The following is a 205,247-nucleotide window of genomic DNA, read 5'->3' as shown; positions in this document are numbered from 1 at the left end:
CAACACTTCTGCATGTGTGCATACTGGTGTGCACATTCTAGTTACAGTTGCTAAGACACTGCTACTTACCGATGCTGCTGAACAGTTGCCGTACACGTTTTCATGTTCACTGTTATCACTGCAAATACAATTTTTGTACTAGAAGTGAGCCACTGTTGAGAAACTGAAGTAATAACAGTGTATTCTGGGAAAAGAAGGTGGGAGTGGGTTTTGGGGCTACTCCTTGTTTGTTTTGAGAAAATGAGATTGGGTTTCGATGAGCATATTCTGTTTCTCACATAGTGCAACTTTCACTCGAGTACTCTGTGCAGGTCTTTGTGACATCCGAGAAACAAATTACTGATAAGTTAATTCTGACATTTATACATCTCAACAAGACCTCACAAGAATAATGATATCACTTCAGCCCTCTATACTGGCAGCCTTTACAGTTCAAGTCTGCAAGATAAGGTCAAGACAGAGTACCCTTCTTCAAAGGGAAGAAATATTAGAGGCATTGATGGGGGTTAAAAGGACTTGAGAATTCCTACATTGAAGTGTAAAAAGTTAAAAAAAAAAAAAAATATATATACACCCCCCAACGCTGAAGCCAAAATCTTCCTAACTTGGATGCCTTAGCATTCTAAATAGAAACTGCCTGATTTTCACACGTACTCCATTTTCACAACTCCCAGAGTTTGTCCCTTACTGTTATTACAACAAAAGTACAGTGAAGTGGACTCTTTTCCATTTCAGTGGAAGAGGAAATGAAAGTCTTTCTGCATCTTACTGTAATATGCAAAGCAACCCATATGATAGTCCATTAAATCAGTGCAATCATTAATATATAGGAAAATTACGCCAAGTTTATGGTAGAAATCCCAAGTGTAAGATTCTTCAAAAACTAAGTTATAAAAAAAGGGTAACATACTATTATTTTAGAAAACTCATAATTAAAAAGGAATTTTTATTCATTAATAACCTAATCCAAGTCATGGAACTTACAGAGCCCACAGCTGCAGCCTGAAGACAGAACTCAAAGGAATTTAAGCTCAAATTTCTTCTCCAGAAGTACTGCAGGTTCACAAGTCACATCTAATGTGCACCAGCACCATCACTGCAGCCTAGATCTGGAAATACTACAATAACTCCTGATCTAACAGGCATGCTTACCTGTTAAGTTTGTAAGTATCTATAAATTCAACAAGCTCTGAGAATTCAGATTATTGGCCAAAAAGTTTGAGTCTCTGTAGTAACCGCAGTGGGGCCTTTTAAATTCTGTCAAGTTGTCTTTAATTCTTTAGTCATGTGTGTTCCAAAATACCATTTCTGGGACCACTGGTCACTGCCAAAATCCTTTTATAACCTTAAACTGGAGTCACCAATTTTATTCAATCTATAGTCAGACACTTACGTCGGTGCCATTGTAGTTCTCTCTTTTTAGATTGTAATATTAATTAGATAATGGAGGGGAAAGGGTAACATTGTCCTGTACATAGAATCATAGACTCATTTAGGTTGGAAAAGACCCTTAAGATCATCGAAGCCAACCATTAACCTAACACTACCAAGTCCACCATTAAACCATGTCCCTAAGTGCCACATCTACACACCTTACATATTTTTGTTCTTCTTTTATGTAGAGGTAAATCACAAGAAGTCATAACAAAAGTGATATTTTCTTTCTTTCATCCCCTCCATTTTCAGTGGTATCCAAACCTAGTTCCCTCATTTATTCTACAGAAATTTTAGTATTTTCCAGTTCTTCAACGTATTGCCCAAACCAAAATCTTCTTAGCTATGTTGCAGAAAGTAACATTAGCAAACACAAGATTAAAAAAAAAGCAACACTTTAATATCTTCAAAACAAAGTTGACAAAGCTAGTATAAAATCCCTTCAAACCATTTTGCTGCATACCACTATGCAAAATATCTTAGCAAGTATTTTCTATTTAACAAGTCTAAAACAGGTTATTTACCCACTTGTGCTATCACAAACAACTTTACATACAGTCAATTGACCACCCATGAAAGTCAAAGAGATTCCTGCACAAACCCAACAGAAAAATGTTCATACATCATAGTTCATAAAAGTGGTTCACAGCTACTATGCTAGATCCAAAGTTAATTAGTGTAGCAGAATACATCTGGAGGACAATATTGCCTGTAATGTAAAGATCAGTATCAATTTAAAGAAAAAAAAAAGAATAATTCTGCAACTTCTCCAATTTCTGCTTCAGCTCCACAGCATGAATGGATTTTTTTTTTTTTCCTTAAGAAAATTTTCTATTTGGGATATCAGTTGTTTTGAGATTAATGTAGTCACTACATTCAGAAGTGCAACATCACTCCTCCACAAAACTAGCAAAAACACATTATGAGATGTGCACTCATTCAGGCCCTTACTCTGCCAGTTTGCACAAGCCATATTGTAAGTTTGCTGATTTTAAGAGGCCTCAATCTATCTGATGCTTTCACACCTCTCAATGACTGTTTTCAGTGTTACCTGAACATGCAAATGAAAACATTTCAGTCCTTGTACATCTACTGGGAACATGGTTCACTTTGCACCTGCAAATAAATGTGGATGCAAAATTAGTGGCTGCTGTCTGTAATTGTTGTTTATAATTGACAATAATGAGAGATCTTGTTTTCTCTTGGACTAGATTCTGTAAACACGTTGAATGAAAAGATGTCTTTGCTTACTGTAACTAAATAAAACACAAGGCAAAATCATTCTTACAAGATTCTTATGATACTCAAAATGTCAAAGCACTTTCATTTATCACAATTGAGATACTTCAAAAACCTTCAAGGAAGAGACAATAGACAATAGGCTAGATTGTTATTCTCTACAACCTATAAATGGTCAGATACTTTGAACAGAAATTCTGTATCATTTATCTTTTAATAGAGATGAGGAAATTGTGACCCAGAAAGGTAAATGGAGTTGCCTGAAACAATGCAAAAAGCAACCAGCAAAGGCAGGGAACCAGTTCAACACACTTAAGTTCCACATCACATTGAATATGGAAAGTGTTAAACTACAGGAGTATTGAAAACTTCTTAGTGGCTTTGGTTATAATTACCACTATATATAGTATTAATATATATAACATGTAATATTATTAATGCATAATGTACGTAACTATTTACAAAATATTACTTCACACCTCCTCGTTGTAGAATGGGAATCAAACCAATATGTGTTCTCACAAGTGATGTGAAGGACAAATGGATGTATCCCAAATGGTGTGAAATTATTCCTTGCCTGAACAGGTAACTATGACACTTCATTAAAGGTTATGAACACCAAGGTGATTAAGAAGTTAGTTTTTCAATACTGTTTTTTTTTAATGAGAATAACATATGGTGGATGATAAATTGAAGATAGCAATCATGTTTTTAACTATCATGATATCTCATAAACTATCTCGTAAAGCTTAATAGAAGTCATTTTAATGACAGGAGAATTTAATGTATTTATAAAAATGCACTAATAAATATGGACCTCAAGCACTAAAATAAATTAGTTTATTATTTACTTTTTGCTACTTTTACTGACCTTATGGATGATAAGTCTATTAAATTTTTCCTCAAAAACAGGCCTGCTAAATACATGCCCAGCTCAAAGCTGGCACTTATGCCAAAAAACAGTAAGTTAAAATGTAATACCAATCACATTCATAAGTTGAGATTTACTCACCTAATAGAGCTAAAAAGCATTCACAGGAAATCGGATTCAAATACACATTTTTTTAAAACAAAGTCTTGAGCTTCAGATTGTAGAAAATTAAAAGGTTAAACACAGAAATGAAGGCTGGAGCAGAGGCTACTGAAAAGAAAATGTAGACCAGCAAGAACAAGACAAAGTAGAATGAACAATTCTGTTCTCAGTGCTCATCAGACACAAATTTTCCCTCGGTCCCAAGCAGAAGTGTATGTAATAGGCATTGGGAATCCAAGGGGAAACAAAGCAAAAAGCAAAAAAATCCACTTTTCTCAAGAGTTATAATACTTGGGGGAAACCCAGCACCAGGGAGAACGAAAGAGAACGTAAGTTGCCCTCAGACTAAATATCTACTAGGATCTCAGGGGAAAAGCCCATCTGGACACTACATACATACTCATAAATTCATAGACACAGCATTTGGCATTGTAATCTCTGATTTCGAAACCGCAGGACTTGAGCTTCACACAGACAGGACACTCTCCATTTGAGGATTTACCCTCCTGTCTAGGTGAAACACTGCTCACTTATCTGTTGGAAGAGCCCAGACCCGTACACACCACCTCTGCCTTGTCTTTGGCTCCAGCTGTGAATTTAGCATCATTAGTCTGGCCATCTACTCCAGATGTTCTCAAAGCAGCTGCTTTTCAACACCTTTTTAGAAACCACATCCCAGGCCTCCCTCAGGTCAAAGCAGAGCAAGCTCAGTGCACGAAGAACCCCATTGCCAAGACCTGTGTAAGGCCAGCAGTTACATATGCTCTTCGCCACACATCTCCTAAATCTTTACATGTAGTTCTTAGAAGGAGGTAGAAAATGAAGTGGGTTCAGAAGAGAACATTTTCCCTCCAGGCCTTCTGTTGGCATCCGCTAGTCACCATGTTCAGCATGGGACTCAGCTAGGCTCTGAATGGCTACACTGACTCATTCAATGCATTTCTTGTTAACAATCTCACCTCTAATTACTGCTGCTTGGTGGGATGAGAGAACCAGCATGTAGAGCACTGGTAAATACATCTACTATATTGCTTTCTTTTGGATCCTATAGCTTTCTTCCCTCATGTCATAATTTTTTCTATGCCCTCATAAAAAATATCTATTACTTTGCTCTAGAGATCTCCCACAGGCAAAAACTAGCTGGATTGGTACTTACGAGTTAGTCTCGGCAGTGCTCTATTGCCTCCCTAGATCTGGTAGAAAGTCACAACTACTTTTACAAATCTCTCATTGAGTAGGATGGAAGGAATGATGACTAACTATGCAGATTTAGTGGTGAACAATTTTTTGACAGGTTTCTCGTTTACTGACAATATCTAGCATCTGCGTATCTCCCAGACTTTACTGAGGTTAGCCTCATGACACTACTGCAAAGCAGGGAGGCATGCTATTTCCATTTTATTCCTGGGGACTGAAGCTTAAAGATGTTGAGAGACTTAAAAATTCAATTACAGAAAGAGAGATTAATTCTGACACCTCGTCCACTGCATTAAGTACGGAGACCTACAGTTCCCTACTCCATCCAAATTACACAAATGTGAAGTTAAATAGTCTTCCATCTGCATGTATTTGCCACCCACTTACTTCAAATTATCTTATCCAAGTCTATTTTACATTACACCTCCCAAAACATTGTCTTTGCCTACCACACTTGGAGTTTCAATGTTGTGATATGTTACTCACACATTTCATTTTGCTGTTTTGGGTTTTTCTCTTTTGCACTTCAGTCTAAGGCTAGACAGAAACCACAACTACTGTTTTTTGAAGGGATGTTATATATGAGTCAAAGTAATTGGAAGCATCTTAAGAGTCTGAGAAATTAAAAGAAATACATGCAGAAAAAAAATTAAAACACTAAAATCCTCTTCCAAAAGACAGAGATGGCTATGGGGTTTTTTTCCCCCTCCTTGTCCAATTTTTTCTGTATTGGTTGTATTAAAGCTCATGTAATAATAATATTATGACATTATAAATTAATATATAATATTTTTATAGCTTGAAATACCTATATCTTAGGCATTTAATTTCTTCCATAAATGTCTAGATACTGACACAATTAGGTTTTGATACACAGATATTTCTGCTTACTGGAAACCTGGTAGCAAAAAGACTCTACATTCTGAATGGGCTCATAAATATATATTGAATTTAATTTTTTAATACACAAAATCCATTTTCCTTTTGTTTGGTTGGTTTGGTGGCTGCTTGAGAGAAACATTTTCTATAAATATTTTTGTTTTGTACAACTAATTAGTCCATAAATCAGTACATTGTAATATGGCAGAGATTACCCTCAAGCCAACAGAGAGCAACTGATTGAATGTACTTACCTTCTTCATAATTCATCTGTCTGTAGTGTCACTGCATTTTCTTCTGCTGCCTTCAAACATTGTCTTGCCACTTTTTTCTCTCTTCCCATTTTTCAAATATATACACCAGTTTAACCAAGAAGCATACTTTCCATTAAACACCAGATTTTCCCTGTGTTTTCAACCAAGTACAGTGGGCTGATAAAGTACACAAATAAACAATAACTAGACGATCACAGATTAATTAGTTTGATTCTGCAGTAGAAATTTTTACATGCTTTCCATTTTCACATTATTTATGAAGGCCATTTTCTAATATTAAAAACATACCAACTGTCAAGCATGAACATGTCTCTAAAAGAGGGGAGAGGAGAACTACAAATGTAAAATTCCTGTAACAGATGTCAAAGACTAATTTAGAAGTCAATCCAGGATGGCAACTATATTAAAAAAAAAAAAGCATAAGCACATGTTGAACTTGAAGCATGTACTTTAATAACACCGAAGCCCCCTTTAAGTGTATTTTTTTTCTTCCTAATCTGTAATGCTTACTTTATTTTCCTCAAATGGCTTCTAATGGCTAAGAAAAGGTAGGATTGTTCTGAGGCAGTATGACTTGTGAGTTGCATGCTATTAGTCATCCAGCCCTCTACAACTTTAAAAAAACAAACAACCATAAAAACCCCAAACAAACAAAGAAAAGACAGGCATCACTTTGTCATTATTTCTGCTGACTTAAGTTCCTGAGTGGAACTTGTGTGGCAGTTAGTTGGCAGTCTCAGTACAGCTGCTAACAGAGATGTGCACAATGATTAACAAAAGCTACCAGTGTTTTTTCCCTAGCTGTCAATCGTAGCAAAGGAAGCCAAGTGGAAGTGGAATGAAGATGAGCTAGCCTTGCATCTCTCAAAACCAGGCCTCAGAGAAGGAGGAAATAGATTGACAAAACAGTATTAGAAAACACGATGCATCTGTTCTGTGGACAATTAGGATTCATTCTCCAAGCACTGACCAGTTTGCATCATTAATGACCTGCTCCAGAATCCACTAAATGCAAAGGAAAGCCTCACCTTGATTTCAATAAAACAGAATCAGGTTTAAAATTCTATGAAAATGTCATTTCAGGAAAGGAAAAAGTAATCCCTTAGGCATTATCTCTCTGATCCTACTCTAATCTGCAACATTTTTACAGTTCCATGTACTATTTATTGTGCATTATTCTACTGCAGCACTTAAATTATTCTCATTTGAATGTTTCCACAGACCCAGCAGTTCTGGTGACAAATGTCTTAATTTTAAAAGCTGGTCTGCATGGCAGGCACCATTTCTATCCAACAGAGAAAGGAACTCCCTAGCTAAAACTGTTTTCACCAACAATTTGTTTGCCAGCAGCATGTTTTCCTCTTTAATCCGTGTTAACATTTTGTTCAGAGTTATCCTAACTGGCATGTATTCTATCTGATAAACGTCTCCTCTTTTCCCTCACGGAAACATTATTTATTTATGACATTATTGTTACAGACAACTAAACAGCCAAGAGGGAAACACATTTGCTTGTCTACAAATACTTGCACATGCTGTTAAACCTGCATCATTTTTCTCATAGAAATCTAAAACTTGGTAAAAAGCTTCCTAGCATGTCTTTGGTATCCACTGAGAACAAGGAACAGGGACAGACACATGCAGCAGTACAAAATCAGCAAGGGGTCAGGAGAACAGGAGGAAAATAATGACCTAGGTTGTTAGGTTGATATATGAAACTTTCTCCTTTCTGGCCCAATTTGTCATGACTCCATGACTGAATGAACTAAATGGACCCGATATAAAATGATTCAAATCAAGAGCTCATTTCTTTCATGTTCTCTGTATCTTTGCCAACATAGGAACTAGCTCCTATATTATCAGGAAACCAGTACCCAAACGTACACACAGTGAGCTAACACTAAATAATGTGTGTTGGAAGTCACAGGTGCTCCCCAGGCTGCTCCATGACTGGAACTGAATTAAAGAGGAGGAAATAGTATAAATCAAAATTACCAAAGTGCCTGAGAAGCAAATACCCTCAAATTCCCTGTCACTTCACCAGTTAGTAGCACATGTTGGATCCTTGGTGACAGAAACACATATCCACTTACAGAAGGACTCAAAGACCTACATCTGTTTCATGAATGACACTGAAAGTTGTAACAGATCATCGATTTAAGTCACTACTCTACACCAGATTCGGACTGGCAATCTTCCCCATCTTTGAAGATCCTGTTCCATCCAGGGCCTGTACTTTTATCAACATATAAAGATTTTAATGTGTCTACCTGTAGGTTTCCCACCATTCTTCCCGTATCTTTGTCTCACACAAACTGCACTTTGTCTCCAAGTGCAAGTTTCTTTAGCACATACATGTCTTCAAACTATGTGACACAGCTCAAGACACGCACGTCCTGAATTATTATTAGCAGATATATTCTTGAATCTTCTCACACTGGGCTCAGAATTTTTCAGATATGGAAAGGTTAGTCACTGCAAAAAGGCTCAAGTCAAAGGAGCAAAAAGACAAAAACTGGAAGAAATGGAATACATTGACTTTTGACAGCAGGAGAAAGGCAACCTTTAAAGGTTGGACTGAACTGTAGGTGTATTATTTAATTAGCACTTATTTACATGCATTGGAATTATGTAGATGGATATACATGTGCTTATAGTATTTGCTAACCAAAGATTTTATAGGGCTTTCCAAATATCTCAATTCTGTTACACAGGAAAGTATTTGCATATTATGTGAACATACACAGGTAATAACTGTGTGGGAGTATCTACCCACCTGCTCATTTGCAAATTGCTTTCTAAGTTAAATTAACCTTGTCCTCTGTACTTTTTCTCAGCTGAAGGACGTTTTTCTGCCCATTACCTGCTGCTTAGTATAGAAGACTTAGAGACCTTCTGGAGTCCCTCATCAACAGAATGTGTTTCATCGATATGGTCCTTTGCAGCAAAAAAGCAATGCACCGTGGGAATATTAAATACAAGAGTCACCAAATACTCTTTTCCACCCAGAAAGATAGCCACAGCATATAAAGGCATAATGGCAGCAAGTGTGAGATGAAATTCTGTGCAAAACCTGAGTGCATACCCATGGTCTGTGACAGTTTTATGAACTGATGTCCCTGTCATTCTGAGCCTGTGCCTTAACTACAGTTACCCGCGTTAAATCAAAACAGAGAAAGGGGTGTCAATCTGTGCAACCAAAGCAGCACTCCTCAGAGCTGAGGAGCCACTGCGTCACCTCTCAGCCAGGGAGCGCAGGGATCACCACCAGCAGCGTGGGGCGAGGGGTAGGGAGGCAGAGCAAACACACAGACAGGGCAGGAGAAAGGGTCAGCAATGGGGACAGCAGAAATCATGGTTATTGGCAGGGCAAGGCGGGAAGCAGGTATACTTTTCAAAAACATCACCAGCATCATTGACTAATGTAGAATTTTTTTAGTTTAGCCCCTAATTCAAATTTTTTGCTGCACACCACTACTCCTGAGAGAAGGTCATGTTGCTGATTAGTAAGTCCTGCCCGCTTAATGTTTTTCTGCTAAATTAGAAGCAGATCTTACAAAAACAAAAAAAAACCCCACAGAACAAAAAAAAAGAAACAAAAAAAAAATCTGACCCCCACCCCATACAATCTTGAAAAACACATCTTGTTTCTAATACACTTTAGAACTTTCTAAGCTTCTTACAACAACGCTGAGCAAGTGGAGGGTGAAGGGGGAAGAAGGGTGTTTATAAAGCCTTCTTAGAACCATGTGTTGGTTACATTTTTCAGACTCATTATTCACATACCTGCACTCCCAACTGAAGTCACGGGGGCCACTGACTCAAAAGACAACAGGCCAAACTCAAAGTCCTTGCATTCAGTGCACAGAACGCGGCACTATGCAGGCTTTCTATCTAATTGTGTCTTAGCACAAAACAGGAAGGGCTGAGAGTTTTAAATTATTCTAAGGAAAGTGAGTATCAGTCTTCGGGCTTTAGAAAGAACTGGTTGTCTGGCTTCTTTAGATGCCTTTAAAAATCCAAGATTTAATCATTATCTTCATCATCATTTTTACTTTTTTTATATACACACACACATATATAAAAGTATATACACATAGACAGACACGCGCGGTATGCAAACCTCCGAGTATTGCTCCATACTCAGATTAGCCTGGCATCTTGTGGCCACAAAGAACACAACACTCCGTTCACCCAAACATCTGAATATGATTCGGGTGCACATAAGCATACTAATGCCTGTGTAATTTAGACAAATACAAAACAGCTCTTGAGCAATGCAAGACAATTATTTCACTTAATTAGATGCGACGTGGTGTCAGCATCGTGTTGTGATAAAACAAGCTGGCATAGAATTGTAAAGGCAAACCACAGTTACAAATAATGCAGAGCTTTGGTTAACTGGACTACAGCAGATAGGTATATAGTTGTGAGCAGAATACTATCTAATTTGAAATAAGAATTGCCAGGATACCTGCAGTTGTTGTTCTGATATTGACATGTTAAATATTACTTGGATTTTTGTCACAGGAACCAAACCATTCCTGCTGCAAGAGCAGAACATTAGTGCAGCAGACTACATGGGGGGAAAAAAAAAGTCTTCTCAGACAGGAAGATAAATTACTAACAAAGAAGAGTCGGTTTGCCTATATACACAGGCATAGCATGGGTATGTGTGTGGCAGGGGGGAAAGGAGAAATGCCTATCCTATGAAGAGTAGCTGCTTATTCTTTTCCTAAAAAAGATGGTCTATTGATTCATTTTCAAGAGAAAAATAACTTGAATCTCAGGAGAAGACAAAGATACTTCCTTTTAGGAGGATTTGCTGCACTCTCTGAAGAGGCTTGACACTCAGCTCCTGATCTCCTTTTGGCATAGAGAAGAACAATCACTAACACAGAGAAAATAATTTGTGCAGTTTGATTAGTTTCCACACCAGATGTTCCCACATATATTCACATCTCCCCAACTCTTTTTCTCCAGCCAAGAGTGTGCACAGCTGGTACTTCTGTAGTCAACACCAAAGCTATTTAACAGAGCTATTAGCAGGGGGGGGTATTACATTATGGATGCCACCACTGTTCTCTAGGGGCCTGCTCCTGTTCCCATTGAAGTGAAGGCATCATCACACTCATTGTCTTCAGAGAGTGCCAGAAAAAGTTGCTGGAAAAAATTTTTACTACTCTGTTACATACCTGCACTTTCACCTCCTCCAGCCTATGATTTCCATTTCATTTTCTTGCTGGTACCATAAGGCACTGTAGCCATTCACTGACCAGCTCTGGGTTTTCATTCTTTGTGAAGTAGATTCCAATGGCAAACAATTTTAAAAAGAGTCACAACAGATAAGAATTGTTCCTTGTTTGTTAATTAATTTTAATGACCATAGATTTTGAGAAATGGCAACTATGAATTTGCATCTCATTAATGAACCAGTGACTGAATAAACCTCAAAGACGGACATGAGTGTTCCCACAAGAAAACAACAATCATGGGTTCAGGCAAACTCCCACCAGGCAAGGGCTGGCTGGAAAGCCAGCCCCGAGGTTTCAAACAGTCACATTACAAGAAATTCTACATTCCTAAATCAGCTCCTGTTCACTGAAAAAAAAAGGTTCTTACTTAATATAAACAGAAATGCTGCCATAGCCTTGGAGCTTTGGGGTTTGCTCTAATTGCTCTGGTTGCAAGAGGTTTGCTTGTAAGATGCAGAAAAATTTACTACCCCCTCATATCTTATTAAGAAGGAAATTATAAGGTTATGTACATTTGCATTTCTAGGAATGCAGTACCTGTGCAAATTCTGCAGCCAGTTTGTCTTCCGACTTCTGTGTCTTGTTGCAGAACACACACACGGGATTCTTTCATGAAGGATTTATGCTTTTTTGATGCAAATCAAAGGTGATCCAAGGTGGAAACATGCTGGTGGAAGCACTGCAGTAACAGCTGGGAAGAAATCATCCTGCACACCCACAGTGCTGTCCATGGGGATTTTTTGCCACTAGGTTCTCAGTGTGTGCATCTGAGCACCAGTCTTTTCTATGTGGATGATTGCTTGAAAAATAACATTAAAGACGACTGAAGGGCTCTGGTTATCAGCTGAAAGCTGCTATTCTCCAAAAGGAACATTTTAAATGTTTAGGTGCCAGGTTAGCTATATTCCCTTAGATAACTAAAAGCATAAATAAGGAACATCGCTTTTAGAAGGCAAGGAATTGCAGGAACTGGTCAGTACGAAGTATGTGCTTTTAGAAGAAGGAATGGTGTGTACCTACCCCTGAAGAGACAAGATGAGGTACTGCACTAGCAATAAGGCTAGCAATGTCTGTATAATAATCATTGAAAGTAGAATTAACACAGGCATCTGTATTTAGTGTGTGAAATCCCATTTCCTGCACTTTGCTGAGTTCTGCCACTGACTTCAATGTAGCCACAATTCTATCCAGAAAATGTATCAAATCAAACTCAGTGAGAAAATGGAGGCTTGCCAGTGTGTTAACATGTGAGGAACACTGCATACCTCAGTCTAAAAATAAATAAATAATCTTTGCCATGAGAATTTTTCTCTTCATAGGGAAATAAAATATATTTGCATCATACCAGCACAGTAGCTTATTCCCCTCCCTCATGCACAGATGATGCAAACTCTACTCTTCTTGTTATAACAGAGACACCACCTGGGCCTGCTTCATCTGTATTAGTAGAACCTGATTTTTAAAGCTCCAAAGATGCAGATGTGACATGGGATTCCCAAATACATCTGAATACTCTTAAAATATGGCCCCCAGGTCCACTGGCAATGAAACAAGACACAGGATTGTTTTATCATGTTCCAAAACATTCTTGAGAGGTAACAAGTGAAAGCAAACATAACATAAGCAGGATAGTAGGGTCTAGCAAAGCAAAGGGTATCTTGCACAAGTTGAAACAGTGCAAGAAAATATAATTGGGTCCCTTCCTCTCAGTAATCAGAAAGCTTTGTCATCACAAATGCTTTGAGAGACTATATGGCAACCAAGCACTCCCCCTTGCACGCCCTTCAGCAAACTCATTTCAGCTGCAGTTACAAAACACAACCATAAAAAGACTTCAATGAACCCAGCAGAGAGCAAATGTTAACTACAGCAAAATGGTATCAAAGCCAAACTGAAATTTTATTTTTGCAGGACTAGTTCAGCAGCACTCCCAAATTGTGTAAACTACAGGGTATGCAAACCCTGACCACTTGACAAAGATATATGTAGACTTGCCCATCCTATGTACCTGAATGTCACCTACGTAGCTATTAGCGATTGCCCTTAAGCTAATGCATCGTATGTCTTTTTGACAAGAGTAATGGCTGGGTTCTGACAAAGAATAACTGCCATTTCAATTGAAAATGTTAAAATATAACCAAAATCAAACATTAAATTAGTAGTGAAAAATGTAGGATAGATGACAGAAGTGTATAACTTCACTGGAATTATCAGTAGCTTGACTGACCTTAATTTAGTTCTAATAAGCATTCAATGCAGTACAAGCTACAAAAGCAAACGGAAACAGTAGTTACAGCGCTTTGAGCCTAAGGTGCCCTCAGTGCCCAAGGAGCTTCAATGCTAACCAGGGAACAGCAGTGCACCTAGGGAGTTTTGGTTCCCACCAAATCTAGGGCTTAATGGCCTCATTCTTCAGTTTTAAACCACTTTTAAACTGTCAAGCTATTGAAAACAGTGAAGCTATACAGTGTACTGATATGAGGAATAAGGCCGTGTCCTCTAGGGTCAGCTGCTGCGCTCCTCCAGCGCACCCCTTCTGGGAAGTAATGAAGAGGGCTGAACAGTAAGTACTGCAAGTCTCTCCTTCCAAACCTCAGACTGCTGCGGTATGCCATTGTCTCACTTTCAGCAATTGAAATTAAGCTCTCTAAATATTCCAATCAATTACTTTTTGATTTACTGGCTTCCATGGCATTTTCCTCTTTCATTTATTGGTGCACTTGACTTGTATTTCCTACAGGGACATTGAGTGCTAGAACTATATGTCATTCTTTTAAAATGTCTCTTTCCTTCCAGTACAAGTTTAGGCTGTACCCTGTAGGGTGCCCCGGAACTAATCTCTTCTCTCCCCAGTCCTAGCAGAGATCTCTGCCTCTCTGGCTAGCAGGTTTTCCACCACAGCAATGATTAGAATATTGATCAAAAGCTTCTCCTGAATCCTGTCTCTGTAGGACTGCACTAAGCATAACAAGTTAACGGGCTTAAACATCTTCTAGTGTGCATTTATAACATAGTAGTGTCTGATTTCCTACATTCAGATGTACTGGTTATAGCCCTTGTCTCCCTCCGAGGAATAACGAATACAAATAGTGGATTTTGCCCACGTATCTGCTGTACTGGGCAATCCAGTCTTCAGGATTGTTCTTTTTATGCTGGCCACTAATCACTGGCTAACAAGTCAAAAGATTCTCATGCCAGCTGTGGGGCAAATGGGTGACAGGAAAAAAAAAAAAGGAAAAAAAAAAATCCATAGAACAGCTCTTCACAACCCAATGACTTACGCATTACCTTACTGAGCAACCGTTATTTGTTTTGCAGTACTTTGAAACTTAGATGTTTTCCTAAAAGTGAATTTAAATATCGCTTTTCACTCTACCCAGCCTTCAAAATACTCTGTCATTCAGGCCCATTGTTTTGTCATTGTTATTCATGTAGCTCATTTTTCTTGCACACACACAGCCCTCACCCCACCCCTCACAATTATTATGCTTTTCTTCAGCAACAGAATTCTCAAATTCTCTAAATCAATCAATTTCTAACATTATTATGAAGAGGGAAACCTTCAAAAAGAAAAAGCCTTCGGGATAGTAATCTCTTCACTACAAGTATCTATTTTTCCCATGTATAAAAATTGCAGAATATATCCTTAATTTACGTATGATGTTACTTATTCTTAAAGTACCAGAAACTAATAAGGAAACCATGCCTACGCTGTATTGATAACTCACAAGGCCAAGGAAAGAGACAAGGTGGGGATTTTCTGAAATTTTGATTAAACCTAAGAGAATCAATAAAACCATTTGTTTAGTTCTAGCACCTGTTTTTAGGCAATAATACCTTCATGCTGCTGCTTGTTTAGTTATATTAGAAATTACATGATCTTCTCAGCTGCAAAAAGACTATTGATTTGTATATAAAACCACACAAAAGTACTGGCTGTTTACAAGGGAATCATAGGTACTGTGAATAGTGTCTGTAAACAGTCACCCGACTCCAGTGTAACATATCAGCACACCTCAAAGGAAGCAAGCTAAACAAATCAACAGTTCATACAGCACATAGGAACCACTAAACCACTTTGTCAGGCAAGAAATTTTCCAAATCTGACAATACAATATAAATAACACAAAAGAACACATGCTTTTCAACAGCTCCTGAGACAACAATTAGGGAAGGGGAAATAAGAGAAGAAGAAAATAAAAGAAATTTGATAAACATGATCATTTACCATTCAGGCAGCTTTCTGCTATATTGTCCTTTCTGTACACCTACTAGGGATTCTTAGGTACATGTAGAATTCTAAAAATATGAACACACCTATCTAACTACTAACCATTGAGCACTCACTGGTCCAAGACACTCCAGGGAGCAGCACTCACTGGTCAAAAGTTTGTTGCCACTGAAAGAATAAGCCTGCCATTGACCATTTCTGCCCATACTAGAGGAAAGAAACACAGCCAGTGCAAGTGAAATCTTTGCCACAGCCATTACCCTGGAGAGTTTACAACTTTTTCTCTATGGGATTTAAATAGAGCCTCTTAGAATCCTTGTTGATCATTTCTGCAATACCCATAAATTACAAATTCCCAGCAGTATTTATTGTGTCTTTAACAGTGAACATTGTCTTGTCTGAGACTACAGTAACTGCAGTATCATAAAGAAATCCTGGTTCCATTCAAGTCAGCAAATTGCCTGAGCACCTGTAGATTTCAACTGTCAAGTTTCATACTTCTCTTCACCTGGTTAGCACAAATAGACCTACAGTGCTCTAGTACTGGTGACGACATGTTTTTCATTTTAGTATGTTTGGATTGAGGTGTAAGCTTAATTTGAACATCCTGACTTTGTCACATGTAGGATGGTTATTGACCATCTTTTATTATTATCAAAGTAGACAGATGGAGAGTTGGGGTTTTTTTAATTTGTAACACTAACATGTTTAGTAAGAATATTAGTTTCTCAGTCTCAAGAATTCGAGAACAGAGTGATGGAGCAGTCTCTTTTCTGCAAACAGAGCTTTGTTTCCCTTTGGGTAAATTGTAACTGAACCCAACAAATGTAGAAATACTTCTCCATTTACTGTTGGAATCAAAAACCTGAAGCAAGTAATACGAAACAGGGAGGAGGCAGTCACAAGTAATGTTCCTCAAACTTTTTTTTCAGCAGATTCTTCATCCTAGAGAGTTTTGTCAAAATTATCAGGCATCCAAATTCCAAAAAGCCATTCTCAAAGCATTTCCTTTAATGGATGACAGAGCTGGGTAAAAGCAATAGATCTTGATTTTTGGTCTACTTTATTTCTGACACTAGGATTACTGTAGCTTTTAGGCTCAGGCTTAGAAATGTGTAGCTCCCACTGCAGTAACTGAAGTTGAGGCCTCTCTGCAACTTTGGGGTTATGTCTTTAACCTCAGCTTTCATGCATGTGAAACAAGGATGCTGACGTGCTCCTGTATGCACTGAAGATCAGTTTGCTTGAGATGTAGTTGGAATATAATTTTCTGGACCCTTAATTTATGTGATTGACAGAGAACTATAACGTACTCTAAGACATGGCCTCAGGCTCCATCACTGCTAAAAATCATGCAGCTGAATAATTCTCAGGAGCACACAACTTGACTCATGCATTTGGCTTCAGTTTGCACCAGTCTGTGTCCTTTTGACGATGAAAGGTCCACAATTACAACTGAACTTATCAGTTCTGGTCGAGCTTGAATGCTTCTAAGGTTGTTGGCTATATTCTACATCCCCCATGGTCTGTGCTTCAGACATTTTTTTCATCTTAGAAGCTTAAAAGAAAATATGATTCTAGTGTTATGCTAGAAAGTATGGGTGAATTTTGATCTTGAAAGTAACCCAATACACTTAAAGGAAATTTCTGTTTAGAGTTTTCCCCCTCCTTATAACAAGCTATTTTGTTGCACGATCACAATAGATCACTTAAGTAGAACTACACAAAATATTTTGAAATAACATAAAATCTCTGGAAAGTTCCATTTCTGAACAGAAGGTTGTTAAAATGAGCGTTCAGTTCCCTTTTACAGCAGACTTCCTCACAGGCTCACAAGAAGCCAAACCCAGAGTGTCCTATAAATTCTTACACAAGAAAATGCCACTACTGAGTAGGAGATATGGTGATTCTATTTTGGGTTCTGTTCTTATCAAAACATTCAACATAGAATATTCATATTTTTCCAAAGGAATACATGAAAAATACAGTATCTACAAGAAATGCTCACTTTCAAAAAACAGAGGAAAACTTGATTATACTTGATTAACTGTGTTTTGCCACTGAATTTGCTACTACCTGTATTCCACAGGGCTTCTTTTATTTTAGATATACGCACCATGCTGTGTTACTGTGCTGGCAAGTGTTCCAAGTTGCTTTAATATGTATACTTCAACAAGTTGAAGTTAATGCTCTAAGCATTTTTCACACCAACTATACGAAGAAAACATTAAATGCTTCTTGCACTGGTAAGTATGGTAAGAAACCACTGCCTAAGGCAAAGTACTCCTTGTGAAAACTTAACACAGGCTGGCAAAAGCCCTCTCTGGGTATTGCTTCCTAAAAGAGGGATGAGGGGTTGACTGAAGTGTTCTTTTTTCTTGTCATTAGAGGAGAGGGAGAAGAAAAGAAACAAAAAAGCCTAAGAAACCAGGGAAGCAATAAACAGACAATGAAGAAAGCCATAAATGAGATTAAAAGGGTGGGGTTTTTAAACGAAGTATTCAGCAGAAACCTCAATCTCTGGAAAGAAAACTCACTCTTGGTCGGGAAAATGGAAAAGTTTGTATACTTCTTCTAAGTATACTGGCTGCACCAGTGAAACACATTATTTTTCCTCATAATTTCTTCCCTTAAAAGCAGCAAGATTCTAAATACCGGCTAACCACACAGACCGCAAAGAATATTCTGTATGTATATCTGAGTGTGTACTGTGTAACACAATCTTATTATACACATACAGCTGTAACTTCTGTGTCTAGATAGCACAGTTTTTAGAATTATTAAAAATTTAGTACATCAGTAGATCAAATCCTGACATCTTGTCAACTCTTTGAAGGCAAGGTGGAGCCACACAGGAACACATTAATATTGGCTCCAAAATGCCACAAACACCAATCACATTAACAGGTTCTGGATTTTGCACCCAGTTTCATTTTGTGAGTGGAAACAGGCCAAACTCCAATGACACAGGGAAGAACGAATAGTGTCACATCGCATGCCAGTTGTTGTCCAGGCCCATTCTGTTATGTCACAGGTTAATCGTTGTCACTTCAAGCAGCCACACATCACACAGTCTATTAATTATTACTTAATGTCACTACACTACTAAATGGTTTGATGAATTCTATTAGTAATTAGAACTGTTCACGCAGTGACATTCAAATAGAACTTTTCAGAGTGCATTCCTGATGAAGAGCCAGAAAAATACCTAGGTTTGTTAGTCCTACTGACTAGGTGAATTTTATTTGAACTACAACTGTCTTCTGTGCTTGATTTATTTCACTGATAACTACAAAATACTCGTAACAATCCAAAAATTGAGACTAAATTCAGCTGTAAGACAAGCCATTGCATCTCTTTATACACACTTAGAACAGAAAGAAAGGATGCCATGCCAAAAGCTAACACTGTTGTTTGTTATTAATCTAGAAAAAGTCAAACAAGATGTGTTCAGATACCAGGCAGAATTAATCTTAGCACTAGTATTCAATCATTTAACATTAAAAAGATTGCAGTCAAACTTCCCCCCTCCCCCCCCAAAAAAAAAAAAAAAAAGCTTGTTTGCCACTCTCTCTTTTACGGACAAATTTTAATATTATAGTACTTTTGCAAATTCTGCATGAGAACTAAATGAACTGGTTTTGTTCTATTAAAATGTAGTTTCTGATGATTTGAGGGAAGGATGCTTGAAGCGAAGTCATCTCTTTCTCAGATCTTTCATTTTCCATCTGTTTAGAACCGAGTAGAAAGACATGGTACCTGAGCTGCCTTCCCTGTTAACCTTCCCTGAAATCAATGCATATTTAAGAAAAGTTTTGATTTTGACAACACTGCATATGCTGCAGCAACACTGTGTTCTATCAAAAATAAATTTATAAACAGTAATAACGCTGTTTAGCTCATGCTTCCCACTGTGAACCAAATATAATATTGTGGTTTTACACCATTTTTACACTACTGTGAGCTAAATATGAGCCAAATATATCTCCTGAAGAAACTGTTTTAATTCATTAACATTCAAACTCTTTGCATATTTAGCAACCTGCTAGCTCTATGTTGCATGTTCATCTTATTACCTTTTGTATATCTTTTTCTCTCTACCTTGGTGTAACATTCCTATGGGATTTTGGCAAACGCCAGCAGTTGATTGAAGCACTGCACAGCTGAAAGGCAATTACAGAAAGGTAGTACAGCACAAGCTCCAAAAGAACAGGTAGTATGTATCTTGGGCATCTTTAACTATGTATAAACTATCCCTGATATACATCTAGCTAACCATATCTTCAAAACCCCCTGTGTTGGAGAGTACACAATTTCCCCAGACAATTTTGCATCTAGGTAGCTTGATATTCAGAAAATTTCCCTAAAGACTGTATCTCCTTGCTCCAGTTCAAGCTTGGTTTTTTCTGGGACTATTTACACGGACACAGTGTCAATGTAAAAGTGACAGTTCTGTCTCTTAAGTTACATAAAACCTTTCACTTACTTGGATGCTATTACCACCCCCGTCCCTTAGCCTGTTCTATAATTTGGTTCAAACAACTCCATTTTCATCATGCTTCCTTGTTAGTCTCTCCAGGAATATTTTTCAATAAGAGTATATTTTATACAAAATTCAGGGCCCAAAGCTGGACAAAATACTTCAGCTGAAGCTTTACCAGAAATGAACTAAATGATTACTTCATATTTTATAGATGATGTTCCCATTACTATACACCAAGGCAGTATTTACCCTCTTCACAGTAAAATCCTGTTAACTTATGTTCTGTCCATGATTCACTTCTACTTTTCTCCCTCAGTCCTTTAATACAGTACTGCTGCTTAGTCAGAAGTTACCCAGCCTTAGCTGGTGTAGACAATTCTTTCACCAAATATTACTTCATAGATATTCTAGTTTAACTGCATCCTCTTTTCTAAATTACCATTTTATCAGTATCTGGGTGAGGTAAAACCCTATCCTCCAGTCCACTCACAGCCCATGCTTGCATTACATCACCTGAAAACATTTTAAGTATATTTTCTAGACAAGAAAAAGTAGTATTTGTCAAGAATTTGTTTGCTGGAAAGGGACATCCCTGAGCGCAGTATAAAACTTAACTCCCTATAGACAGACTGAGACCCTTAGAGAGCTGCAAGTGAAGAATGTGCCATGCAGCTCTTTGGGGTAGTAGGCAAAAGGAATAACGTGATCAGAAATATTTTCTGTAGAAATCTTTTGTATACTTACATAAGTGTTCACTAGCATGCGCTAGAAGATATAAAATAAAAAGTGTTTTGTGCATCTAATCTTATTGTCTAAACTGAGGAGTTATAATCAGACTCTGGTGACAGGAAGACTAAGCCTGCATTCCCATGTTCAGGAGAAAGTAGGAAAAAAAAAAAAAAAAAAAGAGTATGTTACCCCGAAGTGTGACTCAAAGTTGCGAAGACTGAAAAGCTGTACCCAGATTTTGTTTAGATTGCTGGGGCTTGGTTTTCCGCAACTTACTATCTGGAAAAAGTCACAGTGACATACTGATTTGGAAAGCAATCTGCCTTTTAAACTTCTAACTCCAGTTTTTACCCAATCCAACTGGATATGCTTACATTGCTACACAACTGTAAAAACAATAAATCTCTCATTTTTAAATAAAATATGAATAGAAGACCTGCTATTGCATCCTCTACTTGGAATTGTTCTGGGGAATATAGCAGCTGATATCCTAGGTAATGAAAATCCTGTCCCGCCCTTCCCTCAACAATAAAAATCAGTATTACCAGACAAAAATCAGGCGTGATTGCTTTTATGATCTGCCTGTATTTTTCTTCTCTCCATGTTAATATTCCTGGTGACTTATATACTTATAGGATTGGGGCATGTTGACTTGTACCACACCTCAGTTGAATTTTGTAACAGTCTTTGTGATTGAGGGGGAGCAGGAGGAAGAGAGAATGCATTAAAACAAGCCTCCCTTTCAGTGTATACTACATTCAAGTGTTCTTTCAGCCAAAACACTGAAATTAGATGACACCAAAGAGTCATACTCAGAACATTACAAAACCCACAGTTGTCCTCGTTTCAGCCAAGATAGAGCTGGTTTTCTTCACAGAAGCTAGTGTGAGGCTATGTTTTGGATTTGGGATGAGAAACTGTTGATAACGTGCTGATGTTTTGCATTGTTGCTAATTAGTCAAGGACAGTCCAGCTTCTCGTGCTGGCCTGCTAGCAAGAAGGCTGGGGGTGCACGGGGAGCTGGGAGGGGATGCAGCCAGGACAGTGACCTAGGCTGGTCAAAGGGATATTGTCTACCATACGACGTCATGCCCAGTACATAAACTGGAGTTAGCTGGGGGGTGGAAATCGCTGCTCAGGGATGGGCTGTCGATCGCCAGGTGGTGAGCAATTGCTGTATCGGGCATCACTTGTTCTTGTACATTCCTTTGTCGGTGTTATTATTGTTATCACTGTTGTTTCTTTCTTTCTGTCCTATTAAACTGTTTTTATCTCAACCCATGAGGTTTTTTTCCTAATTCTCTCCCCCGTCCCACTGGGGGAGGGGGAGTGAGTGAGCAGCTGCGTGGTGCTTAGTTGCCGGCTGGGGCTAAACCACAACAACAGTTCTAGAGAATTTAATCTTTCATCCATCACAAACATGAGGCAGTCCAAGTTTAATGAAGCCATATTCAGAAATGCATCACCCTGAGAGAATAAAACTGGCCTACAAATTCCTCTGAGGTAGGTGTTTCCCTCTCCTGCATTAAAACAAAAAGTTTTCTATACCATCCTTACAGCCATTCTGAGTCTATCTTAAGCCATGTGGAAACAAAGGAGAAAAAGCTCCCAAGCCCACTGCATTCACACTGTATTTAACCAACTGGCCTTTCTCAGATACCAACTTTAAAAAGCATTTGACAAGAAGGGGAAGGGACAACAAACTCAGGATTCAAGAAACAAAGTACCTGGGAGAAGAGGTAGGAAAGGTGTACGTACATCACCTGGTGACTTAGTGGGTTCGAGGCCTCCTCACAGAATCACTAGGTTGGAAAGGACCTTCAAGATCATCAAGTCCAACCATTAATCCAGCACCACCATGTCCCCTAAACCATGTCCTGAAGCGCCACATCCACACGTTTTTTGAACACTTCCAGAGATGGCGACTCCACCACCTCCCTGGGCAGCCTGTTCCAATGCCTGACCACTCTCTCGGTGAAGAAATTTTTCCTAATATCCAATCTAAACCTCCCCCGGCGCAACTTGAGGCCATTTCCTCTTGTCCTATCACTAGTTACTTGGGAGAAGAGACCAACACCCTCGTCGCCACAACCCCCTTTCAGGTAGTTGTAGAGAGCGATAAGGTCTCTCCTCAGCCTCTCCCCTCCTGGCACATTCCACATTGTAATAGCTTACAAGCTACAGGGACACTGATTATAAAACTACCCGAGAAAAAGGTCTCTTCAACTATACCTATTTCTATTAGCCTTACACATGAGTAAGAATTATAACACTAGGAACAACACTGCATCTCCTTGAGGAAACCTTTTAATTGTTTTGGGAAAAAATACAACTAATTGAAGACAGATTTATGAAGTTATCTGGTAGGACTGGGACCAAGTCCAAGGGTCCTTGATCCTTCTACTGCATTAGCAAAGTTTTCCCATACTGAAACATTAGAGAATTTCTATTTCCAATCCAATGCTATCAATGGACATTTAATATTTTAGGCAACCATTTAGAAAAGTTATCACACACCAGGTTGTTTCTAACACATATGGTATGGTATCAACTTTTCAGTTCTTGTTCTCTGATCTGCTCTATTTCTAATCTTTCTAAAGCCACATATTAGGCTATTAATATTAAAAAAAGAGAGTTCTGAAAGAAGAAAACCAGCCTCATGCCCCTTGGCAAACAGCCGCCTCCAAACACACCATTTGTTGTAACTATGAGTTTACTTAAGGTCAGATTGCAACATTATAAAATGAACTCACACATTTTTCTGAAAAGCACGTTACCAAGTAAAAAACTGTAACCCAGAAAAAGTCACCAATAACTCAAACATTTCAGGAGGCTTATTAAATAAAAATCTAACTTTACACAGTCATGTAAGCAGCAGAGATCCTTATAATGAATGGGCAGAATACACTACAGCTGATAGGGAATTATAAAACTAAATTAGAAACCTAAATCTCATTTGCTATAAAAACAAACAGCTCTCTGTTCTTTAAAAGGAAGTTCCTAAGATAATGCAATGAATCGCCCTTCTGCAGTCAATTTCTGATGCTTAATCTTTTCTATGTTTCTATTAGCTAATTATACATGTATCACACATTTCAGCATTTTGCGAAAAAGTGGGTACCATTAACATCGCCTCTCACAGCTTTATGAAGTTAAATTACTCAAAACTACCCTTCCTCCATATAGCGGACACCTAGGTAAGAGCTAAAATTCCACGGCACATTTCAAGAAAGGCTAGGGAAGGTATTAACTTCTTTCTCTTAAACAAATGCATTCCAGGATTCAAAGTTGTACGCCAGTGATGACCCTACCTGAATTTGACGAGAACAGATACTACCGTGGCTTGCCAAAGCACTGCGCTTACATCTACACAGAGCATCTCTGCCTGTCATTTTACCTTCATTCCTGCTGTGCTGCGTCTGGCTGAGATGCCGTTAACTTTCTTCATACCTGCTCTTACAGTGCTGTGTCTTAGATCTGCAACAAAAACAGCGCTGACAACACACTGATGTTTCAGCTACTGCTAACAGTGCTGCATAGCATCAAGGCCTTCTGTGTTTCTTACTCTGTGCCCTCCCCCTGCAGGGAATAAAGCTGGGACAAGACACAACCAGGTAGATGGACCCAAATTAACCAAAGAGATTCTCCATGTCATATAATGCCATGCTCAGCAATAAAATGGTGCAGAAGGATTGCTTCCTCTGTCACTCTAATGGAACAAGCAGTGCTCTCTGAACAGAAGAACTTGAACTTCAGATAAAATAGTAATGTAAGGCTCTCAGGAGCCCAGTTTGTAGCAGAGACAAGAGTTAATTTACTGTAGTGTCAATACGCTTGGTGAAACTGTGTGACATGGCAGCTCTTTTTCCAAAAGGTTGGTAATATTGATTGTGAAATAGAAACAAACATTTTTGCACTGAGCATCAAAGTCAACAAAACAAAACCTGGGTCTGAGGCTGGGTATTTTATATAAACAAGCCCCACTTTCTTCTAGACAGCACCTCTCTCTCACCTTTATGAACTGCTAAACCTTGAGAATCCGTCTTTTCTTCTCCTTCATCGAGCATCTAGAGTTTGCCTGTGAGGCAGCGAAGAAAGGTATCCTGGTTGGCATAATTTTCATTGTTCAAGTTAGATTCCCCCCCGCCCCCCCGCCCCAAGCTGAGGTTTTCAAATAAGCTTCCAAGCCTTACAACTGAAAAAAAATTTAGAATAGAGTCACAAGTGGTTCTTATGCCCTAATTACAGTGCTTTTTCAATTTCTCACCCATCAGAGGACATGCATATAAGGGAAAGGAGAACGTCTGTGACTGAGTGTGATATTGTTAACAAGAGAATTTAATTGAGAAACATTTTTGCATCTCGCATTAGGTGTGACTCTTAGCTATGCGATATGTTCATGGGTGACAGGAAAATTATGCCTTACATCTGTAGAGATGTGTAAATGCCTCATTAAGTTTAATAATTATCTGTTAGGAAGGCAGTTCCACAAGAAAATCTCTGCTACTGAAAAATAGAAGTGACACAATGAAACAACACTGTAACTTGCATCATCACTGACCTTGCTGAATTAATACACCTGTCCAGAAATATTTTTATAAATACATTAATAATAAATGTTATATTGTAAAAAATGCATGAATGGGTTACATCATGAAAAGGTTATCCATGAAATTAGGACACAGACTATGTTTTTAGATTTTATCTCAATTCAACCTGAATTTGTATGTTAATTCATATATGACACAGGCAGAAAGCAGAAGGTAGAAGAGAAAGGACATTGCTATGGAACATGACACACAAAATGAAACTTTTTAAGAACTTCTTTTCGATCAAAAAACTACAAGTATCATCCTTGTCTGTCAAAAGTCAATAGTATATGACCAATTCCACAACGTTCTCTATAGCTATAAAAACAAAACAAAAAACCCCAACAGCTTCCTGGATGTGGCAGAAGGCAAATCATCCCAACAATAAAAAGCTCCCACAGAAAACTATACTGTCCCAGTTACATTGACAGCTCAGTTTTACAGCTAAACAAAGATTATACAAATCTGGGAAATCAAAACACAAGATTATCAACATCTGCTCACAGTGAGAAGGTGGTTAGACAAACAAAGCACAACCTTCATACTAGCCAATTGACACATACCCTTAAACAAAAAATTAACCAGTTTATTATATTTAACATATTTACAAAATAGTACAAACTAAAGTACTGTAATCCGATTATTGCATGACAACAAAACCTCCATACAGGCAAAAGCAGCACATGAAAGAGACACCCCAGAATATTTAGGAAGTCTTTGGTACTCAAAATAGTTTAAGATGCAGCATTAACTCAATCAATACAAGGCATTAAACACAGACAATGACACGCAGATTTATGCCACAAAAGTAAGTTTAGCTACGGCTTTCATTTTTCTCAAAGGCTGATTTCTGGACTCAGGAATTGCTTAAAAGCTTTACAGCAACTTTAGGATGGACAGACTACTCAAACTTATTCTAAAACCAAGCTGTTGAAAATGACTGATGTACTTCTCAACTCGTATTGAATTAAACTGCCTCCTCTCAGAACTATATGACAGCAAAGCACTAAACACTTCACAGGCCTAGAGCCTGTTCCTCTACCCCTTGAGCAGGCAAAACTGTGAAAGAATCAACTTTGTCTACTTAAGGAATATAGGATCAGGCTCACAACAGACAATAAAACTGCATGGCAAAACATCATCAGAGACAGCATACCCTAGTCTACACTGCTGTACATCATTTACAAATTATGTTTTATTCATATTTATATGTCTACATATTTACAAATGCTCTCAATTGTTTCATCAAGTAATGTACTCAACACAATCACAGTTTACATAATTCTGAGGTAAATCCCTGAAAAGTTAGAGCATCAGCAGTTTCATCTGCAAGGCTGAATCTCACAAGTGGAGGATTTCTAATTAGAAGATGCTCTCTTTCACCTGGTCACACAGCAGTGTACGCTAGGTGTAGCAGATCAGTAAGATGGTTGCAGAGGAGAGAAGGATTATTGTGAATCCTCTGTGCTGCTGTACTTGGTTCTTCCTGATGGCCAGAAGGAGGCCAAAAAGAAGCAAAGAACAGTGGGGACAGCCAGAAAGAATCTGAAATATATACTAGCAGGTTCTGCTCTGTGGATGAACAGTAGATATGTTGCTTGTAGAGTGGGAAACACTGCAGCGTTAAATTGTGCAGTGTCTACAAACACTAACTGCAAGATGCCTATGTGAAAAGGGGACAGGAAAAAGCAAAAGACTGGATGTGGGACAGGATGAATTAACTGTCCTGACTGGACAACGTTACCCCTAGAAAGAAAATGCATTTAAGAGCTTTATTTTCTTATATGTTTTCAAGCCAGGTTAGACATCATCTAAATATTCAAAACTGCACATCTGAGAACATCACCCTTATTTATGTTAGCTTCTAACTACAGCACTTCTGATCGTCCATAAATATATTCAAACACTCCTTCACCAAGGGGCAGACACCACTTTAAAAGGCCTGATGTTTCAAGCTAGCTAACCTAGACACACTTTTCCCCATGGATGTTTGTTAACACTGCAACACCCCCAGTCGCTCACTGAACTGCCATTAACGTTCCAGGGAACAAGAGAGGAAAGGCTAGAAAGAAGTCTTCAAGTTCACTTTGCATTACCTTATAAGAGCACAAAAGGTGTTAGAAACTCATAACTAAGAAAAGACAGGTTAGAGCTGGAAGCAAAGTTCTTCTGAATCAATCAAGGTTAAGATAAACAGTTTTGTCCTTGAGAAGTGACATCATCTTGTATTATAGTCTCCTACAGAATAGGTCTACAATATTTACTTAATATTAATGCTGAAAATTTTAAAACTCATCTTGTCATGACTATCCTCAGTTGCACTTTTATGGTCAGCTGCTTAAATGAAAAAACCTCACACAAGAAGACTTGGGATGACAAAGAAAGGATCCCACAATTCCACTTTGTGGACGCTTTTTCAAGCAATGCCACATCACGACACCTTTTTAAAATGTTGTCTTTAAACAAATTGTTAGAAGATTTAGGCAGGACCTCAAAGTAGTCAGTTAACTAATTATATATGCAAGAATGCTACTCATGTTTACTATATATTTCATTCAGAATGTTTTTGTGAGTGTAAAACTGTTTGTAAGGTGATAAGTAGTTTGATGTTTCAAGACAAGACTACTGACTATACTTTATGCCCACTGGAATGACTGAACTCTGTTTTCTGCATGCAGTGATAAGGAATAATAAGCCTTCATCTCCTTATACCATCACAGATGTTAGCTAGAAGAAAAGAGACTTATTAAATAGCCAGTCATAGCTAGTATTCATGGTATAGTACAGGGTGAAATGAAAAGAAGCATAAAGGAATTTGTTTTCCAGAGATCTTCTGGGAAGGTGAGGGTTGGACTTTGTACTGATCCCCAGTGATGACAAACTGGCACGTTGTTTCTTGCACAGCTCTGGGCAAGGTAATCAATCTGTCAGCACAAACTTCGGTATAAATCCCAACATTAAGACTGGAAAGTTCAGACAGACAAAAATGCTGCTGTATAAATACTTAACAAGACCAATAACACTTTGAAGATACTAAATTTTTACAATCCCTGAAACTGCTGCTCAGCAGAGGAAAGTTTTTAATTCATTCGTCCTCTTCAACATAAGTTGATGGAAACCAGCCCACCTAAAAAGGGGAAAAGCAGAACAAAATAATACATGAGATCCACAGGGTTTTTTGAAATGGCCAAACTAGGCAAAACAAGGATAGGTCTCTTCAGTAATATAAGAATAAGATTACAAAGATAAACTTGACTGACCTGCCACAGTTAGGGTAAGTACCCTAAATAAAAGAACAACTTGCAGATATGATGATTTGGATACGAAACCCCTCCTTCCCCACCCCCCAAAAAACCACAAAAAACAACTTTTGCCCAAACTGGAGGTCTATGCATTCAGAAAAAAAGTCTAGAAATGCCAAGAGCAGTAGTTTTACTACAGGCAGGATGCTGCTATTTTTTGAATGAGCAGTGAAATATTTAACAGGCTTCAGTCAGGTCCAGGGAATCCTCTTACAAAGGAAATAGCGACTGATTTGATTGCATTACATGAAGTTAAATTCCATTGTCACGAACAGGAGTTTTCAATAAGACAGAACTTGAAGGCAGAGTCCAGTGTTTTACACTTCATAAGTTATAATGCTATTATGCTGTTCTGAAATTAATGATGTGTCAAATGAGTATTACGTAAGATGTACAGGGAAGCAATGTCATATTTCTTATTGTCTTATCTATTTGCTTTAGGTTGTTCACTCAGACTTCTTTACACCTAAGTCAATTTAACATTCAAACAACATTAACAACTCAAAACCAAACCTAGAGCGTATTTGGAAGGAGTAACTGCATAAATTTTGGTTTAGACTACCCTGCCAAAATATCTTCAGAGGTGAGCTTATGATCTCAGGTCCAGGCTGTGAAAGCTATCAGAAAGAATGCTAGCATATAACAGGGCATCCTTTAGGATGTGGATAGCTGCATTCGAATGAGATGCTCAGTTTTCTTCACATGTAAAATGTATATAGGATGACCGCTATTTCTTCTGCTTCGCTATTTCTTCTTGTCTAATGGACCATTTCACTTTAAGATCATAACCAGGCTCATGTGCATAAAAAAAAAGTTCTCCAGATTGCATATAGCAGTAAATCTGGATATCTACTACAACCAGACTTGCAACTTTCATTTCCAGCTTCCAGCCAATCTACTTTCTTCCACCTCACATTCCTTGACCCTGCATCTCAGCCTTTTAGACATGGAAGAGCAGCCTCAAATACTTGTGACTAACCTGCATTAAAGAGCAATATACTAAGATTGAAACAATATAGCCTTTATAGGTCAAAAATGAAACTTTACTTCCACACAAGTCTCAGAGTGCAGTATACAGTGACTTTGTAAAAATTCCTGCTAAATATGCCACTACATATAAGCCACATTTTTAGAGATAAAAGAAGCAGCCTCCTATTAAAAAATGTGGCTGATTCCATTGCGTTGTAGTCTGGCAGAAAGGTGTGGAAACCATTCTGTGTTAAATTGCTACACAGACTTCCATAGCACCAGGAAACTGAGCTTTTGACCCCAAATACATGTATGCAACACAGTTCAAGAAAGTTCAGCTGTAGCTATACTATTAAACCTGGTTATTTTCCAACCATATAATCTTGCCCCAATATTCAGCCTGGCAGGTCACATTAAATAACAAATTCCTTTAGATGCTGGGAAAGCTGCCTGGCAAAAGTTCTGCCTGGCTCCTATGAAACAATGATGAGAACATGTTGTACTTTGTGAATTTAAATGTACAAAGAAGGCTTATGATGTAGGAACACAACTTATACTTTTTTTTTTTTTTTACAAAATCACTGTCAGTGAAGGCAGAAATGAGACAAAGGAGAAAAAACCCCACAACCTTACCCTTCCATTTACTTCACCTCTCCACCAGCCATTCGCACTCATCTTTGTATAAATTTTTACAACATCCCCTTTCAATAAGGACAGTTCTCTCATGTCTCTTGCACAGAAGTCATACCTGGCTATGGCAATGCCAATCACTTTTGGGCTTAGCACTGAAATGAAACAGACATTGGTATTATTAGGGTTTGTTAATTGAAGGCTACTAAAGTAATGTAAACACCAGTACTGCAAACTATAAAACAATGATTTCACAACAACATACACTGGCATTAATTTTATGCAAATATGAAAGCATCTGCACTACACAGATCAAGAAGGTTTAAACACAGGTGAATAGTGTAAAAGTTGAAGGGAATTTATGTGATTTTTTTAGTAGTTCTTTTTATTTTTAGAAAAAAGTCAAACTAGATAAACCATAAATAAAATATGCCCCACCCCAAAATTGCTAAATACATTTGCAACTGTTGTATTTTTGTGCTTCATAATAAAACTTGCTGCCAGTTACATACATCAACATATTTTACAGGTCACAAGTTCCTTTCCAAAAGAATTATTAGCATTTACGGTTGACTTAACTTTAAACCTCTAATGAAGCAAAACAAATAGAATAAGGTGCTGTTCTTTCAAAAACAACTCCCAAGTTAAATATTAATGCACTTAAAATTGGAAGCTAACATCAGCATGAGCAAGAAAGTAAAGCGTTTCCACGGGAAATTTGTATGGATCATTTGTTACAATCTGCATGAACATTGCTTGATCTAAATCTACTCTTTTCAGGAGTTTATTCTGTAAATCGCCAAGAAATTTGTTCTACAAAACTTTTAATGAAGAAAAAAAAAATCTTTTCCTAAGTTTCAGTGAAATTAATATTTACAAATTTTAAGCTACATCAACATGTAAGCATTTTGTCAATGTAAAGCCCAGAAATTTTAAGGAGTAAAAAGTTGTGAAATATTTTTAAAAAGCAAATGTGCAAAAGGTCTCATTTCAAAACCTAACCCCCTCCTCCCAAATAATTTTATAGGAAATTATGTTTCCAACCCTGATGTAGGATGCCCAAACTTGCAAAAGAAATGCTCAACTCTTCCAATGAGAGGAAAGTAGACACGGCACTTAAGAGATAAAGGCCTCTGACTTGAGCAGTTTAAAAAAAAACCCTACTACTCTACTGCATTTTGTAGTTGGATTATTTGGCCAAAGCATTCTTTTTAAATTTTTTTTCCATTAATGCCATTGTTTTCCTATGTAAGTCACTGTAGATAGGCATTGTCCTTGCTTCAGCTGGGATAGAGTTAATTTTTCTGGATTTGGGATGAAAAAAAAAAAATGTCGACAACATGCTGATGTTTTCAGTTGTTGCTAAGCAGTCAAGGACTGCCCAGCTTTTCATGCTGGCCTGCCAGTGAGAAGGTGGGGTATGCACAAGAAGCTGGGAGGGGACACAGCCAGGACAGCTGACCCCAGCTGGCCAGAGGAATATTCCAGACCATGGGACGGCAGGCTCGGGATATAAAGCTGGGACAAAGAAGGAAGGAAGGGGTGGAGGAGGGACATTCAGAGTTACGGCATTTTGTCTTCCCAAGTAACCATTATGCATGATGGAGCCCTGCTTCCCTGGAGATGGCTGAACCCCTGCCTGCCAAGGGGAAGTGGTGAATGAATTCCTTGTTTTGCTTTGCTTGTGTGTGCAACATTTGCTCTACCTGTTAAACTGTCTTTATCTCAACCCACAAGTTTCCTCACTTATATTCTTATGATTCTCTCCCCCATCCCGCCGTGGGGGAGTGAGCGAGTGGCTGCGTGGTGCTTAGTTGCTGGCTGGGATTAAACCATGACAGCTTTTATAAGCACAAGCAAGCTTCCTACTGAAAAGGTTTCAGAAGAATTCATCATATGATCATGATGGACAACTTGCTGTAATGTACATACATTAATCATCTTTTTTTCTCAGAACCTTTTCTCAGAAATTCCCAATTATCTTTAGGAAATACCATTAAGACTCTAGTTTTAGTAATGCCTTCAACAATCTAATACTAAAAGTTCATAGCTAGTTGCCTTTAATTTAAATCAGGACCACAAAACATGGCAAATGAGCTAGAAAATCTTGACAGTTTCAACTCTGCTTGTATTTAAGTTTTCCTCTGACCCCACTGGGGACATTTCATAGAAACAGAGGCTTTCAAATAATAGTATTAAATATATGAAATATATGAAAATCATTATATATTCAAATATTTTTAGCTTACAGAGACAATACATTTTATCTTAAAATAACAACAAATACTATGTTTAAAATATTATTAGAAACATCACAAAAATGGAATGCCTAAAAACCTGTTTTGGCAACTATGCCCTCTTTTATATTATGCCATTAAAGTTCAGTCCAACATTTCAGACTGCTTATGCAGAGTATACTCATCAGATACTTGATACAGGATGTACAGAATGCCATATAAAAGAAAATCAGCATCTCAATTTATCGTTTATATATACAATATAAAGATGTCGTAAAAATCTAGGTGATATATTAAGTATATTAAAGTTCAAACATACTTTTTCCCCTCTAAGCAAGTAAGATGTAGGCACTACTTGTTTAGATCCTGACATGAATGTTATGTCCTATACCTTATCAGCATTGCAGTTATCAGTTTTACAGGGAAAGAGCACATCATGGGCAGCAATTGTTTTGGAAAAAGAAAAAAAAAAAAACAGCACAGTTATTGATTGTAAGGTCAGTAACCATTTATAGGTGAGCAGCAATATCAATGGCAGATTTGGGGAAGCACCACAGGATGGAAGGATTCTAGGGAGCAGGGTATCATTTCAGATTCTAGAAAGGTGATAAAGGGGCAAGGAAGATTACAGGAGGCAAAGATGAACAAATTTGGGAAAATGTGGCAGAAAAGAACTAAGGAGAGAAAAAAATGCATGGAAGAATAACAAAGAGGGAAAATATCGAGGAAAATTAGGACAGAGAGGCAGATCTGGAGGAAAGGAGAACTTCTAACTCTTTTCCAAGTTATGAAGCCAGAGAGGAAAAGGAAAACGAAGAAAGAGAAATCAAAACCATATATCTCCAAAAGTCTTGAGGCAGAAAGTAGCAGAATTTAGATTAATTTAGACTCCAACATCCATATTTTCAAATAAAAGTGATGCTCATGATAGGAATTATATAAAAAGAATCCAGATGAGTGATAGAATACATAAAATGACAGTGATAATTTTTGAAAGAAATATTAACCATATCTCTCCGGTGACACAGTCACAAAGCCAACTCCAAATCAGAGCTGTCTCAGGACAAATGAAACTAGAGAAGACGGTCAGCATGTGGAAAGGACATCTGGACAGATGGGAGTGTGAAGAAACACTGAGTGAAGTAGAAAAAGAGGACAGATAGCTACAAGGAGAATGAGGACGGAGAGAAAGAATGGGATTAACAGCAGACATTGATGTAAAGAAAGTGTCCAAGAGGAGAATATGAATGAGAAGTTAAAGAGGGGGAAAGAAAGAAAGAGAAAAAAAGAAAAGAAGCTATTGAGAAAGCAGCAATAAATAAGCCTCATGTATTATGAGGGACATCCTCAGCATATTAACAGGAAATAGAGTGAGAAGTCTGAAGGAGGCGAATAAAAAGTACATGTGTAAATGAGGAAAATACACTTTTGCTTAACCTAGTCTTTCCTTCTGCAAAGAGGAGGAGAAGAAAAGACAGGGAACTATAGTCAGCTTTGATTCACAGTAGAGTATGTTGGGAAAGTTTCTCATTGACAGTGAGACAGATGTGCAGCAAATTGATTTTAATACTAGTTTGGGCCACTGATGAAGGAATTGGGGTGCAAACAAAAGAGGCCCCATGTCATCACAGCAGGCTGGTCTAGCTCACGTTTCTGCCTGTGTTTAAATTCCACAAGCGTCAATGTATCATTATAAGAGCTGTGAGTAGTTGCTTCTTTCTCCTTGTGGTATGGCCTCCTCATAATTCTGCAGCCATATCCTCTAAGGGTTGTTCTTGTGTATTAGTTTCCACGCTCCTTGAAGCAATGTACCTTTACTTGCACTGTTTAACCAAACCTCAGTTCTATCATACAAGCATGGGCAGCACCTCCAGTAGTGCTCAGTAGTTGGCTTAACCCTTCTCCTGTGTTACCAACTCCCATATCAACAGAACTAAGCCAGCTCTGAAGATCCTTTTGAAAAAAATACTTGTAGTATCATGAAATGAGGATTTGTTCATTTAATGTAAGCAAATTCTTTGGCAATTTTTAAAAAGATGGTTTTACTAAGAATATATGAAGTAATGTAGTCTATCAGAATATGAAATCCCATTCAAACAGGTAGATAAGCTTAAATTAAGAATTACTAATCAGTATTTTCCTTTAATATTTTGTACTTGTATAAAGAAATACTTTAGACAGTATATTGTGATACGCAAGACATTGAATCTTTACTTATTGTTACATTTACTTAAGAATTTTCTGATAAAGCAGTTTTTCATAGGAAAAAAGGATATAATTTGTTGGAACCATATACAGGAATATATAGGAATGTGTGATAGGCTTAAAGTAACTCTGAGTCTTGATTGCTGTTTTATTACCATAGGCCACTTCACAATTTTCTTTTTGTGGAACAGATACCAGTTTCAGCAAGAACAGACTTTACAGTCAAGTGCTGTGCAGTTGATTGAAAGAGGTCATTTTCTATCCTCACCCAAAAGGATAGAAGCTTACAGTATTTACCTACAATAAAGGGACAAAACTTAACTCCTTTGTGTTCTCCGATTCAAATGAGGCGAGTGCTTCAGACATTCCAGCTGAATGTCATGACCACAGGATAAACAGCTACACCACAATGGCTTTCTATTCGTCTTTTCTACAGATGTGTCCCTTTATATAAGTAAATGTTAACTGGAAGAGCGCCTTAAATCTTGGACTCTAAATCGTTATTGTGACTACTGAAGGGAACTAAAAGCATCTGCCCCCCCCGCAAATCTGTATGTAAGGAGATAGAAAGGGAAGAAACAGATTCCAAAACCGTGAACAACTGAGGGGCAAAACATTCAAGAAGTTGAGATTGAAATCCCTGGCATGAATCGAGGAAGGGCTCAACAAGAGACACTCTCAGCACAAGTAAGCACACTAGCCATTCTACTACCGAGCAGCCACCTACATCCTTTTCCCCTCTAGAAACTATGGAAAGCCCTAAGAATCCATCTCAGAGCACTAAGGAATTTGGATGATCTCCGTGAGGCCGGTGTAAAACATACTGCCTACTCAGATCTTGATTATGACTACATCCATGTTTGTGCACGCTAGACGCCTCCCTTCCCCCAGTGCATAGTGCAAAAGCCAGCCCCAATCCCGATTTGCACAACCTAGGCCAAGTCCTCCACCCCCTGTACACAGAGGTGCGTCAGTGTAACGTGAGTGAACGCTGCGTTCCCGACAGTAGTAGCTCCTTCCATGAGCATATGGAAGGCATTTACCTTCCCACTATCAAAATTCTTCTTGAATTGTCCAGCTGTGCAGTTCACCTCTTCGAAGACAATGTCTTAGAGACCAGAGCAAGTCATAGCCACACTGATGCACTAATTGAGACTACCATTGCTACTACTTCAAGCATTTTTATGCAGTCTCTTAGTTTAAAATGATTGCATTTATTAAAGCCAGAGGTGGTTAACTGAGAATAAAGAAATCAGTATTTAGAAAACAGATGGGTAAAATTAACAATGTTGATGCAGAATTTAAAGAAAGCATTTTCTACAAAAAAAATCTACTGTATTCTAAGATGCTGCTGCAGTGTGGTTTGCTGCAGGGATGGGACGAATATATTATTTCTCTACAAGCAGTGACATTTTCAGGCTTGTGCATTTGAACAAATGCATTAAAAAATACAGAGAGCGCTCATAGATGTCAACTACATAGCAAATTAATGGTCAAGTGATCATTGATTGAATCTGCTGCAACTATTGAGCTTTGCAACACCTATCCTACTCAAACTGCTTATTGTAATAGATACTTTTCGAAAGTTTAAGAGTTTGACTTTTGTTACACTCCAAGAATAGCATGTAATAACTCGGTTTCTAGAGTCAGAGAAGAACTGAATTATTAAATTCGTCCCTTCCCTCGCCTGCTGCACACAGAAACAACAGAAGCAAATTTAGAAGAAATATAAAAGCAGTAAAGCAGTACCTGACCAGAAAGGAGTAGAGGAAGGGGGAACAAAGCTGTAGTCTGGAGGAGTTACAAAAGAAAACCCACAGAACAAAGAAGGGGCTTAGAGAAAGAAAGAGAAAAAGAGAAAAGCAAAAGAACATTGAAATATTGGCACAATATTTAAATAATAGTTTTTTAACTATATAATTCATTGATAATAAGGAAAGTAAGGTTCCCTACTAAGGATATCTGGAAGGAAATTGACTATAATAACTAGAAAATTTGGATCTGTGATTTAATTTTTAACAATTGCATTTTTCAAAGAGTAAAGTAGAAAAACGACACCCATTCAGGGTTTCAGAGAAGTAAATTGAAACTGCAGACTCTTGCAAATATTTTCAGATTTAACAGAAAATCTTTTTCTTCTTTAATTTTTTGTGCCCCATTTCTTAACAGTACAAAAGTAGGAACTCATGCATACGTAAGAATTCCTCTTGAGCCCAGGAAGACTAGTCAGACGCCCCCAATTAGTAATATGGACTAAGTACCATTTGAACTTGGATCTCATAATATGCATGGGAAAAAGTATGCATTTTGCCCTGATAATCATTAACATTAATAGGAATTCCACAGCTAAACTACATCTTCTAAGTCCCAAACACTATTTCTCGTCTTCGCAGTTTTCCCTGACTTGAGAGAAAACCCTTGAGCAAGCAAAAAAAGCGTAAGTTTGGCATAGGCAGAAAGAGCACATCATCCTAGTCCCTGTAACAGCTTCCTCAGGTGAAAGGTTAGAGGTGCACTTGCTCTATTGCCAACAACCCTAGGGTCAACATATTTTTTATATACAAAATTAGATGCAATGAACTAAAAATCACTTCAGATGCAACAGTTTGTTGACAAGTTCTCACATTTTGTCCCTCTTTTGAAGGGGCAGTGAAGATATATAGTGTATAAAGTCTAATGAAGTCGGGATCTTTGTTCCCAGCTGTGATTTGGAAAGAGAAGTCCATCCTCAACTGGATAAATGATAATGTAGCCTCTAAATTATGCCTATTATTATCTATAATTACTGACCAAGAGTGTTCCTTAAAAATGTAGCAGGGTTATATTCATCACATACAGCTGCCTCGCTGAATTTATTCTTTTGACTACACATGAAACAAAATCATTTTGCTTCAGAATGGTTATTTGCAGGAATGATGACTCAAACTATTTTATACAAGGAATTAACAAGGAAGCCATGGTGGAGGCAATGATACAGTTTTGTGCATCTTGTGGTTGGATGAGAATAGACACATTTGTGACAATGAAAACACCAACATAAATAAAATAAACAGGACCAATACTGTATTTTAATATTCCAAAGCTATGGTTTATTTGTTAAAGAAAACCCACACCACAAACCAAGAGCAGTTTAGGTTAGAATCTCAAAGTAATACAAAAGAAACATACTCCAGGGCCTCTTGCACACTAGAAACTCCCTTTTGACCCTTCAGTGATGACCATTTCTCTGCCTTTAATACTAAATGGATTATCTGAGAATGCATGAGGTTACCTGAGGAGCTCCTTTATACTGGAGCTAGTAATCCCAGGTGACAGCTCTGTGTGGAAATATGTTACGCAAACAGAAAGGGCAACTTGACTGAATTAGTGTGCCCATTCTTAGAGACAAATAACTACCTTTATTTCTACAGAAGTACAATGATAGTGTGCAAAAGTAGCGTGCAGGAATAAAGACAGGTTGCTATATAAGGGGTGGCTGATCCTTTCCCATCCATACATTATCTTAATTTTTGAGAATGTTTCTGTTCAATAGAATTGGAGATTTGGTTTTACATGTGAAATTCTGGACAACCAAAACCTATGTGGGCAAGGAAAGCCTACTAGATTTCTACAGATAACTACTCTATTTTTATACATCACTAATAAGGGTTTTGTTGTTGGCTTTTAAGGAAAAAGGCTGAGTTCGTTTGTTTCCTTAAAGGTTGGGGTGACACTTGTTTTATCTTACTTTCTTAGCAGATACTTTTACATAGTTAATGCATTAAGTAGTAGAATGACACAATATAACTAGTTAATGTATCTACTCCTAGTCTACAGGTGATGAAAACAGTCACTTAAATAGTATTTGGCTTCGTGATTTAGGTTACAGTAAAATCTAAATTTCATAAAGACTCAGATTTCTCAATATGATGGTGCTCTACTTCCACAGATTGGAATAAAGTGCCAAAAGCTATTCTGTAGAAGAATGTCAACTTTTCTTCCATTTCTGCTTTTATTTCATTAAATTAGAGGGGTGATCAACCATTTAACGTAAGAATTTTTGTAAAGTATTTACCATACTTTACAATAAGAATTTAATGTATTTTTCTGTGTAGCAAAACAAAATTTGATCATACTATGTCTAGAAAAACCTAAGAGTGAAAAATTAAGAAGAAAGAATGTACCATTTCCCCAAAAATCTTCCTAATTAACTTGAATTTCTATACTGAGAAAAGTAGATGTCTGACAGCTCTTTCAACCACATTAAAAGTGTACAATAAATGTGCAAACAGACTGCGTGACTTCTGCAAGACCAGGAGACTAAAAAGCAAAGTTCTAATTTAAGTGGGAAGCCAAATTAACTCTCTCCATAAAATGAAGGGTTTTGTTCTAAAAATCTAGTAGATGCTGAAGGGAAAAATCAAATTCCCTGAATTTGAAGTTACAAGGTGATTTATTATGATTTGTTTCAGAAATTACAAGTAAACTGAAATGTCACTTGATTTTCTTTCCTTCAGTTGGTAAATGAAAACATGACAATAACAAAAAAATTAATATAATACTTTTGCACATTGTTCGAGAAAACGAAATTTATTTGGTATTGCCATTCTATTTCACAGCAGATCAAAGACTTTGGCAGCAGAAAATGATACAACTCTGTCAAAGTCTACAGTGGTGTAACTCATGTTTTTTAGAAATATTTTTCCCACTTATTCTGTCAATTATATATGCTAAAGATCAGCTTTTTTGAATAAAAAGCTGATGTCTTTTCAAAAGATGGCCTCATTAAAAAATCTAGTCATGTGAACAGTATAGTGAAAAATACAGAGTTGAAACACAAAACCTCCTTAAAATCAGCTTCAAACTGCTAAAGTCCATTGCATTCACCAGCTTCAGCCACGTGCTTCTTAAAATATGGTGAATGTGACACTGAGTAGTTGCACAACTGAAAGAAAAAAAAACAAGGGGAGGGAAATTCCCCTCTCTCTTCAGCTGACTTGTCTGGTTTCCCTTGAATGACTGTTTTCCTTGCACTCAGACTAAGTGGGAAGAGGTCAAAAAACCAGATGTGTGGCAGTTCTCACTGACGGCTGTGAAGTAAACTCAATGTCCAACCACTGCCCAGTAACTTTTTTGCTTCCTCTACTAAGTAAAACTGCAGCATGAAGTTTAGCAACTACTTTCCAAATTCAGCCCAGCAGGGTTCACACAGCCTAGATATATAGTTATTCTAACACCAACTTGGTAAAGACTAACAGGATAGCTTTAAAACTGAGCAGCATGACTCACAGATGGGCTGTTAATAATGGAATTTTTTTTTTTTTAAAGGGAAAAAGAAAACCCAGCATACACACTCATGGTGACATGCTAAAACATTAAAAGAAAACAGTCAAACCCTTTAAAAGAAAGTGTCATCCAGAGTCAGTCTAGGTAGGCTCGCAGAATTGTGGAAATGTATTAGATTTTATATGAGGAGTCTGAGAATTGAGAGGGTTTTTTGATCAGTTTGGCCCTAAGACAAAACCTGCCAGTTCCCACCATCATAGTTTGTAACACTAAATGGCTGATATTTCCTGTAGCAGAGATTCATTTTCAAGTTCCCTTGACTAAAATGAAAGCATCCCACACTCATTTCTCTTGCTCCTCCATACACTGCCTAAAAGATCTTGTTAAAGGAGATGTTTTCTTTTGTATGTGGACTGAAGGTAATGAGGATGTACTATTAAGTCTTGTATCCTGTAAAGCATAAAATGACTGAGTTAATGCTCTTGCAGACTAATAAGGTGGAGGACAATATAGATACATTCTAACTGACCTAAGAAAGAAAGAAAACAAATTGGTTCTGCTCAGTCAATAATAACCAAAACAAACACAAAGTAAGTTAAACAGGGCATGTCCTCTCAGCAATTAAAGCCTCAATGTTCTGAGGGGGCAAGGGATGAGGAAAGCACAAGTGATGACAAGAGGAAGAGAAAAGCAAAGGGAGATCGCAAACTAAAGGGAGAAGAAATGGCAGGACAGATAAATTCACCATGAATAGAGATATACTGAGATATGGCATAGCAGGGAGACAACTGGCAGAAGTCCTGGGAAGCAGTGAAAGAAAACAGAAATGGAAGGAATAAAGAGGGATTGGGAGACAGAGTAAATGAAATGCACAGACACACACTGGTTTCTCACAATCTTCTGTCCTACATTATCTTCACTTTAATAAGGAGAGGAAGAAAGTCTCCCATGTTACAGAAATGTTATGGAACAGAGGCAAGCAAGTAAACAAAAGCTTACAAACATAGTAAATGAAAGTAACACAGCCATCTTCATCGTCACAAAGACTAGGCTGGACTCTATAGCCTTTCACAGCAGCCTTCATATTGCTAAAATACCCATTAATTTTTATTATCCTCTTATTGTCTTGTTGCAGCACAAAGATACAGGCACTGTCTGCAGAACTGCAAATCTAATATTTGCTCTGTGACAGAAACATTATACACTTTCCAGAGGCCAGCCATGTGGTAATTTTTATCATTGACATTGAACTTGCACATGTCCTAAAAATTATGCTAACTTCCACTTAAGTCTTAAAAGGTTAAATAAATACCATATGCAATGTAAATCATCTCAGTTTATTTCTAAACTTCAGAACTTTTTAACTGCTATTTACATTGTACAGTAGTTCATTAACTTTCAGAAGCTCAGAGGCCTAGTAAACATTTAAGGTTAAAAGGCGGGCATAAAAATAATTATGATACAGTAAATCTAATGGGTCTTTTGAGAAATTTATGTGGGTTACCAAGATGCTACTTTATATGGCTACACTACAGGACTGATTTAAATCCCTTTTTAAGGATTAGATATTGTCACAGATATTATTAACACTTGTAGCTGCATGTATGCAAATGTCTGAGAAAACTAGGCAGGATGCAGTTGAATCTCTCACCAGCATGCCTAAAAGATATTTGAATATCAGGGAAACTTTAAGTTTGTCAGCAAGACAAACTTGCTAGACATATTTATAAACCTCCTAGCAGATCTGAATCCACTTAACTTCAAAAAATGTTAGCTAAAAGCATTACCACATTAATTGGTTATATGTCAAAAATGGAAAGTGCAGATGTTCAAGGTACCTTGTCCTTTTAATATTTATATGACAGAAAATAATATACAAAAATTAATAATACTCACAGTTGCCAGCTGTTCTGTTAGTCCTTTGTCCCACTGAGTTTTCAGATTCTTTGTATGGAAATTGAAGAGTAGTATCCAAACTTCGAAAGCCTTCTTTAAGAGAGTGGTGCTTATAGTATTCTACAAGTTCCTTTCAGAAAGAAAAAATACTATGTCACCGGAAATTAAAATCACATCCTCTTCAGCATTCTGGTGTACAGTCAATGACAGTTTCATCATACAAGTAACCTTATTAAATAACACAACATCCCACAATACATGTTGATTTTTAAAAAATCAAGTATCCTAAATATTGACTGCTTTTACACTGCCAATTAACTGACTTTTGTTGGGTTTTTTTAAAGTAAAATGTTATTGTCGGAGTCAACACTCATTGCTGCTTTGAGCCAGGCTGAGCATGTATTTGCTTTCCTGAAGTCAGGCAGAAGGCAAGGTCAGCTGCTTATTAAGTATATAACAGTAACTGTCTTGGTTTTCTCAATTTTCTTTTGCAATGATAAATTATGTTTATCTATGAATGCATTTGTAAGTACACAGATCGGAAATAAGGCAATAAGCATAAGGCTTGCATATAACCCTGTAAGTCAACAGGAACGTAATGAGCAAATACATGGATGTAAAACTTTCAGGGCTCTGCCATTAAAATTTGTGTAGGGTGAGGTGGTGTTGGGTTTTTGTTGTTTGCTCCAGATAGTGCACAACTCACTTGAAAAGTCCAGCATTTCACATTCTCCTTGGGTCCAATCCAAAACTTTGTCTCTGTGTATATGTGTGTATATATATAAGCATACATATGCACACACATTTTACATATATGCATATAACACGTATATATGAACATATAAAAAACTGGCTAAATAGTTCATGTAACCAAGGAGATAAGTTACTTCAGTTTCTATTCTAAAGGCAGCAACACACATCACAACATCGACAGCTCGTGTTACTCCTTTGCAATCTTCAGCCTCTGTCATTATCTCTTACACTTGAATTAGCCGTAATAATGTCAATATCACACAGTTTGTACACAGAGCCTAGAATAAAATTAAAAGTGACCACGCAATTCAAAGCAAATGTATTTCATTTGATTAATGATACTTCGACTGTGGGATTTCACTCTTCAGAAATGCAAGCACAAAGCAATGTATTTACTGTAAACCCTTCACTCCTATCAGTAACTTAGTCATTCCATTCTACTTACTTATATTTAGATTCCCAAAATTAAAGTTGACCAAACCAAGCTTAGATCAAAATATGGAAATAATACTGTGTTCAATCATTTCCTTCCAGTTGAAAAAAAAGTTATTAGCCTACAACAGCCTACATCAGTGATCTATTCATTCCAACCAAACAAAATGACTCTCAAATTACTTAGTCCAAGATCTAGTGCATAAACCACAAGTTCTTGATAACAGTCCAAATATTATCGTCTGAACTCTGGAGCACTTCACTTCCCACACTGAGAGCTCCTGCACATCTCTGAAACTGCTTCTATGGCAGAGTCCAAAGCTGAGTAAAATCTACACCTGCTTTTAACAGCTCATAATCACAGACCTGCTAGGCACTCCAAGTAAGCAAAAAGGCCAGGAGACTAAGAACTGTTAGGGCTTTGCTGTCTGATCAGCACAGCATGCAAGCTACAATGTCACCAACCAAATTTTCTGTCATACATCATCACTGAGTACCCAGACATTCAAATTACCAAGGCAACAGAGAAGGTGATTTGTAAGTAAGCAGCATTCAAAGTGGGATTTCTGGATAAATGGAAAAAGAATTAGTATGAAGCTTTTGTTATCTTTTTGCACCACACAAATTTGTAAGAATTATGCTGTTTGGTAAAGATAGTAAGAATTTCAACTGGACAGATTTTGTTTGTTGGCAAAGTAAGTAAAATGGTTCCAAACTGAGAAAAAATTTACTTTGGGTGACACAGATTCAGTTGCTTTTAAAAGCTTAGTTTTTAACATTGCTTTTCCATGAAAACAGTTGACAAACAACTGGCCTCTAAAACATTCATTGCACAAAACACAGTAGCAAGCTTACAAACAGGTAAGAAAGGTAAGTAGCTCCTGCCAGCATGGATGGGGCTCCTCAGGAGTCTGTTGCATTACCATGATTCACACCAGCAGCACAGCTGACCTTTCACTGCACCTTGGCCTGCTTTACACACTCAGCACATTTTAATTACTCTTGTGAAAGTTTGTCAAATGTACTACAAAAACTATATAAAGAGCAGTTCTACTTTTGTTACCTCCAAAGTAGTACAGAAGACTGTATCACTGCAGATTACTACTTTAGGTTTCCATGGCTGCTGGCTTTGTCTCTCTTCTGCTCCCAGTTCTACTCAGACACTTAACTTTTTCTCTTGCATCTACCCAGAACAGCATATGCAAACAGTACTTACACTCTCGCTTGTCTATTTAGCTCTCAAGGGCAGACTTCATAATACCCTAAAACTGTGTTTTGAAATTACTTTCTCCTAATTGAATGTTAGCAAGGCTAAATTGGCAGCGATGAGGCCTTTAGACTAGAAGTTTCTTTTGTCCTCTCAATTCTTTGATGCAACGCATATTCTTTTTGTTTCTTCTTTATCCAAGATTGCGTCCTGTACTTACATCTCTGATCATTCAGCTCAATTTTCAAACTTGTCATCAGTGCATTAAACTGATTCATCGCCATAAGTAGATATCTAGCAGCATAGACTCCAGCTCACATGCTTTGTCAAGATCCTGAGAGTGCTCACGTGTTCTCAACAGTTTCCAGTGAATCATTTGTAGTGTTTGCAAACGAAGTAGCCACCTCCTTCACTCATCTGAGGAACACCATGATTTCTGTTGCTACCAATGATAAGGTCTCAGGGTCCCCAGTCCTAACACTAAACACTTCACCAGTTTTAAAGGTCAAATGAAGACATTAGAGTGCAGAAACACCTTTGTGCATGCTTCATCAGGAAATTTATGTTCTTACCATTCTAATCAGCACTTATTTCAAATAGGGTCAGGCAACGCATAGATTTCTGGTTGATTTTTTAGTGCTTGTAGGATGCTCTTGCTTTACAGAGTACCAGTGGTTAAATTAAAACAATTTCTACGGCTTCCTGGTTTTAAAGCTTCTCTCCCTACTCTTGCTTTGCATTGCCCTTTTTTATCAGTTTAGAGTACTTGGATGTGCGTAAGTTTTAATCCAATTGATTGCATGTAATATATTGAACGAGCTTCTTTTAACAATGCATCAGAAAATGCTTAAGCAGTAAAATTTTACAAATGCACTAAGTTTTTAATTTATTCAGACACCTTGTATTTACAAGTCTTGTCTGAGCAAAAGGAGCTATCAAGAAATAGGAATTTCTTGCCAGTACAAGATGGTTCTGACAGAACATTGAAAACTCACTAATCTGGGCAATTATAATACCAAACTCTTATTTCTGGGAGTGAACTAGGACTATAGTTGGAATGAAAGTTAACGCGAGCGCCTATGTTTTCTGTGTTATTACTATAGCCTGCTAGTCAGTGGTTTGCTGCCACAGAGTACAAGTTCAAAATAGCCACACAGTTGCTTTAATTTAGATTAGTCTATATTGACTCCAGATTAGTATTATTCCAACAAGGATTTCTGAGCTTTTAGCAGTTTATACAGCCCCATTCTCTAGCTATGCTTCTTTGACTGATGCACCAGGAAAACCAGCCTCTCCTGAGTTTTTCTGGGCTTTCTGACACAGCTGCACCTCACATTGTTCTCCCTCTGAACTTACACATCAATAGGCATCATTATGTTCTGCAGCACATGTGTACATATGCTGGGCTGGCACGGAACCTTACCTAGCTACTTTTAGAGATCATTACTATATAGAGAAAGACTTCCAAAGACATCGAATTCTCCTTCCAAGATTCAGCCTAAATCCACAGGAGGCTGATGCATGGGATTCAAATTCCTCCTCTCTTCCACAGCACTGCAAGGAACACAGTCCACTCCTATATACAAATACATAGTTTTAAGCATGTACTACCACCACTTAGAGCATCAGCCACAAATGCAAAAAATTATCCTATTAGCAGGTATGGACACAATTCAAACCTCTCACTCTCACAGCCTTCTGTAATTTCACAAACCAAAGTAGCTCTCACTAACAGTTACATAGAAAATGGCACATTGTTAAAAACCTACTCAATGCTTACCATTAAATTTTTAAATTTTCTGTTTTCTGCAATGTGGAAAAAGCCATCTCTTGTTAAAATCTTGATGTGTTTCACTTCATTATTGTACCTGTGGGCAATGAATAACTTATGAATATAAATGTGTTTTTAATCAGACACAATCAATAGTTACCTGAGGGCATGCCCCAATAACACCACACAAATAAATTCTTAAGACAAAATGTATATCTGTGCCAAAACAAAGTTGACATCTAATAAACCAAATATATTTATTAAAGTACAGCTGAAGAGGTAAAGTGTATTCAGAAAGTCACAACTAACTGCTCATTCTAACTGGGATTTCCCATATATTTCTTACTTTTATACTCATGTTGATAAACAACGTGAAAGCAAACAAGACCCTCACAATAATTTGCATCCACAGAATTTATGAACCCACATTTTATTGAAACGTCTGAGATGCAAAGGGCTTTGACAAGTTCTCACTGAAGTCAATGAAACATTCTTACTCACTTCAGAGAAGGAGATCACACTACACTCCAAACACTTACTTACTCTTATGCGATATACTAGACCATCATTTTTGTAGACCTGTTTGCTGCACCAGCCTTATAAAACCATTGCTACCTTCCTACTGCAAATCCTGGGTATTTTTGTGAACAGCTTCAATTTCCCTATATTGACTCTCTTAAAAGGCTGTGTATGATTATATAAATTGAAACAGGTTTTTATTTTCCTTATTGATTTCAAATATTACCTAGACATAAATGAGAATAGTTAAATTTGCCATAGGAGATCTTATTCCACTTACTTAATACTAATTGCATATTCTCCTGACTCTTTGGTCCTGTGCCGCACCAGGTAAGTGCTATTTACTCTGTTGATAAGTTCACTCTCTGCTTGCAATCTTTCCATTGCTCCTGCAAACCTGTAACAGAGAACAATAAAAATTGCCTATGATTTTTTCAAAGCTACAAAGAAAGACCTATCAAATATGCAATGCAGAGTCCCAATATTCTGCATATGATAGGGACGTAAAAATATTCAGTTGGAACTGAATACCACTTCCAGATCTTTGAATGAAGAATAAAGCATGAAAAAATTCCACAATGCGGAGAGGAAATTCTTAATTAGGAAAGTGCTTGTGCACATGTTGAATCCAAAGTCTGTTAAAGTAAAGTACTCAAGCCTGAGCCTTAGCTGAATGACTACTGGCTTGAAGAGCTCATAAAACCAAATGTTTTTCTGAATCATGTGTTGCAAGTGAAACAATAAAAAAAGTGGTCCAGAACCTTTGAACCTCCCCGAGTTCTAGTGGGATTTATCTTAACAGAATGCAGAATCAGCCATCAGTAGTATATTAGGTCAAAAAAAGACCTATGCAAAAATTTGATACTTATACAAATACAATATTTTATTTGGTTTCATAATTATTCATAACCTCTAAAGGCTGAAGTGTAATGGGTAGACTAAACATCCAGAAGAAAAAAAGAAAAAAATGCAGCCTAGTATGTCCAAATTGGAAAGAGCTGATGCTAAGAATTGAAAGATAAGACAAGTCAGTCACTGATTCTGCAGCCTGACTGCATAAGCACATTTGTGCCCTTGCTCTGCCTTGCTGGTTTGGGCAAGACTTCATGAGAGGCTGTTAGCAGGCATTTATTTGCAATACTAGAGGTTAGACTGTTAATTGAGTAAAGTGACCTACCTTCCAGGGAAATTATGCTTATTTTACCATTTTAGAAAGTAGTCTAAAGGTAGTCAACATCACAGACCACTACTATGTAAAATTTCATACTAATACATCACTACCAATTAGAATGGAGTTTTGAATAAAAAAATAGTTACTTCATGAAACACACTGGGGAACATGCATGTTCAAATTTATCACAAAATATATGACTTCTTACAGCAAGTTTTAGCATAAAGTCATTTTTCAGTTAAGTATTACAAATTCTTAGAAGATAAAGACAGATCCCAATTATATGCTTTCTTCTAACAAAATTATAAATAGAGCAAATGTTAGAATTTAATTTAAAATACCAATTTTAAATATTAAATATTCTATATGCCTTGTTATTAAAAAAAAAATCAATATTTGTTTAGATCTGATTCCAATTTCACTTGTGGCAAACTAGAGGAAATCAGAACTCATGTCTAAATGGCAAAGCATAAAGTCAGTGAAAGAACACAAATTATGCTCCTTCTGTTCTCTCAGAATCATCATGTTTTTTCGAGAAGCGAGCTGAATCCAGTAAAGAGTTCACACACACATTTCAGGACATGGTTTAGTGGGCACAGTGGTGTTGGATTGATGGTTGGACTTGATGATCTTAAAGGTCTTTTCCAACCTTAATGATTCTGTGATTAAGCCCCAGACCAGCAGCATTCCAATTTTGATACACTGTCCTTTTATGTCTCTACAGTGGTTTCTGTTTGTTGGTTTGGTTTGTTGGGGTTTTTTTTTTAAAGGAAATGCAGAATTATTCATGAGACAAGATGTATTTAACATTATTCCTTCTCTTTACTCATTTAACATGTAAGGTGTACTTGCACACCTTCATATTATATTCTTCTCTTATTATTCTATTTCAGACCTCTGAGACTAAGGCTGCACAGCTACAGCCTTGTAAACAAAATGTCAAAATCATAAAGCACTTTATTACATCAGAAATGCTTTCAGGCAATGCATGGTGTTGCTTTCCCAAACCATTACACAATGCCTTCTTCAGAAGCCTAGAAAGGTTAAACCAATATAAATTAAATTGTAATAAACACAGTTGTCTTTCTATAACTGCTTCTTTCAAAGAGATTTTTGTAAGACTAGAGAGGGACTCACCACAGGTGTGAAGAGTAGTCTACTGGTTTAGGAACCTAAGACATGAAAAGATACAAGAGAATGAGGATCTAGATTTTTTTCCTAATAAACACAAATTACATAGTGTTGATCTAATTGTCAATATCCAGATGAAACAAGTTAAAAGAAACAGGTGATCTAATTAGCCCACACATCTATTTTCTTTTGAAGGAAGTTACAACAAAGGACCATACCATTATGAAAGTAGTACCGAATATTTTAACTCTTTGCTGCTGTGACAGGGGTTTTTTTCTTAATAAAACTGTTAGAATGTTTTCAGGATTGTATGGCTTAGAAAGACTGTCTGCTAGGAAATAGAGTACATAATCTTCCGAGAGAGTTGCAGATAATCCATAAATTGTACTGCATAACATCATTCATACCTTTGTATTTGACTTGGTTAACCCTTATACTGGATTTTTATAAGCATAGAATTTGATTCTCAAATTCAATTTAAAAAAATCAAGCAAACTACAATCAGTTTGCAAAATGGATGTTATTCATATACATAAACATATGCATAGGTAATGTTTATACCTTCACAAGATGCAGCGTATAGCAATCCCGATTTCATCTTGACAATGTCCCATTGGCGCATGATACTTCAGTATTACCCTACTCTTGTACTCACTACTTCTTGTGTGAAACTTGCAAAGTGCTGAAAAATTGACTTTTGTGGAAGCTTAGTATACATCCTGCAGACTTAATAACCTACTGTCATATATTCTTAGATAAGCAAATTATTTCTTTTTTTTTCTTCCAGTAAAACAAAGAATGTTTTATTATTTTCTGGAATCTAACAGGGAAAAATTACAGTAACATTCTTCTCACACTTTTTTTATGTATGATATATGGAATATCTTCAACAGAGACTTCCAAACGCAGATCAATTTAGGAAATATTATTATACAGGCCTACAAACTTAAATTAATTGAAATTGAAATCAATTACAACTCCCATTAATTTGACCTCAGGTATCAACAGAGGTCTCTATCAAGTCTCTAGACCTGGCCTTGAAACAAACTCCAGTGATGGGACAACAACAACAAACCACAGATAAATAAATAAATAAATATTTTTAAAAAAGAAACAACAAACAAAACAAACAAACCAACACAACACCAAATACAACTACCACAAAAACCCCACCTCCCCGCATATTTAATCAGAGTATTGCGCAGCTAAAGTTGCAAGAGTCAAGTAATGCAAAATTTTTGTGTTAACCTGTCCAAAATGCTATGGTATATTCTAGCAGTATTGCTGAGGTAGTAACAGGCAGCTTTTGAATGGAAAAGACTAGAACAGGAAGCTACAAAGCAATTATTGAACCAGGATATTGTAAACCAGAGGCAGCAGATGGCTTGAGTTGAGGGAATGTACCGAGGAATACGATATTTACAACCATTTGTGTTGGTAACATACTATCTTGCAACCTCCTCAAAAAAAGCACAATAAGTGGAATGCAAAAGTACTAAATTATTGAAACATGTAAGAATTGTTATCATTTCACCATTTTAAGGCTCTCACCTTCATGCTAAGAAGCCTCAATACTAGAGTTACATAATGAACTTACTCCAAACGCTTAACTGAAAACACTGGCTAAGTATATTCTTAGTTAACTCCAGAACATTTTCTTATTGACAAAGTTTTCAAAAAAGATTAGGAATTAAGTTAGTATGTCTCCTAACTTCTCTTTCTCCACAGAAGTAAATGTTCAGGTTTTTGTGAAAGGAAAGGGTTTTGGCTAACTTTAAATTTACCTAAGATGCAACTTCCATCCCTGCACTGTTAAGATTCATTTCCATGAACCAAAATTTGCAGAGTTCACAAAGCTCTGCTTACTGTCTTTGACATAATGGTCACTCAAACTAAATACATAACCGCTTACTCCAATGCCTCTCAACACAAGGTTTTTATGATAAAATTCTGAATCTTACAGGACAGCCCAAAACTTACATTTTTTTTCTGATTAACAAAGCAGAAACTAGTGTGGAACACATTAAAGTTCTCTGTGATAAAACCAGGGTCACATGTTCAGCTTGCAAAACATTAAATCTATCCAGGTGTTAAAACAATCATTAAGTTAGTCTAGTTCTGGAGAGACAAAAAGGAAACATGCATTACTCCCAAAAAGTGTAGACAAAGGGCTCTCAAACAGCAGGATTTGTAGTGCTGGTGGTATCCAAACCCCTTTCAAGTGTGGGGGGCCTAGCACAGCCAGGTGCTACCACTGGCAGCAGCAGCGGCACTTCGTATCCCTACAGCTACTGATGGTGTTACTCAGGCACTTCTGCCTCTAATGGTGAGACTTGCAAAAAAGTTAATAGATTATAAATATGCTGACAAAGAATTCCTACAATAAATGTTTTAGTGAAGCAACCAAATGAGACATTTCAAGGCCAGCTAGGCACTTACAGAGTCTTTACATGCTGCAAGACATTGCAGTTATGCGTTTCATCTACAGAAGAATCGCACCTTTAATGATTCTTTGATTGTACTCCCCACAGGACTAATTAAATAACATGCATTCTATCAGCTGCAGGAGAAGAAAGATTAGTTTAAAAAGAAAATTCTTAATTTGTCAAGTAGTTCTACTATGTTGGACAGGATACAAAAATTCAAAGATGGTTTAAGTCCATCCTCCAGAGCAGTTAAACAATAGATGAGTAGTCCTTTTCATTATTTTTGAATGGACAGATAGATACACATATTTATATATAAATATAAAACAAGTGTTGTTCATTGTCATGAAACAGAGTAAAATCAAATGCTATTCCAGAAGCTCTTGGCTCATACTGTGCTGTGTCCAGTGTCTCTACAAAAATGAGAAAACTGGAAGAAAGCTAAGGAAAACCAGGTATTACTCATATGGTGCAGAAAATGTCTGCTAACATATATTACTTATTGCAAAGAAAAAAAAATGTTTATAGGTACATCTGTAAAAAGTGTGGAATACAGATATTCTGGAGCTCAGCAATTTTTCATTCAATATTCATTCCTAAAGTCTTTTGATGTATGTATTTTATGCTGTTTCTGGGCATTTTTATATCAGCTGGTTGTAAAGACTATTAGACTTAATAACAGTAAAAGTTATAGCATGTTTAAAACCTGATTGATGTTTCTGTAACCTTAACTGCATCATTTATCATAGTAAGATGTTTCTATTTCATCCTTCCATGTTAATGGGGATGAAGTATCAATTTATCTTTTTGTTCTTATCATGACACCAGTTGGTAACTTTTCATGAATAATATTTATTCATGCTGTAAAACTGTATTATTTTCAATACTCCTGTAAATAGTATATTTTAAATTTAGCAGAAAGCTTTATCACTAGAAAGCAATCTTCACAATACCCCAGCAGCGTTTTTCCTAACTTTGGATATCCCACTTCCTTCTGCTTTAAAGTATACTGGCAGTTCCTAAAATGTTGCCACAGTTGCTGTCAATGATAGAGTACAATGACTGACTGGGTGGCTCCCAGAACCTAAGGCCAATACATAGCAGGTACTGCCTCTGCCCAGGTCGGTGACACCATGGCACAGGAAATCCAGAACTTCTACAATAAGCAAGGGGTGGAGGGAAGAAAGTTAACTTCACGTAACATTTTCATCTTTATTCCAGATCTATTCTCTTGCACAATCTAACACACCTTGTATTCTGTGCATCCCTCTTCAAACAAAATTCTGAAAATACAGGGTACTAAGGATGTCCTAAGGTATACTAATGAATTTATATTCTTTAGGAGCACATGTAAATTTTTTTAGAAAATAAGGCGCAATATAAGCCCTAAAGGCATATCAAAATGCAGCCACTAACAGCTGATTCCACCTACTTATAAACCATTTAAGTGGTATATCTTGATTGCTGTAATGAAAGCAATTCTATTAATAAAGTCAAACTGTTGTGAATCAACTTAAAAGAAGCTGTCTTAAAGCAAAGTAAGGAATATCATTCATCACTGGTTTTATGGGTTTACATCAATTAATCTCAAAGGGACACATAGTAATCTGGTGTACAATGTTACAGAGGGCAGAGAATGAAGGAACAAGCATACAGTATATTAATACATCATCACATCTGTATACAAAACTCTTGAGTACATATTATAAAACAAATTTTCTTATTGTTGTCTTGAACTTTTCTACATTGAGAACACCCTTGTGTGAAATAAAGGCAGGGAAGAACCTACAAAGAGCAGAAAATTTATCGAGTAGTCTGAATTCAAAGTTTTCTATTAGTTTTACTCTGGTGTAATCCCTCTCTCTAACCCAAAGTGACTGGTGAATAGATTAGAACCACAGCATTCTTACCTGACTGCTGGGGAAGGAAGAAAGTACACTTTCACATAAAGTGTGTTTGTTCTATATTCTGGAAACTATTTAGACAGTTCAATTTATTAATATTCCCAGAAGTTAAATCTGCTTCTCAAACATGTTTTCTTGACATGCCCTATCTACATACGACAACAAGAACTATTAGAATGCTATATTGAACATACCAGGAAAACACAAAGGAACTAGAAACAGTATTTTTTTCATAAGGTAAGATTAATAAAGTGATGGCATCAACCAGGCAGTTTTTCTGTAAGATGACAAACAGAATGAAACAATTGTACTTACACATGGGCTAGGCTTTACTGCATCACTTGGGAAGAATCCAAGTTCTCCTGTTGTTAGATTTCTGCCCTAGAAAAAAAACCCAAAATTTTCCATTTTTGAGACATAATGGTGATTAATAGTAAATAATAATACATGCACAGGGATTTAGTACCATAAGAGTATATCAAAGAGTCTTTAAAATAAAATGCTGTTCTAATGAAGAGTTACTCAACAGTTGTGTGGGGTTTTTTGTTGGTTTTTTCCTTAAAATTTACGGAATTAAGTAATAATTATAGCTGATACACCTGAACAGATTTTTAAAAGAACATAAATGCCTAACCTCCATTAAATTTAATATACTGACTGTAAACATAACATACTATCAGCACCTGGCAATGAGGTAAGAGTGAGTACTTTACAAGCACTGTAATCTTGAAAATTATATTTATTTTTTTCTGACATACCTGCAACAAAATTTACAAGGGGAAAAAATGCTTCAGAAACAGACATGGAATTTTTGGGGAGTTTTAGTTCATTTTGTTTCTGTAACACTAAATGTGTAATTGTTCTGTAACATCTCCACACAAAACAGAATTCAGCACTTTCAAACAGGATGGAGCTGAATGTAAAAGCAAAAATTAACAACGGTTTATGAAAAAATTAAAGCATTCTTTGATTGTGATATCCTAAGCACAATAAATGAGTTCGTCATTTTCCTAGGGAGATCATTATGCAATTTATCAAACACAGATCATAACCCCAGTGACTGCCATCTTTACCAAATATACAGAGAAGTGCACAGGCGGCAGAGGAGAAAGAAAAGCAATTAAGCTGTTTTTAAGTTATAATATGCTGAATAGCGATGATATTAAACAAAGAACTCTGTGCAAACAACTGACAGTCTCACAGATCTGAATCTGTGTTCAGCTTGCCCTCTTTCCCCCTGTCTGCTTGAATACAGGTTATCCTTTGTACCCATATATTTTATTTACTTCCAAAACATGAAACCCTCTGAAGTACAGACTTAACTTATCAGTAGAGCTCTGACACAGTCGCCCATCTAAGTGATACTTACTTACACTATTAATCTTATCTGAATAGCAAGTGATATCACAGTCAATAAGACCAGCTACTGAATAAAATATATTAATGAGAAAAAGCATTTGGAGGAGCACAATTGAACATTAGTTTTGTATGTGCCCACACGCCATTGCTATTTATGAGAAGTATTTATATAAAGCAAAAGAAGCTGCACAAGATGACACATCATGCAACATATGTCCACAAAAACTAGAAAGCACCCAAGGATTAAAATTTGATGAGCTCAGGGACAGACCCCTATGTTACCTTTCGAAAGTGAAAAAAGGGACATAATTTCAAATGTTCAATAGTGTTTCATAATGTTTATAGTGCTTCACCCTGCAAGTCAGAAATACAGTCTGGATACCTACAGGATTAAGTCTATTGTTTTTCCAGAAATGTATCTGCACCCCCCCGAAATCTAGAATGAAAGCCAGCTTTCATTTGCAGGCATTTAAATATTTCAATATGCACTGAATTATACCAAACTGAGCTGTTCTATGACCTCAAGTAAAAATAAATTAAAAAAAAAAAAGCCACATTACCTCCACTGAAGAAACTGTAGCATGTACGGAAAGACCAGACCATGGAAAAATATGATGTATACCAGCATTACATTACCTAGCTTAGATACCGCTAGCAGTACACAGTGATATGAATCGCAACTTAAAATCTCAGCAGAGCAGCAAAGATCATGAGGATTAGCTGTGGTCCACACTAGCTAAATCCTTATCACAATGCAGACATTACAACATATACACGTGTAGAATGAAGAAACTGAACTGCAGGCCATAGACTGTATTGTAACATAAATGTGCACTTTAAGTATTCTGTAGGTAACAAGTCAATGGCACTTGCAGCAAAAAATAAATCATTTGGAGGACACTGAACATTCATTGAAATGAAGTGGTGAGAAACTACATCACCAGTGGACAGACTTACATGAGAGGTACAGCATTAAGAAATGCTCTCTGCCCAGGCAACAATCCTACAATTTTCTTAAAAGTCACCACTTGTTGGAAGATGCTGTTTGTGCACCTGTGGGACACAGATGCGTCACTTTGTTGGGCTGAGAGGCTACAAGCAAAGTATGTGTTCTATGAACAGTACACCAAGACCAAAGTGAAAGCAGCAGTAGAGAAATCACATGGACAGACTCTCATCACACAAAATGGCCCCAAGTACTGTGACCAGCACAAAACTTTGCCTTTGCTTTTTGAGCAATACCATGAATGTAACAAGCACTGAGACAACCAAAGCTTGTCTTCTGAAGACAAGCTTCACACGCGATAACTCCAGCTGCCTTTGTAGTTAAAAAAAGCAAATCCTTAAACAGAACTGAGTTTGATTTACTACACGTTGCTGAAGAAAACAACTCACTTTTAAATGCTCTGTCAATAATGAGCTCATTTGAATAACTTTATAATGTCCTTAGGAGACTGGGTTATTTTGTTTACTTTAGAAATCCTAGCTAAATCCATCAAGACTTGGTACTGCCCATACACAAAACCATGACCTGTTCTCAGATGATGATTTCAAAATTTAAGATCTATCCATCAACTCATTAATAACAGCAAAATTATTACGCCACCATACTTCACTTCTACTAATCATTTCTTTCTATTTTATGTTTCCTGCTTGCTAATTGCTTATTGTTTGATGAGTAAGCATTTCCCTTGAACACTGACCTATAATGGCGTATGGTCATTGTAAAAGCAGAAGCAAAGGACTGGACAGAACTAGTTTTAAGATGTATATACTATTACAGTGTATTTCTAAATTACTATAATATATATTAAAATATTTATTACATGTATGTGTATGTGTGCATACATATTCATATATATATGTATAAGGGCCAATGAAGCCCTTCAGTCCATTTCTGTCAATGATGGTCTCAGCAAGACTAGAGGTTGACTCAAAACCCTTGTACCTGTTTTAAGGAGTGAGACTTTCTGAAGCCATTTGACACATTTGCTCTAAATTTCCAGACCACTCCCTGTTACTTAGCTATGAAATAACCATTAACTTAATTGGACATGCAAAGAACTAGAACTCCAGGATAGCTAAAATTTATAAATTATCATGTCCTTCACTCGTTTTAGTTTTGTTTACTGCAGTGTGGTGAAGAGAGGAAGGAGACAGATAAAAAAGTACAAACTGAATTACAAACCAAAAGGAGAAAAAATGGCGCTTTTATAGTGCTGCCTCCCCAATGTTTCCATTTGATGCCGTAAGTGTATTTACAATATACTGAATGCCTTTTGGCTGTTTACAGCAGGACCACTAACTACTGAAGCATTAGAAAGTACATCTGTAATAGCTATTACTTGATATGGGTTTAAGCTGCATCAAAGAAAAGCTGGTTTTGAAAAAGGAAAGAATCAGACTAGGAAATATCTGTATTCTTTTGGCATACTTGAGAAACATGATTGCCTGAGGATGGCAGGTAATTGCAATGCAAACCTGTGAAACTAGAATTACATTATATCTTATGGTAGGCATTGCGGCACCCCTGAAAGCGTACCTTCAGGTTAAACAGATACCAATTTTACTCAAACCAAACTCAGAAGAGGAGAGAAATATGCACATCTATAATAAAGACCTGACTACTTCAAAGCTGCACTACTACAGCTGAAACAACTAAGAGTGCACTGGTTAAGGGGTCTGAAATTTCCATATAAAACACAGAGTCTTCTGCTCTCTCTGCAAGCCCAGCTCCTCTTCCTTTTCTTATTTCGTTCTGCAAGTGATGTCAGCCGGGCACCAGGTAGGCAAGCAGCATGGGTCTTCTAGTCTTGCACCTTGACTGAGCAATGTCAATCCCCCCAATCAGTATCAATCCCCCTATATTACACATTCTCTTTGAAGAAAGCTTAGGTTTTGGATGATACTTGCAAAGAGGCAGAAAGCAAATTCATGGAATTCAGAAGTGTTTATCCCAGCCACTTTATTTTCTTTGTGATTGCGCAGTTTGCCTCTCAGAAAAGCATTTGCTGTTTCATAAAGAAAAAACCCCACACTTCTGTTTTCCAGCCTGCCTAACAGGTAGACCATATGGTCTTGAATTACTACAGAACTTACCACATCAATTGCTATTTGAACATTCAAACATTAACTTAGCAGAATTTTAATGTCTATCAAAATACATTTGATCACACTTAAGCTATAGCTTAAGCATTGCTTAGTAACTTGTGGTGTTTATTTGATGTACTGTAAAGAATGAAAAAATTAGACAAGTATGGGTGGTTTAAGTGTATTACAAGCACTTGAAATGCTAAACTGAGGGACAGTTGACTTAAAAATCCATTCTAACATTAGTCTTGCAGGTCAGCTGTAAATTAGTCTAAAACACCTCTTGAATAAAACTTACAGATTTTAATAAAAATTGTGTTTTGCAGGTTTTTTTTTTCTTAATATGCATTTTAAAATGCAGATGTCATTACAAGACTTACGAAAATCTGTATTAAGCAGTCTATGACAAGACAGCTTGTGAGAAAAAAAAAAATGTCCTGAATGATGCTAATGGAGATGACAATTTCCATTAAGATTCAAATCTATTACTAAAGCTTCTGGGGGAAAAGGCTCATACACTTCCCAGTTTCTGATAGTTAAACACAGAAAGATTTTAGCTAAATTCTTTGGCACAATAGGTACAAATAACATCTAAGACAAACTCCAGTAGATTGAGTTAACGGATATATATGAACATGGCAATAGAATCAGTCCCACAAGGTGCCAATAATTCTGGCTTGTACTAATTGTATTAGTCAGATGATTACCTTCTAGCCAGTCCCAAATCAAGTGTATGCTTAAATGCTTCTCTGGATCAGAACTCAAGACGTTGCAGAACCTAGACCTACATATAAAACTATATAGGCCAAAATCTGCCAACCAACATTTGAAAAAAATTATTTTTAGTGATGTGAAATATCTATGGTCTGCTAAATAACAGGTTTAAGGGGTTTTGGGGGAGGGTTGGTTTGTTTGTTTGTTGGATTTGGTTTTGGTTGGTTGCGGGGGGCAGTTTACAGTTATTTACATACTTTTTAATAGACAAAGCAACTCTATTGTTTATTACTTCCCCCAGTTAAATGTTGTTCAGGGTATTGTGGTGGCATAGGAACTGATTCAGTCCTGAAAAGTTTGAGGAAGACTTAATCCTAACTGAAGCCAGCAAAAAAAAAAAGTATGACCTAACTCATGTGACAGAGTGAGCAATTTTTATAATTTTATTCATTAACTTATTGTAGCCTCAAAGAAAAAAGAAAATTGTGAAGACAAACACAGGAAAAACATTCAAGACAATGACAGTTGCTTCCCAGCTGTTGTTCTATTAATATCCTGAAAGTTCGTCTATTTAGCTCTATTTCCATTTATGCAGTAATATCAGTAGTACACAGGATTCTAGTATGAACTATTAAGAAAATAATCAAGAAAAATGAGACATTCTTTAATGCATTTATCTTTAAAGCAAATGCAAGACAGCATTTTGAACCAGTTTATAGTTTCCAATTAAAAAGAAATTTCAGTAGCAGTAGTAGTGATGTGAATCACGTGATACTGAATTTTGCCACCAACAGAATACACTTTTCCCATGTACATAAAAAAACCCTGTCCTTTACTGACTTGAGAGGTCATCAAGAAGTTTAGGTGTGGTTCTGTTCTGCAGAGCTGTTTCCCTCCCCTATAAATCTAATATTCATAACTGGGTTTTGCCAATAGAGTTTTTGGTTCTACTATGTTAGAGCAGCAGTGACTGAAAATTTACAGGACTTTTATGTGCCAAATGCTCACCTTAACTCTTATAATTTCACTAGAAGGATTGCTACTAATGCCATGGTCTTTCAGATTTATTCAGTAGGACTTTTACTCTAAGGCTGGAAGAATGAAGCTTCACACAATATAGGAACTACTGTCACTTTAAAAGTAATAATAGTTGTATTAGACATTTATTTGGGGTAAAACACAAAGATATTCTTTTGTTGTTCAAAAAGGAAAAAAGTTACAAGAGCAATATATCAATAAGAATTTGATATCCGGGACTAATGGAATATAGCCATTTGCTAAATGATACAATACCTGCCAAAATAAGCTATGTGCATCTCCTTTAATTAGTTCAACAGTGTCCCCAACCTGGATATGCAACGGTGGACCATCTTGTGTCGCTGGCTGTGGTATTCCACTGTAGTTTCGAATGACTTGCATTTTTGGTAAACCTGAACAAATAAAACAAACAAACAAAAAGAAACAAAAAAACCTAAGTCAGCATGTATTTGTCTTTAGTAGTTACCTGACTAAGGCACTAAGGCAATGCCTTAGTACTATACCATGTACAACCTAACGGAAAAGCACAACTTTGAAAAAAGATCTTTGTCCTCCCTTCTTCTTGGGGTAAAGTTTATTTCATGTCTATGGAGGCTCTTTCCTCTACATGTGCATCCCTGGCTCTGCATAAACGTTCAAATACTAAGGCTTTGTAGTTCAAGGCAAAAATTGCGATGAACAATGCATGGAAGACACCAATACGGATAACCTCCTCAGCTTTAGATCAGTACTACCAAAAAGCCTACTGCTGATGTGAACATGTCCAAGAAAGTAAGGACGACAATCTTTTAGGCTTCTCATAAGACTTTTTTGTTGTTTTTTTAAATTTTCAGATTTTGACAGTATTTTTGGATACACGTAGCAAAGCCTGGATGAATTTAAGGTTTCATTTTCAAGACAAGAACTCCAGCTGCACACTAGTCCTTCCATATCAAACCTGGCTGCATCTAGACAGCTGATCTGTAATTTAAGTTGGTTGGTTTTTTTTTTTAAAGGGAGAAATCCACTTCTTGAGACACAAAATGTTTTTGACAAAGATTAGTCTCTCTGCCTGCACAAAGAACTAAATCACATTTATAACTACAGTTCAAGAGCCCTCAATAAGCATGTATCAAACAGGGGCGGGATTTCAGCCAGAAGAAAAAGCTGTGAGTACTGTAACTCAATGTTCTTATAATTATAATGGCATTTAAAAAAAAAAAAAAACAAACCACACCACACAGAGCATTATGGACAGCTAGTGTATTGCACTAAAAGAGCATGCTGCGATATTATAAAAATACTAGAAATCAAGTGAAGTACCACCACTCTATAACAAACATAGTACAGACTTAAAAGCTTTTAGAAAAGCTTTTTTTTTCCCCCCACTCCTTATACTGCCAAGGAAAGCAGAATTTTAAAGGAACAGATATATTTTTAATTACTCTCCCTCTATCTTTAAATAAAACTTTATATAATGATTTCCCTGTTTTTAACTGCACATGGGATGTTTAAAATTGCTATAATTAAGGGGGCATATCCATCTATAACCTTAACCAGAAATTTTTTTGCTAAGTAACATTTTGTAAGAATGTATATTAATAAATACAAATAAGCCTGAAAGCAGGCAAAGTCAAGGTAGCTGGGCTGCCATATTTAACCCATTTCTTGCTAGAAAGTCACGATTAACTTAATTCTAACAGCAAAAGATCAGCAGGCCTACAAGAGACCTATTTCTGTTGCAAGATCACTACTGTAATTTAGGTGGCAAGAAACACAAATATCCATGATCTCCTCTAAATTGTATGAAACATGAAAGAGATCACCTTCAATAAGTACTAATCTCTGTGTTTAAGAATAAAAACTAATCCAAAGTGCTGACGAAACGCTAAGCAAAGTAATACCAGCTCTTACATTACTCAACCCAAATGACACCATAACTTTTGCTATTTCTTCAAGTTATCTGGCATACTTAAAATGAGCACCTAATTATTAGTAAGCCATTATTCCACTTAGGTAAATACTATACTTTTTTCCTCAGTTGAAGGCTGTTATTCTTTCAAATACTAATTCAGCATCAACAAATGTTGCATCTATTGCATGACAGATAGAAGCAATGCTGCATACAAGTGTCTACTCGAAGTTGACAACTTGGTCCTAATTCAAGGAAAGTCCCTCATCACAATATACATGATAGCTCTGCATATGTGTAAACAAAGTGTAAGCACACACTCAGCTCAGAGACATCCTTGGAAGTCAAATAAATGCACAAAAAAATCTTTGATGTTATGAAACGCTATATTGGGTGATTTATTTTATCACGTTTAGTGTGCAGTTACAATACACTTAAAAGTACCACCTTTGCATTGATCTCATCAGAAGATGAAGAAATACTCTCATGCACTTTTCAGTATAAATCCTGCATTGTTTTTTTAAAGATACTACACTGCTGAAATAATTAATTATAAACACATGTAGAATGTCTTCTTTTTCTAATTCACTAATTATGATTATTGGCATCTCTGAAAACCAGGCCAAGAGAACGTGGGAAAAAAAATTGTGCTGTGTCAACTAGCAGAATTATTCAAAACGTGAAAGAATTAATCATGTTAAAACATATCATGCCTAGAATACTTGTGTATAATTCAATATGCTTAATTCTGTAAAATCCTACAGCAATTTTGATTATAAAATTCCCTTGGCAGATAAGATGTTGGAAGATTTGATCTAACACCTCTTGACATCACCAGAAATAATCCTATTCATTTAAATAGGCTTTCGGATTAGAGTCTTAGTCTTAACAGAGTTCATTATCTTGCTTCAGATCCCTTCTTAAAACTTCTTTGCCATAATGCCTACAGAAACTGTGACAACTACAGCGTTGATGTGCTACAGCTGCTCTCTACTATGGTGACCGATAAATCTTATTCTTCTACTGTAATTTTACTACCTACTTTCATTCCATTGTTGTCTTTGGTCTACTTAGGAGTTCTTTGTGCTTGGCATTGTCTTTGCTATGAATGCACACTGCCTAGCGCGATGTATACGCACTGTCACCAGACCTACATAAGCCAGCATCTGGAGTAACAGGGATACATGGCTAGGATTCCCATACATTGCAATAATACATAAGAACATTGTGATTTCATTAATTACTGTATTACTTTCATATACCCACTTTAGTAATGATAGTGTGCTATCTTCAGGACCACTGATCAGAGATGCATGTATAAACAAGGGAAAATATTTTCCAGTGCCAATTATTTAAGCACGCATTAGATTTGACTCAGATTCTGAAAAGTACTTTGTACCTCAAAGTACAACAACTGAAAGTAAATTCACTCTCCAACAACAGGATTGTCTGAGTCACAGAGAACGTATTCATTTCAATATCAGCAATACCAGACATGCACAGACAGCCTATATGATCAAGGCTATAAAAACAGCGAATGTGCAACTAATGTGTTTACTCATTGCATGAAAATATCATCAAAAGGACCTGTCCCTGTTACATGATTTTAAACTTTTTTTTTTTTAATCAGTTTTTCCAGGAACGAAAGACTAAATGAAATATTTGAACCAATCAATCGGAAAGAAGCACACACTATATTGAAATAGCTCTTTTTCTATGAATAAATGTTCTTCTCACAGAACTTCCCTTATATCACCATTAAGCCCAGAGAAATAAATGGGATACAGAAAAGTTAATAAATTGCTGTTAAGAGTCAAAGAGCTCCAAACAGAATACTCAACTTTCTTTTCACCGTATAATTACAGGTTTGATAATGAGTAACTCAGAAAAAGTTTAGCAGATTAACACTGAGATGGTGTACATTTAATTGGACAGAATCTGGTCAGCCCTTCACCTCCTAACCTATACATAGCACACTGGGGTGTGATGGATCCCGTCCTATCCATCGTCAACACAAAAAACAGCTTATACAATCGTTCAGCTGTTTAGCAAGCTTATCCTAAAACTAATTTCTTCGTTCCTACTGTTCATTTTGGAACTTCTTCTGAGCATTTAGAATCTTCTACTTCCCAGTGTAAATTAGTTCATGGCCAACATATACCCATCTGGAGGCAGTCTGAATAGTTCCTTTCCTTGTCTGCATTTACTTTCATGATACAGATTATTAGAGAGCAATCATACCCCTTTTAACCTTCATTTTGCTAGGCTAAATGAGCCGAGTTCTTTCAGCCTTTTCTCATAACAGACCAATTCCTCTGAGGCAGTACATCAACTGCTTTACTGAAGTTCAGACAGACAAGATCTAGAATGTTTTCCTTGTCTATCTCAGAATTCCATTCTTAACTGGCACATGGATTCATCACAAATATACTCATTACGAATCCTGCGTACTTGCTGTAATATAACAATGCAGACAAGAAAAAGCAGTATGTTACAGAAACCTGCAGTGTTTTAAGTGTAATTATGGATTATTTGTGATAGAAAACATATAGAAACATTATGCATTAATGACTAAAATGTGAAATATGATAAGCATTAGAGACATTGCCATTGCAATATAAATGGCTGCAGTACCTAGAGTATCCAACAACTGCAGAAAACCTCTGGAAACACATCTGGCACAAAAATGTTATTCATGAGTATGTTTAAAAGCAGGTAAAATTCCAACACAAAGGACAAGGTCAGGATTTCAGCTATGCTTTGTTATAATTAATAGCAAAAACCTCTTCCATGAGGTCAGATCTCCACACTACTGAAAGCTTTTGTCAGGAAACTTCCTAATTTAAAGATGCAAAACCAGCCCAGCAGTTTCCAACCTTGAATTCAAAAAGCAAACTGACCCAGTTATTCCACCAATAAACAGCTGAAATTTACTTCACTTGAAAACCAGGAAAACCCCCAGATTCCTAGAAAAGTCTTCATAGCCAAGCTCTGGGTCACAGACCTAACACAAATTGATGATCTAAATCATAGCTCATGAGAAAAGCAGAGAGCATGCTAAAGTCAGGGTTTGCAAAGTACCTATTTGGCTACACTATAGAAAAACAAAACCTATCATAAACCATACCACGCATTTCAGTATTTAATCTCACAGTTGTGAGTCAAGGAAGAAGGTTACATTTTACAATTAACATAGCACATAATGTCAGAATACCCATTACATATGAAATGTGAACATATAAAACTACTTGTATTTCTTACAGCTGCTCTGCATTTATGAACAGCACTGAATGACCCTCACAGTTTCATGCAGACATTCAAAAACGTTTTGGGGGTTTTTTGCTAAAAATATGCATAATGCATGCCCTATGATGACCTCTATCTGTCAAAATTGATTCCAGCATCTGTTATTTCGAAGCAACGCAGTACGTGGTTTACACTCTGGGCAGGGATCACTTTAACATACAGAATAATGACAGATTATAGGAAACTAACGTTCAAAGATGAATTTGTGGGTATACTATATACTACTAGCACAAAGACGTAAAACAGCTTTGTCTGCATTGAACATCCATTCATAGTTAATGTAAGTCTTGAAGGAAGACTTTCTTTTTCTCTAGGGAAAATACAGCCTATTCACCAAATGTTTATAACCTGATCCAAAAACCACTAGTGTCATGGAAGAAAGCCTCCTGACTTCATGAAGCTTTGAATCTGAAACAGAATTTTAGACTATCTGACAATGCCACAACGCAATGTTTCCAGAACCTTAACGCAATGACATTTGCCTTTTCTATAGGAAATGACATGAAGTCTCACTAATTCTGTCCTTTCTGTCACCAAAAGAGTGTTTTAGGTGTCTGTTTAGACACTCTGAACTTGCTTTAACCCTTTTTGGTTTACATTTCTGTAGCTACAAAAATAGGGAATGTAGCTCTGCTGAGGAACAGACTAAGATTTAGTGACTGGTAAGCCTTCCATAGCAAAGACCAGAAGAAGTACTCCATCTCAAATCTCAGAGCCATCCCCAGCCACCTTCAGCGTCCAACTAGGAAATGAGGGCAAAGTAACCCATGGCAGTATCTCATTGTCTCATTGGACTAAATGTCTGAACAGTGACCCACAGCGTCATGAATCGTTTTAACAGCACAAACTAAAGACACATAGGCAAAGGAAACTTGGTGTTTAAATGAAAGTGAAGAAAGTCCCTGCTCATTGCAGTGGGGGTTGGGCTAGATGACCTTAAAAGGCCCTTCCAACCTAAAGATTCCATGATCCTATGATTCTGTGAAATCCAGAATTAGTATTTACACCAGGGTAAGTAAAGTTCGATCATCAAGGTTTCAGACCAAGGAGCATAACTGGAGATAATAAAATAACAAGGAGCTACAAAAGAGGAAAACAGATGGGTTGATAAGGACAGCAGTGTGAAGAGCTGGTGGACAGTTATACGCACAATCTGAGCATCCATGACAAAAAAATATTAGCTTTGTCACATTCTTTGGCAACACCTTGGTCCAACACTAATATTATTAAAAGCTAATAAAAGGGAAGTTCTATTCTGAGCAGAGACTATATGAAAACAAAGTCCTTAGGAATTCTCTGTATGTTCTTCAAATTAGCTCTGCTAGCATCAGTGTTTAAAATTCCTGTTCCTAATGATTTTGTTGCAGAATCAACAGCAAACTCGATTCTCCCCTCCTGCATTTATCAAGACAGCTGCTTCTCAATTCCTAATCAGCATCATCTATCTTCACAACGAGTGGAATTCAATAGCTTTGCACAGTTACTGCCAAAGGCAACACTTGTCTAGAAGGACTTCTCAGCTGGTGAGGAGACACAAGAAAAGCAACACTATGTAATCTCTTACAAAAATACACATTTCAGTTTCTGGGGCCGTCTATTAATGACACGAAAGAAAACAGGTTGGGTTCTTTTTACTTTTAGGTCAAGTACTTATGACACAAATTACAGAATTCATGTAAGTGGAACATGCCAGCACAGTCTTTTAAGTGCACTCTTCAGAGTGGCAATGATTTAAATAATTACTATTGGACAAAATGAATACAATGAATACCTACACAGAAATACCTCAAAGAAGATATTTTAATTGCAATTTTAATTCTCCCAGTCTTAAGTCATTATTTTTGTATGTCATCATAATTAAAAGTTCTAATTTTAGGTATTGCTTATAAGCCTTACATTCAGGCAAGATGACTGAAATGCTGACAGTGCCTAAGAATCAGCTTTGAATATTTCACTTGTCTTCAGCTGTGTTGTCTTTGACTAGTGTTCAATAAAGTCTCAATATTTGTCATATGACTAACCACAAACCCTGAGTTTGCTGCTTCACTCAATTTTCAGTCAAAAAACTTCAGAAGGCTGATTATTAAAACATTTAAAACATACCATGAGCCTTACTCAACTAACTGGTTAAGTTTCTGCTTATATAGGTATATAAGTAGAGCTGCCCTGACAGGGCTTTCTTCCATAAAGAGAAAGAGAACTCTCAAGCACCAGCAGGAGCAAAAATCTTCACTACCTCATAATTCAGATGATAAATCTGTAATGCACTCCAAACCACATCTGATAAAACATTCACATTTCTCTTCCACTTCCACAGAAACAGAAGATTTAAAGATTGCCATCATACAGGACAAATAAATCTACTGAAGAAATTCATTTTTTATAGTCCTAGCCTTGCTTTCTGTGACTGTCCTCCCTCAACTATGGTTCCTACCATTGTACCTCCTTAAAAACCTTCTTAAAGCAGCACTCAGGGTTCCCTCTAGTCCTTTACTATCTGTCAAATCTTCTATAATTATTCAAAGACTCAGTTTTCCACCATTTCTCTTTAGTGCTGCATATGTAAGCTGTATTCTTGGCAGACACTTCTGCAAAAATGGTCAACCATCAACTAAAATGAAGATGCGTGGGAGGAAAAATCTGTCTGCTAACAGTCTGATCAACAATTTGTTTTCAGAAACAGAAAAACACCACAACTCAGGAAGTCATTTTGCTTCTTCAGGTTTTGTAGACCTGATCATTAGCAAAAAGCCCCCTGATAAGTAGCTGTATCTCCATTTTCCAGATAAGATCCATACAAAACTTGGAACTATGTTGTAGATCATAGCAGGAGTCCGTTACAAGGAAAATAAACAAATCTAGCTGTGTTATTTACATGGCTGCATTTTTTAAATTATGTGACTCTTGAAATATTTCTACTTTTTTTTTTTTTACATTACAGTAGTATGTTTTGCAGAAAGAACAACGCTTAGACAAATGGACATCTTCCTCTGCTCTGAACATCAGTATTCGATGTAGCTCAAATGTTTTTTTTCAGCAAAGGTATTTGAGGATAACTCTCACTTTATGCTTAGTTACAATATGAGCAGCATTAGTAAAATTAGCAGCATGGGAACATGGACGCTCACTGAGCCAGACCGTCCCCTCTCAGTAGCAGCTTTAAGTTTTCAAGTCTTCCAAGTCAAGGCCAATACTCAGCTTAGTGCTCCTATAAATACAGCTAGCCTTTATTTTGATGAAAAATAAGCAATTTCAAAATTCAGAATCCAAACTGAAGTTTCAGAATTGAATTTTTATTTAGAAAAATAACTGCAACAGAAGGCATTTTCTTACTTCACTCCTAAGCAGGGGCATTTGACACATCGTGACATTCATTTTAAGGAATCTGGAAGCTTGCCTCTGTGCAAGAAAAAACAGGCACTGCAGAACAGCCATGTTTTTAAAATTAAGAGGAGAAAGCCATACAGGCTGCCTTTTGGGAAAGGAATTAACCTATCACTATTTAGATGACCATTTGTCTCTCGTGCCCTTAAGGGTGGTTCTGCTCACAACTCTCTCAGACTCACTCCTCAGGTTTAAATGTCTTTTTTGTTTCTCACAACAGAACAGAAGGAAAAGAAACTGCGAAGATTTTGGGAAGTCAGGGAACAAAATGTTACAACAGAGCAAAAGCAATCTGAAAATCAGTTAAGTACACTGCGGAAGGAATCTACTGACATACAAATGCAACCCATCCCTGTTTGCCCAGCAAACATTTTCCGAAGCCGTCCTAGGCTTCTCTTAAAATAGACAGTTGTTTTTGTACACCCATCTCTAACTGCAGCAATAAAGGACCCCATTTTCAGAAAGTCAAGTACCAAGTACTAGAAAGATCAAGTGCCACTAGCTCCTGCCCCACTTGTCAATTTTTTAAATTTTTTTTTTATTATTTAGCACATTAATTTAGAAAACCTGGACATGTCCTAGATGGATAACAGTGGATTGCAAATGCAAGAAAGGATGCTTAAAATAATAGAAATTTCATGTGCAATTCCAACATCATCATCTTTTTACACTCAAAACCAGGTAATCGGCGTTTAAAACTTTTTGTCTGCAGTTTGTTCTCTCTCAAAGAGGGCTCTCACCAAGACTGCACTGAAAGAAAGCAGAAGAGAGCTAGGAAAGTCACTGACTTTATAATGGTCACAGCCACATACATTTTGTGCTAAATTAGAGTGACAACTATTTATATTTCACCAACAGATCTTGGTTTCCATTTCACAGTGTGTCTTCCTCCAAACAAGTGTTAAGGACAAGCTCTCGTGTTTTGTACAATTTTAACTTCAAATGCTTATTCAGGCAACTAGTCTTCACTTGCATTAACATAGGCAGCTATCTTTGTAAGAGTAAGGGATTTCGGAATTGTCTAGATCGAGAAGAATCTCAGGACTTTGAACAAACATTAGAAGTGGCTGAGTGCTAAATGTCTGACTATATGAATAAACAATAAAGAATAATCAGGTTTCAAAAATACAGTTTTCATTTGTTTTGACAAAGTAATGAAATCTCATCATTTCAATGTAGTCTAGCGGGTGAATTGGGGATATAAATTTTAAAAACAATGTTGCCTCAAAACTAGGGAGCTTTATTATTTTCTTTAAAAATGAGCAAACTGGAGTTTTGGTATATGCATTTAAAAGCGTGGTACACAAGGTGCTGCTTTTTATAAAAGCACAAGGTATGAAAATTAACCACCATTAATCATTACATCTTTTAATGTGGTTCCATAGACAGGCATGGCATTATAAAACGTGTATCTGTTCAAACAAGTACCTGCCCTGAGGAACTAACAACTTACATTGGGCAGATACTATAGATGAGCTACGAAGGTGTGTCCCAGACAGTAGTGGATTACGTTCAGCAAAAGGCTCTGAAAAACAAGGACAAATCTGTGGAATAATGGATTTTTATCTTCCAAGAAGTAATTACTTTGAGCTGTATTTTTAATACTACCTTCTGCCTGCCCAGGGATGATCCTGCAGCAAGCAGTAAGAGGAAAAAGGCTTGAGAACAAGAGCCCCACTTTGGAAACTGAATTTAATACAGTGAAATGTCATGAGTCTTGTACAGGAACTAGGCATTTTTCTGTTGTTGAGCATTCACAGACTGAATAATTTTGAAAAGACTTGGTCAATTAAGTATAAACAAACATAAACTTTGTTCTTTCTAAAAAATAAATATACTGCAGTAAGAACATGACAGTCACATCTCACCTGCAGTGTGCCTGAAAGCATGGCATGTCAGGAGGCAGCCCTACCTTTCAACAAGTCTATTCAGCACAAGTGGAATTAGTTATCCTGCTGACTACATTGTACACTTCAGCGTACAGATACTGTACACTAAAATAATAGTCATGAACAGCAAGATGGTAACTGTGCACAATATAACCCATGAAAATGCATACCTAGGCCACCTAGAATCTTTCACAGGTCTTAAACAAAATTTTAAAATATGCATTGCTGAAAACATGCTGAGATTTTATTCATCAAGCATTGCAAAAATGAAAAATAAATTATCTTTCAGGCAACTCCTTTTGTCCTCAGTATTGACTAACAGCACCTCTAAGATAGAAGACCTTACTCTCTATTTCTGCTACTTACAAGAAATAACTTCTCTGGCAAGAGAGGAGTTTTATATTTTTACATAACATGAAGGGGAAGTGGCTGATGCACAGCAAATCAGGCAGGTTCCAGCAAATGACAGAATAATCTTGCCTGGACGCATTCTCTTCACAAAAAGCTGAAGGATTATGTCGCATTAAGTTAAACACTCTTGTGATATTCCTCTTCAAGCAATTTTTCTTTTCTGTGGCCTCTACCCCTATTACGGCAGATACCTCTTTTACTTCTTAACTGACAGTTCTTAACCTATATGCAAAAAAAAAATTCAGATTGATATAGTACTTCTTTGCATGGAAGCATATGTAGATGAATGTTGCCAAGAAATATGGCATTATATTAAGCAATGAAAAGACACTGTTGCTTTAGCTGAAACAAACCTGCTTTCAAAAAGCACGTCTACTGATTTCTGGTTTGTACGTTACAGCAAATAACTCATTTTCTTTGGGAAAAGAGAACAAAGCTTGCTTTCATTACAAAATAGTTGTGTTATAATAGTAAAAAAGGATGAGTGTGTATTTCACTGTTACCATTTATCCCTAAATATTATATATTTGATTTTGGTTTTATGCTGCATACTTCGCACATTTGACCATTGTCAATCTCTGAAAATAACTTCTAAGAAATCCAAAAGGCATAGTATTTTGTGATATCTCCAGCTTTTCAACGAATCTGTAGTATCCCTAGCCTCATTCAGCTGACATACCTAAACACAGACATTCAGACTGTTTTACGTATCCACCAAGTATAAAAATGTATATATAATCTTACATATTATCTGATCTCACTCTCTTCATTTAGAAGTTACCCTTTCTTTTCTAGCAATATTGGCATGTCAAAAATTATGTACTAATCTGATGCACTGAAGTTCCTGCAAACTCTCTCCTTCATTATTAAAGAAAACTATATTCAACTTTTAGTACAAGTTTTTTAAATTGTTTAAAAAATTAAATAGCTTAATTTTCTTTGTTTACATACAAATAAGTCCTTGAAGATGGATCACATAATGAATAAATAATAAGCAGTAAAAGGGTGTAGTTTTAAAGATAAAAATTAAAACATACAATAATACCATCCATGATCACTTGATCTTTGTTGCAGAATCAAGATGTTACTGGTCAATTATCACAGGCAAATAAAGATAAGAATCCATCCCAGTCCCCTATCAAGATATCAATCCTGCTATACTAACCAGGCTCCATCTTAAAACCTTTTTCTTTCCCTCCCCCCCCCCCAAGAAAACCCTATATTCATCTTCCCAATAGTGAAGGTTCTCCTTCTATTTTCTGTTTTCAGTCTGAATGTGGATTCTATGCTCCAGCAAACAGTGGGTAATTGGTTAGGACATAAACCATACCTGAAAGCGATAAAGGATAGGAGTTGTTGTTCCATCTAACCCAGGATGAGTGTATTCTGTCGCATCCCCACTAACTCTGCAGCCTCAGGACTGAGCTGGTTCAGCAACCCAATCAGAAAGAAAATCACTTACTTCCCCATTGCCACCACCACCTCCCATGACCAGTTTTCCCTTATCTCTTTAAAGTGACTCAGCTCTGTGACCAGATGATGATCAGATTCAGAGGAAAAGGCAGTGAGGAACACCTGGGTGGGAAAACACACCACACCTTGTGGCAGCAGCCTGTAGTTACATCAAAGAAACTCCAGAGATCAAACTGACACCAGCAGAGCACCCAGAGTTGGTTCTTTCTCCCAAAAATACTGCCCTGACACAGAATACCCCTTATGCACTTAAATCCCAGCATCAGCCCTCTGAGCTTAGTTCATCGTTCGATGTTTCTCAGATGCCTGAGCCATGTGCAGAGCGATGTACAATTACAGGATTTAAATCAATACCACCAGAAACAGACAAAAAACAAAACCAGCACACAATGCACAAGAGCAGTCAGAGATTTAAGCCTCCATCATTAAGTCTCATGCTCTTTGCTAGCTAAGTCTTTATTCCTTATTTATCCTCTTTTCTCTCCACGACCAAGCAAAAAAAGGGAGAGGGGGAAAACTATAGGGCAACCTGTAGGGTCTTACAGAAAACCAAAACGCCTTTAAATTGTAGAAGATGTAGTGGCATTAAGTGAATTCCACTGTACTAAAATGATCCCTGCTAGTTGCAAGAAGACTGCTACTGCCAGGGATGAGATGTTATTCTGGAAGGAAAGCTGTGAACCATACATGCAGTTCATGTCGTATCATACTTTACGCAATTTGTTGCTGTCAAACCCAATTAAGGGAAAAAAAAAAATTCCAAGAACAGCAAACATGCTGCTTTATCATCTGAACTAAAAGACTTTGTGCCTCATGCTCTCTCCTCTCCCCACATCTCCTATTCCAAATGGGCTGGTTAAAGAATAACCTCTAATGTTAGTGTAACTGAGGCACATTTTCGACGTATCAGATAATGAAGTTACTATTTAATTCCCTGTTCCACACTAGAGTTTAAGAAATGAGAGTTACAAAAAATGCAAGACTGAACATATCTTCTATTTATTTGCAGATCAGCAAGAACAGCAATGAGGGCTGAACCTAAGTGCTTTCTAGTGCTTTCTCCAGATCCCTTATAAAGGTACCTTACCTTTTTTCCTGGATAAACCACATCAAAGGGTTAAAACAACTGGGTTGAATGAATTGATTCTGAAAAATCAGTAAGATCAATTTTTATACTGTCACTACTTGGAAAGACTGAGTATTCGTGGTAAAACCCTGGCACAGGTTGCCCAAAGAGGTGGTAGATGCCCCATCTCTGCAAACATTCCAGGTCAGGTTGGACGGGGCTCTGAGCAACCTGGTCTACTTGAAGATGTCCCTGCTCACTGCAGGGACGTTGGACTAGATGGCCATAGAGGTCCCTGCCAACCCAAAGATTCCATGATTCTAGGATTAAATTACTAAGTTGTTCCATTGTGATCTGCAACCTATTTCTTAAAAGAGTCTCAGTACCATAGAAAGAGGAGGTTAAGTGTGAAAGCAATGTTTTAAAGCAATTCAGTGGTAATCAGTAGATGCCTCAACATGGATATCTGATGTTTGTACGAGGCAGACTGGTAAAGCCTACTATGAAAACAAAATTTGAAAATATACGGATAAATGTAATGTGAAGACTACAAATACTTTTTAAAGGAAAATTGGGGACATTGTTTAGAGGTCTTTGAAGTATACAATGAACATGAGGATCAAGATTATACATTAATATGGATTAGCAAAATAATTTTCACATCACTTACTAGAAGGCTCTCTTCCAGTTTTCACAATATGAAAAGCAAAGTTCCCCCCACATCAATAAGCAGCAAAAGGACAGGGAGTAGAAGTTTGAAACAGTAATTTTTTGTTCCAAACAGAAGGTGGTTTCCAAAAGGGTCACCCAAAGGAATCCATACTTGGGACTTGTGTTATTCAAAAAATTAATAAGCAGTATTGAAATGGGAGTAAAAGTGGATTAAGTCTTGTAGAAGGTGCAAAATTATTTCTTTAAAAAGAACACTACTCGCAAACAATTGGAGGATGATTTCATGAACTGAAGTGCCTGTACAATAGGATTACAAATCACAGAATAACTTGGGCTGGAGGAACCTTTAGAGGTCATTTGGACATAACTTCATGCAAGATCGAAACTTAACAGACACAAAGTAACACATGGATTGAATACATGATGATGGGCTCTAAAACAGCTACCATCATATAGACAACAGATCTCTGTGTAATTGCTAAGTACTCTTTAAAATAAGTTCTTTAAGATCACAAACTAATTCTGCTGTACCAATGCTAAGAAATTCTTGGAACAGACCACAGAACTAGGAAAACTGACTGGCACTAGAAGTATGCAGACAAGCCAACAAGATGGTCAGACATACAGAAAATCTTCTCTATCAGAAGAATTAGGTAGATAATAGCTTTTCAGGCTAGAAGAGAGATAACTGGAGGGGATCTGACAGAGAGAACTCATGAGTGGCATAGAGACAGTGACCAGGGAAGAGTATTCGTTATGTCTTCATTTATTATTCACTTTCTTCATTCAAAAAATAGGAGGTGTCAAAGTAATAGGCAGCAGGTTTAAAACAAACAAAAAGAAGTACTTCATGCACACACCTAATCATGAAATTAACAGTTAAAGGCTGTTGTGAATGCCAAGATTTTAGACTGGCTCAAAAAGCGGTAATGAAAATACACAGAAGAAAAACTAAGAGCTAAGAAACAAAAGCACACGGTACTGGGGAAGTACCACAACATCTTACCCCATATTCTATCCTTAAGCATCCATTTAATTGGCTACTGTTGAAGAAGAAATCCTGGGCTAACTTGGCCTGCAGCCTAGCTCAGTCTCATTGTTCTCTTCTCTGGGAAGCTCAAAGAGGTGAGCAGATTAAAAACTCTCCTGAAAAGCTGCATCAGTTTCTCAGGCTCTTGCCTCTGGCCCCTTCTACCAAGCTGTAAAACCTTCCTCAGGCAGAAGGCAGAGGCAGTTCTGGGAGCTTCTCTTCTGTGAATTTTCAGCAGTCTTTTTTCTCCCATGGGATGGCTCCATTGAGTTTTACAATGTTTCCCAAATTCTTTGTGTGAGAATTACTTTGAAGTAGTGATCAAATACTGATTTGGTTAAATGAGTGAGCCACAAAAAAAGAAACCATATGCTTTAGTGTACTGTTAAATTCAGTAACTTTTGACTATTTTTAATCATTCATTGCCTTATTATCTTTGTTTTGCCTTCTGAGAATGACAGTACCCTGAAGATTAAAATCAGATATGAAAATAGATGAGTAAATGCAATACTCCTCTTGAAAATGAATAAGAGATTTATAGTCCTAATAAACTTTAGCAAAATACTATGCAATTCCCTTCTACTTGCCATGGTAACTAAAGGCAACTTTGGGCCTTATGATTCCTGCACATGGCTTTTTCTTCTTTATTTTTTTTTAATAAATATTTAAAATTTTTAAAGTTTTGTGTGTAAAACACAAAATAGTATATTTTTTGTTTTATTCATCATACTTGTATACCCATTTTTGTCTGCTTTTACCTTTTTTCTGCCTGCCAACTCCCTTGTAGTTATCTGTAAACAGTGACATTTTGCTTAGAACAGTCCATGCTGAGTGTTTTTATTCAGAAGAGAAAAATACTGTATGATTTTCAACCCACCTCACTTTAAGGAATATGCTAATACATGCTGAGCGTGTATTAAACACCATTATTTCTCTAAGAGAAAAATAAAAATGTTAGTTGCTCAAGATACAGACAGTCTCAAAAACACATGCAGTAAGACAAAAGAGCCTAAATTACTCAACTACAAACTAATCTTGCAATCCAACCAGACAAGGATGAAAGAGTTTGACAAAATAAATATATTTCACCCTTTGGCATCTGGGTCTTCTGATGTTTAATTAAAAGAAAAGGCTAAAGGCTATGTTCTTCTCTGAATGTTAGCTCACTGCTGAGATGCCAAAGGGACAGGCACCTTTCAAAATACCTCTCCCCAACAGGAATGTAAAAATAATTTTAATTTAAAATATAACAACCCAAATAAAAATCATTAAACTGCATTTGAAATGCTTCATTGGAAGACAGAACTTTGCTTTGCCTTCCAGAAATGCATTAGTGGAAAATTTCTTGGTGCAAAACATTAGACATGTTCTTTCTTGTATCACAACAAAGATGAATTCATTATTTTGGGAAGCAACAATAGCTCAGCACACAGCATTAGTGCTGTAGTAAAAAAAGCAAAGATCCTGATCCTAATACATATTTTTAATAAACACATGAGATAAATTAATTTGATCTCACAAATTAGGTCACACAATTCAGTGTATCCCTGAATTCACTGTTGCTAAGGTCCACCTGGAAGAAGCCGTCTCATTAGCTGCTCATAAGAACATGGTGACTCCAAAGAAATTCACTGACTCTGGTCTCAAACCCCAACACTGTTCCAGCCATATGATGGAAACATGTCAAAACACATCTATCAATACTAAGGGCTGGTCAGGTTACAGCTGCAATCCAAGTCCTTGAAGAACTCCAGAACATTCAGAATTATACAGCACATCAGCAAGCAGTATTGCCTCTATCCTGCTCAGGAGTCTTCCTTTTGCAGCAAGCACACTCCTAGCTGCCCTGTTAAACCAGTTCTTACCTGTGATTTACCTGGTTCACAGAGATTCCTAGAGACATGGACTATATACTTCATATGCACCTTGAACAAGGTGTTTAGATGCTGTGTAGGGAAGGAAAAAGCATCCAAAATCCAATAAACTCCCCCCAAAAGTTAAGCACATGTGTTTTACATATATATACACACATATAATCAAAGCTCATTTTCTGTTCTGTAGCTTAATACATTACCATGTAGAGAAGTCTTTAGCTACTACACAATTCTAATGCTCCACAAACATTACAAAATTATGTCTAGGGAAAGCACGCAAAACTAAATATACTTTATTATGATTATTATTAGACACACTTTACTCTCAAAAGAAGTAGACATTTGAGTTCCATCAAGACTCTATAATAGTAACTTTTCTCTTTTTTTTTTCTTCCTTTTTTTTAAGCCACATAGGCTGCATATTTTAAGCTGTGAGCTCCATTTTTATCTATAATAGGAAATTGCAGAAACTAAATCAAAAGGACATAAATGAGACCATTCTGGTTAGTCTGCATGCAGCAAGTCTCCAAGTCTCCTGGTTAGTTACAGGATGCAATGGATGTTTTACTACTATGAATCTTATTAGGTTATTCCATACCAGTAAGCAGTGGGAAAGACCTCAAAGTTGTCAAACAACAAACTCACAGAATCAGAATCACAGAATCATTAAGGTTGGAAAAGACCTTCAAGGTCATCAAGCCCAACAACCATCAACCCAACATCACCATGCCCCCTAAACCATGTCCTGAAGTGACACGTCCACAAGTTTTTTGAACACTTCCAGTGATGGCAACTCCAGCACCTCCCTGGGCAGCCTGTTCCAATGTTTGACCACTCTCTCAGTGAAGACATTTCTAATATCTAATCTAAACCTCCCCTCGCACAGCTTGAGGCCATTTCCTCTCATTCTATTGCTAGTTACTTGGGAGAAGAGATCAACACCCACCTCACCACTACCCCCTTTCAGGTAGTTGTAGAGAGTGATAAGGTCTCCCCTCAGCCTCCTCTTCTCCAGGCTAAACCCCAGTTCCCTCAGCCGCTCTTCGTAAGACTTCTTCTCTACACCCCTCACCAGCTTCGTTGCCCTTCTTTGGACACACTCCAGCAACTCCATGTCCTTCTTGTAGTGAGGGGCCCAAAACTGAACACGGTATTCGAGGTGCAGCCTCAACAGTGCCGAGTACAGGGGGACAATCACTTCCCTACTCCTGCCGGCCACACTATTTCTGATACAGGCCAGGAAGCTACACCTGGGCACACGGCTGGCTCATGTTCAGCCAGCTGTCACTCACTAGAGGAAGTTTTGTGAGATATTTCTCTTTCTCTACTATTCCTTCAGGCTCTCCCCAGTTTAATTTACAGTCAGCTACTCCTTCACGTATACATTCATTTTGACCAGCTGTTAAAACCCATGGTTATGTTCAGTGTGAATGTTCTAAAGCTGAAAATAATGTCTTTGGTATACACTAGTACTTCAGTCCACGCTGTCACATCAACTCCCCCCAAAGCTTCACATGGATATTTAAGAGAGAAAGAAATAAGCCTGTGGGACTCTGAGCAAGCTCCTGAGAGAAGATGCAGAAACAAGTGGCCTGTAATGGTTTACTCTACTCCATCTGAAAGGAAAGACAAGAACTATTAAAAGGGGATTGCTATTCACTCCTACATTTTATTGACAGGAAAAATAGTTAAATAACACTATCAAATGGCTCAGAAAAAACACCCGTCAACATATTTGTTGATTCTGTACACAGAAACTCCCTTACTAACGGAAAAAAATGCTACCTTGATCCAATCCATCTTGAAGAAGATAGTCATAATAAGGAAATACTGTTAGTGATGTCAGTCACTGGGAGCTTGTTTAATAGTGCCTTTTTAATTTTGGAAAATCTTTTTCTGTGGCTTAAAACCAAGATAAATTCTTGTTCTCAACAATGTTATTGACAGTCAGTTACTAATAGGCCACCAGAGATCCAGCCAGAATCACAGGTAGCTGCCCCATTGCTGAAATAGGAGAAATAAATTCCTGAATGCCAGTGTTTCAGCACTGGGCTTCGTGTTGCAGAAGGTTATTTTTTCTTATCCATGGAATTCTCTATATTCTCTATACTGGGCTGAACGAGAAAGACAACAGTCAATCAGGATTACCAAGGACTTGCCTTGATAGTTCATGAGACAAAAAAAGGAGAGACTCTCAGTTCAAGAGAGTAGTTTTATCTATAACAAGTACATGCGTGGCAAAGAATTATCTGCAGGTTGGGATACTCCAGCATTTGAATTTAGGCCAGATTTTGCTTTTGGCTGGGCATATGGTTGGAGTGGCACTGAAATGGAAATCAGAATTAGACTTGCATATCACTGAGCATGCTGTGTCAGAATTTGTTGAAATATCTCACAGCCTAATATACCTCATTCTTAACTGAAAAGGAAAATTAAACTGCCAGTATTAGACTATCCCCTATTTCTTAATATGAAGACAAGATGCAATCATTACCACAATACACAAACATCTGAATATTGTTTCATTGCTTAGTAATCAAACACATATAACAATGTCACAACCTACTTAAAAGATTCTACAATCCGATTTCAATAAAATACGATGCACACAGTAGTTCATTTCCCATTATGTCTAATGATATAAACATATCTCCAATGCTGTGCTTCTCGCACAGATTTTTTTAATGTATGTACTTCAGACTATAAACCCAGTTATTCTGTTCAGGTCTTTTTCTTTATAATCTGTGTAAAATCAATATTACATGAAGGATTGCTTCACAAAGAAAGTATGGACTAGACGCCAACCAGAAATACAAATACCTCTTTTTAAAATTAGTATTTGAACTTTGAACTCCCAGGCTGAAAAATAGCTTTGCCCAAGCTATTGCACTGCATATGTTACTTGTTAATATTGTGTGTCCCCCCAAAAAAATATTTTACTTTCTTTGAAGTGAAAAGACCTGTTGGTTCTGTCCCTCAGTTCAGAACTGACTTTTTCTAAGCTTTAATCCATGCTTATAAAGAAATCAGCTATTTAAGAAGTCAGGAACATGCTCAGTGACATTCTTTCACAGATCAGATTTTTAGTTTAATCTGCAATGAATCTTGAATATAAGGCTTCTAGTGTTCTATTTTTACCAAGTTTATCCTTCTGATACAAAATATACTTTCACACTTTTAGAGATTAAAGTTCCCATGTTTGTATTAGCAGAAGTGTTTAGCGTAAAGCTAGTTTTAAAAGCACCAAGCTGTGAATCTATCACATTTAGACTCTTTATATCATTAAAAAATAAAAAGATAGCAAACATACACTGTATTATTCCAATAGTCGAGAAAGAAAAATAAAATCATTTTTACTCTTATTAAAATACATACAAAAGTACTTCTACATCAACCTTCTCAAGAAAACATACAAAGCCTTAATTTATGCTTGCGAATATACATATGAATGGTTCATTTGTCATTTAAGTCAATAGGGCAAATCACATGCTTGCTGGTTTTGGCTGGGATAGAGGTAGTTTTCTTCATAGTACCTAGTATGGGACTATGTTGTGTATTTGGGCTGAAAACATTGCTGGTAACACAGGGATGTTTTAGCTCTGGCTGAGCAGTGCTTACACAGGGTCAAGGCCTTTCTGCTCCTCACCCTGTCCCACCAGTGAGTAGGCTGAGGGTGCACAAGAAGCTGGGAGGGGGCACGGCTGGGACAGCTGACCCCAACTGACCAGAGGGATATCCCAGACCATATGGTGTCACGCTCAGCATATAAAGCTGGGGGAAGAAGACGGAAGGTGGGAGGGATGTTTGGAGGGATGGCATTTGTCTTCCCAAGTAACCGTTACACATGACAGAGCCCTGCTTTCCTGGAGATGGCTGAACATCTGCCCGTTGATGCGAACTAGTGAACTAATTCCTTACTCTGCTTTGCTTGCGCGCACAGATTTGTCTTTACCTATTAAACTGTCTTGAACTCAACCCACAAGTGTTCTCACTTGTACTCATTTGATTCTCTCCCCGATCCTGCCATGGGGGGACTGAGTGAGCAGCTGTGTGGTGCTTAGTTGCCAGCTGGGGTTAAACCATGACAACGTGCACAAAATTTTTCATGACTTTCCTTATACAAGGAAAAAAATGTTATGTAATTATCACTCCATATGCCCATTCTAGGGGAAAACTGACACCCATCTGATCACTTCTCAAATACATTTAAGCAGAATCACGTTTTCTACAGTAAAATGCAAACTCTAGACCAAATTTTTCCTGGCTTTATAGGTGCAGATGCATTGGCAAGTTCATTCTCTCAGTGGCTTTTATTATCTGCTGCTTAGTCCAAAGAAAGGTTATCTAAAACCTGTCTCCCCTAAAACTTAGTAGATGGACCAATTCAGGAAGCTATCGGCAACCAGACCACAGGCTGAAGTCATAGCGCACAGCATAAAGAAAAGAAAGTCATACTTTCTTTTGCTTTCCCATTTGTTCTTCACTTGTACAGTTTCTGCACAGATTTCTTATGACTATTTCATTTCCCAGGAATTTCTCTGCCTCGTCATCACTTTTCCTTCTACCCCTCTTATTCAGTACAAAGCAAATCTCAAGGAGGAAACTCTTCACTGTTAAAACTTTTAACCAAACTTCAAAGAAAAACAAATTAAACAGTCATGAACAACTTATTGCTTTTGGGGTACTTCAGCTAGATAGGTTCCTCCATCAAAGAGCTTTACCAGCAGAAGACAAGAGAGATTTTAATCCAGTATCCTCACATTGTTTTGTTTAGACCATCCTACTCACAGTACTTCTCATCAAACTCAAATGATTTTTCCATTCAGGGCTAAGCTGTGTCAGAAAAAGTTGAATTTGGCTCTAACAAGCATAAAAAGAGAAGCACAACACATCAGCTTGACTATGCTATGCCTCCTGCATTCGTTATTCTTTACTAAAATAGCCAAAGACAAACAACTGAAAGAGACAAGATAGAACATGATGTTGAAAAGTTTGTGCTAAAATAGTTGCAGCCCAAAATAATTGTATTTACTCCTGATATCAAAATCCATCAAATTTAGACACTGCAGGTGCCTGTTACTGATTCACAGCAAATGCCTGCTTTCCTAAACTAGTACCCATGCTTCAGCACCATAACATGTAACACAGGTAGCGGCAGCATATTAAACCTCCTAAAGACAAACCAGTCCGGGCAGCAATTTTTTTTTTTAAAAAAAGAGACAGCACATTAAGATTGAAAGGTTATCTCCGACTTTCACTACTTCTCTCAGCAAAAAGAGCGCCATGGTGCTAGGATTTCCAGAGATTTACACGCCAGCCTCCTTCAAAAGCTCTTCGGATCAATTCAGTAACATATGCATGAAATAACTGATCTGATACAAGCACTTCTCTCTGGATAGCATCTTCTGTCTCTCAAGGCAATGTGCAATCTGATGGGCAATATTAACTTAGAATATGCAAAAGAGATGCCAGGAGTTTACCAAAGACATTCTTGTCTTTAGAACTTACCTCCACCAAGTACAGCAGGACTCAGAATGGGTATGCTGACAAAATGCAAATAAAAAAAAAGCTCACTTTTGAAAACTAAGTATACATACGGAGCACATTACTATGTAATACCTTTTTCATATTTAATTAAAAAAAGTTATAATGTCAGAAGCAATTCTGTAAGACAGTCTTCTGCAACAGTATCTCTGATAAAGGGACCTAAACATAATGCAAATGTGCTGCATTACTACTGGCTTTCAAAAACATAACAGTGACCCAGAACTTGACTCAATAAAACTACCCCAGCAACTCAAACAACTGTTCTGTCTAGGTAAATGGAGGGGATGTAGAACTATATTTTAGGCATTGGTTTCATACAGCTTAAACATTCGTTTAATTCAAAGACTCCAGCTATTTGAATGGTACTTGGTCTTCAATAAACACTAATATTCAGGTATCCTTGTATATAAAGATCATGTAAATACTTCTATTGGACTTCAACAGCAAATAAAACCACCAGTATACTCAAAAGGTTCTCAAAACCATATTACTTAACCTTTTACGAGTCTACATGAGACAGCTATATTTAAAGACCTGGACCCGTAAGGACTATTCTGCAAGCACACACTACACTTCACTGGAACATATACCACTGAATGGTAAGAACTCAAAACAGTTCGAACTGGAAGAAGAATTCTCATCCTCCTCTGCCTTATTTAATTTATATTCTTGATGTTTCCCCCTCTGACTGTATTAATTTTCAGAGTTACAGGGTGCTCATTTTTTTTTTCATTTTGTGTTAATGACTTCAGTCACCAACACACAGAACAATTTAGGAGTATCATGAAGCAATTTTTTTTGCTAGAGGGAACAAAGTGACGATACGTGTTCTGAAACATGTCGAAGGTACGTGAGTAAGAAAGGTGTGGTCTGCTTCAGCTAGTTACAACATTTAGACTTTCAGAGCCAAGGCAGCTGCAATGCTAGTGGCACAACCAGCATTCCTACTTTTTGAAAAGCGCTTAGCTCTGCCAGGCTGTAATGTGGTGTATAGAGCTGCCATCCTGTTTAATGTTTGACTCCAACTATTCTCAGGTGTCCACATCTAGAAATATTTAATAATCCACAGCTTAGTTTTACTTCAAATAATATCTGAATAACAAATCTCCAGTAATTAAACTATACAAGAAACATAAAGGACAGAAATGTAATTACTGTAAAAAATGGCACTAAAAATATCACACAGTTACACTGAAAACCATTAGGTATTTTACACAGACACATAATGGGTCTCCAGAGGAAATGTTCACCCCCTTGAGTACACAGTCTATAAGCAAGCATTTCATTTTCTTAAGGGCTGCTGCTGCCATGATTTCACAAAAGTATCTACTATAAACTAACAGAAAGAATAAAATCACTCTGAAATTCTACATAAAACTTCAACCTGTTTATGCCTTTTAGAAGAGCAACCCATATCCAATACAGCTAAGCACTGCGCACCACGACAGTTAAGAGAGTTGAGGATATCCACCACTTCACAGATCAGAACCTAAGCTTCATAAGCAACTGTCTGCTTTTTGTCACTTCGCTATTTCTTTTAAAACTGCAGAGTACAGTAAGGTGGGTCACATTAACAGAAAGCCCGGAGGCATTTTGTTGTTCAGATAGAACTGAAGCACTGCTTAAAAAAAACAAGGGAAAAAAGTGGAGTACAATCAGCTGACTTTTATCTTTGAAAACACAAACAGAGCAATAGTTTTAGACCTTCATGACTTCACCAATGAAGAAAGTTCTCAATGTTGCGTGCATTACAACAGTATTCATAATGCAACTCGATAAGGTGGCTTACAGCTTTCTCACTCTTTTCATTAATGTTTAACTATTAAAAAGTCACAACACAAACCTGGGTCCACGTGTCTAGAGTTTCTTCTAATTCCATTCGTTCGTTTCTGCATAGCAAAAATACAAATCAAAGATATGAATAAACATGTTTTCATGTACGCACATTGCACTCCTTTCATTCCCACAATCTACTAGGCAAAGCTGGTTTTCTTAAGTTATTTCTCCCAACCACCACAATAATTATCTTTATCTTGTAGAAAGATCATACTTTGAAAAAATATTCTTAGTAGACAGTTTTTTCATGTATCCCATTTTTTCTGACATTAGGCTCAAAAGATTCTTAGTCCATAGAAGGTTTCTTCATACATCTGCATCTTTTGATATCAAGAACAAATTTATTTTTTAATCATTTATGAATAGGACAGTGGAAAAATATGCAGTTTGGCATTATCTGCCCCAGATAATGTCCACAAACACAAAAGTATCAAAGATGCCTGTGTTGCTTTAATAAGGTAGAAACCTTCACACTTCCTACTTTGTGCTTAAGGTAGTTAAAGTTTCCTATATAATTCTTAATATTTTTACTTTTTAGGCAAGTACTTTAATATATTTAGTAACTCACCTCCCCCCTTCTTTTAAATTTGTATGAACCAGAGCTATGTGAAATCAGAAACTCTCTGACAATACTGAGACTTCTTTTTATTTTTTTAAATGTATTTTATAATCCGAGACACTTAATATGGATCCTTGAAAATTCCAATGTGAAGTAACACATATCCATGAACTACCAATGTGCTTTTGCAAACTTGTTCTAACTGGTAACTTGCATGAAGGTTCATGCATTTATTTATTTTTTAATCAAACCAAGCAGAGAAAAGCATGTTGCATAACAAAGGGAACAATTAGGTTGCTCCGATTTACTTGCAGTTGATATAAGCTGATGCAGGACACACACCGAGACAAGCCAGAAAGCAGTAACCTGAGGCATAACCAATTTACTAAGCCCTGTAGCAAGCTGGCAAAATGAAAAGCTTGGTTAAAAAACAGCTTTCAAACTCTTGAGTCCTTGGACATATTCTCTCTGTACCCCACAACTCTAATTAAAGAAAGGATGCAAGTTTTGTTTGATCTGCAGTGGAAAGAAGAAAAATTTAAAACTGATGCTGCAATGAAGGTAATATTACTGAATAAAAACAAAGGCTCAATTATATCCTTGTTGTTTGTTTGTTTGTTTTTTTAATGGAGGCTGTATTGCTGATAAGGATTGATGCCGAGCAGTGAGTAACTGCAAATTGGCACAAGAGAGGGAAAGGGGCAGGAGTGGGAAAAGCAAGCATGAGGGAAGATATAGAAATGTTTAACTGAAATGAAAAAAAAAAACAACCCAAACCAATAATTCTGTGACAACGTAAGTTATATACACAAAAGGACCGGATGGAAAACAATTTTAATGAAATAATTCTTGAGCTATATGTATGAAAACATTCTCAGTACCCTTAAATATATTGTAGTATCAGTAGATTTTATTAAATTAAATTAAATATTAAATTAAATTCCATCACTGGTATGGAATTTAAACCCACGTTTTCTAAAATGACAGATCCTCATCTGTGCTCAAGTTTCTGCGCAGAGAGAATTAAAGCAGGCACTTAAACAAGAGTCTTGTTGAAAATGAAAGCAATCCTGATGTTTTGGATCAACTCAACAGTCAATAGAAAATCAATAGCTCCAGAAAGGAAGCCATTTTTTCCTCACAAAGAAAGATTTAAAATCAAGCCAGGGGGTGAGAAGCTGAGGAGCAGGAGGCGTTAGATACAGCCAGTATACATATTTTCTTCATGCAGCCACAGTATGTTCACCACAGTTAGCTTCATTAAGGCAACCTCATCCGCAAGGCCCAGTAAGCAATTCACTTATGGCTCCCCAGCAGTGCCTGTCAGCTGCCATACTGGGAGAGCGCTAGGCAAACGGACCATGCTGTAGCTCCCGTATTTTAGAGCGCCCTTACTTTGCGGGTGTTTCCAGGCAGAGACGTTAAGGGCCAGGCAGCACATGGCAGGAGGCACAGCGCAGGGAGCAGCGAGGAGAGCGGGCACAGGCACGGTCCGTGGTAGCGCAGCCCTCTCCTCTCCCGGGCCGCCTCGCCCTTCCCCTGCCAGGCCCCCAGGAAGCCAGTGCCGGCTGCCGCGGCCTGCACCCACCTGGGGCCCACCGCCAAGTTGCTCACCAGAGGGTGCCGGGGCCCCACAGCCGGCCCGTGATGCCGTCTGGGGTCACAGCGACACCCAACAGTTCAAACATTGGGGAGCGCAGACCTGGTCAGCCCTGCGCACGCACCCCCGCACCAGCCACATCAGCGGTAACATCCTTCCGATTCCAGGACCCATTTTAGTGACAGCAAACACGTACATGCTTACAGAAAGAAGCAATACACGCTCCTGCGTTGTTTGTAACCAGTGTGCCATTTAAGCAGTTTAATTACCATAAACTTCTCATCTAAAATAGACACCAGAAATTATTATGCTCTACGTTTAAGTGTTGCCTCTTTTTTTGTCAGATCTGGCAGACAAAACCCAACTGCCATACCCTTCCGTACTCCACTGGAAAGGCACCAGGAGCTGGCGAGAAAATAACCCAGGGCAGCTTGCAGCCTTCTTGGGCTGGCAGCATGGTACGCTACGTGCGCCACTGTAGCTCCTCTGTACAGGGCCCATTTTACTCTTCTCTCCACATTATATGAACTCCATAACCACTAGATAGCTCTGCAACTAAAGCCTTTTTACATGAAGAGGCAAACACTTCCTTGCCCATCTTTCATTGCCCAGCAATTTGTTGTGTCGGAGATTGGTACACTAGCATGTTGCTGCAGCAGGACTTGCTAGTGCTGCTAAAAAAAGAGATTACTTTTAACCTTTTAAATCTACTGGCCTAGGAACAGCAAGGATCTAGACATCAGTTTCAAAGCAATGTATGTTTTTTTACCTGTAACTTAAGAAACACATTTCCACCTCTCCCAGTGCTCTTGGCATTAAGCCATATCAACTGAAAACTGACTCACACTTTGAACAGAACACATTTATATTTCATTATGAATACCTTGTTTCTTAGACAACTTCTATTTTCCACCGCTCTAAAGAAATCTGTTGTTAAACGCAGAAGAAAAACATACCTGCTCCAACAGCACGTGCACAAAGTAAATAAGGAGCTCTAATGTCACTGACAAAACAAACATCACATGCAAAGGAAAACAAAGCCTTACCTCATGTTTCAGGTTCCCATGTTCTGAAACATAAGTAAAAATTGGCATTATTGGTGACCGTAAATTGTACGCTTTTTATACAGCAAATCTCAGCCTGTGCTGTGTTGCATTACTGAAAAACCCAGCTGCCTTGCTTCGCTACCTGATACCTGCAGCCGCCCCGGCAGCCCGGGGCTGCGCCAGGTCCTGTTGTGCAAACCGAGGCGCGCTCTCCTCCCCGCTCATTGGTCCTGCGGGCAGCGCCAAGCCAGCGAGGAAAGGCTCCTGGCTGCGAGTTATGCTGCACTTTCCAGCAGTGGCATAGCAATCTGGGCCACTGAATTTACAAGCTTTTAGAACAGTTCAAAAATACTTTCCAAGTATTGGCTCGTTGGGAATTCAAAAGCTATGGTTCTTCACTGCAAGTCGAGTTTACACCTTTTCTTGTCTGCCTTCTCATAGCATGCCAACGTACATCAAGATAAAATGTTTACTTTTAGCTCCAAAATTTTCTATATTTTGTGTCTTTAAGTTCAGTTTAGCATTGCATTATTATACCACAGACTCTGAAGCCATTGGTGTTTTATTTGCATCTTTCCCTATGAATTTTCTTGTACTATTTAAAGTACATTTAAAAGGAGAAAAAAATAGCCTCTCTGTGGGAGATCAGAAGGACTGCATCAAGACAATAACACTTCTGAAAGCACACACCACCACACATAACAAAAGACACAAAAAACGTTTCTTTTTATATTTTTCCTTGAAAATCTAATCTGGTAACAGGTATTGGGTGTACTCTAGATTTTGGTTCAGCGCCTTATCAAAGCACACATAGCTGTACTGTATTTACTTAGATGCACTCTCTAGGACTGCACACACTGCTGTGGCAAAGCACAAACTGCACATGCCTGGTCTGTACTTCTTCACATTTGAAAATTTTTACTGTAATATCTTGTAAGCAGTAAGTCATATACACAGTAGATCAACTAAAAAGCTTTAACTGCAAGTAGATTTTGTTCTGCTAAGAAAAAAAAAAATTTACATTAAACAGGAAAGTGTGGGAAAACATTATCTTTGGTTTTCTAGCATTTTATGCAAAGATGATAAGGCATGCTGAGACCAAGCACGCCAGCTGAGGACGCCGGGCTAGGGAGGCACAGCCTGTTTACCACTGGCAGGGCTCTCACGTACGCTTTCAGCCACCATTTCCTCTCTCATACAGTGCGCCAAAGACACATCATCTTGTCATCCGCAGAAAACTTTTATGATTATACCCTTTCCAAAAGTATTAATTTGCATTTGTACAGTGAGCAAAGAGAAGAAAAATAAGCCCGCCTGAAAGGAGGAGAGGCAGGTAGACTACTGAGGTTTTCTAAGGAGCCTGAGGGAATTAGTTGCCTAAGTGCTGCTGAAATTCCATATAATTTTGGTATTTACTGTTGCAATTTGATATGCCTTTCAGAATTTTTGCCAAAATCTGAATAAAATTACCTTTTTTGAATGTTTCATGTCAGCATTATAAATGAATTCAAAGGGGGGGGGGAGGGGGGGGGGCGGCACCAAAACTTTAAATCCAGATTTACTGTTTTTCTTTTTTGTCGTTTTTCTTTTGGTTTTCTTTTTTTTTTTTTTTCCTTAAATGCCCTACATTTCATTCTGCAGATCTCTTATCAAAAAAATGAAATGGAAATGTCATTCTATCTTCCAGTGGGAATGAATGAATCCCAATTTTTAATGGTTGATGTTGAATAATATTTTTACCTCTAGGAAATATCCCAAACCCATCTAGATGAATGAGTTCCATTTGCTGATTGCAGCAGCACAACACTTTTCATAATAAATAAGAAACTCGTTTATTAACTTTCAATATTGGGATTCAAGAAATCACTACACAGGAAGGGATAAATACTCCTGATAATTCACATAAAATACATCTCATGAAAAGGAAGGTGGCGGGATTGGATTAAAAAGAAAGCCCAAAACTTTGCCAACACTGATGGACTGAAATACCATTTGTGATTTCACTATCAACACTTCAGGAATAGAAAAATATCCAGTATTTGTACTCCCGCATAAAAGCCTATTCAAAAAATAAGACTTATGCTTGTCTTGTTATTTCATTACTAGTTAAATATTCCTGTATTTCAGAATATTTTGTATTGAGTTATGTGAATTGCTTCCTCATGAGAGATTTTTTTTCCCAAATATTACACAAGTAGATGAGCAAAAAAACCCCTCGTTTCCATTTACTTCTATTTTTAGAAAAAAATGAATGTCTGAGGATATCCACCAGCAGCTATTTTACAGATGACAATTTTAGTTTAAGTTTCCATTCATCACCAATGTGCCAATGAAATTATGACGTGAGTTCTCAGTTTTGAGAGCAAGCTACTTTTACTGCCATAGTTCAGCACAAGTTTCAGGTTTTTTGTTTATTCACTGAGGCTATGATACCATTGGGTCACATTTTGATAATTATATTTTACTACAAAAGCTACAGAAGCAGCAGCTGGCCTCGATAAGTGAGGGAGCATAGATCAGAAAATGGGAAAAAGCTGCTCCTCAGGGATGCAACAGAGCAGCTGGATTTACATTCTAACTAAATGGAGAGTAAATAAAAAGGATATGTAGTAAACTACTCACCTTCCTATTTTAAAAGAAAATTCAAAATATTTAGAATGCAGGAGCTAATAAGTAAGCCACTTTGAAGGAGCTGTGGGACTACCTGCTCCTTTGTGGTCATTTAGCCAGTCATTGCAAAGCAAATCATGAACTAGAAGTACCATAGGGTAGGACTCTGCAAAAAATATCAATCCCCCTAAGTGACTTTTGTTCAGGTTGAACAAGGATGGTTAGTTAAACAATACAGCGCAACCTTTGTTGCGGTTAACTATGAAGTGGCATAACTCCAAAGAACGTTCTGGGATTTGAGCATTTACTTGTCAATTCTGTTGACATGGTAGGTTTGGAGGACAGCCAGCAATTTTGCAACTATTGATCAAGCCAGCAAAAAGGTAAACAGTGAAAGCTGATGGTTTCTTTTCAGATGTCAAAAACACATGCTTTTAATGAATAATTTCTAATGTGCAGTAGCAAGTAATTATTACATAAACAGCATAGACTATATTATTGGGCATACACATTACCATATGAAAGCACGTCTAAACTTAACCCATTCATATAGTAACATTTTCTTTCAAGTTCATCACATGATTGAAGAACCTTCTACCTCTCCTTTACCTACATTTCCAGCTAAGGAAATGTAGTACTTTCTTAAACAGAATTATCTGAAGGAGAAAGGAATCATGCATAAATTCACTAAAAATTACTACAAAAATGCCCAGTTAATGTTTTTCTAATCCATTTATACCCTGATGACAGATGCTTCTAACATTCCCTGGGAACAGCAATATAAAGAAGAAAATTTTGTGGGTTTGGCACTCTATTTAAAATATTCAAAACATTTTCAGATTCTAGAACCATTATTGGAGGTTCATCTAATTGAAATATTCAATAGTTTGTTGAACAGCAAACATTTGCCTGAGAATACTTAATTCAATATAATTGGACAGAGTTGGAAAAATTCCAGACTGGCAACAGAAACAGATTGTTAATTCTGCTGGTTTAGACTAGGAAACAGACTGGAGTTCTGCAGTATGTTCTGGGCAGAGTGATACTATTCTATCAATCCTGAGGACTTCTACAGAAATTACAAGGGCCACAGAACAACCTGTACAATGAAAATGGGCATAATGAGGCAGGCAGCTTCTCCCTTTTCCTGCTAAAGGCGTGTCTTACTCATGCTAACTTACTAAAGGTCCCACTCTTAACCATTCCCAAATAGAAACCCTTCCAACTAGTGGGAGAGCATCACCAGATAAGTAAAATTGTCCTGTGCCTTGAAATAAGTATAAGAGTGCAGTTCAGAAGCCAGAAGAGGTAGAAAGGGAAGATGAGACCTCCACATCAGTCACCAAAGAACAACACATACGTCCTTATAAATGGCCCTGTCAGAGAAACACGTGCACCCATTTTGTAATCCTTGTGTTTGAGGATTTCATACAGCCCTGTCTTTAAGATCACACAGACTTGAAGGAGTTCATCAGCAAACGAAACATTAGCAAAAAAGAGGGGCATGGAGGATTTCAAGTCGCAGAAAAATTAAGTCACAGAGCATAAAAGTAAAGTGTATGAAAATGCAGAGAACTACTTGAGCATACACAGGGCAGCATTTCAGGGGGAAACAACGTAAATCAGTAATGACAGAAATGAGCACAGATTACTTCAACCAGCACTTCCAATTTATGGCAACAAGACAGGAACAGTAACAAAAAAAACCCAAGGGCTAAATGCAGACATTTTGTTCTATTTACTAATTCAACTGATTAACTCTGCATCTTTTACCACTGCAACTTCTACAGTCTGTTGAACTGGCCGCCTTTGAAGAAAAACATCCGAAGAGCTGACATATGTTTTTTTGTATATGGTGTAGCATGACAACACAGCAATTTATCTTCAGGTTTTGTCAATGTTTCTCTCATAAGTGTATCATCTAAATCTGACACTTATTAAATTTGTCATTCTAAAGGTTTCATCTGTCTTGGATGTCTGTCTTTTGAATTTTCATAAACTGTGACTTGGAGTGAAATACAAAAAGATTTAATCCACTCAGGGAGGTTCTAAACATAATTTCAGAAAGGCTAGCACAAAAATCTGCTCAGTGGTCTAAAAAGAAAACAAAATCTTAAACTGTACAAAGACACAAAATGCCAAGGAAAAGTCAAATGCCTTTAAGAAACCTGATGGTATATTCTCATTGCAGTGTTTTGAATTCTTATCACTTCTTTTCAAATAGACCTCTAGAAACAGAAGTAGTCTACAGAATGTGAATTAAAATTATGGGAGGTATAGAAAAAGTTCCACTTATAAAGAGACAATAAAAAAAATTTAAGACTATTCAGTTCAGAGGGTATACTAGTAAGAGGTTATGAGAAGTTATAAAATAATTTATCATATAGAAGCAGTCAAGACTTCCATTGACTCTTCTCACAAAAAGTCACAAAGTCACATATTAAATTAAAAAGGTAAAAAGGTCAACCATAACCAAGATGATATGCAACCTACAAAAAAAAACCACAACAAAAACCAAAAGCCAAACAAAACATTTACAGAACTGGCTGTTCCAAAACTTCTGAAACCCAGTTAGATATTTCCATCAACAAAAATAGGGAAGCTCTGCAAAAGCATTAACAAGATGTAAAAACTCCTAGAACACCAAAAAGATAAAAAGCAGATTTAACAGGATTAAGAAAGTAGCATCATTCCTGGGCATAGTCTACCACACAGAGGATTTGCATTTTCCTGTGAAGCATCTGGAATCAACTATTGGCAGAGGCAGAACACCAGATTAAACAGACCACACATATATCATGGGATTTTTATATATATTCCAAGTCTGTGGCCGTAACTAATACCATATGACTGGGGAATAATAACTTCCAGTTTGCAGAAAGGATGATTGTGTTTCATGTCCATTATACCCTGTGAAAAAGGCTGTAATAGTCCCCTAGAAACAAAAGAAATACATAGCAATACAATAAATGTTCCAGACGTTTTGCTACTATTGAAGTATTCCGGCTACGCTCCACAATTTCTTATCTAATAGCACTCTCAGGCCACCTTGGCTAATTTCCTGTAGGAGCAGCAAATGACACCACTAGAAAAATTAATTTATCATAAATTAATTTCTCTAAAGATTTCAAAAGTAAAAGCTTCAAAATTAAAACTACATTAGAATTTTGTGCACGTAGAGCATACTTTTTCCACAAGATACAGTGAAAATGTTGAATTTTACATTTTATCTTTATGACTGAATTCCTTTAATAACATTTCATAACTTAGCAGGTATGGCAGATAACTTATGGTAGACCTCATTTCTCAGCATAGCTCTGGAAAAGTGAAAACACAGCTCCAGAAAATCATTCCTACTCAAGTTGCACAAACCAATGTTTAAGTGCGTCTGAATGGTCCCATCCCTTTCTGGACCACATATGGAAGCAGGAACTGGTAAAGCTCCTCCCTTCCTTTCTCTGTGCACATTATGAATGGGCAGCACTGCTCAATCAACACTTCCTTCTTTAAAAAGACAAATAAAGAGTAAAAATGGAAAACAGTAGACAAAAATTTCAAGATTTCCCTTCCCACTCATTGGCCAAAGTCCCTCATCAGGTGGGAAGAGGACACATTCCCAGCAAAGTGGGCAAAACCATTTGTCCCTTCCATACTCATTCATAGAGCAAAGCGGAGCGTGGCAAGAACTGTAATTTAGAGATTGACTCTCGGAGCAGGCTGTAGGAAGCCACAGCCTAGCACCTCCTGTCATTCTGCCTCATGAGCAGGTGGAAGATACACAACTCTTTCAGCTCACACTAGAGCTACAGAAATCTGGGAGCCTTTGCACAGAAGAAAAACAGACTGAAAAGAGAAAGACAAGTTTGAAGGGAGGACAGAGAGCAGAACATCTGGATGAGAGCTAAATACAGAACACAAAACAGTGTCTTAACAATTCAGTTGCTTCCAATTTCACTGAAGACAGACTCAGTACAGTATCATTTTACAAAAATCAGGGCAATGATTAAGTAAAACCCAAAATAACATTCTGCTCCTTTGAAGTTGTAAAATGATAATTTATTCCACTCACAAAGAAGCAGAAATGTGACTTTTCCTTTATTTTGTTCCCTTTGGCAAGTGCACAGCTTTACTTAAGCATCTGTGCAGGAAAACTGCAAGAAATCAGACCTGTGTTGTCTAGGCATTTATGGTCATTCTTACTGATACACGTTGCACCATATGTGTCCACAGATCTTTACAGAGGAATAGAAAGACAAGCTCCTGCCTTCTGGGGTGCCAAGCTATCCAATTAAAATCAAAACTACAAAAGTGATTAAAACAGAAGGTGTAAAAGAAAAAAGTAGGAGGCTTATACCACAGAAGATAGCTCTCCTGTGAAGAACAGTATATGTTTGTCCACTCTAATTTAAATGTAATTGCTTTAAAATATTTAATTTTAATATATTTTTAATATTTTTTTCTTTAGAATATCCATAGGTTCTATGAAAAATCTGTGTTCCAAAAAGGATTTCATGGAAAAATACCATGATTGCTTGTATTGTTTTCAGATCTACAAAAGATTAGTTTTAAAAAGTCCAGACTTGGAGGATAGCATGAAAGACCTCCAATACAGGAAAGCAACTGAGAAAATAAAGTTCACTGACTGCAGCAGAAGTCAGTACCTGCCATCCTGATGATTTCATGAAAGAATGAAGCAGGCAAATAGCACAGTGAGCCAAAAGCCAGGAAGTAACGGAAACAGGGACAAAGACAGAAACAAGCTTATACAATTTTGAAAGGAACAATAATCTAGAAACAAAATCTTGAAGCAGCATCTTAGTGAAGAGCAGTGGATGAAATCGTGATGTAATTCAAGCAGTGGCAGAGAGATATCTCTGCAACAGCATTTTGCAAAGACTGTAGATTGTAATGTCAAAAAGAACAGAGGAGGTTGCCGTTGCTTATGTGAGACATGAGAAAATTCACAAACTATTATGAAATAATTCTGGAAAAGGAATGTACAGGTTTTAGAGAAGTGAGAAGGACAATTAATTCCCCAACATATAACTACACTTTCCAAAAATCATCATGTGCTCCAATGGCTTTTCTCTTTCAAACTCATTCAAACAATAAGAATTCAAACATATTAATGGGAAAGGAAATTGGGGGGGGGGGGGTGGTGTATGTGTTTATCACTTGTCTGTCCGTCCCCCCCGCCATCAGCACCAAATCATCAAATCATCTCTAGAAAGAAGAAAGAATAGTTAAGAACCTGGACAGAGAGAAGAGTCAAAAATGGCACTACAGTTATATGACTAGCTGGCTGGAGTGTAACAAACTCTCTGCCACCAATTGAACGAGCACAGGGAAGGAAAGGGGAGCAAATAATGAGAGATAACATTTGGAATTAGCAGTGGAAGATCTGGAAGATATCAGACAGAGAATTACAGATGCAATACTGAAAAGAAAGGGAAGAGGTCAGATTTGGAGTCATCTGAAGGAGACCAAATGGTAGAGTCCTTAAGGTCCCAAAGAGCAGAAGAACCGAGACAGTGCAAAGTGACAACGGCCAGGGAGGAAACTCACAGAATACATTTTATGGATTAAAAGAAGAGGGTGAAAAAAATGGTCCTTAGATGTGGGAAGTAGAGAGCCATCAATCACCTTTTTGTGAATATTGTGAGTGGACAGAAACCACGGAAACCAAAGAGATGAAAGAGGAAGCTGAGGCAACACAAACACACACCTTTAGGAGCAGAGAGGAAAATATGAAAATTGACATAGACATAAAGGGAGAACCACAAAGATGACAGATGATACGCTGTACAGCAGGTGTTATATATGAGCAGTCTATGATTGAAACAAGAGCAATTCCTTGTTGCATATGACATTGACAAAGAAACTGGGTTTGACCTGTAACAGTTCTCTCATGCTTTTGAACATTTCAATTTAGTTGCAATAAAAATCCATACGAATTCTAAATGCAATTCTAATTGTGCTTACAAATGGTAGTTTCACAAGTATGTTACAATAAACACAAATTAGAGGTAAATTAAACCTTAATTATATCTAGCAAGTTTTATGTCCTAATTAAAAATGGTATTCTAACAATAAAAATGACTTACCACCTGAATTAGCTCTGCCACAATTGTCTAATCTTCCTAAACATTCTTTGTGTGCTCCAGCTCCACACTTAGAACATAAATAGCCTTGATAAAATGTTCCCCTGTAAAATAAAATTAGGTAGTGATACATTAGAGGTTATAAATTCCATGCATAAAGGAAATAAGAGATATGGCAGAAGGTATTGGAAGTCATTTGGTGTTCTGCATAATGATAGTCCTTAAAGGCTCGAGAAGAAGTGACAACTCACAAGCAGCTCATCTGCTTTTCATCATAACTAGCCACTTAAAAAACACAGCCAGATAGTTCTTCTAGACTACTAGTAGAATAACAATCTCCATTTCCATTTAGCCCAAAGCAACTTTGGCACAGTACTCTTGAAATAGTAGCATTATGTACCTATCCTACTATAGATCTACACTTCATCTCAGTGGGAATTTGCCTAGACACCATGAAGAATAAGATCCATTTCAAGGGAATTGTAAATGTGAAGATATATATTTAAGCATTAAGTAGTTTACAGGTTATATTGCAAGTATACTTGACTTTACATTTGTTCATTAAAAACAGAATAGATATCTGGGTACATTTTAATTAATATTAAGAGCTGCTAAATAAGGATTCACTTTCCTTACTCTAAATGTTCTTCAATTACCCTTAATTAATTGGAATCTGAATTTGAGTCTGAGGAAACAGATTTATTTCCAGATTTGTGCATCGCTATTCTCTTAGGTATAATTCACCAAATGGCCAACAGGGAAACAGTTTTTTACATATACCTCTGAGCAATTATATGAGTTTCATCTGCTGATGTATCTGCTTACTCTTCACACTAGACTTGTCTGTCTCCAAGATTATCCTGACCAGTTTGGAGTGATTACGCATCCAAGTCTAATGTGACACCTTCAGCTTCAAAGGAAAATCAGGTGTCTCACATGGAACATAGGATTGAACAAGTTAAACCTGAACAAAATGTACAGCAACTGCTATTTACTGCAGCAATTTCTGGACTTTTAGAGATAAAATATATTTTTAATTAAATTCAGAGTTCAGTATTTTTAAGTAGTGGAACACACAAACTTAAAGACAAATAAGTAGGAAGTATAACAACATTTTAATGCAGTCTTCCTTTCTTTTCTTCCTCCTTATTGCTACACAGAAATGCAACATTCTCTAGATAAAAGCATACGACAACATTATCCTTCACTACAGATGCTTCTAAGACTAGGATTTTATCCCCACTTAAAGATTAGGCACTAAGGTCCAGGTTTTTCCTCAAGTATTTACATGTTAGCTTATGTTTGAAGCTTAAAATGACAATCCATTTTAAAAAGTGATTTAGGCACTTTGTGAGGTTACGTCCAGTAGGCTTTCAATACAACGTAGATATCCAGGGACATATCTATATACGACAAGGTAGCACCTGGGGATACCCAAGCTATCTTTGAGCAAATTGGCATGCCTATGCAGAACAATGTAGCATCATGCGGGCTGTGTTCTAAAAGCAAGACGGCTGTTTCTCAGCAACAGCAGTTAGTGCAGTAACAGAGACCCAATGAATCAACTATACTGCTTCAAATTCAGAAATTAGCCCTGCCATCTCCAAGTTCAGGATGTCTGCACCACTCTTCATAGTCACTTAGACCTTATTGCATTGAAAAAAAAAATCTAAAAAAAATTTCTGAAAATCCAGGTCAGTCTTAACTGTTCAGGAAAAAAAGGTTGCTAAAGAAAAAAATACATGACAGGGAGAAACATATCTGAGGTTATTTTATTCCATGCCTGTGCTTAACAAGAGCACTACCCATACTTCAAATGCCCTTTCTAAAATGCTGTGGCTACATTTTTTGTAACACCAACAATACCCAATGTGAACACTTGAACTGGTTAAAGTTTACAAAGCTTTTGCATCACCAACTTACACTATGAATTTTAGGTTGAACACATACCTCCATACCATTGGACATTCCATATTTACAAAAAAAGCAAGGTAGCTCCTAAAAGATAGCTCAAATAACAAATGAGAAACTACAGATGTGCAAGTATGCGTGTGTTCAGAGGAAAGAGGCAGAAAACACAAAATTTCTTAGCTTAGCCTTACAAATCCTTGTTCATGAAAGCATTAGTTGTCTGCTAGCATTTCTTATCTAGCTTTGCAACATCTATCTTCAATTTATCTACATACATCTGGTTCAGAAATGCCTGTTAATACCTTACAGTTATTTTCTGTCTCACAAAGCTATCTCCCCATATCAAACATTTATGAGCAATGTCATCACCTGATTTTCTGAAAAAACATTCCATCTGTTCTTGTGACTGGTGGTCTATAGGAATGGGAACCATGGAATAGTCATGGTAGTCAAAACAAAACGGTTGTCATTTACGTGAGAACTCCTCTAATAAAGCAATTCTCATAAAAGAATCATGATAAAGCAGCTCTCTGATAAATAAGGAGCATCTTGAGGTTTTGACTTTTTAACAGCGCTCCCGCTAATATTTGGAAATTTGTTTATAAAAAGTTGCTAATACAGTAAGAAATGTTACATATGACTTCATGGCTTGTCTGTCTTGGACAGGTAACCAGCTAGCCATGTATTTCCACATACTCTTGACTCTGATATTTGGGGGGGGTAGGGGGGTGGGGGGTGGGGGCAAAAACAAACAAACAAACAAACAAACTTTAAAAAAAAAAATCTTACCTCAGAAGCATCTGACAGACTTTGCAAGACGTCACACGACTGAAGGTATGCATTTTGAACTCATGAAAGCTTGTATCTGCATAGTCTGGCCGTATGTTTGACCTAAAAAAAAAAATTTCAAAAATCTGCTTTAAACCAATGAAATCTAAAACATAATGCAGCATTCACAGCAGGAATTCTGAATCCACAAACAACTAGATTTGTTTACACTTTAATGTTTTTCACTGAGGTAAACCAGAAAGAGAGACTTTACCACATATCTTGAAATGAAATCTGAATTATGATATTATGCAGACCCGGTCCTTAAAATATACCCTGTACCTACCTTAGCTGTCACAATAACTAGAAAATTATACATCAAAACAAACATCATCTGTTTTTTATTCTTGTTCAAGTAACTAGCATCATTTTATGGACCTGAAGAATGCTCACTTTTTCATTCTCAAATATTTTGTTGAGTGGATATACAAGGAAGAAAAGCTCATACTGAGAATGACCATATTTGAAAACATGAACAGCAAATTTGAGACAGTTAGGTCACAATTACACAGCAATACACTGGATAACATGAGTGAAAGTGTCAGAAAGTATTTACTATTTAAGTAGTTAGAAAGTTATTTATTATTAGAAAGTATTTACTATTTAATAGTAAATAGTTAGAAAGTATTTACTATTTAATATTTTTTTTACTTTTAATTTTTTCATTTTTATTTATTTTTTAATATTTTATTTACTTCTATTTAACTTTTTAATATTTATTTACTATTTAAATTTTACTAAGTAATCAATTCAATTTTTTCTGTCATTTTCCCCGGGGAGGGGGGGAGGAGGAGACAACCAGCCATTTTAAATTTATTTGGGGGGGGTGGAGGGGGTGGGGGGGTCCTTTGTTTGTTTGTTTGTTTCAATAACACTCACAAACTAGCCTAACATCGTCAAAACCAGTAACACTGAAATGCTAGGTGCATAATTTAATATTAAGGTTGACTATATCGGACAAGAAAAAAAATATATATATACTAAGGATTAATGTATTTTTAAATATTATTTATATTGGAATGGTTAGGATTCCGTAAGTTTCTGGTATTTTTCTAGCAAAAACATAGGAATGCATGATGCATAGGAATTAAAATAGGAAAAAAAATCCTGAGGGTAAGAATGCAGGAATCTACAACACTCAAAAGAAAGACCAGAAGCTTTTCCGACACACAAAATTACCAAATCATGCATTAAAGTTGGAGACACTTATCAGATAAGTTTCATTTTTATGTATTATAAATAACTTCTAGACTAAAACATAGACCAGCCACAAATTGCAATGAAACATAAATATAGGTAACCGTGCAAGCATCAATCTCTTCAGGACTGAATGAACAGGCTTATGAAAAAAACATTCAAAGAATCTGTTTAAGTACCTAGTGTCAGAAAGGTCAGTCTTCTAATCTGCCTGCTGAAAACGAACGTGCTGAAAATGAAACCGTACTCAAAAAGCAAATGGGATTTTGTGCTTTTATACTTGAGAATAACCTTACACTCAGTTCTGTTGTAACCAGCTCACTAGCGTCTCTTTCTCCTATGATATGCCAGAACCAATATAACTCCTGTTAACTAGAACAGGCTCGCATACTACCCATTTACAGCAGGAAGGTATAAGTATCAGGATAAAATTAATCTCAAAAAAGTAAAGAACTTTTAAACTAGGAGACCGATGTATTATCTTCGGGCTGTTAACCCGGCAGAGCAACGCCTGTATTTCACAGGTTTGCCAAGGGGCTGCTAAAACCTCTTAGGCTATAGAGTTAACAATGGACAATCCTGAAAACTCCCCTAAAACAAGTTACAGTACTTATGCTCCCAACAAAAGCTGCTTTTTGTTGACCATTTGTTTCAGACCAGGATAGCTTGCAAAATCATGTCCAAATTATCAGCTTAACACTCATCAGACTTGAAAGCATATCAAATTAATCCTATCAGCCTGACCATTTTCCACAAACAAACCAAAGAAAAAATTCCATTCGTTTAGGTAGAACAGGATCAATCCTCAAAAATAATAAACAGAGTGGATGAAAAGAAAAAAACGACCACCTCATGCAGACAGTTGTTTAACAGAAGCATATAACTTCCTTTTGTATGTAAAAATTCTGTTCCATTCTTCTCTCAGGCTATCTTCCACAAAGATTGAAATACATGAACTACTGACAATATACCTCCCATTAACAGAACAAAGATAATACACTGCGTTCATTCTTCTTTATATTAAAAGTAATATTTGAGTTTCTTTATATTTTATAAAGCCATTCAGTTTCATTTTACAGTCCTTAATAGAAAAAGTTATTCCTGAGAGAAAAAAAAAGCATAGTGCTAAAACGGCAAAGAATGAAGCTGTTGCCTGACAGAAGAGCTGCCACAAGGCCCTCTGCCTTCTTTCAACATAAGTTGTTTTATTGCACCTATGGGCTAGGCTATGGGATTATAGTGTCCTAAACAAGATGGAAGATTTATCCAGATAAACAAACTTAGAACTGCACCTCTCTAGTGTATGCTAAAATTTGGATACATTTGTCCTACTTGCATAAGTAGAGGAAGACAAAACTGAAAACATATAACACAAACTTTGGAATATAATGCAAACTTTGGTTTCTCTTGTCTACTATTTCCTACAGGAGGACCTAGTTTGGTTCCAAGTGCTATTCAGTTCTTAAGGATCATAAAAATGTATCATGAGTGATGTTTCTTTAAACCCCACCAGGTTTTACTTTACTGATTGTTAAGATTATAATGATTACTTCAATAAATTCTCTATCTAAAAACCTGTTCTTTCTTCAACACCTACACATCTTTCATTCTCCCTATCAATTCACTACCATCTAACTTCATGTGTTTCCTTGTTGGCTAAGGCAAGCTAGCACAAAGATCTTCTAAAATAGCTTTTTTTAAAAGACATGAGCCTGAGTAGCTCTTTTAGGGGCATACAGCAACTATTCATAAACCAAAAGGACCTTTCAAATTTTGCTAGCCCTTCCTTCCACCACTCAAAAGATAATGTTTTCCTCCCCTTTTTTCCCCAAAGCCACATAACCCAGAAAGAAAAGCCTAAAAATCCCTAACAGAAGTTTAGTGAATCAAAGGAGAGGCCACTGAAATACATCACCCATAGATTAAATGAATCTGGCAGGGACTAGAGCCTTAGCATATTGCAGAGGATCCTGTGCAGAAAGAGCAGGAATCAAGAAGAAAAGAAACCTAACCGCTGCTCAGTCTTTCTTTTTGCGCAGACTTAGCAGATACTTCCAAGCAGTTGTCTCAAAATGAACACTGCCATAGCATTCACTGAGAAGAGCAACATTCAAGTTTTCTTTTGTCTCTTCCTTTCTATTTCTTTTTACACATCAGCAAAATATACTCTCAAATTTGAGAGACCATCACATCTCAAAAAGATCAGGATTTTACCCATTATCTCATTATTTTCTTCATAAAGAAATAGTCTATTAAAAATATTTAGATACATTGTTATCAGTTGACTCATGTTAGACAAGAAGGCATTTTATCACTGCTCAAAAAAAAATTCACATTTATGGAAAAGCAGTTTCCAGTCATCAATATTCTGATAAAGGCAGTAGAAAAAAAACAGTGAAAAATAAGAAATAATATGCTTACTGTGAAGACAGAGTACTGTAAAGTGAAGCACAATATGGAAAGACAGGTAATGATACAACAAAAACCAGAAAATTCTACAGCAAAAATGAAAAGAAAATGTGTATTATCTACTGTAAATGTAGAAGTGGAATATGGAAAGCTTTGTAGGAAAATACATATTGCAGTGCTATCTGTGGACAGGAAAACTGCATATTCTGGTACCTGATCAGTTATGCTGCATTATGGCAAATTCAGTTCTGTAGTCACAATACACATCACATCAAACAAATCTGAGGTAACCTGAGATGATGCGTTGTAGCAGTATATACCAAGTAGCAAGTCTTTTAATGTAAAGACTGAAGCTTAATGAATTAAGAGGCTTGATATTTTAATTTTCAATATATTGATTTTAAACCAATAAAAAATAATGCAGAAATAACCCATCTCAATACCACACAAAAGTTGCCAACTAGAGATGAAGGACAACTCACCTGTGACTGTCCAAGCCCAAATACCACAAGGACCATAGGAAATTTTCTTCCACAAAACCTTTCACAGTGAATAGCATATACCATTTCTTGAGGTTTTAAATACAGTAAATATAGCTGATAACTTCAACAAAAAAACAGCAGTCACAGCATAACATACAACTTTTCATAGTCATGTCCAACCATAAAGAAGCTTTTAGTTACAGCGTTCAAGCCTTACACTGATACCCTGAGAACACAAACCAGAGCTGCCACAACACGGTAAAGAGAATATTTCATCCTTCTCAAATCTTCTTTTCCCTTCTACTTCCCAACCTATGGGCATGTTCCAAGACAAAGAAAAAAACCCTGAATATTAGGTCAATATTAATTTTAATCTTAACACTAAGAATGTTTTATCCATTTCTGCTGTCGAACAGTCTTGATGAGTGGCCAGAGCAGGAAGTCACCCATATACCAGGAATACTTAATCTGAGGTAAAAAATGACAGAGAACATATTCCTCATTTTATGGTAAAACTCTGCCTCTTATTTTTACAATCAATGTGGGGAGTCAAAAGTAGTTTCCCTTCCTCTCTTCGACTTTTCCCCAGGCTGTTTTAACTCCTACACTCTAGCAGAGACAAAATGTCAGGATACAGAAACAGAGTGAATCTGTAATTAGGAAAATTTTTCCAATTCTCTCCTCAATTCAGCAGCAGAGTTTTTGTCAGGGACAACCACGAGTGCCCTCTCCTGTATAGTGCTGGATCCCCATAACTAGATTTACTCCAGTCACTACAGCAACATCCTTGGGCTGCCCCTGAGCCTTTTGAGTAAAGCTTTCTCTTTCCAAGTTACTTGCAGAATATTAGTCCCACGGGGACCAATTCACTGCCATACCACCAACCCAGAGACCTGCAGATGCTTCTCTTGTTACTCTCCATCATTTGGACTTGCAATTCTTGTCTCTGCGTCAGCCATCAGAGCCACCATTCAAGGAGCAGAATGACCATTTTCTTCAGTCAATCGCGCTTCTCTGAACAGATCTTTTGTCTGTAAAGTTTGACAAATTCACTGTAGAATAGAGTTATTCACGTATCTTATTCAGCTGCCCTCGATATCATCAGACTTGGGACCACTCCATTTTTGCTGACTTTGGGCATGTGAAGTATTCCCCTTCTAAAAATACTTTTCCACATTTGTAGTGCTGCTTCTTTCTATTGCCTCTTACTTCTCAGAAGCGTAAATCGATCATAGGCCAACTCTGTCCTCAGCCACTCACATAACGCAACACCTTTATAAACGATGTCAGAAAGTGTCGCATTATCAACACTCCCCCACAAGCTTTTACAGTCAGAACTCATTCTAGTAATAATCTTCGCCTTGATTAATAGCACAGCTGACCACAGAGTAATGCTACAGCTAGCCCAAAATTATCTTGTGAGAAAAGACATCTAGGCACCTATTCCTTTGCCTATAGAATAGGGAATAAATTCTCTTTACCATCCTACCTCAAAATACCAAAATAATTGTGCATGTGAATAAAGTGAAACAGTTTCAGCTACAGTCTTTCCCACTTTCCCACAGCAGTTGGGATAACAGTTCAAAAACTTAAAGTAATTCTTAACCCTCAAGACACAAACTTGTCACAATCAAAACACCAATACTTAAGGCAAAAATAAAGCAGTGAACCTTGGCAATCCAATAGCGTAAGTTCTATACCTCATTTTACAAACTGAACTTTGATCATCTTGGGTCTAAAGTGTTTCCAGGATGCATACAGCAATGAAAAGTGTACATCAACAATACCAAGCATCTTAGATGGGATTCGTTAATGCCATTTCCTCACTTAATCAAAACCATATTCTGATGAAAAAACATTAAGATCAGAATTGCGGCTGAATAGCAAGAGCATACAACAGGCATTTGGCTACCTTATAGCAACAATTTCATTTTTTATCAGCATTCTTACATTCATGTTTGTTTCCAACAAGAAAAACTATACAGAGTACCTTTCACAACAGGTTGGACTAAACAAATGAATTGTAGTTTGTTCAACAGACATATTACTGAAAGCCTACTGGCTGCCAACAAATCTAACAAAAACATAATAAAGGGCTAAAATAAAGTATTATGCTGATTAGATTAATTAAATTCTTATAGTATGTTTAAATTCTAAATAGGAAATTAATGAACTGCAAATAATACTGCCTCTGCTGCAAAAGAGCACACAAAAGAGAAGAGGTGGTACTATAAAAATGTAAAGAGTGGAAGCAACCAGAAACTGCAGTCTTTGGCTCCTGGTTATGGGTGTCAATCTCATAGCACAGCACTAGCAACAAGAAGGTATCCAGCAGCAGAGAGCACTGGAAGTCTACCATCTTGTGGCTTCATATTCTGCAAGGAGTTAAAGGAAGGAGACTTCAGATCACAGCACAAAGAAAAATTCTCCTCTTTCTTTTGTTCTGAATCTATTTATTATTACCTTTAATACTACCAATTAGAAACTGTACTTTAAACAACCTGCCTTCAAGGTCCACTGCTGTCCTCCACTAGTGACCAGTTCCATCTTTCTTGCTGCATTTTGAGGGCCATTTCTTTTAATTGCTTCCTTGGCAGCTTTTCAATACTAGCTTGACTTCAGCAATTAAGATCTGCACAGATATCCCCCCACTCCCTGGGTTTAAGGCCACTGAGAAGGTGTTGCTTATACCCATTACAAACATTTCAATTAATGTTAAAAATTGCTTCTCTGGAGTACTTAACAACTCCACTTCTCCCTCCTAAACTTCAAGTATTTTTAAACTAAATTTATTTTTTCTTAAACTGGAAGGGAAAAAAAAAATGTATTACAGAGGTATAGAGGGGGGCAAAAAAAAAAATAAAAAAACCTGGAAAACATTTTATATTCCTTGGATATATGCACATCATTTTTCCACCACAAAAAGCACATACATGCTTAATTGGAGGAATTGCAGCTCATATAGGGAAATAAAGAACAAATAATCACACAGAGAAAAATGCAAAAGTAACCCTTTGCAAACGGATCAAGAAAGCTCCTTTCAAAACTGAATTAGCTGCAAAACAAGACAGGGTATCAACAAGAGCAGGTGCTGACCTAGACACTGTTGAGTAGATCACTTCTGTTAAATACAGAGAAAGCAAAGGCATTGTACACACTGACTGAATCGAGCCATTCTTCTCGGAGGACTATGATAAACCTCACAGGTATCATTTAAGCGCAGAGATGTTCTTCCATGTTGTCATAACTCAGTGGGACTGCCAACTTGGATAGAAGGGGAACCTCCCCTCCCGCCAGCAGCAACCCCACAAGCACATTTTTCTGAGTGACCTGGAACAGCAGCAAGTATCCAGATATGGATGCTCTTGGGTTGGGAACACGCTGCCCAGCAGTCACAGGTTCTGCATAAGAGAACAGTGAGACAGCTGTCCTTTCTTCGGGGTTGACAGTTTTCCCCAAAACGGAAAAACATGCTAGCAAGTTCTAACGAAACTCCTTATTTTGGTTTTGACTCATTTTTGCAGAAATGCTATTTATGTCAGGTTTTGAAGATCTTTTTCCCATATCAGTCCTTCAAGAAATGCAATTGCATCACAAGAAATTACACAGAGTTCAACTGTATGTAGATGTTTGCAAGGCAACCCATAATTTTAAAAGTGCATTATATTTGAAACTGAGTAGCCATTTCACTCGACTAAAACTTGGCTTTAGAGAATAGTTAATGTATGTATGCCCACCTGTGAGCCCAAAGGCATAACAAAAAAGCAGGTGCATGAAGTATCAGATAAGGAGTCTGCAGTGAATTGCAACTGGTTTAAGTATTAAAAGAAAAAATACTACAGGGAGCTCAGATAAAACTCAATACCTTGAACTCTCCTCCACTCTCAACCCCAAGTTGGACCTTTGCATTTTAGAGCTGTTATTATTCTGCACTCCATGTTATGCTTATAATAATTTAAAATGCTCCATACAGAACTGTTCAGAATTATGGACACCCTGAGCATGAACTGCTGAAGAACATTTTAAAGTGTATGTGACATGAAATCTGATACTGTATTCACACAGTATAGCCTATAAAGAAAATAGCACAGGTTAATACCTGAGGACACTGAAAAAATTTCATTCCAGTTTTACGTATTGTAAGTACAATATCTGTATCACTGCAGAGAATGCATCAATAAACCCAGATCTGACATAAGTAAGCATTTCTAAGTTATTAATTGCTAACAGAAATTATTTATGAAGACATCCTAAATTAAAATTCCTGGTTTGTGCCAAACAAGTGACCTCCTTTCAAATTTTTAAGCACCTTAGAAGTTAGCCATGACAACTGCTACTAAGCATCTCAGAAAATTTTGGAAAATTTAACAATTTAACTAAGCAATAAAATATAGCTAACACTTGTCACATATTCAAATGGTTTAAGTACTAGCATGGACAGCAGAAGCTAAGAAACAGAAAACATATGTTACTGTCAAACAAGACAAAAAGCTTTCAGCCACACCTCATATGAAGAATTTCATGCAAAGTTGGTCCCAAGAGATGCTCAACCTCACTCTCTGCTCTGATACGCAGCAGACTTCCCTTAGAATCCTGTTCTCTGCAAACAGCAGAATCAGCCTTACATTTGCACTATCCTTTCTTTCCACACTCGGTGCAACTATCACTATTTCAACTGATCACTTCATACAACACTCTCTCATCTAATAAAAAGGCATTTGTGTAAAAAAAAAAAAAAACAGAGATAAAGATACAAATAAATAATGCGTTTTCAGTCTTTTCACGTGTTTTATTATTTACTGTAAAAAGGTGAAGAGAGAAAATGGCATTAAGGGATATTCTCATTAAAGGTGGGCAATGCCATTTCACAAAGGATGATTTTCAGCTTCCTTTCTACCTTCTCTTCTCAGGAACTATGCTGATTACTTACAGTTAATTAATTTTCTCTGTTGCAGCTAGGCTGTTATATTTCAGAATCATCTTTGAGAATATTATTTACTGAATTAATCAATCAATCAATTCTCCATATGCTAATACTCAAACTTTATGGTTTGTCACATCAAAGAGTCTCCATGAAGAAGACATGTTATATAATTAAATTAACCATATCACAAGTAAATTGTGCTTTTGATCAAGAACACACAACTTCTAAGACTTTGCTAGGAAATTTGCTTATTTGATCATATGATGAGTGGCTTTTTTGAGATCAAGGAAACTATCTTGTTAACTTTTTAGAAATGTACTGCATTGTTTAAAACAAGATAACGGCTTTCCTTTTTCCTTATCAGTCTACTTCCCTGAAAAGCACGGGGGATAGACTCTTTAAGCTAATCTATTCCTGTATAATATTTTTAAACACCACCTGACAGGAGCAAAGCACTATCACACATCAGTATTCGTAAGTCAAAATCATCAATACTTTATATACTTTAAATATTCACTGGCTGAGTCTTATCTGTGAAAGTTCTAAGTCTTACAAATCCAAAGTTATTAAGCTGCTTGTCTTAATAAGCTTTAAATATTTTATCATATATTTACATTTAACTGAAGACAAACATCTATGTTTTGGAGTAAAAGATGTAAAAACATAGGACATACACAGCCATAATCCTGTAAATTACCAGACAAGCACCTAAATCTGCCAAGAAAAAAAGGTAGCGTTGGTTTTCAGAGAGAAACCAGGACATCTGTTCATATAGACAAAGTATCAGGACAAACATGTAATGCAGGACTCCATGTTTAAAGACTGAAAAAACTAACAACTTGCACAAAACTCAATACTTAGATGGTGGTACCTTCTTTTTATGATGTAGTGTCACTACAAATTTATTTCACTGAATTTTAAGAAACACTTATTAATTTTCATAGTAATATACCTCACATGTTGTAAGCTAAGCTGTAAAAATGTAAGGACTGGGAAATCTTTGATTTTTGTGAACCAGAAGACATAAGATCAAAGTATATTTATCATCTCCGAGTGTTTACACACTGTTTTCATAAATTCTGTTCTTTCACATTCTACACCGTCCTTACACTGTGCTCTTAATCATATACAGAACCTTCACACAGTTCTTGCTGTGCCTGGAATAATCTAAAGAAATCACATAACTATAAATATGTTGTGAATGGTTGCTTATAACCCTGAAAAACATTTGATCAACAACAACTGGAGTCATAGCAAAGAACAGGCAACCATTCTTCTTTGGCAGACATGAACTTGGCATTCATTTCTGCAGTACTGAAATATTTATACTGATGGAGAAGCCCAGGCAGACATGTTTGTTTATTGCTTTAGTAACGTATGTGAGGTTGGTATAAGTGAAACACTTTTGCAGGCTATTTGAAAAATGCAGCAGTTATCAGAGTGCTTTAAAAGCCTTAGATAAGAAAGCTTTAATTTAATATGTCAGTGTTCAATATGTCAGAGCTCAAATATTCTCTCAGAAGTAGTCTTAATGCATATGCATTATTAATGCCCTAACTGAGGGAACAGATCTATTTGAACTGAATCTGACCAATGTCATTAGTCACAGAGTGCAAAGCAAATTTGGAAATAAGTATGGTAATAGGTAAGAGAACACTTTTCACCTGCCTTGTTTCTTGTACTAGTTTTCTTTAAAATCTAGAAAACCAATGAGCTCTATCTACAATTTATGTAGCTTGCCTAAAGTGTTGTGCGCACACCTATCAGGTTTGAGAATCAGCGAATCTCAGGATTATTTCCTTACAATCAGATGATGTGTTCAGAGTCCTTTGAGTTACAGAGTGTGAATTTACATCTAACTGAAACAGTATTTTTTCAAAAATATACTAGACTGTACTTGAGCTGCTGCACAAACTCTGCAGTGACCTAAAACTTAAAGTGTAATTAAAACTAAAACCACTGATTTTTTGTGGGCTGTACAGCTTTCATGTCTGAAATCTCTTTCATTTGGATATTAAAAAAAAAAAATCAGACGCATTAACTCCATGCAATTAATGCATACCCTAATCACTATAACAACCATGTGTTTGCCACTGATTTTTCAGGTACTACTAATTAGACAGGACATTAATATTGCAGTTTCAGTAACAATGTCAAAGCAGAAACTACAATCATAGTACTTCTGAAGGTGAAATTTTAACTAAGCACATTATAAAAAAGGCCTGTTCCTCTGCCTGCAAGATGTTTTCATGCACTTCTCAGTTTGTGAAAGAGAAATGTTGAGTAAAGCCTAATTAAAAAGCATGTTACAACACCGTTGCATGAGACTTTGCAATACTGGATCCATGCATCTTGAAATCCAGCAGTACTAAACTCAAGCTGACAAGGCCCTGAGCAACCTGAGCCCTGCAGGAAGCCAAGGTAGACTATCTCCATACATCCCTTCCAACCTAAATTCTTCTGTGATTACCTTCTGAATTGCATTTCTGTGTAATATGTCCCTGTCTAGAAATATATACTGAAGCCAGGTTTGCTGATCGCCATTTTTAGAGCAGATTACAAAGCACAATTGAGAAACCAGAGAAAGATTTAATTAAATTAGCAAACTGGACATCATGATGACAAAATAAATTGAGCACAAACCAGCATAAGATATTGCATGCCATGTTACACTAATGGATGCAGATATTAAGTCAATGGGAAAATACAGTATGTGGCCTTTCATGGAAAAGCTCTCTGCCATTGTGAGGAAGACAACACACAGCTGCTCCATGCTCTACTGTGATCAAGAAACAAACTACGCACAAAGAAATATTTAGTGGATGGAAGCAAATGTTTAGTGTCAACATGAGACTGCTGTAGTAATCAACATATTTTCTTTCAGTATTTATTCTATCATCTCATGATGAAATAGAGCATTAAACTCATCACAGCAATGACAAGAAAAGCAGTTGCCACATAACAGGAAATTAAGCCTGATAATTAGTCAGCTAAGTAGTTCCAAAGTAATATAACTGAGGTATATACCTGCATAAAATAGGAGGACAATTTCAACTTTCAGGGAGTCTTGTCTTTTAATAAAGAATGGTTAGTATAAATTCACTGACAGATATGTTAGTCAACTATGTTTAAAAATAGGCAATTTTAAAACAACAAAAGCATCTGTAGGAGAGCTTTCTAGGGGAAAAAAAATACCCATCAATGCTCCTACCTTTTTGCATAAGCTGAATAACATAAAAGTATCAAATATTTTATGTAATGCATAGGTATATTATGAGAAAGTATGTATTTGTTCTGATTTGTCTGGTTGTTTTTAATGCAGGAAAAAGAATAGACAAAATATGCTACTAGAAAATCTAACAAAATTGTGTCTCACACTCGCAATCAGTTTTTGATCCTTTTAATGGCCGAGTTACAACAAATAAACCATGCACTTTGTCATATTGCTGACAAACTTTCATTTAATACATAACATCTGTAATTTGGCTAAGTAATATGGTGCAGTAATTTGTCTGTACACTTCTATTAATATTATCTTGGATATGGAATGACTCTGCACATAAACCAATGCTATTTGAAATGCTAGATTAAGTTTAAACATTCCACATCTAGTATAGTCTTTGTAGTACTATCTTTTATAAGGTGCTCACCTACCCATATAGCTATAGGCTCATCCATTACTGTGAACAGAGTTTCAGGAACAAAATAGCAACTGCTCAAATTAACCACTATCGCTGTTAAACTGTGCATCTCTTCTGAGGCAGTAAGTGGTTACGCTCCCCCTGCACATGCAAAATTTCCATTCACGTTGGTGAGGGAACAGGCACACCAAGAGAGAACTCAGCCATTTGCGATATGATGGCTCCTGTCAAAACATCCTCCACTGGTATTTGCCTGCTAGCTTTACAAAAAGCTCTCAAATTCATCAGATTTATGAGTCCAACAAAAGTTCACAGAATCATTAAGGTTGGAAAAGACCTTTAAGATCATCGAGTCCAACCAAAGTTTCAGCTTCAAGAGCTGTGCTGCCCAGTGTCCTACTTCATTTTATTGTTATCTAGATAATCCAGTGCCCCGAAATAACCAGGAATTTTAAAGGTTGTACAAAATGGAAAAAAAAAAAAGGGGGGGGGGGGGGGTGCAGGAAGGAGAGCAAGTGACCCAACCTCAACTATGGATGGAGATTACTGTCAATAGGTCAATAGCATCACATTCAGTGCAACCATGCCACAGCATCATTGCTGCTGAGGATGTAATGTATGAACAGGCTTCATCAATAACCCTCAAGAAATCCTCAGGAAAAATAAAAATTGAGGTGTTTCGGTATTATGTATTTTCTAAATAAAGCAATAGTCTCAGGAAAACAGCAAATACTGTAGCAACAGAACTGCCATATGATTAAAACAATTTACTTAGTTTCTTATGACCAGTAACCCATCGTTCCCAACCTCTCTCACAACAAAACAACTTGCTGTATACCACAGTAACAAGAGAGCTGGCCAAGACATAGAATATTTTCACAGGTTTGTGAAACTAGTTTTCTAACAGAAACTTACTAGTCTGAAAAGAAACACTCTGGAGGTTGCACTGGGATTTCATCCTACCTTCCTTTAAAGATTTTCCGTATCAAGTGTGCCTGACATATTCCTGCCCTCCAAACCAAAACAAAGTCCAGCCTGCAAAGCAGTGTTTTCCTCTATTTCATACTTCATCGGTAACATAAACTTCCCACATCTGGAGACAAATTCTCATCTCAATGACAGCAGCATCTCAACAGTAGGTGCTTTTTTAGCAATATATAATAATCACTGTTGTACATACATTAGTATGAACATCTAAGCTCCTGAAAAATGAAAATTAAAAAAATTCAGCCTAGCTAACATAGTTATGCCAATAAAACTGTTCCAGTGGCAACAAGGTTAATTCTTAACTTAAAAATAATGAGCTATCCTAACTTACTCTCTTGTTATGTTCTTACATTAACACTTGCACAGACCTGACTTCATACAGAATGCTATCCCCAAAGGCAACAAAACCACATAGAAATTTCTCCCTGGAACTCAGTAAACAACATAATTCCTGATAATCAAAAAAGAATACAATTAACCCTTCAACTGTGCTATTTTTGCAGACTCAGTAAAATTTCTAAGTAATGGGAAGTATTTTGCCCATAGAAGCAGCAATTATAATTGACTATGAAGAATAATAGCATAATTTCAATCATGGCTACTTTTCAGAGTAGAATCACACTAGAATAGATAGCCTACACAGTAGTAATGAGAACCCTGAACACAACAAATCCAAGCAACCAAACAATTGTTCAAAATACTGGGATTAGTTTATTCTGAAATATAAGCTCTTGTGCCTTGGCATGCATTAGAACATAATTTATCGCTACATACACCAAGTTATGTTTTGGGTGAGTGTGGAATAATTGCTGGAGGTGACCTAGAAATCTAACTTATATCCATATTTTAAAGAAAGGTACAGCACTGAAGAAGCTTCCAGGGTGCAATGCGGCTGATATGCAAGGGATCCATTCCATGGGAGTTCCCTAGGCCTGTAACCTTAGACGTTACCACACCAGGGGAACTTGGTGTGCTGACTCTAGGAGGAACCGTACGGAGGGTGGAGCGGAGTAGAGACACCGCAGCCAGGCTCTGTGATATATAGAGAACTTGAAGGTGCAATGGAACCGATAAGCTGCATATTCACTACCCTGAGCCAACGGTCTGTCATGTTTTTGACAAAATGCTGTACTTGGAGTGAACTTTGCTTATTATAATACTAAAACGCACACCCCTCTCGAAGTTACCCACCTCCCAAGGTGCGACCACCCCTCAATGAGCTTGCGCGCTGAATTTTTCTTAGTCTGTACCTCTAAAGGCGAAGTGAGAGAATTCTGAACCAATCCTGATAAAAGTATGTATGACTAGAGTCATTCAAGCTCCACCTGCAAAGTAAAACACTATAAAATAGTGTGAAAAGAGCTGGATGTCAGGGAAGATACCATCTCTCCTGACTTGTAGAATCCGCCGACAGGCTGACCCTCTCTTCCCCACCATTGGGACACCTTTGGGTAAGATTCAAACACTCAGCTATGCCGAGTGAATCCCCAGGAACTTTAGGAATCTCTATATAGAGTTGGTTTATTACCCCACGCGTGTGTAACCCGGCCGTATTTAATTTATTACACGTGCTTTGCAGACAGTGAATTTATCACCGGCAATCCAAAAGAACTTGTGCATCTGTTGCTTCAATAAATCGCACTATTGATTGACTCAGCCGAGTGTGTTGTCCCTGAATGCGACCGTACCTCTGAGTGCAGCCATGTGAGTTCACCAGGTGTCCAGCTGAGTAGGTAGTGTGATGTTAGTAGTGCATCCGGACCCGTAAGAGTCCAACGAAGGTGCTGGGCGCGACTGGACTACTAACGCTGACTTTGGGCATCACTCAGAACCTAAGCTCAGCCGCCCCCAGTCCCTCTGATATCTGAGGATCAACTGGAAAGCAAGGGGGTTTAGTTTCTGCCAAATTGCTCTGCCTCTTAACGCAACAGTGAGCTGCTGAGGTAGATGTGCTATGCAGTCAAACCCATATAATGGGGTTGGGGGAAATGTATAAAAACTTCAAAAAGCATAAAAGCTCCCTATTGTTTTCACTCCTAGTGGTTATAAATCCAAGGGAGCAAAAGCACTGCCCGATGCAGATAATGTCACTGTATCATGTTGTACCTCAGACCTCACCTGCAGCAACCCTGCTGCTCCAGTTCCCGTGCTTCTGCATTATGGCCTTTAATCACGTTGGGAGAGATTAAGCTACAAGCATGAGTTTGAGATGGACAAACGTCCATGCAAGACAAGGCTGACAACCACCACTCTCATTTTCAACAACCAACTCCATCTGCCCAAGAGGAAAGAGTAGCACATCAACCTGTCAACCCTTAGGTCCCATTTGTTCCGCTCATGTAGGGCAACCGGCAGCAGTAAACCACTGTTGACAAAGGCACACTCACGAAGAGCTCAGGAGCACTGGCTGGTGCCTAACACTGCGTGAGGATATTCGGCTGCACTCACTCACCACACACACATGGTGCAAGGCCAGGGGGGTCCTGCACGGAACCATAAAAATGGTTGGGAACAACTGAAAATATGCTCCTGGGAAAAAACATAGCGCTCTTACTGCTCTCCTTAGCTGGCTTTTGTTTTGGTTGGTTGGGGTTTTTTTGTGCACTGGGACAGGATGTATGAAGCGATCAATAGCTGCAATGCTGAAGCTGGTAAATCTGAGTTCCTTGTGTTTTTCATACACACTTTATTTATGTTGAAGTAAATATCAATAATGACATTGCAGGAAGTGCAGCAGGGAGAGCACAGGGACAGAAAGAGGCAAAGTACTCAGCTTTCTGCACACATACAAATAAACACCTCTTCCCATCACCCACTATGCTATGCAGAAATTTTTGCAAAAACATGTGCCATTTTTGTCCTCAATAAAAATTAGCAAGATGGGAACCTTATAATATCTGTCCAGCCCAGGCTCCCCTCCTTTCTGTTTCCGTTTAAGTCATTAGCCTTCATCATATTAAGTTTTTAAAAATACGTATATAGTTTATGAGCAAGTTTCACTCACATCAGCTCATAATAGCCCTTTTTCCAAATCCACATACCTTCACAATCACATCCAAAACAATCTTTATTAATGCTGTCTCTCTGTTTTCACTTGGAGTATCTCACTCCTCTCACACTTTTTTTTTTTACCATAAAGCAAGCATCGCCCTGTCATCTGACTCCCTTGCTCACATGTTTTCAATTTGATCAGAATACCTGAGGTGTCAATAATCATGTTTGTCTTTCTGACAAGAATCAGAAATGGAAATAAATCTCATGTTGCATAACAATAATGTAATCTGCAGTACTGCATCTGAACAACGTACTTCTCAAGAAGTCTGAAGCAACCTCTTAGCTGAAAACATATAAAGGAAATCAGCCTTCTGAAACTAAATTTAGTAAGCCAAGCAACTTGATCCAAATACTAAACAATAAATTAGTTAAAAGCCACTAGGAAAGATGCCAGGATCCCCTCTCAAATCACCAGCATCACCCTTCAAAAAATATATTTCAATTAATCAAAATAAAAACGGGAGGAGAAAAAAGAAGTCACTTGTGTTAGATATTTATTGCTAAAATAATTAATATTTCCCCCTGGTTGCTTAAAACAGTATTACTGTAACAGTCTTAGCAGCAAAGGTGGAAAGTAATACACAGCCTAGAGTGCCCTCTTTCTTTTCCAAGAGGAGTTTCAGGGAAATATTCTGTTCACAAAGATAGTCAGTTGTTTCTCTGAAAGTCACATAAAATAATAACTAGGTTGTATTAAAAAAAACTAAACATTAAAGCAGCACAGCATAATTTAAGTGATATCTTTACACTGGTGATGAACATGATTCTACCTTAATAAAAACATACTTACAGAGCCATCTGAAATTGCTCAAGCCATTTTTTCTTCAAGTCTTTAGTTTTGCAATAAACTTCTAAACCATTTTGACCTTGGATATGAATGAGGTAGAAGCCGTAAGACCACTGTATAAAAAGATTGGCAATACAAAGGTCATCAGTTTGAACAAAGGAAACGAAAAAAGAAAAAAGGCAAGAAAAAATAAAGAAGCAATTGTATGTTCCTTAATTCCCTGATTTTGGGAACACCAAGATCACGCTATTGTGTTCACTTAGGAATGACTTACTCAAAACGTTTTGATTACATCAAAATAAACAAAGTTGAAATACCGAAATATTCACTGCAGCTTACATTTAAAACATAAAACTTTGTAAGTAAATTATATATGTATTCTGAACCCCTGCAAAATGTTTCAAATTGCTGCTAAAAACATACATATGAATTAGCAACAAATATTTACCTTCTTATTTTCTTTATCAGTAGTAGGGTTATTTGTAATTTTGTATTTCTGAAGATCTATTATTTCCTTCATTTCATAATTATCACCTCTCCGTTTGCAAACAATTACAGCTAGATCAAACAAGAAGATATGCCTATGAAGATACAATTTAAAGATGGTTAAAAACACTCCAGAAACCCAACACAAAAGACTTTTCTTTTACACGTTTGCCTGTGGCACTTAAAATTTTGAATGTGAACAACTGAATTACTGTGTAACAAACCAAAAAACACTGAAAGTACTTGGGACTTAGGTGATCTAAGATGATAATGTAATACCTAACTTCCAATGAATCACTTCGTAAATTCACTTGGTAAACGGTGTACAGGCTCTGTGAATGCACAGTGAAATGGAACATACCTCTCAAGAATCACTGAGCTGACCTCAAATCTTAAAAGAGAGTTACTTTACAGGCTTTTTAATAGCAAAAACCTGGAGTTATGCCATCACCTGTCTTGCCTTGCACGTTTGTCTAACGTAGTTATCCTTATTTCCCCATCACCTTGAGGTCTTCCATACTGTAAGAGGGAATGATTCTGAAACAGAAGTAATATGTATGGTTTAATATAGCAAAAGCATCAAGACAATGACACATTCCAATGTTAGATCACTCCTTTTATGCCCAAAAAGGACTTTTCAGGCCTGTAAACAACACGTTTTCCTCACTATCATCTAAACTAAATGCAATAAACAATCAGTCCATTCCATTTTTCTCTTCAAATGGGAAAATTTTTCCTATTACAAAAACACTTGAATCACTGTACAAATACAGATCTTTAACTATGCAAATATATTTAACTACAGTAGACCCTCAAAATAGCAGAGATTTCTGTACTTAAACGTTTATGTCATTCTAGACCAAGCGTACTTATACTTAAATATCACCAAGAGTACTACAATCTCACATGAAATGAGGAAAAACTACATCTATCAATACATTTGATCAAAAGTGATTTAAAAACTGTATAAATGAAAACTACCACGTACCAAATTCTCTATTGATAGTTGAAACTGTCTAATTTCACGGAGCGTTTCATTATCTCTCTTTACTTCATTTACATATTGAGCCAAGTCCTAGAGCATCAACAGAAGAAGGAAAAAAAGAACACCACACTTTTCTGTAACAGACCACTTGAATACATTATTTTGGCAAATTTATTTCTAATTTTGCCTTTTATTTCTCTGCATATTTAGTCATTTATTTTTAAAAAAGTCTTGTTAATGTTCAAGAATTACCAACACGCATGCTTAAAGAAGAAGAAAAGCCTCCGCATATCTTCCATCATATTTACAACTTTCTTTATCTATTGGAACACAAATTTAGTAGCAAGAAAGAAGGAAACACATAATTAGTTGTTAAAAAGGGCTGATTTTTTCTGAATTTTGTTAATGTCTTATTTTCAAGATTAAAGATGGAAATGTAATTTATGCAGCACACTTATGGTCCAAAAAAGCAGAGAACAACATCCAATATCTGAGAATAAGACAGAAGGTCAACAAAGCATACAGCAGAGAATGTATGTAAGACAGCTCAAGAGCAGCCTGTAAGGTGTAAACATATCATAAACCTGGATGCTTATTAGGCGAGAAGAAGCGACTGCCCCAGTAGAAGGATCTTGCTCTTACTGTTGCACAGCAGAGAGAAGCCATTACACAGCAGAATTTAAATGGGGCTTTTAATAGGATACACTACCTGAAGTCGCAGGTTGAGATCATTATTGTCCCCTTTACCAGAACATGTACCGTACACATTTGACTAAAGCCTTTAAAATCCTCTGAACATGCTTGCATAATAGTGACAATTTGCTGGGGCTTCTCTGTTTATGGCTAGAGATGAGAAGTGAGCAGTAGTGGTAATTGGTAAGGTCAGGGATGCTGCGAGCAGCAGCTGGAAAAGGCATTCTGATCTTCACAACTTGCTTTTACAGTACCCCTTCAGTACGGTCACAAATTTGGCAGGTGGGAGAAAGACACATCTTCTTCCTAAGACATTTTTAATCAGAATCTAAGAAGAGCTGCAATAATTGTGCTAGCTTCCCAAATGAATCTGTGCAGGATACATTCACATCAGTCTTAAAAGAGTTACTGTAAATATTAAATAACCTCTTTCCTTGCCACTAAGAGAAATCTGACAGCATAATCCCTACTAGAATTTTCAGGGGGGAGGAGGCAGTACCACTTCGCTGGCAGTTTTCCCAAAGACATTTTCTTTTCGACCAGACACACCAGGGTTTTTAGAAGCAACTTACTGATGCTGCACAATTACTTCTACTACGCTGGCAGGGATTATTCTAAGAAGATACAGTAAATTGTGAGGGAAACAATGATGCAACCTCAAGGAGAGATGCTCATACCTGGGTTTTTTTGTGGGTTAGGGGCGGGATGGGAATGTTTTGTGGGTTTTTTAATTGGCTGGTCATGTCCTGCCAGCCAGCACATAACTACCACAGTCACTCTGGCAAAATATTTCTCTTATTTTCAGTCCAACAGCCACCAAAAACAATGAAGCAAGCTAGCAAATGCAAAAGAAAAAGAGGGAAAGGGGGGGAATAAAAACCAGGGTTATTTTCCTAGCCAATTAGCAGCGGCCAGGATGCACGTCTTGCCACTAGATGGAAGCAACGCTGTGCCAGCCCATTTCAGGCATCTCTCCGTAGGAGATTCTCATGGTGGCACTCTGCATTCACTGCAGAAAACCAGACAACAAAAAAGAGGAGCCAAAAATCTCATTTGTGAGCCAGTGTGTATTCCAGGCATTCAAGGCAGACAGTCATATAATACGAGACAGCCACGTGACCCAAAGCTAACTTAGTCTGACTTCAGCATCTTCTGTGAACCATACAGATTACAACAGGAGATATGACCTATGCTGCATTGGCTTCTTTCCCCATGAATGATAGAAAAAATTTCACAATTCCAGCACATGAATGTCACATTTCATGCCATAAAGCTAACTGAAGCAGAATTGCACTTCATCTCTGAAGCTGTGCAAAGGAACACATATATTACCTTAGTACACAAGGCAGTACAGCTATTCTATGAAGCACTTGTTTGTACCACTCGCAGGTGAATGTACAGAGACCGATACTCTACCTCCAGAAAGATACTTGGAGATGTATTTTCTCCATGCTTTCAAAGGTAAAGCCACAGAGATCATATTAAGGTGACAGTAAAAAAAGTCTTTCTTTACAAGACAACTGCCTTCGTCTCACCGGGAAGCTACTGACTTTGATTAGAACTGACTTACAGTGGTAGAAATGTTCCTAAATTTTGGAAGCGAGATGAACATTATTGAAATACCCATTTTTCATCTCATTATATGACAGCAAAAAGATGTAGAAGTAAACTGAAATAAGGAACCTCCTGCAGGAAATACAGTTCTGAACTACTATTTTAAATGCCAACAAAGATATAAATACTTCATTGCCATGAATACTTACCTTCATTGCATCAAGTGCTAGTTTTAGATTTGCTTTCTCCATGTGATCAGTAGTGTGCTTTACCAGCTCCTGCGGACAGAGCAGTTAACACTTTTCACCCACTGCTTGTCAGTTCATAAACTGAAGGTGTCATTGCTCATTCCCACCTCCCCACCCCCACCCCCCCCCCAAAAAAAGAAAAAAGCCAAAACCAGAAAACACAACACAAGAATTCACATTTTCATCCCCATAGTGAGTAGCCTATAACTGAGTGGGAACTACTGCAAACAGATAATTAGCAAGTGTTTAAGAATGATTGCTGTATAGCCTAAATACTGACTTTAGCTGATAATGAACCATCATTAGAAGCTGATTTGGTCTGTCTAGCACTTAAAACTTGCTGATCAGATCATTACTGTATGTGCACACAGGTAAACGCTTGAGTTCATTCGCACGTTACTACACAGTATGTCATCCCATTCCAAAGCATGCACTTGTCTGCAGAGAGGGATGCATTGGCAATAAAATCTCAGCTAAACTGTGCAACTGCTTAAAAGAAGTCACTGTCTCATTATGCCTAAGATAAAGCTGACTCAGTAGACATCTGAATCAAATGTAAATGTTTAAAGAACTTTTTAGCCACTTCCCATATGGAAAATAAAAGGGTGTTTTTTGGTTTCATAAAGTGAAAAAGTAACCTCTTGGGGAAACAGGTTATTTCTTCTTTATAATTTGCAAATAGAATTATACATTTCAGCTAACATAGTATCTTGCTAAAATCCTAGGAAATGAGGAATAAGTATACTTCACATTACAATTCTAACAATTTATTGGATTTTTTTATTTCCAAGTCTATAAATATTTCTCTCTTGTACAATGTATACTATAGTGTCACACTAGAGCATAGTGACATATTGTATATCATCTTTTCATAACATATAGGTTGATTATAAAGTCATGACTCAGATCTCAAATTTTTTTAAAAAGCAGTTGTACCATTCATTTTGGTTTTTCCAATTTTCCATTGATCAAAATATTGATGATTCATAGAAATATTTCAAAAAATTTACTATTACAGAATGTATGTTGCTCTGCAGAGTCAAAATTATGCTTCACATACAAGTAGTAGATCTTTTTAAAATGACATTTTACAAGCATCAGCAGGGTTGACAGTCTAATATAGTAATATATTCTTTGTAGCTGAACTAATGAGTCTCCTGGCACAGCTATCAAATTAAATTTATAAGACTCTCTACCCTTATTACAAGACTAACTGCAAAAGCTAACACTTTGTGTGTTATAACAAGAAGCATTTCAAAATAAATATGGCTTTACTGTAATTTATGACAGAAAAGAAGTGCCTTAAAAGTATGCTGTAAGTATAGTCCAGCTTCCTCTTTTGGGGGGTAATGGTTCACATTTCAGACTATCATGATTATAGTTTGGTACTACCAAGCATTTTAAACATACCAATAATGAAAGGTTCAGATACTGAGGAAACAATTGTGCTGTATTATTTTTTCCCCAGACATGCTTCTGCTCTGAGGAATGATCTCTAAGAAAACCCACACTTGACTGGATTTTATTTCATAACAAATCAGCCTCAAATCTATAGAAATGTTAATCACCACCCTTTAATAACAACCTTTAGCGCTCATTCTTACAATCCACTGATGATAAACAATCACAGTTTTGCTCTCAGCCCCCTTAAATTTCAAAATTAAAATACCTGGAGCAGTAGGTGATATTTTAGCACTCTCTGCATTGGAACCACTAAAAGATCTCTCAATGTAAATTTCCCATTATTGGCCCTCTTGGAACATTCCTAGTTCAAAACAGAAGAAAGTATAAGACAAAAGAGTTAGAAAAATAAAAATATTGAAGTGATATATATGAAAATTCAGTGATATACGGGCCAAGCAACTATACTAAGCTTGAGAAAAAGAATATCAACAAAATGAAGGAAAGCAGTTGATATGGCAGTAATAGCTAAGCAGAAAGAGACTGGGTCTAGATACTCAAAAAAAGGAACAACATTGCCTATAAACACAGCAAAGGTGGCAAATATTACACCTACCTTCAAAAAAAGCAAAAGCTAATCTTGGAAACTACAGGCCAGTCAGTTTCATTTCAGCCCCTGCAAAAATTATGGAGCAAGCCTTCTTTGAAGCAATTTCTGGACAGATGAAGAAGGTGACTGGGAACATCCAGCATGGATTTCCCACAGGTAAATCAATGCTTCACCTACTTGACCACTTTCCACAATGAAATGACTAGATCTGTGAATGGGTGGGGAGAGTCTACCTTGACTTTTCCAAGGCTTTCCACATCATCTCCCATGGAATCCTGATATCCAAGCTGGGATGTTATTCTCCAGATGAATGAACTACTAGATGTATGAAAAACTGGCTAGATCATGTGGCTCAAAAAGAGCAGTGACTAATTTTTCCTACACTACCTAAGGGACAGGTGCAAGCAGAGCTCCTCAGGGGTCTATCCAGCGACCCCTCCCATTTAATATCTTTAGCAATGATATGCAGGAAAAGACAGAGGACACCCACAGCAAATCTGCAGACAACACCGGATTGGAGGTACAGGTGCCACTCTTCAGGGCATGTCCACCAGGAACCTCACATGAAGGCAACAAGGATGAAGGCAAAGTCCTTCAGCTGGTATGCACTAAGCAGGGACACACTAATGCTGAGGGCTGACCAGCTAGGGAGCAGCTCTGCTGGAAAGGACCCAGGGGTCATGGCAAACAGCAAGCCCTGTGAGGCTGTGGTACCTGGGCTTGTTCAGCCTACAGGTCCCTCCCAACCTGAAGTGATACTGCAGTTCGGTGTTCTTGGCTGAGATGTCACAATAAACAGAAGGGTATCACTGGTGATCACTTCCCAAAAAAGAACCCTAACCCTACTGATGTCACTGGCAAAACTCAATTCACTTCAGTGTGAGGATGTACACCACAACAGCTCGCATATTCATTTGATCAGAAGCTCCAAAAAAAGTAAGAGGAAGAGAAACACATTCATGTATCAGTCCAGCCAGTTTTTCAACCATAAAGTTTTTGACTTGGATGAAAGCATGGCATATTCATAGAAGCACGTGGGGTTTTTTTTATATATATATATATATATATATATATATATATACACACACACACACACACGTTAAAAAATACTGATACCTCTAACTTCAATTTAACATCTTCTTTTGTCTTAGAGATGTTGTCTAAGCATGATATCGCTATTTCCACTTGACTGCAGTACTGTCCATAAATAACCAATCTAAATCAGAGCAAGAGATAAAAAATAAAAGGAACATTTGCTTATTTAAGAACAATCCTTGATCATTTTTCACAAATACATTGGTAACAATCCTCCTTCCAAAAGGAACAGTGCCTAAATAAGCAAGGACAGGATTTAGCCACAGACTTCAATGGACAGCATGAATACAGGGAAAAATACTCAGAAAAATACAATTTTGAGCTACCTTCAAAATGCTTTAACAGCATTGCAATTTCCTTTAATATTCACATGTATATGTTCTGATAAATACAGGACTCATTAAAAAGCAGTGTAACTGCTGTTTAACAGAACAACGGTTTGTAGTATTTACAACACTGCAGATTTCCAAGGTTGTAATGAATAAATTCTGTAACACAGGCTTAAAAGGATTAATTACAGGTTGTAATGAATAAATTCTATAACACAGGCTTAACAGGATTAATTACAGCTATCCTTTAAAGAACTTGTAAGTTACCCAAACTGATCCATCTCCAACAGTTTCTACCATGTTATATCCTGTGAGCTCTCAGATCAACATAATAGTGTATGAAAACTCAAGATATTTTCAATAGTTGTCAAGAGCAGGAATGCTTCTTGAAGGAGACTGGTTTTATGACAGGAGTTTCTTGCCCCTGTTCGAAGTGCTTCTTTCTGCTAGTCCCATTGCAAAGTGCTGTCTCCTTTCACCTTTTCATATACTTCTCGAGGTGATTCTTTCTGTATGCTTCAAATCCCTTTTTTGGGGGGTTCCCATGAGCTTTTCATCAGGGTCTCCTAGATTTCTTTTTCCCTTGCCTAATCCTTACCATTCTTTTTTCACAATGAAAGAGATGACACTAATTTAACACTTACCATTTCTGATTACTTTTAACATGACACTGGCTCTACCTCCATCTCTTTCCATTTTGTATTCATATAAACTTGAGGTTTTGTCCCAGTGTCCTTTGTTGCCCCTTTAGCACACATCTCAGAACTACTTTTGAAAGAGAAGCATTTTCCAGAAAAACTTCTTGTCCTCTAGTCCCTTCCTACAGCAGCAGAAAGTCAGCAGAAAGCCTGGGAAATAACTATGTCCTGCTCCAACATAAAAGCTGAGACAGAGGGTCTCTGGAGGCAAGACTGTTTATGGGCAGCCTGGGACATCCTCCTCCCTCAGAAAACAACTCTCCTGTCTAACGTTTTCCAGATGCTGCTGCCCAATTTCTCACAAGCCTGTTATTACTGCAACAATCCTCCTTCCCCATCACCCTCAAGCAAATCCAATTAGCTCCCACAGGTCTTTCCCTCTCCAGTCCCAGAAGGAACTCATTTTTAACCACAACACAAGGGTTACTTCAAGGTAGGTCAGCACTGTAGCCCGTAGTACAAGTGTTTTTCAGCCAACTGCCACAGGCATGTAAGTTCATCTATACAGTCCAACAGTTGTCCAGTGCTGGCAGAAAAAAAAAAAAACAATCTGAAAAGGTGGGTAAAAATATTGTCAATTAGCCTACAGGGCATGACATGCTGCCACAGCTATCCTGTCATCAGCTTGGCTATTTTTCAGTTTGAAGGTAGAGCATGTTTGCTTTATTTTTGCTTTTACACCTTTGACTGCAGGGTAGGGTAAGACCCTTGCCTCCTCTCTTCTCTTTTGCACCTGCTTTCTCTCCTTTCAAGTTATGACCTCTTCTGTTTTCTTTAACCTGGAATAGCCTTAATATATATCCTTGCCATATTTCCCCCCCTTCTTCCCCTTCTATAACATTCTCTCTCTCAAACAATACAGGTACATGCTATAAAATACCTGGGATTATTTGCATGAAAAAAACCCTATACAAAATAAGCTATGTAAGTTTTGTTCAAAACGTAGGTGTTACCTGTCTATGTAACAATACTGCCAAAACTGGGGGTAGGAAAAGGGAGGGATCATACAGCAATAGGTTACACTTTGACTTCCAGGCTCAAAACACCAAATACTAGCTTAATAAGTATACTGACATCGAATTCAATCCTGTTTCAGAAGTATTCACCAAACAAGAGGATGGTAAAATACTTTACCAATTTGAGCATAGGTCATCACAGTTAGTAAGACTGCATAAATCTTACCTTTCCTTGTAGTTAATAAAAATTTGATACAGGTTCTGATCATTTTTGTTAACAATGGAATCATTGATGTCCTGTGTTAGATTCCTGTGAATTTTCACCAAATCCTTAAAAACAGTAATGAGGAGGGAGAAAGGTTTTTAAAAACAGAACAACTGAAACCTTTGAATATAAATTATTTCATGTTAGATCCATTAATTTCAATAAATTGGAAAACAGATAATTTGAGAGTAGAACCTAATTTCAAGGTTTGCCACATCTTCCATAGAATGCGACAAGAAAAACTGAAGTCCAAGAACTACCTATTAGCGACTAATTTATTCTAGCTTGGAACATGGACTGTTAATTCATCTTCATTTCATAATGATAATTTTAAAATTAAGCAAGTCAAGTAAATGCTTTAGTGACAAGATAAAGTAATGATTCACATCCCTGAGCTGTGAAAAATTAGTTTTGTACATTACATTGGTCAATTAGTGATGTTCTAGTGCTAAGTTAACTGCAATCGTAATGTGTTTCCCAATACAGCAGGCAACTAATGGCCAAGAGAAAGGCAAGAATATTGCAGAAAGATTTGCTCCTTGAGTATAGCAGCAACACACCTTACTTGTTCACTATCATACAAAAATCTCTAAGCAACTATAGAAGATTACATCAGCCTTAATACTGTATGGATAATGTCAGAAAATTTACAGGAAATCAAGTCAAAACAGGTTAAAAAGTTTTGAAATCAAGATAACTGACCATAAGCAGTGTACAGACCAGTACAATGAAAAATAGAGAACTATTTAAAAAAAAAAGCCACTGAGGATGGTTTAATGCAGTAAATTATATACTTCAAAAATAATACACAATATTGAGTTGTGAACCAAGTGAACACATTTCACTCCACACTGATGAAAACTAAGAGTACACACAAGGTCAATCATCACATCACAGGTGAGGGAGCAAAAACTTAAAACAGATCAAATTCAGTTGCTAGCAATTGTATGGCCGTATCCTCAGAATCTGAAGTTGCAGCAGACAAGGAAGTTATTATAGAAATGCTTCCTGATTAATATATTACAGGAACACATTTTCTAGGGAGTGCACAGAGACTCAACTAAGCAACATTCCTGAAAAACAGCTTAATGTTAAGGGGACAAAATGCCTTTTTAAGCTTCTTTCTCCAATTCAAAGTCAAGTTTTAAATTAAACTGATGTTAACATCATCGTAAGTTAATGCAAGCTCCAACATTTCAGTTTGTTACATATACTTCCATCTCTCACTCTCTTTCTCTACATGTTCATATATATGTTGTGATTCAAATACATGCACAGTTGTACAGAAATGCATCTATGTGTGCACACATATATACTTAGACATATGTACATACAAATGCATACATATATATACACAGTCATACACGTACACAGATTCACACACTAATATAGAACCATACATATATTTTATAGGACAGAACTTTGAAATCTGAGCCCTAATGAAAGGCACTCTAGACTGGTAAGTGGTTTGGGGTGTTTTTTGGGTTTTTTTTCTTGAAAAATGAAATCTATTTTGACATGAGCAGATTTTGTGCAGCAAGCACCTTTTAGAGTCTATATAAGGAATATAACATCACCCTAAAGCACCGATCCTTCACTACAACCCTCCAACAGAGGCAAATCCATGCCATTGAGAACACCACACTTGCTCTCCACATTGCAGTTTGCTGTAGAGCTCTGTATAACAGCTATTTTTAGTTTAAAACAAGCTTCCACTGCCCTCCAGCCTTCCTACTGAGGAACTGCTGCAGACACCAAGTCTGAGCAGACAAAGCATTTCCACATATTTTTGGCTTAGGGAATCCCTGTATTTCTTTTAATGTTTTTGGATGCCTATGAAATATTACTAGAGTCAGAAACAAGCACCATCTAGTAAGAGCAGATTACTGAATGCTGATAACGAAAAGCAAAGTAAAACAACCTAAATGTAACAGTTTACTACCTGCCTTCCTAGTTTCAAATAAACAGGTTTTGTTCTTTTTTTTCATCTTATCTGAACCCCTTACGTTTTTTTAATGAGTAGGGAGTAGGCTGACCTTTCAGTTTGTGCTTACAGCCTGTAAGCCCTTTTTATACCCCTGTACAGTGTTTCCTGTTGGTTGGTTTTAGGCCTATCAGACAAGCAGGTTACTGATATCTGTAGCAGTATTTCAGACTAATATTCAAAGAGAAGGAAATTACAACAATTGAGATTCAGGGTGAAAACTTTAATAGTGGTACAAATATGGCAAGGTGTCAGGTATCATCCTGTAATTCATCAGTGTAATAACTGTCGTAATTTAGCTTCTGTCAGGATGGTGGTGGAACAGCAACTAAAACATTCTTACAGACCAGGTTCCCACAGAATAAAAAAATCCCCAACACATCCTCCTACAGCCCTGAAAGCCTGCAGGACATGCCAAAACAGAGGTGATCTTTTACAGGCAATAAAGTTTTGATGTGGCCCATGGGCCACACTCTGGGGACCCTTTCTTTACAGTGTGCCTCATAAAAGAACATGTCTTTCATTTGTGTTGAGAAAGTCTTCAGAGCGTGTCTGATGTCTTCCTTTAAAGTCAGATAATATAAGTATTCAGCAGATGTCTTTAAAAAATATATGTAAGTTGTAATACTATTATGATTAGGCCAAAATTAAATGGAACAAAGTAATAATCACAGAAACCTTTAAGATTTCAGTCAAATAAAGAGGTCTCCAAGATACTTCAGCGGATTTCCTTATCCCTTCCAGCACCAGATTCTGAATCCAAAACTGTGAATTATCTTAACTTTAAAATGTTTTCAATGATGACAGAGCCACAGTAGATGCAAGGATTTGCAGAGTAGCTATAGAAGTCCTCATGAACCACTCAGCATACAGTGGTAGGCAACATAACAGGCACAACTTTGTACCATCACTAAAATACCAGCATATATTAGAAGATAACGCATCTTCTGTAAATTATCAGCTTCTAAGGATCAAAGATACTCCAGCTCATAACTACTCACTATATGACACAGTAATACTATTCCACTTATTCTATTCCCTCAAGCAAAAAAAAGAGCGTGCACATCCTTTTTTTATCCACTACCCCAATATCCACATATTTCAGATAATAATTTTGTGCAGCAACATACAACACAAATATGTCATAGCCAGCTATGAAACTTATATCTGTTCATTAAATATGCAATTACTTACAGGAATGTTGATGAAAACAGTATCAAACTCTGATGCTGACAGAAATCTTTTCAATGGCACCATGAAAAACTGCAAGAGAAAAAATGAATATATACATCAACTATGCCATTATGTTTTCTAGACTGCTATAGAAATACATGTTACAATTCTATAAGTAGTATCTTACTTTCTCTATTGATTCCAGAGTTTCAGTGTATTTCTCTTCAGTTTGCTTTATTTCAGCAAGACAACAGCTTCTTATGTCATTTTCAGTATATTTCTGCAATTACAATGGAGTCAGGTTTAAGTCATTAACAGGCATCTAATGGATAACAAATGTATTTATTTGTTTAGAATTAAGCAATTAGGATAACTGCTTCCTGAAATTTTCTGAGTACTGCAGCCTCCAAAGACAATAGCAATAACCCAGCATATTTTAATGTTCAATTAGCCGATGACTTTAAGAGTTTTACTAGAATTCTGCATCAAAGGAATATTATGAAAAGTTAATGTTTAGACATAAAACGCTGAAGTCTCTGCATGTACTTCAGAACCTGAAATATAAGGTCACATTCAATTTACACCCAGATTGAGAAATCTTATTGAAAATACTCAGCAATTAATAATACCGTTAAACTTAATGGGGCTAAATCATGTAAGTAACTTTGCATTGCCATAAATACTGGATTCAGTCTAATCCCTGCCCTTATTTACAGTTTTTCCCTTTTAGTTTTCAAAGGAAGCTTTCTCCTCAGGCACAATACGAGTATGTCCTCAAATCAGGAAGTGCAGAGACCTCTAAGCTGATCTCTTGTAGTATGCATGTGTCTTCAGTGAGACCCTGGGATTTTTCCATGTAAACCACTAGACTAATAGTAAATTGAAGTCATTATCAGCACAAGACTCCATAAAAATAGTTTACAAGCACTCTTACTGAAGATCAGATTTGCAGTGTTACAACTTCAATAACTTGCAAATCTGATTTCAAATAAAGGAGTAAATACCTGGAAGAAGGTATGAAAGCATTTGTGTCAAGCAAGACTTAAAGCATCCGGAGGGTCATAGGTCAGCTTGGAGACCTGACACAGTAACTGGATAGGCTCTTACAATTAAAAGCAATAATTGACCCAACATGTTTCCTCTAAAAACAACGATAGGCAGTGGTTTAATAAGCAGTAGTACCATCACATCCTTTCTGAAGCCTGTTTATCAGTTTGTAACATTCCAAGGCATCCTTCAGCATATCCCTGAAGGTCTATCTTACCTTTTTTCACCCAGTGCAGGGAATCCATATACTGCATCTAATAGACCTGATGACTAGACGTTACTCAAACACAGGGGGAGTCAGGACTACAAGTTTAGTACTATAGTGCTTTCCATTCAGAAAAAGACTTTGAGATTTTGAACAAAAGACTTTCCTCCTCCAGGAATAGCAAAACTTCTAGACTGAAATTTTAACAATTAGCTCTTAGCACGTCCAAGAGTTAAGATTCCTTTCACTCCCTCTCTCTGCTATCAGTCTACTTGACACACTGCCTAAGCATACCACAGCAAACAGGAAGCCACAGTTAAACTGTCCATGAGCCACCTACAGCTCCTATAATGTTGCTTGGCAACCTAGGAAGAGTGGGAAATGTATTCCTACTACCTAAACTACATGCCAAGTTGCAAATCATACAGGCACATAAAGCTCCATCACTGCTGGCACTTCCGTTTGCTGTTTTGACATAGCTCCTTTACTCTTCTCGCTGTTTGTCTCCATGTAACTCTACAAGAAGCTCTGCAACTTGGAACATGGCTTCTCACTCTCATCTACCAGGTGCTGCGTTATCTCAGAAATTACTCTTTAAAACCTAATTAATGCAGTTATTAATTTTCCCAAAACAAACATTAAAGTGCCATCCTTATCAGTTGCAGACAGAAGTAACCATTTTGCAAAAATACAATCTGTCATTATCAGTAGAAACGTACTTTGTGAGCGTTATCTGATGATCCACGTCATCTCAACATCTATCCTATTTCCAAATTCTTTGGCAGGGAGAAGCGGGCACCACCACAGTTAACCATAGTTAATTACTCTCAATAAAGTACTACAATTTGACATTATTCAGCCTTTTAGTTATTTTTCACCTTTACATTTGTGAAGCTCAATACTCTTCAAATTGCTTGCAGTATTTGCACCAATACAGCAGCTGTTGTACCCAATAGGAGTTTATATCCATTTGCAAAATGTGGGAGTTTGTTGTTCACCAACTCTCATATAAGCAATGCAAACAAAACCCTGGGATTCCGCTTAACACCATTCACTTCCATTTTGTGCTCACCTAACCAAAACAGATCATTCACATAGGCACTTTTAGCAGAAATTAACATATCCATTTTCTACCTGTACCACATACTTCTAGAATTTGACTGCAATAAACAAAAGGAGAGAGAAAATAAGAAATAACGTGTGAATACCGGTACAAGTGAGAAAAATTGCCTTTGAAGGTCAGCTCTGCTAGATAAAATGTAGTGGAACAGTTTACTTTGCAACATAATGACAATAAATGAAGGATAAGGGAGAAGCAAAGCATTTTGGCTGCTATTGGAGACTCTGAATTGGGTTCTTCTAAGTATCTACCTGAAGATTGTCCTGTGCTAGTGGTTTCATATGCAAGGAAATCTCACGTAGGATTCAAATGAAAGAACTGTGCAAAATCGTCATGTTAGCATGCACTGTATTTTATAAACCCGAGAGGAAATTATCACAAACCAGAAGTAATTACCACATTCAAGAGAGTTGTCACAGCAAAACAATTGTAATGTCTCCATTAATTACGTGTTGTGGAAAAAATATTTTGCTGTATCATGTTTTCAATTTTCATTTACTTTCTGTAAGGAACAAATACACGTCTCTTCAATCTGAAGTATCTAGGTTAAGATGCAACTAAAATTAGAACATGAGGATTCCGATTGTTATATTAATCATTTGCTAGAAACACAAATATGCGAGTGACATTTGCAACAGGAAAGAAAAAATCAGAAAAAGTTTACACACTACCAACTGCCAGAGATTACCAACTGTTACTGTAAAAAAAAAAAGCCACCCACACTCATTATGTGAAAACCAAAACTTAATGCATTTTGAGTTTCAGTATAAAATTAAAACTCAAAACAAGATCACAATGAGGATTTCCTATGACTCAAACACCTTTCTAAAACATCCTGCCTGCAGATGAATGTGACTTCATTAGATATAAAACAGTTTTTCAACTCAATTTTTTATTAGCTTTCATTAAATAACCCAAACTTTAGAAGGTAAACAAAATTAAGCAAAACATGAAAAACTAACAACTTTCTGCTTATCTCATCCTTGATTTACATGCATTACCTGCAGGATTTTGTATTAACAGAAAAACAGGCTTGAAAACAATGTTGTTATACTCAAAACAATAGAGATTAAAACAAAGCAGTAATCTTCCCAAAGACAAGATAGTGGTAACTTTGGGGAATCACCATAAAAGCAGAGAGCACAAATCACATTAGCCATCTCCTATACCTGTACTGAAAAGATACACAAGGTAAAAAAAATAAAATTAAATTTAAAAAAAAAAGATCTTTAGAATTTCTTGCTTCTTCATGTAACTATATTACTAAAAAACAATATGGAAAAGTAAAGGCAAGTTACCAACTTAAGACAACAGGAAGCACAACATAGTTTCATGTCAATACAGGGGAAGAAATCAACTGTCCTAAAAAACATATCCTGTCACGGCCAGACACTAACATTCTCCAGATAAGAAAGCACATCTCTGAGGAAGGGCAAATAAGTATGTTAGGGTTTCTCCCAATGAGCAAGTAAAGTTTATTGCCTAAGTTTAGATTTTTTTCAAGACAGCTTTGAAAATTGACCATAGTACCTTTATATGGTAAAGTGAATAAGCTACTTATCCCATTCTCAGCAAGATCAACCTAATGAACAAAATTGACATGGTTGAATAGGCAGGAATTTCACTGGTAGGAAACAATTATCAGCTGTCCTTATTAGATTCGTTGTCCAAATTATGTCTAAAACAACAGCGTTTCACAACACTATAACAATTTTGGAAGTAGGACACTTAGAAGTAAGCAGTTAATGTAATTGCTCTTAAAATAGCTGGTAAATCTTACTATTCATAACTGGCAAAATTAACAAAATAACTAATTATTGTATTTTATTTTAAAAGTACATTACTTTCAAAAAATTACCATAGTTAACATTCAACCCTTTGCCAAAACAGCCTGCAAAGTTTTACAGAGGAGATAACACACTGACATGACAGCTCCAGGTGCAACTGAGCATGAGTGAAGTTTCAGTGAAACTAGCTATAAAGAGACAATTTCACAAATACTAACTTTCAAAAATATAACTGCTATTGTTCAAAAATAGCTAGGAACTGGAAAACGTACAGGTTGCTGTGCTGCTTCATCTTTCATTAGGTCTTCATAAACCTCCCCACCTTCGTCTTCTCCATAGACGCAATCATACAACTCCTCATCTTCATCAACACCAGTTTCACTGAAAGACAGACAATAGAAAAAAAAGCTGTGTGGCACACGCAAATTACTATCAGCTCTGCAAGGGACAACTCCTCACAGGAAAAGATTTCTACAGTAAACCAACAGATTAATTGATAGAAATATCTAATGAAAGGATCTCATTAAGGGAAATTAATTTTCTTTCCTCAACACATTTAAAATATGATGTATGAAATCAACACAACACTGAAGACTACATGAATTTAGAACCACACAGTAACTAAACCAGGCACTGAAAGCAGCTTGTCAGGACAGTTCTGTCACAAGGTACTGTCTGGCTGCTCTTTTCCCTTCGTCCTTTTTCCCCACCACATCCAGTGAAGAGGAGCTGCCTCTCCTTACTGCCTGGCATCCCACTGCACTGGGATGCAAGACACTGGTACAGGTCTCCTTCCCACCTAAAGAATGGATTATCTGGGGTATAATACACTAAATACTGCAGAGACAGCAGCTGGGAGTCTGTACCTCTACACCATCAGCCAGTATCTTGATCACCTCATGGCAACCTTCAGCTACCCGAAAAGGAAAAAAGCAACCTTTCAAACTGAAAATCAAACAGTTGAGCAAAATAAAGTATGCACAAGTGTCCTCCTATTACCTAGACTACAGAAATACCTCAGCATATAGTCAATGCCCAACTCTCCCCTCAGCTAATTCAGCTTCATTACAGTCAGTCCTGATGGAGTTTTGCCTACTTTGCACTAGGACCATATCAAGCCCATAATATCTGTTTCACCCACTTTTCTTAGGGTATGTCTATAAAAAAAAACTCTAAAAGATATTGAAAGTAGTCAAGTCATAATACAGACACTTGATCACATGTGCTGACAATTTTGAGATTTTTTAACTGTTGGAAGACAACACTGAAATCCTTCAGAGTAAAAAACAAATCGAGCATCAGTCCACTAGAACAAGGAAGGACAACCATTTCTGTAAGTGGATCATCAGTACCCAAGAACAGGACATCAGAAGCTCTACTGGCAGAGAGACTAAAGATTTCAAAGAAATCAAAACGAATGAGAATTGCTACCAAGAGAGTTGCCAGACAAAAATCACTATGCCTACAGTCAGGACTATATACAGAAACCAAGTGAATCTTGGTTTTAATTTGTCATTAAATATGGTGGGGTTTGGGTTTTTTTGGTATGGGTGGTTGTTTTTTTTTTAATTGAGGACACCAGAAGGATAAAAGAAGCAAGTGTTACAAGTTTCAATAGATGGAATGATTAAAAAAAACATATTTGGGGGATTCAACAGAGACAGAAATTGCTCACATCCCTTCTTTTTGCAACAGATATCATGCCCCAGGAGAGCTAGAAAGCTCAGGTGCTCCAGGCTAGTCTAACATTTCAGCTCACGCCAGTGATGCTGGTGTGCTAGCATTTCACATTAAATACTAGCAGCTGTGTCAGATGCAGCACAGACATACTCCATTTTACCACCTGTGCTCCAGGGAACAAAAGATGGCAAAAAGGCAGAGTAAGGATAGAAATATTTAACTATTACAGCTCTTTCAGACAGAAAGTCTTAAATTCATCCTAAGGTCCTCAGACACCATTTAAACTCAGGGACAATTAAATTAATTTTAATCAAATACACTTATGAATTAAGAGAAACTTAAAAAATATGGGCTATTTGCATCACTCACTGGAACTTTTGTTTATTATGAAGAGAGTACTTCTTAAATTGCTTCCTCTAGAATTAAGACAGCATGTAACTATCAAATTTCAGTGAATAGTATTTGTAATTTGATGCAAAAGAAGAGCTACAAATCTCAGTTTCTTTGGTATGAGTTGTTAACTTTTTTTTAAATGACAGACTGTCTCCCAGTACTGAATTTGTATACCTATTTAAGAAGTGATACAAATATTATTTTCAAACAGTGCTAATGCCACCACATCTAAGAGATGAACACATCACCTATAGCCCACTTGGGTCTCAGAGGTGAGAAGGTAGGAGTTGCAGACTCTTATCTTCTACACATTCAGCTACACAGAGTGAAAAGCAGCTATCTATGAGACAGCCAGTCAGCTGCCGGAGACAAGGATGAGCTTTGCAGGGAAGATGATAAACTGAGCAATGACAACCATGGTGGGGTTTCCCTTCTTCACACGCAGTGAAAGGAAGTGAAATCCACAGTGTGAACAGCAGCTAGTTCACCACACCGCAGCAAGTGACATACAACATGTCCAGAGCCCAGACAGAGCCAGATGGGCACTAGTGAACAGCAAGCTCTGATCCTAGCTCTTGTCCAACACTATTCCTAATGGATCTTGAGAGATCCTAGCCATAGGATACAGGAGTAGTTCTTCCTGACAATTTTTTATGCCCAGATATGTTTACCTCACCATTCAAAAAAATAAAGCTGCTGTCTACCATTCAATACTACATGGTTCATGTCTATCTTACTTGTACTTCAAAGCCAATGTGAGAATTCGCAGTAATTCATAATCCTGCAAACACTTACCCAGAGAGGTAAATGCACTCATACAAAGAATTTCATTAACTTTAGGGCAACGGCCCACTTGAATTATGATCCAAACATGCATTTTCTTTGCAAGTTCAAGACAATTTCCTTGGGTCCTGTACAACTGATATTGTAATTCTATGAAAGCATTCTCATAGGACAGACAGACAATTTAAAAACACATTCATGAGTTACTTTGCTACCAGAGGCCTCTACAAAATATGCTTCTTTATATATATGCACATGTATTACAATCATTCAGATAAGCTTTCGTAATTAATTCTTCCTGGTCAGCAAAATGGCAAACGAAATCTTTTGAAATCAAATAAATATCCCATTCTCATTAAAACTATGCATTCTATAACATCATATAAATAATAGCACGCAACTGAAAGCAAAACCCTTGCATTTAGCTGAAGTTTTACCACATACTCTATTAAATCAGGAAGACTTTTGTAGACATCTTCGTCATCAACGCTTTCTTCTGTAGGGAAGGGCCTATAGAAAGAAAAATAGCATGAATTATAGACAGCACTAGTCTAGTCACACAGCAGGTTGTTTGGTTTCTAAAATTTTCACATAGATCACTGTACATTAATATATTTGTAGGTTCCCCTCTTTCTCTGATGAACAGTGTATGTGTATGTAGACTTCTATATATGAATTGATACTTAATAGAATAAAAACCCTACTGGATGGATGGGGTTGTTATAAATCACCACTAACACATATCATTGTCAGTTTTTCAACTGAGAATATTAACTACTCTTTTTAGCACAGAATATGTATTGCAGGACTGTCTGGGGAATTTTGTCTACATTTTAAAAACATCATCCATACATAATACAAAACTGCTGACTCAAACCATTCAAAAAGATGGAGAATACCATAGCATTAAGTCTTTCACCATCTCTCACAGCCCACAATTATAGGTCATGAGCTTAGGTCTGGCTGGGGTTTTTTCGTTTCTTTTTTAAAATGAGAATCCCAAACTTGGCAGTTTTACTGATTTTTAGAAGGGAAAACGAAGAGAAAACACATTCATCTTCACATAGATCAGCACTGCATCAGCCTGACTTGCAATCCATGTGTCATAATTACCACATAAGTCTGTAATACTAACTGCTCATTTGTTCACCCAGTGTTTCAGCATGAGAAGTAAATGTAGTTCAGGCACCTCAGTAAGCACACCAGAGGTAGAAGATACCCTTCGGAGCTCCTCAGAGGTCCAGAGCCTTGGATAGGTGTCCACTGGGCAATCTGGTTTACAACCAGAGAAGTGCTTACTCGTGGACACAGGCAGCCAGGAGCCCCACATCTCTTAATTTCCTTCTTCCCTAGATGCTGGCCTGTTCCCTTACTGAGGTGGGAAGCATTTAAAAGGCTTGGAAGGGTAACTGCCCCAGACCGTTGAGCAGTCCACAAAAACAAGCTCCAGCTCAAAAATTCCCTTGATACAACTGTTGACCAGCCTCCAGCCAGTCAGGGTGCCACATGAAAGAAGATGTGGGTTTCCAGAGCACTTCTGTCACATATACTGTTATTCCCAGCTCCCAGAGAACAGGAACGGCCTGGGATTTCTACTGAAACGTCACCTGCCCAAGGCCTCAGCATCTACGTGAAATGCAGCCTCGCAGACCTGTGATGAATACTTGGTTTCAGTATCATCCATTTCCAGATAAACCAGAAGACACGATTTCTTTTGCCTGATCATCCAACCTACTCTTAAAAAGCTCTGTGTCTGCCTATAGTGCCTCTAATAACTTTTCCAAGGAGCATCATGAAAGAAGCATTATTCCCACCATTCACTAGGACAATAACATACCTTATTCCTGTCCCTATTGCAATAGGAGTGCGAGAAAGTTTTGAAAGTGTTTCTATCACCTGAAGAAGAAGGAAACAGAAACCAGTGATTAGTTGTGGAACAGAAGCAACAAAACATTTTGTTCTCTGTTGTTTAATTATCAGCAACACCATTTCACGCTGAATGATATAAACAGACACAGAATCTGACTACACCAAATACTTCCATGGATTTCCCATGAGCTGGTCTTCAGTGTTTTTGTACTGGGAGATGTGATGGGAGCACAAAGGGAAGAAAAGGGAAATCTCTTTTAGCACAAGTAAAAGCCAATTTAAATGGATTTAAAACTAGGTCATATATGTCACAAATTAGACAGTCAATTTTCAATTGGATCTGGATGCAATTGTAATCTAATTTTGTCTTACAGGCTGCACTGAATATTTTTGTTACCGTAGCTCTAGAAAGAAAATCCGAAAAGTATTCATTTGAGCTTTTCTAAACACTTTTTCCACATCCAGATCTGGATGCAATTGTAATCTAATTTTGTCTTACAGACTGCACTGAATAGTTTTGTTATTGTAGCTCCAGAAAGAAAATCCAAAAAGTATTCATTTGAGCTTTTCCAAACACTTTCCAGAAGAGGGAGCCAAACGCCAAATCAGCAGAGAGCCACCTTTTCAGGACTGGCTTGCAAAGGAAAGGTAATCTCTTATGAGCCAAACAGTTAAAGCAGCTGCACATTTGTGCCCATAAGCTCTGTTTATTTTTAGAAGATGGCAGCAGTCTGGAAGATCTCATTCTAAGAAAGTACCTCCTGAAAGCACTCAAGGTTATACAATAAGAGAGGGAGAACATTAGGAAGGGTAGAATACATGTACATATAGTCACATACATGGAGTTATTTTGCTAACAATCAGCTGTAATAACCCAAGACTAACTTATACTCTAGCTAGCATGTCTTCTTTGTCACAAATAATGTCTCTTATTTTGAGTACTATGAGATTGGCAAGTCTTATTTGCTAGTGAGAGAAAAAGAGCCAAGATGACACCCTGTCTGAATTGCTGTGCTTCCAACGACAAGGTTCCCCTGAACTTCCCCGAAGTTTCAGGTTGGGTCTTTACAACCTAAAACCTGTATTAAGCTGAATTGAAATTTCTGAAGAAGGGTTTTTATTGGTGGTATCAAAATTCAGTATAGCAATGCTACATTCCATGGGCATTTGGGAATAATCTCTGCAATTAACTTTGTTTATTTTTGAAGTTCTAATTACAAGACTAACCTGACCATAAAACACAGAGTTAAAAGTACGTCTCTCAAAGGAAGGACAATGACATCTTTACACAGGAGAATGACAAAGTAAAAACCACAGACAATAATCACCAATTACAGAGTTTAAACTGAAGTTACGAAGCCTCCAAAATCAATCAGGTGCCATATGCAGATGAGTAAAATTCAGAATTAACTAAGTTATACTATTCCTGTGAAAGGAACATTTTGGGTTTATTTAAGCTGCTGCAAAAATTAACGTCACAGAAAATCTCATTTTGCCTTACAGAAAAGTCAAAGAATAAAAACAAATAAATATACTATGAACATAATCAAATGTGCAAGCACATTAATCCCCCTATGAACAGAAGAACTGCAATGCAGCCTAGAATAAGTTTTGGAAATTGTGAATAAAATTTGATTGAATGAACTATAAAGTTAATTTAAAACTATTTCACACTAGGTCAAGACTATTTCACAAAGTAGCTCCAGAAAGAAAATCTGAACTATTTCCAGAAAGAAAGATCGGTCCAGAAAGAAAATCACAACTATTTCACAAAGGTCAAGGAGGGAAAAAAAGACTCCTTTAAAAAGTCTTGCTGTTGCAAGGGGAGTTCTGGTTTCTGTACTACACAAGAACCTGCCTCTGCACACCTGTGAGAATCCCAGTGCAGGATTGCAAGGACTGCTAAGCCACATGAGACAAGACACTATGGGAAGTTAATCGAGTATTCAATAGCCAGCAAAATGATCGGTTCTGGCAGATGGGTGAACATGGATTGGCAAAAATCACAGGAAGAGTGGATAATCATTATCAAAACAGAGGGGGGCAAGTCTGGTGAACTAAATATCCCTTTCCTGTTTCAATGCGTTAATTTCCCAGCACACAGAAAATCTTTTGCAAACTACTCCACCCACGCAAACCCTTTTCCTTAAAGGGATTCTCACTTATCTAGCATAATCAAACACAGAACTAGTATGGCTTACTCTTAACAACTAACTATGGTTGCTTCAAGGTAACGCGGAAAAGATCTGTAAAAAAAATTATTCGTTTTAGGAAGATAACTAGTAAATGTTACTCTCAAAATGTATCTACCAAATTATATTTTACAGCTATGAAACAGACAAACAAAAGCAAGACTTGTAAATGAAGAGGAAAAACCTTTTCAGGAATTGATGTGAAACCTTTATTTAAGGAAGGGGAAAAAAAGGGGAAAAAACCACACACACTAAGGAAGCCAGGAAAGCGTTTATGAGAACTTGCACACACAGAAAAGGAGAGAGAAAGGAACTATGTGACTAGAGAAACACAAGACTACTAGTAATTCTTACTGCTTTGAGAACAGAGAAGGTCTGGCACTGCAGAAAGAGCAAACTAACACGCTTAGGAAGCCAGTGGGCAGATTTCTGTGAAAAACTGAACACTGGATAATCTGCTAAGAAGAAAATGGTAATCACGACAACAGTTGTCAGTATCTCAACAGAGACACTCTGCATGCTCCAGAAGTACGTGAAGAAGTGTGGCCATGCTGGCCTCACAAAAGGGAAAAGGTAATGGGCAGAGATCACTGTTGTTCTATTTCAGAACAAAACAAATAAGAACTGAAGACCATTAACCACACCAGTGTGCATTTAAGATTAAAATACATAACTGAAAACAGATATAGACTCCATAAAATAGAAGGTAATTCTTGCCTATTGACCATTCCTATTAAAACACAGCTTAAAACAGCGCTCTGTCAAGAAACAGAACGGTTGCTACTGAGGGGTCTTGCTCTTGTTGCTGTGGTTTCTTTAAAGAATTCTGAGAAAATGTCAGGAATACTTAGACAAGTAATTGTACATGAAACGACCACTTCTGGTCCAGACACTATTTCAACATCACATACGTGTAAATGTATTTGCTCCAACATGAAGTGGGGCAAAGAAAGATTCTCCTTCCAGATGAAATTTCAGTTCTTTGGTTCCGAACCACTGCAGGAACTCCTAACGGTTCCCAAATTTCTAGGTCCATGGAGAAGGCTGCAGTTATGTGTGAGCTGAGTTGTCAGAAAAACAATCAGAGTTTCAATAGAGGTTCATCAAAACAATCAAACTAAAACCAGCAAAATGTCTGATTTTCAAACTGACAAAGACAGACTCGGGAGTTTTTCAGAACAGTTCTAGCCTGAAGCCCTATACAGCTGACAGGAGGGAAGCTATAATATAGTGCAATTCTGAACTCCAAAATTACAGTGTACCATGCACATGAAAGTCCATAACATTCAATTTAATGCTTTTCACATGCTTTTTTTTGCCTTGCCCTCCTCCTTTCTGCAAAGCTTTAATCCATTTTACCCATTTAACCCTAAATGATTGCCCAGTTCTCTTCCACAGCAATGACTCAGAAGGATGCTCCTGTACCTTTGAATAAGGCTAACCTGAATCTTAGCTTCAGCGCAAAAGTAGCAGTCCTTGCTTGTACAAAGTCCCGAACAACAGGGCTTCCATGGCTGGCACTGCTCTGCAACAAACAACTGTACAATGGGCTGCAGGGCCTTTGCACACCATGCTATTACCAGGAACAGGCAGTGAAAAATAAGATACCACCTAAGTTTCGTATTTATTTTCTGGCTAGCTACAACACATGAAAAAAAATGAAATGTTTCTATTCCTAAATATCCTTCAACGACTACATCCCTTCATAATGGAAAGCTCAATAACTTTTATGACTCTCCTGCAGCCTGAAATTGGGAGATGCTAGCAAGAAACTTTCAGGCATAGAAGGAAACCCCACCTGCACCCGCCTCAATATAGCTCCTTTGCATTGACTAATGGCGTCAGACAGAGGTTAAGCATCTCTTTAGAAGTCAACACATCAAAGCCACACTCGTTTCAAGAAGATGTGAACATCCAAGTTTGTTTTTCAGCATATACCCAGTTTATGCAAAATATGACATGAAATTCAAATCTACAGCCCTGCAAGAGGAAGCACATCTAAGCCCACGCCCCGGTGAGTGGATCTGCTCCTCGTTCGTGTTTCAGGCACAGCTGGCAACAGCAATGGTCTCACACTACACATTAACTTTTTACTTCATGAATTACCTGAACAGCAGATTTTTTTTGGCTTGGTATTTATTATTGTTTCACTTGACTTACTGTTGCAGGTCAGACTCTCCAGTTTACGTAAGCAGTTTCATATCCCTTGCCGAAACATTATTTTGTAATTTCCTGCAGCCATGATCTTCAGTAGATCACGTCAGATATTCCTATGCATACTTACAGCAGCAGTACACTAGAGGGACTATTTCACTTCTTTCCATAAGTGGTGTGTCTGAGTTTAAAATGTGCCTTGTTAATTATTTTGGTGGGGGTCATTTTTTAATCTTGTTTCTTAAAAAAGAACTTAATAAATCATGCAGTTAAAGAACAAAGTACATTTTAAAAGTACTTTTCCACTTTTAGAAGAAACAGAAATAGATAATTTTGCAACTCACTGTCTATGTAACAGGCAATATTTCCTTGCTATTGACTGCTGCTGTCAGGGCTAGGCCTATATTTCCATCTCTGATGTTTACCTAAACTGAAAACCTGTTGATGGCAACAGTTTCATCGTTTATGCCAGTAAAACCTAGGCAGACTTACTTGCAGGTTAGACTTTCAAAGCAGTTGTTTCCATGCATGCTTTTAAATCAGGATATGTTTTTCTAAGACACTGTAAGAGTCACCAAAAATTCACAACCATATTACATATCAAGTCTTTTTTTCAAAATCCGGGCATCTAACTTACTATGAGTGTTGCATTTTGCTGAAAACTTAGCTTTAGTCCCTCCCTTGAAGTGCATTTATTTAGCAGATGTGTAGAAACCGATAAGCATAACATAAAGCAGTTATTTGCCAGTGAAAAATATTTCCAATACCAACCTACTTTCTGACATGCTACTTTTTTTGATACATGCACATGAGTATTGAAAGATAGGGAGTCCTGAGATAGATACGTGTACATCGTAATCATCTGGATATATACTTACACCGTCCGATTACGAAAAACAAAAAGCTAAAGCAAGTAGAAACCCAATGTTCCTAGAGAAAACAAAGACATATACACCCTGCATCACTAGGGTAAGTCTCTTACGAGGCCAATTCCAAGTGTCTCATATCCAGCATACTTCAAAGCCAGAACTGCAACTCATGCCCACATGCTGAGTGAGTTTTCATTAAACTGTTTTCACTCATACATCAGATTGGGAAGAGAGGGTAACAAGAGGAAAAAGAAATCATCTTTTTGCATCTCTGTCACTCAGATAGAAGTCAAAATAGCTATACATACATATATTCTCAAATGACTTTTATCAAGAAAGAAAGTTTATAATTTGTTACTTCGCAGTTTACCAGGCCCAAGGCAACCCTGGATCAGTAACTTCATTTGGCACAGCAGGGGGTGTGGGGGGAACATATCTTAATATTTTACTGTAATCCAACATTAACTGTTGAACCAGAAGACTTCTAGGAACTGTTACATTTACATTTGCATTTAACTTGGCTGACATGTTAAAAAGGACGCACAGCCAGACAACTCCAGCATGATTACACAGCTGCTGATCTAATGAGCATATTATTCCAAGGAAAGGGTGTTCATAAGTAAAATTGAACATTTTCCCTCCATCTGTCTTTTTCTGGTATCATAAGTGTTAGTACTCTGTGTTGGTTCAGGTTAGTTTTAATCAAACCACAAGCCTCTAGGGAAGGAGAAAGGATGTGGGCTTTTCATAAAAGGCAGAACAAATGAGAAGTCATTAAAAAGAGAAGAAAAGAAAAAGACAAAAGAGGGGGGAAAAAAAAGGGGGGGGAGGGGGGAAGATGGCCTAAAAGCAAACCCTTCATTTCACATAATGGCACCCCTAACAGGCCCTTACAAAAAACCAGCAAATTTCAAATAACAGCTATGCAAATATGCCTCTACTAAATACTGCTATGGCATACTCTGTGCCATACAGACAAACATGTGAAAGAATTCACAGCCTTGTCGCCCACACCAACATTTCCTTAGGAACACGACAGCCTGCAGACCTCCAGCAGGTAGAAATGTAATAGTCTAGTTTTGATTACAAAGCTTCACATATAGCTGAATACTGATTTTTATCTCATTCAAGTGATGAAATCTAAGCTTTAGGTGTAGAGTACCGATAGCTGGAATCCAAAGGAAAGTCATAAATTTACTTTCCACAGGGGTAATCACCAGCTGCAGAATGCCGCCTGTTTCCTCACTGACATCACCCTCAGCTACCCTGAGTCTGGCAGCTCTCGTTGTGGATGTCCATTCTTCCATTTCCACTAGGCTACATCCTCAGGAAATACACCTGAGGACTACTCCATCCTTCTTTCCCATCCAGGCTTAGCGCTGGCATCTCAGCAGTAAGGAAAAGAGCCCAACTGTCCCAGGGAACCATGGCAGAGAAATTCACAACCCCAAGCCAAGTTTTCTGTGACTGACAGCCTGCCAGCAACTTTGAAAAACAGTTTGAAACCAGGTGCCAAATGCTTTTATGCAGAGGGAGCAAGGGTAACACCACTGCTGTAAAAGCTGGTTTTGGCAGTCATACAGGTTTCCTCTGAAGACAGAACCCGAGAGGAGAGTTCAGAGGTGCTGCCGGGGGAAGCATGCGTACCTCCACTCTTGCCCCCCTGGGCAGGGGATACCACACATGCATCGCCCTAGGGAAGTCTCATCCTGTATCAATTTTATCCAGTGTCTCCACGGATAAAGTGGCAGGAAAGTCTTTCTCCAAACAGACAAAAACCCTCCTGGGTGTTGCCCCTTTCCGTTTGTAGACAAAGCTAACTATAGAGATGCAAACTGCTGGGCCTTCAAAAGCTCCGGGAAATCAACAACTAGAAAAGACACAACATTTTCTCCAAAGCCTTGTAAGAAGGAGAGGTGAGGAGTGCAGTTTGGCAGTAGGAAGGCAAGCAGAGACAGAGAGACAGAGTAATTTTTAAAAAAACACTCTGGAAGATAGAAGAGGACAGACGACCTGATGTCCAAAAGGATAGGTTAAGGCTGGGCATATTTCCCCTTTTAATAAAAATAAAACATCTGACAGTAAGTTAGAAATACCCAAAAGTGAAAAGTTCTGTTGTTTTCTTTTCACATCTCTAAATTATACCAAGCAACACTTGATGTCACATACTTACATTACAGATGTAAAGTATCTATAGCGTTTTTCTCAAGGACAGTCATTAAAATAAAAGCATTAATGTAGTTTCCAGCAATAGCAAAGGGCAGGTTGGACTCCTCACTTACCAAACTACTCCTCCACTCCTTTCACGTACTGAACATTTTTAACATTTTATCCCTTTTATAGGGAGTGATACCTCTGATCACTCAAACTCCATAATTGCAATAGCCGGACTGACAGATGTAACTGCACACACAACTCCTAAACATTACTTACCAGAAAAAAAGAGAGAGCGCGCGTGCCAGAGCGCAAGAGAGAGCGCGCGCGAGAGCGAGAGAGGGCACGCGCGCGAGAGCAGGAGAAATAAAACTGAATGCTCTCCAGGAAATTTGTAAAACTCAATGCCTTATTAATAGGCCTATAATGAGCAAGTCTTAATAATCCGTATCCAATTATGGACACAAATGTATACACATTAAACAAAAGTTGTGCTTAAAATCTTTTTTTTTCCCCCCAAAAAAAAACTTTAAGTCAGTGACAAGGCTACTTGCTAGTCCAAAAGCATGAAAGCTTCCCTGGGCAGTTTTGCTCTTATAAGGAACTCAGCCAGTCCAAATCGCACAAGCAGCACAGTCCTGTCAACCTCTGGGTCCGTTTTGTCCAAAAGGCCGAGGCTCTCCCCAGAGCAAGCACGGGGGGAGGGAGTTTCAGCAGCCGCTTCCTGCCTGCAGCTGCTGGGTTCGGTTCTGTGAAAACCTTCCAGCCCTCACCATGCCTTCAGCGGCCTTAGGTCTGGCTTTGGCTCGTTCTGTTTGGTTGGGTTTTTTCAGATGCTGCTTAAAGAATTACAACCTTACTTCCAAGCACTTCTGTGGTATAAACAGAGGACTCGAACACTGCTGCTAACGGCATGAGTGCAGACTGCCTTCAAGCATACTATCCTTGTAAAAGATGGAGAATAAAATACGATTTTGTCCTTTCTGGAGCATTTATTATGTTTCAGGTTTTGCATGGAGGGCAAAGGAATATGAAAGGATATGCCTAGGACAGTACTGCAAAACCTAGGTCCTGTTAAATCATTCCAGTTCCCTTCATAATAAACTTCATAAGGATAACTTCTACTTACAAACAGCATCTTACTGTATCAAACCGTATTCAGCTTTGATCAAGTGCTCACCTTCAGTGCTCTGTAAGCACTCTTATTGATGATACTCCCCCCCCTTTTTTTTATTCCATAATTCATATGGGTCATAACACTAAGCAATCAAGGACAAAACAGCAATTTTCCAGCATTTTACACAGCGCATTTTAATATAATCTGAATTTTTTCCTAAATATAAGCATCCATTTTAAAATCTTTGATGGCATAACAGTGAGATTTATCAAAGGAGTTCAGACTTCAGACTTTTTTTTTTTTTTTAATAGGAATGGACATAAATCAATGTTGTGTGTTTTTCAAAGTTACATTTCTTTTGCCACTGTCCTTTAGCAGACTTCAAAAGCCTATTTTTACATGTTTGAAAAGAACAAGCAGATTCTCTAAACTGCAACCACCAGTTTGTAAACTATGTATAGATTCTGGGTGTTCTTGACCTTGGATGTTTAAAATTAGCATACAAATGTTTTAGAAGGAAATGAGTTGCTTTCATATTCATTATTGATTGCACCTCAAATATTGTTTTGGGTATGCATCCTGGAGTTTAAGTGACATGTGGTTTCTTCACTCCCACTGTATTATTTCACTTTAATATTTAAACAATTTTTTTTGGTCAATTTCTGTATTAGCAATAAAGATATTTGGAGAAGACTCTGTAATTGAGCTTTTCTTCCTCTCTTCTACTAAAAGCAGAGGAAGATCTTTCTCTTCCTGTCTTGAGTGAACCAGTCACTGCCACACTTCTCCCTTTTCTGAATTTACTTTAACCATTAACTCTAAATTCAACTAGAGCGTGGCTTTGATGAATGACACCACGTCACACTTGAACCATGAACTGAATTTACTCCAATACACAATCACTGAAGATAAGGATATTTATATCAGGGTGAATCCAAACTGTATGTCCCCTCAAGCTCTGCAAGAAAAAAAAATTTCTCCTGCTACAGTGGGCAGTGCAAAGAGAAGTGTGCTATTCTCTTTGATGCAATTATCCTCCAGCTTGCTCACAGTGGCTCACAAAAGCCCAAGCCTATCTTCAAACCTCACACTCTAGAGATGTCTCTTCTGTACCACAAGAGACAAGGGGTTGGATCAGTCCATAAGAAGAGCATTGCACTTACCTTCAACACTACAAAAAGATACACAGGATGGCATAACTCCCCTCCACTCTGTCTTCCACTCTTCTTTTAAAAATCATCATCTCTGATACAGGGTTAAAAAAGTTATACTTGGAAGACATCCTGCAATGGGAATGGCAATACTATCAACTTCTACTACAGAAACCTGGTAAGAGTGGTTTGGTTCTCTCCCTACCAGTCTGTTCATTTAGGTTAAAAAAAAAATATATATCTATAGCTACACTTACTGTAGTGAAAGAAAATACAAAGTGAGATTTATGTTCTCATTATGTTGGTACCTAATTCTCTTTGAGCTAGATCCTTATACTGAAAATTACAAAATGAATGAGAGAAACTAGCTAATTTTATTTGCTACTGCTTCATTATGCTCTAGCTTTGTTCCCTTGAACATGCAGCAGCTTGCAGGTTATATTATCTATGTATATATTTTTCCCCTCAGAAAGAGTACTGCACTTCCAAAATGCCACTGCAGGACTGTGCAACCAAGGGAAAGTGGGATTCCTCTCTTTTTTTTTTTCCTAAATGTTTTTAATGTATTTTGTAGGTTATTACTATTAAGTACAAACACAACAACTGTGCTAGTCAGTGTCTGACTGACATCCTATCCTTCTTTGCACTGAAACTGGTGCTATCCTCACACTGCCTATGACAAAACTAAGCCAGCCAGACCTCAGAGAGCTTAACATCTAAAAGATCAGTCAGAAGACAGAAAAGGCAGACAAACAAGACACTTAAGAGTAGTTCAATTAAAATTAATTCTCCTTTGCATTTTCATTTTTATCTACAACACACATCTATTTAGGTCAATGTTTTTTTCCCCCCAAGCCAGCCACCTATTAACATTGTAAAACACAGAAGTATTTGAATACAAGCAAAACAAATACAAAACTATTTGAACATGAGAATAATTGCAAAGATCAAAAACTCCTCACCTCTGTACCAGGCACAACATCGTATTAGGTGTTATGCCCATATTATTAAAAAAGAAAGAGTCAGAACCAGATCTTGTAACAGCTCTATGTCCCTGGTCCGTCCTGCCCAAAGTTGTTCCCCCTCTTCTCCGCGCCCCCCTCCCCAATATAAAACAGAGGTACTTCTTAGGCACTCTATGCTCTAGGACATGATGCCATCTCTAGTTAAGAAAAACAATATTTGCTTTACTTCCCTATGGGTGGGGGGGGGGCATGTAGGAGGAGTTATTAATGGATGCTGTGATACAGCTGTGGGGTTTCAGGTACTCTATTTCTCTTACAGGAAGAAAAAGCTTCAAGTACCATTTTGAAGAATGTTTTATTCTTCTGTTGCATCAGTATCTTAAGATGCACAACAGCCAGCATGTCTGATACTAATATAAGCACTGCAGCACCAAACCTAAACTGCAGAGAGGAATCAAATTTCTTTATAATATATCTAACAATGTTAAGTGGCTCATATCATTCAGATATGAATAGTCATTCTTCAGATAGGGACTTGTTCTTCAGTTTTCACTTCTCTGGAGATTTAAAAGAACATTTTGAGTTCAAGTACATGATAGGGATCATACTATGTATTTTAGATATAGATACTGTGATAAAGAAGAGCAAACCACAGATACCTATTACTAGCCATTTGGTTATATTTAATACTAAGATCTATCTTGGGATTTCACCAGCACTTGACTTCAGAAATTTCTGTCCTCTACCTTGGGCTCTTCATCTACTTGTTTGTGCCCTATACTTCAGTTTGCTACTGTCTTAGCTGTGCTAACCCAACTGTTCATGGTCATATCATAAACTACATCAGAGAATTGACCTGCAGAGGGAGAGACTGATTTCTTAAAATGTTATTCTGAAGGGCAGATGAGCTCCTCTGCTTATTTCCCAGCTCAGCCACATCAACAGGCATTGCTGGCATGACAAAGGGAGCAGAGCAAAGGAGAGGCAGTAACTTCTGATATTACTATTGCTTCTTAAGAGTACATAGGACTATACCTCAGTTTTATTCCATAGGGTTTATAGGCATTTCCAAATATTTTGTGTGGAATTGTGCTGAAAGGCATTTGTGAAAGGGCACAGGACTGAACACATCCCAGATTGATAAGAGGGTAGCAAACTTCATCTAAGGCAGATTTCAGTCCTAATTCTTCACGACAAAAACACCAGCAGCACATAAGAGTTCAATGAAGCTCTTCACATGAATAGAGTTGGGCATTTTAGTCCAATATGGTGTGTCCAAACCAAACACAATATCCAGAGTGTTATTTAGTCCCATTACAGTCAATCTCACCAGAGGCCTAACAGTGAACGAACGCAAGATCAACTGAAGGGAAGCAGAAACACCTAGATAACACACCATGACTAATGCTGAAAACTATTCTCTCTCCTAGACAAAAGTAAGCTACCAGAGAGGCCATGCTTTATGAACATCAGGCTCCCACAGCTTTTGAAGTCAATGCACAAAGTCATTTTGGGGAGATAAAACTGGGAAAAAATATATTGCAATCAGCAGCCATTGTAGAAGCACTCTGGTTTTATCTAACATACAGTAAGAAAGATAAACCTTATGTGATATCAGTATTCTCCTAGTAGTTTGTTATAGGTATTATGGTATCATTGAAAGGCAATGCTTGTGGGAAAGAGTTAAATTTTCATGGGTCAACTGCGGGGGGGGGGGGGGGGGGGGGGCGCATTTCAAATACCTAAAACTTTCTTCAGGTCAGCAACAAAACCCACAAGTTTCACTATGAACAGAAGTTGGGAGCAAATGCTTTGAAGTTATAGTCCATATCCAGCAGCAGACTAACTTGAGTTATACATCTACCTTCTCCATTTTTTAAATTAAACTTCAAATCTAAAACAGAGATCAGTTAAAATGTACACAAGTTGATGAATGCTAAACAAAGTGACTGAAAAGTCTCAATGCCAAAATTTCAAAGAAACAGCTAAGCATTAGTGCTTGTAGGTTTATCCCACACTAACTGTAATGTTTCTTAAAATTGTGTCCCTCAATATATTCCCCTTTTAATAGGGCAAACACTAATTTTACTGCTCACAGATATTTCCAACTGCACAGAAATTCCCTTGCTGCACTCACCAAAAATAGTAGCTTCAGGGATGAGACTGCATCAAAAACAATGAAATAAAGCAATGCTTAACTGAAGCAGATGTGTGAAATGTAATCCTCAGCAGTGAAGTCAGAAGGTTTGAGAGAGAGAGGTTTTGGGAAAGACAAGAGACATCAACAAGAGAAAGACATGACAATGGAAGTTGAAGGAGGGAGGGTGAGGCAATGGAGGAAGAGGAAAAATCTCACTCTAGGAAAGTAATGTTGTCAGCTTCTGAAGGGGTTTGAGATGACAAAAACATCATCTCAAAAACTAGGAAACAAGATAAGAAAACTGAAAACAAACCTGAAAAGCAAATGAAACATAAAATGAGAACAAAGAAAATCACAGTACCCTCAATGGCAATTTGTTCCCAAAAAAGATGCTGCATGTCTTCCACGAAAAGGAACAAAAATATCAATGTATGAATCTTCCTCGTTAGCTATATTGATGCTGCTAGTTTGTTGCTGTAGCTGAGGTACCTATAGCATGCCCAGCACATGCAATGTAGATTTTGTGAGGTATGTGGATCAGCTCAGTACAAGGTACAGACATCAGCATCTGTTCTGAAGTTAAATCTAACTTTTGAAAAGTTTTCATTACTGCTGTTCAAGAATAACGCAACCAGTAAAGCTACTCTTACACAATACCTTTTGGTATCATTTGTACTGTAGACTATGGAGAAAAGCTTTTAAGACCTGCATTACAATAAATGAGAACTATTTTTTTTATATTAAGATGAAGGTCTAGTTCTTAGTCAAAATTTAGTCTTATACCTGTAACAAACAGGCCAGGCTACTGCAGTACAAGTTTAACTTTTCAGTGGATCTTTGATTACTGATGTTTCCCCAATTGCCTGCAACACTCAGAACATGCACCACATGGCCTCCATCTTCAGAAGCCTACTACAACTTATTAACATCCAACAGAGCAGCCAAGAAAAAAGGGTTTCTGACAGGATTCACTACCTTGCTAGTTCAAGGCTCCTCTGGCTACGAGAAGTTTCATAGCAAGGGGATTTTTCCCCTCAGGATTTAGTCTGACAAGTGAACTAACACTGATCAATCTAAAGCCATCATAAGGTCTATCTATCAGATATCTATCTATCTATCTCTATCAGACAGATTCTCGTCTACCTGCCAAGTAGCTTTGATGCAATGGTACCAGGTCACAACATGTTTCTGAGAATGCCAACCTTGCTTTTAACATTTTGCCTAACATTATGAAACAAATTCATAGCTTAATTCCACTGCATACCCAGAGCTCCGTACTTGCAAACATGCAAGGATACGCAGTTTACTTTGATACCATACCTACATGAATGACCAATTTCACTGTGTCTGAGCAAATTGTTTTCAACATGCACACAAATAGCAGAACAAGTTCTAATATGAGTAAGTTTGAGTAGCTTCATCTACTAGTTACTATTTATTAATGAGTATATTTCATTATATTAGGGGACTGAAAAACTTTTTAAAATAATCTCATGACTTAGCATAGAAAGCAGCTCAACTTTTACATGAGTTTATGTTATTTTTACTTGGCAAAAGCAATAGTTCTCTTAAATGCTTGTAAAAACAGCTGCCTCTAAATCAGCACCTGGATTCATCTTCACTTCCCTTTTCTGGGAAACCACTTGGAAAATTATTTAACATTTTGGATTTTCTTTTTTGACAGAGTAATGTGATAAAGCACCTTTCATGCCTCTCAGAATAATATATCTAAGGAGAAAAAAGCTTATGCTCACTAACTCTTATTCACACTCCTCAACAACACACATCTTTTCTCCTGTTCATAACCAGGAACATCCAGACTACATTCCCAGCTGGCATACTTCCACATACTCCATCTACTTCAACAGTAGGAGCTGAAGACCTATCTTTTAGCATCAAACTGTGTCTGTGTTATTAGGCACAGGTGCCCAAATTAAAAAAACAAACCAATGCATCAGCATCCAAATTAGCTTCTACCCAAACGAGCAAATACCATTATCTTAAGCACTCTATTTGTCCCCCCTGAAGTAGGCAAGAGATTTGAAACTGTACAAACCCTGAACAGTAACACACAAATTTGATGAGACCCTCCTGTATGCCTCCTGCCTCCCCAGTGCTGCCCAGATGCTTGCTAGTGGACAAAACAGCAGTAACAGAGAACAGGGGCCCTCGCTGGCAGGAGCTGCTGCAGAAGAACGCACTCACATCAGCAGCACGAGTGAATAAAGCCAGGGTCTGCTTTCCATCATAACTCGAGGGTCTGAATAGCCAAGCTGTGGCCTTCTCCATGCAAAAGGAAAATTTAAGTAACTCACGTCACCGCAATGGCCTTGCAGCCTGACTTCACACCAAACTTTTATATTCACAAAAATTGGTACATCATTAACAACATCTTAGATTTTGCACACACCCACCCCCCCCGTATGCCTTTTTTCCTTTACATGCCTCAGACAACTCAGACTCCCAGCACTACGTGGAGTTTCTGCTTCTGCAAACACAAACACAAGCAGAAATGCACCATAAAAGCACAAACGTGCCATGGAGCACACTACACTTCCCTGCCTTGCACTGCACTCTCTGTTCAGCCCAGAGGTGTGCATTGGCAGAAGACTCTCTTGCTCATTCTATGCAGCATTGTCTCCACAAAGATCTTGATCAGCTTCTGGAGTTCATAAACCAGGCTTCTGAGAAGTTTTATTGCCTTATTTTCTAACACAAGCCTTCTTTTCTGTATTCAAACACCAGTAGTAGTTTTCACAGTCACATTTGTGAGTACTGATTTAATTGGAAATAGAAAGTTAAACCCTCCTCTCAGATTCAGTGTTCTCCAATTCAGTTTTAAATGAGGAATCACTTAGTGCATCTTGGAATTTGATAAATGAACTCTGAGAAACTCAGGAAAAGTAAGTCTGGTATAAGTCCAAATTTCTGACCTCTTGGGACATCACAGCAGTTCATATATTCATGCATTGATCAATACTTGTTGTAGACACCAGTACATGAATGCCCTCTCCTAAACACCCCTCTACTGCATACCAAACTGACTATTTTTTAATGTCAACTTTTTTTTTTTTTTACATTGAGAGGGAAATGCGGTTTTAAGAAAAAAAATACACAGCTCAGAGTTAAAACATCCATTTGAGTCATTCCAAATAAATTAGAACATATTTCATGGCTTGCAAATTTTAGAAATTTAAAATAATTTTATTGAACAATTTGTTTGTGTCAAAATTGTAAGTTCCTTCTTTGCAGCTTCATTTCAAGAGTTTTGGGGTTCTTTTTCAGTTTTGACAGAGGAAATAAGACTATCAGAATATCAGCTAAGAATTCTTTTCCAGAGGTTTGCTGGTGCCAAACACCACCAAAGACTGGCCTCACTGTGCTATTCAACATCTAAAAATATGCTCTGAATAAGATGCAAGTGGAAGCAAACAAAGCCACACTTGAAAATTTCTTCTTTACATGACCAAAATGAGAGAAGACACCCTGATATTCAGGTTCTAGCAAATGTATAGGAGGAAAAGCAACTGAATTACAGGATTTTCCAATAGAGCTATAGTTTTCCTCTTGCAAGTAATGAGTACTTACCTGGTAGGCAGAAAAATTTGAAGATATATTTAAATAAGCACAGGAATAACAGGACCAGTCTCCTGGCAAAAACCAAGAGACAAAATAAAACTTCAGAAACAAACCTGAAATGCAGAAATGGAAAAGGCCCAAGAAGTACTGTAGGGAGGGGGACATACACCAGGCTGCAAAGCAGAGTCATGACAGAGGCAAAGGAGGAAGGCAGTGAAGGAGACAAGGCAGTGATGAAGAGCAAACCATAACTAACCAGGGAAAATTATTTTAAACATTATGTGATGAGAGCATAATTAAGTAGAAATGGTCATACAGATTATGTTCTTTAGGTATAAAACTACACCAAGGGAGAACAAAAGCCAGCATCAAAAGCCAAGCGTGGGGGAAGGAAACTGGCAGCTCTGCGGTCCAGAGCCTGCGGCATGTGGTCAGAGCAGCCTGCTGTCTCTGTTCTCCCACTTCACCGCCTTCCTGTATCTCACCCCTTGTCTCCCTTCCATTTCACTTTAATATGGAATGTTAAAATATTGTCTATATAACTTCAAAACCAACTAGTTTTAAAAGAAATCCCAGCAAAGCTATGAACAGGAAAGCATGAAAACATTTTATCCCATACATGTCCCGTACTTCTGAACTTGTACCATGGGGGAGACATGCACTGCTACTTGGTATGATTATTGCTTTATCAACATGAAGTTTTTAAGTAGCACTTTTTTCCTAGTGTTTAGGAGACTATTCAAGGGACAGGTGGAATACTCGCTTCTACAAGGCAGACAGACATAAGGAAATATCTAAAAGCTCTACAATTTGAATAGAAATGTTCTCATGCACTCCTCATCCAGCATCAGCATGCTTAGCGCTGCTGAACTGATGGTTCATCTAATTAATACTACACACAAAGGCAAGATTTAAAATGAGTCTGGTTGTAGCTCCTACAGATTCTGAATTTATGCCACCCACCTGTGGGTGGCAAATCTCCATCAAAAAAAACAAAATGTAAATGTGAATTACTCTGTAAAAGTTCAAAATCAAAGTGCATGTTACACTTAAGTTCCTAGTATTCAAGCTCTTCACTAAGTTTCGGATGTTATCTAATGCTTGCTAGATATAGGAAAATTACTTTGTCTTTCCTATGTTCTGAACAAAAAATGAATTCATACTCCATTTTGTTTAATTTTATAAGGAAAATGTCTATAGAAAGTGAGACAATATTGGAATTGTTATTTATTTAAAATCAGATGCCTGGTCTAGAATCTACTTTTTCAATCACAAACCACATGCTAAATTGTCTTAATAACATTAATGTAAATAAAAAATATATTTATCCTAATTTAAAGCAACCTTGTACTAATTTGGCTAGGAAAAATCTGTTTGTTTTCTAATTAAGGTACAATCATGCTTTAAACAAACATTTTCTGCCACAAAATACGCAATTGAGAAAAAACATCTTCTATCCAGTCTACATCCATTCTCCAAGTTAGCATATATAGACCTCACCACTTTGAAAACGGTATGACAACACTTCTAAACCAGTGGTTTAAGAACTTTCATTAATTTCACTGAGCTAATACTTCAAGACTCATAATGAAGCTTGCTTCCAACACCCAGATCGTTTCCCACAGACCATACAGTCTGTGTCCATCCACTACGTACAGTACTCAGGTTGTCTAACCTTGCTTTTTAGCTAGCTGAAAAACTCTAAGGGAGATCCTCTCCAGATCAAAACACATTAAAACTCAGTCTCAAAATAAACCCAGAACTATGTCATTCAACAATATTTAGTATACCAGAATAAGAGAGATTAGGCTGTCATATACAACAGTGCTTAAATAGCAAAAGATGTGTATATATTGTACTTTTCACATTAACTGGTGGTGACCAAGATATATGATAAAATCCTAAGAAATCGCAACAGCCAAATAATTATCTTAAAGGCAAAAGAAAGTGATCTCAAGAGAAACATGCACAGCATTCCCGGCTGTCTAGTTGTTTCAAACAGCTATGAAACTTCCCATTCATTACCTATCGAAGGGAAGAAAGCATTTAGGCGAAAACTTGCAGGTAAAAAAAACATACTAAGAATTTTGGTCTCATTCCTTGTTCCGCTGCTTTTGAAGGCAAGAATACATTGTATGGGATCATTACACCACATGCGAACTACAACCTCTTACCAGGACTTTGACAGCGATAATATTCAGACAGTAAGTAGAGCCAGCTGTTTGGACAGTGGCTGCCACAAGCTTGGCATTGTTTCCTTTCCTAATGCCATTATTTTACTTTGTAAATCTTCCCGGGGAGCATTCTGTGAGGCGCTGGGTGACGTCACCTGCTAGTCATCTCCCCAAGCCCAGAAGCAATTCCCAAAGTATATTCAGGTACATCTGTCAGAGGGCATACAGCTACTGCTATGCCTCATACCACTCAGGAAGATTATTCTCTTTTTACCTAGCACTGGGGGAAGAGAAAGCTACATAATGTACTATTGAGTCACTGTGAAATAAACAGCATCTCTGCTTGACACTTTGAACTGCACCTTGAGTTCTGGACAACAGCTTACCCCAGTGAAGGCTGAATGGGAAACTGTGGAAAACTCCCCACCCCACCAGTGACATACATTCAATTTTTTGCTCCTCTGCCAAGTGCACAGGCAATAAATCCCCCCTCAAGTCATTTACATATTTTGGTAAAAACTGGATTATGCAGTGCACTGAATTACTCGGCTAGTATCAATTAGCCACTGCATGAAGCACATCATGTGCTTGCACAATGTCACTGATGTATTTTTGCTCAAATCGGTTCTACTTTAAGGTGCTAAAAGGTTTAAAGTGTTTCTAAAGATTACTTTGGGGGAACAAAATATATTCATGGGAACTAACCCTCTATTGGTTTTCTTAAGTAATCTTGCCAAATGTCCCTTACATGTTCACAGAACAACATGGTCTTCAGTTAAAGATATATTCAAACCTATACACAACTATTTAATTGGGACTTTTATTAAGGTTAAAATTTGCATATAAAATATGCTTGGAATAGCACCTTCCAAAAATTCAAATAATATCCTTTTGTCAGCTTCATCAGCATCACACCGCATTGTACAGTATACCTATGTTGCTACTTCCTATCAAAGGCTCTTTACAGACAGGTCTTGTGACCTATGCTGGCATATTACAGTTTTAAACTCTAATTGGGTGAAATCTAAGAACCGATTTACTTGTAGAGGTTAGCAGTAGCTGAGGTGTGTCATTTAATTTCACTTTTGTTAATCATTTTATTTGACAATACTTTTAATTTCTTCTGTTATGTTACTTTTTGCTTAGCAACTATCATTATTTACTACTGTTTTTAAACAGGTTCCCAGGTTTATCAGCTAATACAGTCAACATAAAAATTTAAACTGAATTATTTTTTTATTGAATAGTTATTTTGGAAATTAAATCCTCAAATGTTTCACCTTCAAAATCTTATTAAGAAAGCCATGAAAATGCAAACAATCTTAATCTGTTTAATAGAACTTCTCCAAATAAATCTCATGTCATGCTTCAGGGTTAAAAACATTTAAGATCCAAAACCTAAGATCCAGCATTTCTGCTGTAACAAGTTTTGACCAAAAGGAAAAGCCACCTCCCTGAATTCACTGTTTGCATAGATAGATGCATTAATTTTGCCAGCAAGATAGTCTTACTATCTCAATCACCTACAAATGATACAAGCTTTTCAGATATTTATAAATATGTTGAAATACACTTTTCTGACTTATTTTTTCATTACCAAACTATTTCAAGTATCCATCCTTTTCAAAGGCATGCAGTAGCTGTGCGTCTGACATCTATTCATAACACAATTACTGTGTCAGAATGAAAAACAGGAGAACACAATTCTTTGTTAGCAAGCATCTCTCTAGCCCCTTCACCAACATGTTAAGTAAAAGCCCTCCAACACATTTTGTAAACATTTCTCATTAACTCATACCTATTTCCTTTTTATGAAATACTCAAACGTTGTTTCCTGCTGCAAACCATTCACCACAGGTTTCACTTCTATTGAAATTGGACAGAAAAGGCAGTGAATGAAATTACAACCAACCTAACTACCACAGCACTCTTCAGGCTAAACCAACCCCAAATTTTTAATACTTACTAAGAAACAAGCAAGGTGGTCTCCCCCTTGACTGCACAAAGAGAGGGACTCTACAGACTGAGCAGAAAAATCACAGTCTGGCTTTCCACCAGCATAGTAACATATCCTGGGTTTGGCCCCATGATGTCGTTAGCAGCTAGTCTTGGAGAACGCTTATACTTGCTTGACTAAATCTTCACAGGAAATCCCAACACTGCAGAAGTGATGGCTTAAGCCACTATCTTCCTAGCTCAAAATTTGTGCCTCTCCGGTAGAGTTCAAGAGTAGTCCAAATCTCTCTGGTGGAGGTTTAGCACAGACACTCTTCAATAATGTTTTACACTCATTATATATAGGTATATCTAGAGGCTAGAAGACATCTTTCAGTAAAAGAGAAGTTTAACTATTTCAAATCATTCCAAGGAAAAAATAGGAGGAAAAAAACCAAAACTTAGTAATTACACTTTCTCTAACTTTTTTATATTGGAAAGGAGCAAAGAAATTCACTGACTTTATAATTTGAAAACTATGCATAGATAATATATCAAGTTAATTGAATTGCTGTTGTCATCATTAATGCATACAACAAAAAAGACATTTGGCAAAGCAACATAGGGACTGATAACTATTTCAAGTTGCTCACTTAATATCCTTTTTGTTTGTTTGTTTCTGCTTCCCTGCCTCATAATCTTTGATTTTTATCAAGACGCAGTCAGCTAAGATTCGAAGTGAGCTGCAGGAAACAATAAGAAAAGCAGATAATCGTGCACAAAAAATGTTCTAGGTAATTGATAGTGTTGCTCGTCTGAGCAAGAGACAGACACAAAAGGCCAGGCACAGAGGAATGGTACTGCACATTAGGAAGAACGCAGTTTACCAGTATCGTAGTAATTAAGCTAAGTTTCTTGTATGCAAAACTCTTCAAGGATGCACCAGTAAGAAACTGAATGCTTTCTTATGTAGATCCTACACAAAATCATTTCCAATTTTAAATCGAGTGCCCAATTTAGTATTACTTTTGAATAAGCATCCTACTGTATCTTGAACATGTCATACAGCTTATTTGGAGACAGATTTTTTTTTTTTTAAACAACGATCTTCTCAGATTCTCTTCTGTAGCCTTTATTAAAATCTCAGGTAGACAAGTAAAACTGAAATATGTCAAATGGGTTGATTCAGATAGATGCAAAGCTAGAAAATACATTGCAGAGAAAAAGAGGTAGAGACAAGTACAACCAGGAAAGCAGCATAAAGGCCCAAACATAAGAAGTGATAAACCACATATTAAAGAGCTGAATTAATACTTTTACAGTAAATACAGCATCAACACACAAATCATGAAGATACATGCCTTAAATCCAAAGGAGTGTGGTGGTGTATGCATTTTTCAACAAGAATAGTAGACCACTTTTTGCATGGTAATTAAGCATGCTGAAGTGCATCAACACTAAAGCACCTTGTATAGCCTATTGTCCCTTATTACCTAGAAACCTGGAGATTTCTACTATTTCAATACAGCAGACAAGCACACAGGCTGTCCTTGACCTGCTTATATTTAAATACGATAACCAAAGCTGCTCTGTCACTTCACCTCTCACCATCATTTAATAGTAACAGGGCTTACTTCTTCAGATACAAGAGTAGCCACATGTTCAAAACAACCCACCCAACCCTGTAAAAAGACTATACTTGAGTATATACATGGCTTAATGAAACGTTAGATTTGAATATGACTGTTACAAGCAGACAGAAAGTGTAGTCCAAACCACTCACAAAGTTCTCTCCCTAGAAATAGCAATACAAATTCTAAACAAAGAGGAGACAAAGCAAAGCCTGAACACAACTTGCACTGGCACGAGTCTTTTCTCATGATGTAAAAAAGGATGTGCAGTCAACCATGTCCGAATGTACCATCACGGAAAACTAGTATACAAATGAAGAACACCATTTTAGATCTGAAATGGAGAGCACCTTAAAAATATCCGCTCCTATAAAACAAATCCTGAACTAAATGCAAAGTCCAGTCTGAGACTGCGATGGGGTAAAATTAATTAAAATAGGAAAACATCCAGGTAGTTTGGCTAGCAATGTGTATTAATGGTAAAACATTAATTGTTGCCACAGATGTTAATGTAACTTTGCTATAAGCCTTAAAGCTTATAGGTCTGTATGTCGGATCAAATCTTCCCTATCTAGGCTGTGGGAAATTAGTTAGGAAACAAGAGCAAATGACTACACTGGGTTTACCCAATTCCTGGCTAGGGAAATAAAAGGCTGATGTGCAATAGATGGTCTTCTCTAGTGCTGAGACTACGCAGCGACACCAAGTTCTCTTTCTTCCCTTCATCACTTCCACAATATAAATGGAACAAACAGGAACAAAACAGGGGGAAAACAAAACAAAACCCCCATAAAAAAGCCCACCCCCAAACAACAAAAAAGTCCAGGAAATCTCCTTCATTACACAGTGGTGGTATTTTTTACTCAGAATCTAATACCTATAAGCAGACATGAGGAATATCAACAGAAAGCAAATGTCCCCGCAGCTCAAGAGGCAGAGGACCATTAAGTGAGTAAAAACTAAGTCCTTTAGCCCTACTTGAATATTCTGACTTGAATATTTAATTTGCACCACTGATGACAAAAATAGAAGTGCATTGAACCAAAAAATCACAAACCAAGCCTTTTTAAGCTAAGGAGAAAAAAACAATCTTGCATCTTAACAAGATGGAAATTCAAACACAATTTGCAATAGGCTTTTTAGGCTGATGTCAAGTCCCTTTCATGTAGTAACTGGAAATACCAGAATGACCAACAGGCCCAGGTAACTGCAATAGCCCTGTACTATTTGTTTCTAGAGACATAATGATTTTATGCCTATGTCATTTCAATCTCAAAATCCCAGAGCAGAGAGGATAACAAGCAGAGAACCCAGGCGGCAAGCAGAAGAATCTAAGTCAAAGTGGGAGAGGGATTCTCTTAGAAATTAACTATACTTAACTGCAAGCATGAGAGAACATGGCACAGCTTATACAAATTGTACTTCAACTTCTCCTCTTCCACCCCTCTTCCATCTATCCAATGTATTAACAGTAAACTGCCATGCTTTTCCTCTTTGGAAGCCTCCAGGTTTTGCAAGAGAGGGAGGGGGGAAAAAAAACCACACCACACAAAAAAACATGTTTCCTATTGTTCTTAGAGGGTGAACAATTTCACTATCACAGGAAAAAAAAGATACATATAAAACTCTTCAAAGTACATACGAACTTCATCTGCAAGCCACTCATCTACTGCCTTCTGGTTTTATTTATAGTTTATATTTGTGTTACTATGACAAATATTTATAAATTAAGGAAGTTTGGGGTTAGTTGTCAGTTTCACCATCAACTTTTGGTTACTGCAATGCTCGTATTGCAAGTACTGCAAGGAATTAATTCCCTGCTTAAAAATAAGGTTTAAAAATATTTCTATAAGCAAGTGTGTGAGAAGTCTTAAACCCTGTTAAACCTATTCAAGCTCCAACTGTCCTCCTCCTCCAAAACTTCTTCCACCTCAAACCAAAATGCATGCTACCAGAATTCAATGCTATGAGTTCAGTGTCCCCAGGACAGGTGAATAGAGAAAGAAGTTGAAATCTGTCTATATCTTCTGTTTCTTCATTCTCACACATTCACAAGTACACCTACACAGAATCACAGAATGGTAGGGGTTGGAAGGGACCCCTGAAGATCATCTGGTCCAACCCCGCTGCCAAAGCAGGATCACCTAGGGCAGGTTGCACAGGAACACGTCCAGTTGGGTTTTGAAGGTCGCCAGAGAAGGAGACTCCACAACCTCTCCGGGCAGCCTGTTCCAGTGCTCCGTCACCCTCAAGTTTTTCCTCATGTTGAGGTGGAACTTCCTGTGCTGCAGTTTGTGCCCATTGTCCCTCGTCCTATCACTGGGCACTACTGAAAAGAGACTGGCCCCATCCTCCTGACAGCCACCCTTCAGATATTTATAGCCATTGACAAAGTTCCCTCTCAGCCTTCTCTTCTCCAGACTAAACAGCCCCAGGTCTCTCAGCCTTTCCTCATACAAGAGATGTTCCGGTCCCTTAATCATCCTCGTAGCCCTCCGTTGGACTCGCTCCAAAAGTTCCCTGTCTCTCTTGAACTGGGGAGCCCAGAACTGGAGACAATACTCCAGATGAGGCCTCACTAGCGCAGGGTAGAGGGAGAGGATAACCTCTCTCGACCTGCTGGTCACACTCTTCTTAATGCACCCCAGGATACCATTGGCCCTCTTGGCCACCAGGGCACATTGGTGTCCCATGGATAACTTATTGTCTACAAACCTTGAAGGAGTTCAAGTGTCATTCATCCCACACCAGTTCGTCTCACTGAAACATTTGAAAACATCAAAATGCTACTCCTAAAAGTAACTGTGCAGCTAGCTTCTTGAGCAAACCACTAAGTTGTTTTAGTTGGGTTTTTTTTAATTCTACCACTGAAAGAGAATGAAGATACAGAGCTCTATCTTTAATGATTGTCTTGTTTTTACCAGTTCATTTCTCTTTCTCCATTTTAATATCTTTACAAAAATACGCCATAATGTCTTGGCATGTTCCCCAATGCTCTGCAGTTTTAATATGAGTCTATTACTGAAAGTGCTCATATTTTGCTCTATTGCCTCACTCATTAAATTTACCAAATAAAAAGTGAAATAACTGAGGTTCATCTCAAATGCTTCAGTTTTATTGAAGATTTCCTAAACATTTTTCCACCTCTCTCTTTCTGGAAAGGTATATAACTTTTTATAACAACTGTTACTCTTTGTTGTGTTGATTTTGGTGTCTCTCATGCACATCTGCCTGATCTTCCTGGAATCTCTTAAACCTGAGGGAATACTAGTAACACCAGGATCATCAACTTCAGCATGACTTCTGCTGCGTCATAGCCCAGATTTCCTTTGTGCTAAGAGAGTCACAAAAATGATCACAAACTACATGACCTTAGTATATGCACACAGTATTTGCACAGCAGTTGCTTGCTCTGACATAAACTAGCCTTTTAAGTGTCACTGGAGAGTTAGCTACACTAGAAATTATGTTATATGCTTTTAAACAATTAAGTACTTGTTTGATTGGTAGCAGTTGATATTTGATCCCCTGGTTTGTTTGTTTTTTTAAAAATCATGATTGAATATTTTATGTTATTTCTAGACATCTACTGCAGGACACCCACTGGGGGGTTGTCTATGACTCTGTTCGTATTAGATCAGTTATATCGTAAACACTCTGTGCTCAGTTATACATTGCTTAGAATATGTAAAAGCAGAGTACACCAAGTTCTTTCTCTGACAATATCTGGACACAATTTTCCCCTCCAAGACCTCAAACACAGCTCTCTCAGGCCAGGGAGCATCTATGGACATCAACAGGCACTGGAACTAATCCTCAGATTCCCATTTCTGTAACACATTAGTTGCAAACTTCCTTCAGAGAATAGGGATAGCAACAATTTGTTGCGGCGTACCAAACAGCAAACACTGCTGTTTGAGCAGTGTGCAGGGCTCACAGAGCTGAAAGAACAAGTATCAACATTATTTGTTGATTCTGGCACACAGGTAGAAAGGAAGAACCTGACAACCCTGCGCTAGTGAAAAATGACTCTCCAGGATGGAATTCATAATGAAAACACTGTCTGGCACCCCATGTGCGTGGGAGGGCATTTCATGCTCTGTCAGGAACTTAATGCAGCAACAATGAAATGTACTGATAGAAAGGTGAGTGGGAATGGGTGAACGCTGTAGAATTCAAGGAAAAACAAGTTTTATATAGTTTTAGAAAGCATGATTTAAGAACCTCTCCATTTCTGTGTAATGTAGCCCCTCTTTTTTCAAGCACAGTCAGTCTAAAAATAAGAAAATATGTGCTATTATACTTGAAACAGAAGAAAACCCTCATCTAGTAACAGCTGGTATCAATAATATCATACAGAATGTACATATTAAATACATATGCAGGGGTTACCTGCTTCCCTGTTTCTTTACCTATTCTCTAACTATCTACATGTTGCTACTTCAGCTTCACCTCTAATTTCCATCCACCCCACATACACTCTTTTTTTCTCATCACTGAGATCAAAGAGTCTCTGCAAAGTAGAGCACAAAGTTCAAGTCAAATTTTCATACGTTATGTCAAACCTGAAAACAGCTCATTTACCCCTAGCTATTCAACACAAGTTTCACCGTTACATCAAACATTTTGTAACCAATATTTCACAATGCTGTTAAGTCCTATGACTATATAGGCAGTGCACAGCTGCTACGTCTACCATGCACAGGGTTTTGCTGCCATTTTCTTTAGAGTTGAAAAACATCAGAATTTTTTTTTTAAAATTACAGTTTCCATCACCAGGTCTCATTTGATTTTTCCCTTCAATCTTATTTCCTTGAAGGCATGCTGTTCATTTACAGTTGACACATTTCTCCTGTTCCCTCCTCTAGGATGCTTAAACAGTCATTGAAATCTGTCATATTAAGCAGAATATTCCATCATAAGACAACAAATTCAGTAATCATTTGTTTATAAATTCAGTTGAAGCATTTAAAAGTACCAGATATATAAGGCTTATGGAGTCACCTCAGCTACAGTTTATTGACATCTGCGACTAATAACTACTCGCCAACTTCTCACATCTCAAGACAGCTTCCAGTACATTCAAATGTGTTAGAGGCTGTCAATATTGCACACATTCATTCCATTACCTGTTTGGTCAATGGTTTGAAAAACAGACTGTTTCTAAACCATATTATCCTTCTTGTTTGTGCTTGTAACCATTTTAAGATCACTCATATTTTGTACACATTTAGGGAGAGCAGTTCAAAGAATTGTTTTAGAAATAGCAGAGTGACTTGGTTGCAGTAGCAGGAAAAATACACAGCTAAAACAGCAGAGTGACCTGGTTGCAGTAGCAGGAAAAATCTGCAGCCAAAACTGTCTTTTTGGCCTTTTGCATATATGTAACTTCAATTCAAGAAGGCTGGAGATTTAGGACTAGCTTGAGGTTGTTATTCACAGGAAAAAATAATGAAGGGGAAAGTTGAGAAGCAGAGAACAACTTGAAAGAGATAAGCTTTCTTATTCTCACCGCTGCTACTAGCAATCAAAATTTCCAAAGTGATAGGTACATTATCAGACATGCAATCAAAATCCCATGCCACTTTACAGATACTCTCAGCTAACTGTACAAACATGACACAATTTTTAATACAGTTGTCATTTTCTCCTCCACTTTTTTAATGGCCTCAAGTTCACCAACTGCTTTAGGAAGGTGACTACATGCTCATTTGCAGTGGCTAGTAAAGTACACAGAGCAGCCTATCTAAATACAGCATATTGCAACCTCCACTCGGGTCTGGCAAGCTTCCACACAAGCACGCAATGGAAACAGCTGAACAGCAGAGCCATTATCCACCTAGAAGTGTGCCCAGCACAGCTACTGCAACGATTGCACAGGCTTGTTCAGTTTAGCATCTCCACCTCTGCACAAGCAGCTGTTACCACGCGCATAGTTAGCCTCATTAGAGAGTCCCACACACAAGTGTCTTTCAAATTTATCACTCCATTTTTTACCTGGTAGATTTCCAAGAAAGGTGACAAATTCACTGAAGAGGCCAAGACTAGAGAAACCATTGCTTGTAAGAACTATCACCATCGCTAAAACTGAAATACCAGTACCAGGAATAATTAGTCTATTTGTACTATACTGTGGCAACAAACATGGTAAAAAAATCCATGTCTCCACAACCAATTTTTACTTTGGGAAATGAAATAAAATACTAAATGTTATGGATGGAAGACCAATTACTCCACTTACATAAAATTGTATTCTAAAATAAATTCTGTTAAAATGACAATTAAAGAGTGCCAGAAACACATTTGTTGGGTTAAATTCAACCTTAATTCAGAACTCGCTTACTGGGTATTTAATGATGCAGCAATAATCATTTGCACTACAAAATACTTCTTCAAAACTAGACTGTATTTAAAAAAACCAGGCTGGTTATGTTTATGTGGCACAAAATATGAAACTCTCAGCAATTAATTAGAACATACAATAGTAAAAAATTTCTGTGCATTAGGCATAGGTATCAAAGATTTGAAGCAGGCATTAAGATATTTGACTTATTAAATACCTTAAATAAGACATTGCTAGCGCACAACAAAACAAAACCAAAAATTTTAATTCCTCTGTTACTTGCACAATCAAAACAAAAACAAATCTATTTCTTAATAAGCAAGACACTAAACTTCTAAGACCGACCACATTCTAACAAAAGCTTTGTCTTGAATATGATTTATGAGGACAAAAGATGTTCGGCATAACTAAAGAACAAGTGGAATTACCAAGTTTATCTAATTTTATATTTAAAGGACTTAAAACCAGACAAAATATTCAGAAAAATAATTAGATATTTTTGTTAAGAGTAATCACTGAACCATTTCAAACAGTCATATTACAGCCCTGATTCATGATTGCACTCTTACATCATCTTTACCTTTATGTCTACTTATAAAAAGAACAGTGCATAAAAACTAGTTAGTAAAAGTATGATCTCTTAAAGAAAAGGAATAATGCTTGAAATATTCTAAATTTGAATAAATAACTATTTTTAGCTACTTCAGCTAATTTTTAGACCCTTTCCTGTGAAATTAGGGTAATGATACCCTATGACTCAAAAGCAGAAACCGAAGTTGAACTGAACATATGCTGGCAATGACAGATTAAACAGATATGTAGGAGGTTGTGAACAATAGACTGGAAAAAGCTTTTATATAGAGAGTAACTAATGATAGTCTTACAGAATCTACTTCAGGCCGTGTAAATTAGAATAGTTACATTAATCCACCCCAGCTTTATCTGAGCTTTACAGCAGGTGAGAAAAAACAATAAATTTAAAAATTGTTAAAAAAAAAAAACAACCCAACTTTCAAGGTCAGATACATGGGTGAATTCCAAGCATTTGACACTAAAGAAACATGCTCTGTGCCATGTGGTCTTTACAATGTATAGGCCCAGGGTTTCTGATTCCACACTGTTTAGGTCAAAAGTAATTTCACCAGACAGCACTCGCCCACAGTTTGCTATCTTCACACATTTCATTTACCTTTACCTCAGCATCTTTCAATCAGGCTTTTTAATTTATCTATGCTTTTCACACCTTCAGGACTTTCCTACCAGGGATTTTTCCTCTGCCCTTTATTAGCCTCTCCAATGTAAATCTAGTTCTTCTGCTTTCTTAATTCTTCCCTCCTGTTTTTTTACTAATGAATGCTCATCCATTAGTTACAACTTCTACACTACATCTACCATGAAAGTCTTCTATACTCAAGTAGCAGACCACAGGTGTTACTCAAGATATAAGGAAAAGGTTCCTTACCTTTCCAAAATCTCTCACATCAAACAAATCGAATGCTTCAAAAAGTTCACTTTTCTTCATCCCAAATATTTCACAACATGCCGAAAGAAAAGTCCTTATATTCTTCAAGCAAAGAAACTAGGGGAAAGAAAACAAAAATACTAAGCATCAAGTGTGACAGTTACAACTTGTGTGCTCACTTTGGTCACAAATACATGACAAAATTCAACGATACAATTATTTGTAAGTCAGCACTTCCGCTATGCTGTGATCTTCCACTGGTTCCAATTCAGCCATAAAAGTTCCCTTCAGACTCAAAAGCATTAACCAAATTCTGAGTAGACTTTGTGAACAGAAACTATTTCATCTCTTTTTAAATAAAGTTACCTTAAAATTATATTACTATGAGAAATGTATTCATCAAGTGTCTTCAGCTGCTAAGATAAAAGTCTAGTTTGAATGTTTTAATGAACACACATGCACTATTTTGACACACTAAAGACATTATGAATACATATTCTCCATCTGGCACACAGAAGCAGATGAAATCTCCAATTCAGAAGTCATTTACAATTTATCTAGTGGAGATTTAAGAACCTCAAACCACCTTGATTTTTGTACTGAATAAAAGGCTGTTTCCCCTGAAGTTATCCACACGCATCAATGATCATCTGAGTCTGGAAAAGAATAAAGCTTCTACCACAGTGCTCTCTTTACAAGATTTTTAATGCATTTTCCTGTAGACTATTTTTTTAAAAGACCTTACCAGTACAAAAGACAGTAACTATGACTAGCACTGCAGTAACTAAAGAGGGATAGCTAAAAAGTACAATATCCATTCTTGATAATTGTTAGCACCATAAGGTATTAGGGCATTAGCTCCATAAAGATGCTGTTGTAGAGTCTTACGATTCACTATGCAGTCCAGTTCAAAAGCAAATACAATATTTAAAAGCAACAATATTTCAAATGACCCAGCACTGTGCTTTGATTATGCATTTTAAAAGTACTGATACAGCAGCTCAATATTTAAACTGAGTTCCTAGAGTTCTCCATGTTATAGTGGATTCATAAGAATGAAGATCATTTACATTAGGATCGATTATATAATTGCTGTATCTCTCAACTGAATGTTGTTTATAAAAGCAGTATGTTTGATATTAATACAGACTGAGTGTCACGGCCATACCTTTCCCGAGTGCAAAGTAATAAATACCCAAACTGCTCACTCAAAGTATGTCACTGCTTTACTTTCAGCATGAGACAACAAAATACCTATTCAACAGGGAGCCCTACTTCAGTCTTACATAGAACTAACCAGCCAGACAGAGAAGCAGCAGAGCACCCGATAGATCAGATTTACAGCAAGGTTACAGATGTGAAAGCACCGATTCAACAAGAAAAGCTTCAAGAGCAGACAACTCTAGTATATGGTTGTGGACATCAAGACAACAGCCGACAAACTCATTGCAAAGCATCACAAAAGCAATCCCTACCAAAGCCAAAGCTCCCAGGAAGGCACCTGTGACTGACAACTGTCACAGCAAGCGTAAGGGGCCACAGATGTACCAGGTGGAGCTGTAGCCTCCATCCTCCCCTCCACTCCACAGCCCTGTCTGCACGTGCTCCCCACCCACATGGGGCAGTGGGTGCTGGGCTACATACTGGGCTGCTCAAGGACAACACTGCATCTACGCTGGACTGCTTTTATGCCTAATGAAATTTGAAAAATGAGTCTAGCTTGCTTAGTCAATATCACAAGATTCTCTGATTTTGCACAGATTATAATTTTCACATCACAATTACAAGGTTGAAGGCTAAGAGATGTAAAACGTATGTGCTGCTTCCACCATGACACCGGCAGAAAGAACCAGAGGCTGGTTTGGGACTCCACAGCTTTAAACGCAAGATGGCACATACAAAGTGATTATTGGTTTTTGATTTATTTTTTTCCTGATATTTTTTTTCCCCCAGGTTTTTTATTATTTTTCTTAAAAGCCATCAAGGGCTACTAGGTTTGTCCAATGCAGAATACTGATTCAACTTGAATACCAATTTACTTTCTTACATTAAAATTGTCACAACCACTGACAAATTTTTTCCTCACTCGAAAACTCAGCTGCCTTTTTAAGGCAGCTTTTAATACTAAGTTTTGAGTTTTGATTAGTAAGTGCTGAAGTCTGCCAGTGCAAAGAAAACTTGCAGCTGTATTAAGTCATTTACCTCTAAAGAGAGCAATAAGTTAAAGGAGAGACAGTAGCTGTCATGGGCCTAAAATCTTGCCTAGATCTGCTAGAGAGCATTTTAGCAAGTTGCATTTAGCTTCTTAATATAGTTAAAAGAACAGTTTCATGTATCAGCAGTTATACACAAACAAAATGCCCTTCCCATTCTCTGAAATTTCTCTAATTATCCTTAACAGAGGTTACTGTAAGTAATAAATTAAATTCTTTGGAATATTCTAACAGAGACACCAAAGAAGAATCTAATTCCCCATCCCATCCCCCCTTTTTTTAAATACTCACTAATTCATTAAGCGGTAAAGTGCACTTAACATGTATCATATGTTAAACAGACTTGACATAATTATAATATAATATCCAACAACCATATGACAACACAGCAGTTATATTACATGTCTTGTAGGCTCTAGAAACTAAGAGCATTTGTCATTTGACTAAGCATTTGTCAAATCTACCTGCACTTGAGATGGGACCACATCATCAATGACTGTGTGCCAAACAGTGCCGTTAGCAGAAGAAGCCTCCTAACAAAAATAGTCTAAAACCCCTGCTAGTTCAAAGACTGCTCAGTGAGTTTAGCTGGGCATCTAATGATTCCGTATCCATCGATTTTCTCTTGTAAAATGAAAATGAAAGGCTTATTACTAAACTATTCAGCTAACTGCAGTAGCTACCAAGATAAAACCTTAAGACTACTAAAATCAAAATGTGTTCATATTTATATTGCACTCATTTTGGAATAAAGGCGGGGGGGGGTGTCTTTAAAAAGCACTTGTTACACACTACTCATCTTTTAGAAAAGTTATTTGATTATATTACCCAGAAAACTTTGAGAAATATTTCCAGAATTTTATATTGTAATCTTCTAAAGAAACAATTTTCCTCAATGAAAACAAAGAAAGATTTTTATCACTGTGGTTATTGTATGAAGAAGTACAAATTAGTAAAAGAAACCTCCAAATTAAAAAAGGGCATACACCTAAAATCTAGGAAGTCCTATAAAAGACAACCCTCCTCGCTGGCAATAAGGAAAAGGCACCATCAGTCTGCAGTCTCTCATTAGTAAGTACATTCCTCAGGATATTTGGAAACCTACTACATTATTGTGTTTCTTTTTCAAAGAAAAACATTATACTTCAGCACACCACAAGGGAGATCATTAAAGGCATAAAGAGCAGTTGGGTACCCAGTTCTCTTAGAGATGCAAGGAGAGCTAGTCATCTCTCACTTGGTCTAATCTCCAAAAGTCTCCTCCACAGGAAATGTTGGCCATCAGTACAAGAACTGGTTTCTCTTCATTAAAAGTTAACATAACTTAAAAACATTCTCTTGAAACAGTTAATGCTGCCTTCCGTTTTTTTTTTTAATTACATGGCTACATTATGAGATGGCAGTCCAAGATTCTTAATATGCAGATCAGTAAAAATATTGCAATAGGGTAGTATAAGCCATGAGTCCAAAAAAGTTTACACTAGTGAAAAATACAGCTTGTATCTGGCTCATCTCCAGGTATACCATGAGAGGAGAGCACACCCAGCACCTGGAGACAGATCGACAAAAAAAAAAAAAAAAAAAATCACAACCTGTTGTGGTTCAGGACCCTGAGAATAATTTTCAATATTAACATTTGTAGATCATCAAGACATTTCTAAAGCACCCTGATGTTTCACAGCATAAGTTGTTACACTACTACAAACCAATAATGTTGTCATTGTCAGGGCTGCTGAAATGGTGCGACTCTTGTGATAAACTACTGTGTTTTTATGGAACAGTTTAGAGTTTTACTGGCCTCTGGTTCATTCTGCACTGAATTTAATTTTGTAAGAGGTATTAGCACAACATTTATTGAAACAAAAAGCAAGTTTGGAAAAAAAAGTCTACCACCTGAAAAAGCAGATACGGTTTATGTAATTGGGACTGTATTTATCTGAACAAATGGAAGAGAGTGGGCAAGCCAAATTATACGAAGTTCCACAGAAAAAGCATGCTGTTTTCTACCATAACGTTTACCACTTCACACAAAAAGAAACATTTATTTGAGGCTTTTTCAGCACAGTACAGTTATGTGTGCTGACAGAAGTATACAGAAATATGTTACAAAAAGGTATTGAATAGAAAGGACTAATTAGACACAAAAAGCACTGGCAGGACTATAGCTGCCCACAGGGAAGAGGGATTTCTCTAACCAGGCCTCTAATACAGTGAAAGATTAAATAAAAAAGAAAAAAGAAAAAAAATCAATTTGATATATACTCTATTCATATAATCTTAGAGGTATTTCTCAGAAAATACATTTTAGCACTGAAGCACTTCAATGGAATAAAGGCCTGTTTGGTACAGACCATAATATTCAGTATCTAGATGTATCTTTTGTACTAAAAGCACTCCTAAGGGTGTTGAGAGACCAACACAAAGAGCTATGAAGATCAAATTCTGCCGTGAGACATTTATATGAAATTCCAACACAGCGACACCAGTCAGGCGAGTGAAAACTGAAAGGTCAAGAAATTACAGGTATTTAGGAAAGACAGTTCTAATCCACTTTCAATTTTTTTTTTTTTTTTTTTTAATTACCAATAGTGGAAAAAAACAGCTATTTGTATTTATTTCAATTTCCACCTCCTTTTTATTATGGTGATTTAGTCACAAACAAGGAAGAAAGCTTGGGTAGCTGGCAGTTTCCTTATGTTTGTTATCTGGATTAACAGACATTCATATTGCATTTAGGACAAACTAGAGAACATACTAAAGCCTGAGCATCTGAGGCAGTCTATATAGATGCTAGGCTATAAAGCAGTATTAAAAACAAAATGGATCACTGTCACTATGCCATGGAAGGTGTTGGGTTTTTTTCCCGTGTGGTTTACTTTTACTGACATTGTACACCCATCCCTTTGTTACCACACTTCCCTGGCTTTTTTGTATGTTGCGTTCACAGCCCCACACAGACTTCAGGTGGTTCCCAATAACTGCACAAGAACCGAGGCCAGTTACTCATAGCCACCATCACGTAGAAACTATGACAAAAGAATAAAAACATAGAAAAAGAAGGACTCTGCTTAGCCAATTGTCCACTAAATCCATCTCACCTCCTGTGGGAGAAACAAGGCATGTCAATCAGGGAAAGTCCAGAAATCTTCCCTTCCTGTTCCTCCTCTACATGGCACCACTTTATAAACTGCACAGCTGCAGCTATTTGCCTTTGCCTAGTCTTTAAACAGCTTTATAGGCATAAACGAGAAATGGTGGGGTTTTATGTAACAGCAAGCATTTTTATGACAAATATAGTTGAGGAAAGGCCAGACATTCAAAATAAGTATATAAGGGGGAACTAATCAGATGAACAAATTTGGCTTCAACTCACACATCTCAGAAGGAACAATCACTTTTTTTAATTTGTGAAATACTGATGTTACATACAAGGAGGCATATACAGGCTTATGAGGATGGGAGATTCTTCTATTAGTCATTTATAGTCTCGGAAATAGAAGGCAGAAGAATAGGAGAGGAACAAGTCATTGCCAGAACACTTATATGCTCTTCCTATAGCTCAGCACTTACTGCAAAACATGGGCTCCTGACCATTCCTGTCCATTTCTGGCACACTGCAGAGAACAGCTGGGAACCAAAATATCATTTTGATTTCCACTCTGTTCCTGAGAATATATGCAAAAAGGAAAATAATGCAGTTATACCTCTTGAGCAAAAGCAGAAATGTGAAAATTGTCATAATGGATTTAACTGGAAGAATTGTTTTCCTACATTCTGTCAACAAGACTGATATGTGCAGATTCTTTCAGTGGAAGAAAGCAACAAAACGGAAGAATTTGCCTCCTCAGAGTTTCTTTCAAAGAAGTTGGTTAATGCCCTGTGGGTTGCAGATTTTTCTCTTCTCACTTGTATCAGTATTTGTTGCAACAACTTGTGTTAACAGGAGTAACATAAATTCCATACTAATGCTGTTTGAATCCTGCCAAGTTTAATCTAAAATCCAAATTTAAGACAGAGATCCAGGAACTCCCTACTGGGACCAAACAGCATCATCACCTCTTCTAGCCACAAAGTGAAGATACTGTGACCATAGCTAAGCTACACAGCAAGACCAAAATTGTACCTTGAACCTATATACATAAAAAAGCAACAGCAACTAGAGATACAGACCCAAGGGTTTCATCAGCTCCTACATAATGTGCGTGCACAAGAAATATCTAGCTTCCTTCAAATTCTTTCAGCCACAGCCAATAAAGGAAGAAAATTAGGTACTTACAAATACAGCTCCCCATATATCAAGGGCTCCTTTCCAGAAGCCAGGCTGGATGGTTCCCCAACACATGCCATCTTTGACAGACCAATCCCTAAAGCAAGGTTACCAAAATAGGAGCACGCTATACCTCTATTAGATGACACGGGCTTTTTTAATATCTACATGTTCATTAACTGAGATTACTAGGTACACAGATGAAGCAGGGGCCCACTGTAGTACTGGCAGAATTGTACATTCAGGGTTAATAATTCAACACAGAAGTCATTCCTGGCTCCTTCACAGATTTCAGCAGCCAACGCAGATTAGATTAGTTCTGCTCTGCCAAAAGGAATAATTATCACTATATGCAGTAAAAAAATAGCTGTAAGGATTCTAAGTGAATGAAGTATGGACCCACTGATGAAGTCTTAATTCAACATCTATTAATGTATTTTCCTAAGCCAGCAAGAGGGAAAAGAGCAATATCAGTCAGGAACTGAAGTTTTAACATTTCTATTGTTCCTATGTGTGACACTTTTCTTGTAACAATCTTTAAATCCAGAGTCTTAATGAGGGTAGGCAATGCAAAAGGGCCATAAGGAATTTAAAGACAAAGTCAATGCAAGAGGATGAGTGCTCATATTTTCAAACGAAATCTCCAGAGATTTTTTTTTCTTTTAAGTATCACAACACCACAAGTAAGCATTATTCTTTTTCTCACTCTTAAATAAAACATATTAACTTGCAAATTACTTCTAAAAAAGAAACTAATGCCCAGAGGAAGAACACATCACTCACAGCAAAGGAATTCAGTTTTAGGTTCTGCATTTGGCTTCTTGTGCTGCAGACCATCTCCAGCATTCGGATGATCAATATTTTTAAAGCTCTAAGCAGGAACAAGAAAGCCAAATACTAAGTATCTCCTAACCTTTGCCTCCAAACAGTTACAAAACAGATACACTAACAAAGATGAAAGAGGCTGCACACTGAGTTCTGGAAGAGGCAGGCTCACTGTGAGTATCTCAGCAGCTTACAGCCTATACCTTAGCTCTGCGTATGGGTACTTTGTATATGCATGACTGGTAGCGTTACATAACTGAAGAGTTTTGCTAGGAAATGTGCTATGCAAAGAACAACAACAGACATTCCTTGGCTTAGAGAATTAAGGAATAGCTAGAGAGATCTGTAGGGTCATTAGCTTACTGGATCTGGGCATTCTTTGATGGCCTACACAATACGTAGGATGCTGTATGAACTATAAAACATACTAAATTCCATTGGACCACTGCTAACACAGTATGAATATTAATAGCATGTTCTTTATTTGCTCAGTTAATATAGTAATTAAATATTTATAGAAAAGCTCTTCTTCAAATTCCTGACTACTATTCAATTGTGCCTATTGGACTTTGACTTGAGTATGAAGTTTTGTTTATGTACATTTGCTCTTTGCTGTGCTTCAAAGAAAGAAAATGGAAATTGAAACTTGAAAAAAGCTGAGGAAGCACAAAGGGTGCTCAGCTTTTATTAGTACTGATATGGGGTGAACAGAGGGCAGAGGAAAAAACAAAGCTCAGGACTTGTCATGCATTCCTTACTCTCCTTGGCTATGCTGACACCTATAGCATTGGTTAAGCAAGTGAGGGCTAAGAAGTGCTGAGATTCTCTGTGTCCCTTAAGTCAAGTACTCCTACAAGCCATGAAACTGCCAATGTCTAGTCAGTGGTCACTGAAACACACTCAGCAAACAGCTTCCACGTCCTACCATCAGAACAGGAGTCACCAGGCTGCCTGAAGAAGCAAGAAACCTCTTCTCCTTTACCTGTTTCAAGATGAAAACTAAAAGAGAGCTCCGGGAATGCACACAGTCACTAAACAGATGAGAATTTTTAGGCCATGGAGCCCCAAATACAGGAATTCCCCAAGTGTAATTGGCAAGAAGCATGGGTGTGAGCTCAGGACAGCATCCTATTGCAAAGGGCAATTTTCTGAGGAGCCCTTTATTACCTGCTAGCAAGACTTAACAAGTCTATTCCGCAGTATCTTGTCAGAAAGAACAACAATTGGAACATATTAAGCATGCAAAGTGCACAGAGATTAGCTAGGGGGTTCCTGTGCTTAGTTAACCTTTTCAAATGACTAGTCTTATCTGTCTTACATCCTAAAGTTGCATCCCTAAAGTGTCTTTCACTCGGGATTTTCAGTGTCTTACAAACACACGCAAGAAGATGACAGACAAAGGGAACATGGTAAACAGTCCTGAGGAGAACAAGAATAGGAGGAAGACAGCTAAAAGAGGACCACAGGAAAAGGAACAGGAAAGGAACTCTTTACTGTTCAAACTTATCATACACTTGCATGGAGCTCCATCTTACTTATCAGGCTGAGAAAGTTAGATGCTTCTGCAATCTTTATTACCACATATATTGCATTTGAGCATTTCCCAGTAACAATGATTCATCTATAAAAAGCAGATTCAGAGTTTGCTTTACTGGTTCCAGATTCTCACACAATTATAAGAGCAGCAATAGGGTACCAGATATTTTTCTGCTCAGTAGTGAAATAAAACAACCCAGGCTAGGGTGCTGCACAAAGCTCACCTTCATTCACTGAGCAAACACCAGGTGTTCCACCTGCGTTTCTGTCCTCACTGAGAATGTTGAAGATTGTTATGCTTCCAGAACCAGACCTGAACCAAGGCTCAGACCAAGTACTGAGCTCTTCTAACAGTCAAATAATCAAACCATGGCAGAAACCAAAACAGCTCAACCATTTTAGCTATTTAACAAGGGGGTTTTTGTCCCACTCTGTAGGAGAGACTTTCTGCCCCATTGCCTTCTATTAAAGAAAATGAAGAAGATGGACCTAAAAATCTATATTGCTCTCCATCATGACGGTGAAGAAAGAAAATCATACAAGTTTATAACACAAATATTTTAACTGTCATTCCATTGTTAATGGAAAAATAATTTGTATCTGAAGTGTTTTTTAATATATGGATTGAGGTCGTTTTACCTCTGAAATGTCTTAAGCTATAAGCTTTCAGGATATACATAAAGGTTAAAGCAAGAGAAATTGTAAGTATGATTTAAAAAAGGGAATAATGATTGCACTGCATTACAAGTAACTTGTTACTACTGTATAAGTAATCTAATTACATTACCTACATAGTAATAAAAATTTATTTATAATCCCATTATAAGCCTGCAGAAAAAACACTCCTTTTCCCAACACATCAAAAACTGGGGAGGGGGGCCAGGAACAGGGCCTCCATCTTTTCCAGTCATTAGGCCACTTCACTGATGCACTGAGAGACGGAACACCATCAGCACGCTGACCACCACAGCCCGCGTTGCTCTGCCAACTTTCCCAGTGGCTTCCCAGAGGTGCCGTCGGGCTAGGGAGGGCCGACGGGTGGCTGCCAGGGACAGTCAGCACCCGCCAGGAGGGAGGGAGGGAGGCCTCCGCCATGCCTGCTCACCTCCGCCTGTCGCTGGAGGCCTTTGGCCACACACCGCCCTTCCCACAGCCACCCACCCTGCCAAACCCCTCTGACTACCTCCTGGCAAGCCCGGCAGGACCCATAACACCACAGACTGGCTGAACACTAGCCAGAATAAAGATAAAGGATCATACTGGATGCAAAATCCTCCGGTGCCCCAGCAGGCCTTATATTTCCAAGGTTTATGAAACAACTTCTAAGCAACTGATAAAATTGGCCAGGATGAGACAGGCAATCCCAAACATCCACAAACCATAATCTTCCAAAATACCCGGCTCAGTGGGGGGGAATCACAGAGCTGTTCATTCCCGGTCGTCACGAGAGGCCTCAGCCCAGACACTAACCCAAGTTCAGGAGACCTTGCTGCCAGGGTCACCTATACCTTAGGAGACTTCGTTGGTCACACCAGGAGAATGGGAACCCTAAGGCGATACAACTCCACGAACATCTACTGTTTCCAGATAACGCAGATCAGGTAAAGCAGTATTAAAAGCAGACAGGTACTATACTATGATTCATTTTGTCAATGAGATTTAAATACAGAACTCTGCACAGATCGTGTTTTTAACCAGCACATGCCTCGCCTCCAAGAACATATCCTCAAACAGATGGTGTCACCCCAGGACCTGCAGGAGCCACACTAAGTATAGAAACATAGATATTTCAAGTAACATACATGTATTTATTTCAACCTACAGTGAGGAAGAATGTTTAATACCATTTATTCCATAAATAATTACAAAGTTCTAAAACTCTGATGCTTTATCTTATACACTACAGCAAGTCTTTCAGAGGAAAGATGTATTTGGATGATTTCTAAGACTGAATTTTAGCTGGTCAATCATTTGTGGTACTGCATTACCTCAAGTAAGAGTTAAAAACACTTCCAGTGTTAATGACACAGCTTCTTGGAAATACTTAAAAGCTACTACATAGACCACACACAATTTGAAGTTTTGTTTTTTAAAAATAGAAAATATAGCAGAACACACTTTGTAAGTCAGTTTGGTGAAGAAGTACCCCTTCTTGCTTGCTTTGAATATGCTACCCACTACCTCCATTGGATACCCCTCTGTTTCTGCACTGGAAAGGACAGCAAGTAATTTTCTCTTTCCTCAGGTCTCTCATTCTCCCCCCATGTTGCCTCTTTTCAAAGCTGAAAAATTCTTCTTTTTCTATTGAGCTGTTCCTTACTGTTTCATACCTTTGAAAACCCCTACTGCCCTTTCTCTACACCTTTCTCATTTTATTACAACCTTTTTAAAACAGGAGACCACAACTACATAATACAGGAGCACTGTGGCTTATGCAGTAGACTTCAATGGCATAATGAGCCATAATGCATAATAACATAATGAATGTTTTGGGCACAAAACAAGCCTCTACAAATGCACTTTGCAAAAACCCTTGGGTGCTACATCCTCCACAGATGTCTACAGGAACAGATTACTGTTCTGAAGAATCTGGTCTGGATGATGATGAGATACTGAAGTAGATGAAACAGTGGTTTGATTCACAACTGCAGTTCCTGTGATAAACAGGACACAAAAATATTAATAGTTCTCAACTTCCAAAAATTCTCTGAAGGAACAGTCAGTTAAAATACAACTCTAAAAATGTAGATACTAATGTCTTTGTACCCACAACCGTCTTCCACAGAGTCACTCTGAAATCCAGCCAGCGTTAAGCAAACTGCACTCCGTGTCTTCAGTGACATGGAACATTCCTAATTAAGGAATTCAAAGTGAAATATTGATGTAATGCAAAAATCAGTAAGTTTTAGAACAAATTCTACCACCAGCATCATTAATTTACAACATCAACTTAAAATCAGGTGACTTTATGAAGCTGCAGTAGTTTTCCTTCCTTAAGAAGGCTAACAAACAATGAAAGGTAAACCTGACATCAAATGTTTCAGCTGCCCTACATCATCATAGGTCCTTGCTGCTAAAAGCCTGCATTCACTCACCCCAGCTGTCTACCAAAATGAAACACATCATTGAAGGCAGCCCAAATTCATGTGGGAATGTGTCAAAATCACATCAACACCTACTTCCACTAGTATGAAATAACAGCTGCGATCATCTCAGCAGAGGCAAATGAGTGAATGCTTATGGAAATTCAACTGTCACCTCTATATGTGGCCCATTTGATGTCATGGCTGAATCATATTAATGCCTTGCCTCACAGTAGCTTTTGAAGTACACCGATGAACGGTCCAAAACTTTATTTCAAAGGATGTCAATTTGGCATCTCAAAGTAAAACATGAGCATGGTCTCACCAGAAGGGAGGATATTTATAAAAGGAAGACAAAAAATTTAAAATTAAAATCCTAGAGCACAAGTCAGTATTTATTAGATAGCCTAAAACAAGCAAATGGCAAATAAACCAAATACTATGAAAGCTCTGCAGCAGAGTATAATTTAGAATTATCTGGACTCTGTGTCTGCTGAGTAATTTGCTACAGTACAATCAGGGTTTTAAATGGAGTATGTGGGCGCCAGTGAGAAGTCTGCATTACTGAACCATACTACATGCTGAGTCCTAAGATACTAATATCACATTTTTCGCCAATTCAATTAAGAAATTCTTAAGTTACTGTAATATAGATGGCTGTTTCAAACAGCTCCTTATAACCAACATGAAGGCAGGTTCAGTAAAGAACCCAACATAATTGTTAAAAGATCTGGTCCTCAGTCTCCATGTGAGATCATACAAGACCGCACATGAAAGCTGCCTTTTCAAGAGAGCAGCACAGACATCAAGATGCAGGGCAAGCTTAACACCTCCATGCAGCCTCCAGTGCACTGACTCAGATACCATAATAATTAAATTCTTCAGCAGTGCAAAAGGCAACGAAGGATACTGGCAAAAAGCTTTATTTTTATTGTATATTGGCAGTTCCTGTAATATAGATTACAAAATCAAGGGGTACTGATGAAACCCAGGAGAGGGGCAGGGGAGCAGAACAAGATGTCACACATGAGAAGAGCTCCACTTCAATTACCACCTGGGGGACTCTACCACCAATGCCTCATCAGGCACAACTATCTCACCACCAGGTATTTTCACTCTCTTGCTATGCCTTGGGAAAAGAACTACAGAATATTCTACCAAAATAATAATTCTGATTATAAGAGTACAATGTGCTTTGAGTTCTGCCACATTATTCCAAGTGTCCCTAGATGATGAACTGTGTTAAAGATCATTTTAAACTACTTTAAGAGCTCATCTCAGTCTTTAAGCTACTGACTTCCAGCTGAAAAACTTCAAAACAACACTGCACATACGTTGGTGACCTCATGAAAAACAAATTTACCAAACTATTGTTAAAAACACCTGTAAAAGGTATTCCTCATCCTGGAAAGAAACACTGCGTAAATGGTTCCCATTAGTTTCACGCTCATATTTTCATCTCCCTTAAATTTACAAATAATATACACATCAGTGCCAGAAATGTTTTACCACAGAGGGCACCTGAGAACCACTAATGTAGGAAGTCCTCACACAGTGCTCTGCTGGTCTTCTGAACTTAGTGAATTTAACAAAATTAAGTTAAAAAAGGCATGCCAAAATCACAGCAATATCTACGTAAAAATCAACAGTGACTCTTGTCATTGCTAAAAAAATTTCCACATGAGAAGTAATCTATTACTGGTTTTGGCATCGATGCATACATAAAGGAAAATATAGCAACATAATGTAGGGACAGTGAAAGCATTTGCCTGCAAGCTGTAGGAAGTGGTTTTTTAAACCTATTATACAAAAGAACACATACAAAAGCAATACAAACAGCTGCTATAACATACATTCAGACCTCTGAACAGGCATCAGCTTACTAAATTGCCTAACAGAAAATCACTTCAAAACAAATGATTCCTTAGGGTTTTTTTTAAATAACATATTGAATGCAAACATTGAAGCTAAGCTGCAAGAATGTCTAGGAAGCCTAGATTTTGTCTGATTTTGTTTAGTATTATTTTGTTCTACAGTCTATTTGGCTAACAGTATGATCCTGGACCAGTTTCTATCTTCTGAAAAGCATAATAGCTTGGTGAGACAACAAAGCAGGTGAAGATTAGAAAGAATAACAAAAATCAATACATATACAATTTGTAACTGGGAATTTATAACAACAACAAATCATTCCCTGCCTCTCTATGGAGATGGTCCTCAGCACAGAAGTTATGAGTGGTTTTCAGACAAGGGGACACAATGACACTGCAAGGCTGATTCTTGGTCTTTAAGTCAGATAAGCAGAACAGCAGCACAGAGTCCCTGTAGCAAAAGGCAAACTTATTCAATTTGTGGAAAGAAGATAATCTAGTGTGAACAACCAGACAGAAAAATTATTCAGCAACATGCTTTTGAACGGATCAGAATAAGTGGTTATGTGAAACAAGGGCAGGAGAGTAAATAGGTAAAACGATTAGAGTAGTCCCTTGCAACTAGTTTTGTGGCTGTATTATTCAGGAACTATTTGTATTAAGATCCTGTTTGCTTTTTTCAGAAACTAGCATTTCTCCATTTGTGACAATAATATGCTACTTCTCAATATGCGTTTTTAAAGAAAAGACTAGAAGTCAGTATACAGTAGGGATCTGAAGTATACAGTCTAATTATTTAACTTTTGTACTGCTCATTCATTTCTAAATGAAACCACGAGAGCAGCTATGTGGGTATTTTCTATACCAAGGACTGGAAACTCACAAGTTTGTGACTCATTGTTCCCTGAGAACAGCTGTGCCACACACAACTGACCAAACTGACTGATCCTTTAAACGTGACTCATAGGTCTACCAAAACCTGCATCAAGATCCACTACCAGCCAGAGGCCACCCCATCAGGACGCAAGCATCTCTGTATGAATTCTTGGCAAACTCTCCTATGACTGCTCTGCTCAACCCTTCCCACCTGCTTCAGAAGTCTCCTCAGGGCAGAAAGAAGCAGCAGTCTAACTTGCGGAGACACAAGTTATCCAAACGTCTGCTTACTTTCCCCTTGGGACATTAACAAACTTTCAGTCAATAATAATTTTTAAAAAGTCTCAGGCACAGACTAGGGTACAGCATTACTTCCCAAAATGCAGAAATACCTTCTCAGTGTCATAGCCCACACCTAACATGTTTGTTTACAGGAAAAGGAAATCATACTAAAAATGAGAAAACTTCACAGAAGCAAGTGTCAGGAATTCAGTGAAACATGCCAGAGGTGTAGGTCATAGAGAAGGGCCAGCATCCCCGTAAGAGAAGGAAAACAGAACAGTCACTCCTGTCCCACACAGATGGAGACTTGCAAGACTAAGCACATCGATAAGTGAATACAGAGACATGGTAATGGTTGGAAAAGAATATGACTAAATTAAAGAGTACAACAAATTTTGAAAGGAAATTTCCCTAGTTAAAAATCACTCTCACAACTACAAAAAGTGAATAAAGAAGGAAGCATAAAAGAGTGGGCCAGACTTCACAATGGAAAACTTTAATGATGGAAAGCATTGATGCAACTAGAAAACTAAGCAAAAGCCACCTCTTTCCCAGCAGCGTATTTCAGTTCTGAAGGGACATGTAAGGAAAATGGTTCTAGCGTCATGAAGGATCCAATACTGAAGTTTAAAGAAAAAAAAAAAAAAAATCACTGACCTGGATTAAGTTCTTATCAGCATCCCATCATGAAACAAATAGTTTAAAGCTGCTCTAGTACTTCAGATTATATGAAACCATAAAATCAGCCAGCATAGTAGAATGAATGTCACAATAATTATTCTTCAAATACATGTTCCCATTAAATGAGGAACTGCATGACAAAATTTTAATTTAGTCCCATAAGAACTTAAAAAAAAAAAAACCACTCTCAAATGGTAGTACTGAACTGCTTCACCCCCACAAGGAGAGAAACTATGTGAACAAATCAAGACAAGACGTGCTTGTTTAGGGACAAGGCTTTATGCCTTGACCCTACTGAGCTTTCAACTACAGCATGTCCACAGACTTTGGTGGAGTAACCAGCTGGGCATCTCCTCTTTCTCTGCCTGTGATGTCTATGAACTATACCAGGCCTATAAAGACTGTATCCATCTACAGAAAGCAAGCAAATCTCTAGAAACCTGAAGGAACAAATTGTAGTCTGAATGAGTTCCTAAGTAATCTCTGATAAAGTTATTCTTAAATTTCCTTCTAACCTGACTTATAGTCGCCATTAGCTACCAAGGTAATCCCTCAGGGACACCATCGTGTTGCAAATGCTTCTATCTCACAATACAGGTACTTAGTTGTAGTGGTTGTTTCACCTTGAGATTAAATAATCCTCTCTGTTTCCCCAGGCTGGAGGTGAAATAAAATTATTGTGTCTATCAGCCCCTGAAGAGTAAGTGGGCCTCACTGGAAAGAGAGAGAAAGAAACCAGAGAGATTGATGCCAAACACGAGGTAGCCACAGGATGAGCATGCTGGCTATTTCTGCCTTGCAAGCAACATAAATAATCTATCTGAAAAGTGATTAAAAATAACTACCATTCCCATTCCCACCTGCTCCCTCAGGACAAAACCCCAGAAAAAGATTGCTCAAGCACTGCCGCAGTGGCACAAACTTCCCGGGTTTGGTGGAAAGGGAAGGAATCAAGTGATGCTGCCTTTGGAAATAACAAGTTTCCAGCATCAGTGGCTGATTCACCTACAGACTCCCAAGCACTAGCTTTCATCCTCATCACTCACCACTAGAGTGGTCTGCCTCATCACCTGCAGCAAGCAGCAAAACAATTTTGGGGACACACTCACAGATGTTGGAAACCTCCGAGTGCAACAGGAAGGAGGCAGACGTTTTTAAAATAATGGGTAAACACAAACCAGTCACCATTTACAAAAAGTAGTCACTGAAAAGCAGCTTAGAACAGCCCAACATGCGATTGCTGTTCAAGCACTGATTGGTCCCTTGAAATCCCTGTGCTAGCTGGTCCTAAAAGCATTACTTCCACTCGAAGTGCTGCCCTCCTGCCCGGTGCTCTCACCTACGCGGGAAGCAGCTTCCAGAGAAGATGGGCTGTCATCCATGTAGGAAACAGATTTCAGAGGCTCTACAGAGGGATGAGGCCAACAGCGAAGACAACAGGGCAGGGAAAACAGCTGAAAGGAAGAAAGAGCATCAGGAAAGAAGCGAAAGAGGAAACAGATGCACTAGAGGGAGAAGAAAATACCAGGGGGAGAGCAAAGGCAAATGGAGAAGGTGAAAGTAATATAGTCCAGATTGAGAAGAGAGAGCAAGAGCACAGAACAAGCTGCAGAACTGAGATGAGTCAAAATGCGGACAGAGAGACAAGAAGGAAAGAAAGGGAAAAAATTTTTCTTAAAAAAGCCCAGACCTGTCAGAGCAATACCTCTTACTAATCAGACAGCAGCCTGGGTTTCTGGGCACAATAGATAAGACCAAGCCACCTGAGTCAAGGTAGAAAAATGCGAGAAACAGGGAAAATTGAGAAAACGTTGTCATTAGCAGAGCTGAGAGGAAAATGAAATATCCTACAGAAATCCTAACATTTCAAAACCCGTTGCTCTTTCAAATCAAGATGAAAGGCATTTTAAGTTCATTAAACTTTAACATGACTTTACTGAAACACTGGATTTTGAGGTCAAACTCTAATCATATTCAGCACAAAACAGGAAAAGCTAAATACTACTGTATTCCTTTTCCAAATAGTTTAAAGAACATCTCCCAAGAATGGCATTCCTGAAAAACCTTTTGAGGAGTAATTCTCCTGTAGAACTGCTCCACCACAAATTTTTCAAACAACATTAGACGAAATCACTGTTCCCGCACAGGAATGAAAAAGATACATCACTCAGGAGTCATATTTCCAAACATAAATGGTTTTGCAAAATGTATTTGTGGTCCTGCATGTTGAACCACAAATTTTGAAAACTGCTTTTAAGACTTAGAGTGCCATTCCCCACACCTGCCCCTCGATAGCATGGAAACAGCAATGAGTTCTGAGCCAGAAAGACCAAGTCCTTAATTAATATGACAACCATCATCAGCAGACCTTCACAGAGAAACCCCACCAAAACACCAGTTCTGGCCCAGAGGAGAACATCTCAGCCTTTGTTCACTGCTAATCAGAGGCCACATGAATTCACAACCACTGTTATACTAGTCATGGAAGAAGGATCTACTCCTCAGGCCTGTTCGCAACAAGGTATGCTAAGAGCCAACATTAGAAAATACACTCCCTCTTGTTTCAAGTGTTTTTTAATTAGCAGTTGTTTTCTTATGTTTCTCCCATTGGCCGTGGCAAACAGCTTACAATTTCTTTAAAAACAAAAAAAACCCCCACTCCGGGAATACTATCATAACTGGGAATCCCATACACAAGTGCAAGAGATTTTAATTTCGTAATAGGTTTTTTAAACACTAAAGAATAAGTCACATTACACTTAATAGTGCTCTTGAAATAACGTGATGCGCTATGGGGCTTACAAGCTACAAAAACCTAAATTCTCAGAAACGAGAATGCAGATAGTTTCAATTAAGCAGATTCCCCCAGGGTCTGTGAATCTGAGCAATTATAGCTGGGAAGACACATAAATTTGAAGCATGCTCTAGTCTGCTGCTCAGGTGCTTCCCAGGAAGAGCAGCTCCCCTGCTCCCAGCATGGCTCCACCGTTCCTCCATCCAGTCCCTCTCCCATCACCATGTCTGTATTCGCATGCAAATCACACGGGTCCTGTCAGCAAAGGCTTTCATCTCAGCTAATCAATTTACCAGGGTCTTCCACAGGAAGGGAAATCTCCAGGACTCTGATACAACTATAGAGGCATTCCAATAGGATTACTGGAGTAATTTCCATTAACGCTTCAGAAAACCTGCAAGAGCACAGAGACAGTAGCTACAAGCATGTTCTAAGGCACAGTCCTCCTAACCAACAATAGCGCTCAAAGGCTCAACAAATGAGGAGTTAAACCTCAGCTTTTACAACGATTGCCATCTGTTCAGCATACTTCACAGTGAAATCAGTGGCTTCAGCACAATCCACAGAGAAAATGTATCACCATATTCAGCGCTGCCAGCCACAACTGCAAACTGAATCAACACAGACCCTGAATAACTTTCTCATGACTACTTGTAGTGATTCACATCAAGGCACAGCGGTGGGTAAATTCAGGCTACCCTCTTTGTGATGGATAAAATTCGGGACTTAACAGGGACAGGCAGAACTCAAAACAAAATGGCTCAGGTGAACACCATTTAGGACTCCCAACCTCAGCACATTTACACACCTGTTAAAGACCGCTTAAGGTTTTAACATATTCCCCACTTTTAAAAATACCCTAGGAATTCCCTAGAAGTAAACAACCCTAAGAGGACACACACAGCCCCCAAACAAGCCCTCAGGGTAACACCCAAAAGCTATTAACTCATACCAAGCATCCCAAAACCTAAGTGAGATCCATAAAAGATAAGAAAACAAGGAAGGTGGAAAATCAAAGCTCCGCAGGAATTTCCAACAATATTTAAAAATAAGCAATTGCCAATTCAGAGAAGTATGTGATAGAACCTGAAATCCTGCATCACTTGGTGCATGCACATGGAGGGTAAACCACTAAGAGAAAGTGAAACTTAAATGTTTCCTCATGCGACTTGGTGCAATTCAGCAAAACTGGTACTGCTCTGAAATGCAAAACTTGAGCGGCAAAGTAGCACAACGGGGTTTTCAAAATACCTGCCTAAATATAAGTTAGGTTTTTAAAGCTTGGCAGAAATCCCTTTTCGACCAACCGGACATCAACTGACCATGAGCCCAAAGGCAGTAGCCTGCAAGGGCACTTCAGAGAGTGTCAGTCTTTCTATTTGAAGACTACAAGGAGCCACAGGCAATAGCAAGAGTTTGAACGTTCTCTCTTTCCTACTTTCTACGTACGCTCCAGGAAAAAGAAATTCAAAGCTTGATCTAAATCCTACAGATATAAGTAGGATTAATGAGTGTTTACCCTGAGTTACAGTTCACATGGTAGGACTGTATCATCACTATACCTCCATCCAGAGACACCTAAAATCTGACAGGTGCATTACTGCAGTGAAGGTGTGGTCCTCCATCTACCTTTAACCATCTCTGCACTGCAATCAGACATATTTGCTCACAGATCCCAAGGAATCCAGCAGGAAAAAATAGCATGGCCATCATGGCCTTATATCAACTGATAGAAGGCACTACTGCTACATGGAGTAGTAGTTGGCGGGAATTTGAAGTCAATCACTGGAGCATGTAAATATAAATCTTGACCACCAACGTGCAAGCAAAACACAAAGCTATGAGGATGCAGTCATTATTAGAGTATTAATTTAGAGTGTGGGCAGACAACACATTAAATGTTTTTAGCATCAGATTTCCTACACAACATTAAAGTGAGGCTGCTTTGATAGTCAAAATTTTCAAGGGTCAAGCTCTAACCATTCTGCTTTAGTTGACTGTAAGGCCTCTTTCTACGTTGAAGCAATGTGAATGTAGAAACAAGCAACAGTACAAATTATCCTAAGTGTAAATTATACACTACATACCCTTATGTAACTCAAACAAATAGATAAATTTGACGGTATCAAGGATTAAAGGGCATGTCTAAGGATTTTGGAAATATAAATCATCTTGTCTTTCTAAACTTTACCAATTAAAAATATGCTTTAAAAAATGTTTTATGTTTAGTTTTTTCAGAAAATATTCTACTATAGCAACAATGTCAGATATACATTTTGTCTGCTTCAGCAAGGCAATCATACCATATTCTCTATATCATTTAAATTAACTTTCAGTGATTTTTAGAGGGATAAAACTAGTGAAAAACAGGTAATGATAAATTAACTGAATCCCTACTAACCAATTATAAAATAAGATTCTGGCTGAATGTAAAGGCAATTTACAGGCCCAAAATATTTTGAATTTTAATAACAAGACAGATGAACCTAACTTCATCAACTACATTACTTCATACTCACAGGTCTACAAGAGTGTTTTAAACAGTACATGACTAGTTTTTATACATATCACGACAATACCACTACATCACACAATTTTTGACTAAGGTTTCATCTTCTGAACATACAAAGAATCAAATAACCTATTAATAGTCCTTCATTGTTTCATGTTACCAAGATACTACTGTCATTTAATACAGGATGAAAGAAAGGGTCGTTGACTGTTATTTTTCTAAAAGATACCATCTCACTTGACAATGTGCAACCTGGAGCCAATAGCATTCACTGAGCCTTGAGGGAACATCTTCCTCCTAAATATAAAAATTTAAAGCCTTACTATAAGGACGTCAGTTCAAATTGCATTTTACATATCACAAGTTTTAGCAAACAGCTGGTATTTCACAATGCCTGAAGTCTTAAGCTTGGCTTGTCAAAGCAAAATAAGAGGAAAGAAAAGGTAGCTCCAGATGATGCTAAGCAAACTGTAAAGTGCAGGGAAAAAAATTAATAGCAGATTTGACAAAGTACACTTCAGTTCATATTTCTCTGTAAAATGAATTTTCAAAATACTGAAATAATATGGTGTAAGGTAGTACAAAACATTGCTATGGAGTATTATGGAATAATATGGAAGTACTGCAATGCTGTTTTGGAGCAATAAAAACCAAAGGGTTTTCATGGGGATTTTTTTGTTTGGTTTGTTTTTTAAAAAACTACAGGTACAATTTTAGTATGGGGGGAACAAGTTCAAAAACTGACACCTCGATATCAAATAAAACTTAAAGATGATAAAACTGCCAGTGACCTAATAAAACAATACATCTTCCTCTGTACTCAGAGATACCCGTGCAATGCAGGGCACGAGCCAGGGCTTCCCTGCCTGCGACAGGCAGTGACCCGCTCCTGTCTGGACGCCAGCTCCCCTCTCCCCCGGCCCACGGCAGGCACGCAGAGGGGAGCACGCTCCAGCAGCTTCCTCTGCAGCCGCAGGCATGTGTCCTATTCCCACCTGGGTCAGCTGCTGGTCAGTGAGCCAACATCACTTCAGCAGGAAACAGTCTCTTTCACTGCCTGCCTCTATTTTTCCAATATCAAACTGTTCTGAAAGTCCTTCCTGCCCATGCCTCTCACTAGCCTGCTAGCTGCTGCTCCCAGTTAACCCTCCTCCCCAACACCCACACCCGTCAAGCCCGGGCTCAGCTATGCCAGAGCCAGGAACTGCCAGGTCCGCACTGGCACAGAGATGACGGACACACCACCACGCTCTTTTCAGGGTCCTCCCCCTCACTCCTTGCCCACCAGCAGCTGCCTTACCTTGCAGCCCTCTCCCTCCTTACCCTCTGTATTTCCTTCTTCACATCTACAATTTAATCTTCACGCCTACAATTTCATAAACTCTTTTGACCTTCAAAGGAGGGGGGGGGGCAAGAATGCAGGAGAGAAATCCAAGACCCTCTATCTCACCAGGGCAGCACAAATTGTACCAATGTATTGTACTAGCCCATCCTGATGTGCAGTGCTGCAGCCTGGTCAATAACCTCTTGCACCTCGCAGGCCTAAGGCAGTACATTATAACTGAGAACGGCACACCATCATTAAATGATGATGCCATTATCATTAAAGAATAACACAGCGTACCCAAGACTGGTTTTCTGTGTTTATCTTGGGATAAACCCTAAATGATTTTCCCTGTCCTCTCTCAAAATCCCAAAGTGCCTTACTTGCTGACACCCCCTTCAACCCAGCTTCCCAACTTTTCCTGACCATTCTCTCAAGTTCACGTTTGTTTCTTTTGATGGTTTTCTCCTACTTCTTAGATACCCTTCTCTCTCACCTTGAGCCATTTTGATTTATTAGTTTCTTTTCATAAGCCGTCCTTCAACTTGCCACTATCACAGGTCTCCCACCTTTGCCAGTCAAGGCTCAGAAGATGCATATGCCGCATTTAACAACTGTATCATAAACATCGCATGTAAAATAAGCTTTACAATACAGTACAACTGCAGGTTTCCCTTTCCTCCCCCAACAAAAAAACAAAACAAACCTATGTGAATCAAAAAAAAAATCATTACATCAGTTTTCAAATATTATTCTCTCCATCATCTTAAGGTATGAAGAACTACCGAGAAAAACTGGGTCACTACTTTTTTGCCAGTTGCTTTTCTTAGCACAAAGCACAGAGGTCATGTTAAGGTTTTGCTTTGAACAAATATTCATTTTACCAAGTCCAACATGTATGAGATATGCATATGTAAACATAACATACATATGGATAAATATATCTTTTATGGATAATATATCTTACAGGTATATCTTATGGCCAATGCAGCTTTATTTCCATGATTCATCTAGACAAAAGTTAAATGCCGTAAAGATGTTTAATGTATACAAGTACCAGCAAGAAGGCAAAGAGACTGAAAAAACCTGAAAAGTTAAAAAAATATTTTTAAAACAATTACATTGAATATGCACAGACAGTTTTAAATAATTCAAATAGACGGGGTTTTTTTGGAGACATCTCTTCTTTCTACACTTTTATGAAAATTGAACCAGTTCCCAAACTCTTGCTCAAGCCCAAAAAGTTTTGCATTTTCAGAAAAACTGTATTAATTTAAATGTATCTTTGTGGTTCTTCCTTAACTCAATAACCTAGCACCTAATGTAACAAGCAAACACAGAATAAGAGTTATTTTGCACACCAGTTCTCTCAAAGATCTCTCTGCCTAAGGAAAATAGATTACTGTTATCCCATGACTCCCGGAAAGGGCCACAAGCACCACTCCAAATCCCTTTTATTTTCTCGTTTAGCTCATCTGTCCCTCCTAAGATCCCAGATCTAAATCACATCCTCAGGCACAGAGGTCAGCACATCTACTCGCACCCCACTTTTTCTCTTTTACGTAACATGCAGAGTCAAGAAACAATTCCCACTTCCTCCTTTGCAGAGCCACGTGGCGCACGATGTTTGACACCCTGACATTTGGCATGCTCTCCCAGGCTAAAATTTGGGAAAAAAAAAAAAAAAAAATCAAGTGGCATGGCTGTGGGGAGACACGCATGGGGGAAAGGACAGGGGAGCGTACTCACCTGCAGGAAGCTTGCAGAGGTGGGATACACACTCACCGAGTTAGGGGCAGGAGATCGTGGTTACCATTTGTGGGCAGTGGGGAAGCTCCACGCCAAGGGCAGGATCAGAGGAACCAGAGAGGTATGCCTCTCCGCACACCCACGCCCTAAGGCTACCTGATACCACTGTAACCAAGAAAAATAAACTCCTGCTCAAAAGCTCAGTTGCCACACCAAAATATAACGTGGATGACAAAGATAATGAACTTCCTTTGTACTACATGGTCACACCAAAAAAAGTAACTCCCTAAAATTAGCAAGCATTTGAACTTTTAACACAAAGTGAGGGATATTTTGTTTAGTGTTATTAGAATAATAGGAAATAGTTATTTTTAATATTTAATCTATGTCAACATCCCCTTTAGTAAACTCCCATGCCAGTATTGCATTAAGTGCAGTTTTCCTGTTTAGCAATCTCTCACAAGTTAACTAAATGCCTTGCAAAACCCATTTCAAAACTAGTTTGCAAGGTATTAAAGATAAAAGATAAGCATTAAACAGATGACATCTTCTGCAAATCCATCATAATCCATTGGATTAGGTTTTATATTTCTGGTGATAAATTATTTAAATTCTTGTATGACTATGATTAAGCATTAGGATTAGTACTTTCTGTTATGGATCACTTCTATTTTTATTATTTTCACCAGTCTATATTAGCCGAGGCAGCATCTGAGGAAAATGAATTGCTACAGTGAACAGCTCCCACGGAAGACACAGGTGCTGAGCTGCAGTGCTCCATCCTCCATCTCACCATCACCAGGCACCAATGCTACACTTCAGGTGAAACCCTGCAAGGCACCAGCAGGCCAGTCACATCTCTGTAATTTATCTAGCACAACCTCTCTTCCAGCTCCATTCCCAGCAGCTACAAGGTTTAGCGCTTCTTCACATGGTGCCTGCAAGAAAACCACTTTCAACACCACCAACTCTAAAGTCTGAATCGGGCAGACTCCCCTACAGTTAAAGGCCAAAAGACATTATTTGATCCATCTTCCAAATTTCCTTTTCCAATAGCACATGCACTGGCTGAAGATGACAGCTAACGTTGCTAGCTCGTGGGAGTTCAAACAGCAAAGCAGTTTGGGGGCTTGACACAAGAGCTCTTAATGGGGCCAACACTCCTGTTCTGTTCAGTCACAGCGAAAAAAAAAATGGACATGAATGTCCTTGAACCCGACAGTTTCCCACCTCATACAAAGCCCGTGTGTAATTTTCACAGGGGACCTAGCACTGAGATACACACCAGCCTCTCAGAGCTAGGCAGCGTTCAGCTGGCAACCCGGAGGCGGAAGATTCATTGGCAAAGCAACAGCACTGCTCGTCCTTTACATATGCAACATTTATACTTTCACATCTGAGGCGTACTTTCTGGAAAGCGTAACTGACTGAATCAGCTTCTGTTCATCAAAGGACAACTTCCACTAACCAACTATAAATATTTTCATAAACATACAGAAATGCAGACGAAGACAGCCAGCATTCAAATAGCTTCTAAACCCGATGTTTTGCAATCTAAAACCACCGAGGCATTTTTCTTACACAGTCACAGTTATCTCCAAAAAGGTAGGGGGGCTGAATCCATGGATTTCAAATGCGTAAGCCCACCCATGAGGACAGCTGTGACACAAGGTGCATGGCTGGCAGTGGGACAAAGGCATGCAGTTCCCTGTGCTAGCCAGCCCATAAAAGAGAGCAGACCCACTGCCATTTGGTCAAGCACGTGTTCGTGTCGCAACGCTGAGCATCACCAGTCTCAGTTTCTATTCCTGCCCCAAGAGCCATCAGCAGTCGTGTGCTTAAGCAGCAAAGCAACAGTGCTCCTGTTTGACCGAACAAGGCTCCAAGAAAAAGCAGCATCTGAAGCAGCAGCAGTCACAATCCCTCTACAGTTTTGATGTAGTTTTTAAGGGGTTACCACAGTCTACTGAGCAGAGCTGATGAGCTTCACTGACATCTGATCTGCCACATGCATTCTGGAAAAATAAATGCATAACGAAATGGAAGAGACTTGACTCTTATGTCAGAGACCTGACATCTACTCACAGGTCTGCCTGAGGCACTCTCTCTCACCTTCCTGTTCTTCAGCACTGCTGCATTTATAGCTATCCCCCAAGACATGAAAACTTGGTTCGTAGAGAAAGGCCTGACAAATGTCAACAGCAGTAAGATAAGGCTAAAATCACGCACCCTGCCTTCCACGAGGCCCATTCTCATTCTCTGTTTTCATTCCTCAAAAACTGTGCTGCAAGAATCCCCTGAGCCTTTCTAAGATTCTGCAGCAGAAAATAGTATCAGATCAGGGAGTATGGGAGCTGCAGCTCGACTCTAGAAGATGACAGATAAGGGTCACATGAGGTTCAAACAGTTCAGGTAAGCGGTACAGACACAGCAGCATGTTCAAGCAGACTGCACAGTCAGCGCCCAAGGTGATTTCCATCCCAGTGCCAACTCCGCCCTGGTACCCCATGCCTCCAATGTCTACAAATCACCACCCCACAATGAACAGGAGAGTTAGCTAGTGTTTCTACAAGACCCTGGGATCCTATGATGCAGCAAATGTATTAGTTTACAAGTATTATTCTGACAAAACTCACAATTTAGGGCTCAACTCTGCAGACTCCAAGTAGATCTCACCAAATTAAAAATCTTCAAGCCTCTGAGACTTCAGCATAAGTTATTGCTAACTGCTCTTTACAGTCTTAGCAACAAATTACAAGCAGCTTGCAGAATTTTAACCTACTACATTTTTAATAACATTTTTCTTAAGTTTTCACCAAGTGATCCTTTACAGCACAAAGTGTGTCCTCCAAGAGTCTTTTCATTAAACCCCACAGAACCTCACTAAGTGTTGAACACTTGAGTGTTCAAAAAACGTGTGGATGTGGCACTTCAGGACATAGTTTAGGGAACATGGTGGTGCTGGATTAATGATTGGACTTGATGATCTTGAAGGTCCTTTCCAACCTAGTGATTCTGTGATTCTGTAAGATGGCCAAATTTTGATCTCGCAGAAAGCAAAGGTAACATTCCCAGTAAATTTAATGCTGTGTAGAGTTATACATTGCAGGGTTTGATCCAGCAACAGTTCCCCCTACTTCAAGGGTGAAATCAGTGTAGGGCAGAAACACACCACTGGAGAGAGCAGTCTACAGCACAGTGGAGTACAGGTTCCTCAGGCAAGATAGCAGACACACAAAGACAGAATTGTCATAGCTGTGAAACAATTCCAGTAGCTACGCTATACACATATAAAGCTCAAGTTCACAACATGTATTATAAATAATCCAAGATCTACAATTATAATCCATAGTTCAAATGTACTTTGAGAAATAAATATTAATCTTGATTCCTGACCTGTTCTAAGAAAGAAAACAGCAGAGCATTTTGATACTTATTTTTAGTAGACAGGAGTAGACCACCAAGGTATTAATTCATCAAAAATAAAATTAAGTAATATTGCTCCAGACAAGTAACATTAGTCTCTAATTGAAGTTGATTCAATGAGCTAGTTATCCAGAAAAGACCATGTAATATCATGGGGACACCTTTCCTGTTCATTAAAAAAAAATGAGAATCTGTTTCCATACTTTTTATCCTAGAATGGATAAAAAGCAGGGCAATAAACCATTTCCAACAGTTCATATGCAAAGTATTTATAGTTCTGCAAGCTAAACTGAAAAAGGGTCAGTTTGGAAGCAATCAATCTAACCGTAATGAAAATATAAACTAGGGCTCCGGTACAGTTTAGCAAGTCCTGAGACTCTCACAGAGTTTGAGCGGTGCAGCGAGAACCTATCTGGATTTCTTCCATTCGGAGGAGCCTACCCTCTGCGTCTCTCCATCACTCAGATCAAGTATTGCCTCTGCACAGGCACTTGAAACAGGCACTTGAGCTCTCAAGTACGTGGGGATAGCCTTTATACCATGCACATCTCGTACAGGGTTCTGGGTATTTTCACTCTGACTAGCTGAAACATACCCGATACTTTTTCCCCCCCCCCCTCCCTTTTCGCACTGTAGGCCTACAGAAAACGTCCCCTTGGTAGTAAAACATAGGAGTTAAAACGAAAGAAAATAACTGGCTCTGTGAGTAAACACAAAGAACAGTCCTCCCAAAGTATAATTCACTACCCCTGCTTTCTGCCAGTGTCCCAAACAACAGTGGCAATTTTTATGCCTATACATCTAAACCAGAATCAACACTGAAACACTGCCATGTACCCGTTTCTCAATGTTTTGAAACGCAAGAAAGGCTCAGAAGTTTGGTTTCCTCTCAGAGGACATCTGCTCGGCTGCCGCCCTCTCTGCCGAGGCACAGGTGTGCGCCAAGCAGCGACAGCCTCTTCTCACCGAATTATTACCATAATCTTACCTCGATATCTGAAACCGGCTTTATGAGGCACAGTAGCAAACATCAGTCCCAACCAAAGAATGCATTTAAGAGGGAATGAATTTGGAATTACATTTCATTATTATTTAACCAAAAATATCCATTTTAAAAGCTAAACATAAAAGGGTCTGAAGGAAAAAAGGTACTAAAACGCAGGCAAGCAGCTACCAAGAACACGGTTTCTCATTACTAATCACTCTAACTTCCAGCTTTCTCGGTCGCAAAACTAGACGGCCAGCGGGCAAGCGCTACCATTGCCTCTCTCACCCACACCCCTGCAGGCCCCCCCGCCCCGCTCCAGCCCCCTGCCCCTGCCTTGGCGGCCGCGGCGGGCCCCGCTCCCTCCCTCCCGACGCCGTCCCTGCTCCTTCCCTCCGTCCCCGCTTCCCAGCTCCCGGTCCCTTCGCTCTCCAACCCCACCACGTACCTAGGTATACCCAGAAAAACGAGAACCGAGAGGTCAGTTCGTATTGTAAACGGCTCGTCTCAAACATTACCGCACGAACAAACGTGAGGCCGCTGGCCCCGGGACCCCGCAACGAGCTTCTCAGCGCAGCCGGCCCGAGGGGACGGGCCGGCGTGGCTCCGGGCGGGGGGCTCCACAGGCTCCCGCCCAAACCGCAGCCAGGGAGCCGCCAGCCCGGGGGCTCGGCCGCCCCCCTCCCGCCGCCGGGACGCGCCGCGCAGGGTAAGCGGCCCGACGGGGCCGCCCCGCGTCAGACGCGCCGCGGCTCGAGCTCGCGCTCACCGCCCGGCAGGAGCGGGGACCGGCGCCGAGCGCGGAGGCTCCGGGCTGGAGACAGGCAGCAGCCGCGGGCGCGTGCCGCGGCTCCCCCTCCGCGCCCGCGGGGCCGCTCCGCACCCCCAGGAGCCACGGACAAAGCACGCGGAGAGCCCACGCGCGGGGCGGGGAGGGGGGCAGAGAGGGGCGCGGGGGGCGCACCTGGGACATCTGCGGGCGCAGGTTGATCTCCTTGAGGTTGATGGAGTGGCTGCGCAGGTTGTTGAGGAGCTGGCAGAGCAGGACGCCGTCGCGCAGCGTCTGCGCCAGGTCGAAGACCTGGGCCGTGTCCCAGGTCACCCGGTGGTTGGGCGGCAGCACCTTGCAGCTGATCAGCCACTGCCCGCACTGCTTCCAGGGCTCCATCCCCGCCACCGCGCCGCGCTGCTGCGGCCGCGGCGGCCCCTGCTGCGTCCTCCCGCCGACGCCGGCCCGCGCCGCCCCCGCGCCCGCCCCGCCCCGCGAGGCGGGCCGCGCCCCGCCTCGCGCCTCCTCGCGCCGCCGGCGGCAGCCTCGCCCGAGGGGCGCGCGGGCCGCCCGGCGGGAGCGGCGCGCGCAGGGGCAGGGCGTCTGGCGGCCGTTTGTTGTCAGTCCCGCGCCGGGAGAACAGCGGGGGCGCGGGGAGGGCTGCCCCCCGCAACGCCCTCCAGCAGGGACCCACGGCGCGGCGTCGTTTTCCCGCCGCTCTCCCCTGGAAGCGTTTTGCACCTGACTTGGGTCTTATTTGCACTTTAAATAACGTTGAAAAAACCCCAAAACCAATATAATAGCTTCCACCGGGCATTCAGGCAGCTTCAAGTGAAGAAACACTCAAGCGGTTTGAAGTTAAAGGTGACAAGCTCCAAAGAGACACTGCAGACACCGGAGTTCACGACATCCTCTGCATCTCAAAAGCTATTCTTTCCCCCAGATTTCTAAAGCAGTGCTGGAAACTTACTTTCTCAAAAAAAAAAAAAAAAACCAAACACTTAAAAGGGTACAAAAACTCTTTTCTCCCTTATTAAAATGTTAATTTAAAAAAGAAACAGAAAACACTTTTAAAGTACTATTAATGTGTAATTTATGGGAGAAAACCCGCAGTCCAGGGTGAGAAAGCCTGCTAATAGCAAAACAGTAACGGCTATTCAAGATGGTCCGCAGCAATCCCTGGTTTTCACATCTCCTCTGCTAAAAGCCTGACACTTACTGCTTTCTGACCTCAGAATAATCCCATAAATGCTTTTAATAATTTCTGAAAGAATTAATACAGAAGTTCCGGGAATTTATTTTAAAAGCATGCAAGTGATTTGCATGTTTCAGTAAGCTTAAATGCTACTTTTTTTTCTTTTTAAAGAGGTGTTACATCTGCTACTCCAGGCATTTTCCCGAGCAGAAAGGGGTATGAGCTTTGGATCGCGAGCGCAGGGCTGCAGAACATGCCACAGGACAACTCACCGCTTCGCACTGCATTGACCCAAACAGAAAAATGCGGCCCTCAAAGCGAGCAGGAGCCAGCTCCATCATCCCCAACACCTGTGCCACCCCCGGCAGAGGGTGGGCTGAGATGGCTGTGCCTTACCACCCCATTAGAAGGCAGAAGCGTCGCTCAAGGTCACCTGGGAAGAGCGTTTGGCTCCGCGCCTAAGGACGCGGGAAGCTGCACGCGCCCAGCTTGCCTCCCAGACCCCCGCTCGTGCAGCCGGGCTCGCCGGCGGGAGAGGCTTCCAGCGCTGGCCGCGCGCAGAGGGAGCTCACGAAGCCGCTCTGCGCGGGCCCGGCCTGCCGGAGCAGAAACACCTGTCCACGGAACGCGAACGCCAGTTCGCAGCAAGTGGTTCTGCATCCGCCCGAAGAGGAGCCCTAATTCCAGAGGACTGGTCGCAGCACAAAGCTGAGCTTAAACCCTTCAGAACAACTCCGACCCGGGAGAGCGTGGCTTCAGGTCGAGCTGCCCCAGAGCGTCCCTCCCGCTCCGCGCCTTCCCAGGCAGCCGCAGCCTGTGCGGCTCCTGAGCCGCCGGAGAGACGCACGTTCGCTACCTGAGCGCCTCAGCCCAAGCGCTTGGTCACCAGGCACGGGTGCCTCTGCCCACCCAGGGCAGCGCCTTCATCGGTTTATGTCTGAGCAGCTGCAGGAGAGGGAAGATCGCAACATGAAGACGCTGTCAAAGTATCGGACTACCTACAACCTGGCAGAAATAGAGAGAATTTAATTCCTAATTTACATCAAAAGGGGCCGAAATTAACAGTCTGCACTACGATCACTTGGATAGCATCATCCATCAAAACGAACTCAGAGCAGTTTGATCAAGAATACAATAAAACACTGTCTTGTAGTAACACACTTTTTATCTACAAGAAGTTAAACTTGAAGGGATAAGTGAATAAGAATTCGGTTGCGTCCACAAGCTATCCTCTCAGACCGACAACCACCATAACACAGAAGCAAAAGCAAAAGGCAGGAAGAAAAAAAATATTGATAAAAGAAACAGAAAAACATCTGCACTCTGTTACCCACATCCCAACTTGCTGCCTCCCACCAGGATGAGCAGTACAGCACAGTGAAAGCAACATGAAGATTAAGGTTGGGATGCCTTCACAGAGACACAGGAAAACGAGCACCGTCCTGATTCATAAACACCAAAAAAAGCACTTCAGGGTAGGTGCTCAAATGAGTCTAATCTTTTTACACGATTTAATAGAAGCGATCCAACACTCCTTAATCCAAACTTTACATCCAGAGAATACGTATGCTTTAAAAGGTGGTGGTTGGAATTCTAAATATCTTAAAAACCTACACTGCAGTCTTAAATTGTGTAAAAGTCATAGGCTGTTATACTGCAGTATAAGAACTAAATTCCATGCAAAAATACGTGGGTTTGTTCCTTTACTGTACCTCATGTAATCAACTGAGTGACATTCTTCCAAATGGATAAGAATACATATATCCACATAAATTCCAGAAAATTAGCTCTCTACCAAGAATTACATGGTTGAGAGGAGGGAAGGGGCAAAGGGATTCATAGCCAAAATTCATGGTCAGCACAGCCTTGCTGGAGCAGAAGGCTGACTGCTACTGAGGTTCAGGAATATCTGCACATTCACTTTCCTCCTCTCTTGCTTTACTTCATCACAACCTTCTGTGGCTTCCTATGTTGTCCACAGTCATTTACTGGCAGGGATTCAATTTTTCTCTTAATCCTACATTTGTTTGTGTTCAAGAGCTACTTTTACGTTGACTTATTTTTTGCTGTTAATAGACACAAAAAAACCCTAGAGCTCAAATATCAAGTACTTTAAATTAACCAACTGCTGAAGACATACAGGAAGTTTGAGCTATTGCCATCCTATTCTTCTCCTCATACTCCAACAATTGCTTGTAGGTCTGTCTAGTTGAGGATCCTCTGGATTGAGAGAGGGTCCAGTTTAAAAGTCACCTCAGTCCATCTCCTCCAGCTCCGCTAGCACAGACTGATGTTCATGAACCTGACAGCTAGGTCTCAGTTTAGAGTGCTCAAAAGGTTCAACGTCTGTCACATACTTCTTTTCTTAGCGCATCATTAAGCCATTCACAGAAGCAGTTTTATCTTCAGATTTTTAAAAAGAAACCAGTAAAATTTTGGACATACATTCCCACTTTCAAATTACAGCAAAGCAGCTACATAAATACAAAAAAGAAGTCTCTGTTAAAAGAACAGCAAGTCTGAAAGAGAATTGTATACCAGAAATGCACCTAAAAATAGCTTTTTCCATCTTTTTTTCTCTCCTTCCCGGGGCCAACTGTCTCCTTACTGGAGACATCATAAATTTGTTTTCTTTACTCTTACCCTGTGCTGCATCCTATGAAGGTAGCAACTTTCCGACACTTCTTGTTGCTTTACTTCAAAAAAGAAAGTCAATCTGTTTTATAAAGGCACATCTATAAGCTTTCTGAAATCATTATTTCCCACTGTCACCACACTTGCTGTGTTTAAATTACTTACATTGCTCAAGTTGGGGGATAATAAGTTTAAAAAAAAAATAAAAAACCGACCACAAATGTACACACTTTGCCTGTTTTTCAATTACTGTTACAGATACAATAGTGCCCGTGAGCCCTAGTACAGGCCTCCTTTGTAGGCGCTGATCAAGGATAACAAAATAGTAGATCTCGTCCCAAAGAGCATCGCTCCTCATTTCCTTTTCCTGCCTACTCCCTTATTCACCCATGGGTTCATCCGTTCTGGTGCTTAAAGTTTTCCTGCCTTCTGATGATGGCACTTGAGTGCATTTTTGGATGCTACAGGGAGAAAGCGGTGCAAGCCCAAGTGAAGGACTGCCCTCATTTGTGGCCCGCGCCTTGGCTGAGCCAGCCCTGAGCTCATGCTCGGTGTGTCTCAATTAGACCCGCTTAATTACACCAGTAAGAAAATTCGGTTACACGCAGTCTGCAAGCGAGCAGGAACATGCAGTCTTGTGTCTCAGCCATTTGTACCTTCCTCCTGTTTGAAAACGCATTGGGCTACCATGGCTCCTGGCCAGAAGCGTCCCTTTTCGGCTGGATGGGAATAATAAGAAATGCTGGACTCCAGCCACCTCCCTAAGTGGCCTGCTTATCTCACAGTAAATCAGGGTAAGATCGCTGACCAGAATTCTTCAGTAATTTCAATCTGCTGCTGAAAATGAGTATCAACATGGATCAAGATCTCCCAGATGCATCTGGCTGTATCCTGTAGCTAGAGGCTTCAGTTTCAGAATTACTTTGGGAACTTTGCAGCAGAAAGTGAAAAAGCAGTGCTACTTTTAATTGATTGCTTATTAATTATTTGTTAGTGGTTTTGTGAAAAGTCTTATACTACAAATCAAATAGGATTGTTATTTTATAATGTTTTGGGGGTTTTTTTAATCTATCTGAATTTCAGCAAAGCATTATATTTTACTTTAAAAAAACTATATCAATTTTTTGTGGGAATAATCATAGACAAGTGACCTGAAATCCAAGCGAAGCACTGGAAACAAAAGAAAAATTATAAAAAGTAAAATAATACGCTGGGAGAATGCATGGAGCTGAGTGGAACAGGAACTTGTATTGAATTTACTTTTCAGTAGGGATCTGACAGATGCAGACAGACAATATGGTATATAAATGGATGAATAACTATAAACTGAGAAGAATTCTAAACACTAACTGACACCAAAAGAACGCCAAGATACTGGTTTTAGTACAAAAGTGCCTGAATATGTAGAATGCATTGGAATGTTTGAGAACCCTATTGAGTAATGCTGCAAGGGAAGATCTATTTAGTCCAGTCAATGCCGAAATAAGACATTAAAGCAGTCAAATGGACTGCCTAGATCTAACAACCACCTACCAAACCACCTTCTTAAGCCAATGCCTTCAACTCTTACCTCCCCTGCCAGACATCTCCTTTTCAGTGAAGCCAACAGAATCTTGTCGCATTTTACTGGGTCCAGAATCCCGTGCTGAATTCCTAAAAGTGGGATATTTGCTTTGCAGAAACCCAAGTTTCAGCTTTCTAAAAACTGTTCATACAGAAGGAGTAAGCTGGTCATGAGTAAGTTTGTTCAGAACAAAAAGGGAAGCAAGACTCAGCCAGCCAACCAGCCTCTCGCCTCCTGCCAGCGAGCAGCCATGGCATTTATAAGGAAAACATTTAAGGTCAGAAAAAAAGAACAGGAGTTGTCAAGTACTACTTCACACATTTTAATCAAAATATCGAAAAGGCTTATTTCTTAAGAATCCAAGCAACTTGAAACAATAAATAAAATCATAACCTTCCTCGTGCTTCAGTAGAAGAGAATCAACTTTGATTTTTCTGACACATCTAAGCAATATACCTGTTTCTTATCGCCTTCCCCCAGTTCATCTCCATTTCTTATCTTCCACAGGTTGTTCTCAACAGTCTGATTACTATTTCTAATGCAAAAGCAGATCAGATGACAGGGTTACAGCATAGCAGAAACTCCCCTCTTCACTCAAGACAAAAGGAAAGGAGATGCTGACTGAAGTAGTTTTCGTGACAACTGACAAGAAAGTGATATTTTTTTATGAAAAGTGAAGGTGTTCAAGTGCACATAACTGAGATATGAATGGGAAAAGCTAGAAATTGGCACGAGTAAGCCCTAAAGCAAGGAAAAGCTGGTTTTATGTTTTCATAGTCTATTCGGGACCAGAACCGAGAATCCAGAAAGATTTTCCTGCATTGTTGGAAGAAGGGATCAATCACTGAAAGTGTGACACTTGCAGGAAACACTGTGCACTGGATAAGGATGAATATATAGAAATACAGGGGAAAAAAATTTCACATTAAAATAAAAAAAATCTCCGCTCTACCTAAAGTTTGGAAAAAGTGAAAAGTTTTTCCAACTCAAACAGCAAAAGAGTATCTGGAGTAATGTTTATAACTCTATTACTAATAGAATATTTATTTCAAAATTAATATTTTTAGGTGATTGAATTTTTTGTATCCTAAGGCAAAATGTACTATCAGTCTCTAATCTCATGGTGTATTAACTGTTACAATAAATAGGGCAGTCACAATCTCTGAGACACTGTTCCAGTTTTCCACTTAAAACGTTACATCAGTATTTACATGCTAATCTAAGTTTGGTAAATAAAAGTTTCCTTTTATGCTTACAAGTCAAAAACATTAATGATTTTTAACAACAAAACATTCAAATTTATTTTTAGAGAAGTCAGTAGGCAAAATGTTTCTAAACACTTCAGCAGGCACTGCAGCTTCATCTCTAACATTGCCCATACTTGTCTCTCCTCAAGAATAAAGAATATAAATATTTCACAACATTCTGCTACCTATTTTTTTAACCTTTCATGAGTGAGTCTAATGAAGCTGGGCCGAGGCTAGACTGCGGATCAGCAGCGGCTGAAGAGTTAGGGGACTCTTTATTCAGTCCCTGGGGACTGAATTTGCAGCGGCAGAGAGAACACTAGATTAGGGCCTGAAAGGAGCAGGGGCCACAAACCCTAGTCTTCACTTCAGAAAAAACAAGCCATCACAAGTGCCGGACACTAATTCTCGGAACTGTCCTCTGAATGTTGTGCACTTCCATTTCTGCAGGCTTAGTTTTAGACATGGTGTGAGATCCCGCTCCCCCAGCTGCCAATAACATTTGTTTTATTCTGAAAGAAAACCAGATCTCACCCCAAACCTTTAATTTTACTGCCTAGGATCCCCACTTCAGTTGAAGTCAGTGGTATCTGTGGCTGCCAGTAACCATGTTATAAAGCAGCGTATCCAAATTAGAAACCCCATTAAAATAATGACTCGTAGCGTCTTAAGTCATACCACAGCTCATTGACAGGCAAGACAACGACAGACAGAAATTACCTCCTATCTCGAGACATCAAGTCCTACCCACTGTGCTGATATCAAAACTTCCCCAATCCTGGTTGAGAAATATTACTCGAGATAAAACTATCCGAGTGAAATGAGGATTTAGAAACTAAAATATTTCAATTCAGATCTACTATATAGAATAACATCAGAAATGAAATATGCTGCTGTCACTGTATTAGAAATAGTGGTAGGCATCTGCCAATTTAGAGGTTTGAGATTTACCCATCCCTTGAAAGTAGGACGTGCCACACACACAGTGTTACAACCTTCATTAGTTGTCCCTCTGCGTGCAGCAGTGGAAAGCTGACTTTGCAATATCTGAAGACAAAGAGCCACACAAAAAGTTTAGGTTTATGTTCAGCTGAGGTCAGAGCGGTCCATGGGGCAAACCCAAGTCGTAAAATTCTTTCACCCTCCCACCTTTTTTCCTACAACACTATACTAGGACTAAGATAGGAGTGAAAGTCCATTGCTGGCTACATCAAGTCCAACAGCTACCTCTGCCTTATCTATAACCTTGTATTGTGCTCTGTGGGCCATCATCTCACCTACAGGAGAGTGAGGGATTGCCAAAGAACAGCTCACTGAAGAAATCAAAACTGGCTTCTGGCATACAACTGTAAAGAAGCAATACTCTCTGATAGGATGCAGGTTATGTTGAAGGCATAGGGATAATATAAACACCAAGATGTCAATATAAATGCCAAGATAATAAGAACTTCAGTCCAGTAAGATTACTGTAAGCCAAAGGTATGACCACCCAAAGACAGAAGCATAACAGATCTGTCACTGAAGAGCCGATTTAGTAGACAAAAGTGAGAAAAAATGCACTGTCCCAAGTATTGCTTAACATTCTTCCCGTTTTTGCTCTTCCATGTTACCTGCAATCAGACCTTCTTATATCACTAAGGTGTTGTACATAAGGTTCAACCAAAAAAACCCAAAGCTGAACTTAAAACACCAGTGTACCGTAATACAGTGCTTTCCTCATCCTGTGTCAGAGGCCAGTTTACAAAACAGCCTGAAAATGCAAATACCCTAGGCACAATTGTAATAGCAATAAATGCTTACAAAAAATATAAAAAAGTTTCACACCCAAATTCAATAAACTGATGCAAAGTATTTTTTTAAAGGAGTAAAAACATGCCAGTAACAGAAAAACACAGTTATGACCAGCACAAATTCAGCCCCAGCAAAGCCAGTCTGTCAGCACAACCTGCAGCAGAATTTGGTGCTGCAGTCACAAACAAGGTATTTTCCCATGCTCCAAGAGAGAGTTGTTCCTACTAATTCCTTTCTCAGACAGCTGTGGTTATGTTGCCTCCTTCATTGGCTATACAAGTAGAACATACAAACGAACACAGGTTGAATTACAGGGTTGGATTTGTTGGCTTTTACTTCCCTTTTTCCCAAGGAGGTACCGAAGGGCAGACAAAGCCTGGGCAGAGGCCAGGCAAAGGTCAGGCAGCAGAAAAGCTGTGCTGGGATCCCACTCCCAGAGCAGGAACCAAATCTGAGCAGGCAGGAGTACCAGACTGGCCACCAAGAAGCCCCCAGAGGTATGCAGCACACAGCCTGAA

The 205,247-nt window shown here is 38.1% G+C and overlaps 1 protein-coding gene across 1 annotated transcript; it reads right to left on the bottom strand.

Moving 5' to 3' along the window:
- Positions 1-28,429: 28,429 nt before the first annotated feature.
- VAV3 (vav guanine nucleotide exchange factor 3) lies at positions 28,430-196,697 on the bottom strand (the record flags this gene model as incomplete). The annotated part of the gene is made up of 27 exons (XM_082003020.1): positions 28,430-28,471; positions 30,249-30,400; positions 41,849-41,978; positions 46,021-46,108; positions 46,811-46,927; positions 48,839-48,873; positions 53,478-53,543; positions 59,619-59,755; positions 83,750-83,795; positions 86,948-86,970; positions 95,662-95,762; positions 98,359-98,460; positions 115,882-115,991; positions 116,327-116,459; positions 116,816-116,901; positions 117,353-117,439; positions 119,806-119,874; positions 121,514-121,609; positions 122,972-123,071; positions 125,160-125,263; positions 128,377-128,445; positions 128,543-128,635; positions 132,787-132,895; positions 135,815-135,880; positions 137,208-137,266; positions 167,106-167,222; positions 196,494-196,697. The coding sequence occupies 27 exons, from the start codon at positions 196,695-196,697 to the stop codon at positions 28,430-28,432; spliced, it is 2,541 nt and encodes an 846-aa protein (XP_081859146.1).
- Between the last annotated feature and the right edge of the window lie 8,550 nt (positions 196,698-205,247).

The sequence above is a fragment of the Phaethon aethereus genome, assembly GCF_964289735.1.
Source record: "Phaethon aethereus genome assembly, chromosome: 8".
Classification (NCBI taxonomy): Eukaryota; Metazoa; Chordata; class Aves; order Phaethontiformes; family Phaethontidae; genus Phaethon; species Phaethon aethereus.
This window is presented reverse-complemented; position numbering and strand designations above follow the sequence as displayed.